This window comes from Rhinolophus hipposideros (assembly GCF_964194185.1).
Source record: "Rhinolophus hipposideros genome assembly, chromosome: 10".
Lineage (NCBI taxonomy): Eukaryota > Metazoa > Chordata > Mammalia > Chiroptera > Rhinolophidae > Rhinolophus > Rhinolophus hipposideros.
In genome coordinates this window covers 11899488-12144438 of record NC_138056.1, presented here as the reverse complement: position 1 = coordinate 12144438, position 244951 = coordinate 11899488, and the positions used below count along the sequence as shown (strand labels likewise).

Here is a 244951-nt window from a genome sequence, read left to right as displayed (position 1 = left end):
GTTATTTTCCAGGCCAAGAAATCTTATGACATTATTGTGTATCTTATGAAGATAAAAGAGATTTAGACTTTTACTTAAGAAATTTGGTTTCTAGGCTCAGTTGTGTTACTAATTAGCTCTCGGACTTTATGTGCGTTGTTCCCTTCTTTGATCCTCAATTTTTCATGTTTAAGGAGGATTAATAAAAGCATAAATATTTCCTCTGGACTTTCTCCGACACAGGGATTCTTTCTTTTCATATGTTTTAATATTAACAGAAAGTTTTTAAAGATAGGGTTTCATATTCCCATTTCACTGATGGGGAAGTTAAGGTGCAAGGACATTAAGTAACACACCAAAAACTTTCATCAGGGTTCTTATAGTTCATTTGTAACAAAAACGCCAAGTGGTGGGGTGTGACTTTCTTCATGATGTTTCTCTGAGACACTTGGTCTTGCTGGTTGTCCTTAGACCCTTCAGCAAAATACGACAGATGGTGCAACCTATTCCTGGCATCCTCTCACCTCAGTTTTGGTCTCCTGTCTCTGTCCTTCTATCTTTAACCTGCACCTTTCACTTCTTCCTCATTGAATATACCTAGCAGACCATGTCATACCTTGCAGGCAATTCTTAGACCAGAATGTTCGGTAGTAACATGGCTTCCTGGATGGGAAAGTAATATTGCGATGTAGTATGTTCCATCTTTAACAGCTGGCAACCATTGAAAAGCAAAGATCTACCGTGTTTCCCTGAAAATAAGACCTCACCGGACCATCAGCTCTAATGCGTTTTTTGGAACAAAAAATAATATAAGACCCGGTCTTATTTCACTATAAGACTGGGTCTTATATAGTACAATATAATTTGGGTATTATATTAATTTTTGCTCCAAAAGATGCATTAGAGCTGATGGTCCGGTGAGGTTTTATTTTTGGGGAAACACGGTAACTCTTCCTGGTAGGTGGAAGGGCACATAGCTTTAAAAATAAAAAGAAAATACATAAGACAAGTATTCAATAATTTCTTTCCCTTTTCCTTCTTTCTTGTCTTTCTCTCTGCAGTGATTTTAAAACAGATAGGATTAGAAATGGGAGAACTTAATATGAATCATTTAAAATAAATAATTATTATTTCTAGTTGCCTTTTACAAAGAGAAAATTGGAAATCCAAGAGATTGAGATACTTGCTTAAATCACATAACAGATAAGTGGGGCAGCCAAGACTCATATCTACCATACATATGTCACCTATTTTTAATAGACTTCAAAGACTTCCATCGTGCCTCAAGAAGAGATGAGCACCGGTTACCTTCTGTGTCTTAATTATTTGTCCTCCATATGTATGCATGACTTACCTCCTCACTTCCTTTGGTTTATTATTAAAATGTGTCTTCTCAACAATGCCTTTTCGGACTACTTGACTGAATTGCAACTCCCACCCACTAACATTCTCTATCACCTCTTCTTCCATCTTTGCTTGATTTTTCTCCTTAGCACTCACCATACTCTAACATTTCATATAGCTATTTATTTTGCATTTTTTGGTATGTAAACTAGAATACAGTTTATATGAGGGTAGGGATTTGTGTCTTTAAAAAATTACCGTTAAATCCCCAGTGCCTAGAATAGCATCTCGCACATAGTAAGTGGTTAATAAATATTTGTTGAATTAATTTTAAAAAGGTAATAAAATACAGATATGGGCTTCTGCTCCTCAGTGAGATTCACTGACTTGTGGCCTTAAAAGGCTCTTGTCACAAACAACCAGAAAGCCATTTGCAATAGAGAAATCACCTATAGGAGGTAGTGGAGATAACCAAATCTGAAAGGGAGAGGGCTCCAGAGAGAAAAGACCTTCAATAAAGTGAGGCGAATTCTGTGGCCACATTACTCTGGGAGCATTATTAATTCTGGACGTACACAGGAGGTTGACAATCTGGGCTCTCCACAGGTGGAGGTTTTTTTGGGGCTGGGTGAGGCCAGACACAGCAGCAGAGCTTTTCGAGGAAATTGGAAGAGCCTCAGTCATAAGCATTTTTTCCCTCAGATCATTTCCCCAATCCTAGAGGCTATATCGAGTTTGCTCTGGGCTGTATTCCCCTCACCCCCTGCAAATATGTTGGAGTCCTAATCCCCAGTGGCTGTGTATGTTCATTTATTTGAAAATAGGGTTTTTTGCAGATGATCGAGTTAAGATGAGGTCATTGGTGTGAGCCTGCATACAATATGACTGGTGTCTTTAAAAGGGGAGAAAATTGGACACAGAGACACACTACACAGGGAAAATGTCATGTGATGATGAAGGCAGAGATTGGGCTGCTGCATCTACATGCCAAGGAATGCAAAAGACTGCCAATAAACCACCAGAAGCTAAGCGAGAAGCTTGGACCAGATTCCCTCATGTTCTCAGAAGAAACCATATTATAACACCAAATAAAAAGAGCAAATGCAAAAAAGAAAAAATGGAATATAAATGTGAAGAGAACACACACAACGCCAAAATTTGGTTCTTTGAACTGAAGAATGAAATTAATAAGCTACTATCATTTGTTAGTAGTTACGTGGTGTACACATTTATCAAAACGCATTTCCTGTACAATTAAAAATGGGTGTTTTATTGTATGCAAATTATACCTTAAGAATCAATGTAAAAATAAGATATTAAAATTGTTCACTTTTTTTCTCCCTCTCTTCTCCCTTCCATTACCTACTGACTTCAAATTATTTGAGAAATTATAGAAATTTAAATTAGCAATTTTCATATTAATTATTCATATTCTATTTTATCAGTATAATTAGGGTTTATAATAATTATTATATCTAACGATAACATTTTGTAGAAGAGGAAACTAGGAGAAGAAACTTCCTAAAGTCACAGAAACGAATAATGGAGCTAGAATTCAATTATATTCGAACACATCTACTTGAAGCTTGCTCAGAGCTTTGTCTGCCATTAGGAAAGATTTGACTAAAAGGACAGAGCCTTTGGTCACTCTTAGTGGTCTATGCCTCGGTGTGCCTTTGAAAGCATGCTGCTCCTTAGAGCAGGGTGCATGGTGGAGCACTTGGTAAGTGACGTGGGAGGTGTCCCTTAGGATGGACTAGGAGGGGAGGAGGAGAGAATCTGCCTGTTCACCGCCTTGTATGGGATTAATTGGCCCATGATCTGCTGTGATCCTGGGTTAACTGCACTAATTAGCTCACTGAGCAAATTGTTCAGGCTTGGGTGGGAAGGGTGGTGTCCTCCTGCCTCCCGAGGCTGGGCACCTGTGAAGTTATATGCCATCCCTATAAATATTTGATGGAGGAAAAAGAAATGTTTCATTCATGTGCGCTGCCAGGGAATGTTTTGAGGTAACTGAGCTGGTTTTAGAGATGTTTCTATCACAAAATAGTAGGGGTATTTCCTTTTTTATTCTAGGAAGTTCTGGGAGTAGGAGTAAGAAACTTTCTGCTGGGGTTTTCCATACCCTTTTGAAGAATCTAATTCAGGCTTTCTAGGAGGGGTTGTCTATCCATGGAGTATATCCCCTCCCCAAAGATCCTGCAACAGAAAGGGTGTATTTGAAGTACAGTTTATATGTTGCAACCAAATTGCCCGTGATTCATCTTCAAAGTAAGTCAGAATTAACAAAGTGAAAACTGTGAGTTCTCTAGTGAATATCCCCTCCATTTTTATAAGAAAAAGGTAAGTCTTTAAGTCCAACCAAACTGTTTCCTTTTTCTTGCCTCCCATTCAGGACTAGGTTTTTGGGAAGTTGCCATCATCCAGTTCTGTCTCCTGAAAAACCTAATGTTCCAGGAATACTTTCCCACAGTTACAAGAAGATTCTGATGTGTCAGGGTTCCCCAGCTTTCACTGGCGTCTGCTTGATGTAGCGCTGTCTCAGGCCTCCTTCTCATTGAATCAGGGGGTACATTGAAGGGGGCGGAGGTATAGTATCCTATAGCTACAGATTTCTTATTTGCAAAGCTTAGGGCCAGGAAAACAATAGGGATGCATATTGATAATATACGATTAGTTAGCATCGATACTGATGATGCTATAATTGTATAACATTATGATACCAGTTAGCCTAATATTAATGACATTAATGTTGCTTGTCCAAGATCCACCGTCATCTCTGCTTATAGCCAAAAGATCACATCTTCTTTCTGGGGTTAGAGTAAAGGATCATATGAGGAGTGGAGGAGAGAGAAGCAACACCATCTAGTGAAATCTTAGGGCAAATTTCTCTTTCTCCCTCACATGGTTCTTTGCTCACCTTGCACTGTGGGGTTTTCCCTGTCTCAGCCCTTGATTCTTTTTCCTTCGCTAGCTTTTCCCCACAATCATATTTTTTCCGCTTTGGCTCTGATTCCTGCCATCATCTTCTAACCTTCTACCCTCTCTATTCCCTCCTCCTCACTATTATTTTTCAAATATACCTATAAAATATTGATTTTTTTGACCCATCCTGAGTGTGTATCTACTGGATAGTGAGAACATATACTGAAGACGGCAGTGGTTTTGTTTACCTGTTTATGGTTTCTTGGCTTCACATTGAGTCTGACGCTTTGCATGACAGTGTGGGACTGAGTGTTAGAGAGATTGCCATGGAGCATGAAGGTTTGAGTTCTGGGCTTACTCCTCTCTGACTACACTCTGCTAACTTCTGCCTGCTGGCTTAGCCTGAAATGCACAAAGCAGGACAAGGTGAACTTGCCTTATGAGATATTGTAAAATGAAATAACAAATGATATTAAAGCAAAAAAGAGAGGTTATAATTTGGTATCTCATGATTCAGTAAACACACACACACACACACACACACACACACACACATTTTAATTGTAAGGCCATTAACAAGAAAGTGATTTGACTGGAAAAACCTGAAAGGCTTTGCTGAGATGATGGCATTTGAACAGCATACCCTGTATACAGAGAGAAATGGAAGGTCATTTAGCCACCATGAGATATGGAAAATTCAGAGAATAGATGGCCTGACCATATTGTGAGAGAGAGTAGTGTCAGCCAGAGCATGCAAAAGGAGAAGCACTGGGCAGAAAAGTGGGCAGCAAGATGATGGCACCGAGCCAGAGAGTTCTGAAAGCCACAGTGAGTATTTCGGCCATTGCATTTGAAAACCACAGTAACCATTTTATTATATTTATAATTCATCATATTTTTAAAATGCCCACCTTTTCTTTTCAAGGGGCAGCAAGGAGATCAAAAGAGAGAGGACAGAAAGATTGACAAAAAGAGGGCCTCTCTGAAGCTTTGTTTAGAAACATTGTGCACCCATGTGAGAATCCACTTAAATTCTAGAACTGGCCATACTGATGTTCGTGATACTGAAATTTATGAAACACCAGCCTGACTCTCTGGAATGTGTGAGCTAATAATTCTCACACAGATACCTCACTCCAACTGTCATTTCTCTCCCACTAAATTGTGTGAGACATTTTCTTTAGAACGTACTGAGTATTAGATACTGTATGAAAGGAGCTATGTTCTATGTTTTGGGAATATAGAAATGTCCCTGTTTGTAGATACTCTGTATGCTATTAGAATCATAGGCACATGTCATGACACATTTATTCAGACCCAGACTACTGTGAATGAACCCAAAGGTAAACTGTGGACGTTGGGTGATCACGGTGTGTCATTGTAGGGTCATTAATTGTAAGAAATGTATCACTCTGGTAGGGGATGCTGATAATGGGGGGCTATGCATGTGGAGAGCAAGGATTACATGGTAATCTCTGTACCTTCCTCTCAATTTTGCTATGAACCTAAAACTGCTCTAAAAAACTAAAGTACTAACGATACCAGTGATCCTGTTAAAAACAGGAGCCATATGAGTCGCTGTGCCCACAGAGACCACTTGAGAGCGAGCGCTTCTGATCCTTCTCTAAGAAAGGAAGTGACTGAAGAAACTATGGAATCATATTTGGGATGCCTGCAGACTGGTCTGTGTTCTGGTGGGGCCACAGTGAATCCATTTGGATACTGTCCACTGAGATTCCAAGTGCAGCGGGTAGATGGATGTCTTTCGAGGAACTCTGACATCTTAAAGGAGGTAGGCACCTCATCACTGATAATCTCTAACTCCAAGTGGACTCAATTTAGAAAGAACAATGACTTGACTTTGTTAAACAAATCTGAGTGATGTCGTTTCTCAGGTGCTGGATAAATCTTAATACCATCTACTCTCATGGTTTTTATGCCTCCAAATTTTAAATTTTACCAATAAAAATATATTCAAGCTAATTAACCTAGCTTTCATGGCCTTTGGCTGGGAGGAAAACTTAGTTTCCAAGCTTTTCTACTACAACTTTAGAATCAGGCTAAACGAGGGGTTTCATATTGATCTCTCTATTTGTCTGATACAACATTTGCCTTATATCCATAGAAACTTTGATTTCATGTCCTTTATTCCAAATATTCTCACTCTTTTGATTTTCATATCTCTGGATTCCAGACTTATACACAACGAAAAGTCTGTTTTATTTCTCCTTTCCTCTCATCAGGGCACCACATATTGACGCTGTTATGCACTTTTTATTTACTTTTTTAAAATTAAAGTTTATTGGGTGACAATTGTTAGTAAAATTACATAGATTTCAGGTGTACAATTCCGTGATACATTATTTATATCTCACATTGTGTCTTCACCACCCAGAGTCAGTTCTCTTTCCATCACCATATGTTAGACCCTTTTTACACTCTTTAGAATCCCCCACCCCCTTTACCCTTTGGCAACCCCTAAACTATATTCTATGTCTATGAATTTTTGCTCCTTAATTTGTCTTGTTTTTTCATTGTTTTCGGTTTTATATCCCACATATCAATGCAGTCATATGGTTCTCTACTTTTTCTGTCTGACTTATTTCTCTTAGCGTTATAATCTCAAGATCTATCCACGTTGTCACAAATGGTACTGTTTCATCTTTTCTTACCAACAAAAAGTATCCCATTGTGTATATGTATAATAGCTTCTTTATCCATTCATCTATCGAAGGACATTTTGGTTGTTTCCATGTCTTGGCCACCGTAAATAAAACTGCAATGAACATTGGAGCACGCATGTCTTTATGAATAAATGTTTTCAAATTTTGGGTGTAGATACTCAGAATAGGGATTGCTAGGTCATATGGTAATTCTATTCTTAATTTTTTGAGGAACCTCCACACTGCCTTCCATAACGGCTGCACCAGTCTGCATTCCCAACAACTGTGTATGAGGGTTTCTTTTTCTCCACAGCCTCTCTAACACTTATTACTATGTCTTGTTGATGATAGTGATTCTAACGGGGTAAGGTGATATCTCATTGTGGTTTTTATTAGCAATTCTCTGATGATCAGTGATGTTGAGCATTTTTTCATATGTCTATTTGCCATTTGTATGTCCTCTTTGGAGAAATGTCTCTTCAGGTCCTCTGCCCATTTTTCAAATGGGTTGTTTGTTTTTTTGTTGTTGAGTTGTGTGAGTTCCTTATGTATTTTGGATATTAGCCCCTTATCACAGGCGTTGTTTGCAAAACTCTTCTCCTATTCAGTTGATTGCCACTTTATTTTGTTGATGTTTTTTGTTTGTTTTTTGCTGTGCAGAAGCCTTTCAGTTTCATTTAGTCCCATTTGTTTATTTTAGCTTTTACTTCCATTGCCTTTGGAGTCAAATTCATAAAATGCTCTTTGAACCCAAGGTCCATAAGTTTAGTACCTATGTTTTCTTCTATGCAGTTTATTGTGTCAGGTCTTATGCTTAGGTCTTTGATCCATTTTGAATTAATTTTGGTACATGGTGACAGATAGCAGTCCAGTTTCATTCTTTTGCATGTGGCTTTCCAGTTCTCCCAGCACCATTTATTGAAGAGACTGTCTTTCCTCCATTGTATGTTTTTTTGCTCCTTTGTCATAAATTATCTGTTCATATTTAAATGGGTTTGTTTCTGGGTTCTCAATTCTATTCCATTGGTCTATGTGTCTGTTTTTCTGCTGATACCATGCTGTTTTGATTATTGTTGTCCTGTAGTACAAGCTAAAGTCAGGGAGTGTGATACCTCCACTATTGTTCTTTTTCTTAGGATTGCTTTGGCTATTTGGGGTCTTTTGTGTTTCCATACAAATCTGATGATTTTCTGTTCTACTTCTTTAAAAAATGCCATTGGGATTTTGATGGGGATTGCATTAAATCTGTATATTGTTTTGGGTAATATGGCCATTTTAACTATGTTGATTCTTCCCATCCATGAGCGGATTGGAAGAATCCGGAATGTCTCTCCGTTTCTTTGTGTCTTCTTCAATTTGTTTAAAAAATGTCTTACAGATTTCAACATATAGTTCTGTCACATCCTTGGTTAAGTTTATTCCTAGGTATTTTATTCTTTTTGTTGCAATTGCAAAACAAATTGTTGTCTTTTTTATTTATTTTTCTGAGATTTCATTGTTAGTATTTAGGAATGCAGTGGACTTTTGTACGTTGATTTTGTAGCTGACAACTTTACTGTATTCGTTTGTTATTTCTAATAGCTTTTTGGTGGAATCTTTAGGATTTTCTATATATAGCATGTTATCTGCAAAGAGTGACAATTTAACTTCTTCATTCCCAATTTGGATGCCTTTTATTTATTTCTCTTGCCTGATTGCTCTGACGAGGACTTCCGAAACTGTGTTGAAAAGCAGAGGTGATAGGGCACAGCCCTGTCATGTTCATGAACATAGAGCAAAGAGTTTCAATTTTATACCATTAATTATTATATTAGCGGATGGTTAGTCATGTGTGGCCTTTATTATGTTAAAGTATTTTCCTTCTATACCTATTTTATTAAGTGTTTTAATGGTAAATGGATGTTGTATCTTGTCAAACACTTTTTCTGCATCAATTGATATAATCATGTGATTTTTTTCCTTATTTTATTTATGTGATGTATCACTTTGATAGGTTTGCATATGTCGAACCATGCTTATTCCCCTGGGATGAACCCCACTTGGTCGTGATGAATAATCTTCTTAATGCATTGTTGCATTTGATTTGCTAGAATTTTGTTTAGGATTTTTGCATCTATGTTCATCAGAGATATTGGTGTGTAATTTTCTTTTTTTGTGTTATCCTTACCAGGTTTTGGTATCAGGATAATGTTGGTCTCATAAAATGAGTTAAGGAGTATTGCCTCTTCTTCAATTTTTTGAAAGACTTTGAGTAGGACAGGCATTAGACCCTCTTTGAAAGTTTGGTAAAATTCACTAGTGAAGCCATCTGGTCCTGGACTCATGATTTTGGGAAGGTTTCGGATGACTAATTCAATTTCCTTACTGGTGATCAGTCTATTTAAATGATCTAGTTCTTCGACATTCAGCCTATGAAGGCTATATGTTTCTAAGAACTTTCCATTTCTTCTAGGTTATTGAATTTGGTGGCGTATAATCCTTCTTAGTATTCTTGGATGATCCTTTATATTTCTGTGGCATCTGTGATAACTTCCCCTCTTTCACTTCTGATTTTGTTTATTAGTGTCTTCTGTCTTTTTATCTTAGTGAGTCTAGCCAAGGGTTTTTTAATTTTATTAGTCTTTTCAAAGACCAGCTCTTTGTTACATTAATTTTTTGTATTGTCTTTTTGTCCTCTATTTCATTTATTTCTGCTCTGATTTTTATTTTTTGTTTTCTTCTGCTGATCTTGTGTTTCATTTGTTCTTTTTTTCTAGTTCTTAAAGGTGTAACGTGAGGTTATTTATCTGGGATTTTTCTTGTTTCTTGAGGTAGGCCTGTAATGATATAAAATTCCCTCTTAAACTTCTTTCACTGCGTCCCCAAAATTTTGGTAGGGTGTATTTTCATTCTCATTTGTTTCTATGTATCTTTTGATCTCTCCTCTTATTTCTTCTTTGACCGGTCATTCTTTCCTAGTATGTTGTTTAATCTCCACATATTAATGGAGATTTTTCCTGCTTTCTTTTTGCAGTTGATGTCCAATTCCAAAGCCTTGTGATCAGAGAATATGCTTGATATGATTTTAGTCTTCTTAAATTTGCTGAGGCTAGTTTTGTGTTCCAATATATTGTCTATCTATCATTGAGATGTTCCATGTATACTTGAAAAAAAATGTATTGTCTGATGTTCTAGGATGAAGTGCTCTATAAATGTTAATTATGTGCATTTCGTCTAATGTGTCATTTAGGGCTGCTAGTTCTTTATTTATTTTCTGTTTGGATGATCTATCCATAGCTGTCAATGATGTATTCAGGTCCCCTACTATAATTGTGTTTTGGTCAGTTTCTCCCTTTAATTCTGTTAGTAGTTTCTTGGTATATTTCTGTGCTCCCTGATTGGGGTCATAAATATTGCTGACTGTTCTGTCTTCTTATTGTATAGTCCTTTGTCATTATGAAATGTCCATCTTTGTCTCTTGTTACCTTTTTATATCCTGGAGTCTGTTTTGTGTGATATCAGTATGGCTACACCTGAATATCTCTGGATACCATTTGCTTGGAGTGTGAATTTTCACCCTGTCACTTTGAGTCTGTTTGTCCTTGTAGCTGAGATGTATCTCTTGGAGGCAGCATAAGTTTAGCTTTTGGAGTTTAATTTTTTCATCCAATCTGCTACTCTGTGCCTTTATTGGTGAGTTCAGGCGTTTACATTTAGGGTAATTATTTATATGTGAGGATTTCCTATCATTCTGTCTTTGGGTTTCTGGTAAGACTGTGGCTCCATTTTTTCTTTCTTTTTGTTGTTGTCTATTATTTCTGTCTGGTGGGATCCTATGATTTTCCCCTCCGTTTCTTCTTTTATTATGTATTTCAGTTCTGAACTTTTTTTTGAATGGTTACCATTAAGTTTATGTGAAAGAAAGTTTGATATTTAGATTATTTCATTTTCTTCTGCATTCTTACTTTCTCCATTCCTGTATTATGTTTCAGACCTTTACGCCCCCTCCACCTCCATTTTATGTTTTGGATGTCACAAATTATCCCTATTTATCCTGGTCGAATAGCCTCCTTCAGGATTTCTTGTAGTCCAGGTTGTGTTAGAAAGTTCTCTCAGCTTCTTTACGTCTGAAAAGGTCTTTTTTCCTTCTTCATATCAAAAGGATATCTTTGCTGGATATATTATTCTTGGCTCATAATTTCTTTCTTTCAATGGTTTGAATATTTGATTCCACTCCCTCCTGGTTTATAGAGTTTCTGCTGAGGAATCTGATGGTAATCTAATGGGATTTCCTTTGTAGGTTACCCTGTTCTTTTCCCTGGCTGCCTTGAGGATTCTTTCTTTGTTGTTAATTTTTAACAGCTTCAATACAATGCGCTTTGGAGAAGGCCTGTCGGGTTGAGGTAATTAGTATTCTATTTACTTCTTGAATTCTGGGATCCAGTTCTTTCCACAAGTTTGGGAATTTCTCATCGACTATTTGTTTGAATATACTCTCAGTTCCCTTCTCTCTTTCTTCTCCTTCTGGTATGCCCATTATTCTTATATTGCTCTTTCTGATGGAATCAGAAAGTTCTTGTAGAGTTCTTTCATTTCTTTAAAGTCTCAAGTTTCTTTCTCTTCCATCCATGTCATTTCTAGATTTCTATCTTTGATGTCACTGATTCTTTCCTCCATCCTGTCAACTCTACTACTTAAGCTGGCTATTTCATTCTTTAAAAAAAAAAAAAAATTCTCTTCTTCCTGTTATTGGTAGTTCTGAATTTTAGTTCTTTTTTTTTCCCCCCATGGGGTCAAAATGTACCTAAGTATATCATTCTTCATTTCTTTTATTGAGTCCTTAATCTCCAGAAATTATATTTCGTTCTTTTAAAAAAATTTCAATCTTTGGTAAAATGTTCATTTTGTTCTTTCATTGTGTTTCTGAGTTCATTAAACTGTCTGTCTGTGTTTTGTTGCATCTTGTTGAGGTTTTTAAGAACTGCAATTTTGAATTCTCTGTCATTTAAGTCACATATTTCCATATCTTTAAGTTCATTTTCTGGAAACTTTTCATTTACTTCCTGAGCTGTCTTGTTATCTTTGTTATTCATGGCCATTAATGATTTATTATTTCACTTCCTCAACATCTACATGAGTGAGTTCTGCAACAGGTTGATAGAAAGAGGTCTTACTTTTGTATTCCAGTAGATGACCGTAGAATGTTTTATTTTCTCTCTGACTGCAGTCTTTTATTTTCTTTCACACTGTCGTGTTATATATTCCCTGCACTATTCCAGTTTCTCACACAATGGGGGTATTCCATGGAACGTAGGCTTCTCCTCTATGTACAGTTCACCTGGGTCATAGGGTGCTGCCTCTGTGGGGGGGGGGATGTGGTAAGCTTCTGAAGTTCCAAAGCTCTTCCGATTCAAGCCCGTGTTTCAGCAGCTCTGTTCACTCCTGCAGGGGTTGGCCCCAATAGGTGGGGACAGGGACGGGGTAGGTTGTGAGAGGGGCCCAGCACAATGGCGGCGACCACCACCACATCCGGTCCTGCTTCCACAGCTCCCTCCCCTTTGCCAGAACTAGTTGGACTACGAGTACATGTCTGCAGACCACAGTTCTCAGAACTGCAAATATTCTGTTCTTCTGAACTGATACTGCTACTGTTCCTCATCTAGCACTGGGCAGGTGGGGGTGGGGCGAGCTCTGGGAGGGTAGGGAGGGGGTGGCTAGGCTCCGAGCCTAAGGCTTCTGTTCTCTGTTTGGCAGTGAGGGCTTAAACCACTTTTTTCAGCCTTCTTCCTTCAGTCTTTGCTCTGAGGTCTCTGCCGTGAGCTTTGGGTTCAGCTGTGTTTATGCTGCCCCCTCAGCCCTGTGGGCCATAAGAAGATCCCTTGCAGTCCGAGTTCTTCACTCTCCTGCAGCTGTGGTAGTTCTGGGATGCAGCGAGCTCGGAGCCCTGAGCTAGGTCTGCGTCCTCTGCCTGCTCGGCCCATCTCTGCACTTCTCCCTTCCCTCCTCCCCCACTCATGCTAGTTGCCCACCTTTAGGTGATTTCAGTAGTGGACCTCTTAGTCTTGCCTGTCTGTTGTGCAGGGAGTCATTTGTGGAGTTATAGTTATTCAATTTGTTGTCAATTCTAGGGCAGATTTCTTGAGGCTCACCTCACACCGCCATTTTTATGACATCTTCTTTTCTTGTTTTTGTTTACTTTTCAATATCTATTAAAAGTATTTGGAATTCTCATTACTAGCTTCTGATCATCATGAGAAAATTAGCATGATCCATAGGGCTGATATGGTTCGTGTCACTCAGCAAGGAACCTAATGTTTAAAACAGCTGTGCAGCTGTGTTGTGGGTAAAATGGATAATTTAGATTAATATTTTTGAACAATGGAAAGTACCACTTAGAAAATCAATACCAGTAATCACAATGAAAATTAGCACTCCAACTGCAGGGGCTGCATACCTGCATACTGTGTGTACTTTGCACGTATTTAATTGTCTAACCTTCATAGCGACCCTATATGTAGGTTACTTTATTATTTGTATTCACAGGTGAACAAGGTGCGTCCCGGAGATATCAAGGGACGTGTTACATATCACACCATAATGGCAGTGGGGTGAGGTGTGAGTCAGGCAGTGTGGTACAGTCTCTGTACTGATCACTGGGCTAAACCCCCTCTCAGCTCTGCCTTTGAATGTCTGCATCTCAGAGAACCTGATTTCAAACCTGATTCTCTTCAGTTAATGTAGTAATTCATCTTGTAACATTATTCTGAAGTTTTCACTGACCCACCTCTTCTTTAGGAATTTATACTATTATCTTTGTAGATGGTCTCTATTCTTCTAATACTAATCACACAATGCCTTACATCATAAATGATTTTACCTACGGTTATGTAAAAATATATTGAATTATTAAGAACAGGGGAGTATTTTCCCCATTTCTCATAACTCCAGATAATTTTGGTTCAATGTTTGAAATGAAAGATAATTATGGAATTATGGGAGAAAAGAGAATAAATACCATGATCTTAAGAATATTTTAAACAGACTAAATTAAAATGAAGACGTTACAGCTGGGACCACATAGAAAAGAAAAAAAAGTCACAGAAAAAGAGAAATAACATACAGAAAAAATCAAAGTAATAATAGTGGAAGTAGCAAAGGCTGGGACTTAGTTCATATTATGAGCCATACCTTTTCCTCATTTTATCTGCATAGTAAACATGATTATCTCTAAAGTGGTTTTGCCAAGGTCATGCAGCTAGTAAATGGTGGAACTGGGATTTGTATTCAGGCCATCTGAATCTGGCAATTGTATTCTTAACCAATAAGTAAAATTACTTTGTTAGATTAATATCCATCCTAGGTATCTTATCAAGATTTCAAAAGATGAGCTGACAAGAGATGAAAGATTCTCCAAAGGACAATATTTTCAGAAAAAAATGTATTAAAAATGTAAAATATGGTTGGTAATGAAAATTTCTATGAGTATAATAAAAATGCAATTTCATTCCTATTAATCAAGTGAGATAAGAAAATAATGTCACAAGATAACCTTTTCTTTTTCGCTTGTGTAACTTTTCTGAAAAATCAACATTGAAATATTGGCCATACTGAAATATTGGCCATAAAAAAAAATGACATAGATACACACATATGCAAATATACTTATAGAAATTTTCTGAGAGGACATAGAAGAAACCAAAAGGAGTTATTTCTGGAGAGTAGGATTATAAAATCGAATAATTTGGAGAGTGATTTTAATATTTTCTTTTTACATTCTTCTTTATCATGATCATGAATTATTCTACAATAAAATATAGTGAATAAGTATATAAAATATTGGAAACATTTGATTCTTATCAATAGCAGTGAAAATCTCTAGCATTTGGTGCAGCAAACAATTGTAAAATTGTTGTTTATGAAAGAGACAACTGGAAACAACATAAATATCTCAATTGGCAAATGGTCAAATAAGTGCTTCTTACAAAAATTTATACTTTATCACACTGTAAAACTGATAATTAAACGATGGAAAGTATAATAACAAGGGAAGAACTGTTAAAACAATTCTTAGCCAAAATCAAAACACAAAATTACATTATATGATGAGTTCAATCACATAAGCTGCATATGGTATGAATTAGAACTTGAAATAGGAAAAATCATAAAATTGTGTATTGGAATTATGGGATTTTCTTTCCAAATAATGTTTTTAGAAGAGGTATTCTGGGGAATTCAGGGTAAAGGGAGACATGTATGAATAAAAACACTATCTAGATTATATTAGGAATTTTATACCAGCTCAAATTCATAGGCAGAGAGGATAATTATTGTAGTAGGATAAGTTCCAGAGTAAAGAATAGTTTCCCAAATTATACCAACTTCCAAGTATTATCCATACATTTGTTATATCAAGACTGCTAGTGAAGTTGACATCTAGAACACGAAAGACATTGGTAAAAGTTTGTCATAATACAGCATATTTCATCCAGTATGCTGAAGGGATCAGGGATAACAGACACAAAAATGAGTGAGCTGAACTGGGACTATTTTCTTCAGGAGGGATTCTCTAATGATGTTAGTGCTTCGTTATATTGGACTAATGCTGTTCAGATTTCAAAGCTCACAGAGAAGATGCACAATACATGAAATACATGCGTGCATGTGCATGTGTGTGTGTGTATAAAATCTATTTTTAATTCTGGGGAAAACAGAATAAGGTAGCGCAAGTATTTACACTTCATTTTTCATATAAAAGCTAAATTTCAAAGTGGTTAAGTCACCTGCTCAACAAAGTATAAGTTCTGCAGTTCTCAGTCGTGGTAGGAATAAAAAATTTTAAAGGACTTATATTTATTTTTCTGTTTTTATTGCAATTAAATTTATTGGGGTTACATTGGTTAGTAAAGTTACATAGATTTCAGGTGTACAATTCTATAATACACCATCTATATATCACATTGTTTGTTCACCACCCAGAGTCAGTTCTCCTTCTTTCACGCCCTTTTCCCTTTTCTACCTCCTCCCCTCCCCCTAACTCCCTGGTAACCACTAAACTGTTGTCTTTGTCTATGATTTTTTTTTCTTTGTTTATCTTGTTCGTTTGTTGCTTTCAGTTTTGTATCCCAGGTATGAGGTTTTTTTATTTTTATTTTCCATATTCAAAATCTTTGGTCTAATGGAGCGAGTTTCTGAATCAACAGGGAGATCAGGGAGAGGTTTGGACATGTGCATATTTGCAAAGATTCATAGGGGATTAAAGGTAGTTGGAGGTAAGAGGATGGAGCAGAGGCAAGGAATTCAGAGTTCAGCCTACAGATTTTTCTCAACATGACACTTCCTTTCTTATCTCTGCAGACTAAACCTTTGTCAACTGCATCTTACCTACAGCCACTAGGATGACAATGAATCACAGTGTGACCGAATTCATTCTGTTTGGGTTGACACAGGATGCAGAAAAGCAGAAGGCAATATTTGGGGTCTTCTTGATTCTTTACTTTGTGACACTGTTGGGGAACTTTCTCATTGTAGTGACTATTAAAACCAGCAGGACCCTTCGGAGTCCCATGTACTTCTTCCTGTTCTATCTGTCCTTTGCTGATGCCTGCTTCTCTACAACCACAGCCCCCAGGTTGATTGTGGATGCTGTTTCTCAGAGGAAGACCATTTCCTACAATGAGTGCATGACTCAGGTCTTTGCAGCTCATTTTTTTGGGTGCATGGAGATCTTTGTGCTCATACTCATGGCTGTTGATCGCTACGTAGCCATCTGTAAGCCCTTGCGATATACAAGTATCATGAGCCGGCGCGTCTGTGTTGTGCTGGTGGTTCTGGCCTGGGCTGGATCTGGTATCCACTCTTCAGCACAGATTCTCCTGGCTTTGAGATTGCCCTTCTGTGGCCCCAATGTGATTGACCACTATTTCTGTGACTTGCAGCCCTTGTTGAAACTTGCCTGCATGGACACTTATGTGATCAATTTACTAGTTGTTACTAACAGTGGGGCCATATGCATGGTGAGTTTTATAATCCTCCTTATCTCCTATGTTGTCATCTTGTGCTCTCTGCGAAACCACAGTGCAGAAGGGCGGCGAAAAGCCCTTTCCACATGCTCCACCCACTTCATTGTAGTTGTCATATTTTTTGGTCCATGTATATTCATATACACACGCCCACCAACCACATTTCCAATAGACAAGATGGTGGCTGTGTTTTATACAATTGGGACACCCTTGCTCAATCCTCTGATCTATACACTGAGGAATGCAGAAGTGAAAAACGCCATGAGGAAGTTATGGTGTAGCAAATATGACTTCAGTTGATGAATGATGCATGAGGATTCAACTGTATACTTCCTTAACAACTTAGTTTTGTTTTGTGGATAGGAAAAATAATATTCTTGTTGGGAAGCAAGCAATTAAGGACTGCATCAGAATTTGATTACTACTTAAATCCATAACCATTTTCAACAACCGACAATAACTATTACTTGAATTCTATCAACATCTGCCTATATTCACGTGATAATTTAGCTTCTTGTACAATTTTTTTCTTCAGAAGGAACTGTACTGATTAGTGACAGAATAATTGTGTGTGTGTGTGTCAGTGTGTGTGTGTGTGTGTGTGTGTGTGTGTGTGCATTTGGAAGGTATATGCGTACACAGGTATCGATTCTTTTTCTAGGTGTAATTCTAGTCCTTGTGAATGTGGTCATCAGAGCTAACCCATCGGGACTGGAAACTTGCAGAATCAAGGTTGCTGTCTTGACAACCTGAGGATTAGGGACAATGTTCTGAGAAAATACTACTCTGGGAATCTGTGCCGGAGCCTTCTTCACTGAGGTTGTCTACCATGATGGACCCTCAAACTCCAATAAAGGCTGGGAGCATCAGGGAAAACCTAGACTGCCACTGGAAAACCTCTCAAAATTCATTCTGTGAGTGGTGAGGGAGGGAGGAGGCTTACATTTGGACGAGACGGGTGGTCCCATCAGGCAGTTGCTCTTTGGTGTCTTTCACACTCTGTTTACAAAGGAGGGGAAGAGGCAGTAAGAGAGTTTTGTAGCAAGAATCTGCAGAAGGGAGGGGAAAGGGAAGAAGGGGGGACAGAGAACAATGCATGAAGAGAGAAAAGGTGAGAGGAAAGTGGCGGTTTTTTCTAGCTGGAGAGAAGGAGATTTGTCTTCCTTACGTTTTGAGTATCAGTTTAGGGTACATGAACATTTGCAGGAGAAAATGAAGTTTCAGGGTATTCCTATATCATTGACCTTCCCTGGCTGTTATATTTATTTGAGTATCAGGAAAGAAGCTTTGTATTTGTTGTTGTTGTTGCTTTTATAGTATCTCAAAATTCAGATTTCTGGGGAGAAGCTGGGATTGCAAGTCAGGTTGAGTACTTCTCACACTGGTCTTTTAGTTTTACATGAGAATCTTTTAAAATGTGTATTTTCGTTTTTGAAGATAACCTAATCTGTATGTATAATACACACACACCACCACCTCATCATCTCATAATCAAGTACTGTCATCCTGTTTCAGTACCCAAGTTTATAATTGCCATCAAATTGGCACCCAAAAGTATTACTATTAGTCATATGGGCTAATGAGAAAGAAACACGATGAACTTCATAAGTATGTAAAGCATTTCCATCAAGTGAAGACAAAATGTTTTGTTGCACCAAAGACTCCAAATAGTTCTAATTTAGACAAGCAGTGGCAGATGAAATATTTAAGTCCCAAATAGGAAATTCATCAGAGCTCTTAATACCATATTCACAGGTGGCAATTTATCTTCACACTCCTTCCAAATGAACACTTTGTTTTCCTAATTTTATGTCTTATAGTTCTGTTTTTAAAGCATTAGAATCTGATCATATGAGTTACATTTCTATTTAAGTTTGATTGGTTTTTAAGTAACAAAGACATAATAAAAATAAAATTTTAATTCTTATTTCTTCTTTCTCAGTGAAATTTAATATACCGTGTTTTCCTGAAAATAAGACCTAGCTGGACCATCAGCTCTAATGCATCTTTTCGAGCAAAAATTAGTATGAGACCCGGTTTATTTTAATATAAGACATGGTCTTATTTTATAATATAATATATAATATAATATAATGTAATATAATATAATATAATAATGAAATAAATACCGGGTCTTATATAATATAAGAGTGGGTCTCATATTAATTTTTGCTCCAAAAGATGCATTAGAGCTGATGGTCTGGCTAGGCATAATTTTCAGGGAAACATGGTAATGGGAGAAGTGTTTATCTATACCTGAATGAAAACCCAGAAAGCTTCAGGAATTTTATTCTCATTATTAGACAATGAAAGAGTCCAGATTCACGTAGATTTTAGACAAGGGGACAACTAAAGAGGGTGGGAGAAGTAGTCCGAGGATAGAAAGCTTTTACTTGACCTGGAATTTGAACAAGAGGGCTTACTCTGTCTGGGCTTGGCAGACGTTGGAAGCTTTTTGTTTCCTTCCTTTTGGGGATTTTTTTTTTCTAAGCCTTCTAATTCTAGTAACCTTGATTTAGGAAGTTAATGTCTGCTTCTTTCTTTCTTTCTTTCTTTCTTTTTAATTGGGGAAGGGGAACAGGACTTTATTGGGAAACAGTGTGTACTACCAGCACTTTTTTTATTTCCAAGTCAAGTTGTTGTCCTTTCAATCTTAGTTGTGGAGGGCATAGCTCATCTCCAGGTCCAGTTGCCGTTGCTAGTTGCAGGGGACGCAGCCCACCATCCCTTGCAGGACTAAAACCGGCAACCTTGTGGTTGAGAGGACTTGTTCCAACCAACTGAGCCATCCGGGAGCTCAGCAGCAGCTCAGCTCAAGGTGCCGTATTCAATCTTAGTTGCAGGGGGCGCTGCCCACCATCCCTTGAGGGACTTGAGGAGTTGAATCGGCAGCCTTGTGGTTGAGAGCCCACTGGCCCATGTGGGAATCGAACCGGCAGCCTTCGGAGTTAGGAGCACGGAGCTCCAACCGCCTGAGCCACCAGGCCGGCCCTCTCTGTTTCTTATGATCACTGTTGACTCCTTGCTTAGCCCTTAGAAAGCCAGTATTACCTTAAAAATTGTGTATCTTTCCAAGTGGCCTTCTTGGACTGGTCCCGAGAAGAGCTCCTTATGGCTACTATGGCAGTCCACGGGGAGCCATCCATGCATCTCTGCTCTGAGGAATACAATAATGTAGAAACATCCTTAATGTAGGTTGATGTTCACCAGCCACCCTCACCTGACTCCACCAGTATGTCATCTAGTCTCTCTTCCTGCCTACACTTTTCTGATCTCAGTCCCTTGAGCCCAGCAATATGGAGGGTTGCATGCTAGGTGCTCAGGATAACACTGAAATATTCCTCCATTACAAACACACACAAACAGTTTAGGGTTGAGGTGAGGGGCAGGCATATCTCTACACTGATTTCCCAAAAGCTGTTCTCACAAACCACTCTGCCACTTTATACTCTGAGCAGGTTTATGTTCTTTATCCAGCTTCAGGATATTTACCTTTATCATTTCCTTTGGTTTGGACACACTTTGTAACTTCACATCTATTGTGTCTAGTCAAAATTTCAGTTTTAACACTTTGTTACATGAGAAATGTTAATTCATAAATAATTTGTGTTAACACTGGCCTTCAAGAGAATTTATTTTCATTTAGAAAGGGATTGTGCATTTACTCCAATTGGAGAAACATTTGTTTGTACTCATGTAAAAGATACATTTCATAGACCAAAGTTTGTACAACTTAAACTTATCTAGTGAATTGGGCACATTGACTTTTGAAGGAGTAATGAGTAAAGAAGATCACTCCAAGGAGAAGGGAAGAAAGTCTGAAAATCAGTTTTTGATTGGGTCAGGGAAAAAAAATAAAGAAATAACAGTGACTTCACAAAGGATGTAAGACAGCTCTCATAAGACAGCTTTTGTGATTTCTGTGGTGAGGGAACCCATTTTCAGTTCCCCAACTCTCAGCCTTCTTGTACAGAGAAAGAGCCTCAGGATCTTGGAGAGGTTTATCACTAAGGTTTCAACACAGAGTGGGGCTAGTTAGTGTTCAAGTAATTTTGGGACCAATCACTTCAAATAGCTGGATAACTAAGGGGCTCCGTAGGACCCTAGCAGATGACAACAGGTCATAGAGTCTTGTGGGACACTTGCAGAGATCTCTCACTTCCTCCTTTCTCTAGCTCATGATTTGGGAGAACATCAGAGCAAAAGCTAGAATGGTAGTGTTTGAGTAAGCAGAACTGGGTTAAGAAATACGAAGTTTTGACAATTAAGCTCCTGAACTTGTTGCAATAAAGTTGCTAACCGTTTTTGATGTCAGAGGGATTATACATTATGAATGTGTATCAACTGGAAAAACAGTTAACCTACTTTACTCGTTGGAAGTGCTGAAAAGGCTGCATGAAAAAGTTAGAAAAAAACAACCTCCTGAACTTTTTGCCAACAATTCATGGCTCTTCATGACAATGCAGCAGCTCACATGGCACTGTCTAGGAGGGAGTTTATAGCCAGTAAACAAATAACCATGTTGGAATACCTTCCCTACTCCCCTGATCTGGCCCCAGTGATTTTCTTCTTTATCCAAAGATAAAGGAAATATTGAAAGGAAGACATATTGATGCCATTCAGGACATCAAGGTTAAAACGACAACAGCAGCTCTGATGGCCATTCCAGAAAAAGAGTTCCAAAATTGCTTTGAAAGGTGGACTAGGTGCTGGTGTCGGTGCATAGCTTCCCAAGGGGAGTACTTTGATAGTGACCACAGTGATATTCAGCAATGAGGATGGATTCGCAAACTTAATTGTCTGACCTCATATAATTTACAAACCTTAAGGAATATGTTTAGACTTTATTCCATGACAATTGGGGTCATGACTCTCTTATTCAACTTTGTATCCACCAATCACAGAATCTAATATTAATTAGTGAGCAATTTGCTGAAAGAAAGAAAAAGAAGGGAGGGAAAAAGGAAGGGAAAGAGGGAGGGAGGAAGGGAGGAAAGGAAGGCAGGAAGTAAGGGAGGAAGGCAGGAAACCACAAATGAAGTCAGACTGTAAGATGATTTCACTAATAATAATTAATAATAATAATTAATGGACTTGCCTGAGAAAGGATTGCCTGAGAAAGGATTGTGATGTTGCATGAAAGAAATAGAAGATATCTGTCTGAATGACGCTAATGCCTCTTGTTTGGAGGTACAGCAGAAATAAAGATGATCAAGTCATGGAACTCTCCGGTAGGAATATCTTTCACTGCTGCAGCCAGAAGCACTGTTAACAGTAGCTCTGAGAGACTATATCCAACTGAATGTTTTTTTTAATTTCTCTATATTATTTATTTTTAAAATTTGTATTAAATTTGTTGGGGGTGATGTTGGTTAGTATAATTATACAGGTTTCAAGTGTACAATTCTATAATATAGCATCTATACATTGCATTGTGTATTCACCACCTAAAGTCAATTCTTCCATCACCAGATATTTGACCCCCTTTACTCTCTTCTACAACCCCCTCCCCCTTTACCCTCTGGTAATCTCTTAAATGTGTCTGTGATCTTTTCTTTGTTTGTCTTGTTTGTTTGTTACTTTCAGTTTTATAGGCCCCATGTGAGTAAAATCATATGGTTCTCGAGTTTTTCTGACTTATTTCACTTAGCATGATAATTTCGAGATCCATCCGTGTTGTTGCAAATGGCAGTATTCCAACTGAATGTTAGTGGTACCAAAACATCTCCCCATGGAATGTGAATTTTCCATGACACGGTAGAGAATTGTATAGGAATTGATCCTGCCTAAAGGGGACATCCAACGCTGTCACACACTGAGTGAGGACTGTGACCACATAGGGGCCCCACAGCTAAGGAAGCTTCATTTCATCAAGGTGCCCTAGAATATACAGTATTACAGCAGTGTTTTGACAAATGGAAAACAAATAAATGTCATTTGAAAAGTCCATGCGTATGACAGTTTTCTGCTGTATGGAAGTGTCCTGAGGATGAAGCACTCTTTCCTCATTTGTTGAAAGTCATTATATAGACAGGAGGTAGCCGTAGGCACCTCCGAAATCTGTTGTGATAATGATTAAAGCAGCGTGATCAAATTCTGATGTGGATGCTCTTGGTTTACTTTTTGCCTCTTGTGGAAGCATTTCCTCTTTTTGTAATAAACCCACCCTTCTCCCACTCTCAGGCCACAGAGTTTTGTTGGTGTCTCCACCCAGGTTCCAAGGGTAAGCACGTAGTCAGGGCTTGGAAAACCAGAGAATTCCATCTTTTTGACAACAGTGATTGTTTCAAGGAGGCGTAGTTGACCCACGTAAAATGCAATCTCAGGACTTCTGCTAGAATTGCTGGGTAAAAAAATTCCATCTTTCCTGATGGCGTTATTAAGTATGTGTTTTTATACTGCAAGTCAGCCTAGAGGCCCAGCGTACATTTAGGACACAAGACACTGTTACTATGATGTTTGTGTGTGACCAAAAATCTGATTCTACCAATTTTTTTAAGTGGATTCTACACATTTTATTTATTTATTTATTTATTTTTAATTAAATTTATTGGGATGACAGTGGTTAGTAAAATTATATAGGTTTCAAGTGTGCATTTCTATAATACATCATCTGTGTATCACCGTGTGTGCCTATCACCCAGAGTCAGTTCTCCTTCCATAACCATATGTTTGACCCCCTTTACCCTCTTCTACCATCCCCCCTCCATCTTTACCCTCTGGAAACTGCTAAACTGTCTAAACTGTTGTCTGTGTCTATCAGTTTTTGTTTCTTTGTTTGTCTTATTCCTTTGTTGCTTTCAGTTTTATAGGCCACATATGAGTGAAGTGATATGGTTCTGGACTTTTTCTGTCTGGCTCATTTCACTTAGCGAGATAATCTCAGATTCATCCATGTTGTTGCAAATGGCAGTATTTCATCTTTTCTTATGGCAGAGTAGTATGGTTCTACACATTTTAGTAATTTATTTTCACAAATATTTATTGAGTGACTATTATGTGTCGGACATATTTTAGGTTCTTGAGATAAAACAGTGAACAGAACAAATATTCTTGTACTCGTGAGCTTAGAGTCTAGTGAGAGAGAGAGAGAAAATAATAAATTAACACATAAGTAGATAGCATGTTTTGTTAGAAATTTATACATACCATGGGAAAATAACAATAGAGGATGGTAAGGAGGACCCTCAAGGCTAGCAGGCAGTCTGCAGTTTTAAATCGGTGGTCAAAGTAGTCTTCATGGACGACATCATGTTTGAATAAATATTTGAAGAGGGTGAGGAAGTCAGCCATGAGGATATCCACGTGTATGACAAACAGTAAACTGGCCAATGAGGTGGGAACCCAGAGAGTGGCAGGAGGTGAGGTCAGATCACACTGTGCCTTGTAGGTCACATTAAGACTTCAATTTTGATGAGAGTGAAACAGCAGCCTTGTAGAGCATTGATCAGAGGAGAGACAAGACTTGACTTCCCTGTGACAAAATCACCCCGGCTGCTCAATTAGGATGCAACTGGGGTGAAGTTAGGGTTGGTAATCATGGATGATGTAGGTAAGAACTAGTTGGTGTGGTAAAGATAGTGAGAAATGCTGGGTTCTGATATTTAGAAGGTAGCAGAAGCAGAAGTTAGTGTCAGATTGTATGAAGAATATAGTGAAGAGTAACAAAGATTTTGGGCCTGAGAAATTGATAAGGTGGAATCACCCTGAACTGAGAAGAGGAAGCCTTCTCTGAGAGAGGAGCATGGTGATGGTGAGGGGGTGGGGATGGGGTGGGGTTGAGTGGCAGTGGAATCATGAGCTGTTTTTTTTGACATTCTGAGTTTGAGATGTTGAATAGACAACAAAGTGGAGATTTGGACAGGCAGTTTGATATATGAGTGTAGTGTTACGGAGCACAGTATGGGATGCAGATATACATGTGTGAGTATTCAGGTAGATAACACTTAAAACCATGGGGGTCTATGCATGTACTGAGGCGGTATGTATTGACACAGAACAAGGAAAGGACTGAGGACTAAGCCTGATGTACTACAACCTTAAAAAGTCAGAAAGAAAAGGTGGAATCATCAAAGGAGAACGAGGAGTGACCTGTGAAATAGGAGGGGAAAAACCCAAGTGACCAAGGTAAATTAGAAACCTAGTGAATAAAATATATCCAGGAAGTAAGAATGATAGGGATCTCTGATATGGCCGACCTAGTAAAATAATGGCTGACATCTGTCCATTGGGTTTAAAAATGTGGAGATCATTTGCAATATTCACAGGGAGAGTGTGTTAAGAAGGAGTGGTGGGGAAGCTTGCCTGGTATTGATTTGGACTGGTTGAGAAGAAAGGAATTAGACATAAAAAGCACGAAACTCTTCCAACATGTTTTACTATAAAGGGGAAGGAATTAATGGGAAAAGTAGCTGATATTCCCACAAGGTGGCGCTCAAGTCAAATAATGCAGAGAACAGAAATTGCTAAGGAGAGGGGAGAATTATAACGGGCACGAAGTCTGAATATTTGGACACAAATGTTGCAGGGAAGGCAGATGAGGTGATGAAATTTGGTAGAAATTCTTTTCTGAATGCTTCAAAGTTTCTTTATGAAGTAGAAACTAAAGTCATTGGTTAAGACAGGAAGCAAGAAAGTATTGAGATTTTAAGATAAAGAGAAAGGTGGAAATAGTCCTCTAATACATATCTTCCTTTGTCAGTAACAGTCCTAATCATCCTGAACACATTACAGCAGTGAGAGAAGAAATGGACCGTGGAATTGCAGTGTGATGGTCTGGCAGCTCCCTTGAAATCCAGGCCGTGAATTTATAAAGTAAGACCAGTTATTGTGATCTAAAAGTATCACTCACAGGATGAAGCACAAATTGGTTAAAAATTCACCCAATTCATGAATACTTTCTGAAGACTAGGAAATAAATCTACAAAAACATTTAGGAGGAAGAAATTTGGAGCTGAGACTGTTTTATAATTTGACTTGAGCGCCACCTGGTGGGAATGTAGCATAGGAGCCAAATTAATCAATGTGTTCTAGAGCTACAGAATTGGCCATAAAACAGGTTGCCCTAACCTGGGCTGGGATGAGGTTGTGTGGCTGTTCCTCTACCTGTTGAGGAAATCTTCCTGGGAATTGATCTTCATCTGAGCATTTATCATGATATTGGCTTGATTATTTGTTGACAGATGTGACCCATTTCCCACTGTTAAAAAATGTATTGTCAACACTTTTTAGTGATTGACTTTTCCTTTTCCCTCCAGGATAAGTCTTTGTCTCTTTATTTTTTTCCTGCACGTTCTGGACAGTGTTGTGTTTCTTTTAAAGGTTCTGTAAATGATCTACTTGGCACCTTCTCCAAACAGATTTGAAAACACTTTAAATCTGGCAGCAAGCCAGATAAGAAAACTGCTACTGCTGCTCCAGATGCAGTCTGTAGATTATCATCTAGATTTTATCCCAAATATGTGTTGCTGACTCTTCCTATGATTGGCAAGATTCTTCCGCTTTATTGCACCTGTAATCGTAAACGTGGTGGAATCAGTTTTCATGGGATAGGTTGTTCAAGTCGTGTTTCTTCCAATTTAATTTTCCACCCAGAGCGTGTTACAATTTTAGGATCATAGGGCTGGCTCCCTTTCCTTCCACTTTTTGGATGACATTTCCAATCTCAGAGGGCAAGACAATTACTTACATTGATAGATATCTGACAAAACGACAAAGCGTACTTATTACATTGTAGAGCTATTCTTTAACAACTACTGGTTCTTTCCTTAAAATGAGGACATTTTTGATGCATTGCTGATATTTTTCATAGTCCATGAAGCTTTAAAAATTACAATACTCTTAATTTTTAGCGAGGTTTGGGGCCAATACACTTCACTTGCAGGAGATTTAGGAAAGAAGTTGGGAATATTTCAAGCAAACATTTATATTGGATTTTTAATATTTGGTACATGAATGGGAAGACATTAAGATGGAATTTTCTTATTTGTGACAGAACTCACGTTTTATGATAAGGAAAATCAGTTAATGTTGACTTTTGCTGACATAGAAATCATATTATTTGTATTTCCATATGTATTTACCACTTCTGGTGGCCTTCATTCCTTTTAGTATATCCAAATTTCTATTTTGTTTTATTTATCTTCTGACTAAAGGACTTCCTTAACTTTTCTTGTAGTAAAGTCTGGTGTTGATTAATTCATTGACTTTTGTATAGTGTGTCTGAAAGTCTTGTGTTTTTGAAATCTATTTTTGATAAGTAGTAAATTCTAGGTTCAAATTTTTTGTTTGAAATTTTTTGCTTTAAAGATGTCACTCCACGGTCTTCTGGTGTACGTTATTTCTGGTGATTAATCTGTTGTAATTTTTATTTTTTATTCCTCTGTACATAAAGTGTCTTTTCTCTGGCTGACTTTAACGTTTTCTCTTTATCATTACTTTTGACCAATTGATTATGGAATCTCTTTTATTGTAATTTTCTCCATGATTTTTTGTGCTTAGGGTTTGTTAGATTCTTGGGTCTGTGGATTTATAGTTTTATTTTGGAAATTTGGAAAATTTCCAAATTTGGAAAAAAATTTGGCCATTATTTCTTTAAATATTTTTGTGTGTATCTTTTCTCACATTCTACTTTGAGGATTCCAAATACTCTTACGTTAGGCTGTTCAAAATTCTTCCATATCACACTGATACCCTGTATATTTGTTTTTCAGTCCCTTTTCATTTGTTTTTTGTTTTAGATAGTTTCTGTGCTGTGTCTTCAAGTTTATTAATCTTTTCTGGTGCACTGTCCAATCTTCTATTAACCTACCATGCAGTATGTTTCTCGTCTCAGATAGTGTATATTTCATCATTGGAATTTTAATTTGTGGCACTTAAAAATTTCTATGTCTCTATTTGCCACATTCAATCTTGTTCCACCTTCTTGAAATTATTTAATATAGTTATAATATTTTTAATGTACTTTATAGTCATTGTCTTGTTTTGTGTTGGTTTGAATTGATTTTTCCCCCCACCATATTGTGGATTATATATTCCGTCTTCGAATGTTTGGTAATTTTTGATTGGATGGTAGACATTTTGGATTTTACTTTAGTTGCTGCATATTTTGCATTCCTATAACTATTATTGAGCTTTGTTGAGAAAGACAACAGCAGTGTTTAGAGTTAACTATTCTTCACTGCTGAGGCAATGCATTTCTGAATACGCTAAATGGTGAATTATGAGGTTTTTTATTCTGGTGGGTAGGAATCCCAGACTATTTCAGTCTTGTGTGATTTCCAAGGGTTGCTTCTTTTAATATCACTAATCGTGCCTGTTATCCTAATAAAACCGAACATCCTGATTATCAATTCTTCACAAGATGGCCTACATATTAAAGAGTTGCTCTGTAAAATCATAATCTTATACTTTTTAATTAGATAAATTTGTTCATATTGAAAAATAAATATGCAAAACATGAGCAGATAACTTTGGACAAAAAAATGAGGAAAGGCCTACCTGATATTAAGATATAGCCCAAAGCTACAATAATTATAAAAATGTGGTATTACCAATAGAATAGATATATTAGTGAGACAGAATATAAATCCCTCAAATAGAATGCAAGGGATGAGATTTTGGAATGAGGTTAAGGTGGCGTCTCAAATTACTGGAAACAATAAATTATTCAAAAAAGTTGCTGGGACAGTGTGAAGGTGTCTGGAAAAACATTTTTTATACCCTGGTAAATACAACATAGAAAAATATAAATGGAAAATACCTGTCACTGTATTAGAGGAAACTATGGCAAATTTGTCTTACAACTTTTTAATAGAGAAGGAGTTTCTAATAATGATCCAAGGACAGTTGGAAGTGAGGAGGTTTATGGCAAGATTAAGCTGCTGGGAAAACTAGTGACTGAGGAGAAATGAGAAGGAAAAATGGACAGTAAAGTGGTAGTTTTCTTGAAATTATAGCGAGGAGAAGGACCTGTGCTTTATATTTTGGGATCCTCCTCTACTCATAGAAGTATGTGAGAAAAGCCACGAATGATCCAGAAAGTCCAGCATCATGTTCTCAGAATAACTCAGCTTCCTGTGACGCAACGTGTTTGGAATTTAACTGTTCACAGACATCTATTAGACCTCAGGTTTATCACAACTCTAGGATGATAGATAGGGCAGGCTGGTGATTATAGAGCAGGCGGCACGTGTAGTAGCAGCTGCTTCGTGCTGGGATTCCCATTAAGTTTATCACGTTTAGAAGGCAGGAAAAGATGCAGTTGGGGAAGTTCTGGGAATCTGAGCCTCCTTGAATGTTTTATATGTGGACATTGTATAAGCAAGTTGAAACATATGTATGTATATATTTTTGTAAGAGTAAAATGCTCCCAAATTCACAATAGTCCTGAAAGTTGTTTGTATTAAATAGCTCACAGACAATTAAGAGATCGCAAACAAAGAAATATTAGGAAAATAGACTGATAGTCTATTTGTGAGTATTAGGAGAGCATATTGTCTATATACAATATTGGGAATAATGTTAGAACCTTTATAAGCCATGAAATATTTTTAAAACGCTAAATAATTTTAAATCAAGAAGAATTATAGTGGTTAGAGTATGTCTAAATCTTAATCTCTATACAAAAGTTTTATTTTTAGCATTTGAAAAGTAATAAAAATAACTTTTAAGATTTTGATTCATTTAAACATATTTAATTAATTTGGTTCAGGGATCCTTCAAGAAAAAGACACTCTGGAAGTTTTTCACACTGGATAGTGATAAATATAAAAACAAAACAAAACAATATGTCCATTGTGCTTTCTTAAAATATCACAGGAGGAAAATTCTCAAAATGTGCACAGCATACATGATAAATCATATTTACAAAAAAAATCAGATGTAATAAATAATACAAAAAGCTTGAAAAGATGTTAGAAAAAATAAGTTAGTTAAGGACATTAATGAAGTTTACTGGTTGGTTTTGTCACTTTTGACAACTTGGATGGGCATAGAAGTGCCCAATTATGTGTTATATGGCATTTGCTTCTGTTCCAAGAATCCATACACCCTGAGGTTAGAGTTTGCCAAAGCCAATACTAAAATGACAAAGAGCAAGCTAATGATGATTCCAAATTCAACCAAAGTCCACTCCAATCTGAGAGCACATTTTATTATGGATTCCTCTGACCTAATGAGGGGAGCTCTGATCCCATGATCCCAGAAGCCTCCATCCCCACAAAATGTTCCCCACAGAGCTGATTCCAGATATCAGTCATGATGAGTTAACTTTACCACACACTGCTGATATTAACATGACCTACATACTCAGATGTGCTAGCACCCTTCTCTGATGTCACATAGCAAGAACAGAAACCTTGGCATTTGTTAGTTTTTCATTCTTATTCTGGTAGTTGTGAACCCTAGGTCAATTTCTGTTGTAGCGTGCCCTGCAAGGAAGCACTAGGGAGAGATCATTTTTGAAACCTTTGTGGGTACTCTGGTACCTAAAACATCCACCATGACCACGTAGTTCCAGGAAGAGCTTAATTTCTTTCCCTTTAAAGATGGTGCCTTTGTAACTCGACCCGTGTCCCACATCTTAACTATTTTTTCTCCTCTTCCTCCTTCCTGACTTATCCTGGAATCTTTCTTCAACATCTCATTGGAAGAAATCTCCAAGACCCACTGGTCATCACTCTCTACAAAAGTTGAAACTAAACAAAAAGTAAAAATAATTTTTAAAGAAACATTTTGTGTTCTTTAAGGGATAGTGTGTGTGTGTGTGTTTCACACATCCAGTTAAATATTAAGGAACTGTGAAAGCCCTCTCAGATAATTAATTAGCTTGAGGCAAGCAAAAAACATAGGATTCCATTCTTTATCAATGAGGTGTTTTAGGATTAAAAAAAATGAAGAAATAATAGCACAATTTAATTTTGCTTTGTAGTCTTGTTTGCACTTATTCTTGAGGTGATTTACTGTCAGTTGCTGCTGTGGCTGTTGTGTCTGTGTTCATTTTGAAAAAGAAGTTAATATTGTAAGATGTCAATCTGCTCTATGGTTCATACCCAAAAGAAAACAAAAGTGCAAACGATAAAACAAATAAGGAGATATTCTCTCCAAGTCATACCTATATTTATTGTAAAAGCAAATATTCATATATTACCAACATTCCCTATTATATATACCTTCACTACCAATATTTGAGAGCAGATATTCATACATTAACAAAGAATCTGAATGCCATGACTAATCTGTACTAGTATCATTATGCTGACTGGACACGATGGTAGCCTACTCTGTCATATCCCTGATGGGCAGAAATGTCAGAAACAACACTGATGTAGGCATTTAGCTCCTCAGCTTTTCAAATGCTGAAGTCTAGGCTGATAAACAATTTAAGCTTAATATCAAGGTTGAGGTTGAACTTCAGAGAATTCCTATTAAAAAAGACTTCTGCAAGATGCTCAAATTTGAGAAACAATTGTCCACACATTAAAAACGAGCCATGTATATAAACAGTAGAAACCTCAAAGGGATACACAAGTCTTGAATGTGAAGATGGCACTGTGCCCAGGTTCTGAATGGCAGGAAAGGCGAGGAGAGTGATCTCAGGAAGATGTTCTGTGTAAAGACAGAGAGTTGGTACGAACTCATGGATGGGAGAAAGGAAAGAGGCCTACATCACAGTTTATGACTGAGTAGGGCACTGGAGACAGTGACACCATTCAAGATGGCTGAGGTAATGTCTTCAGAGAATTTTTTACTTTGTTGGGGGAATTGGGCTCTGCTAGTAGGTGCCATTTTCAGTAGCTCAATAGTAGGATTCATTGCCCAAACTTCTTACCAAGAAACCATTGGTTGAGACGTCATCAAAATGGCGGCGTGAAGTGAGCCTCTGTAAAGCTCCCCTGGAATTTAAAACTAATCGAACAACAATAATTCCACAAAGGACTCCCTGCACAGCAGACAGGCAAGACAAAGAGGCCCACTACTGAATTCACCTAAAGGTGGGCGAAACTCGCGAGCAAGGAGGAGGGAAGGGAGAAGTGCAGAGACGAGGCACGCGGGCGCAGGACACAGACCTAGTTCAGTGCTCCGAGCTCGCTGCATCCTGGAACTACCACAGCTGCGGGAGAGGGAAGAACTCGGACTGCTAGGGCTCCGCTTATGGCCCACAGGGCTGAGGGGGCAACATATAACACGGCTGAACCCAACGCTTACTGCAGAGACCTCGGAAAAGACTGAGGGAAGAAGGCTGAAAACGGTGGTTTAAGCCCTCACTGCTGAGCAGAGAATGGAAGCCTTAGGCACTGAGACTAGCGCCCCCTCCTTACTCTCCCAGAGCTCGCGCCGCCCCCACATGCCCATTGGAAGAAGAAGAACAGTAGCAGAGTTAGATCAAAAGAAGAGAAAATTTGCTGTTCTGAGAACTGTGGACCGCAGACACAGATTCACAGACCAACTAGTTCCGGCAAAAGAGAGGGAGCTGTGGAAGTGGGACGGCTGTGGTGGTGGGCGTGGCCATTGCTCTGGGCCACCTCTTACAACTCACCCCGCCCCTGGCCCCACCTATCTGGGCGGATTCCTGCAGGAGTAAACAGACCTGCTAAAACACACGGGCTCTGAATCTGGTGCAAAAAGAGCTTTGGAATTTCAAAAGCTCACCGATCCCCACAGGGACGTGGTTCCCTATGACCCATGCGAACTGTTAACAGAGGAGAAGCCCGTTTCCCAGGGAATCCCCCCATTGTGTGACAAGCTGGAATAGTGCAGAGAAAACAAAGTACTACTGTGTGAGAGAGGAAAAAAAAGGCTGCAGTCGGAGAGAAAATAAAACATTCTACCAACAAGTACTGGAAAACAAAAGAAAGACCTCTTCCTATCAACCTGTTGCAAAAGCCACTCCTGTAGATGTCTAGGAAGAGAAATAATAAATCAGTAATTGCCATGAATAACCAAGGCAACAGGACAGCTCAGAAAGAAAGTGAAAAGTCTCCAGAAAAGGAACTTAAAGATATGGAAATATGTGACTTAAATGACAGAGAATTCAAGATTGTAGTTCTGAAAAAACTCAAAGAAATGCAAGAAAACACAGAAAGACAATTTAATGAACTCAGAAACGCAATCAAAGAACAATATGAGCATTTTACGAAATAGATTGAAATTTTAAAAAAGAACCAAATGGAATTTCTGGAGATTAAGAACTCAATAGAAGAAATTAAGAATGAAATAACCAGCTTAGGTAGTAGAGTTGACCAGATGGAGGAAAGAATCAGTGACATTGAAGTTAGAAACCTGGAAATTACACAGATGGAAGAAGAAAGAGACTTGAGACTTAAAAGAAATGAAAGAACTCTACAAGAACTTTCTGTCTCCATCAGAAAGAGCAATATAAAAATAATGGGCATACCAGAAGGAGAAGAAAGAGAGAAGGGAACAGAGAATATATTCAAACAAATTGTTGATGAGAACTCCCCAAACTTGTGGACAGAACTGGATCCTCGATCCAAGAAGCAAATAGAACAAAAATTACCTCAATCCCAACAGGCCTTCTCCAAGGCACATTGTATTGAAGCTGTCAAAAACCAACGAAAAAGAAAGAATCCTCAAGGCAGCCAGGGAAAAAAAGACGGTAACCTACAAAGGAAAGCCCATTAGATCATCATCAGATTTTTCAGCAGAAACTCTACAAGCCAGGAGGGAGTGGAACCAAATATTCAAACTATTGAAAGAGATAAATTATGAGCCAAGAATAATATATCCAGCAAAGATATCCTTTAGATATGAAGGAGGAATAAAGACCTTTCCAGACATCCAGAAGCTGAGGGAATTTTGTAATACATGACCTGCAGTACAAGAAATACTAAAGGAGGCTATTCCACCACCATCAACAGGGACAATTTGTGGCAACATAAAAAGGGGGAGCGCAAAGGCCTGAACTGGAATATGGGAATGGAGAAAGTAAGCGTGCTGAAGAAAATCGAATACTCTAAATATCAAACTTGCTTTTACATAAACTTAAGGGTAACCACTCAAAAATAATCCAGAATTGAAATATATGCTGTAATAAAAGAAGAAACAGAGGGAAACATCATAGAATACCACAACACAAAAATAATAGACAACAACAAAAAGGCAAAGGAACAATGGAGACACAGCCTTACCAGAAAATTAAAGATAGAACGACAGGAAATCCTTACATATCAATAATCACCCTAAATGTAAATGGATTGAACTCACCAATAAAGAGGCAAAGAGTAGCAGATTGGATCAGAATACTAAACCCAACCATATTCTGTCTCCAAGAGAGGCATCTCAGCTACAAGGACAAGCATAGACTCAAAGTCAAAGGGTGGAAATTGACACTCCAAGCAAATGGTACCCAGAGAAAATCAGGTGTAGCCATGATGATATCAGATGAAACAGACTTCAGGATGAAAAACATAACAAGAGACAAAGACAGACATTTCATAATGGTAAAGAGGACTATACAACAAGAAGACATAACAGTCATCAATATTTATGCTCCCAATTAGGGAGCACCGAAATATACCAAGCAATTACTAACAGAACTAAAGGGAGAAATTGACCAAAACACAATTATACTAGGGGACTTAAATACATCATTGACAGCTGTGCATAGATCATCCAAACAGAAAATAAATAACGAAATAGCAGCCCTAAATGCCACATTAGATGAAATGGACATCATTGACATATATAGAGTACTTCATCCTAAAATATCAGACTATACATTCTTTTCGAGTGTACATGGAACATTCTCAAGGATAGACCATATATTGGGACATAAAAGCAGCCTCAGCAAATTTAAGAAGATTGAAATCATACCAAGCATATTCTCTGATTACAAGGCTTTGAAATTGGATATCAACTGCGAAAAGAAAGCAGGAAAAAACACAAATACATGGAGATTAAACAACATACTTTTAAAGAACGACTGGGTCAAAGAAGAAATTAGAGGAGAGCTCAAAAGATACATAGAAACAAATGACAATGAAAATACATCCTACCAAAATTTTTGGGATGCGGCGAGGGCAGTTTTAAGAGGGAAATTTATATCATTACAGGCGTATCTCAAGAAACAAGAAAAATCCCCAATAAATAACCTCATGTTACACCTTAAAGAACTAGAAAAAGAAGAACAAGTGAAACCCAAGGTCAGCAGAAGAAAGGAAATAACAAAAATCAGAGCAGAGCTCAATGAAATAGAGAACAAAAAGACAATAGAAAAAATTAATGTGACAAAGAGCTGCTTCTTTGAATAAATTAATAAAATCGACAAACCCTTGCCTAGAGTCACTAAGATAAAGGGAGAGAAGACACTAATTAACAAAATCAGTAATGAAAAAGGGGAGTTATCATGGACACCACAGAAATACAAAGGATTATCCAAGAATACTATGAAGTACTATATGCCACTAAATTCAATAACCTAGAAGAAATGCACAAGTTCTTAGAAACATATAGCCTTCCAAGGCTGAACCATGAAGAACTGGAAAATCTAAATAGACCGATCACCAGTAACAAAATTGAATCAGTCATCCAAAACCTTCCTGAAAGCAGAAGTCCAGGATCAGATGGCTTTAGTAGTGAATTCTACCAAACCTTCAAACAGGATCTACTACCAATCCTGCTCAAAATCTTCCAAGAAATTGAAGAAAAGTCAGTACTCCCTAACTCATTTTATGAGGCCAACATTACCCTGATACCAAAACCTGGTAAGGACAACACAAAAAAAGAAAACTACAGACCTGTATCTCTGATGACTACTGATGCAAAAATCCTAAACAAAATTTTAGCAAATCGAATACAATAATGCATTAAAATGATTATTCATCATGACCAAGTGGGGTTCATCCCTGGGGCACAGGATGGTTCAAAATCTGCAAATCCATCAATGTGATACATCACATAAACAAAATAAAGGACAAAAATCATATGATTATATCAATTGATGCAGAAAAAGCATTAGACAAGATACAACATCCATTTATGATTAAAACACTCAATAAAATAGGTATAGAAGGAAACTACCTTAACATAATAAAGACCATCTATGACAAGCCCTCAGCTAATCTCATAATTAATGGTGAAAAACTGAAGCCCTTTACTCTACGTTCAGGAACACGACAGGGCTGTCCCCTATCACCTCTGCTTTTCAACATAGTGTTGGAAGTCCTTGCCAGAGCCATCAGGCAAGAGAAAGAAATAAAAGGCATCCAAATTGGGAATGAAGAAGTTAAGTTATCACTCTTTGCAGATGACATGATGCTATATATAGAAAACCCTAAAGACTCCACCAAAAAGCTGTTAGAAACAATCAACAAATACAGTAAATTTGCTGGCTACAAAATCAACGTACAAAAGTCCATTGCATTCCTGTATACTGACAATGAAATCTCAGAAAAAGAAATACAAAAATCAATTCCTTTTGCAATTGCAGCAAAAAGAATAAAATACCTAGGAATAAACTTAACCAAGGATGTAAAGGATTTATATGCTGAAAACTATAAGACATTTTTGAAAGAAATTGAAGAAGACATAAAGAAATGGCAAGCCATTCCATGCTCATGGATTAGAAGAATCAACATAGTTAAAATGGCCATATTACCCAAAGCAATATACAGATTTAATGCAATCCCCATCAAAATCCCAATGGCATTTTTAAAAGAAACAGAACAAAAAATCATCAGATTTGTTTGGAACAACAAAAGACCCCGAATAGCCAAAGCAATCTTAAGAAAAAAGAACAATGCTGGAGGTATCACACTGCCTGACTTTAGCTTGTACTATAGGGCTACAATAATCAAAACAGCATGGTATTGGCAGAAAAACAGACACATAGACCAATGGAATAGAATTGAGAACCCAGAAATAAAACCACATAAATATGGACAGATAATTTTTGACAAAGAAGCTAAAAACATACAATGGACGAAAGACAGCCTCTTCAATAAATGGTGCTGGCAGAATTGGAGAGCCACGTGCAAAAGAATGAAATGGACTGTTATCTGTTACCATGTACCAAAATTAATTCAAAATGGATCAAAGACTTAAGCATAAGACCTGACACAATAAACTGCATAGAAGAAAACATAGGTACTAAACTTATGGACCTTGGGTTCAAAGAGCATTTTATGAATTTGACCCCAAAGGCAATGGGAGTGAATGCTAAAATAAACAAGTGGGATTATATGAAACTTAAAAGCTTCTGCACAGCAAAAGAAACCATCGACAAAATAAAGAGGCAGCCAACTGAATGGGAGAAGATTTTTGCAAACAGTGCCTCCTATAAGGGGCTAATATCCAAAATATACAAAGAACTCATGAAGCTCAACAACGAAAACACAAACAACCAAATTGAAAAATGGGCAGAGGACCTGAAGAGACATTTCTCCAAAGATGACTTACAAATGGCACATAGACATATGAAAAAATGCTCAACATCACTAATCATCAAGAAATGCAAATAAAAACCACAATGAGATATCACCTCACCCCAGTCAGAATGGCTATCATCAACAAGACAAATAGTAACAAGTGTTGGAGAGGCTGTGGAGAAAAAGAAACCCTCATACGCTGTTGGTGGAATGCAGACTGGTGCAGCCATTATGGAAGGCAGTGTGGAGGTTCCTCAAAAAATTACAAATAGCATTACCATATGTCCCAGCAATCCCTCTCCTGGGTATTTACCGAAAAAATTTGAAAACATTTACACATAAAGACACGTATGCTCCAATGTTCATTGCAACTTTGTTTATGGTGGCCAAGATATGAAACAACCAAAATGTCCTTCGATAGATGAATGGATAAGGAAGTTGTGGTATATATACACAATGGAATACTATTATTCGATGGTAAGAAAAGATGATATAGGAACATTTGTTACAACATGGATGGATCTTGAGGATATAATGCTAAACGAAATAGGTCAGACAGAAAAAGCAGAGAACCCTATGATTTCACTGATATGTGGTATATAAACCATAAACAATAAAAGAACAAGATAAACAAATGAGAAACAAAAACTCATAGACACACTGAGACAATAGTTTAGTGGTTACTAGAAGGTAAGGGGGGTGGGCGGTGGGAGATGAGGGTAAGGGGGATCAAATATATGGTGATGGAAGGAGAACTGACTCTGGGTGGTGAACACACAATGGGATTTATAGATGATGTAATACAGAATTGTACACCTGAAATCTATGTAATTTCACTAACAATTGTCACCCCAATAAATTAAAAAAAAAGTAATGTAGAAGAGCCACTCGAGAAGTGCTACCAAATCATATGCTGTACTATGCTAGTGCCCGAAGGTTAAGGACTGTCTATTCATTTGTGTTTCTACTTCAGCACTAACCACAATTACTAGCATAGAAGGTATTCAGTAAAAATAAATGAATCTATGACTAACTCTGGTATCAATAATTTTCGTGGCGTCAGAATCTTCATGAGCCTTTATTTCTGCATTTCTTTCTACTTGTAGGAATATGTATGTATGTGTATATATATATATATATATATATACACACACAGTCACATATATAATTATTAATTTTATATTATAATATATGTCATATATTATAATATACATATATGTATGTATATATGTTATTAATTGTATACCGATATATAATTAATTTTTGACTGTGTATCCTGTGACCTTACTGAACTCACTTATAGCTGTTGGTTTTATAGATACTTTCAAATTTCTTAGGCATACAACTATATTGTCTGGGGATAGGATAATTTTAATTCCATCCTTTCAAATATAATGAATTGTATTTCTTTTTCTTGCCTTATTGCTCCAGGGAGGACCTACATCTGGTGGTTAACATGTGTGGTGAGAGAGGCCGTCTTTCCTTATTCATAATGTTGGGGTGAAAGCATGTAGGTTGTTGTGATTAAGTGTGACGCTCACTGTAGGCTTTTGGAAATGTCTGGTATAATATGGGAAGTTATCTTCTATTTCTAATCTGTCGGGTTTTTATCAAAACTAAAAGTTGAATATTGGCTCAGTAATTTTTGCATATTGAGATCATCATATAATTTTACTTTGTTGATATGGTGAATTACATACATTGATATTAAAATTTCATACAGTGATCTAAAATCCGACTTGCATTCTCAGGAGAAATCCCACTTGGTATCGTGCATACCTTTTGATCTGCTAAAATTTTGTTGAGTGTTTTTAACCATGCGTTCATATATGAATCTGCATATTTCTTTTAAACTTTTTGATTTTGGTGTCAAGGTAACACTCGCCACATAAATTAATTTGGGGTGTTTCATACCGTTCTATATTCTGGAAAAATTTCTATTGAATTGATAGTATTTCTTCCTTAAGTGTTTAGTAGAATTCATTAGTGGTGTGATTTACCTTTGGATTCTACTTTGTTGGAAGGATTTTTATTATGAATTTACATTATTTTATAGCAAAAGAGATACTCGTATTATCTTTTTTTTTTTGAGTGAGCTTTTTGCAATTTGTGTGGTACAGAGAATTAGTCCCTTTAAATTGTCACATTTATGAAACCCGAGTCATCTATTGTGTTTCTTTATTATCCTTTTAATGTCTGTAGGTTTGTTTTATGTCCTTTCTTTCATTCCTGATATTTGTAATTTGTGTGTTCTCTCCTTTTCATTCTAGATCAGTCTGGCTAAAAATTTATCTATTTTATTGATTTAAAAAAAATTTTCATCTCATTTGTTTTTCTGTATCCTTTTTCTGTTGTCAATTCCATTAAAGCATTCACATTTTGGTGGGAGTTATGAGAATTTGTATTGTATAATTCTGTTTTTTGGCTTGAATTTAGAAGTTCTCTTCACTAGCAGTGCTAAAGAGGATCAGAGGCATCTTTAAACCTTATTATTTTAATTGTATCTCATGTATTTATATTGTGACATAAGCATAAAGGCTCACATAAAGAAGAGGAATACTCTGCTTTAAAAATAATCATAAATAAAAAGACAGTTTTTAGTATTTCACCATTAGGCATGATACTGATTTGGGGTTCAAAAATTTATACTTTTATATTAAGGAAAATCTATTATCACAATATATTAATACACTTTTTCAGAATGTGAGAAATAATTACTATGCTTAAGGACATATAAATATGATCATATTTTCCTTGATCTATTTTCATAAAATATAGGTGAATTTAAAAAATATTTAATTATCATTATACTTTGAAGGTTAATTTGGGCCAGGATGAGGAAAAAAGGACCAGATTCACCCTGATGCCTAACACAAGCCAACAAAGCAGAGAAAAATACATGAAATAATGATTTTGAAGATACTAGCCCTCAGAAACAACTCACAGTGATCACTGAGAGATGGGAAGCAAACAAGCTGAGCCCAGGGATTGTCCCAACTTGTTGCCTTTAAAATGTTTCCCTGCTGTGGTACAGACAGGGATACCCAGGAAGATCCTGGTAGATGCCCTGAGTGAAGAGGTGAAACTGAGAGTCCCAGGAGACCAAGGCAGCTGGAATTCTGCAGGTAGAACACTGGAGAGGCTAGAGCTGGAGAAGGAGAGTAACTCTGACTTGTGGTGCTTAATTTACAAATAATTGGGAAATGTTACATTTTTGTACTAACTTCAAGTTGAATTACATTTTTATAAGACACATATTCTACATGATGTAAGTCTTTTGAAATGCGTCGCAGCTTGTTTTATCATGTAGTGTACTGTCTATTTTGGTGACAGTGCTATGAGCCTGTGAGCCAAATGGAATGAACAGTCCCACTGTTTTTTCTTCCCCACTCCCATTTCAACACAGATCCTATCCACTTGCCTGCCTGAAACTATGTGATGAACTGCCACACTTTATCTGCATTTGAAATGAGTTTTGAATCACTTGTTCTGAAATTAGCACTCATCATCTTCTGTAGTCAGTTCAGGTGTCATCAGCAAAGACATAGCTTAAATTTAAACAGGTCTGCCTATTTTGAAGGTCATGATTTAAAAAAGAGGGTTTTTACATATTTCATTTCTGCCCAGACTGGACTTTTCCCTTTTGGTCATTTGATCTCCACTTATTCTTTTATTATTTTCCCCCAAGGACTTGGTTCTGTAAATGCTGTTCTACACGGTGATTATTGTGGTGGCATCTCTGGAGATGCAGAGTGCACAGTACTCACAATTGTGATCAAGGTTTTAATGAATTTAATTAGAGAAGAATCACCCTTGGAGATGCACCAACTGAATGACTCAACACTCCTTGTTGCAGTTCCAGTGTAGATAAAGTGTTTACAGGCCTTTGTCCTTATCTCAGAGAGTGTTTGGCTATAGGTGTATTCACATGACTGGGTTTTTCAGGAATTGAAATGATCAACTCACCACATAGAGTATGTATATGAAACTGTTCTCCATCCTTTAGGTAACCCAAGTGCAACAATGCTGTATGAAGACAGACCAATGTAACTAACTAGACATCAATGATGTTGTAAAGGCTGTTTCACTATTTTATCTTTTCTTGCTATAAAACAAACTGTAAAATAAGTCATGCCCAAGTCACAGTTTTCTTTTCTATGAAGATGTTTAGTTAACAATGTTTGTTATTAGGACAAATTCTACCAGCAATGAATATTATGGGTCTCTGTTCACAATTAAGATTCGGAGATCTTTAGGTAACAGGACATTCATATTCCTTCTGAAAATCCCAACAATTTGAAGGCAGGATTTTCTCAGAAAGACTCAGATGAATCAGATTTCCCAGAAGCATGGGAAGAGTTGGTCCCATGGAAACAGTTCAGGGCCAGTGATGGGACATGTGTTATCTTGCTCTCTGTGTCCACAGAGAACAGCTCTCTCGTTATGCAGGAAACCCAAGGAATGCATTTATCCATAAGATTCCGAGCTAGACTTGACATTTTGCAAGAGGGCATTGATGGTGTGGAAATCCACAGTCTTCTAAAACTTCTCTAATGTGATTCTCATAAACAACCATTTCCCTGAAATATTCAGGGATTAATTCCATTCTGTAATATTGTTTTGGATATTTTCATATTATAAAGATCCAGATAAATTTATTTTTCTAACGTCACTATTCTTGGAAACTAATTTTAAATGTAATTATTTGGATATATTAATGGGCAGATATTTCTAGAGCTCATGATAGGTTCAGTTAATATGTGTTCTAAGCATTGTTTAATCTTAAAAATTAGCAGATAATGTAGAACTCGATTGAGTGCCTTTCAAAAATCCAAGTTAAAATTACAGTTCGCAAACTGTTTCTTCAATTTCAATATACAGGTGAGTTTTCACATTTTATCATAATATTTTAAATATTTGTTATTGGCCATTTCAAAATATTCTTCCTTTAATTGCCTGTTTATGTGATTTACCCACTTTGCTATTGGTGTGTTTGTCTTTCATTAATTACCTACATCTCTTTGTCTATTTTAGATATTAACTATGTGTATGTCCTCTAAAATGAAAATCTTTTTCCCAAACTACTTTTGCCTATCAACTTTATGGTATGTATTCCTAAATCCTTAACAGAATTTGATATTGTCTATTTGGAATTTCAGTGATTAGTTAAAAAGATTCTCCCACCCCTAGAATATAGAAAGACATCTCCTTTATTAACTAGAAAGTAAACATAAAGTAAATCTTTCTTAATTATTTATTAAAACTTGAATCAATTTTTATTTTTGCATAAGGTAGTAACCATATTGTCATTTTTTTGAGCTTCCAGATGGAAAGCTACGTGTGGCAACCCATTCATTTCATAATGTGTCCTTTCTCACATATGTCTCTAATTACTTGCCTCTTTACTAGTCTGTAAGATGGTTTAGGTTAGGGACCATATTTTAATCAGCCCTGTATTCTTATAATCTCTGAAAGCACTGCAACATAACAAATCATAATGCCTATTTGTTAAATGAATAAATATATTATCCTCAGATTTCAGGAAGTCACTAGTCATACAAATATTTACAGGTAATTGTGTCCTGAGCCCTGAAATACGACATACAGAAGAATTATGGAACAAAGGACCAATGTGACTGAGTTTGTCCTCTTGGGGCTCACTCAGAGCCTTCAAGGTCAGAAAGTATTGTTTGTTGTGTTCTTGTTCATCTATATTGTGACAATGGTGGGCAACCTACTCATTGTTGTGACTGTCGTGGTCAGTCCAACCCTGGATGCCCCTATGTACTTCTTTCTTGGCTACTTATCATTTATGGATGCTGTTTATTCCACTACAGTTACCCCAAATATGATTATAGACTTAGTCCATGAGAAGAAAACCATTTCTTTCCAAGCTTGCATGAGCCAGCTTTTTATAGGGCACTTATTTGGTGGTGCTGAGATTCTACTCCTGGTGGTCATGGCCTATGACCGCTACGTGGCCATCTGCAAACCCCTGCATTATTTGATGATCATGAATCAACGAGTGTGCATTCTGCTGCTGCTGCTGGCCTGGGTGGGAGGGTTTTTGCATGCTGTAGTTCAGCTTCTCTTTGCTCTCAACCTTCCCTTCTGTGGCCCCAATGTCATTGACCACTTCATCTGTGACATGTACCCCTTATTAAGACTTGCCTGCAGCGACACCTACTTTATTGGCCTCACTGTGGTTGCCAATAATGGCGGGATCTGTGTGATCATCTTCGTGCTGTTACTCATCTCCTATGGGGTCATTCTGCACTCCCTGAAGAATCTTAGTCAGGAGGGGAAGCGCAAAGCCTTATCCACCTGTGGCTCCCACATTACTGTGGTGGTCCTCTTCTTTGTCCCTTGTATTTTTATGTATGTGAGACCTCCTTCTACCTTACCGATTGATAAATCCTTGACTGTATTTTACACCATTATCACCCCTATGTTGAACCCCTTAATCTATACTCTGAGAAATGGAGAGATGAAAAGTGCCATGAAAAAGCTCTGGAGCAGAAAAAGAAAATGAAGTAGCAGAGAAATGTATCACTTATTTTCAAGGAAGCATTTTTCCTTCCAGGAAAGCTTTGTGTGATTATTGAACTGTAGCTATTTTCTCCTCAGTTTTTAAAACCTGGGCATGATGAAAAGCATTTATTATGTGCTCTTTGCTGCATCCTCACATCCTTTGTGAGGATGAAGAGCATTCTCAGCAACCAGACTGTAGACATTCTAGAAAATGTGGACATCACTCAGAAGGGACCACAGTTACTGTAGAGGGCCCCAGAGGCACCCTGTGGGGGGACTTCAGTCATATCAGTCTAGAACTCAGTATAATTGGAAAGAAAAAGAAGAGGCTCTAGGCTGACAAATAGTGAGGAAATAGAAAGAAACTGGCTACAGTTTACAGTACCTGTCATCATATACAGAACGTGATTAGGGGTGTTATATTGGGCTTCAGTTGTAAGATGAGGATTTTGTGTGTTCACTTCCCCATCAATTTTTTTATTCAGGAGAATGTTTCTCTTGTTGAAATCCAAAATTTCTTAGGTGAAAAATACATTTGCAGGGTTCAGATGAGGTGTGGTCCCCTTTCATAAGTGTCTTTAGTTGCACTGTCATGGCTGTCTCAATGTCCTGAATCAATTCAAAAAGTTTACCTTTTACGATCATTTTGACTTTGGGGAAGAGTCACAAGTTGCACGATGCCAGATCTAGTGAATAACGTGGATGAGGACAAACCATAATGCTTTTATTTAACAGAAATTGCGGCACCAGAAGCAATGTGTGACATGGAGCATTGTCATGATGGAGGATGAAATCATTTTCCCATTTCATGTTAATGTATTGATTGTGATCCATGATTTATGACACCCTTTAAAACATACCTTTTCTCAACCGTAGCTTCCACCCGACTGACTGCACCTGGATAAGTGTAAACTTGTCATAAACTGTTACTAAGGTTTGATGAGCCACTTCCCATATTGAAGATCCCTGCCTTTCCATTGGATGGCACTCGGCAGCATCATTCATCATAGTGTTTGAGCACAACAGAAAGGCACCATATCAAACATCGCTTCTGGTGCTTCCTTTAGTGTAATTCTCTTAAAAATTTTCTAGCCTTGTTTGTTTGTTTTCAGTTTACTCCATTATACAAGGGCCACATCCACAAATATCATGATACTTGCCCTTCTCAGGTTTGGGCTGAAAGTCCGTGTGCAGCGGCTTTTTAGAATATTTTTGTCTAGTTAACAGAGTTTATGAAACACACATCAAAACTTTGCGAAGTCTTAACAAAGGACCTTATCTAAAACTGTAAGATGGTATTCATTATATTCCATATTTTACTTTGAGAGATTTTTGCTCTTGGGAGAGTCTGGGCATGAGGACCAGTTTTATATTTGAAATCAGCAATTCTTGCTTGGCTCCTTTAAATGTTTGTAATTCTGCTTGAAAACTTAACATTTACTCTTTTAACTCATCTCTCCTTATCCATACTTTCACATATCGTACACTAAACGACACAGCTGTCATTTTCAGTATTCTGCTTGGAAATCTTAGCTGACTCCACTGTTCATTGAGGTATATTTTCTATTTTCCAACTCAGTACCCATTATTTTATAGACTTAGAGAGTTTGGCTTAATTTGTTACCTGTATTTTGCATATCAAAATTAGAATGGCTGAAATGGTTCAAGGGCAATAACTTTAGAGGTTATCTGGTTTTCCATGAAATAACTAGGTAACTGAAAAAGTGGGATTTTTAACATAAATTTATTCTGTTGCTTTGACTCTGCCTAGACTCAGAAAACTCTGCTTTCACCTTCTGGTTTGCTAAATTCCAGTTAGGTGTTTTACATACATTTATCAGAAAAGCCTCAACTAATTTTTACCTCTCTAAAGTATTATTACTCTTAACTAAATACCATACTCATTTGCATAGCATTTTATTTTTAAATATCTTCATACATTTTTAAATTTGAAAAAAATCATAACTGTGATTTACTTAGGAGAGAAAAACGTGTTGAAGGATATAAAGTTAGGAGTTCACATTTAAAATTGAGGACTGAGTCAAGAATAACAAGTAGAGATCTTCTCACACTAAAATTGAGAAGCTAGAAACGTAGGTGGTAGTTCGTACATGGTAAACCACAAGTGTATGGGGAAGCTGAAATGAAAAAGAGGAGATTGACAAGAAGGGAAATAAAGCATTATCTGTGGTCTCAAGAATGGAGAAAATTGGAGGTTCAACCACATGTTTAGCAAAATTGTTTGGTTAGAAAATCTGACTACATTTAATTCTCAGGAAAATTAATTTTGTATCAAATGAAGACAGAATGATTGGCTTTGCCTGAGTATTCTAACAACCTTAGTTTCTTCAGGCGCCTAATTTAATGTATGAATCAAAATTCTCTGGTTTCATTTTGGAGGAGGAGGAAGGGAAACAACTCAGGTGGGTGATATTTCCATTTACATGATTAAATAATGGTTTGTTTATGTCCATTCAAATGAACAAGCAATTACTTTAAGAGTAAATTTTAAAACCAATATTTTAAATATTATTTGACAAATAGTCTATTTATTTATAAGTAAGGAAATAGTTACGTGGTATAATTGGTGGTATGAAACCTGACTTTTCAATGGCTTCTCTAGAAGCTAATACTAAATCTTAAAATTGCACCATAGAGATAAATTTCATTTGTTTTAAAGCTCTATTGCAATGGAATGTTTTATTTGGAAGGTGACACAATCTATCTGTAAAAGGGAATGATGAGAGAATTTAAAAATCAATTGATGAGAAAATATAGCTACAAGATTAGGGCAGAGATATATCACAAATTTTAAGAAAGTATAAGAAAGTGTGATGAGTATTACTGATAGAACTTGGGGTCAAAATTTATAGTAAAGAGAATTGGACCATGTGGTTACCAGTTTTGCGTTATTTTTCATCAGCACTGAGACTCCAGCTAAGTTAGTAGAAGCTATGGTCAATCCGTACTGAATTGTCTACATTTTAATACATCAAGTCCTGTTGGTATAATATAATTAATAAATAGTAAAGAAATTCAAACTACTCTTATTATTCTATACATTTTCTATATACTTTTAATTAAAATACCTCTCCTTAGAACTAGGGGCTTTGACTAGTATATCTCAAAGTTTCCTTCCTATTTAAAATAATTTTATGATTTTAAAATTGCATTTTCTGGGCTGACCGGTTTTGCTCAGTTGGTTAGAGCATGGTGCTGATAACACCAAAGTTGCTGGTTGTTTCCCCGCATGTGTCACTGTGAGCTACATAAAAAATAAATAAATAAATAAATAAAATGAAATAAATTGCATTTTCTATATGGGAGTCATGTTTAGTGGACTTTTATTGACAACTTTAGATTACTGATTTGGTAACACTGACCTTAAGAGAAAATCAGCAATGAATGCTTCTGTGGTTAATAAATCAATGACCATTTATTGATTTGTTTGAATTTCATGAGCCTTTTGTGACAAAGTCCTGGAAAGTTTCCTAATTTCACATATGTGATTACCTGAATTCAAAGAAATAAAATGATTGGTACCATGAGTCACACACTGGTACAATAAGTAATAGAACTTGGTCGCCACTGTTTATCATCACATGAACCTTTTTCCACATACTTCCCATAAACTTTTTCTATGAATTATGCAGTGTCAAGATTCTTAATGGGTTTGGAAAAAGGCATAAATTGGAGAAAAATGGAACAGAAATTTGTCATCTGATTCAAACCACTACGAACAAATTGACTTGCATAATATGATATAGCGAGTCGAGAGCAAAACCATGAAGGTATAACTGCCATCTGCTCCTCTTTTTAAATTTTAACTACTGCGTTATTCTGCGGTTCATTTAAGTATATGATTTTTATTGACGTCCCTATAGAAATATTATACTTCTATTATAAAATATCAGCATTTTGCTGTCACAAATCACTAAGAAAAAAGTAAACAAGCAATCAAAAAATTATGCAGACCAATTGCATGGACCTCTTTTAGAATGTTTTTACCTGCCACTCTGTAAATATAGATGTATCATTTTATAAATCTTTAAATAGTTTTCTATATTATTCTAAAATTATTTTGAGGTAGCACATATTCTACTAATGATGACTGTTAAGTTTTACATTCACTTCTATGTCATTGAACAAAAACTTTGTATGCCTTACACTCGTGTCTTTAACAAATCTGAGTTTGAAAGGATCCAGAGTAATGTCCTTTCCAAGGACTTAGTAGTATATTCCTTCAGAATTGGAAAATATTTGGCAGCTAAAGATAGTTAAAAAACAAAGAAACATTTTTTTGAATTAAAATTTATTGGGTTGACAATGGTTAGTAAAATTACATAGGTTTCAAGGGTACAATTCTACATATCACATTGTGAGTGTGTTCACCATTCAGAGTCAGTTCTCCTTCCCTCACCATATATTTGATCCTGTTTACCCTAATCTACCACACCCCTCTCCCCTTACCCTGTGGTAACCACTAAACTATGTATAGGTCTATGAGTTTTTGTTTCTTTATTTGTTTGTCTTGTTGCTTTGTTGCTTTCAGTTTTAGATCCCACATATCAGTGAAACCATATGGTTCTCCACATTTTCTGTGTGACTTATTTCTCTTAGCATAACAATCTCAAGGTCCATCCATATTGTCACAAATGGCACTATTTCATCTTTTGATTGATTGAATGCATTCATTTTTACTAATGTCAAGATTGAATATAATGTCCTGAAAGATCAACATAGAAATCATCATGAGACTATGTAGAAAAAAGAATTATTAAAATTGAATATTAATTTGGGAAATTATATCCATTAAACATACCTTCATGATGTTAGTATTGTCAATATTCTTTATGAACATTTTTGACATTGACTTATGCATTATGTCTTTTCAGAGAACTGTTAATGCATTTTTACTGCCCTGGACCATGGAAAGTAGGAGTAATGTCACTGTGTTTATTCTCTTGGGAGTATATCAAAACAAGGACATTGAAATCCTTTGTTTTGTATTAGTTTTACTTTGCTACATTGCTATTTGGATGGGAAATTTGCTCATAATGATTTCTATCACATGCAGGCTGCTAATTGACCAACCCATATGTGTCTTCCTTAATTACCTTTCACTCGCCGACCTTTGCTATACATCAACAGTGATGCCCAAACTAATGACTGAAATACTGGAAAAAAGGAAGACCATTTCCTACAATAACTGCATGACACAGCTTTTCATCCTTCACTTCCTTGGTGGCATAGAGATATTTATCCTCACCGGGATGGCCTATGACCACTATGTGGCCATCTGTAAGCCGCTGTACTATGTCATCATCATGAACAAGCAAACATGTAACACAATCATCATAGCTTGTTGTACTGGGGGATTTATACACTCTGCAGGTCTGTGTCTTCTCACCATTTTTTTTACCATTCTGTGGCCCCAATGAGATAGATCATTACTTCTGTGATGTGTATCCTTTGCTGAAATTGGCATGCACCGACACATACAGAATTGGTGTCTTGGTAACTTTTAATTCAGGTCTGATTGCTCTGGTGATTTTTGTGATTTTGATGGTGCCTTATTTTTTGATATTCTACACCATCAGGGCTTACCCTGCAGAGAGCTGTACCAAAGCTCTTTCCACTTGCAGTTCTCGCCTCACAGTTGTGGTCCTGTTTTTTTGTGTCTGTCTTCTTTATTTATTAGACCAGCCACAACTTTTCCAGAAGATAAGGTGTTTGCTCTTTTCTACACCACCATTGCTCCCTTGTTCAACCCTCTAATCTACATACTCAGAAACATGGAGATGAAGAATGCTTTGAGGAAAGTATGGTGCCAGAAACCATTTTTGATTGGAAGGGAAATCAACTGAAAGTTACTTTCCCTCCTCATTGCGTACCCTATACAAATGATATTTGCTTGATTTAAGTTTACTAAACAAGGAACTTTCCTGAAATAAAAAATAATCATAGACATTGGTGTCAATTCATTAATACTATAATTTATGTTAACGTACTTTCTTTTTTGATCTGTGTTTCTTATTTACAGCTTCCTCTAATAATTTGAGACATCATTCCCTTGTTCAAGTTCTGTTATACGTTTTGATTTTTTTCCCCTTTAGATTTTATGTATAAGTTTCTATCTAGAGTTCATCTTTTTAATCTACCTGTATTCCGGTTCCATGAATAAGTCTCCAAATGTACATAAGCTATACTCATATTGATCCTCCTAGACCTAGAGGGTCCATATAACCTTGTCATCCTCCCTGCATTCTCATCAAAAAGGAGTATCAGAAATTCACACAGTTCATGACTATCTACATTCATCACAACAATTTAAAAAGCAACAGTTGTCTCTGTGGAGTCTAAACAATAAAAATATGTAATAAGTAATGTTTGTGAAAATTGGAAGTTTTTCTATTGGTTTTAATAAAATCATGTTAAAATCAGAAATTTGAATAATTATAGAAAAATTGGCCAGAAACATCCTCTTTCTGTAGTAACAAAGTGATAGTATTGATAATAAATAGGGTAGACATATAATTTATTGTCCAAACTGAGCCACACTTGAGTGTAAAAGTGGGGGTGTACTTATAATTATATAGAAATAATAGGCATTAAATGGGATTGTGTCAGAAGAGTAAGATGTCTGACTGCTTTGAAATGTCTGAGAATTATGGCGTTGTGGAATCTTCACTTACTAGTACTTTGTAGGGGGCGGGTGCCTATAAGGCACCATCACATAACTGAGAAGCATGAGATAGAGGAAGTTACTTGGGTCTTTAGATAACACCCACATTTCTGTAGGGGGTGTCTGGATGGCTTAAGATGCTAGCCTGGGGCAACCCTTCTTATGTTAATGCCCCTCCACCCAGCAAAAGAATGTATATAACCCCTGATTGAGCTGCAATAAAGAGAGACTTGATCAGAACTCCTGTCTTGTCTCCGGTCTTTGTGTCTCCCATTTTCCTCCCTTCTAGGTGCTTCGGGGTCCCTCGTGTAGTGTCCCGCGGGTTGGGACAGTACTTGGAGCCAGTGGGATTGTAAAAATAAATGTAAATCCTTGTACTGAAATTAGTTGATCTAGAGTATGCTTAACTGGTGTGAGGTGATATCTCATTGTAGTTTTTATTTGCCTTTCTCTGATGATTAGTGATGAAATCACTAACTTATTCTTTAATTTTAACTTTGCCAAATCTTTGTTGAGGACTTTGATGAAATTTGTCATTAAATCTATTAATGTGATCAATATGTCCTGTTTCAATTTGTGATATTTTATGTCTAAATATGATATGTTATATCTATACGTGCATACACATACATATATGTATATATGATACTTACATGTTTGTCATATAAATAGATAAATGGCTTTTCACTATTTAGTTTGTTTTGCTTGTGTTTTACTTTCAGGGAGGTTTGCATTTTTGGAAAGGCTATTATCTTTATACTAATTTCTCTATTTATTATTAATCTCCCCCTTTTTTGTGCACTTATTACAAATAAATTGAAATAAACTGTTAGTACTCTGTAATCCCCAAAATGTGGGATTGGGTAAGAGACCAATAGCCACATTACTTCTAACTCAATATTAATGGAAAGGAAAACAAAGATAAAAATTAAAGGTGAGTTGATGCTTGAATGTGGTCAAGTAATTTGCTATCTTTGAACATTTGTTCCCTTATCTCTGAAAGAAAAGGCTGTGGAATGAATGAAAATTCAAGGTATTTTCAAACTATGACCAAAACATTTGTTTTCCACAGTTACTCTCTAAAGCATTTAATACACTGAGATTTTAGTGTCTTAAATTATGGTATCACACTGCCATCTAGTGGAAATCCTTTTTGTTTTACTTGTAAAGGAAAGACAAATTCAGACTCTGCTGTGATTTTTGTGGAGGGATTTTGTACTGCACCATATGAAACAAGCTTACTGATTACTATGTAATTCAGTTGAGAATAAGACTACAAATAGATGAGTGCCTAAGTTGCAATACTGAGGAAAACCAAGATATTTCATCTTTTCTAACGGTTGAGTAATATTACATTGTATATATGTATCATATCTTCTTTTATTGAATCATCTATCAAAGGATTCTTTGATTGTTTCCATGTATTGGCACCATGAATGAAATGAACTTCGGATTAAATATATCTTTACAGATAAATCAAATGGATAGATCTTGAGGTTATCATGCTAAGCAAAATAAGAACAAGTTGAGAACCATATGATTTCACTCATAAATTGGTTATAAAACAGAAAGCAACAAATGAACAAGGCAAAGAAACAAAAGATCATAGACACAGACAACAATTTAGTGGTTTCCAGGGGGTAAGCAGGGAGGGGTTGGTAGAAGATGGTAAAGAGGGTCAAATATATGGTGATGGAAGGAGAACTGACTGGGTGGTGAACGCACAATGCAATATACAGATGATGTATTATAGAAATATACACTTGAAACCCATATATATTTTTTTTACTTCATTGGGGTGACATATGTTAGTGAAATTACATAGATTTCAGGTACAATTCTGTATTACATCATCTATAAACCCCATTGTGTGTTCACCACCCTGAGTCAGTTCTCCTTCCATCACCATATATTTGATCCCCCTTACGCTCATCTCCTTCTCCCCCACTCCCCCTTACCCTCTGGTAACCACTAAACTATTGTCTGTGTCTATGAGTTTTTGTTTCTCATTTGTTTGTCTTGTTCTTTTGTTGTTTTTGGTTTATATACCACATATTAGTGAAATCATAGGGTTCTCTGCTTTTTCTGTCTGACTTATTTCGCTTAGCATTATACTCTCAAGATCCATCCATGTTGTCACAAATGTTCCTATATCATCTTTTCTTACCACCAAATAGTATTCCATTGTGTATATATACCACAACTTCTTTATCCATTCATCTATCGAAGGACATTTTGATTGTTTCATGTCTTGGCCACCGTAAACAAAGCTGCAATGAATATTGGAGCATACGTGTCTTTATGTGTAAATGTTTTAAAATTTTTTCGGTAGATACCCAGGAGAGGGATTGCTGGGTCATATGGTAATTCTATTTGTAATTTTTTGAGGAACCTCCACACTGCCTTCCATATGGCTGCACCAGTCTGCATTCCCACGAACAGTGTATGAGGGTTCCTTTTTTCTCCACAGCCTCTTTAATACTTGTTACTACTTGTCTTGTTGATGAAAGCCATTCTGACTGGGGTCAGGTGATATCTCATTGTGGTTTTTATTTGCATTTCTCTGATGATTAGTGATGTTGAGCATTTTTTCATATGTCTATTTGCCATTTGTATGTCCTCTTTGGAGAAATGTCTCTTCAGGTCCTCTGCCCATTTTTCAATTGGGTTGTTTGTTTTTGTGTTGTTGAGTTTCATGAGTTCCTTATATATTTTGGATATTAGACCCTTATCGGAGGCACTGTTTGCAAAAATCTTCTCCCTTTCAGTTGGTAGCCTCTTTATTTTGTCGATAGTTTCTTTTGCTGTGCAGAAGCTTTTAAGTTTGATACAGTCCCATTTGTTTATTTTACCTTTTACTTCCATTGCCTTTGGAGTCAGATTCATAAAATGCTCTTTGAACCCAAGGTCCATAAGTTTCGTACCTATGTTTTCTTCTATGCAGTTTATTGTGTCAGGTCTTATGCTTAAGTCTTTGATCCATTTTGAATTAATTTTGGTACATGGTGACAGATAGCAGTCCAATTTCATTCTTTTGCACACTATCCAATTCTCCCAGCACTATTTATTGAAGAGGCTGTCTTTCCTCCATTGTATGTTTTTAGCTTCTTTGTCAAAAATTATCTGTCCATATTTATGTGGTTTTATTTCTGGGTTCTCAATTCTATTCCATTGGTCTATGTGTCTGTTTTTCTGCCAATACCGTGCTGTTTTGATTATTGTAGCCCTGTAGTACAAGCTAAAGTCAGGGAATGTGATACCTCCAGCATTTTTCTTTTTTCTCAGTATTCCTTTGGCTATTCGGGGTCTTTTGTGGTTGCAAACATATCTGAAGATGTTTTGTTCTATTTCTTTAAAAAATGCCATTGGGATTTTGATGGGGATTGCATTCAATCTGCATATTGTTTGGGGTAATATAGTCATTTTAACTATGTTGATTTATCCAATCCATGAGCACGGAATGTCTTTCCATTTCTATGTGTCTTCTTCAATTTCTTTCAAAAATGTCTTCTAGTTTTCAGCATATAAATCCTTCACATCCTTGGGTAAATTTATTCCTAGGTATTTTATTCTTTTTGCTGCAATTGCAAAAGGAATTGTTTTTTGTATTTCTTTTTCTGAGATTCCATTGTCAGTATACAGGAATGCAATGGACTTTTGTATGTTGATTTTGTAGCCAGCAAATTTACTGTATTTGTTGATTGTTTCTAACAGCTTTTTGGTGGAGTCTTTAGGGTTTTCTATATATAGCATCATGTCATCTGCAAAGAGTGATAATTTAACTTCTTCATTCCCAATTTGGATGCCTTTTATTTCTTTCTCTAGCCTGATGGCTCTGGCAAGGACTTCCAACACTATGTTGAAAAGCAGAGGTGATAGGGGACAGCCCTGTCGTGTTCCTGAACGTAGAGTAAAGGGCTTCAGTTTTTCACCATTAATTATGAGATTAGCTGAGGGCTTGTCATAGATGGCCTTTATTATGTTAAGGTATTTTCCTTCTTTACCTATTTTATTAAGTGTTTTAATCATAAATGGATTTTGTATTGTCAAATGCTTTTCTGCACAATTGATATAATCGTATGATTTTTGACCTTTATTTTGTTTATGTGATGTATCACATTGATGGATTTGCGGATGTTGAACCATCCTTGTGCCCCAGGAATGAACCCCACTTGGTCATGATGAATAATCTTTTTAATGCATTGTTGTATTCGATTTGCTAAACTTTTGTTTAGGATTTTGCATCAGTATTCATCAGAGATATAGGTCTGTAGTTTTCTTTTTTGGTGTTGTCCGTACCAGGTTTTGGTATCAGGGTAATGTTGGCCTCATAAAATGAGTTAGGGAGTACTGACTCTTCTTCATTTTTTTGGAAGAGTTTGAGCAGGATTGGTATTAGATTCTGTTTGAAGGTTTGGTAGAATTCACTAGTGAAGCCATCTGGGACCGGACTTTTGCTTTTGGGAAGGTTTTGGATGACTGATTCAGTTTCTTTACTGATGATCAGTCTGTTTAGATTTTCCAGTTTCATGGTTCAGCCTTGGAAGCCTATATGTTTCTAAGAACTTGTCCATTTCTTCTAGGTTATTAAATTTGGTGGCGTATAGTCCTTCATAGTATTCTTGCATGATCCTTTGTATTTCTGTGGTGTCCGTGATAACTTTCCCTTTTTCATTTCTGAATTTGTTAATTAGTGTCTTCTCTCTTTTTATCTTAGTGAGTCTAGCCAAAGGTTTGTCGATTTTATTAATTTTTTCAAAGAACCAGGTCTTTGTCACATTAATTTTTTCTATTGTCTTTTTGTTCTCTATTTCATTGAGCTCTGGTCTGATTTTTGTTATTTCCTTTCTTCTGCTGACCTTGGGTTTCACTTGTTCTACTTTTTCTAGTTCTTTAAGGTGTAATATGAGGTTATTTATTTGGGATTTTTCTTGTTTCTTGAGATAGGCCTGTGATGATATAAATTTCTCTCTTAAAACTGCTTTCGCTGCATCCCCAAAATTTTGGTAGGATGTATTTTCATTGTCATTTGTTTCCATGTATTTGTGTTTTTTCCTGCTTTTTTTTCGCAGTTGATATCCAATTTCAAAGTCTTCTGTTCAGAGAATATGCTTGGTATGATTTCAATCTTCTTAAATTTGCTGAGACTGCTTTTACGTCCCAATATATGGTCTATCCTTTAGAATGTTCCATGTACACTCGAAAATAATGTATAGTCTGATGTTTTAGGATGAAGTGCTCTATATATGTCAGTTATGTTCATTTCATCTAATGTGTCTTTTGGGACTGCTGTTTCGTTATTTATTTTCTGTTTGGATGATCTATCCATAGCTGTCAATGATTTACGTAAGTCCCCTAGTATAATTGTATTTTGGTCAATTTCTCCCTTTAGTTCTGTTAGTAGTTGCTTGGTATATTTTGGTGCTCCCTGATTGGGGGCATACATATTGATGACTGTTATGTCTTCTTGTTGTATGGTCCCTTTTACCATTATGAATGTCCATCTTTATCTCTTGTTATCTTTTTCACCCTGAAGTGTTTATGGTATCATATGGTACACCTGATTTTCTCTGGGTACCATTTGCTTGGAGTGTCAATTTCCACCCTTTCACTTTGAGTCTATGCTTGTCCTTGTAGCTGAGATGTGTCTCTTGGAGACAGCATATGGTTGGGTTTAGTTTTTGATCCCATCTGCTACTCTGTGCCTTTTTCTTGGTGAGTTCAAACCATTTACATTTAGGGTTATTATTGATACATGAGGATTTCTTGTCACTCTATCTTTAGTTTTCTGGTAAGGCTGTGTCTCCATTGTTCCTTTGCCTTTTTGTTGTTGTCTATTATTTCTGTGTTGTGGTATTCTATGATGTTTCCCTCTGTTTCTTCTTTTATTACAGTACATATTTCAGTTCTGGATTTTTTTTGAGTGGTTAGCCTTAAGTTTATGTAAAAGCAAGTTTGATATTTACAGTATTCCAATTTCTTCAGCACGCTTACTTTCTCCATTCCCATATTCCGGTTCAGGCCTTTACTCTCCCCCTTTTTATGTTGCCACAAATTGTCCCTGTTGATGGTGGTGGAATAGCCTCCTTTAGTATTTCTTGTAGTGCAGGTCGTGTATTAGAAAATTCCCTCAGTTTCTGTATGTCTGGAAAGGTGTTTATTCCTTTTTTATATCTAAAGCATATCTTTGCTAAATATATTATTCTTGGCTCATCGTTTCTCTCTTTCAATAGTTTGAATATTTGGTTCCACTTCCTCCTGGCTTGTAGAGTTTCTGCTGAAAAATCTGATGATGATCTAATGGGCTTTCCTTTGTAAGTTACCGTCTTCTTTTCCCTGGCTGCCTTGAGGATTCTTTCTTTATCATTGATTTTAGACAGCTTCAATACAATGTGGCTTGGAGAAGGCCTGTTGGGATTGAGGTAATTAGGTGTTCTATTTGCTTCTTGGATTCGAGGATCCAGTTCTTTCTACAAGTTTGGGAAGTTCTCATCAACAATTTGTTTGAACATATTCTCTGTTCCCTTCTCTCTTTCTTCTCTTTCTGGTATGCCCATTATTCTTATATTGCTCTTTCTGATGGAGTCAGAAAGTTCTTGTAGAGTTCGTTCATTTCTTTTAAGTCTCAAGTCTCTTTCTTCTTCCGCCTGTGTAATTTCCAGGTTTCTATCTTCGATGTCACTAATTCTTTCCTCCATCTGGTCAACTCTACTATCTAAGCTGGTCATTTTATTCTTAATTTCTTCTATTGAGTTCTTAATCTCCAGAAATTCCATTTGGTTCTTTTTTAAAATTTCAATCTGTTTCGTAAAAAGCTCATGTTGTTCTTTGATTGCGTTTCTGAGTTCTTTAAATTGCCTTTCTGTGTTTTCTTGCATTTCATTGAGTTTTTTCAGAACTGCAATCTTGAATTCTCTGTCATTTAAGTCACATATTTTCATATCTTTAAGTTCCTTTTCTGGAGACTTTTCACTTTCTTTCTGAGCTGGCTTGTTGCCTTGGTTATTAGCAATTACTGATTTATTATTTCTCTTCCTAGACATCTACAGGAGTGGCTTCTGCAACAGGTGATAGGAAGAGTTCTCCAGTAGTTGTTGGTAGAATGTTTTATTTTCTCTCTGACTGCAGCCTTTTTTTTCCTGTCTCACACACAAGTGCTATTTTTCTCTGCACTATTCCAGCTTCTCACACAATGGGGGTATTTCCTGGGAGATGGGCTTCTCCTCTGTTAACAGTTTGCCTGTGTCATAGGGTGCCACGTCCCTGTGAGGATTCGGGTAGATTTTGAAGTTCCAAAGCTCTTTCTGCACCAGATTCAGAGCTTGTATGTTTCAGCAATTCTGTTTACTCCTTCAGGGATCCACCCAGATAGGTGGGGCCAGAGGTGGGGTGAGTTGTGATAGTTGGTCCAGAACAATGGAGGCGACGACCACCACAGCCGGTTCTGCTTCCACAGCTCCCTCCCCTTTGCCGGAACTCATTGGGCTGCGAAGCTGTGTGTGCGGTCTATATTTCTCTGAACAGGAAATATTCTGTTCTTTTGATCTGACACTGCTACTGTTCTGCTTCTAGCACTAGGCAGGTTGGGGTGGGGCGAGCTCTGGGAGGGTAGGGAGGGGGCGGCTAGTCTCAGTGCCTAAGGCTCTTCTCGGCAGTGAGGGCTTAAACCACCGTTTTCAGCTTTCTTCCCTCAGTCTTTTCTCCCAGGTCTCTTCAGTGACCGTTGGGTTCAGTGGTGTTATATGCTGCCCCCTCAGCCCTGTGGGCCATAAGCGGAGCCCTAGCAGTCTGAGTTCTTCCCTCTCTGCAGCTGCAGTATTTCTGGGATGCAGTGAGCTTGGAGCACTGAGCTAGGTCTGAGTCCTGTGCCCGCGCGGCTCCATCTCCGTACTTCTCCCTTCCCTCCTCCCCCCGCTCCCGGGATTCTCCCACCTTTAGTTGAATTCAGTAGTGGGCCTGTTCGTCTTGCCTGTCTGCTGTGCAGGGAGTCCTTTGTGGCATTATTGTTGTTCGATTAGTTGTAAATTCCAGGGGAGCTTTACAGAGTCTCACTTCACCAGGGGAGCTTTACAGAGTCTCACTTCACCATTTTGATGACCTGTTTCTACTTTCTAATGTGTGAGAATAATGAGAATATTTGGTCATTTTTAAAGGTAAATGGGAACAGAAACTCTATAAGAAGTTGTGCTGTAACAGTAATGTCACTCAGCTCTTTCAGCTCCATTCAGGTTATGTGCCAATTTCTCACAATGATTGTTCACTGATTTCTTTTTTAAGAAATGCATTAAACAAAATTAGATTGTCTTCCAATTTTGTTGAAGGCCAAAATTTTGGAAATTACATCTTTGAAAAGGATTTGTTACCCAGTGTGGTGGTTTATAACATGGTCCAAATTCTCCAGTCCTCCCAGGATCCATGCCTCTCTTGCATCTCCGCTTGTCAAGTGGTGGAATCAGTTTCTCCACTCCTGGAATGTATGCTGCTTTTGTGAGTAGCTTGGATTAACAGAAGGTAGCTAAAGTGACATTGTGTCGGTTTCATGCCTCTGAGAGGCCTGTGGCTTTTCTACAATCTCCTGGAATTTACAAAATCTCTTAGAAAAGCTGCCATGTGAACAAGCACAGACTAGCATATTGGATAATGAGAAATGTAGCCCACATAAGGCTACATATGGAAGCATCTAGCCAACCTCCATACTTGAATTTGAAGCTATATTAAAATAACTTCAAAGCTATTTTGAAACTATTTTAGCACATAAGGAAGCATCTAGCACATAAGGAAGCATCTAGCCAGCCTCCATACTTGAATTTGAAGCTATATTAGATCATCCAACCTGCTAAGCTGATACCCTCCACATTACCAAACCATGCCAAAATCAGCCATGACAGGATCAGAGCAGCAAAAAACCTGACTCAAGCAATAGTGACCCATGCCATAAGTAGTTGCAGTTTTGAACTAATATGTTTTGAAGCTGTTTGTTATGGAATCATTAGAAGCACTCACTTTCTTAATTTCTGAGAAGGTTACCACCAAGACCTTTCGAAGTCTTATATAACAATTAAGCATATCTGTTATTCTTCTATTTACAGGAAGTCATTAAAACAATGCAATCAAAAGTTTAGAAATTTTTTATTTTCTATTAAAATTTATTGTGGTGACAATGGTCAACAAAACTATATAGGTTTCAAGTGTACAATTCTATAATACATCATCTGTATATTGCATATGTCTTCACCACCCAGAGTCAGTTGTCCTTCCATCTCCATACATTTGACCCCCTTTACCCTCTTCTACCATTCCTCCCTTCTACCCCCTCCTCCCTTACCCTCTGGTAACCACTAAACTGTTGTCTGTGTCTATCAGTTTTTCTTCATTTGTTTGTCTTGTTCCTTTGTTGCCTTCAGTTTTATACCCCACATATGAGTGAAGTCATGTGGTTCTCAACTTTTTCTGTCTGGCTTTTTTCCCTTATATAATAATCTCAAGATCCATCCATGTTGTCGAAGATGGCACTATTTTATCTTTTTTATGGCAGAATAGTATTCCATTGTGTATATATGCCACATCTTCTTTATCAATTGTCTATTGAAGGACACTTTGGTTGTTTCCATGTCTTGGCTACCATAAATAAAGCTGCAATGAATATCAGAGCACATATACCATGTTTCCCTGAAAATAAGGCATAGCCGGACAATCAGCTCTAATGCATCTTTTGGAGAAAAAATAAAGACACATTAGTGTTGATTGTCCAGCTACGTCTAATTTTTGGAGAAACACAGTATCTTTACTGATAAATGTCTTCAGATCTTTTTGGTAGATACCCAGAAGAGGGATTGTTGGTCATATGGTAATTCTGTTCTTAATTTTTTGAGGCACCTCCATACTGTTTTCCCTAGTGACTGTACCAACTTACATTCCCACCAGTTATCAGTTTAGAATGTTTTTTAACATTTTTTTTTTAATTTCATGTTGAGACCCAGAAACACTCCTCAAACTCGGGAAATTATGAGGTGAATCAATTTCAGGAAAACTTTTATAGTTTATTGAGAATTTGGAAACTGATTACCAGTAATTAATTACAAGCACAGATTTTTTAAATGTTGGTATATCCCAGGGCACGTACACGGATAGTGGTTTGAACACCATCGGTTTGGGGAGATGTTACATAGTCAGAGAAGGAGCAGACCTGAGAGAAATCCCTGAAGCCTCTAGAACTGAGTAGGAAGTGTGCCATCCCGGCTCCTTTCCGTAGCTTGGCTCTTCCTCACGCAGGTGGATGGCACAGACCAAAAAAGCAGTCTATAGCCTCGTTCTGTTAGTTATTACTATGACTTGGGCAAGTTAATCTCGTCTATGCCTTAGTCACCTCATTCGTAAAGGTGTGAAACTACCGACCTCACGAGTATTTTTATAAAGGTGAAATGTCTAAATCATTGTTTTCAGAGCAGCACTTAGAACATAGCAAGTGGTCAGTAAACATGAGCAATTGTTATTCTCAGTAAGAATATTGATTACTCCCACCCCTTCTGGTATTTGGAGGAACTCTGGTGTGCTTGCACACCCTATGCCCTTCAGGAAGGAGCTTGTGAATATAAGACACACAAAGTCTGTAAGATCCATTTGTAGATGCCATAATGTTAGTGTGATCTCTGGCTCACAGAGCAATGGTTGGGTGCAGCATAAAATGTGCTGCAATTCATCATGAGCTCCGAAGTTATCGTGTTGGATTTTAATAATATGTACCAAGTTGAGATAGTTTTCCGCCTGTTTATGACTCACAGAAGTCATTAACTGTTGGAATCCCAAGCTGGTGCTGTTTTCTTTGTATCTTGTTGTCCCACAGAGATCAATGATTGCTTTGGGAGGCTTAAGAAACATGGGCCCCAGAGATATACACATGTAAAATACATAAAGCCCATAACATTTTCCATCATTACATCCTCAGAAGCAGGGGAGGCAATGTCTCTTCCACAGGTTGATTGGTTGGACTACACTCTGTTTTTTTTTTGGTGGGGGAATGAACACGAATGATATGTTCTGGGATCTGGAAGCTTTCTTTCTCTCTCTCTCTCTGTCTCTCTCTTTCTTTTGGGGATATTTTTTTTATAGCCACATGTAAGAGAAGGAAGAATTGTGAAGTATGCAATAGTATTAGACATTTTCAAAACTATGTATTTAGCCCTCTCTAGTTAGAGAGTGTTTTAAGAAATATCATGGTTTGAGCACTCCTTTAGGAAAACATTTTCTCTTTGTGTATAGAGAAACAATCTTAGAGGGACATGGTAACAGTTTAATTTGTGGAACTGAAAATATCCTAACAGCTTTCAGTATGAAAGGGAAGAGTATAAACAAATTGGGTAGAATGTTTGATTTCTCTCTTCTTCCCTCTTCCCACTTTCTCACACTATCTCCATCCACAGAACATGGTAAAGATTGCATGGAGATTCTCTCGATGGTCACTCTGAGTCAGATGGACCACTCAGAGTGGCAGTAAGGTGCCCTTGGGACAGCTCATGGAGTGACACGAACATGTGAACCTCCTCTGAGGCAGAAAGGAGAGGAACTATTTTGGCCTTATGCAACACACTTTGAAGTGTCTCTCTGGAGCATATTTGTCAACCTTGACATCTTGACAAATTTGACATCTTGGACCAGATAACATTTGGGTATTTGCATGGGTGGTTTGGGGAGGGGCAGCTGTCATGTGCATTGCAGTGTGTTTAGCAGCACCCCTCGTCACTACCTACTAAGATGTCAGTAGTACTCCTCTCTATTGTGACAACAAAATGTCTCCAGACATTGCCAAATGTCCCATGGGAATCAAAGTCACTCCTGGTTATGAACGACTGCTCAGTAAGTAATCAGCAGCCTGAGTTTGCATCTTTTAGACTTGAAAACAGAAAAAGACTCTTCAAAATTATGTACCACTTTGAACTCCCAGAAAGACAAATAACTCACTTTTACTGGGTGTTGAAGACAGAAAACCATATCTTTAATTGTTCAAAGCTGGGATTTCTTAATGCCCGTATCCTTCGCCTTTTTGAAATCCTTTGTAAAATGAGGAGAATACTTGGCTGTGTTGGGTTTGAGTACATAGTTTCTCTTCATCAGGAGTAACCACCTGTGCCTCTATAGTCATGCCAAATCTGTCAACGGACATGAGAGAGACAAAAGTGAGGGTGCCCTCACCCTTTCTTGGTATTTTCTATATGTCAAAGGCCTTGAATGTTTCCTTCCCTTATTAAAAAAAAATAACACCCTTCTTCCACAATTCACCGCATAACACTTATGTTCTGTGAGAATTCAGGCAAGGTTCTCCATTGCTTTTAAAAGTTAAGTAGTCAGAATAGAATATTTATGTTTCATGTGTGTTGTGAGGATTAAATATACAGTTCAACTTATATGTACATATATAATTTCCTATCTGTGCAATCTGGCTGACTATTTTTTCACTTGCCATCTTATCATAGTCATGTTTCAGGTCATTAAAAGTTCTTCAAAAAGATCATTTTAATAGCTGGGTAGTTTTTCATAATATTAAGTTGCTGCAAAAGTAATTGTGGTTTAAAAGGTAAAAAATGCAAAAACTGCAGTTATTTTTGCACCAACCTAATACATATGTACCATAACTCAGACCATTTCCATCTTGTTTGACACTTTATTTCTAAGTTTTGCTCTTAAAAGTAATGCTGCAATGTGGTAGCAAATATTTTTGTTAATAATTTCATATTCAGATCTTTGATTAGTTCTGCAAATAAATTTAAAGCAGTGAAGTCATTTGTCAAATAGGTCATTATATGGCTTCAGAGTCCTAGTTATGGGAAATTTGAATCAAGAGAACCAATTCACTGAATAAAACAATAAATAAAGTAAACTAAACTTCACATAATTAGAAAATGAAAAAAATAGCTAAAAAACAAAATAATGATGTTAAATTTATAGAAAATGACTAAAGGCGACTTTCTCCATCTAAAATGTATTAATAAAAAAATGAGGGTTAACAATCTATATAAGCATATTTCTCATCATTTCAGTGGAAAACAGTGAATGGTACTATATATTTTTTAAAAAATTATTTCCTGGGATCCCAATGTTTCCAGTACTGACTAAAAAGTTAGCAAGAAAACGGGATTTGAATTTCATAAGACAATATGTCTAATTAAATAATATTTGATGTCTTTCTAAAATTTCACTTCAAGGCTTTGTGTAATAGTTTAAGGAAACACATAGGATGTTACGTATGTGAATGCTTTTGTGTGATCTGAATGAAACTGTGAGCTCTGTTTATTTGTATGCTTCAATGTTTGGACTTTTTCTGAACTTCACAAGTGCAGTGTCCTATTTGCTGAAAAAAATAACTATTCTACTTACTCTCATGTCTTTTTTAGGAGACAGTCAAATCTGATTTGTGGATCATATAATGGACATTAACCATTAATATTCTCCTCCAACTTCAATTAAGTAGGGACATGGGCAAGGAGAACTGTAGCACCGTGACAGAGTTTGTTCTTGTTGGATTAACAGATGCCCTTGAGCTGAGGGTCTTACTTTTCATGCTTTTCCTTCTCATTTATGGTGTCACAGTTTTGGGCAACCTGGGCATGATTGCACTGATACAGGTCAGCTCTAGACTTCACACTCCCATGTACTTTTTCCTCAGCCACCTGTCCTTTGTGGATTTCTATTATTCCACAATCATCGTGCCACAGATGCTGTACAATATCTTAAACGAAGACAAAGCCATTTCCTTCCTGGGATGCATGGTGCAATTCTACCTGTTTTGCACGTGTGTGGTAACTGAGGTCTTCCTACTGGCTGTGATGGCCTATGACCGCTTTGTGGCCATCTGTAACCCACTGCTCTACATGGTCTCCATGTCCCAGAAACTCCGTATGGTGCTGGTGTCTGGCTGTTACTTGTGTGCGACTGTGTGCTCTCTGACTCACTTGTGTTTAGCTCTTGAAATCCCATTCTATAGATCCAATGTGATTAACCACTTCTTTTGTGATCTGCCCCCGCTCTTATCTCTTGCTTGCTCTGATGTCACTATGAATGAACTGCTGCTGTACATTGTGGCCACGTTCAATGAGGTCATAACCATCATGATCATTCTCACCTCCTACTTGTTTATTGTCATCACCATCCTGAGGATGCGCTCTGCAGAGGGAAGGCGCAAAGCGTTTTCTACCTGTGCCTCCCACCTCACAGCCATCGCTGTCTTCCATGGGACACTTCTTTTCATTTATTGCCGGCCCAGTTCTGGCAACAGTGTGGATACTGACAAAGTGGCCTCGGTGTTCTATACCATCGTGATTCCCATGTTGAACCCCCTGATCTACAGCCTGAGGAACAAGGATGTGAAGGAAGCTCTCAGAAATGTGGTGGGCTCCAAAACATTTTCCTAGATAATGCTTACTTAGCAGAACTCATGGACACAATGTTGGAGGCTGGTGGAGGAGAGAATGGGCAGGCTGCAGTCTTGGAGTGCAGAGATTAGCCAGTTGGTAGATTATTGTGAGTGAGTCATTTTGATTCACTTATCTTTGTGCCTTTGCAATTTAGGAGGATAAGAAAAATAAATTCAAAATGGCTTAAAGACTTAAATGTAAGATCTGAAACCATAAAATATCTAGAAAAAAATATAGGAAGAAACTTCATGGACATTACCCGGAGTAAGATTTTCACTGATATATCCCCTCTCGCGAGGGAAGTAAGAGAAAAAATAAACATGTGGGATTACATCAAACTAAAAAGTTTTTTCACAGCAAAGGAAACCATCAATAAAACAAAAAGGGATCCTACTGAATGGGAAAAGATATTTGCCAATGATATATCTGATAAGGGATTAATATCACAAATCTATAAAAACTTTCTCAACTCAACTCCAAAAAAACAAACAACCCAATTAAAAAATGGGCAGAGGACTTGAGGAGACATTTTTCTAAAAAGGACATACAGAAGGCAAGAAGACATATGAAGAAATGCTCAACCTCACTAACCATCAGAGAAATGCAAATAAAAACCACAATGAGATACCACCTCACTCCAGTCAAAATGGCTATCATCAATAAATCAACAAACAACAAATGCTGGCGCGGATGTGGAGAAAAGGGAACGCTAGTGCACTGTTGGTGGGATTGCAGATTAGTGCAGCCACTATGGAAAACAGTATGGAGGTATCTCAGGAATCTGAAAATGGAACTACCCGATGATCCAGTAATTCCACTCCTAGGCATCTACCCGGAGAAATACAAAACTCCAATTCAAAAATCAGTATGCACTCCTATGTTTATTGTAGCACTATACACAATAGCTAAGACATGGAAACAACCGAAATGCCCATCGGTAGATGACTGGATTAAGAAGCTGTGGTACATTTATACAATGGAGTATTATGCAGCCATAAAGAAGAAAGAAATCTTACCATGTGCAACAATATGGATGGACCTAGAGAACATTATGTTAAGTGAAATAAGTCAGACAGAGAAAGACAAGTACCATATGATCTCACTTATATGAGGAATCTAAAGAAAAGAATATGTGTATGAACTAATCAGAAACAGTTTTGGGGACACAAAAAACCGAGAGTTGTTAGATGGGCGGGGGGGAAGGGGTTGGGGATGGGGGGAAGAGTGAAGGGATTGGGGGGCGGCTGGTGACCACAGGATGGCCTCAGGGTTTTTTGAGAATTATTTTGGGGAACTTATTCAATAGTGTTTGGGAATTTTGTTGGGTGTCCGATGGACATGTGTCCTGTTTGGGAGACCACCTCAGGGATGCTGTGGATGCCTGGTCATGGCATTGTACACCAGAGGCTGGACATTAATGAATGCCAACTATAATTTTATGTGTATAATGTGATGGCTCGGTGTGAGGTCGGGGTGGTGGTGGATGGGGGGAGGGGGGTTCACGGTGTGAGGGATGTAAAAATAAAATAAAATAAAGTAAAACTATAAAAAAAAAAGAAAAGCGGAAAATATGAGGCAGCCAAATTAGTCAACTCTGTCTTTACTTTACATATTATATGTGGAGGAGGCCCACCTCCTTGCTTTTGCTTTGGCCAAAATAAAAAAGGTAAAGATAAAAAAAAAAAAAAAAAAAAAAAAGAAAATGACAAAGAGCAAACTAATAATGACTCCAAATCCAATCAAAGTCCACTCTAATCTGAGGGCACATTTTATTATGGATTCCTCTGATCTAATGAGAGGGGCTCTGATCCCATGACCCCAGAAGCCTCGATCCCCACAAAATATTCCCCACAGAGCTGATTCCAGATATCACTCATGATGAGTTAACTTTACCACACACTGCTGATATTAATATGATCTACATACTCAGGTGTGTTAGCACCCTTCTCTGAGGTCATATAGCAAGAATAGAAATCTTGGCAGTTGTTAGTTCTTCAGTCTTATTGCAGTAGTTAAGAACCCTAGATCAATTTCTGTTGTAGCGTGCCCTGCAGGGAAGCACTAGGGAGAGATCATTTTGGAAACCTTTTTGGGTACCAAATGTGGTACCTAAAGCATCCACTAGGCCCTACGTAGTTGCAGGAAGAGCTTATTTTCTTTCCCTCTAAAGACGGTGCCTTTGTAACTTGACGCAGTGTCCCTCATCTTAACATGTTTTTTCCTCTTCCTCCTTCCTGCCTTATTCTGGAAACTTTCTTCAACATCTCCTTGGAAGAAATCACCAAGACCCACTGGTGATCATTGTCTACAAATGTCCAAACTAAACAAAAAGTAAAAATAATTTTTAAAGAAAAATTTTATCTACTTTAAGGGATTGTGTGTGTGTGTGTGTGTGTGTGTGTGTTTCACACACTCAATTAAATATTATAGAACTGTGAAAGCCCTATAAGATAATTAATTAGCTTAAGGCAAGAAAAAAGGATAGGATTCCATTCTTTATCAAAGAGCTGTGCTAGGATAAAAAAAATGAAGAAATGGTACAATTTCATTTTGCTTTGTGATCTTATTTGTGCTTATTCTTGAGATGTTTTACTGCCAGTTGCTGCTGTGGCTGTTGTGTCTGTGTTCATTTTGGAAAAGAAGTTAATATTATAAGAATGTCAATCTGCTCTATGTTTCATACCCAAAAGAAAACCAAAGTGCAAACGATAAAACAAATAAGGAGATATTCTCTCCAAGTCATACCTATACTTTTTGTAAGAGCAAATATTCATATATTGGCAACATTACCTATTATTTATACCTTCATTACAATATTTGAGAGCAGATAATCATACGTTAACAAAGAATCTGAATGCCATGACTAATTTGTACTGGTGTCATTATGCTGACTGGACACGATGGTAGCTTACGCAGTCATATCCCTGATGGGCAGAGATGTCAGAAACAACACTGATGTAGGCATTTAGCTCCTCAGCTTTTCAAGTGCTGAAGTCTAGGCTGATATATAATTTTGGCTGAATACAAAGGCTGAGGCTGAACGTCAGAGCATTCCTATTAAAAAAGTCTTCTGTAAGATACTCGAATTTGAGAAACAATTGTCCATACATTTAAAAAGGTACCCATAGGAGCCATGTATATACAGTGGAAATGTCAAAGGGACACACAAGTCTTGAATGTGAAGATGGCACTGTGACCATGGTCTGAATGGCAGGAAACGCGAGGAGAGTGATCTCAGGATGATGTTCTATGTAAAGACAGAGAGTTGGTAGGAACTCATGGATGGGGAGAAAGGAAAGAGGCCTCCGTCACAGTTCATGCCTGAATAGGGCACTGGAGACAGTGACACCATTAAGGTGGCTGAGGTAATATCTTCAGAAACTCTTACTTTGTTGGGGGAATTGGGCTCTGCTAGGAGGGGTCATTTTCAGTAGCTCAGTAGTAGGATTCATTGCCAAAACTTCTTACTAAGAAACTACTGGTTGCTAGAAGAAGTTATCACAGGGGAATTGGTAAACAAAAGTGCCTGTTAAGTGTCAACGTGGTTTTGGCACCAAGCATTCTGAATAATTAAGACATTACATCAGCGTTAGAGACCAAGAGACCATGTTGGAAGGAGATATTGACCCCAGTTTGCCCTGTACAACAGGGAATACACTTTTTCCTTCCCTGTGTCATGAGCCAAAGGCAGCAGCTTGAGTCAAAGGCATCTGTAACTGAGGCTGGAATAAAGAATATATCATTATCATTACCCTAACATAGCTCATGACCCTAAGAAATTACACCTTAAAGAAATAGTTGGCATATGTGTGTAAAAGTCTATACATCAGCTAATAAATGATATTGGATTGTTTAAGTTAAAGACTTAATTTTATGAGCAGTTTTAAGTTTAGCAGCACAAACTCTGGAGAGGAAGGTCCAGAGTTTCCCATATAGCCCCTGCCCCACATGTGCATAGCCTTCCCCACTGCCAACATACCCTATCTCAGCGGTACATAGTTACACTGGTGAACCTAGATTGATACATCATATTTCCCCAAAATCAATCGTTTACCTTGGGGTTCTTTCTTGGTGCTTGAATTCTATGGGTTTGGACAAATATACAGTAATATATCCATCATTAGAATATCCTATAAAGTATTTTCACTGCTCTAAAAATCCTCTGTGCTTCACCTGTTCATCTGTCCCCCCTCTCATCTTCCTATTGGGTTTTTATATTATGAAACAGGATGAAGGTAAATATATTTTTAATTAGGCTATTTTTTTGAGTTCTTCACTTTTAAGGAATTTCCTTATAGACTAAAATAAAGTATGTCCACTTTTAAGGAATTTCCTTACAGGCTAAAGTACATGCAGATAATCTTCCACTAGAAGGTACCACGTACACTTAGGACTCAAGGTCCTGGAAGTTCATGTACTTACAGAGCTCTGTAATAAATCATTAAGAGAGTGGAGATGAGGCAGCTCACTATCGTTTTACAAACAGAAGATCTCATTTTTCTTGGCTAGGCTTTGAGCCCAGGCTAAATTCTGGGGAACAAAAAACTTTAGGATGTCACGCAATACTCTAAGATCCCTTATTATCATGCCTCTCCTAACCTCTGCAAGTCACCTTTAGTTAATATAGGTATGGAGGAGTAAATGGAAATGTTTTTATAAATATGCTTCTCATTAATAGAAGCATAATCACATACCTCAAATCTAACATTCTAGATCATACTTTAATAATATTTAATAAATAAGGGAAGTCTTTCTGCTTCAAAGGAACTCTTTCCCTTCATAGGACTTCCATCTATTTTAGTGTATTTGGAGTAAACATTTTTACTCCAAATACGATACAGATAAATCAGCTAAGAATTGAACATCTGGTTTTAGGCCTCTTACTACTTTCCCTGGATTGTACTTGCAAACAAAATATAAGAACTAGAAAACTTTGTCTCCCAATGCATGGAGGGGCAATTTAGGGCACTGGGTGGGAACAGAGTAGTTTCTTGGCGATTCACTTCCCCTTTTACCAAAAACTGCTTTGTTTTTGTTTGTTTGTTTGTTTTGTTTTTCTGTTCTCTATCATCTACTCTGTCATCTCTTTGTATTTTTCCTCTTATTCCATGATATCTTTGGACATCCTGAGGCACCGAGTGCCTCCCAATCTTTGTGTTTCGTTACTGAGTATGAGTAGGATTAACATAACTCTTCTGTAGGCTAAATGGATAAACCCAAAGTTAAATTTACTACAACATCTAGGATGTTTCTGATTAGCAAAGGAAGGGAAACGTTTGGGAATTAGGATGCTAATATCTTATGTCACTATGTCTTAAAATATTCCACTGGGAATACAGAAAGGGATTATCCCCCCAGTATTTTATGGAAGGCTGCTTTGAAAAAGGGATGGAAATACCTGACACTAATTTGGAGTGTTCTAACAGGTAAGTGACAGATTACTTACCTCTTTGTACTCAGAAGAGGTATCATTACAGAATAATCCAACATAATTTGAAAACACATTTCTATATGTCAGATAACTATATTGATCCTGCTTCCTCTGAGAAGGGAACGGAAAAAAAGAATAATGTTTTAAAAACTTTACTGTTGATATGGTAAATAAATAGAATGAAAATAAGATTTGGAATAAAACAATCTTTTGAACTCAAAATGTTTTATGAATATGAGGCACGTGTAAAACCATTATTGTATGATGAGAAAAATGCATTCCATGTCCTAAGGTTTATTGAAGTTTCTTGAAATGACAGTGTAAAAAAGTTGACAGGTGCTTTCCATGTACGGTAGCTGAGTAAGATAAGTCCTCATTATGAGTATTAAAAGTTAGAAGAGATTATGTCTGGTCAGAAATTAGAGCAAAGATTAATAGAGATGGTGACTCTGACATAGCTTCTGGAGAATGCCACCTTTAACATCTCCAAGTGACAGCTTTAAATAAAATGTTGTGTATCACAGTCTAGAATTATTACTCTTTGCACATTTCTAAAATGATGCCATAAGAATATGATTTGGAGTTGACACACATCTGAGATTTAGTTTCAAAATCGGGATAACTACTTGTCATGGAAGTTCAGAGGAAATATAATCTGGAAATATAATCTGGAAATATAATCTTTATTATTAAATTTATTGGGGGTGACAATGGTTAGTAAAATTACATAGGTTTCAAGTGTACATTTCTATGAACTATGTCATGAAGGTGAAAGATAATGTGTCACATATGTGGGAAGGAGTTTGTATCATTCTTAAATTGGGCTTTTGAGGGATAAGGAACCTTGGTATAATCTGTTAACTTTCCCTCAGAGGGTGGTAAATTTTATATTATGTAGCATGAGTGTAGGGATTCTCCCAATAATAGAAGTTTAGTGTAACTGAATCAGGAAGGGTTGCATATTTTCACAGACAGTCCTTAAGGAAAGCAATGATTCTCATTGTGGCTGCTGCAGTAAAACTGATTTTTAGAATGGAAAGATCTGCCTAACACTCTGTAGTCCACCCTCACCTATTCTCCACCTTTTCCCATATGCTTTTCTTTCAGCTCTTCTCCATTACTTCCCAACCCAACACGTTGTCTGTTTACTATCATTTTGACACATTTAGGCATTGTAAAGTTGGCTAAGCTTGTTTGAAAAGTTGAGGTAAGTACAGTACTTAGAAGATGTGCTATTTTACTAGTGTGTTTTTTTGTCTTCAGTTTGTTGTTACCCTTTTTTGTGACAAATTCCTTTGAGAACCCAATGATGAAAGGTATTAACACAACTCTGGAAAACGTGGACATGTGGTCATGCAGTAAAATGTGAATCAGTATCAGGAGGATATGAAAAATGTCAAGGCCCTCCTTGCATTGTTTTAAAGGATAAGGACTCACGTAAAAATGCCAAATGCTTATGATAATCATTTCTGTGGGTGTCAAGTCACAAAATCTTTCATGGTTATGTGATGCTACTCAGAGTACATCTTCTACTCAAGTTTGTGGTGATTTACTGCGTTCTTTAAAATTGATCTAAGGTTTTGGGTTTTTTTTCTTTTCTGGATTTATAAATTGGGAGCATGTTTGTTGATCTACTATACATAATAGATAGAAGACCCCAGTAGATTAATGACGTGAATGTGTTTTGTAATCAGAATCGTACTAAAACAATCAGCTAAATGTATTTTAAGAGGTAACAGAGAAAGTTCAATTTAAAAACACTCTTAAGCCCCGACATTGTACAAGGCATTGGGTTTGGGACTAATGATAATAAAATGCTGACAATATGTAGTTTTCAAAGATTCTTATTCCAAACAGGAAGCTATTCCAAAAAGATATGTAGTTTTCAAAGATTCTTATTCCAAAAAGGAAGCTTCACATATAATTGAATTTAAGTATAGTATATAATATTATAAGAAAAGTTACAAAGGTAGCCTGTAGAGGCAGGAGAGAGAATTTCCTTTATCATAAAGTAATCACCGAAGGCTGCCAGAGGAGACTTGTATTTCAAGAGTGGCTGTAGGAAAGTATAACATTGACAAGCTTATTTGTAACTCCTAAGGACCCTATGAAGTGGTCATGGAAACATTTATATGGAAAGACATATGTACCCCACTGTTCATTGCAGTACTATTCATGGTGGCCAAGACATGGAAACAACCAAACTGTCCTTTGAGAGATTATTGGATAAAGACGATTGGTACATATACACAATGGAATATTACTCTGCCGTAAGTAAAGATGAAATACTGACATTTGCGACATGGATAGATCTTCAGATTATCATGCTAAGTGAAAAGACTCAGATGGAAAAAGTTGAGAACCATATGATTTCACTCATGTGTGAGATATAAAACTGAAAGCAACAAATGAAAAAGACAAATAAAAACTGATAGACACAGACAACAGTTTAGTGGTTATCAGAAGGTAAGAGGGGGGAGGCATGGTAGAAGAAGGTAAAGGGGGTCAAATATATGGTGACTGAAGGAGATTTGACTTTGAGTGGTGAACACACAATGCAATATACAGATGATGATTGTAGAATTGTACTCTTGAAACACATATAATTTTATTAACCAATGTCACCTCAATTAATTTAATTTCAAAAATTCAAACAGGCCAGAAAAACAAAAGAGTTGAGATGAATTATTAAGAAACCATAGCTGAAATGTCCATGATGAGGAATACTTATGTTCTTAAAAATGTTTCATAAAATCACATATCACACCATGAATTAATTCCTTTATGTTTTGCAGATAAACAATTTCACACTCACCCCTTCTCCTCATTCATGAAATCATGCAGCTGAATAATAATGTGACTGAGTTTATTCTGCTTGGGTTGACCCAGGATCCTCTTAGGAAGAAAATAGTGTTTGTCACTTTCTTGTTTTTCTATTTGGGAACATTGTTGGGCAACTTTCTGATTATTACTACTATCAAGACCAGCCAGAATCTTGGAAGTCCGATGTACTTCTTCCTTTTCCATTTATCCTTATCTGATACCTGCTTCTCTACTTCCATAGCCCCAAGAATGATTGTGGATGCCCTTTTCAAGAATACCACTATCTCTTTCAGTGAGTGCATGGTCCAGGTTTTTTCATTCCATTTCTTTGGCTGCCTGGAGATCTTCATCCTAATCCTCATGGCCCTTGACCGCTATGTGGCCATCTGTAAGCCCCTTCACTACATGACCATCATGAGTCGGCGGGTCTGTGGTGTGTTGGTGGCTTTGGCCTGGGTGGGGTCCTGTGTACATTCTTTAACTCAGATTTTTCTGACCTTAAGTTTACCTTTCTGTGGTCCCAATGTAATTGATCACTATTTATGTGACTTGCAGCCCTTGTTGCAACTTGCTTGTACAGACACCTACGTGATCAATCTACTCCTGGTGTCCAACAGTGGGGCCATTTGTACAGTGAGTTTTGTCATGCTGATGTTCTCCTATATTATCATCTTGCATTCTCTGCGAAACCACAGTGCTGAAGGAAGGAGAAAAGCCCTCTCCACATGCATCTCCCACGTCATCGTGGTCATCTTGTTCTTTGGTCCTTGCATATTTATATATACACGCCCCGCAACCACTTTCTCCATGGATAAGATGATAGCTGTGTTTTATACCCTTGGAACGCCTTTGCTCAACCCTCTGATCTATACACTGAGGAACGCAGAAGTGAAAAATGCCATGAGGAAGCTATGGAGCAAGTATTTGATTTCAGATGACACACGATGAATGGAGGCTTTCAATATTTCTTCAGAGTTTGGATTGATGTAGAAGTCCATAGAGAATATTATCTTCATATTGTGGAGGTAATATAGTCCTAACTTGGGCATGAGAATTAGTTTCTTCAGGAAAATAGGCAGTGTGAACACATACTCTAGGTAGTGTCGAGTCATTTTTAAGTAGAAGAAGATACAGCACCAGGCACAAACAGCCAAGTAAAAACCACCGCTGCGTCTCTGCCTCTCTTGCCTGCCTAGTATCACTGTGGTTTTGATCTGGTGTTTTCACTGCCATTCTTCATGTTGGCGTCTGGTGTTCTCTGTTTATAGTTACACTTCTGTATGCTTATATTCGCAGCCTGTCAGCTTTTCCTTCCTAATGATTTATTTATTAGACAGTATATTTTCATAATGTCTGACCATGGACCTTCAAGTTGGTTGTTCTTCCTGACTCAGGAGAAAGCACCGGATTCAATAATAGTAGGATCTTAATAGTTTAAGGATCAATGTATGTAATCTAGGTAATCTCCCTTTTATTTATTGGGGTTACACTTAGAATTATTCCCATTTTTACCTAGATGGTTCTAGAACAGTGACAGAACACAGTGAGAAAATTCACCATTTTGAGGGAGCCTTTTTTATCTTAGGAAGGTTTTTGACTATTGTGGTCATACTCATTATTCTTTTTGTAAAAATTCCATTTTCTCCTTAAATGATTCCTTCAAATTTGGGGGAAATATTATGTTTTTTATTGAATCATACCAATTAGAATAACTTATTTATAATATTGAGTTATGATTATGGCATAGATGGCCCAAATTAAAGTAGATATATTTATGTGGGCTAGAAATAAAGTACAATAGTTGATGGTAGGGAATTTAAAAATAATAACTAATTCAAGAAAACCATTATAAGCCAGAGGATTTTTAAGCCTTGAAACAGAGTTACGTGACAGGTATGAATTATTTTAATGAGTTTTGAAACAATACAGAATGGAGAGGAACTTGAGCGAGACTGAGATATTTGGATGAATAATATATTAATGCAGTGGAACAGGATACTACCTTTTGTCACCATAAGTCAATACCACAGTCTCTAATTACATTATCAGTAAGAAAGTTTCTGATTTTGATTTGTGTACTTCTTTGTATCCAAAGTCTATATATATTTGGCACTTCTATTCTTTTTTGAATTAAAGTTTATTGGGGTGACAATTGTTAGTAAAGTTACATAGATTTCAGGTGTACAATTCTGTAATACATCATAAATATATATGCATATGTATATATACATATATATCACATTGTGTGTTCACCACCCAGAGTCAGTTCTCCTTCCATCACCATATATTTGATCCCCTTTACCCTCATCTATCACCCCCTCCCACCTTATGCTCTGATGGCACTTTTGTGTCTATTTATAAATTACTAAATTATATTAAGATGACTAGATTTAATTCATTTATTTTACAAGGAACTTTAGAATTTTTTTAGCCTGAGAAACAGTAATCTATTTCTCTGTGTAGGAATGGAAACCTGTGAATTCCACAGTGAACTTTAATGACATATACACATCACTCTTTTTTTCCGATCCTGTAAATTTCAAGTTTAATCCATATCGACCAGTCTATCATCAATCATGGCTGCTACAGTTTGATTCTGCCCTTGCAAGGTTTGCGCAGTAGTAGAATCTAGAGGGCAAAGTTTAGTTGAAATTTTCTTCTATTTCAAGACAAGGAAATATGAAAAGCAGTGCCTATTGGATCCAATTTAGGTGCCTCCCCAGATACACTCTATGTAATATGTCTTATGGACATGTTTTAATATAGAGATCCCATGGCTAATGTGGCCACATCTCTTCCAGACAGAGATTATGATCTTATTCTGGTCCAGAATTTTATAATAAAGATGATAGAGCTGCAGAGATTACTGAAGGTGCAAACACACCAGGATTTTTTATTGAAGTCAATGTTCTGATAGGGAAAGAGTAGGGCTCTGAGATCTAAAATAGACACATTTGTGTGGGGAAGGGTGAGAACCATGAAGTCACACATCTTGCATTCTCGTGATTGTGAAAAGTAGCTTCCTCTCCCTTGAAAGAGAGGAAAGATCAGTCTTCCCTAGCTGAGACACCACCCTGTCACCTCCTTTGAAGAAGTCGTCAGCGACGATATTTGTTCTCCTTATGAGCTTTCTTTTAATCCTTATCACTTCCAAACACATAACCAGGGCAAGTCGCCGGAAAGTTCAATCTTGTTCTAGGAAAAAATGATACACATCAAGGAATTGCAGGACGTGCCTACCAGGGGAGCACTTGACCATGAAAATGGATCTTGAAAGTATGGCAAAATATGTCTGTAGTTGAGGTCTGTCCCGATGGGGCTTTTTCTGTAGACTCAAATCATTTGAAATGCCTCATTGAGAAACTCAGTTGATGGCTTTACTCACAGAACTATGTGTTAAATCTGTGGAATGAACTACAAGGCAGAGCTACTAAAAGTATGAAAGACCTAGGAGTCAATTATTTATTTATTTATTTATTTTTTTAGATATTGACACTATGTTAAAAGTCTGTACTATTCTTGAGTATGGTAGCTTAGGAGTGAATATCATTTTGAATTTAATTCATAAATAAAGGGTCCTAATATAAATTGCGTGAAGAAATTAAATCCCAAATTTTCTAGTTGGGGATTTTTTAAAGTATGTAATCGGCATGTCCACATTCCAGTGAAGATTAAAAAAAAAACAACTAAAAAATTGCGAGTTGACCGACATGACAACTGTCATGTCATAGCAATATGACATGCATTTATCTATTTTAATGTCTGTTTTTCTAGCATACATCTTCAGAAAGATATTACTTTAGAAACATATTTATTACAAGTATTCTTAGATACTTCTCTACATGCATTACAGAATGGATTAACTTCCATTCACTGATCAGCCAGCTTAATAATGCCATGTAGAAGACCACTGCAAAATTCATGGCCTATACAATAAGCATTTAATTGCTGTGCACGTGTCTCTGGGTAAGCTGGGGGTCAGCTGGTCTAGGTTGGGCTTGACTGAGCTTCATTTCAGACCTAACAGTGGGTTCCGATGTACTTCATGTAGCTCTGATTTTTCTCATGGATAAAACAGAAGTGGTATCATAGTCTTTGCTGACACTGCAATTTTATATTCTATACTTGTGATGTTTCACTGTACTATTGACTATTATGGAAGTTCAGTGTTGTATGTCTCTCTCTACCTTGTGGTACACTTAACTTGTGGATTTTTTATACTAAAAATGTAGAATAAAGACTATTTTGAAGATCTAAATGAAATGGTGAGGTTGCATTATACCTCAAACAAAACAAAACAAAGCCAAAACAAAACATAGCTTGTCGCCAGGTGAATACTGGATATATCAGAATATGGTCAAAATGAGTCATTCCCACTCAGGTACTATAAAAGTGGGGAAAGAAGGGGGACTTGGACATGTGATAAATGTTTTACTCTCCTGGATATGTTTAAATGAAAAAACAGGAAGACCTATGGAGGCATGTGACAACTATCTTTACATGTTTAATTGAGCAGTGCATGGAAACATGTTCAACAATTTTATGCCACACCAGGGGACGGAAGTACAACCACTGGTTAAAAAACACAGGGAGACATATTTTTATTTTTTCAACTATGAAGTAAACTAATTTATTCATTCCAAAAATGAGAAGTGTTGCCATTTATTTTCATCAGTGAAGGCTCTAAGCCAGGGTGTCCAAACTGCGGCCCACGGGCCAACTTTGGCCCGCAATCCATTTTTAATTGGCCCGCAACAAATTCCAAAAATATATTTAGTTTACTTAAATAAACCAGGTGAAGCAATACATACTTCACCTCAGTGAGTGGCCCGGCTGTTTGTGTATTTTACTGCATATGGTTGTTGGTAAAAAAACGTTGAAAAAAGTTTGGACACCCCCTGCTCTAAACAAAGTGACATCTTCCATCTTTTTTTTTTTTTGTAATTAAAGTTTATTGGGGTGACAATGGTTACTAAAGGTACATACAGTGTTTCCCCAAAAGTAAGACCTAACCAGAAAATAAACCCTAGCATCATTTTTCAGGATGACATCCCCTGAACAAAAAGCCCTAAAGAGTCTTTTGGAGCAAAAATTAATATAAGACCCGGTTTTAGTTTGCAGCTGTACAATTGTACATCATCTATATATCACATTGTATCAGAGGGTAAGTGGGGAGTGGGGTGGTAGATGAGGTTAAATGGGATCAAATGGTGATGGAAGAAGAACTGACTCTGGGTGGTAAACACATCTTCCATCTTGTAACAAGGTTTTAACACTACAAAGCTGGCAGCCAATGTTGTGATTATGTGTCTATGAATTAAAATGATGTTCTTGACCAGACTTAGCCGCACTGAAACTGGGAAGAGTCTCACTTCTCATGATTCTTGGTCATCTTTTTTACAAAGAAACAAGAGGTTCTCAGAGTTCCTGTAACTAGAATAGACTCTGAGGAACTTTTGTGAATAGAATAAGTTTATAAAGTCACTGGTTGAAACTTGAATATTTTTTCAGATATTCCACTTGGTCTTTGAGAGTCATGAACCTGTCAGCTTTTACCTTCTTAGGGACTTCAGACCTCTAATATCACTAAAATTCCTGGATGGTCAAGACTTTAGTGCAAAGACATAAAAGAAAGAGTATTGTGGAGAAAAAAATTATCAAATGGATTACATTTATTTGTTTCCCAGTTTTCTAAATTCAGTTCAAGTTTAGCTCTCTTTGTGTTGGTTAGCAGAAAAGATGGGTTTACATATCCAAAGGTAGGGCTTTGGTATTTTATTGACTCATAGGCTTCTTGTGCTCTAAGAACATCAAGTATTATTTAGTCCCAGTATTTCCAAATCAAAGTTCCCAGATACACCATTGGCTATAAAAATTACCAGAGGACCTTGCTACAAATACAGATCTTATATGCCCCATATCCCTGGTTTGCTGGATTGGAAACTCTTAAAATACAAACTCTTAGAATATATTATCTGTTCAAAAATCTCTCAAGATCATTCCAATGACCAGCCAAGTTTGAGAAGACTGATGTCATAATTTTAAAATTGAGCAAATGGAGACCCATGGTGACCCAGTGAGTATAGGTCCAAGCTGGGCCATTAAACGTATTTGTATGGTTCCAGGGCAAGGATTTCTTAATTATAACTTCTAATCCAGATGTCTTGCTGTCTTTTGATCTTTCCTTTCTTTAATTTTGTGACTTCATCAACAACAGAGATAATTTTTAAAGCGCTATGTACATTTCTTAACATAAAGTTCACACACACACACACACACACTCACAATAACTTGGCAGTAACTTGAATAACTATAGACAGTAACTTGAATAATCAGATTTGTGGAAAAGACAATGGGATAATTGAAGAGAGGTAATCAGTGCCCTGTTTGTTTGCTATAGAAAAATAAAGCTCAGATTGTATGAAATGAAGGAGATCACCAGGGCAAACATAAGTTCACATTAGAAAGGGCATGTTTGTTTGTTCAGAATGAGTCTTTCTGGAATGCACAGCTGGAAATCAGGTTAGGTTAGTCAAGGAAGTGGTGACAAATGGCTCCCTGTATTCAGCAGAGCTGCTTGGTTCAAACATTGGAGAAAATACGGTTCCCAACCATGCATTTTAGCAAATTCGATTTACTCTGTTGATTGAGTCCTAGTCACCTATTCACAACAGATGGATTTATTTTCATTCAATTTCTTTAGTTTTTCCTATTAATTGTTTTACATTAATAGGGATAGCAGGCTACAAACTATAAAATTAGCGTTAGCAGAAGCATGTTAATGGGATGTTACAATTAAAAGGGAGAAATTGGAGGCAATTTTTTTCAATTTCCTTATTGTTTGGGTCAAAAAAATGAGTCCTAGAGAAAGGAAAAGCTTTATTCCCCCAAGACCAGAGGATGAGAACAAGTGTTTTGTGTTTTAAGCCTTTGTTTTGTCTCTTTCACATTCTGCACACACTTCCCCTTCCATTCTAACTTAACTGGGTTTAATTTTCACTCTGGTTTGGAGGCCTTTTATCAAAGTGCTTTAGTTCTGGTCGCTGTTATTCTTTTGTTCATACAACATATACATAGTGAGTGCGTAATATATACAAGTCACAGTTCTAAACACTAGAATATAGCCTTACGCACTTCACAGTACTCTCATTCTTGGAAGAAAATGGCAAAAAGGCAAAAATAGGGAGGAGAAAATAATGGTGCTGAGTATGATCATGCTGAGCTTCTGAGTTTAATAAGAGTTTTCTGCCCTAGATATTTCAGAAAATGATCTCATTCTGAAATATTAGAACAAATATACTAATGATGGTGATGAAAAATAATACCTTGCTCCAGTAGAATGTGTTATTCTCCCATTTGTTCCTCCCTTGAAACCCTGTGAGGTTGTTATTATTGTCTTCATTGTACACATGAGAACATTTAAGATTATCCAGTTTAAACTGTTACGTCCAATTATTTATCATTAGCTTCTCAGAGAAAACATTCCTGACCCACAGTTTCTTCATTGCAGTCTTTACTTCTGCATTTCTCATTGTATAAATCAGGGGATTTAACATGGGGGTGATAATGGTATAAAATACAGCCACCATCTTATCTTCTGAAAAGGTAGTGTCTGGGCGCATATACATGAAAGTACAGGGACCAAAAGATGATGACCACAGCGATGTGGGAGCCACAGATGGAGAGAGCTTTGCGCCTGCCGTCTGGTGACTATTTTCTCGGGACACTAGGACGACAGTATAGGAGATTAGCAAGGTAACAGAGCTCCCCAGAGTCGTGGTACCACTGTTGGCTGTCACCAAAACACCAACAACGTATGTATATGTGCAGGCAAGTTTCTGCACAGGGTGGACATCACAGAAGTAGTGATCGATCTGATTGGGTCCACAAAAGGGTAGGTGGATTACCAAAGCGACCTGGATAATGGAGTATAAGAACCCATCTACCCAGGTCCCCAGCAGCATTTTATTGCATTTTTCCTGGTCCATGATGGTCATATAGTGTAGCAGTCTACAGATAGCCATATAACGATCATAGGCCATTACAGTAAGGATGAAAATCTCAGTGCAGCCAAAGAAATGCACCCCAAAGAGTTGCAACAGGCACCCCTCTTTGCTAACAGGTCAACAATCATCTTAGAAGCTATGACTGAAGAGTAACAAATGTCCTCAAAAGACATTTGTTGAGAAAGAAATACATAGGAGACTTGAAAAGGTTGCCTGTGTAAACTGTCAGCATCGTGAGGTTTCCCAGAAGAATGACTATGTAGAAGAAAGAGAACACCACAAAACACACTTCTTCAACCTCTAGGTTCTCAGAAAGACCCCAGAAAACAAATTCTGTTACACTGTTTATGTTTTCCATGGAATTTCTCTAGCGGGCCAAGTTCTCAAGACACAGTTAAATTATCTGAAAGGCAAACATAACAAAGACCAACATTGCTTTCTTTTTTTTAAAATTTATTTATTGAGGTGACAATTGTTAATGAAATTGCATAATTTCAGGTGTACAATTCTGTATTACATCAACTATAAATCCCATTGTGTGTTCACCACCCAGAGTCAGTTCTCCTTCCATCACCATGTATTTGATCCCCCTTACCCTCATCACCCCCCCCACCCCTTACCCTCTGGTAATAACTAAATTATTGTCTGTGTCTATGAGTTTTTCTTTCTCATTTGTTTGTCTTGTTCTTTTGTTGTTTTTGGTTTATATACCACATATGAGTGAAATCATAGGGTTCTCTGCTTTTTCTGTCTGACTTATTTCACTTAGCATTATACTCTCAAGATCCATCCATGTTGTCACAAATATTCCTATATCATCTTTCCTTACGCCGAATAGTATTCCATTGTGTATATATACCATTCTTTATCCATTCATCAATCAAAGGACATTTTGGTTGTTTCCATGTCTTGGCCACCGTAAACAAAGCTGCAATGAACATTGGAGCACACGTGTTTTTATGAATAAATGATTTCAAATACTTTGGGTAGATACCCAGGAAAGGGATTGCTGGGTCATATGGTAATTCTATTTGTAATTTTTTGAGGAACCTCCACACTGCCTTCCATAGCGGCTGCACCAGTCTGCATTCCCACCAACAGTGTATGAGGGTTCCTTTTTCTCCACAGCCTCTCCAACACTTGTTGCTATTTGTCTTGTTGATGATAGCCATTCTGACTGGGGTGAGGTGATATCTCAAGTGGTTTTTATTTGCATTTCTCTGATGATTAGCGATGTTGAGCATTTTTTCATATGTCTATTTGCCATTTGTATGTCCTCTTTGGAGAAATGTCTCTTCCGGTCCTCTGCCCATTTTTCAATTGGGTTGTTTGTGTTTTTGTTGTTGAGTTTCATGAGTTCCTTGTATATTTTGGATATTAGACCCTTATCGGAGGAACTGTTTGCAGAAATCTTCTCCCATTCAGTCGGTTGCCTCATTATTTTGTCAATAGTTTCTTTTGCTGTGCAGAAACTTTTAAGTTTCATATAGTCCCATTTGTTTATTTTAGCTTTTACTTCCATTGCCTTTGGAGTCAAATTCATAAAATGCTCTTTGAACCCAAGGTCCATAAGTTTAGTACCTATGTTACCTTCTATGCAGTTTATTGCGTCAGGTCTTATGCTTAAGTCTTTGATCCATTTTGAATTAATTTTGGTACATGGTGACAGATAACAGTCCATTTCATTCTTTTGCACGTGGCTCTCCAATTCTGCCAGCACCATTTATTGAAGAGGCTGTCTTTCCTCCATTGCATGCTTTTAGCTTCTTTGTCAAAAATTATCTGTCCATATTTATGTGGTTTTATTTCTTGGTTCCCAGTTCTATTCCATTGGTCTATGTGTCTGTTTTTCTGCCAATACCATGCTGTTTTGATTATTGTAGCCCTCTAGTACAAGGTAAAGTCAGGCAGTGTGATACCTCCAGCATTGTTCTTTTTTCTTAAGATTGCTTTGGCTATTCGAGGTCTTTTGTGGTTCCAAACAAATCTGATGATTTTTTGTTCTATTTCTTTAAAAAATGCCATTGGTATTTTCATGGTGATTGCATTAAATCTGTATATTGCTTTGGGTAATATGGCCATTTTAACTGTGTTGATTCTTCCAAGCCATGAGCACGGAATGTCTTTCCATTTCTTTGGGTCTTCTTCAATTTCTTTCAAAAATGTCTTATAGTTTTCAGCATATAAATCCTTCACATCCTTGGTTAAGTTTGTTCCTAGGTATTTTATTCTTTTTGCTGCAGTTGCAAAGGGAATTGTTTTTTGTATTTCTTTTTCTGAGATTGCATTGTTAGTATATAGGAATGCAATGCACTTTTGTACGTTGATTTTGTAGCCAGCAACTTTACTGTATTCATTGACTGTTTCTAACAGCTTTTTGGTGGAGTCTTTAGGGTTTTCTATATATAGCATCATGTCATCTGCAAAGAGTGATATTTTAACTTCTTTATTCCCAATTTGGATGCCTTTTATTTCTTTCTCTTGCCTGATGGCTCTGGCAAGGACTTCCAACACTATGTTGAAAAGCAGAGGTGATAGGGGACAGCCCTGTCATGTTCCTGAACGTAGAGCAAAGGGCTTCAGTTTTTCACCATTAATTATGAGATTAGCTGAGGGCTTGTCATAGATGGCCTTTATTATGTTAAGGTATTTTCCTTCTATACCTATTTTATTGAGTGTTTTAATCATAAATGGATGTTGTATCTTGTCAAATGCTTTTTCTGCATCAATTGATATAATCATATGATTTTTGTCCTTTATTTTGTTTATGTGATGTATCACATTGATGGATTTGCGGATGTTGAACCATCCTTGTGCCTCAGGGATGAACCCCACTTGGTCATGATGAATACTCTTTTTAATGCATTGTTGTATTCTATTTGCTAAAGTTTTGTTTAGGTAAAATTTTGTTTAGGTTAAATTCGATTTGCTAAAAATTTTGTTTAGGTAAAGTTTTACTTAGGCATCGGTATTCAACAGAGATATAGGTCTGTAGTTTTCTTTTTTTGTGTTGTCCTTACCAGGTTTTGGTATCAGGGTAATGTTGGCCTCATAAAATGAGTTAGGGAGTACTGACTCTTCTTCAATTTTTTGGAAGAGTTTGAGCAGGATTGGTATTAGATCCTCTTTGAAGGTTTGGTAGAATTCACCAGTGAAGCCATCTGGTCCCGGACTTTTGCTTTTGGGAAGGTTTTGGATGATTGATTCACTTTCTTTACTGGTGATTGGTCTGTTTAGATTTTCCAGTTCTTCTTGGTTCAGCCTTGGAAGGCTATATGTTTCTAAGAACTTGTCCATTTCTTCTAGGTTATTGAATTTGGTGGCATATAGTCCTTTATAGTATTCTTGAATGAATCTTTGTATATCTGTGGTGTCCATGATAACTTCCCATTTCTCATTTCTGATTTTCTTAATTAGTGTCTTCTCTCTTTTTACTTTAGTGAGTCTAGCCAAGGGTTTGTCATTTTTATTAATTTTTTCAAAGAACCAGCTCTTTGTCACATTAATTTTTTTTATTGTCTTTTTGTTCTCTATTTCATTAAGCTCTGCTCTGATTTTTGTTATTTCCTTTCTTCTGCTGACCTTGGGTTTCACTTGTTCTTCTTTTTCTAGTTCTTTGAGGTGTAACATGAGGTTATTTATTTGGGATTTTTCTTGTTTCCTGAGATAGGCCTGTAATAATATAAATTTCCCTCTTAAAACTGCTTTCGCCGCATCCCAAAAATTTTGGTAGGATGTATTTTCATTGTCATTTGTTTCTATATATCTTTTGATCTCTCCTCTAATTTCGTATTTGACCCAGTTGTTCTTTAAAAGTATGTGGTTTAATCTCCATGTATTTGTGTGTTTTTCTGCTTTCTTTTCGCACTTGATATCCAATTTCAAAGCCTTGTGATCAGAAAATATGCTTGGTATGATTTCAATCTTCTTAAATTTGCTGAGGCTGCTTTTATGCCCCAATATATGGTCTAACCTTGAGAATGTTCCATGTACACTAGAAAAGAATGTATAATCTGATGTTTTAGGATGAAGTGCTCTATATATGTCAGTTATGTTCATTTCATCTAATGTGTCTTTTGGGACTGCTGTTTCGTTATTTATTTTCTGTTTGGATGATCTATCCATAGCTGTCAATGATTTACGTAAGTCCTCTAGTATAATTGTGTTTTGGTCAATTTTTCCCTTTAGTTCTGTTAGTAGTTGCTTGGTATATTTCGGTGCTCCCTGATTGGGGGCATAAATATTGATGACTGTTATGTCTTCTTGTTGTATAGTCCCCGTTACCATTATGAAATGTCCATCTTTGTCTCTTGTTATCTTTTTCACCCTGAAGTCTGTTTCATCTGATATCATTATGGCTACACCTGATTTTCTCTGGGTACCATTTGCTTGGAGTGTCAATTTCCACCCTTTCACTTTGAGTCTATGCTTGTCCTTGTAGCTGAGATGTGTCTCTTGGAGACAGCATATGGTTGGATTTAGTTTTTTGATCCAATGTGCTACTCTGTGCCTTTTTATTGGTGAGTTTAGTCCATTTACATTTAGTGTGATTATTGATACGTGAGGATTTTATGTCATTCTATCTTTAGTTTTCTGGTACGGCTGTGACTCTATTGTTTCTTTGCTTTTTTGTTGTTGTCTATTATTTCTGTGTGGTGGTATTCTATGATGTTTCCCTTTGTTTCTTCTTTTATTACAGTATATATTTCAGTTCTGGATTTTTTCTGAGTGGTTACCCTTAAGACTGTGTAAAAGAAAGTTTGATATTTAGGGTATTCCATTTTCTTCAGCACACTTACTTTCTCCATTTCCATATTCCGGTTCAGGCCTTTACTCTACCCCTTTTTATGTATCGGTTGCCACAAATTTTCCCTGTTGATGGTGGTCGAATAGCCTCCTTTAGTATTTCTTGTAGTGCAGGTCGTGTTAGAAAATTCCATCAGCTTCTGTATGTCTGGAAAGGTCTTTATTCCTCCTTCATATCTAAAGGATATCTTTGCTGGAGATATTATTCTTGGCTCATAATTTCTCTCTTTCAATTGTTTGAATATTTGGTTCCACTCCCTCCTGGCTTGTAGAGTTTCTGCTGAAAAATCTGATGATAATCTAATGGGCTTTCCTTTGTAGGTTACCGTCTTCTTTTCCCTGGCTGCCTTGTGGATTCTTTCTTTGTTGTTAATTTTTGGACAGCTTCAATACAATGTGTCTTGGAGAAGGCCTGTTGGGATTGAGGTAATTAGGTGTTCTATTTTCTTCTTGGATTCAAGGATCCAGTTCTGTCCACAAATTTGGGAACTTCTCATTAACAATTTCTTATTATATTCTCTGTTGCCTTCTTTCTTTCTTCTCCTTCTGGTATGTCCATTATTCTTATATTGCTCTTTTTAATGGAGTTAGAAAGTTCTTGTAGAGTTCTTTCATTTCTTTTAAGTCTCAAGTCTGTTTCTTCTTCCATCTGTGTAATTTCCAGGTTTCTATCTTCGATGTCACTGATTTTTCCTCCATCTGGTCAACTCTACTACCTAAGCTGGTTATTTCATTCTTAATTTCTTCTATTGAGTTCTTAATCTCCAGAAATTCCATTTGGTTGTTTTTTAAAATTTCAATCTCTTTCGTAAAATGCTCATGTTGTTTTTTAATTCGTTTCTGAGTTCATTAAATTGATTTTCTGTGTTTTCTTGCATCTCTTTGAGGTTTTTCAGAACTGCAATCTTGAATTCTCTATCATTTAAGTCACATATTTCCATATGTTTAAGTTCCTTTTCTGGAGACTTTTCACTTTCTTTCTGAGCTGGCTTGTTGCCTTGGTTATTCATGGCAATTACTGATTTATTATTTCTCTTCCTAGACATCCACAGGAGTGGCTTCTGCAACAGGTTGATAGGAAGAGGTCTTTCTTTTGTTTTCCAATACTTGTTGGAAGAATGTTTTATTTTCTCTCTGACTGCAGCCTTTTTTCTTCCTCTCTGACACAGTAGTGTTATATTTTCTCTTCACGTTTACAGCTTCTCACACAATGGGGGGATTCCCTGGGAGACGGGCTTCTCCTCTGTTAACAGTTCGCCTGGGTCATAGGGCACCACGTTTCTGTGGGGGTGCGGAGAGCTTTTGAAGTTCCAAAGCTCTTTCTGAACCCGATTCAGAGCCCGTATGTTTCAGCAGTTCTGTTTTCTCCTGCAGGGATCCGCCCAGATAGGTGGGGCCAGGGGCGGGATGAGTTGTGATAGGTGGCCAGAGCATTGGCTGCGACCACTACCGCAGCCGTACCTGCTTCCACAGCTTCTCCCCTTTGCCGGAACTAGTTGGGCTGTGAATCTGTTTCTGCGGTCCACAGTTCTCAGAACAGCAAAAATCCTGTCCTTTTGATCTGACACTGCTACTTTATCGCTTCTAGCACCGGGCAGGTGGGGGCGGGGCGAGCTCTGGGAGGGTAAGGAGGGGGCAGCTAGTCTCAGTGCCTAAGGCTTCCATTCTCTGCTCTGCAGTGCGGGCTTAAACCACAGTTTTCAGCCTTCTTCCCTCAGTCTTTGCTCCGAGGTGTCTGCCGTGAGCGTTGGGTTCAGCTGTGTTATATGCTGCCCCCTCAGCCCTGTGGGCCGTAAGCGGAGCCCTAGCAGTCCGAGTCCTTCCCTCTCCCGCAGCTGCTGAAGATCCGGGAGCAGCGGGCTCCGAGCACTGAGCTAGGTCTGCATCCTCTGCCCCAGCGGCTCCGTCCCTGCATTTCTCCCTTCCTTCCTCCCCTGCTCGCGCGATTTGCCCACCTGAAGCTGAATTCAGTAGTGTACCTCTTCGTCTTGCCTGTCTGCTGTGCAGGGAGTCCTTTGTGGAGTTAATGTTGTCCGATTAGTTGTAAATTCCAGGAGAGCTTTACAGAGGCTCACCTCAGGCTGCCATTTTGATCCGGTGTCCAACATTTATTTCTACTCAAAACAAATGGATAATCACAGTAGTTGAAAATAGAAAACCAAGTACTTACTGTACTTACAATACACTCTTAAAGAAATTGAAGTGCACATGTTCTGATCATCTTACCTCAGTATGATAGCTCATTCATTCACTTCCATGAGGTGACAAAGTCCTGAGAGAGAAAGCATAATCCTCTTAGTCATACATCTAATCAAGAGTCTTATCTCCCTCACTTTCTTTTTTTTAAAATTAATTTTATTGGGGTGACAATTGTTAGTAAATTTACATAGATTTCAGGTGTACAATTCTGTAATACATCATCTATAAATCCCATTGTGTGTTCACCACCCAGTCAGTTCTTCCATCACCATATATTTGATCCCCCTTACCCTCATCACCCACCCCCCACCCCCTTACCCTCTGTTTTCTATTTGTCTCTCTGTTACTCTCTCTAAAGCATTTAATGCACTGAGATGTTAGTGTCTTGGTTTAAATTATGGTATCACACTGCCATCTAGTGGAAATCCTTTTTGTTTTACTTGTAAAGGAAAGACAAATTCAGACTGTGCTATGATTTTTGTGGAGGGATTTTGTACTGCACCATATGAAAAAAACTTACTAATTAGTATGTAATTCGGTTGAGAATAAGACTACAAATAGATGAGCACCTAAGTTGCAATATTGAGAAAAATTAAAAACAACATTTTTCATCTTTTCTAATGGTTGAGTAATATTACATTGTATATATGTATCATATCTTCTTTTATACAATCATGTATCAAAGGACTCTTTGATTGTTTCCATGTATTGGCACCATGAATGCAATGAACATCGGGGTACATATATCTTTACAGATAAATCAAATGTATAGATCTTGAGATTATCATGCTAAGCGAAGTAAGAACAAGTCAAGAACCTTGTTCTTATGTTCTGAAAGCAACAAACTGAAACTGAAAGCAACAAATGAACAAGACAAAGAAACGAAAGATAATAGATACAGACAGCAATTTAATGGTTTCCAGGGGGTAAAGGGGGAGGGGTTGGTAGAAGAGGGTAAAGGGGGTCAAATATATGGTGATGGAAGGAGAACTGACTGGATGGTGAACACACAAGGCAATATGTAGATGATGTATTATAGAATTGTACGATGTAAATCTATATGATTTTACTAACTAATGTCATCCCAATAAATTAAAAAAAGAAAACCATCATTTTTTTCTCATTATGTCAAGCTAGGATAAACTTAAACAAACAAACAAAAAGTTCCCTCATGTGTAATAAGAAATTATACTCGACTGGAAATTAAGATATCCGTATTAGATTTACCTTAACTCTTTAATCATTTCTGAAATATGTGTCATGCAGGAGACCTAGCTTACATCAGAGAAAGATAAAGAAAATTCCTGTAATCACATTAATTGAGAATTATCCTAAACATAGAGCACTAGTCATGGTCGTATACTTTATACTTTCCATTCTCAAAGGTATCTATATCTATGTCTGTGTCTATGTCTATTTGTCATCCATCGTCTATCATACTGGATTTGGGAGGCCATTTTGAATTGCATTTCTTACCTCTCATAGTATGCTATATTTATATACTTTTATATGCTTGCATTAATGGTCTCCTCATTTACAGGCAAGAATTAATAAATCTGAATAGATCCAAATCCTCACTGGCTCACAAGGTTAGAATATGACTATTTAATTAATATCATAGTTTTATTGGATGGGCAATTAAAACAACCTGGTAGATATGCATACGTTCTGGGCTTTGAGAAGCACAAAGATAACTTGAAACAATAGAGTATTTTGAGAAGACCAAAAATTAAGTGATCTTATTGAGAGCTGTATTCAAATATGAGGACTAGTCCCAGAATATGGGGGACCATGAAGAGAGAATGGGAAATGCATAGAGGCACTGTGGAGTTTTATTGTTTTTACATTCTTCCTCAAGAGTCATCCACTTCCTTTTACTTACATTGAAGTTTATATCTGTATAGCCCTTTCTTATATCTGATTCATGAAACTGAGCAACCCAGGGACTCTAAGAGTCATTTATACTGCTTTGGTATTGGACACTATGGAGAGAAAGTTCTTTTTTTATTCTGTAATTGGTTTTCCTGTGTTTTTTAAAATAATAGAATTAATTTTCTCTCTTGAAGACACAGAAAACAATTCCAGCCTTTCACACTTTAGGCTTGAAATATTTGAAGACATTAGTCAGAGTTTCCTTTTGTTTTTCTTCTGTATTACAGACATTTTCACATTGATCGGTTTATTAGATGCCAGGTGTTCTAGTTCCCATATATAATATCACTATTGATTACTTGACATTGCAAGGTACCTATACAATTACTTGTTACTGGGAACCATTGGCTTACCTACAATGAGATGCTTTCAATAATATAATGCTCCCTTCCAAACTAAAACTGGAATGGAAGTTACCTCTTTCTTCTATATAAACTATTAATGCATCCACATTGAATGCTGTGATTATAATATTAGAATTGAATCAATTCATTCACCTCTACCTATACCTATACTTTTTTACAGCAACAGAGTCTTCATTATTCCATGCTTGTCATGTTGACATTGAGCCCTATTACAGGGTTCAACAAACGACACTAATCCTAAATACATCCTTACACAGTTTGGTTCCTCTGATCCTCTAACCTTCTCTCATCATGCTACCTGCAAAACCCTACTTCTAATTGATAGAAACAGGAACATCCAAATTCCTACATTGGCTCAGACTGTCTTCTCTGCTTAAAAAGTGTTTTGTTTTCTTGTTCCTGTAATCTTTCTTAACATTGTAGTTTGGCCCAAAGTTCAAAGTTGTATTATGATTTTGCCAGTCAGGAAAAATCTTGGACAATATTCAATGATCCCAACGTCTGAGAGTACCCTTAATGTGCTTGACACAGGCTTAAAGTAAAAAACTGAAGAAAAAGAAAACAACTTATGCAAACAAGTGGAGATTCTAGATCTAAAACATACAATGTCTGAAATAAGACATTCACAGAAGAGGTTAACAGCAGAATAAAGATGACAGAGGAAATAGTGAATTTGAAAATAGATCAATAGTATTTTTGGAATACTAATCGATATACTGTTCCCCCACTTTCATTTTCCTTTCTCACTCCATGACCCTTCCACCCCAATTGAAACAGATAGCTGGGTTATTTCTAGGGGCGGGGGATAGCACAGCATAAAAAATATATGGGACTATATATTCTCAAATGGTTACAGTAGAGTTTAAGAGTGGACCTTCTCCCTCGAGTGAGAGAAAGTGAAAGAAGAGGGGAGTTGGAAAAAAACCACAAACTTATGCATAGTGACAATGCAGAAAATGCAATATCCTTTATTTCATTTAATTATTTTATTAGTTTCAGGTGTACAAAACAATGTAGTAGTTAACATTTATTATTTATATCCCTCACATAGTAATAACTCTCCTCCCCGCACCTACTACCGCTCTGACATCACATATAGCCATTACATTTCCACTGCCATTATTCCTAATGTTGTACTCCACTTCTTGTAAATACATATATATATATATATATATATATATATATATATATATATATATATATATATATATATAATTGTAGTAGACATTCTTTTTTATTTAAAGATTTTATTGGGGAAGGGGAACAGGACTTTATTGGGGAACAGTGTGTACTTCTAGGATTTTTTCCAAGTCAAGTTGTTGTCCTTTCAATCATAGTTGTGGAGGGTGCAGTTCAGTTCCAGGTCCAGAAGACATAGTTAGTTGCAGGGGGTGCAGCCCACCATCCCTTGTGGGACTTGAGGAGTCGAACCGGCAACCTTGTGGTTGAGAGCCCACTGGCCCATGTGGAAATCGAACCGGCAGCCTTTGGCATTAGGAGCACGGAGCTCCAACAACCTGAGCCACCTTTGGGCCAACCCTTGACATTCACTATTGTTCACCTTCAGCTTCCGGTGTATAGTGCAGTGGTGGTCTCCCTAATGAGACAAGTGTCCATCAGATACCCTACAAAATCTTTACTACATTATTGATTACATTCCCCAAATTGACTTTGTATACCTGTGGCAATCTTGTGGTTACCAATTGTGCTTTCTAATCCCCTCACCTTCCCCCTTATCCCCACTCCCCTCCTATCTAACAACCCTTAGTTTTTCCTGTATGTCTCTGAGACTGTTTCTGATTAGTTCATTCATTTATTCTTTTCTTTAGATTCCATATATAAGTGAGATCGTATGGTATTTGTCTTTCTTTGTCTGACTTATTTCACTTAATATAATGTTCTCTAGGTCCATCCATATTGTTACAAATGGTAAGATTTCATTCTTTATGGCTGCGTAATACTCCACTGTATAAATGTACCACAGTTTCTTATTTCAGTCGTCTATCGATGGGCATTTCAGTTTTTTCCATGTCTTGGCTATTGTGTATAGTGCTGCAATAAATATAGGGGTGCATACATTTTTTCAAATTAGAGTTTTGGATTTCTCTGAATAGATCACTAGCAGTGGAATTGCTGGGTGATAAGGTAGTTCCATTTTCAGATTTTTGAGATACCTCCACACTGTTTTCCATAGTGGTTGCACCAATCTGCAATCCCACCAACAGTGCACAAGGGTTCACTTTTCTCCACATCCTCGCCAGAACTTGTTGTTTGTTGATTTATTGATGATAGCCATTTTGACTGGGGTGAGGTAGTATCTCATTGTGGTTTTTATTTGCATTTCTCTGATGGTTAGTGAGGTTGAGCATTTCTTCATATGTCTGTTTGCCATCTGTATGTCCTTTTTAGAAAAATGTCTCTTCAAGTCCTCTGCCCATTTTTCAATTGGGTTGTTTGTTTTTTTTGGAGTTGAGTTGAGTGAGTTTTTTTAATAGATTTGTGATATTAACCCCTTATCAGATATATCATTGACAAATATCTTTTCCCATTCAGTAGGATCCCTTTTTGTTTTATTGATGGTTTCCTTTGCTGTGAAAAATCTTTTTAGTTTGATGTAATCCCACACGTTTATTTTTTATCTTACTTTCCTTGCCCAAAGGAATATATAAGTAAAAATCTTACTCCAGGTAATGTCTGTAAAGTTTCTTCCTATATTTTCTTCTAGGAGTTTTATCATTTCAGATCTTACATTTAAGTCTTTAATCCATTTTGAATTTATTCTCATATGTGGTGTAAGAAGGTGGTCCAGCTTCATTTTCTTACAAGTGTCTGTCAGGTTTCCCAGCACCTTTTATTGAATAGACTGTCTTTGCCCCACCATAAATTCTTGCTTCCATTGTTGTAGATTAAATGACCATACAGGCATGGTATTATTTCTGGACTCTCTATTCTGTTTCATTGATCTATGTGTCTGTTTTTGTGTCAGTACCATGCTGTTTTGGTTACTGTAGCCTTGTAGTATAATTTGATGTCAGCTATCGTTATACCTCCCACTTTGTTCTTATTTCTCAAGATTGCTGAGGCTATCCGGAGTCTTTTATGGTTCCATATAAATTTTAGGATTTCTGTGAAATCCCAAATCTATTTTTGTGAAAAATGTCCTTGGTAGTTTGATAGGAATTGCATTGAATCTGTATAATACCTTAGGAAATATGGACATTTTAATGATATTAATTCTTCCTATCCATGAGCATGGTATGTGTTTCCATCTATTTGTGTCTTCTTTAATTTCTCAGTGTCTTATACTTTTCTGAGTACAGATCTTTTACTTCTTTGGTTAAATTTATTCCCAGGTATGTTATAGTCTGGAAGCAATTGTAAATGGGATTGTTTTCTTAATTTCTCCTTCTGATATTTTATTATTGGTATATACTAATGCAACTGATTTCTGAATATTAATTTTATATTCTACTACTTTACTAAATTCATTTATCAGTTCTAATAGTTTTTTTAGTGGAGTCTTTAGAGTTCTCTATATGTAGTATGATGGCATCTGCATATAATGACAATTTTACTTCCTCTTACCAATTCGGATGCCTTTTATTTCTTTTTCTTGTCTGATTGCTATGGCTTGAACTGCTAGCACTCTGTTGAATAGGAGTGGAGAAAGTGGGCAACTTTGCCTTGTTCCTGATCTTAAGGGGAATGGTTTTAGCTTTTCCCCATTGAGTCTGATGTTAGCTGTGGGTTTATCATATATGGCCTTTATTATGTTGAGCTATGGTCCCTCTATTCCCACTTTCTTAAGAGTTTTTATCATAAATGGCTGCTGGATTTTGTCAAGTGCTTTTCCTGCATCTATTGATATGATCATATGATTTTTATTTTTCATTTTGTTAATGTGGTATATATCACATTAATTGATTTGTGGACATTGAACCACCCTTGCATACCAGGAAAGAATCCCACTTGATCATTGTGTATTGTCTTTTTAACATATCGCTGAATTCTGTTCACTAATATTTTGTTGAGGATTTTTGCATCTAAGTTCATTAGGGATATTGGCCTGTAGTTTTCTTTTTTCGTAATGTCTTTGTCTGATTTTGGGATCAGGGTGATAGTGGCCTCATATAAAGTGTTTGGGAGCGTTCCCTCCTTCTGGATTTTTTGGAATAGTTTGAGGAGAATAGGTGATAATTCTTTTTTGAATGTTTTGTAAAATTCACCTGTGAAGCCATTTGATTCAGGACTTTTGTTTGTTGGGTGCTTGTTGATTACTGATTCAATTTCCTTGGTGGTAATCAGTCTATTCACGTTTTCAGTTTCTTCTTGAGTTAGCCTTGGAAGGTTGTATGCTTCTAGAAAATTGTCCACTTCTTCCAGATTGTCTAATTTGTTGGCATATAGTTGCTCATAGTAATTTCTTTAAATTTTTTTTGTATTTCTGTGGTGTCTGTTGTCACTTCTCTTTCATTTCCGATTTTATTAATTAGGGTCCTCTCTATCTCTCTCTCCCTCTCTCTCTCTCTTTTTTTTTTTTTTGATGAATCTGGCTAAAGGTTTGTCGATTTTGTTTATCTTCTCTAAAAACCAGCTCTTGGATTAATTGATCTTTTGTATTGTTTTTTGGTCTCTATTTCACTAATTTCCACTCTGATCTTTATTATTTCCTTTTTTGTACTCCTTTTGGGTTTATTTTGCTGTTATTTTTCCAGATCCCTTAAGTGTGAAGATAAACTGTTTACTGTGATTTTTATTGTTTCTTTATGTAGGCCTGCATTGCTGTGAATTTCCCTTTAAGACTGCTTTCGCTGCACCCCATAGATTTTGGGTCACCGTGTTTTCATTTTCATTTGTCTAGAGCTATCTTTTGATTTCTTCCTTGACCTCATGTTGACCCATTCATTATTTAGTAACGTGTTATTCAGCCTCCATATATTTGTGTGTCTTCCAGTTTTTTCCCTGTAGTTGAATTCTAATTTCATAGTACTGCGGACCAAGAACACAATTGGCATGATTTCAATTTTCTTAAGTTTATCAAGACTTGTTTTGTGGCCTAACATATGGTCTATCTTGGAAAATATCCCGTGTGCCCTTGAGAAGAATGTGTATTCTGCAGCTTTGGGGTGAAATGCTCTGAACATATCGATTAAATCCAACTGGCCCAATGTTTTATTTAAGGCCATTGTTTCCATATTGATTTTCTTTCTGGAAGACCTGTCCCTTGGTGTCAGAGGTGTGCTGAAGTCCCCTACTATGATAGTGTTATTGTTGATCTGTCTTTATATCAGTCAATATCTGTTTTATAAATTTAGGTGCTTCTATGTAGGGTGCATAGATGTTTACTAAGGTTATAGCCTCTTGTCATATCGATCCCTTTATTGTTTTGTAGAACCCACCTTTATCTTTTAATTTATTCTTCATTTTAAAGTCTGTTTTGTAGATATCAGTATTGCAGCTCCAGCTTTTTTCTCATTTCCAATTGCATCAAATATCTTACTCCAACCCTTCACTTTCACCCTGTGTGTGTCTTTTGAGCTGAGGTGAGTCTGTTATATACAGCATATACAAGGGGCTTGCTTTCTTATCCACTCAACCACCCTATGTCTTTTGATTGGAGCATTTAATCCATTTATATTTAAAGTGATTATTGATAGGTACATAGCTATTGCCATTTTTTTTTTGTTTGTTTGCAGTTAGATTGCTTTCATCTTTCTTCTGTTTATGGAACCCCTTTTAATATTTTCTGCAGCTGGCTTTGTGGTAATAAATTCCTTTAGCTTATTATTTTCTGGGAAGCTCTTTATCTCTTCTTCAATTTTAAATGATAGCCTTGCTAGATAAAGCAATCTAGGTTGTAGGCCTTTGTGTTTCATCACTTTGAGTATCTCCTGCCACTCCCTCCTGGCCTGCAATGTTTCTGTAGAAAAGTCATTTGATAGTCTTATAGGAGTTCCCTTGTATGTAACCCCCTGTCTTTCTCTTCTTGCTTTTAGGATTCTCTCTTTGTCTTTAAGCTTTGCCATTTTTACTATAAAGTGTCTTGGTGTGGACCTGTTTGGGTTTATCCTGGTTGGAACTCTCTGCACTTGCTGGAAGTTTTCGGACATTATTACTTCAAATATGTTCTCGATCACTTGCTCCCTTTCTTCACTTTCTGGTATTCCTATGATGTGCATGTTGTTGCACTTGATGTTATCCCAGAGGTCTCTTAAACCATTTTCTTTGTTTTTTATTCTTTTTTCTTTTTGTTGTTCCATTTGGGTGATCTCTGCTAACTTGTCTTCTAAGTCGCTGAGTCAATCCTCTGCTTCATCTAACCTGCTGGTAATTCCTTCAAATGTGTTCTGTATTTCAGTTATTGTATTCTTTAGTTCTAACTGGTTGTTCATTATGATTTCTCTATCCTTCTTTATGTCATCACTAAGCTCCTTAAACATTCTTATAATCAGTGTTCTGAACTCTGTCTCTGATAGGTTGGTTACCTCTATTTCAGTTTGTTCCAATTCTGGAGGTTTCTTCTGTTCTTTTATTTGGGACATGTTTCTTTGTTTGCCCATTCTCTGTTTGCGTCAATGTTTTAGATAGATCCCCTAGGGTTCTTGGTTTTTGCTGGGTTATCTTACGTTATATGTGTCCTTTATATTTGACTTGCACCACTTCCCTATTCTCCTGTGCGTGTGCTCCAAAGGTGACCCTTGTGTTATCTATATTGTCCTGTTAAAGTTGAATTTTAATTGCTTTTGGCTTGTCAGTAGGTGGGATTGACTCCTAGGTTGAGAAGGTATGAGACTTGGCTCTGCACACAGTGGATGATCTGCTGCATGAGGGTTGACTGCTCAAATGAGGCTTGGCCTCTATGGGCTCTTGTGCCTGTAGAGAATTCCCTCTGGGTGTGTGACTTGTAGGTCAAACACCATAGTACTCTGGTTTGGTCTGGAGTTGGCCTCTGGGTGTGTTGAATCGTGTGCCTCTTGGGCTGAGCCCTGGTGTAGGGCAATTTCAGAACAAAGCAAATCATGAAGCACAACAACAACAATAACAACAAAGAAAAAACCAAATACACTGACATGTAAATACAACCGATAACCCACACTCAACACAGGCAAAAATATCAAAAATACAGAACCAAAACAAAACAAAACCAAAAAAAAGCAGCACCAGTTTTGGCTTCAGCCCACCAAGTAATCTCCAGGTTGTCCTCTGCTCTACCAGAGTTCTCTGCATCTTGTGTAGGCAGAGCCGCTCACCTCATGCCCAGAGTGACCCTGGGACTGCAGTTCTAGATGAGTGGGTCTGTGGGGTCTGGATGATAGTTTTTACAAAGTCAATGCAGTTTCTGCTGTTGCCTGCACGTATGTACACTGAGAGTAACACAACAAGCTCTATGCCCAGGTCTGCTGAGTCTTAGGGCACTTCTTCCATGGGTGTGTGTGTGTGTGTGTGTGTGTGTGTGTGTATAGGGTGTGAAACTTTTGAGCTTCTGAAAGCCCTAGCTGCCTCTGCTACTTGCTGCTGATCCCTGGGAGTGTCTCAGTTGTTGTAATTGCCCTGCCCTAGGCAGGCCAAAATGGGTAGGGGCTGGGGATGGAGGAGTCTTCTCTCTCCCAGCCGAGCAGTGTCAACTCTTCCCAGCCTCTTCTCTGGGTCACAGCAGCTGCAAACTGGGTCCTTCCAGATCCTGAGTGCTACTGCTCCTCTGTAATCTGACACTATTCCTCAATTTATGGACCAACTTGAGTCTCTGGAAGGGTGAGGGTAAGACTGGGACACTGGGGTGAAGGGCCCTGGTATGGTGTTTACTTCTTTTGTCCAGACCTAGGGCCAGCTGGAGATCTCAGTTGAGGTTACTGCCTCAAACACTGGGTATGCTGCTCTTTTGGCAGGAGAGATCAGCTGTGGGGTGCAGGGAAAGAGCCCACCTCCTGGCTCTTGTGGTCTCTGTTCTCTCCTGGGACCCCCTGCGTCTCTGCAGCTGCAGATGTAGGCCTTGTCTCCACTCGGCTCCTTTCTCTCTTCCCCTGCTTGCCCAGTTTGCCCACCTTCAAGGAATCCTCCTAGGTGTCTCTTAGCTGTTCTCTGTGATGAGCAGAGAGTCCTTTGATGGGTTATAGATGTTCAATGTATGGTAAGTTCCGGAGGAGAACTCAAGAACACCACCTTGCTGCTGCCATTCCTATGACGTCACTTCTTTCCAGTCTGGAGGTGGCTTCTTCTGCAAGTCCTTAGTTGAAAGGCTTCAGTTCAGCTTGATTTTAGGTGATTCTCAATAATGGTTGTTTTGTAGATTAGTTGTAATTTTGATGTGGTTGTGAGAGAAGTTAAACACAGCGTTTAACTACTGTACGATCTTGGTTGTCTCTCTCCAATATCTTTTAAAGCAGATTATGGTTTCTCCTACTATGTTATAATTACATTATAATAATCATATTATTATAAGCCAGCTTCCTGTATTACTACTCAAAGGACATGTGCCTGCTGATCTGCAAATAATTTTGGACATTGCACAATCAAGAAATAAATTTCTGTTGCATGGGTTCACAAACTATATGCCACAAATCAAATCTATGTTTTTATAAATAAAATTTTATTGGAACAGAGCCATGTTCATTGATGTATGTATTGCCCATGGCTGCATTCATGCTACAATATGCAGAATTGAATAGTTGGGATTGAGACTATGTGGCCCACAAAGCCTGAAATATTTGCTATATGGCTCCTTACAGTAAGTTTGCTGACACCTGTACTATTAAATCAAGTAACTGAGAAGAAAATGTTTATATATTAAGATATGGCAGCTTCTCAAATAATAGATACTATTTTTCAATTTCAGTTATAAATGTAAGCATTGGCTAGCACTGTGCTCACATTTGGAAGATTAATGCAAACTATTATTTGAAGAAAATCAATAGTTTTCATAGAAAACGAAGCTCACAATACAATGACAAATTAAAAAAGGATGATAAACTATTGTCTGTGTCTATGAGTTTTTGTTTATTTGTTTGTCTTTCCTTTGTTGCTTTCAATTTTATATCCCACCTATCAATGAAATCATATGGTATTCGGCTTTTTCTGTCTGACGTATTTTGCTTAGCATAATAATCTCAAGATCCATCTATAGTGTTGCAAATGGCACTATTTCATCTTTTCTTGTGGCAGAATAGTATTCCATTATATATATATATCACATCTTCTTTATCCAGTCATCTATCGAAAGGCACTTTGGTTGTTCCCATGTCTTGGCCACTGTAAATAAAGCTGCAATGAACATGGGAGCACATATATCTTTACAGACAAATGTTTTCAGATTTTCTGAAATCTGAGAGGGATTGCTGGGTCATATGGTGATTCTAGTCTTAACTTTTTGAGGAACCTCCACACTGCCTTCCATAGCGGCTGCACCAGTCTGCATTCCCACCAACATTGTATGAGGGTTCCCTTTTCTCCACAGCCTCTCCAACACTTGTTACTATTTGCCTTGTTGATGATAGCCATTCTGACTGGGGTGAGGTGATATCTCATTGTGGTTTTAATTTGCATTTCTCTAATGATTAGTGATGTTGAGCATCTTTTCATATGGCCATCTTTATGTACTTTTGGCCATCTTTATGTACTTTTTGGAGAAATGTTTATTCTCCAAAAATGGAAAGATGCCCATTTTTTAATTGCATTTTGTTGTTGTTGTTGTTGCTGTTGAGTTGTATGAGTCCCTTATATATTTTTGATATTAGCCCCTTATTGGAGGCGTTATTTAATGGTTATGGGCAGGGTAGGGGGCAGGGGAGAGGTAGATGAGCGTAAATGGGATCAAATATATGGTGATGGAAGGAGAACTGACTCTGGGTGGTGAACACACAAGATGATATATAGGTGATATATTACAGAATTTTGCACTTAAAACCTATGTAAATTTACTAACCATTGTCACCCCAGTAAACTTTAATCTTTTAAAAACAGAAAGTTGCTCAGCTGACATTTTAAAAAAAAGAAAGGATTATAAACAATATAACTATAATATAATAGTTATTGTCTAAGTTTCATATCAAGATACATAGTGATGAATACATGTTCATTGAGAGAGCGGGAAACTAGAAGTGCAACAAAGATTAAGAGCAGTTCTCACTGGGTTGATGTCCAGTAGCTAATTTTTCTTCTGTACATTTCCGTATTTTCAGGTATTTAAAAACAATATATATTAACCTGTTTTAACATTTTAAAAAGATTGATGATAGATTAAAGTTAATGATGAAATTATTCCCCAATCTTTTGAAGAAATTATATACAACCAAATATCACATGAGGCATTATTTCATCTAATTGCTCTCTTTTCAGCCTCCAATGCAATACTTCAATGATATTTTCCAGGGCTAACGTCCCTACGGTCTTGGTGGCATATATGTGTGACACGGTTTGGTGTTAGGATTCAGCTTTATGGCTTGCCTTTCTCTCTGTCATCTCTAAGTGTATTATCGTAGATTAGAGGAAAAAGTTATTTTCTTTAAGTACTCATTACTATATAGTATAGACTACTGTTACTAGTTTTTCAGGTTTGCATATATATTTAAAAGTTAAATTTTCAGCAGGATCTTTCCAATAGTTCGTTAATCTTTGCAGAAAAGCTTTAGTAAATGAGTAAGTCAAATTCTTCTGCCTCAAGTGAGTTGACTCAATCTTATTTTATTTCATGTTAGTAGGAAAATAACGTGTTCCAATAATCTTTGCAGGTGGCAAACGCATGTCTAAATCTAGCAACCAGGATACCTACTTAGTTCAACCAACTAGAAGTATTTGGATATTCACTGACTACATCACGAGGAAAGATTCAGTTTTTGTTGATCACAATATTCTTATCCTTCTCTTTTTATACACAAGCCTCAATTTTAAGAACAAACAAGAATTATGTTTTGTAATATATCATTTGTAATTATGTATATTATTCCTCAGGGTAATTCTCAGAAGGAAAAACAGTATGAGGATGAGGCCCATATTTTATAATTTTATAGTTTCTGAAAAACCACTTATGGTGCTGAGCACATAGTGGCTATGCAATGAGAAAGATGTCACTGGAAAGGAGGGAAAAAATGTGCAGAGCACCTTGTGATCTCAGTCACCAGAACATGGTTGACATTTCCTGGGCCTGAATGGGGGACTGTGAACTTAACTTTGGCCCCAAGTCTGGTGGTATAAATACAGAGGGCAGGAAATAGAGTGAAAAGTTACACACTTGGAAAAGATATGTGGGTGAGAATGAGATGAATATATGTCAGAAATTATGTTTACCTTTGGTGGCAATGATTTCCCTTTCAATCCTATGCTGCTCAGACTTTGTTCCAACAATCATAGGGAATGAACATAGATTCTGACAAAAGAGTGAAAAAGTTACGGAATTTGCATTCAATGAGTTCTTTGTGAAGTTGAAAAATACAGTACCTTCAGGACATAATAATAAATGTGGTGGAAGATCAAACCACAAGTATGAAATCAAAGGAATCTAAAGGAACCATTGAAGAAGAGGTGCAAGAAGACGTGAACGATATCGTTAGGCAGGAAACCTTTAAGTGCTCTACATGATCACAGAGGACAGAATTATATCAACTGAGTGAAACTAAATACAGCATTTCATTTCAGCTCCTAATAAGACATAGAATTTTACAGAATTCTACATGGAATGGCTTTCCCTTTATGCCTAGTGCCATTTTAGGCTTCAGTAAGCAGTCAGGAAGAGGCTTTGAGAATAATTGATTATAATGGCACAAAAAGCAGTTGAGGCATTTAGGAGGAACACAGGACATTTAAAAAAAGAATCCAAAGATTCTGTTTTCCTCCCTAAATGTTGTTATTTTATGCTAGTTCAGGAAGTGTAGGTCCCACGGGTTTTTACTATGGTTACTTGTTTTGAAGGACTCAAGTTTTATCTCAGTGCATTGTGAGTGTACAGAATGGCCCTGATTTAACAATACGATATCTAACTTCTTGACTATGATTTTAAGCTTTTACCCAAATGCGTGGATATTATATGTCCAGCGTTTACTCATTCACATTATCACATATTCATTTATTCATTAAATGTTATGGAGTACTTATTCTGTCTTAGTGTACCATCTTGGGTTTTGTGAATTATTTTACTGTGGAACAGACAATGATAAAACAGTAAATGACTGAAGAAAAAAAAAGTAAAATATGCATTACCGTGTTTCCCCAAAAATAAGACCTCACCAGATCATCAGCTCTAATGCATCTTTTGCAGCAAAAATTAATGTAAGACCCGGTCTTGTTTTGATATAAGACCGGGTCTTTAATATAATATAATTAATATAATATCACATGTATAATGCCAGGTCTTATATTAATTTCTACTCTAAACAACGCATGAGAGCTGATAGTCCAGCTAGTCCTTATTTTCGGGGAAACACGGTATGTTACAGATGTGAATAAATTTGGTATTATTGAGGGCTTATAATTCTCAATAAAGGCACAGTTAAAAGTGTGACTGTGACCACAAGGAGTGACTCAAGTAGTGGTAAAATTATTGGAAGCAAATAGAGCATTGGGAAGATTATCTTCATGTCTGTTGAAACCAACAAAATGCAAGAAAATCTCTACCAAATAAAAACCTCACTGTAATATCTCAGGTACTGTGCCTGATATTTAAAGTGTCTGAGGGAGACTAAGCTGACCATCAGATGGGAAACGGTAGAAAATTCTCCAGCACAATAAAAATAGTCTAGATATATTATAATTAAATTTATTTCTAAACTCATAGATACAGACAATAGTTTAGTGGTTACCAGAGGGTAAGGGGGTGGGGGGGTGGGTGATGAGGGTAAGGGGGATCCAATATATGGTGATGGAAGGAGAACTGACTCTGGGTGGTGAACACACAATGGGATTTATAGATGATGTAATACAGAATCGTACACCTGAAATCTATGTAAATTTACTAACAATTGTCACCCCAATAAATTTAATAAAAAAATTATTTCTACCAAAAATCTCTCTAAATACCTGATATTAAAATACACCAAAAAAAGGGTAACAGGTGTTTAATTAGGTAAGTGTAGCTGATCAAATACATTATTCTTCTGCTGGAAATATCTATAATATTGAAAGAGAAATGTGTGACCAGGTGTAAGAAGTTCTCTGGAAAAGAAAATTCCCAAATAGCTATAGCAACAAAAGTAAAAAACAAAACAAAACAAAACAAACAAACAAACAAAAAAAAACACCAGCAAAAAATCTTAATTATATTTCTGGGTTATATAATTTTCTTTTAAGTTCTAAGTTCTCTCAGTTAAACTGGTTAGGCAGGGAAGAAATTATAGAAAAGCAGTTTAAATAAACTCCAATTTAAGTAAAAAAGCTAGACTGGCCCTTCTCATGAAGCCAGTTGCCTCTGAGGATAGTGATTCTGATCACTGAAAATATAACAGGGCCCACTGGATTTTTGTTCTTCTCTCAAATGCCTTTCATTATTCCATCTGCACAGATTTCATCTTCACTCTCTAATTGTGATATTAGTAAATTCTAGCTTTTGAAATAATGTAGCAATCAAAAGCATTTTCCATAACACTATGAATAATCACGAAGTCTCTCAACATTTGCTCATTTTAACCTGTTTTATACAACTTTGCTTCTCATTTCTCTGAATGACCTTTCCTGTTTTTGTCAATAGGATCCATGACAATCAGAGTGGTGAAGTCACTTTCATGCTCTTGGGCTTCTCAGAGTATCCCGATGTCCAGGTGCCCCTATTCCTGGTTTTCCTGACCATCTACACAGTCACTGTGCTGGGGAACCTGGGCATGATCACGGTTATCAAAATCAACCCCAGACTCCACACCCCCATGTACTTTTTCCTCAGCCACTTGTCCTTCGTTGATTTCTGTTACTCCACAGTAGTTACACCCAAACTGTTAGAAAACTTGGTGGTGGAAGACAGAACCATCTCATTCATGGGATGCATCATGCAGTTCTTCTTTGCCTGCATATTTGTGGTGACGGAAACGTTCCTGTTGGCAGTGATGGCGTATGACGTGTAACCCTCTGCTCTACACCGTTGTCGTGTCTCCGAAGCTTTCTTCCCTGTTGGTGGGTGCATCGTATTCTTGGGGAATAGCTTGTTCCCTGACCCTTACCTACTTTCTCCTGAAATTGTCCTTCAGAGGAAATAATGTCATAAATAACTTTGTGAGCATGCTGCTGTTGTTGCTGTGTCCTGCTCTGACCCCTACATTAGCCAGAAGATCATTTTAGCCTCTGCCACATTCAATGAAATAAGCAGCCTGATGATCATTCTTATCTCCTACGGTTTTATTTTTATCACTGTCATGAAGATGCCGTCCATTGGAGGGCGCCACAAAGCCTTCTCCACCTGTGCTTCCCACCTGACCGCCATTACCATCTTCCATGGGACCATCCTTTTTCTCTACTGTGTTCTGAACTCCAAAAGTTCATGGCTCATGGTCAAGGTGGCGTCTGTGTTTTACACGGTGGTGATTCCCATGCTGAACCCACTGATCTACAGCCTTAGGAACAAAGATGTGAGGGAGACGGTCAGGAAGTTAGTCCTACCAAGTTATTAAGTCAATGCATGTAAAATGATTATGATTTACTTATTCATTTTCAAGAGCATTGTGGAGAATTTTCCAAGCATTTTTAATACTTTAAGTTCCTTTTTGCAAAAAGCAAGCAGTACATGTATTTAATATAACTCTACAGTTGACAGACCATTTAACATCTGTTCAATTTAAACTTTAGTAAATTAGCTATCCAATAATAAAGTAGTTAAAGCTTGGACCATTAGAATTAAGTCTCTACATGCAGTGTTTGTCATGTGAAGATTTCTGAGTTAGTGCATATACCATTTACTTCTGTCCAGGTAAATCTTCAATTCTTTACTGGATCATCAGAGAATGGGGTATAGAGCTGCTCTGAAAATGTATAGCTTATGAGGGAGGACACATGAAATGCAACATAGTTAACTAAGAATTGTTTGGAGACCCTAAATTTAGAAGAAATATTTATTCCACAAAGAAAGCATTGATACATTATAAAATGTACATTATAAAAGTGCAAAGAAGGCATGTCTGTGCCCCCACAAAGTCCAGAATATCGTTAGGTTACCTTGTGTTTGTTAATATCAATTATATTTATTGTTTGTATACAAAAAATCAAACAATAAAAATTAATAACTGTACACATCATAAATAGCTATCACAAAATCTAAAATTGTCATTCATGGCAGTCTTGACTTGTGTGTAATATTGCTGTTGATGCATAGTAATTAAATAACAAAATTTCAATGACACATAGTATTAGGCAATTATTCTTTTATTGATGGATTAATTTGGCAGCCCTGCTAACTACATCAGCTAGAGCATCTTGGTAAACCTGATGTGATCTTGCCTAACGGGCAAACTCACGTCCAGTCTATAGATCTGCCTGGTGATTGGGTGGCTCTGCTCTGGTACCTTTGGCTTAGTTAGAATATTTTCTTACACTGTCAGTGGCTGTGTCACAAGACAGAATGTACTGGAACAAAAGCTAGTCCAAGCTCCCATTTGTGTCATGTCTGTTAACATTCTATTAGCCAACGCAAATCACATACCTGAGCACAAAGTCAGCGGTTGAGAAAGTATATCTGCCTCTTGTAGAAATGAAAAGTTACATGATAATGAGCATAGATACAGAGAGGAATAAAAAACTTCCCAATAATTTAATATACCTAAAGTTTATGGTCAATTTTGCCTCATGGAAAATATCCTTCTTCTGTAGTCCAGATAAATATGATATAACTGTTTTATTTTGGCATAGTTTTTCATCAATGGATGGGCCATTTGATTAGCTTAACTAAATGACTTTTTGCTGGTTGTTGCTTGCTGATCATGGCTGATATCTCACAGGATAGGCAGACGTGGTAAATTTCCAAATATGGTTCCAGTCTAACTGAAGACTATGAATTATGTTACTGGTTTCACCCAAATTGTGAGCATTGTATTTCCAAATTTAAAAAATTCTAACTTTTGTTTCTGTAAAGATTTGCTATCAAACATTGTAATCTAACCTGTTTATCTGATTGTTTAGCATACATAACAATATTTTCAACAATCCAAGATATATAATTACAGGGTTTTGTGATTTATTTAGCTTTTGATTCTGTAACTAAATGGCATACGTACTCAACTAAGTGTTCCAGTCAACAAGTACTGAATAGGCTGTGTGTGTATGTGAGTAAAAATATTTTAATGACAGAAAATATGTGTTTAGGTGGTGTGAACACATGCACTATAGAAGGCACCATATTTTGTTTTGGATTTAAGATCCTAATAAAAAAACATAAATGATAGAAATTAGATAGAAATTACAATTTCGAAATTGTGATTAGATTTCTGTCCTGCAGGAGAAAACAAAACAAAGTATAAAGAAAAGAAAACTGGATAGCTACAAATTCTTTTATAAGCAATTGTTGTTATTCTAGAAAATGCTTTTGAGTGGACGTTTATTTACACTAATACAATTCAGAAATTTCCCAGAATTTCGAAATTGTAATTTTCATCTGAATGTACACATTTGAAATGATGAAGTGAGTGTATGTTTGTTAATATACATGATTTTATTGAGGGTTCTAATAAAGTGCTAGAGATGGGCTTTTCATTTCATTTTCATACTCTTCTTACTTCTTACTCTAAACTCATGTTGGTGGTTTGGATAGTTGCAGCTCCTTTGTTGTGTTTCTGAAGAGTGTTGGCAAGATTTTTGGTAAAGACAGTCACAAGATTAAAGGAAAAATGTACAGAATTAATAGTCACTTAATGGAGAAAATATAAGTTGAATATAGACCACATTATACAAATACTAATTGTCATGTCATGGTTAGTAATAAACAAGGCTTTGGCAAATTTCCTAATGTTGGACGATTGCCGTATGATGAGTATTTCAGGGGGGTAGATGACATTTTTTTACTGCCAAACTGGCTTGTCCTATTATTCATAATCTAAAAAAAAGATTGACCCTCAAAGAGAAAAGGGAAATTTAGAAGGGCAGTTAAGGGAAGGGATCGTGGAGCTCCTCCATCAGTGCTCTGTGTTTCCTGGGTATAGCTGCCTACAGACATAGTTCATTCAAGCTCAAGGACAGTCTTTTTGATGAAAAAAGTTGCATTTGAAGCACAAGGATAAAGCCCAACAGAAGGTATATAAAAATAGTCTGATCTAGTGGGTCTCAGAGAAGCCACATCTAAGAGTGTTTTCTAGTTATATCTGGTGTTTATTTCCCTACCGTCATTAAAATTCCAGGAAAGCCTTATAAAAAATTATAGCCTTATCCCAAATGTAGATGGCACATTAAAGAAGATACAATAACAATGTTACATAAATTTACCCCAAGAGTAGAATAAGAAGGGAACGTGTTCCAGTTCACTTTATGATGCCAGCAGCACCAGATAAAAAATTACAGATCAATATATCCTAAATATAAATGGACAAATACTTTAAATAGCAAATCAATTCACTGATGTATAAAAAAGATAATACATCATATCCAGGGGTTTAATCCCAGAATGCAAGTTTGGTTTATCATTTCTAATTCATCAAGGTAACTCACCAAATTAACAAAATAAAAATACATATAGCCACCTTAACAGATACAGAGAATAGTTCATGAAATTAAGCAACTATTCGTGGTAAAACTACTCAGCAAACTAGGAATAGAAGGGACAGAGTGTTAAAACAAGTAACTAATTTTTTCCTTCTTTCTGGATAATGAATTATCAGTAGCATGGAAGACTGAAGAACTGGAATTCTAGTTATGAGGAGGAAATGCTTTTTTCCTTAGACAAATTTCAATCAACTACTGCAGAGAGTGAGGCAGAGATAAAAAATAGAATCAAACGCCATTTTTTCCCCATAGCTGTTTTTCTTTTCAGTTGATGCGAAATACTCATAATATAAAATTAACCATTTTAAAGAGAAAAATTTAGTGGCATTAAAATATTCACCATATTGTGCAACTACCTCTCTCTCTACCTAGTTCTAAAATGTCTTCATCATCCTAAAAACAGTCATACCCATTATGAAGTTTTTCCACATTTTCCCTCCCACAACCCCACCCCCAGTCCTGATAATAACCAATCTGCTTTCTGTCTCTATGTATTTACCCATTCTGTATATTTCCCTTAAAGGGAATCATGCAATGTGTGACTTTTGTGCCTGGATTATTTCATTTAGCATGACGTTTTCAAGGTTCATCCACATCTTAACATATATCAGTACTTTATTCCTTTTTATGATTGAATAACATTCCATCATATGTATGTACCAGATTTAGTTTATTCATTGATTTACTGAAGGACATTTGTGTTGTTTGACCTTTGGGCTCTTGTGAATGGTGCTGCTACAGACGTGCATGTGTTTGTCTGACTACCTGTTATCAATTCTATTTGGCATATATCGAGGAGTGGAATTGCTGGGCACCTGGAATTAGCTAATCTGTGAGGTTTGAGAACACAACACCTAATAGTGAACTCACTTATGACACAAATTGCAAGTCTGAGGGATTCTCAAAACTACTCTTCGGTACACCAATTTGCTAGAAATATTCAAACAACTCACTGAAAAATATACTCGCAGTTACAGTTTATCACAGGAAAGGATACAGATCAATCACCCAAAGGAAGAGACACATAGGACAGAGCCTAGGAAGGGTCCATGAGAGAAGCTTCCATTTGTCCTTAGGACATGTTGCCATCCCAATAGTAACATGTGAAAATATACATGGATTATTGCCAAACAGGGAAGTTCACACAAGCCTCAGTGTTCAGTTTTTATTAGGGTTTGATTACATAGGTGTGATTGATTGATTGGTTGCCCACATGGTTGAGCTCAGCTTCCAGGTTGCCTGATACCCCTTAACCCAAAGCTCAACACTAAATCACATGGTTAATCATTCTGACATGGAAAGCCCCCACCTTAACATTATCAAATATGGCCATCACCATCTTGATCAGGTGTGGCCAACCTCTCCTCCCTAAATAGGCACTACCATTGGGAAAAAATAGATTACCTCTCAGAAACTGAGGACACAGGCCAGTTTCTTTTTGTGCAAGGCCAAATGTTTTGCTATGCATTGGGACTAATCGTATTTTTATGTTTATCTATGCAAGATACCGCCAAACTGATTCCCACAGTATCTGAACCATTTTAGACTGCCACCAACAATGAGTATTTTACATCCATATAAAGTCAAGATATATATATAGATCTACATAGATCTATATATATAGTCTTGTTTATTTTTCTTTTTTTTAAAATTTATTTATTGGGGTGAGAATTGTTAATGAAATTACACAATTTCAGGTGTACAACTCTGTATTACATCATCTATAAATCCCATTGTGTGTTCACCACCCAGAGTCAGTTCTCCTTCCATCACCATATATTTGATCCCCCTTACCCTCATCTCCCTCCCCCCACCCCCTTTACCCTCTGGTAACCACTAAACTATTGTCTGTGTCTATGAGTTTTTGTTTCTCATTTGTTTGTCTTGTTTTTGGTTTATATACCACATATCAGTGAAATCATAGGGTTCTCTGCTTTTTTTGTCTGACTTATTTCGCTTAGCATTATACTCTCAAGATATTTTTCTTAAGTTTAATTGAGTAACGTTGATAATACAACGGCCCCAGGGTTTTAGGAAAATAATGGGCAATCAAGATATCACCTGGGACAGTGCTAACATCTAATGACTCGAATTGCAGTCTTCAGGGCAATACTTCAGTGATAGTCTCTAGTCTCCACTTCCCTACGGTCTTGATGGTACATATTTGGGACAGTGAGGTGCCTGAATTTAATTTTTGGGTGTGATCTTTATCGTTGATATCTCTGAGTTTCTTAATAGGTGAGAAGAAAAATAACTTATACGAAACATTTAATGAAATATACTGTTGATGACTAGTACTGTTTTCAGGCCTGTTTGTATTAGTTAAATACTAAGCAAGAAGCATTCTTGTTTTCATTAATCTTAGCAGAGGTTTCTTTATTAATGACTCACGCACGGGCTTCTGTATTTAGGTGAGTTGATTCAGTCTTTTGTTTTACTTTAGAAAGAAATTATGAGGTTCCAGGAATCTTTGCGGGGTAGAACAAAGTGCCCACAAATCCTCTTAGTTAGGTTAGGAGGGGGCTTATGGTATTATATTCTGATTCCTTCTTTCTTTTAGATGATGTTCATCCTGGTTTTCCTCATTTGGATATCTAACATGTAGCCAGCAATGAAATAAACATTTTGGCAAATACAAAATGATTTAAAAAAATAAGCATTGTCTTCACTTCCTCTACTCTCTAAAGAAGAAAGTGACAGGAACAACCATATTTGTCAATGATCGAATACAGCATGTAGTAATTGTGAGTTATAAACATTAATGTTTGTATGTATACAAAAGAAAAGGAACAATGAGCAATGTTAATAATAGTAAGTGGCAAAATGAAACATTATGAAAGTGAGAAGAAAAAGGGAATATAAACTATATGCAAATAGGCATGTGCAGCGTAACAGAGCTTCATAAATCCACTATGATTAAAGAAAAATATGTTACATGGTAGTGAGTTTGAATTTATAGACCCAAGCAATTTTGGAAAAGCCAGGCTGCACAATATAAATTTCATGCATTCACTGAAAAAAAGTATTTGGGATCTTAAAAGTCATTGATTGTCAAGTTAAATCAATCATGGGAAATTATTCCACAGTGTTGTATAGGACATTTTAAATTGCAGGAATGTGGCTGGGAAATATAGCCATAGTCTAGCTTTGCAGTGCTAAATCCCTTCTAAAGGATTGCTAGAGAGGATCTATTGTGGGATTGGTCTTTGGAAGATATCTTCCCTACATACACAAGTATGTGGGAATCAGAGAAAGACTAGTGTGATGAGAAAATCTATAGGAGGGTGGGGAAATATATAATTATGCGTCTTAGACTAAGTGTTCAAATGAAATCCTACCATGTGTCTATCTATTGGGCTCTAAAGGAAAGAATTTCTACACTGTATTCCCAAATGTACTCACCTGTTGACAGTTGTCCATGCTTTGGCCTGATTTTCATACTTATATAAGTTTTTGAAATCACCCCAATAACCCATAATTCCAATATATAAGATGAATATCTACTATGCATCACACTATGTCTTACAGACTTTGAATTCCTCATCAATGTATCTACTTCCATTCTAGTGATTTAAATTTTATATTATTGATATTTTTATTTTACTTTTGAGGAAATGCCTAGTGGCATCAAGTAATAGTCAAGATATATTATAGTGTCCTGTTCGATATGGCTCTCTATCCTGACATTTGTCCTTGGAAAAGTTTAAACTGAATTCAAAAATGTATTTTTGCTGCAGCCTGAAATTTATATTTGTTGTCCAACACTTTCAAGTTATTATTTGTCATTACCCAATTTCCAACATATATCACATTGGAAAAAAAAAAAGCTTTTCATTCAATTGTTTCATCTACCCTGTTTCCCCGAAAATAAGACCTAGCCGGAATCATCTATTATGCGTGTTTTGAAGCAACAATTAATATAAGACCCGGTATTATATTATATTATTATATTATATTGTTATATTATATTGTTGTATTATATTGTTATATTATATTGTTATATTATATTATTATATTATATTATTATATTATACTATACCCAGTCTTATATTATAGTAAAATAAGACTGGGTCTTACATTAATTTTTGCTCCAAAAGACGAATTAGAGCTGATTGTCTGGCTAGGTCTTATTTTCGGGGAAACAAGGTATCCCTGAAGACACAGTGCATAGTTTGGTGTGAACACCTCCTGATGATTAATGTAATATACCATGAAAAATAACCTTTAACAATTTTTCAAAATGAATTCAACATGAGTAAAAAGTTTAGTAAACATGTACAGCACAGCCCCAGAATGTGTTGAGAGTATTGGGTTACTAGGAGTCAGAGGGGCACCAAAAAGGAGATAGAGCGACCAAGAAAATATTATATGGACAATTTTACAGGAATGTTAGTATTTAAAAAAATGTAAAAGTTATAAGTTAATGTGTCATAACTTTAGAGGCAAGGCAGGTAAGAAACCATATAATCTTATGATATGTATTTCCTCCAGTGCAACTATTTTTACTACTGTAAGCTCAAATTCATGCAAAGCATTAGAGTGGGCCATGAAGTCGACTGCTTATGACAACATTTTAAATAAAGCAGGGTCTCCTCTGTTTTTGTTCTTCTTGCCTTACTTTGTATTGGATTATTCCATTCCCACAGATTTCTTGTTTACTATGTAATTGTTATATAAGTGAATACTAACTTCGGAAATAAAGTAACAGTGGAAGTCTAGCATTTTCAGTAATACTCTTAGAAACCCATTGAGCCTCTCAACATTTCTGCTATTCTTCTACCTATTTCAAACTTTGCTTCTCATTTTTCTGAATCAGCTTTCCTATTTTTGTCCATAGGATCCATGACAATCAGAGTGGTGAAGTCACTTTCATGCTCTTGGGCTTCTCAGAGTATCCCGATGTCCAGGTGCCCCTATTCCTGGTTTTCCTGACCATCTACACAGTCACTGTGCTAGGGAACCTGGGCATGATCACGGTTATCAAAATCAACCCCAGACTCCACACCCCCATGTACTTTTTCCTCAGCCACTTGTCCTTCGTTGATTTCTGTTACTCCACAGTAGTTACACCCAAACTGTTAGAAAACTTGGTGGTGGAAGACAGAACCATCTCCTTCACGGGATGCATCATGCAGTTCTTCTTTGCCTGTATATTTGTGGTGACGGAAACATTCCTGTTGGCAGTGATGGCGTATGACCGATTTGTGGCAGTGTGTAACCCTCTGCTCTACACCGTTGTCGTGTCTCCGAAGCTTTCTTCCCTGTTGGTGGGTGCATCATACTTTTGGGGTATAGCCTGTTCCTTAACATTTACATACTTTTTGTTGAGCTTATCGTTTTGTGGGACTAACTTCATAAATAACTTTGTCTGTGAGCATGCTGCTGTTGTTGCTGTGTCCTGCTCTGACCCCTACATTAGCCAGAAGATCCTTTTTGCCTCTGCCACATTCAATGAAATAAGCAGCCTGATGATCATTCTTACCTCCTATGGTTTTATTTTTATCACTGTCATGAAGATGCCGTCCATTGGAGGGCGCCACAAAGCCTTCTCCACCTGTGCCTCCCACCTGACCGCCATTACCATCTTTCATGGGACCATCCTTTTTCTCTACTGTGTTCCGAACTCCAAAAGTTCATGGCTCATGGTCAAGGTGGCGTCTGTGTTTTACACGGTGGTGATTCCCATGCTGAACCCACTGATCTACAGCCTCAGGAACAAAGATGTGAAGGAGACGGTCAGAAAGTTAATCAATACTAAATTGTTCTGTGATAAAATGTAAAACTAAGTAGAAATGTTATTTCTCTTTGAGAGTACTGGTAACAGTTAGTCGATAGCAAATCGGGACATGAATCTATGGTAACCTTGAAATGTATAGTCTAATATCTGTTCCCACTAATGTTTAGTAAGATAAGTTTAAAATTACAAATAATGTTAGGGATGAAAGCTCATACTACTTAAACTAAGTTTCTGATTCAGAAATTGATATGTAAAGGTTTCTGTGTTAGTATAAACGACCAAGTGATTGTCCAGTACAACTTTCAGTTCAATTTACGTCATGTGGATTGTGGGTTTTTGAGATGATCTGAAGCATTACAGCTTAACAATGTAGTAATTTTATAATTAAGTTATAAATTAATTTAGATATTCAACATGCATATTATATAATTTTTGAATAAACATTTTAATATTTCGTTGTTTCCAATATTATTTTTTTAATTGTTCTGCTTGCGTTGGTTAACTAGCTAGGAACTTCAGTGTAATGTTGAACAAACACTAAAGGTGGGCATTCTTGACTTCCTGATTTTACAAGGAAAGCATCAGACATTCTATATTTAAAATGCTGTTTGCTATAGGTTTTTGTAGATTCCCTTTTCCCAAAATTAACAAAGTTATCTTCTTTCTTTGTATATTTTTTTAATGTTTTGTTTTATGGTGAATGTTAAATTTCATCAAACTACCTATTCTTTATTTTAACTCTAGTATTTTAATGACAGCAACATTTTTTTGAACTTTCTAATACTGAACCGATTATTTTTTTCTGAGAAAACTTATTTAAATGTTATACAATAAAATTTTCTATTAATTGATTAGTTTAATGTGTCAATATTTTATTTAGAATTTTAAATTGTAAATTCAGAAGTGATTGTTCTCCAATTTCCTTTTATTGTACTCTCCTTGTTAGTTTTTGGCATCAAAGTTATACTAGCCCCTTAAAACAAAATGCTAAGAGTGTTGGTTTTTTGTTGTTGTTGAGTTGTATGAGTTCTTTGTATATTTTTGATATTAACCACTTATCTGAGGCTCTGTTTGTAAAACTCTTCTCCCATTCAGTTGGTTGATTCATTATTTTGTTGATGGTTTATTTTGCTGTGCAGAAGCTTTTAAGTTTGATATAGTCACATTCATTTATTTTAGTTTTTACTTCTCTTGCCTTTGGAGTCAAATTCATAAAATGCTCTTTGAATCCAGGGTCCACAAGTTTAGTACCTACGTTTTCTTCTATGCAGTTTATTGTTTCAGGTCTTATGCTTAAGTCTTTGATCCATTTTGAATTAATTTTGGTACATGGTGACAGATAGCAATCCAGTTTCATTTTTTGCATGTGGCTTTCCAATTTTCCCTGCACCATATTGAAGAGGCTGTCTTTCCTCCATTGTATGTTTTTTGCTTCTTTGTCAAAAATTATCTGTTCATATTTATGTGTGTTTATTTCTGGGTTCTCAGTTCTCTTCTATTGGTCTCTGTGTTTTTCTGCCAATACCGTGCTGTTCTGATTAATGTTGCCCTGTAGTACAAGCTAAAGTCAGGAGTGTGATACCTGCAGCATTGTTCTTTTTTCTTAGAATTCCTTTGGCAATTCCGGGTCTTTTGATGTTCCATACTAATCTGATGATTTTTTTTTTTTGGTTTTATTTCTTTAAAAAATGCCATTGGGATTTTGATGGGGATTACATTAAATCTGTGTATTGCTTTGGGTAATACAGCCATTTTAACTATGTTGATTCTTCCAATAAATGAGCATGGAATGTCTTTGCATTTCTTTGTGTCTTCTTCAATTTTTTAAAAAGATGTTTTATAGTTGTCAGCATATAAGTCTTTCACATCCTTGGTTAAGTTTATTCCTAGGTATTGTATTCTTTTTGTTGCAATTGAAAAAGGAATTGTTTTTTGTTTTTGTTTTTGTTTTTATTTTTTATTTCTTGTTCTGAGATTTCATTATTAGTATATAGGAATGCAATGGACTTTTGTATGTTTATTTTGTAGCCAGCAACTTTACTGTATTCGTTCATTGTTTCTAATAGCATTTTGGTGGAGTCTTTAGGGTTTTCTGTATGTAGCATCATGTCATCTGCAAAGAGTGACAATTTAACTTCTTCATTCCCAACTTGGATGCCTTTTATTTCTTTCCCTTGCATGATTGCTCTGGCAAGGACTTCCAACACTATGTTGAAAAGCAGAGCTGATGCGGACAGCCCTGTCATGTTACTGAACATAGAAGAAAGGGCTTCAGTTTTTCACCATTAATTCTGATATTAGCTGAGGGTTTGTCCTATATTGCTTTTATTAACTTAAGGTATTTTTCTTCTATACATAATTTATTAAGTGTTTTTTTATCACAAATGGATATTGTATCTTGTCAAATGCTTTTTCTGCATCAATTGATATAATTATATGATTTTTGTCCTTTATTTTGTTTATGTGATGTATCACATTGATGGATTTGGATATGTTGAACCATCCTTGTGCCGCTGGGATGAACCCTACTTGGTCGTGATGAATAATCTTTTTAATGCATTGTTGTATTCGATTTGCTAGAATTTTGTTTAGGATTTTTGCTTCTGTGTTCATCAGAGATGCTGGTTTGTAGTTTTCCTTTTTTCTGTTATCCTTACCAGGTTTTGGTATCAGGGTAATGTTGGCCTCATAAAATGAGTTAGGGTATACTGTCTCTTCTTCAATTTTTTGGAAGAGTTTGAATAAGACAGGTATTATCTTCTTTGAATGTGTGGTAGAATTCACTAGTGAAGCCATCTGGTCCAGAATTTTTGCTTCTGGGAAGGTTTCCAATGACTGATTCAATTTCCTTACTGGTGATCGGTCTATTTAGATTTTCCAATTCTTCAAGATTCAGCCTAGGAAGGCTATATATTTCTAAGAACTTGTCCATTTCTTCTAGGTTATTGAATTTGGTGGCATATAGTCCTTCATAGTATTCTTGGATGATCCTTTGTATTTCTGTGGCATCAGTGATAACTTCCCTTCTTTCATTTCTGATTTTATTAGTGTCTTTTCTGTTTTTGTCTTATTGAGTATAGCCAAGTGTTTGTCGATTTTATTAATCTCTTCAAAGAACTACCTCTTTGTTACATTAATTTTTTCTATTGTCTTTTTGTTCTCTATTGCATTTAGTTCTGCTCTGTTTTTTATTATTTTCTTTCTTCTGCTGGCCTTGGATTTCATTTGTTCTTCTTTTTCTAGTTCTTTAAGGTGTAACGTGATGTTGTTTATCTGGGATTTTTCTTGTTTCTTGAGATAGTCCTGTAATGATATAAATTTCCCTCCTAAACTGCTTGCACTGCATCCCAAAAATTTTGATAAGATGTATTTTCATTCGCATTTGTTTCTATGTATCTTTTGATCTCTCCTCTTATTTCTTCTTTGACCTCGTCATTCTTTAAAAGTATGTTGTTTAATCTCCACATATTTGTGGTTTTTCCAGCTTTCTGTTTGCAATTCATATCTAATTTCAAGCCTTGTGATCAGAGAATGTGCTTGGTTTGATTTCAATCTTCTTAAATTTGCTGATGCTAGTTTTATGTCCCAATATATGATCTATCCTTCAGAATGTTCCATGTACACTAGAAACAAATGTATAGTCTGATGTTCTAGGGTGAAGTGCTCTACAAATGCCAATTATGTCCATTTGGTCTAATGTGTCATTTAGAGCTTCTATTTCTTTATTTATTTTCTGTTTGGATCATCTATCCATAGCTGTCAATGATGTATTTATGTCCCCTACTGTAATTGTGTTTTGGTCAATTTCTCCCTTTAGTTCTGTTAGTAGATACTTGGTATATTTCAGTGCTCCCTGATTAGGGCATAAATATTGATGACTGTTATGTCTTCTTGTTGTATAGTCCCCTTTATCATTATGAAATATCCATCTTTGTCTCTTGTTACCTTTTTTTATCCTGAAGTCTGTTTCATCTGATATCATCTGATACAGTATGCATACACCTGATTTTCTCTGGATGCATTTGCTTGGAGTGTCAATTGCCACCCTTTCACTTTGAATCTGTGTTTGTCCTTGTAGCTGAGATGTGTCTTTTGGATGCAGCATATGGTTGGGTTTAGTTTTTTGATCCAATCTGCTACTCTGTGTCTCTTTATTGGTGAGTTCAGTCCATTTACATTTAGGGTGATTATTGATATGTGAGGATTTCCTATCAGTTTATCTTTGGTTTTCTGGTAAGACTGTGTCTTCATTGTTTCTTTGCTTTTTGTTGTTGTCTGTTATTTCTGTGTGGTGGTATTCTATGATTTTTTTCCTCTGTTTCTTCTTTTATTGTGTTATATATTTCAGTTCTGGATGTTTTGTTGGGTGGTTACCATTAAGTTTATGTAAAAGAAAGTTTCATATTTAGAGTATTCCATTTTTTTTCAGCATACTTGCTTTCCCCATTCCCATATTCTGGTTCAGGCCTTAGCTCTCCCCCCTTTTATGTCGAATAGCCTCCTTCAGGATTTCTTGTAGTGCAGGTTGTGGGTTAGAACATTCCCTCAGCTTCTGTGTGTCTGGAAAGGTCTTTATTCCTCCTTCATATGCAAAGGATATCTGTGCTGGATGTATTTTTCTTGGCTCATAATTTCTCTCTTTTAGTAGTTTGAATATTTGATTCCACTCCCTCCTGGTTTGTAGAGTTTCTGCTGAAAAATCTGATGATAATCTAACGGGCTTTCCTTTGTAAGTTACCATCTTCTTTCCCTGGCTGCCTTGAGGATTCTCTCTTTGTTGTTAAATTTTGACAGCTTCAATACAATGTGCCTTGGAGAAGGCCTGTTGTGTTGAGGTAATTATGTTTTCTATTTGCCTCTTGGCTTCGATAATCCAGTTCTTTCCACCAGTTTGGGAAATTCTCATCGTCTATTTGTTTGAATAAACTCCCTGATCCCTTCTCTCTTTCTTCTCCTTCTGGTATGCCCATTATTCTTATATTGCTTTTTCTGATGGAGTCAGAAAGTTCTTGTAGAGTTCTTTCATTTCTTTTAAGTCTCAAGTCTCTTTCTTCTTCCATCCGTGTTATTTCCAGATTTCTATCTTTGATGTCACTGATTCTTTCCTCCATCTGGTCAACTCTACTACCTAAGCTGGCTATTTCACTCTTCATTTATTTTATTTAGTCCTTAATATCCAGAAATTCTATTTGGTTCGATTTTAAAATTTCAATCTGTTTGGTAACTTGTTCATTTTGTTCTTTGATTGTGTTTCTGAGTTCATTACACTGACTGTCTCTGTTTTTTTGCATCTCGTTGAGTTTTTTCAGAACTGCAATCTTGAATTTTCTGTCATTTAAGTCACATATTTCCATGTCTTTAAGTTCATTTTCTGGAGACTTTTCATTTTCTTCCTGAGCTGTCTTGTTACCTTGGTTATTCATGGCAATTAATGATTTATCATTTTTCTTCCTAGACATCTATAGGAGTGGGTTCTGCAACAGGTTGATAGAAAGATGTTTTTCTTTTGTTTTTCAGTAGGTGTTGGTAGAATATTTTATTTTCTCTCCAACTGCAGCCTTTTTTTCTCTCTCACACTGTAGTGTTATATTTTCTCTGCACTATTTCGGCTTCTCAAACAATGGAGGGATTCCCTGGAATGCGGGATTCTCCTCTATGAACAGTTTGCCTGGGTCATAGGGCACCACTTCTGTGGGGATGCGGAGAGCTTCTGAAGCTCCCAAGCTCTTCCTGCACCAGATTCAGAGGCTCTGTGTTTCAGCAGCTCTGTTTACTCCTGTGGGCATCCGCCCAGATAAGTGGGGACAGAATTCATTCTGTCTCTTGTGTCGCTCTGTCTCTCTGTCTCTGAGTGTATGTGTATATATATGTATATTAAATGTATGCATACAATTAATAACCAGTGTTAAGTTTGGCAGCATTTCTGACTTTAGCCTTTTTTCTCACTTTGTCTTTTACTTCTTGTCATCATGGTTATTTTACAATTTGCTTACTGTGAATTATACGTGGACTTCAACCTCTGTTTATATTTTTTGTTGTGTTTCTGCTCTTGATGAAATAACCTTTTCTGATCTTTCCTCTATGTGTCTGAACCACATCCCTTCACTGAATTTTGATTCATGTGCACCATTGATAATTTGTTTGTATTTTCAACATGTTTATGCCAATTTCTATGTTACATTCACTTGTTCAATGAAGCTTCTGTCCTTGTATCTATAATAATATTAGCACTTGGCTTGAGTTTATGAAAACCTGGAGTGGTGGCTAGACCTGAATTTTTTATTTGAAAAATACTACGAACTTTATCATTCCTCAGTTTCCTCAATTTAAAACATTAAATAATACTGATAACCTCTCAACATTATGCACATACTAAGTTTTGGCAACATATGTGTACTCACTGGGACCAGGAAGTTACTCAGCTAATGTGTGTGAAATGAAGTTTTTGAGGCCTGGGATCATTTACCCTTTTCTCTTTACTGTCACTGGCATTTTATAAGTCAGTTTCTTTTTTTTTTTTTATTAGATGGTTGTACATTCAAATACTGGTATATATGTTGGGTAATACATGAACTTAGAGCACTGTGTTGACCTTCAAGATCTGTGAATTGGCTCAAAATTGTCCCACAGGGTCTTGAGTGTTGTATCAGTCAGGGACTCATAGGAAAGAAATCCTCAGTGGACTTTAATATGTGGAATGTTAGATTTTGGAAGCCTGAAAGAGTGCAAAGGGGACACTGGGTGTTAATTTAAAGATTATTAACTGCAGGGAGCAGCCGTTACTCTTGCTGTTGGGGGACAGTGTATATGAAGGGGTGCTCTGTGCCTAATGCCATTGGCCAAATCACATTGAAACAGCTGAGAGACCTGAAGGCAAGTCTTCCCACTTCCTTAGTGTGATTAGTGTAATCAGAGAGCGGTTATGCCCCACAGGGACCAGGACATAGTAGAAACTTAAGAAATATTTGTTGAAAGACAAATACTGCATGATGTCATTGATATGTGTAATCGACACAGTGAAACTCATGGAGGTAGAGGTAGAATGTGCTTGCCAGGGGCTGGAGGAGGGGGAAATGAGAAATGCTGGTCTTTGGATATGAAGTTCAGTTAAGGAAGGTGAATAAATTTTTAAGATAAAATGTACAACAATGTATCTATAGTTAACAATATTATATTGTATACTTGAAGTTTCCTGTGAGGTTAAAAGTTAAATTTTCTCACCATTAAAAAGAAAGAAGGAAAACGGTAACTGTGTGAAGTGATAGATACGTTAACTAGCTTGATTGTGGTGACTATTACACAATGAAGACGTATACCAGAGCATGAAGTAGTATGCCTTAAATAAACATAATTTTTATTTGGTTATTACAACTCAATAAACATACAAGAAATAATTTAAAAAGAATAAAACAATGTGCTGTAAAAGAGACATATCTGTTAAATAAATAAAGATAACTTTGCTATGACTTGTTATACAAAAATTTTTGGAGACTATGGGAATAATCATGGTGCATGGGAGAAGTCATTTAAACTTTTGATTAACCTGCATATAAAATGTTTCCAAAGCTGCTCTTATTTTCTTAAAAACAGGGTTTTTAAGAAACTTGAATCACACCAAGAAACAATAATTAATTTTAATTGCTTGTTTTGAGGCTTTGCAAAGAAGGAAGCTATGTCCTCTTGGGTCCTTGTGGCACAGGAATCAAGTAGCGTCTCTCTCAAATCCGTTCTCCAGAGGCAGAAGGGTGCTGCCTTTTCTACTAGAAGGTTTATTTCCAGACTTGAGAAAATATGGATATTCTTTTTAATGAATGGTATCTAGAAATGCCTTAGATTCAGTCACTCTTTCATGGGAAAAATGATTTGGGGGAAATTTTGAGCCACTGAGAACATTAATTATCTGAACAGGAAGTGCTCACTTTCTTCAGAGTTTTGAATAGGCCCTGGCTACTGAGGTCCTCCTTTAGCAGTGTCCCCACAACTGTTTCCTGAGAGTGGGAGAAAGAACGACCCTGAGAGTTTCAGGTATATATCTCTCTGCCTTTCTGAATTTTTGAAAGAGTTTTGCCAGGGAGAATAGGCAGGTATTTAAATAAATTTGTATTGAAAAGAAGTAAAATGAACCTTCTGAAGAAATCTAATATATAGAAACAGCTCACAATAAGATTTTAGACAATGGGGAAAAATATTATGACCCACAAGGAGAAAAAGAAAAAAAGTTTCCAGGAGAAAATTATAAGGAAGAATATTTTACATACCAGGTTTCTCAGAGTCAAAGATAATACAAATTGTTGAACCTATGTCATGACATTATTTGACAGATAAGGAAACATGGTATATAATTTGTACATTATTTTTAAGTCAACCAAAAGAAATATGAAAATCTACCAGAGTCAAGGAAATAAGGCCGTAGTTCTCAACAACTGGGGGTCATGCACCCTCATACCACTCCACACACCCCCATAACCCCAAGGAGACACGTGGCAATGTCTGAGGACTTTTTTGTTAATTTTTATTAATTTCTGGCGGTGACAATGGTTAATAAAATGACATAGGTTTCAAGTGTACAGTTCAGTATCATATCATCTATACATCGTATTGTGTTCTTACCACCCAGAGTCAGTTCTCCTTCCATCATCATATATTTGACCCCCTTTACTTTCTCTACCTCACCTCTTGCCCCTTGTTTTGGGTTTACCATAAACTAATTTCTTATTATCAGTCTAGACCATTAGGAACACAATTTTCCAAGTAGGTTTTCCTGTTTTAACTCTGAAGTAGGCAAATAATTTAGGGTTTTTTTTTTTTTGTCAGGTAATTAGAAAACCATGACTTCAGTAGGGTGATTTATTTTTACTTCTTAAATTTGTTCAAGATATGGAGAAAATACCTGGTTATATGCCAGTCCAGAATCTCTTCACTCAGTTTTCATTGTGTGTGTGTGTGTGTGTGTGTGTGTGTGTGTGTGTATGACGTCATGGGTATATTCTTCCTGCAGTCTGGGAGGAAGGGCAGAGAATAAAGTCCCAACTTTCATATGCTTTTTTGTTTAAGGACAGGCTGAATAGTAGATCATAGAAATTCAATGTAACCATTTCACCAAAGCAAGTACTTGAGAGAAACTGGGAAAGTTTTCACTTAACCTCTTTTTTTTTTTTTTTTTTAATTTACTTTTTTTTTTTTTAATTAATTTTATTGGGGTGACAATTGTTAGTAAATTTACATAGATTTCAGGTGTACACTTCTGTATTACATCGTCTATAAATCCCATTGCGTGTTCACCACCCAGAGTCAGTTCTCCTTCCATCACCATATATTTGATCCCCTTTACCCTCATCACCCACCCCCCACCCCCTTACCCTCTGGTAACCACTAAATTATTGTCTGTGTCTATGAGTTTTTGTTTCTCATTTGTTTGTCTTGTTCTTTTTGGTTTATATACCACATATCAGTGAAATCATAGGGTTCTCTGCTTTTTCTGTCTGACTTATTTCACTTAGCATTATTCTCTCGAGATCCATCCATGTTGTCACAAATGCTCCTATATCATCTTTCCTTAACGCCGAATAGTATTCCATTGTGTATATGTACCACAACTTCTTTATCCATTCATCTATCGAAGGACATTTTGGTTGTTTCCATGTCTTGGCCACCGTAAACAAAGCTGCAATGAACATTGGAGTACACGTCTCTCTATAGAGAGATGCTTTTATATTTTTGGGGTAGATACTCAGGAGAGCGATTGCTGGGTCATATGGTAATTCTATTCGTAATTTCTTGAGGAACCTCCACACTGCCTTCCATAGCGGCTGCACCAGTCTGCATTCCCACCAACAGTGTATGAGAGTTCCTTTTTCTCCACAGCCTCTCCAACACTTGTTACTATTTGTTTTGTTGATGAAAGCCATTCTGACTGGGGTGAGGTGATATCTCATTGTGGTTTTCATTTGCATTTCTCTGATGATTAGCGATGTTGAGCATTTTTTCATATGTCTATTTGCCATTTGTATATCCTCTTTGGAGAAATGTCTCTTCAGGTCCTCTGTCCATTTTTCAATTGGGTTGTTTGTTTTTTTGTTGTTGAGTTTCATGAGTTCCTTGTATATTTTGGATATTAGCCCCTTATCAGAGGAACTGTTTGCGAAAATCTTCTCCCATTCAGTTGGTTGCCTCATTATTTTGCCAATAGTTTCTTTTGCTGTGCAGAAGCTTTTCAGTTTCATATAATCCCATTTGTTTATTTTAGTTTTTACTTCCATTGCCTTTGGAGTCAAATTCATAAAATGCTCTTTGAACCCAAGGTCCATAAGTTTAGTACCTATGTTTTCTTCAATGCAGTTTATTGTGTCAGGTCTTATGCTTAAGTCTTTGATCCATTTTGAATTAATTTTGGTACATGGTGACAGATAGCAGTCCAGTTTCATTCTTTTGCACGTAGCTATCCAATTCTGCCAGCACCATTTATTGAAGAGGCTGTCTTTCCTCCATTGTATGTTTTTAGCTTCTTTGTCAAAAATTATCTGTCCATATTTATGTGGTTTTATTTCTGGGTTCTCAATTCTATTCCATTGGTCTATGTGTCTGTTTTTCCGCCAATACCAAGCTGTTTTGATTATTGTAGCCCTGTAGTACAAGGAAAAATCAGGGAGTGTGATACCTCCAGTATTGTTCTTTTTCTTTAATATTGCTTTGGCTATTCGGGGTCTTTTGTGGTTCCAAACAAATCTGATGATTTTTTGTTCTATTTCTTTAAAAAATGCCATTGGGATTTTAATGGGGGATTGCATTAAATCTGTATATGGCTTTGGGTAATATGGCCATTTTAACTATGTTGATTCTTCCAATCCATGAGCACGGAATGTCTTTCCATTTCTTTGTGTCTTCTTCAATTTCTTTCAAAAATGTCTTATAGTTTTCAGCATATAAATCCTTCACATCCTTGGTTAAGTTTATTCCTAGGTATTTTATTCTTTTTGCTGCAATTGCAAAAGGAATTGTTTTTTCTATCTCTTTTTCTGAGATTTCATTGTTGGTATATAAGAAAGCAATGGACTTTTGTACGTTGATTTTGTAGCCAGCAACTTTACTGTATTCATTGATTGTTTCTAATAGCTTTTTGGTGGAGTCTTTAGGGTTTTCTATATATAGCATCATGTCATCTGCAAAGAGTGACAATTTAACTTCTTCATTCCCAATTTGGATGCCTTTTATTTCTTTCTCTTGCCTGATAGCTCTGGCGAGGACTTCCAACACTATGTTGAAAAGCAGAGGTGATAGGGGACAACCTTGTCGTGTTCCTGAACGTAGAGCAAAGGGCTTCAGCTTTTCACCATTAATTATGAGATTAGCTGAGGGCTTGTCGTATATGGCCTTTATTATGTTGAGGTATTTTCCTTCTATACCAATTTTAGTAAGTGTTTTAATCATAAATGGATGTTGTATCTTATCAAATGCTTTTTCTGCATCAATTGATAGAATCATATGATTTTTGTTCTTTATTTTGTTTATGTGATGTATCACATTGATGGATTTGCGAATGTTGAACCATCCTTGTGCCCCGGGGATGAACCCCACTTGGTCGTGATGAATAATCTTTTTGATGCATTGTTGTATTCGATTTGCTAGAATTTTGTTTAGGATTTTAGCATCTGTATTCATCAGAGATATAGGTCTGTAGTTTTCTTTTTTTGTGTTGTCCTTACCAGGTTTTGGTATCAGGGTAATGTTGGCCTCATAAAATGAGTTAGGGAGTACTGACTCTTCTTCAATTTTTTGCAAGAGTTTGAGCAGGATTTTAACCTCTTTTTCAATGTGGGTAAAAGAGTTATCTTTGTATTCATACCTCAACATATACATTTTATTTAAATCTACATATATATACACCAAGTGTACTAGGCATTTTTTTAAATAACCATCTCCACAGCATTTTCAATAATGTAACTTTCTGCCTTAGATATGATGTACCATAGTTTAACAATTTCTCTTTTGACAATTAATTTAACCATTGTGAATATTATAAACAATGCTTCAATGTAGTTTTGGATGTAGTATTTCACAATTTGTCAATGTAATTAAACTTTCTTGAGACAGCTTACTAAGAATAAAATCTCTCATAAATGATATCGGACAACTTTTGCTATTGTCACGGTTAAGCCTTTGATATGTTTCCTAATTACTGTCCAGAAAGATTTATACAAGAGCTATATCTTACTGAGGTACTATTGACATTGATGAGAATTATTATAATTAATTAAATCACTTTGTTAATTTGACATGTAAAAATAATGATGGATTTCACTATATATTTAAATTGCTTTTTTCATTTGGCATAATTCCAAATTTAGAGAGTACTCATGAGCCACTCATCTCAAGGAAATTTGACATATTCCCCAACAAGGGAATTGTATAGGACCTCATATGTTGTGAATTTAGGCTACTGATAGACTAACTTAAAAAAAATGCTATATAGGATCACAGTAGGTCTCATCCTACTTGAACAGAACTTACTACACTTTTCAAGGAACAGGAATTGATCTCATGTGGCTTTAAATACCTTACTGGATCTATTTTAAAATCCATTTAAACAGCTAATTTAATTGTTCACCTCAATTTATTGTGGTGCATCAGAACCATATAGGTTTCAATTGAGAGTACTGAGAATACTTGATCACATTAAAGGTAAATGGGAATAAAAACTTTATCAGCTTGTGCTGTAATAGTAAGATCCCTCAACTCTCAACTCCATTCACGTTATGTACCAGTTTCTCACATTGATCTTTCATCAGTTTTTTTTAAAATAATGCATTAAACAAAATTAGATTGTCTTCCAATTTTGTGGAAAGCCAAAATTTTGGAAATTACATCTTTGAAAAGGATTTGTTACCCAGTGTCATGGATTACAACATGATCCAAATTCTCCAGTCTTCCCAGGATCCATGCCCCTTTTGCACCTCCTCTGGTCAAGTGGTGGAATCAGTTTTTCCACTCCTGGAATGTAGGCTGCTTTTGTGACTAAGTTGGACTAACAGAAGGTAGCTGAAGTGACATTGTGTCGGTTTCATGCCTCTGAGAGGCCATGTGGCTTTTCTACAATCTCTTGGAATTTACAAAATCTCTTAGAAAAGCTGCCATGTGAACAAGCACAGACTAGCATATTGGATAATGAGAAACATAGCCCACACCCCCAGCACATGAGTGGGCATCTAGCCGACTGCCGTAGTTGAACTTGAAGCCATCTTAGATCATCCATCCTGCCAAGCTGATATCCTTCACATAAGCAAAACAGGCCAAAATCAGCTATGACAGGATCAGAGCAGCAAAAGCACCTGACTCATGTAATAGTGACCCTTGAAATAAGTAGTTGCTGTTTTGAACTAATATGTTTTGGAGCTGTTTGTTATGGAATCATTAGAACCATCACTTTCTTAATTTCTGAGAAGGTTACCATACTACAAAGACCTTCCCAAGTCTTACATAACAATTAAGTATATCTGTTATTCTTCTACTTAGAGACAGTCATTAAAACAATGCAAGTAAAAGTTTAGAACTTTTTTCTTTTCTATTAAAATTTATTGTGATGACAATGGCCAATAAAACTACATAGGTTTCAAGTGTACAATTCCATAATACATAACCTGTGTATTACGTTGTGTTTACCACCTAGATTCAATTGTCCTTCCATCTCCATATATTTGACCCCCCTTTACCCTATTCTACCATCTCCCCTCAGCCCTTACCCTCTGGTAACCACTAAACTGTTACCTGTGTCTATGAGTTTTTATTTATTTGTTTGTTTTGTTCTTTTGTTGCCCTCAGTTTTAACCCCCCCCCATGAGTGAAGTTATATGGTTCTCAACTTTTTGTGCCTGCCTTATTTCACTTAGCATAATAACCTCAAGATCAATTCATGTTGTCATTAATGGCAGTGTTTCATCTTTTCTTATGGCAGAGTAGTATTCCATTTTGTATATATGCACGTCTTCTTTATCCAAACACTTTTGTTGTTTCCATGTCTTCCACCATAAATAATGCTGCAATGAACATTGGAGTACATACGATGTCTGACAAGTAAGTTCATGGACTCTTCCTAGAAAAAGTGCTACATACTTCATTGCTGAATATCACTATGGTCACCTTCAAAGCATTGCACAGATGCAAGCGCCTAATCTACCCTTGAAAGCAATTCTGGAACTTTTTCTAGAATGGCCATCGGCACTGTTGTCATTTTATCTACACTTGATGTCCTGAATGTCATCAAAATGTCTACCTTTCAACATTTCCTTTATCTTTGGGTAAAGACTGAAGTCACTGGGTCCAGATCAGTTGAGTAGAGAGGGTGTTCCAATGCAGTTATTTGTTTACTGGCTAAAAACTCCCTCACAGACAGCGCTGTGCAAGCTGGTGCATTGTTGTGGTGCAAGAGTCTTGAATTGTTGGCAAAAAGTTCAGGGCATCTAACTTTTTCATGCAGCCTTTTCAGAACTTCCAAATAATAAACTTGGTTAACTGCTTGTCCAATTGGTACAAATTTGTAATGAATACTCCCTCTGATATCAAAAATGGTTAGCAATATCTTTGCAACAAAATTACAAACATAATTTTCAGACCTTGTATATATTTATGGATAAATGTTTTCAGACTTTTTGGAGTAGATACCCAGCAGAGGAACTTCTGGGTTATATGGTAATTCTATTCATAATTCTTTGAGGCACCTCCATACTGTTTTCCATAGTGGCTGTACCAATTTACATTCCCACCAATAGTGGATGAGTTTAGAAAATTTAACATATTTTTGATTTCTCGTTGCAACCTAAAAACACTGCTCAGACTTGGGAAATTATCTGGTGAATCAATTTCAGGAAAACTTTTATAGTTTGTTGAGAATTTAGAAATTGATTACCTGTAACTAATTACAAGCACAGATTTTTTTAAATGTTGTTATATCCCAGGGCACATCCACGGATAGTGGTTTGAACACCATTGGGTTGGGGAGATGTTACATAGTCAGAGAAGGAGCAGACCTGAGAGAGATCCCTGAGGCCTCTGGAACTGAGTAGGAAGTATGCCATCCTGGCTCCGTTCCGTAGATCGGCTCTTCCTCACGCAGGTGGGTGGCACAGACCAAAAAGCAGCATATTGCCTCATTGTATCCATTATTCCATGGGACTTGGGCAAGTTACTCTCGTCTAAGCCTCAGTCACTTCATTCGTAAAGGTGCATACCCACTGACCTCACGAGTATTTTTATAAAGATGAAATGTCTAAATCATTGTGTTCAGACAGTACCTAGCACATAGGAAGTGGTCAGTAAACATGAGCAGTTATTATTCTCAGTAAGAAGGTTGATTATTCCCACCCCTTTCTGGTATTTGGAGGAACTCTGGTGTGCTTGCACACCTTATGCCCTTCAGGAAGGAGCTTGTGAATATAAGACACACAAAGTCTGTAAGACCCATTCATAGATGCCATAATGTCAGTGTGAGTTCTGGCTCACAGAGCAATGCTTGGGTGCAGCATAAAATGCTCTGCAATTCATCATGAGCTCTGAAGTTATTGTGTTGGATTATAATAATATGTACCAAGTTGGGATAGTTTTCCGCCTGTTTATGACTCACAGAAGTCATTAACTGTTGGAGTCCCAAGATGGTGCTGTTTTCTTTGTATCTTATTGTCCCACAGAGATCAATGATTGCTTTGGGAGGCTTAAGAAACATGGGCCCCAGAGATACACACATGTAAAATACATAAAGCTCGTAATATTTTCCTCATTACATCCTCAGAAGCAGGGGAGGCAATGTCTATTCCACAGGTTGGTTGGTTGGACTACACGTTGGTTTTTTGGGGGGAATGAACATGAATGATGTGTTCTGGGATCTCTCTCTCTCTCTCTCTCTCTCTCTCTCTTTCTCTCTCTCTCTCTCTCTCTTTCACTCCTCCTTGGGTAATTTATAGAGTCACATGTAAGACAAGGAAGAATTGTAAAGTGAGCAGTAATATTAGACATATTTTCAAAAATATGTATTTAGCCATTTCTTAAAGAGTGTTTTAAGGAATTTCATGTTTTGAGCTCTCCTTTAGGAAACTGTTTTCTCTTTGTGTATAGAGAAACAATCTCAGTAGGACATGGGAACAATTTAATCTGTGGAACCGAAAATATCGTGACAGTTTTCAGTGTGAAAGGGAAGAGTGTAAACAAATTGGGAACAATGCTTGATTTCTCCCTCCTTCTCTATTCCCACTCTCTCACATTATCTCCATCCACAGACCCTGGTAAAGATTGCAGGAAATTCTCCCGATGGTCACTCTGATACTGAGAGTGGCAGTAAGGTGCCCTTGGGACAGCTCATGGAGAGACACGAACTTGTGAACCACTTCTGAAGCAGAAAGGAGAGGAATTATTTTGGCCTTATGCAAAACACGTTGAAGTGTCTCTCTGGAGCATATTTGTCAACCTTGGTACTGTTGACATTTTGGACCAGATAACATTTGGGTATTTGCATGGGTGGTATGGGGAGGGGTGGCTGTCATATGCATTGCATTTGTTTAGCAGCACCCATAGTCACTACCTACTAGATGTCAGTAGCATCCCTGTCTATTGTGACAACCAAAATGTCTTCAGACATTGCCAAATGCCCCATGGGAATCAGAATCATTCCTGATTAAGAAACACTGCTCTATAAGTAATCAGCAGCCTGAATTTGCATCTTTAGACTTGAAAACAGAAAAAGACTCTTCAAAATTATGAACTACTTTGAACTCCCCCCAGAAAGACAAATAACTCACTTTTACTGGGTGTTGAAGACAGAAAACCATATCATTGGAGTAATTGTTTTGAAGGTGGGATTTCTTTTTTTTTTTTTTTAAATTTATTGGGGTGATATTTGTTAGTAAAATTACATAGATTTCAGGTGTACAATTCTGTATTACATCATCTATAAATCCCATTGTGTGTTCACCACCCAGAATCAGTTCTCCTTCCATCACCATATATTTGATCCCCCTTACCCTCATCTTCCACCCGCCACACAACCCCTTACCCTCTAGTAACTACTAAACTATTGTCTGTGCCTATGAGTTTTTGTTTCTCATTTGTTAATGACCGTATCCTTCGCCTCTTTCAAATCATTTGAAGAACGAGGAGAATACTTGGCTATGTTGGGTTTGAGTCCATAATATCTGTCTATCAGGAATAACCACCTGGTACATTCATGATAAATCTGCCAAAGGTCACGAGGGAGAGAATAAGTGGGGGTGCCCTCACCCTCTGTTGGCATTTTCTCTATGTCAAAGGCCTTGAATGTTTCCCACCCTTACTAAACAATAACACCCTTCTGCTCATAATACTTATGTTCTGTGAGAATTCAGGAAAGTGTCTGCATTGCTTTTTTTTTAAAATAAGTGATTAGAATATAATATTTATGGTTCATGTGTGTTGTGGGGATTAAATATACAATTCAACTTATATATACATATATGATATCCTATCTGTGCAATCTGGCTGACTATTTTTTCACTTGCCATTTTATCATAGTTATGTTTCAGGTCATTAAAAGTTCTTCAAAAAGATCATTTTAATAGCTGTGTAGTTTTCCATAATGTACATGTACGATAACTTGGACCGTTTCCCTCTTGTTTGATACTTTATTTCTAAGTTTTGCTCTTGAAAGTAATGCTGCAATGTGGCAGCAAACATTTTTGTTAAAATTTTATATTCACATCTTTGATTAGTTCTGCAAATAGATTTAAAGCAGTGAAGTCATTTGTCTAATAGATCATGATAAGATTCACAGTCCTTGTTACTGGAAATTTGAAACCAAAAGTACTAATTCACTGAATAATGACTGACACTAAATAGCTAATTAACAAAATCATGATACTAATTTTATAGAAAAATGCATAAAAGTGACTTTGTCCATCTAAAAAGTTGATAAAAAACAAACACTTGAGGATTAACAATCTTAAATAAACATACTTCTCATCATTTCAATGTTAAACAGTGAAGGATACTATATATTTTAAAGCTCTATTTCCTGGAATCCCATTATTTCCAGTACTGACTAAAAAGTCAGCAAGAAAAATGAGATTTGAATTTCATAAAACAATATGGCTAATTAAATAATGTCTTTCTAAAATGCCTTTCTAAAAATGTCTTTCTAAATGTCTTTCTAAAAATTCCTTCAAGGCTCAAGGCTCAAAATTGTTAGCTTAGGGAATCACATAGGATATTATATATGTGAATGCTTTTGTGTGATCTGAATGAAACTGTGAGCTCTATTTATTTGTATGCTACAATGTTTGGACTTTTCCTAAACTTCACAAGTGCAGTGTCCTATTTGCTGAAAAAAACAACTATTCTACTTATTCTCATGTCTTTTTTAGGAGACAGTCAAAACTGAATTGGGGATCATATAATGGAGCGTCACTGTTAATATTCTCCTCTAACCGCAATTAAGTAGGGACATGGGCAAGGAGAACTGTAGCACCGTGACAGAGTTTGTTCTTCTTGGATTAAAAGATGCCCTTGAGCTGAGAGTCTTTCTCTCTGTCCTCTTCCTTCTCATCTATGGAGTCACGTTTCTGGCCAACCTGGGCATGATTGCACTGATTCAGGTCAGCTCTAGACTTCACACTCCCATGTACTTTTTCCTCAGCCACCTGTCCTTTGTGGATTTTTGCTGTTCCACGACTATTGTGCCAAAGATGCTGTACAATATCTTAAACGAAGACAAAGCCATTTCCTTTCTGGGATGCATAATGCAATTCTACCTGTTTTGCACGTGTGTGGTAACTGAGGTCTTTTTACTGGCTGTGATGGCCTATGACCGCTTTGTGGCCATCTGTAACCCACTGCTCTACATGGTCTCCATGTCCCAGAAACTCCGTATGGTGCTGGTATCTGGCTGCTACCTGTGTGGGACTGTGTGCTCTCTGACTCACTTGTGTTTAGCTCTTGAAATCCCGTCCTATAGAGCTCATGAGATAAACCATTTCTTTTGTGATCTGCCCCCGCTCTTATCTCTTGCTTGCTCTGATGTCACTATGAGTGAACTGCTACTGTACATTGTAACCACATTTGGCGAGGTCATTACCACTGTGATCATTCTCACCTCCTACTTGTTTATTGTCATCACCATCTTGAGGATGCGCTCTGCAGAGGGAAGGCGCAAAGCGTTTTCCACCTGTGCCTCCCACCTCACAGCCATCGTTGTCTTCCATGGGACAATCCTTTTCACTTATTGCCGGCCTGGTTCTGGCAACAGTGTGGATACTGACCAAGTGGCCTCAGTGTTCTACACCGTAGTGATTCCCATGCTGAACCCCCTGATCTACAGCCTGAGGAACAAGGACGTGAAAGAAGCTCTCAGAAAAGTGTTGGGTTCCAAAATATTTTCCTAGAGAATATTTGTTAGCAGATCTCAGGGTCCCAATGTGGAGGCTGGTGGAGGGGTGAATGGACTGGCTTAGGCTTGGAGTAGAGGGAAAAGCCAGGCAGTAGAGTTTTATGACTGAGTCATTTTGATTCACTTATCTTTGTGCCTTTGCAATTGAGAAGGGTAAGTTTGATTGTACTTCAAATTTGAAGTCCAGCTCTTTGCCTTTATTCATCTAAAATGTTTTACATGGGTATGGGTAATGGACTGTTAAGACATACACATTTTTTTGAGGTAAAACCTTCCTAAGTTTAATGAAGAACTCACGAGAATCACACTTTCTTATCCATTGTGGAAACTATGATTCATTTTAAAATTGAATTTTTGTTACTTTACAGTGAAGAACACGCCTGTGCCAGTTTATACACAGAAAGAGATTCACATCTTTCAAATGTATATATATATATATATATATATATATATATATATATATATATATATATATGTATATATACACACATTTATTCTTCATCTTGTTCATTTCTTGCTTCCTTTATTATTTTTTGTTGTCATTTTAGTGTCCAGTGTTTTTGGAACTTCAGATACTGTCCGATCTGAAAAATGGAGACATTAATGTTAATTCTTTCACAGAAATCTCGGGAAAATTAAATTATATGTCATGTGCAAAGAGCATAGGGCACTTTGTGGCACTTAATTAGCTCTGTCCCTTGCGTCGTTCTGTCTCTCTGTCTCTGAGAGCATGCGTGTTATGTGTATATTAAGTGTATGCATACATTTCATAGCCAGTGGTAAGAGAGGCAGCATTTCTGACGTAGTCCTTTTTTCTCACTTTATCTATTACTTCTTGTTATCGTGGTTATATTATAATTTGTGTCTATCAATTTCTTTCTGTGACTTATTGGTGGATTTCTAGCCTCTGTTTAATTTCTTTGTTGTGTTTTTGCTCTTGATGAAATGACCTTTTTTTCACCCTTTCTCTATGTGTCTGAACCACGTTCCCGCACTGAATTTAGATTCATATGCACCACTGACAATTTGTTTGTACTTTCATCATGTTTATGCCAGTTTCCATGTTACATTCACTTCTTCAATGAAGTTTCTCTCCTTGTTACTATAACAATATTAGCACTAAGCTTGAGTTTATGAAAACCATAAGTGGTGATTTGGCCCTGATTTTTTTATTCAAGAAATAGTATAAACTTCTTTGTTCCCTCCGTTTCCTCAATTTTAAAAACTGAATAATACTGACAACCTCTCAACATTATACTCATACTAATTTGTGACAACATATGTGTACTCACTGGGACCAGGAAGTTACTCAGTTAACGTGCATGAAACAAAGTCTTTGTGGCCTGGGGTCATTTACCCTTTTCTCTTTCACTGTCACAGGCATATTATAAATTAGTTTCTTTTTCTTTTTATTAGATGGCTGTATGTACAAATACTGGTGAATAAATGGTATACATGTTGGGCTTAATACATGAACTTAGAGCACTATGTTGACCTTCAAGATCTGTGAATTGGCTCAAAATTGCCACATGGGGTCTTGAGTGTTGTATCAGTCAGGGCCAGTTAAGAAAGAAATCGTCAGTGGAATTTAACACCTGGAATGTTAAGGTGTGGCAGCCTCTAAGAGTGCAAAGAGGATACTGGGTATTAACTTAAGGATTATTATTTTTTTTAAATTAAAGTTTATTGGGGTAACAATGGTTAGTAAAGTTACATAGGTTTCAAGGGTCCAATTCTGTAATACATCATCTATATATCACATTGTGTGTTCACCACCCAGAGTCAGTTCTCCTTCCATCACCATATAATTAACCCCCTTTGTCCTCTTCTATCACCTCCCTCCCGCTTTACCCTCTCATAACCACTAAACCATTGTCTATGTCTATCAGTTTTTGCTTCTTTGTCTTGTTTTTTCTTCCTTTCAGTTTTATATCTCACATGTCAGTGAAATCATATGGTTCTCGACTTTTTCTGTCTGACTTAGTTCGCTTAGGATAATAATCTCAGGATCCATCCATGTTGTCACAAATGGCACTATTTCATTTTTTTATGGCAGAATAGTATTCCATTGTGTATATATACAGATGGCCAATTGACGTATGAAAAGATGCTGAACATCAGTAATCATTTGAGAAATGCGAATAACAACCACAATAAGATATCATCTCACACCAGTTAAAATGTCTATCATCAACAAGATAAATAATAAGTATTGGCGAGGTTGTGGAGAAAAAGGAACCCTCATGCACTGTTGGTGGGAAATGCAGATTTGTGCAGCAGCTATTGAAGGCAGTGTGGAGGTTCCCCCAAAAATTAAGAATAGAATTACCATATGACCCAGCAATCCCTTTCCTGGCTATCTCCCCAAAAAATCTGAAAACATTTATCCATAAAGATATATGTGCTCTGATGTTCATTGCAGCTTTATTTATGGTGGTCAAGACATGGAAACCACCAAAGTGTCCTTCCATAGATGATTGAATTCAAGGATTATTAACTGAAGGGAGCAGCCTTTACCCTTGATGTTGGGGGACAATACATATGAGGGGGTTCTCTGTGCCTAATACCATTGGCAGGATCACAGTAAAATAGCCGAGGGACCTGAGGCAGGTCTTCCCACTACCTTAGTATGATTAGTGTAATCAGAGAGTGATTATGAGTCACACGGACCAGGATATGGTAGAAGTTAATAAATATTTGTTGATGGAAGACCAATACTGCATGATGTCACTGAACGTGTAATCAAAACAGTCAGACTCATGGAAGCAGGAAATAGAATGTGCTTTCCAGGGCCTGAAGGAGGGGGAAATGGAGAAATGCTGGTCTTTGGGTAAAAAGTTCAGTTAAGGAAGATGAATAAATTTTTAAGATAAAATGTACAACAATGTCACTATAGTTAAAAATATTATATTGCATACTTGAATTTTGCTAAGAGGATAAAACTTAAGTTTTCTCACCCTTAAAAAAAAGGAAAATGGTAACTATGTGAAATAATGGGTATGTCAATTAGCTTGATTGTGGTGATTATTTCACAATGTATATGTATATCAGAACTTAATGTTGTACACCTTAAATATATACATTTTTTGTTAATTAACCTCAATCAATTTACAATAATAATTTTAATTAAATAAAACAATGTGCTAACAAAGAAATATTTGTTGAGTAAATAAAGATAACTTTTGCTATACAAAAATTTTTGGAGAATGGCAATGATGGCGCATGAGGAGAAGTCATTTAAATAACTTTCATATAATTTAGTTTCTAAAGCTGCTGTTGTTTTCCTACAGGGTTGCCAATGAACCAGAATTACTCCAGAATACAATAATTAATTTTAATTCCTTGTTTTGAGGCCTCAAGAAAAAGGAAGCTATTTCCTCTTGGGTGCTCGTCCCACAGGGAGTGGAAGTAGATATAGGAGTCTCCCCTCCTGCAGGTTCAGACAAAAAAAAAAAAGAAAAAGAGTCTCAGCATGTCCCTCAAACGCATTCTCCAGAGGCAAAAGGGGGTTGCCTTTTCTTCTAGCAGTTTGTCTTTTCTACTAGCAGATCTGAGAAAATAGGGATATTTTTTGTATGAAAGTAAGAAAGTGCCTTGGATTCCGTTTTTCATGGGAAAAATGATTTGGGGGAAATTCTGAGCCACTGAGAACATTAATTATCTGGAACAGGAAGTGTGCACTTTCTACAGAGTTTTGAATAGAGGGCCTGGCTACTGAGCTCCTCCATAACGGTGTCCCCAGAACTGTTTCCTGGGAGTGGGAGAAAAAATGACCCTGAGAGTTTTCAGTATATTTCTCTCTGCGTTTGTGAATTTTTAAAAGAGTTGTGCAAAGGAGAATAAGCAGATACTTAAATAAATTTGAATGGAAAGGAAGAAAAATGAACCTTCTGGAGAAGTCTGCTAAATAGAAACAGCTCAGAATAAGGTTTTAGACCATGAGAAAAAAAATCTTCTGGCTCACATGGGCAAAAACAAAAAATATCTGGGAAGAAATTATAAGAAAGAAAATTTTACATACCACATTTCCCAGATTCAAAATAATAAATATTGTTGAACCCATGTAATAACATCATTTGAAATATAAGGAAACATGGTATTTAATTTGTACATTAGTTTTAAGTCAAACAGAAGAAATATGAAAATCTACCAGAATCAAGGAAATAAGGAATAGTTCTCAACAGCTATTCATTATGCACCCCCACCCCACACCACCCCAACTAGAACATTTGACAATGTCTGGAGATTTTAAAAAAATGTAATTGAATTTCTTGGGGTGACATTGGTTAGCAAAATTATATAGGTTTCAGGTATACATTTCTATAATCTGTCATCTATATATTGCATTGTATATTCACCACCCAGAATCAGTTCTCCTTCTATCAGTCTATATAAGAGCCCCTTTACCCTCCTCTACCATTCCCCTTGCTCTTTGTTTTGGGTTTACCATAAACTAATTTCTTATTTTCAGCCTAAACCATTAGGAAAACAATTTTCCAAGTATACATTCCTGGTTTAACTTTAAGTGGGCAAATAAATCAGGTGTTTTTTGGTCAGGTAATAAGAACACCATGACTTCAGGAAGGATTTCGCTTCTTTAAAAATAGTTCAAGATAGGGAGAAAATGCCAGGTTATGCTCCAGTCCAGAGTCTCTTCACTTAGTTTTCATTGCATATATGTGTATGACATCATGGGTATATTCTTCCTGCTTTCCAGGAGGAAGGGTAGAGTTAAAGTCTTTCATCTTTCATATACCTTTTGTTTAAGGATAGACAGGCTGAATGGTCGATCCCATTATATGGAATATTCAGTGTAACCAACTCCCCCAAGCAAGTACTTCAGAGAAGCTGGAAAGTTTTCACTTACCTATTTCAATGTGGGTAAAGGATATTCTTTGTAGGGTTGTAGCCAAATCAAAGTATACCATACGAGTATGATATTTGTACATATGTATTTATATCTCAAATGTACATTTTATTTACATCTATGTATATACAGCAATTGTAGTAGGTATATTTTTTAAATTCCATCTCCACATCATTTTAAATATAGCTTTCTGCCTAGATATGTTGTACCGTACTTTAAGAATTGCTCTGTTTTCGGGTGAAAAAGATAACAAGAGACAAAGATGGACATTTCATAATGGTAAAGGGGACTATACAACAAGAAGACGTAACAGTCATCAATATTTATGCCCCCAATCAGGGAGCACCGAAATATACCAAGCAACTGCTAACAGAACTAAAGGGAGAAATTGACCAAAACACAATTATACTAGGGGACTTAAATACATCATTGACAGCTATGGATAGATCATCCAAACAGAAGATAAATAACGAAATCGCAGCCCTAAATGACACATTAGATGAATTGGACATAATTGACATATATAGAGCACTTCATCCTAAAACATCAGACTATACATTCTTTTCTAGTGTACATGGAACATTCTCAAGGATAGACCATATATTGGGACACAAAATCAGCCTCAGCAAATTTAAGAAGATTGAAATCATACCAAGCATATTCTCTGATCACAAAGCTTTGAAATTGGATATCAACTGCAAAAAGAAAACAGGAAAAAACACAAATACATGGAGATTAAACAACATACTTTTAAAGAACGACTGGGTCAAAGAAGAAATTAGAGGAGAGCTCAAAAGATACATAGAAACAAATGACAATGAAAATACATCCTACCAAAATTTTTGGGATGCCGCGAAAGCAGTTTTAAGAGGGAAATTTATATCATTACAGGCCTATCTCAAGAAACAAGAAAAATCCCAAATCAATAATCTCATGTTACACCTTAAAAAACTAGAAAAAGAAGAACAAGCGAAACCCAAGGTCAGCAGAAGAAAGGAAATAACAAAAATCAGAGCAGAACTAAATGAAATAGAGAACAAAAAGACAATAGAAAAAATTAATGTGACAAAAAGCTGGTTCTTTGAAAAGATTAACAAAATCGACAAACCCTTGGCTAGACTCACTAAGATAAAAAGAGAGAAGACACTAATTAACAAAATCAGAAATGAAAAAGGGGAAGTTATCACGGACACCACAGAAATACAAAGGATTATCCAAGAATACTACGAAGGACTATATGCCACCAAATTTAATAACTTAGAAGAAATGGACAAGTTCTTAGAAACATATAGCCTTCCAAGGCTGAATCATGAAGAACTGGAAAATCTTAACAGGCCGATCACCAGTAACGAAATTGATTCAGTCATCAAAAACCTTCCCAAAATCAAAAGTCCTGGACCAGATGGCTTCACCAGTGAATTCTACCAAACCTTCAAAGAGGATCTAATACCAATCCTGCTCAAACTCTTCCAAAAAGTTGAAGAAGAGTCAGTACTCCCTAACTCATTTTATGAGGCCAACATTACCCTGATACCAAAACCTGGTAAGGACAACACAAAAAAAGAAAACTACAGACCTATATCTCTGATGAATACAGATGCTAAAATCCTAAACAAAATTCTAGCAAATCGAATACAACAATGCATCAAAAAGATTATTCATCACGACCAAGTGGGGTTCATCCCCGGGGCACAAGGATGGTTCAACATTCGCAAATCCATCAATGTGATACATCACATAAACAAAATAAAGGACAAAAATCATATGATTCTATCAATTGATGCAGAAAAAGCATTTGATAAGATACAACATCCATTTATGATTAAAACACTTACTAAAATTGGTATAGAAGGAAAATACCTCAACATAATAAAGGCCATATACGACAAGCCCTCAGCTAATCTCATAATTAATGGTGAAAAGCTGAAGCCCTTTGCTCTACGTTCAGGAACACGACAAGGTTGTCCCCTATCACCTCTGCTTTTCAACATAGTGTTGGAAGTCCTCGCCAGAGCTATCAGGCAAGAGAAAGAAATAAAAGGCATCCAAATTGGGAATGAAGAAGTTAAATTGTCACTCTTTGCAGATGACATGATGCTATATATAGACAACCCTAAAAACTCCACCAAAAAGCTATTAGAAACAATCAATGAATATAGTAAAGTTGCTGGCTACAAAATCAATGTAGAAAAGTCCATTGCTTTCCTATATACAAACAATGAAATCTCAGAAAAAGAGATAGAAAAAACAATTCCTTTTGCAATTGCAGCAAAAAGAATAAAATACCTAGGAATAAACTTAACCAAGGATGTGAAGGATTTATATGCTGAAAACTATAAGACATTTTTGAAAGAAATTGAAGAAGACACAAAGAAATGGAAAGACATTCCGTGCTCATGGATTGGAAGAATCAACATAGTTAAAATGGCCATATTACCCAAAGCCATATACAGATTTAATGCAATCCCCATTAAAATCCCAATGGCATTTTTTAAAGAAATAGAACAAAAAATCATCAGATTTGTTTGGAACCACAAAAGACCCCGAATAGCCAAAGCAATATTGAAAAAAAAGAACAATACTGGAGGTATCACACTGCCTGATTTTTTCTTGTACTACAGGGCTACAATAATCAAAACAGCTGGGTATTGGCGGAAAAACAGACACATAGACCAATGGAATAGAATTGAGAACCCAGAAATAAAACCACATAAATATGGACAGATAATTTTTGACAAAGAAGCTAAAAACATACAATGGAGGAAAGACAGCCTCTTCAATAAATGGTGCTGGAAGAATTGGATAGCTACGTGCAAAAGAATGAAACTGGACTGCTATCTGTCACCATGTACCAAAATTAATTCAAAATGGATCAAAGACTTAAGCATAAGACCTGACACAATAAACTGCATTGAAGAAAACATAGGTACTAAACTTATGGACCTTGGGTTCAAAGAGCATTTTATGAATTTGACTCCAAAGGCAATGGAAGTAAAAACTAAAATAAACAAATGGGATTATATGAAACTGAAAAGCTTCTGCACAGCAAAAGAAACTATTGACAAAATAATGAGGCAACCAACTGAATGGGAGAAGATTTTCGCAAACAGTTCCTCTGATAAGGGGCTAATATCCAAAATATACAAGGAACTCATGAAACTCAACAACAAAAAAACAAACAACCCAATTGAAAAATGGACAGAGGACCTGAAGAGACATTTCTCCAAAGAGGATATACAAATGGCAAATAGACATATGAAAAAATGCTCAACATCGCTAATCATCAGAGAAATGCAAATGAAAACCACAATGAGATATCACCTCACCCCAGTCAGAATGGCTTTCATCAACAAAACAAATAGTAACAAGTGTTGGAGAGGCTGTGGAGAAAAAGGAACTCTCATACACTGTTGGTGGGAATGCAGACTGGTGCAGCCGCTATGGAAGGCAGTGTGGAGGTTCCTCAAGAAATTACGAATAGAATTACCATATGACCCAGCAATCGCTCTCCTGGGTATCTACCCCAAAAATATAAAAGCATTTCTCTATAGAGACACGTGTACTCCAATGTTCATTGCAGCTTTGTTTACGGTGGCCAAGACATGGAAACAACCAAAATGTCCTTCGATAGATGAATGGATAAAGAAGTTGTGGTACATATACACAATGGAATACTATTCGGCGTTAAGGAAAGATGATATAGGAACATTTGTGACAACATGGATGGATCTCGAGAGAATAATGCTAAGTGAAACAAGTCAGACAGAAAAAGCAGAGAACCCTATGATTTCACTGATATGTGGTATATAGACCAAAAAGAACAAGACAAACAAATGAGAAACAAAAACTCATAGACACAGACAATAATTTATTGGTTACCAGAGGGTAAGGGGGTGGGGGGTGGGTGATGAGGGTAAAGGGGATCAAATATATGGTGATGGAAGGAGAACTGACTCTGGGTGGTGAACACACAATGGGATTTATAGACGATGTAATACAGAATTGTACACCTGAAATCTATGTAAATTTACTAACAATTATCACCCCAATAAAATTAATTTAAAAAAAAAAAAGAATTGCTCTGTTTTCAAAAATTAATTTACCCATTGTGAATATAATAAACAATGCTGCAAAGTAACTTTGGATATTATATTTCACAATTTGTCAGTGTAATTACACATTTCTTATGACAGCTTAGTAAGAATAAAAATCTCCCATAAAAAACATACGATGGCTTTTATTGTTGTGAGAGTTAAGGCTTTCAATATATGTTATCTAATTGCTTCCCAGAAAAATTTATATAAGAGTTATATCTTTCTGTGTCTCTATGGACATTGATTACTCACTATCATTATGATTAATTAAATCATTTTGTTAATTTGACATGTAAAAATGATGATGGATTTCAGTATATATTCTAATTTCTTTTTTAATTGGTCATAATTCAAATTTAAAAAGTACTCATGATTCACTCATCTCAAAGACATTGTCACACTCCCTAACAAGGGAATTGTACAGGACTTCATATATTTGCGAATTTAGACTACTGATAGACTGACCTAAAAAAAAAATAGTGTATGTTATATAGGGTCACAGTAGCTATTATCCTACTTCTACAGAACCTACTAAATTTTACAGGGAACAGGAGTTGATCTCATGTGGCTTTAAAAATACATCACTGCATCTATTTTAAAGTCCATCAAAACACCTAATTTAATTGATCAACTCAATTATTGTAGAGGATAATAGTTGGGAATCATGTAGTTTTTTGTCGATACTTTAAATTTGCTCAGTGGGATCCACTGAAACACTGAACATGTAGAATTATTTGACAGTTATATACCAAATACACTGTGTTTGACATCAGTGTTATATTTTCTTAATATAAATGTCTGTCTTTGTTATTCCCTTTTCAGAAGAAACACAAAACTTATTTGGTTTCCAACCTGACGTATGGTGGAAATGGGACAGGAGAACTGTACCATTGTGACAGAATTCATTCTTCATGGGTTATCAGATGTCCCTGAGCTAAGGATCTTTCTCTCCCTGCTCTTCCTTCTCATCTATGCAGTCACATTTCTGGCCAACCTGGGCATGAGTACACCGATTCAGGTCAGCTCTAGACTTCACACTCCCATGTACTCTTTTCTCAGCCATCTGTCCTCAGCCATCTGCGGATTTTCTCAGCCATCTGCGGATTTTTGCTACTCCACGATTATCGTGCCAAAGATGCTGTACAATATCTTAAACAAGGAAAAAACCATCTCCTTCCTGGGATGCATGGTGCAATTCTACTTGTTTTGCACATTTGCAATCACTGACCTATTCCTGTTGGCTGTGATGGCCTATGACCACTTCCTGGCCATCTGTAACCCACTGCTCTACATGGTCTCCATGTCCCAGAAACTCCGTATGGTGCTGGTGTCTGGCTGCTACCTGTGTGGGACTGTGTGTTCTCTGATTCACTTGTGTTTAGCTCTTGAAATCCCATCCTATAGATCCAATGTAATTAACCATTCTTTTGTGATCTGCCCCCGCTCTTATCTCTTGCTTGCTCTGATGTCACTATGAATGAATTGCTGCAGTACATTGTGGCCACGTTCAATGAGGTCATCACCATCATGATCATCCTCACCTCCTACTTGTTTATTGTCATCACCATCCTGAGGATGCGCTCTGCAGAGGGAAGGCGCAAAGCCTTTTTCACCTGTGCCTCCCACCTCACAGCCATCGTTGTCCTCCAGGGAACAATCCTTTTCACATATTGCCGGCCTGGTTCTGGCAGCAGTGTGGATACTGACAAAGTGGCCTCACTGTTCTACCCTGTGGTTCTTCCCATGTTGAACCTCCTGATCTACATCCTAAGGAACAACGATGTGAAAGAAGCTCTCAGTAATGTGGTGGGCTCCCATTGCTTTTTGAGAAGCTCTTTTTTTAGTTAGAGTCAGGGTTTTATCACTGTACTTTAAAGAGGGGCTTGTTGTACTTTAAAGAGGGGATGTGGGGCCGGCCCGGTGGCTCAGGCGGTTAGAGTTCCATGCTCCTAACTCCAAAGGCTGCCGGTTCGATTCCCACATGGGCCAGTGGGCTCTCAACACACACATACACACACACACACACACACAAGGCAAAAAAAAAGTAAAAAAATATATTAAAAAAATTAAAAAAACAAAAATAAAAATAAAGAGGGGATGTGAAAGAAAGTAAAATAGGGAAGGATTTTACATACGGGAGGAACTATGCATGCTCTTTTTGTTTTCCATGTTCCCGTATTATTAATCGATTTCTTTTCCTTTTTATGGGCTGGTTCATATGCATTTACTCCCTTTGCTGTTGTTCTCTAATCTCTAATTGCTTGGAATGCGGTTTTGGAATGCTTTGTTAGACTCTATTGTTTGGTTTGAGATAGCATAAATATATTTCTAATAAAGTGCACATAAAGAGACATGTCTTTTCGTTATCCTTAATGAATGCAACCATTCTTGTTAAAGTGCCTTCATTTTTTTACATGGAATGAGTATACATATATCTCATAGTCTGTTTTCTCATGAAAATTTAGAGTGAATTTTCTATACATTTGTGTATTTTGGGGTATTACCTTTTATTCATTTATGATTATTTTCTTTCTTATTACCGATTCTATTGCAAGGTTATAATTTTAGAACTTTCAAAACCTTCTCTTTTGTAAAATTGAGCGTGTACTCTAATTTTATATTAAAATTTTCGTAAATATTAAATGACGTATTTTGTTCTTAGCAGAATATATGGTAGAACTTCTTAACAAATTATCATCTGTTATTTTACCTTTTGTTCTCTATTCTTAATTGAATTAATTTTTATTAATTGTTTATTAAAGAAGTAGGTCATGTATTTGATACCATACTTTAAAAAGTTCCTATGCCCTTGTTAATTTTTTGTTTGCTCTGCCTGAAGTTATCTTAAGCATCCATTATGCTTTCTAAATTTACTGTATTCTAAGCCTATTATATTAGTTTCCTATGGCTTATAAAAAATAACAAATTTAGTGTTTTAAAACATTAAACCTTTATTTTCTTACAGTTCTGGAGGTCATACATTTGTAATTGATATCATTGAGCCAACATGAAGATGTCGGGACTCTCTCATGGGGTCCTGGGGACAATTCTTTCTTTATCTCTTTCAGCTCTTTTTCTTTTTAAGTTTATTGGGGTGACAGTTGTTAGTAAAGTTACATAGGGTTCAAGTGTAAAATTCTATAGTACATCATCTATATATCACATTGTGTGTTCACCTCCCAGATTCAGTTTTCTTCCCATCACCATATATGTGACCTCATTTACCCTCCCTTCCCTCTGGTAACCCTTACTCTTGGTAACCACTGAACTATTGTCTGTGTCTATGAGTTTTCGTTTCTTTGTTTGTTTGTCTTGTTCCTTTCAGTTTCTGTTGGCTGCAGACATTCCTTGACTTGTGGTCATATCACTTCATTCTTCAAGGCTATCATCTTCAAACCTTTCTCTGCTGCATTTTTACTACATTTTCTCGTGTGTGTGTGTGTGTGTGTGTGTGTGTGTGTGTGTGTGTGTGTGTGTGTGTATGTGTATACTCTCTATTTTACAAAAGAGAAGGTTTGAAATTGCTTCTCTCTTCTAAGGATACCTGTGATAGCATTTAGAGAGCAACTAGATAATCCAGGATAATCTCCTCATTTTACACCCTTAACCTAATCACATCTCCAAATAATCATTTTCAAAATAAGGAGGCATTTACAGGTTTCAGGGATTAGAACCTGATCTATATGAGGGTCCATTTTCAAACTTCACACACACATCTCTTAGAGACTCAATCATAATTTACCTTTCCTATGTTCCTGCAATGTCAACACTTCATTTGTTTTTATTACTTTCTTAAGATTTCATTTGGTATTTGTTATTGTGCATATCTTTAGTAGGGTCATTTCTTTAAATGCAACATAGGTCCTTGTTATTTAGTGAAGTAGCAAGAGCATGTGGCTTGAGATTAAATACCTAGGTGCAGGTTCAGACCCTGAGGAGTAATTTTGAGGAAGATGCTTAAACTTTCTTAACCTCAAGTCTGTCAAATGTAAACTGCGGATAAACTGCCAGCCTTAGAGATTATCGGTGGACTTATGAGCTGTGATCATAAAATACAGTGAATGTTTAACTTTATAAAAAATTATTGCAGTAAAAGGCACATTGCCATTAATCCCCCTCAAAATGCTCCCCCTTGCTTTGAACACACTTATCCCATAGTTCTTGCCACTTTCTGAAACAGTTGTGGAAGTCCTCTGTCATGAGTGTCTTTTATTGTGCTGTTGTGGCTGCCTCTATGTCCTGAATCGATTCAAAACGTCTACCTTTCATGGTCATTTTGACATTAGGGAAGAACCAGAAGTTGCACAGTGCCAGATCCGGTGAATAAATTTGATGAGGACACACTGTAATGTTTTTATTCGACAGAAATTTCTGTATCAGCAGCAATGTGTGACATGGAACCTTTCCGTTGTGATCACAAAATACGGTGAATGCTGCTGCTCAGTGCCATCCAATGGAAAGGCAAGGATCTTCAATATGGCAAGCTGTACATCAAACTTTTGTAACAGTGTGTGACAAATTTCAACTTGTTCGGTGCAGTCAGTCAGGTGTGAGCTATGGTTGAGAGAAAGTGTCTTTTTAAAATGTGCCATAAATCATCCTCCATCATGACAATGCTTCATATCACTCATCACTTCTGGTATATGGCATTTCTGTCAAATAAAAACATTGTGGTGTGTCCTCATCCACCTTATTCACCAGATCTGGCACCATGCGACTTCTGGCTCTTCCCCAAAGTCAAAATGATTCAGGACATCAAGGCAGCCACAACAGCACAATTAAAGACACTCATGACAGAAGACTTCCAGAACTGCTTCAGAAAGCGGCAAGAATGATGGGATAAGTGTGTTCGAAGCAAAGGGCAATATTTTGAGGGGGGTTAATGGCAATGTGTCTTTTACTGTAATAATTTTTTAAATAAATAATGACTAAAAGAAGGGAGTTATATTGTGCTTACAATAAAAATATGACTCTGGATTGGTTTTCAGATGATTTCAATGGAGTGAGATTTCCCATATTACTCATAAAAATTTTGCATTTTAAAATGAAATGAGTAAACAGTTTACCATTGGTCTTCTAATTAGAACAGGGTTTCTCAGCCTTAGTACTAGTGACATTCTGTGTTGTGGGGGTCTGCCCTCTACATTATGGGGTATTTAACCTGGCCTCTATCTATTAGATGCTAGAACCACCTTCCCCACATTTGTGACAAGCAAAAATGTCTCCAGACATTGTCAAATCTCTCCTAGAGAGCAAAGTCCTGAGCTGGGAGTCATGAAACTAGAGTGCATCAATATACTAGAGCTCTGGTCTCCTCGGAGGAACCTTCAATATTGAACTTCTCTGTGTTTAAGAAGCCTTTACAGATAGATACCCAGGTGCTCACTTTTTAGCCAGTTACTAGTTCCATCTCTCTTCAGAATCTATAATGTCCCAGAGACCTTTGATTTTAGGGCACCGGGGACACAGTTAGTCTAACTTTAGCACGGATAACTATTGGTCTCCATATCCTACTAAGATATAGGCATACTTTTCATATCTAAAGGCTGATTGTTTTGTCTTATTAGCAGAAAGGAAGTTTGCATTACATTCAGCTTCATAAAAACATGAAATGTCAGATTTCTATTTTCTTCCTAATGTTACTTCATAGGTAACACCCCTAGTTTTCTAGGAATAATGGAGGAATGCCGAGTGCTCCTCAGATATGTCTGAAAAGTAAGCACATAAAAGTTTCTTCTGTATTTCTGTAAGTGGTTTTATTTTACATACATACTTTGGTTACTCTCTTACTTGCAAACTGTAGGTGTCCATATGTATTTTGCCTTCCCTTATTAATCACATTTCAATTTCCTGGTGGGCACCCAGCCTTTCCTATTCTGAGTGGGTTTCTGTTTCTGCCCCCAATGGGATTTGGTGACATCTTCATGGTCAGTCACCAAGAAACTCAGTGATTGGTTTCTGAGCGCACAATAGTGATGTAATGATGTACCTCTGGGATTTTGCTGAAATTATTGGAAAAGAAGAGTTTCATTCTACTGAGGTTAATTCTCTGGGCAGATAAAAGTTCAAAACTGCTCATATCTCTCATTGCCTACACACACACACACACACACACACACACACACACTCACACACACACTCATACACAGACACACATACAAACACACACACGAGGTATGACAATTAAGTTTGCGAACTTATTGCAATGATGTTGCTAACCTTTTTTGATATCAGAGGGATTATTCATTGTGAATTTGTACCAACTGGACAAACAGTTAACCAAGTTTACTATTTGAAAGTGCTGAAAAGCCGGTGTGATAAAGTTAGACGAAAACTACCTGAACTTTCACCAACAATTCATGGCTCTTGCATCACGACAATGCACCAGCTCACACAGCACTGTCTGTGAGGGAGTTTTTAGCCAGTAAACAAATAACTGTATTGGAACACCCTCCCTACTCACCTGATCTGGCCCCCAATGACTTCTTTCTTTACCTGAAATAAAGGAAATATTGAAAGGAAGACATTTTGATGACATTCAGGACATCAAGGGTAATATGATGACAGCTCTGATGGCCATTCTAGTAAAAGAGTTCCAAAATTGCTTTGAAGGGTGGACTAGGCACTGGCGTTGGTGCATAGCTTCCCAAGGGGAGTACTTTGAAGATGACCTCAGTGATGTGTCACGTCCAGCGCAACATGGCAGTAAGGGAACTAAAAGGGGCGGCTTTAGGTTAAGTTTTTTAAAAAAGAAAGAAGCAGAGACTTGATGCAGTTAAGTCTCAGAAGGCCAGGGGGCCTCGCAGTCATGGAAGACTGGAGCCTCCACTCAGGCCAACCGGTGACTTTTATTGATATTCCCATAAGGTATTAGCATTATTTATTCCACGGTCTGTGAATCTCATACATCTTAATAGATAACAGATTAGAGTCAATCACTTTTGCCTGCAGACAACTGGACAGTAAATCTCAACTTCTCCAAGGGACAAAACCTATATGCATATGGATAGATGGAGAGCCCCTCACCGAATCACTTCCCTTGCAGGTTTTGGGAAGGAATGCAGCCACAGAGGCTGAAGCTTTCCTCAGCTTGAGGAAGGTGGGTGGCTGTGCCCACCTATGTGAACCCTGTGGGTTCTCCTGTTGTTCCCCACGACTGCCTCTGGCTTGAGTTGTTCCTTCCGTGAGGAATCTTACTCGTCATTGACTGTCCAGTCATCTTTCTGGGACCAAACAGGGAGGCATAAGGTGCAAACACAAAGGTTTAGCAAAGTCCCTGAAAGGATTGTCTTACAGAATCTTCTTTCTATGGGGGCAGGTAGAAGGAAACAAAAGGTTAAGCTGTTGCGTGGCTACAGTGATGTTCAGCAATGAAATATGTAGCACTTTTTCTAGGATGAGTTTATGAACTTAATTGTCCTACCTCATATGTGTGTGTGTGTTTTCTCTCCAGTCTTTCTTCATTAGGTAACACATTCCCTCTAAATCTCATTTTCAAGTTTCTAGTCATGTGATGGACTTTCCAATCGCCATATAATTGCTTATGTTGCTTCCTCTACTAACTTGGTACTTATCAAGATTCTTAATGTTCAATTGAAATTATCCTCCTTTTCTCTGTTTTGTACCCAGAACACTGCCTGGCACAACATAGTCACAGAGTAAATGTATTTGTTGGAAACTCTTAGGTCTATTCTGGCCTTGGATGGCCAAAATTGCATTTCAACAAGATGCACATATAACACATATTAGAGTCATTAACTTTGTTTATAACTGGTTTTCCATCTTCATTTTGACTTTCAAGATCTAATTCTCAGCAGCTGGGTAGATACATTTTTGCTTCTTTCCCGTTTATTCCTCCATACTAACGTACAGAATATTCTGTTAGTGGTTAAGTAAATTGCTTTGAGCTGGTTAAATCAAATTAGATGACAAATATCATAATCCAGTGTTATATGTAATAATTTACTATTTTGAGAGCCAAACTATATTTTTCTTGGAGACATTCTCAAGATGTATAAGAACAAATTACATCCTTTCATTTTGTGTTTAATCAGCTCTTCAGTAGAATTGTTTAATTGCTGACAGAAATTTTTCCACTGGGATTTGGATACAGAGTATGTGTTCCTGTTGTGAGATTAGAAATCTATTCTCAAAGCCTCAAAGCAAAATATAAAAGGTCCTGCCTTATCCCAGGGAACCACAGCCTTCTTAGGGAGGCACGACTTTCTTCTATGAGCACAGAAGGCCTACCTAAATGGTTTACGAAAAATGTTGCAATGGCTCAATATTGTTTTATCTTTAAGTCTCAAAATTAATTTTTCTAGTGAAAAATGAACTAAGGCTGACAACAGCGTAATAAGGAGGTGAATGAAAAAGAGTGATCTGGTAAGTGTTCTTACCTTAATCCTAGGATATTAGAGCTTGATAGGATTTTAAACGCTCTCTTCTTATACTCACATGTTTTACACATAGGAAACTGATGTTTTGAGAAAAACATGCCTAGAATAAGACAAGTTTAAATCCTCGGGGTATTTCCAATAAAAACCACAGCAGCAACAAAAAATGCACGTTTAACATTTGATAATCTTAAAACAAACCTCAGCATTATTGGAGGGACTTTTAAGAAGAAAGGAGACAACAAAGCTATCACATGGAAGAGAAAAATAAAGTTTGTTATACAATGAAAAATCTTTGATTTGACATCTAGGATGAAGTTTAGGATGAGGAGCAACAATAGTTTTATGTTGTTGGGACAGACATTCTTTCTCAGTAGGCTGAAGTGACAAAGTGAAAACCAGTATAGATGCCTATAAGGAAACATTGCAATAAAATGAAGGAAAATAAATGGAAGTAGATACAGGGCAATATTTTTTAAAATGAAAAGTGACTTAAATGTTGCTATATGCTGACAGTTTATGAGAGATAAATTAATAGTAGCAATAGTAAAGATTAATAGTAATACATTAATAAGTGTCTTAATTGATGCAAATAGAATTGGGTGCACAGCTGAAGGAATTACCCTCAGAGAGTAGGGGCACATTTTTCCTAGAAAAGAAGGGAGAGAGGGAATCACTAATAAATTCAAATGCTTGTACAATGACTTGGGAAAGTTGAGTATATACTAATTTGCTATTCCATACTTTTCTCCACAAAATAGAAATCATTTTTGGAAAGTGAGAAGAAGGTCATAGAATGAAACCTCATGGGAAATATGAAAGTTTTCATATTTCAGCTATTAATTAAGGAAACAGCTAGTATAATATGAATTGTTAAAGAACAATTATATATAATTATATGCATAATATATATCATATAGACACATATATAACTTATATTGTGACTTTTACACAAATATAAAATGAACATGTGTCAATGATTTTACTTCATTCATTAATTAAGCTGTTCTCATGGGTATAAAAGTTAATTCAAAGAATTATAGATCAGGAATTCGCAAATAAATAAATACAGAACTGGCTTTTTCACAGTGGGGAGGGAAATCAATTGTCTCTACAATGGACAAAATGTGCATGTCTATAGACGAGTGTCACGTCAGTTGCTATAAGTTGTCTACAACTTACAGATACGTAAATTAGGGCAAAGACAAGGAAAGGCAGAAAAATTCAAAGAGGTAGGTATGTGAGCCTTTTTCAACATCTTTTAATATTTTTCACTACGGAAGGCATGGAAACATTCCTGGATATCATTATCATATCACCTGGATTGAATTTAATAAATTTATAAGCATGAGGATTTCTCTAGTTGTATTGCATATTTTGGATTCCAGATAAAATAACAGTTGTCTGGATTGACTCATAATTGCTGTTGCCAACTTTAGAACAGTGAAGTCACCAGATGGTGAGGATATATGGAGGTCGGAGATGGTTATTCACTTAACATAATTTGATAAGAATGGTACTATTGTTCTTGTATTATGGATGATGAAACGGAAACTCAGTGATTAATTGGCCTGTCCAAGGTTTCACAACTACTGAGTGACAGAGCCAGGAGTCAGGCACTTTTATAACTCTTCAGAATCTTTCTATTTTACCAGTGGATTTCAAACAACTCTAAGGAGTTCCTTAGTTCCTCAGGGGTTAAGCCACATGTCAAAGTGAGAAATACAAAACTGTGCCTTTATCTATACAGGGCTTCACCTGCAACAGCGATGCTTTATCTGTTGTGGAAATAAAAAAAATGCAAATGGGAACAGAGACTATTTATTCAGAGTTTGTTATAGAACACTTTGGTTAACCACTATTACTTGACATTGGTAGAAGATGAGAGAGTTGAAGAAAGAGTGAAGCCCATGATTAGAGTTCAACAACTGGTTTGATGGTGGTGTCATTTAATGTGGAAAACAACAGATTTAAGCAATAGAAATGATAATTTATCAAGTTAGTTAAAAAGTTGAAAATCCATACACATGTTACACTACAATAACTGTAGATATGCTTAGGAGTTATCAGGATGCCCAAGTAGATTTAGAATTACTCTTCTACTTATTTTGACCATTTTCTTTTCTATTCTTTTTCTTAATGCTGAGGTTATTATTAGTGTCACTCATGAATACTCTGTCGCAACTTCAGATGTCCAGGAGCATTGCAGAGAATGGAGTTGGAGAACGGCACTCTGAAAACTGAGTTCTTTCTCTTGGGATTTAGTGACCATCCAGAACTTCAGAGTGTTCTTTTTGCAGTGTTTTTTTGCATCTACTCTCTTACTCTGATGGGGAACCTTGGTATGATTTTGTTAATTACAACCAGTTCCCACTTGCACACCCCTATGTACTTTTTCCTCTGCATTTTGTCCTTCATTGATGCATGCTACTCTTCCGTCATAGCCCCCAAGTTACTTGTGGACTTGGTTTCCAATAAGAAGACCATTTCTTACAATGGCTGTGTTTCACAGTTATATTTTTTCTGCTCTTTGGTTGACACGGAATCTTTCCTCTTGGCTGCCATGGCTTATGACCGCTATATAGCAATCTGTAACCCACTGCTTTATACCACTATGATGTCTAAGAGAATTTGCTGCCAACTTGTTATTGGAGCATTTTTGGGGGGTACCATGAGCTCAGTTATTCACACCACTAATACCTTCCAGCTGTCTTTTTGCTCCAAAGAAATAAACCATTTCTTTTGTGATATCTCCCCACTCTTCTCTCTGTCCTGCACTGACACTTACAAACATGACATTGTTCTTGTTGTCTTTGCTAGTTTGGTGGAAGCGATCTGTCTTCTGACAGTTCTTCTCTCTTATGTGTGCATCATAGCAGCTATTCTTAAAACAGGTTCTGCCGAGGGAAGAAGAAAAGGGTTTTCCACTTGTGCTTCCCATCTGACCGTGGTCACTATTTACCATGGTACCCTTATCTTCATTTATTTGCGCCCCAGCGCTGATCATTCACTGGATATTGACAAAGTGACCTCTGTGTTCTATACATTGATTATACCTATGTTGAACCCCCTGATTTACAGTCTCAGGAATAAAGATGTCAAACATGCCTTTAGGAAAGTGATTAGCCAAATGTTTCTGTCTTAAGAAACCTTGAAACTGAGCTAGACAGCTTTTCAACAATGTCTGTTTCTTGACCTTTGGTTCTTCTAATTGTTGGAAAAGTCAGTTTTATATGGATGTTCCCCTAATCTGTGGATAATGAAGTCTCAGCCATCAAAAAGGGCATGATGCCATGAACAATATCATCTGTCAGCACCAGTTTAGTCACGGATAGGGAGTGTGTTGGATAAGATCACAGAGCTGATAAGGAAATGATATTATACAGATATGAACTCAGATCAGTTTTACTTCAAAATCTACTTTTTATCTTTAACCTTCTCCCATTGTTATCATTTTCTTAAAATGAATATAAGTAAAAAAAAAAAGAAAGAAAAAACCCTCTAGTATTCTGACCATATGTAAGCCTATTAAATCAAAATCTTTAGAAAATATTTGAGAAATAATGAAATGTTTTGATTTGTCTTTAAATTCTGTTCAAACAGTAATGCTAGACAAGTAACTTGCTGAAAATTGCATGTTTTTAATGTGTTATTTTATTCTTATGAGGTTTTAAGTACATAATAGTTCATTTTACACACTACAGGAGTATATAAAATTTGGGAAGAGGATTTAAATCAAAAACCTCACGTAACCCATTATTCTGTCCCCCTGAAACCAGAAAAGAGTGTCTCCATGTTCCTTTCTTGAAAACAGCCTAAAATAAAATGAATACTCTTGTGAACCAGAAACTGTGTTATGTTTTTATAACTGGATAAATTCCTAATTGAGCACACTGCAAACAGCATATGCAATAAATTGAGTTTTTGGAATACTTCATAGGATTACCTAACAACTATCTACTCAGCAATGACCACCACTAAAATTTTAGAAATTTTAGTTCTAGTTTATTTCACAGATACAGATACACAGAGAGCCAATATAGATCATTACAAATGAAACAATAATGTAAATACTATGATGTTCTCTGGGTTTTTTTCCCTATTGAAAACATTATTAACTTAGCATATCTTCCTTTTAATTTAAACTGTATCAATTGGCATTTCAGCTTTTTAAAAATTTAATTAATTAATTAACTTAATAAATTTATTGGGATGACATTGGGTTAATAACATTATAGGTTTCAAGTGTACAATTCTATAATACATCATCTATATATTACATTGTGTGTAAACCACCCAGTGTCAGTTCTCCTTCCATCACCATATATTTGATCCCCTTTACCCTATTCTACCACCTCCTGCCACTTACCCTCTGATAAACATTTTTTGTAGTCTGTGTCTATGAGTTTTTGTTTGTCTTGTTCACTTGTTGCTTTCAGTTTTATATCCCATATATGTGAGTGAAAGCATATGGTTCCTGACTTTGTCTGTCTGACTTATTTTGCTGAGCATGCTGATGTCAAGATCCATTCATGTTGTCACCAATGACAGTATTTCATCTTTTCTTATGGCTGAGTAATGTTCCATCATTTCAGGTTTTTAAGTTTATTTTAATTTTGACTAGTACATATGATGCTATGAGCAAACCAAAGGAGATCCAGTCCTCTTTTCCACTGGCTTTTGGAAAAGGTCCAGGTACTTTATCCCCAACTTCCATTTATGTGATTTCTTTACATTTGTCAAGAGAACTACGTGTGTTCTCCAGAGTGAGGGCAGGAAGGGAAATTCAAAGGTTGGTGTGCACTGTGAGGTGTAATATAAATCTAGAGCTTTTGATCTGGAGATGTCTGCTGATATAACTGGGCAATGATGATGAGGAAAAGAGGATCCTAGAAGATTTTTATGTCAGACAATTCTTTTCCCTGATTTTTATCATAGCCAAGGACAAAAGAAAGAAGCGCTGATAGAGTTCATCCAAGATCAACATACTAAAATAGAATTAATGAAGAGAGTTCCTTTTTGCATCCTATTTGAGGTTACACTCATTAATGTATTAAACAAACATTTCAGAATGGCATCCTGGAGCTTAACATTATAAGTAACAAAGCAGAAATGATGGTGAACAAGACAGAGAAGGAATGTGCCTTCATGGAATTTTGAGTTATGACAGGAGACTTTCAATATATTTCTATTTATTTATTTATTAACTATATGCTTCTAAGTGTATGATGGGATATTTATAGGGTGAAGCTATATAGTACGTAGGAATTAAACAAACAAACCTAACCACTAACACTGTCTTCTCACTGTGCAAGTTTATTAAACCCATTATATATATGCATGTTTAAAGGAATCTTAAGGATGCTAAGTTAAATTGACATGGGTGTGATTGCCATTTCCATGATATCTCACTGGGACATACTACTAAACAAAAAAGAAAGGTATAAAAAGACCCTCCTTGCAAAAGAGCAAAGTGGACCTATTCTTATTTAACTTAGTTTGGAAAGAAAACTAAGATCAGTAATTATTGCTACTTACACTCCATTTAGGCACAAACATAAGGAATAGAAAATATCCAAATTGTACTTGTAAGACTATAGGAAGCTATGTCATAGTACCTGAACTTTACCTCTGAGAATCTTTCAATAAATACTTTGGGGTGAAAACACTGGTTCACCCAGAACATAATTTAGTGCCAATTGCTTTTTTCAGGGCACCTTTCACATCCTTATTCCTTAAGCTATAAATCAGTGGGTTTAACATGAGTATGACAACTGTGTAGAAAACAGAGGCCATTCTGTCTGTGTCCATGGAATAACTTGAGCTGGGTCGAAAATACATGAACAAGAGTGTCCCAGGAAACATAGCCACAGCAGTTAATTGGGAGGCACAGGTAGAGAAGGTTTTGCGTTTCCCCTCTGCTGAGTTCAGTCTAAGGATGGTAGTTATGATGTAGCTGTAGGAAAGGCAGATAGTGATAACACTGAACCCCACAACACAGCCAATGAAAGTGAACATCACCATCTCATTGATGGATGTGTCTGAGGACGAGAGGGCAAGTAAGGGTGGGATGTCACAGAAAAAGTGATTGATGATATTAGAATTGCAGAAAAGCAATCGAAATCGTAAGTGCAGCAGGTGTGGATTGCTGAATCCACCAAGCCCACAAGGTAGGCAATGGCTACCAGCTGGGTACAGATGCTCCTGGACATGGTAACTGTATAAAGAAGTGGATTGCAAATGGCTACGTAACGGTCATAGGCCATGACAGCCAAAAGGAGACATTCCACATCTGCAAAGGCACCAAAAAAAAAACATCTGGATTGCACATAAATTATATGGAATCCTCTTTTGCTCAGATAAGAAATCAGCCAGCATCTTCGGAGAGACAGTGGAGGAGTAGCAGACATCACAGAAAGACAGATTACTCAGGAAATAACACATGGGCATGTGGAATCTGAGGTCCATGTTGATCAGCCAAATCATCCCTAAATTGGTGATCACAGTGATGCCAAAAACCAGCAGAAAGCGCACAGAGAGCCCCCAGTGCACATCCTGTCTGCCAGAAAGTCCTAGGAGAATGAAGTCACTGAAGCCAGTGCAGTTCTCAACAGCCATCACTCAGGCCGGGGAATCCCTGCGTGTGAAGGAAGAGATGGAAGTGGGGGATAAAGTCATCTCAGTCTCTTAATAGTAAGCTGTTGGTTCCTTCTATTTTTCAGTAATTAGAAGAAGTAAACAATGCTAGGACTCCATGAGGAAGCCTGACTCCTTGCAAATATATAATATAAACTGATAAATGATAATGACAATAATCTGTCTTACATTTGTATATCACTCTACTGAATCTGTGGCACATTTTTATCCAAACTAAAGTATGCTATTTCTACACCAACCTATGTCGTATTTATGATAATTTTATTATTCTTTTCTTAAAGGCATGATGTTTCCCGAGTTGAGGCAATAGTTCTTAAATTAATTGGTGCCGTAACAAACATCTTCTGACAAGACTGTTGTTGTTTTTCAATATTGTGGAAACATTGTTATATCTTGTAATACAGAAACATAGTTAAGTGAGACATGCAAATAATGAATATATTTCTTTGCTTTTCCCTCATCATCAGTAATTGTGGAGTGGGCAGAGCAATGGCAAGTTCCTGGGTATAACTTTCTCCCATTTCCCTACTAACCGTTCACATCCTAGGTGATTAAGAAAGAAATACAGACCTTTAAAAAAATTGTTAGGTAATATAAAAAGCCACCTAAGTAATTTTCCACCATGTAAATTCAAGAAAATGCTATATTTGTGGTACCTAAGAGCTTTGCTGCCAGGGTCTCTCTCTCTGGTTCATATTTGGAGAAGGAGTCAGCCTTGTCACCTCATTCCTTTCCATACTCGTTTTCCCTCAGGTGCTCCCTGTCCCCACAGATTCCAATTTCCCCAGCGACACTCCCATTAGGCAGGATCTTGACTGTCTCCATAAACATGGAAGCCTCTCGAGACCTAAATCTAACTCCCACTCCCCATTAAACCCAGGGCATGGGTAGCAATATATTGCTGAAAATTGGGTAGACTGAATCCCTTCCCAAAGGGTTTGTGTTTTAATAGAATGGCTTTCTTTATCTATGGGGTGAGGGAGAAGATTTGAGATAGGATTTAAGACATAAGAGACAAACAAGTGAGAAAAAAAATATTCTGTATCTATATGGCTTTCCTGACATCACTGGTGCCCCTAAACAGAATACTATGTAAGCAACTGCCTACTTATAAACTCCTTCTTCCAGAAAGTGGTTGTGTGGCCCTGAGGCCTGGACCACTATCATATAAGTTCAGTGTGTGACAGTGCTACCAGGAAAAACCTGGTTTAGTAAGTGTCCCTATTGCAGAAAACAAGTATTAGGGACTGTGGCTTGCTAACACACCTCTGATATATATATATGCAAAGTAGTACCCTCTGGGAACAAAAGAGAGTCATTTAATGAAATATTCTATGAAAGTTGTAGGCTTTACTAATTTTATAAGACTATCTTGAAAATGTATTGTGTTCAAGCAACTCCTGGACACCTAAAGTTAATAATGAAATTCTGTAGTTGCCTTCAATCTTTGTTTTTAGTAGTCTTTGTTTTCAGTAAACCTTTTCGAGTTGTATGTATTTTTAAAAGAAGGCAAAGTTTTGAAAATTAAGATGTCCCTGCTTTAAACCATGACCAAAACTCAGAAAAGAACAAAACTGTCAGAGACTATCTGTGGGCTTTGATATGATACATACAAAGTGTAGAGTATAAAGTACAGAGAAGTAAAATTTTATAAAGTATACAGAAGTAAAACCATGCAGGTTTTTATCCTTTTTTTGTCTAGATTCTTTCATTCAGTGTTGTGTGTATGCGATTCCTCCATGCTGTTTCATGTGATGATAGTTTTTTCCTTCTTTGCTGTGTAGTATCCCAATGAACAATCATAGTATATATGTTTTGTGAAATCCCAAATAATGCTACATTGATTGTTTTTGTACAAGGTTTGGGTGTCCAGCCATGCCAAAATGTGTCATTCCCTAAATACTCCATGCTTCATTTTATATCTTGAATTTATATGGGGTACTCCCTATTTGTGGAAAAGCTTGGAGTTTTATTGACTAAATTTTTGTTTCATCAATCTTTAATTTGTGCATGAATTTAATTTTCTAAAAATTACTGAGAGATTCCTAAGTGTCTGTTATACTTCTATATACTTTGTATTTCATGGTGAATCCAGTAATTTTTATACTAATGAATCTTATCATTCAATGGAAGTGACAAATGTTAATAATAATTCAAATTATGTATAATAAACTATAATTATGCTAGAATGTAGACAGACTGGACATTATAAATCCAAAACACATTATTCAAATGTAGTGAACAAAGTTACAAATGCTTCCTGGATATGTAGACAGTTATCTGGGATCTAAGACATGAGTATGAATTAATTGAGAGCTGCAAGTAGGTAGAGAAAGCATTCTAGGCAGACGGGTCAGCTATTTTAGAGGTTATAAGGTAGACAGGACTACGTCATTTCTATGGAATTTAAAGAGCTTAAAGAAGACCAGTGATGAGGCAAAAAAGGGATAATAAAAGTGAGCCTTAATGGTGACTGCCCAGGTCTGCATTTCCTCCCCAGGAACCAGTCAGGCTTATCTCCTAGAAATAAAGATATCCAAACCCTCCTAAAAAGAGGAGATACAACCCAACTGGTATTAACTGGTCCCTCACACATGTGCAAACTGTTAAAATCTGTCCATTACATGAACTCTAGCCTCTTTATAATACAATTAAAATAAAATGAACATCAAGTTTTGGCCCCGCCGTGGGTTTTTCTGTATGCATTCTGGGTAAGAGCCTGTGCAGAAAGTAACTAGTTATCTAACAACATATGTCAATCAAATGACCTCAGCCTATATGTCACATCTGCTGTAAGGAAATTTACCTATCCTTTCCTATATAAGAAAAAGCGAACCTAAAGTTGGGTGTAGTTGTCTCCCCCGGCAACTTCTGTGCCAGCATCTTTCTTCTTGAATAAACTTACTTCCTTGTTCTCCTCATTTCAGGCCGAGTCTGTGAATTTCTTCACCTTTTGCAAATGACCAGGGTTTTCTCTTTTTCTTTCTTTCTTTTTTTTTACTATAGTCACCATGTTGTGTATTACATCCCCAGGACTTATTTATTTTCTAACTGGAAGTGTGTACCTTTTCACTAAATTCACCCACTTTCCGCCCGCTCCTCATCCCCCATCTCCAGCTACCACAAATCTGTTCTGTTTCTATGAGTGTGAATCTTTTTAGATTCCACGTATATGTGAGATTATACATTACTTGTCTCTCTCTGACTTAGTTCAATTAGCATCATGTCCTCAAGATTCTTCCATGTTGTAGCAACCATGGCTTCTTCATTCTGAAAGGGCATGGACTTGTCCACCTCAAGACCTCTGTAACTGTGAGATCCTCTCTCTGCCTCTTATTCTTTCCTCTCCCAAACTATCTTTTTGAAGCTGAGGCTCCATAGCTCTCTCGAAAGAAACCTTTCTCTTACACTAGATTTCGATATTTGCTATGAATTTGTATCCCTTATTCTTCTTTACTTCAAGATGATTTTGAAGCTTATTATGAATCATTTGACTGCTTAGTTCATTAACGTCTATTATTAGCACTAGATTATAGAATTCATTCATATAGAAGCTCCCAGATGTAAAATAAAACATAAAGGACTTAAATGCTCAAAGATCTCTCAGTAAACATGCAATGACTCTTAGTGTAAATACAATAATGTTTGAATGAAAGAATGAACAAATGAAAATTAAGCAAAATTAGAAAAACCAGGAAAGTGATCCACAAAGAGGAAGTGCCACATAGAAACGCTTGACACAAAATGAAACATGACATGTTTGGAGGAACAGCAACATTTCTTGACATTGAACTTTAGAACAAACACTCATTTATTGAAATAAAATATTTGAGACAACTTTGCTTCTCTTGTATCATGCAATATAATTGTACAAAAACAACAAACACTGTGTGTGCGTATCAGTGTGTGTGCATGTACAGTACAAATATTTAAGAACACCTTTTAGTTTTCAGTTTTTCCAGAGCCTCTTTCACGTCCTTGTTCCGTAGGCTATAGATCAGAGGGTTTAACATGGGAATCACAAGGGTGTAGAACAATGAGGTCATTTTGTCTTCATTTAGGGAGTAGGCAGAACTTGGTCTGAAATACATGAAAAGCAGAGTTCCCTGGAAAATTGCCACAGTAGTTAAGTGGGAAGTGCAGGTGGAGAAAGCTTTGAACCTCCCCTCAGCAGAGTGGATTTTCAAAACTGATAGAATAATATAACAATAAGACACAAGAACTCCTGAAATGGAGCTCAGTTCAATGAAGCCAAAAACGGTGAATATCACCAATTCATTGACCTCAATATCTGAGCAAGATAGCAAAAGGAGAGGTGGGACATCGCAGAAGAAATGGTTAATCTCATTTGACCCACAGAAACATAAGCGGAATGCTAATGTTGTGTGGACCAAAGCATCTGCCATCCCCATCATGTAAACCCCAGCCATGAGCAGGGAGCACATCCTGCTGGACATGTTGACCACGTAGAGCAATGGGTTGCTGATGGCTTTGTACCGATCAAAGGCCATCACCGCCAGCAGCAGACACTCAGAGTCTACAAAGGCACAGAAAATAAAAAATTGCAGAGCACAGCCAGAGAAGGGGATTGATTTGCTCTCGGCAAATAGGTCCACCAGCATCTTAGGCCCAATGGCTGTGGAATAGCAGAGGTCACTGAAGGAGAGGTGGCTGAGGAAGTAGTACATTGGCGTGTGCAGCTGGGAATCCATTCTAATTAGAATGATCATTCCAAGATTTGCCAGAAGACTGATGACATAAACAACCAGAAACATGGTAAATAGGGCCACTTTCATCCCAGGGTTATTGGTGATTCCCACGAAAATGAATTCAGTCAAGGAGGAGCAATTTCCTTTATCCATTTTTCTACTTTATTGTCTAAACTTCTGAGAAAATGATAGATGCATGTGTAACTCTTCTGACAGCCACAAAATATCTGCAAAGAAGGACATAATTTATTTCTGCAATTATCTTTTTACACTTAGAAAATTACGTGGTCCTGTGTCAATCTTTAAAGAGGCGTTGTTATCTCTATGGCAATACTGAAAAAGTTATCTGATATAGGCAGCTGAGAAACTTGGGGATCTAAATCTCTATGTCACTCAGGAGCTTTGTCACCTTCTGCAAGCTCTTTAGTTTCTCTGACCATTACTTTCCTTGTATCAAAGAAGAGATTTGGATAAAATGATATCTCATTATGTCTTCATAATAATATGAAAAAATGTCAGTGTGAGAGACACAAGGCTGTTATGACTAAGCCTTTTCTATTATTGTAAGTATTCATGCGGACACAAAAAATGATCACTATTTTTATGGTTCTCAAAAAATATGATTGGTTTAAAATATTTTTGTATTAGTTTTACAAACAATGAACATATCACACACTAATAATAATGAAAATTATGCTACTGATCCTGGTCTGCATTCTCTTCAGTATTTAGTAATCATGAAATCAGTATTATTGAACTTTTCTCTGAAAATTCATTATGCTTTTGCCAAAATACTCATTACCTATTCATGGTATAATCTGGTGCCAAAAGAGGAGTCTCTTGAACAGTCAAAGAGCTAAGAAGAAGTAAAAGCGACATAATTTAACATATAAATTTGCGTCTCTTTCGATTTTAAATGGACTTCTATATTTAAAAAAGTAAATGGGGTGATGGGCAATGGATGTTACTGAGCTGTATAGGCTTCTCTCCCTGTGTTTGTGTATTTATGTGAATGTTTTGAGTTTGCATGTATGTTTGTTTCTCTTGATTTATGAGAAAATAATATAGGTAATGGCTTTTTTTAAACCTAAGTAAATATGGTATATGTTTCATATGAACATGAATATACACGTGGTGTTACTTGTAATGTGGTACCTACGTTATTTTAAAAATAAAACAAATCGAAAGGAAAATAAAAGAAAACTCTCCTTAAATGTAACTCTCCTTAAACTCTCTTATACTTGCCCAATGATAAAAAGGTGTAAACGCTTTCCTGTGAACCAAAATAAAATAATTAAAATGCTATTTTGTGAATCCTAATAAATTCAGACAGATTTTCCAGTTATGAGAAGAAAATAGTTTTGGCCATTAAATTGTCAAGGTCATTAAATTGAGTAAGCAAGAGTAAAATAATTCATTTACAATCTTTCTTTTTTCCCCAAAGGTAAGTTTTTTCCCTAAAATCTTAAATTTGGCTCTAGAAACCTACCTGAGGTGAGCAGGTCTTCGGAAACTGAACAATGGGAAGATGGTATTTTATTTTACCAGGTAGCATTTGGGACTTAAATCTCCAAAGGTATTGCCTTTAGATTTTGGTGTTACGCATACATGTCATTAATTCTATTTCTGGTTCTGTGCATTCCCCCAAGAATACAGAAACAACTTTAGCAAAGGCTTTAATGCTTCACTGTTATTACCAAATTGATCTAGGGCAGAGAGAAAACAGCAAACTACTTTTAAGGTATACCTCAGTTACCTTGAATCTATATCGCCTAGTCCAAGAGAAAATCTAACAAAACTCAAATAGACTTCTCCTCAACTACTCCCAACTTCTTTCTTCACTCTTTTTGTGTCTTCTTATTTTGTAACATTCTCCTTCACCCTAATTTTGGATTCTTGCTTTAAAAAAGAATGAACAAAAAGATCCTATCAAAATACTATGATTCACTAAATTCTTCCCAAATATATAACAAAAAAACAACCATAGGATAGAAAATAAATTAATTCAAACTATCAGGTAGCCAGCTATGCTTCAGTTCTCTTACCTGTAACAAAAAAGCTTATTTAAACAAACAGTGTTTTAGATCCCTGTAGAAAGTATATAAGAAATGGTGACATGACATAGATTGCTTTGCTGGTATAATACTAACTGATAAATGTCATTTCTCAACTACTTAGACACAAATCAATAGGTCTTAATCTCAGATCAATAAAGCCTATATTTGCACCATTGAAGCCAGTCTAGTAACCACAGAAACTACTTACCAAAGAAGGAACTGTTTTTCACTTACCTAGATGAAGAATTTCACCAATATAACCAACAACTTTTACACATTCTCATGTCAGTTGGGGACCAAACATTTGAAGAATCCTACCAAACGTGCTCATTTCTAAGGGATACCTGAGGAATAATTAGCAGGGTTATTGCCGTTGTGAATTTTTTTTCTAAAATCATATTGGTAATTACAAATAGAAGTACTGTAAATGTTAGTTTGAAGAGGCAATTTTCACATTCAGTAATGTTGGGATTGTTTTTAATGACACTTGGAATCCTGCAGAGGATCTCCTTTATCATGGAGGTTCCTTGCAAATAGTTCAAATATTTAAAAATGTAACTATTGTCATTTAAATTATTTCAAAAACCACATAGAAGCTCAAGAAATATTACCTGTGGTTGTCAGTACTGAAAATGGATAATATTTTTTTCTCATGGTATTGAAGGATTAGCCCAGTGGAGGGTTTTATAGGACTTGGTATCAGCAGGTGGTCTGCAAAGATGGAAGGACTTACAGATGAGCATCTTATGTCAGAGAGCAGCGAGGGAATGGCAAAGCCATTCCAGTTAGTAAACACAAGTTCTCATCATCAACTTAATTACTCCTACATATACTGTGTGTGACAGTTTCACTGAAACAATGATATTTAAGGGTTAGTTATAATTGGTGGCTCTCCACTAATTATAGACTCTACATTTTGTTCTGCACTGCAGAAAATTAATGACTCCCATATTCACGGAATCTTAGAGATAATCTTGTCACAAATTATATCCAATGCAAAGATCCACTCTTAAGTCAAGACTGGAAAATGGTCAGACAACTTCAATTTCATTTCTAAGGGCAAGAATTTCTTTTTAATCCACTGTGGGAGTTCCAACTATTCAGAAACTCTCCATTACAGTGAGCTCCAATCTCAATTTCTTTTTCCCCTTTATTTGCAGTGTGAACCTTCTACTTGCGTGCACACAAGAGTGAACTTATTTTGTCATTTGGGACAGTTTAATGACAGAGTTGGTGAAAAGCAAGTTAACTCTTTTAGCAAAAATGAGTCATTTTAGCATAATATGGTCATACTGAGAATTTGACAAATTTTTTTACTTACTATGTTAACAATGATGGTAATGAAATAATTTGAGAAATGTTTGAAACTTTACTATGTAAAACTAATTTTCTGAATATGTTTCCTTTGTAATTTACATTTAAAAATACATTTACTTAGAATTTCTCCCACTAAATATTAAAAATACCCATTCTTTTTCCCTACTTCTAGTCTTCAGAGAGGCTAGTAATTACCTAACACTAATTGAATGATCTCAGAACTTGTGGGCAGAGGGGTCCAATCCTCTAAGGCTGTTGTAAAAGGGACTATGCTCCCCAGTTACCATAACATCGTATCTGTGGGAGATCACTCGCAATCTTTGCATACTTCCTGGGACTTTGCTCCACTCTTGAGTGTGATTCAGAATGTCCCAGGTGGTGTCCAGGAGAGGTGGACGGCAAGGCAGGATGAAGGGGGACTCTCTTAACACAGTAAGCTAATTGTACTCATTACTCAAGTGTTCTAGACAAGCACAGCTGTGAGGCATACACATATAGTTGAAATTTAACTTTTTAACATCAGATCAGCTGGTGTATGGCAAGTGTGATATTGGCTGTCAGTTCTAGATTTGAGTTTACAAAGACTGCACTGCAGATGACGTTGCTTTTCTAGATCTGGTTTTATATTATCTGATATCAGAAAAATTACAGACTTTATTGAGAGCTGATTAGACATCTTCCAGGTATGGATGCTGAGAGATGAAAGAAATTATATATATAATTACATATACATGTATATATACAATTTAATAGCCTCTATTACTTACTTTGAAAACATCAAATGTCCAAAAGCCTTCCACTTGAGGTAGAATGTGATGACTATTAGCAGTTTTTTGCTCCCACTGAGAACTTCTAAGAGAAACAAAATATAAATATAAATTGCAGTTATCACATAGAATAGAAACTGTCAACTCCCATTTTCAACCAAGAAACTAAAAACTAAAACCATACCTTGCTATCTACATTAACATGACTTCGCTATTCTTCTGTTTTCATTAGCATGACTTAATTTTCACCAGTAGTTTTTGTTTTGTTTTTTGCCCAGGGAAATGTTTTGATTGCTATTTACAGAAATTTCCTGAACAACCCATGGACTCTTCAACAGAAAACATCAACAGACAGTTTACTAAATTCTTTGAATCTCTCATCACCATATCCTTGTCTTCTTGTTTCTACCAGCCAGGACTGTTGTCTCTTGATGTGTAGCTAATCCTAATCAAACCCTTTCTTTGAAAGACCCACCTTAAACCAAACTTCAATTCTTAAATTCTTTCCGTGCCTGCCCTTCTCCCTAGAAACAGCCAATGCTCTGTGAAGTGGTGGTCTCCCTTACTAAGGTAAGCAATAAACTCAGCTTTTTCTTATCAACTGGTTGTGTTGGTATATACATTGGAGAATACCCTTTTGCTATATATATGTATATATATTTGACACTGACAATCATTGACCACATTTCTCTGAAAATCTAGGCATTCTGGCATCAAAGAATACATGTATGGCTTGTGAAAGAGGGCTTCAGCTGGGCTCAGAGAAACTTGCAGTAATTTTGGTAATTGTACAGGCTTAGAGTACCAAAAGTGGAGATTTATGTGGCTGAAACACACAGTGATATTTCTTTCACAACATTTGCCAATTTCTAAAGTTGCTTGGGGTGGAAGATGAAAGATATAAGCCAGAACCACTGAAACACAAGAGCGGAAATTCTTATATGTTCTTCTTTTTTAAAAAAATTTTTATTAAATTTATTGGGGTGACACTGGATAGTAAAATTATATAGATTTCAAGTGTACATTTCTATAAAAATCATCTGTATATTGCATTGTGTTCACCACCCAGAGTCAGTTCTTCCATCACCTTATATTTGACTCCCTTTAGCCTCTTCTACCACCCTTCCCTTCCCTTCTGTTAACCACTAAACTGTTGTCTGTGTCTATGAGTTTTTCTTTGTCTTGTTTGTGTGTTGCTTTCATTTTCATATCCCACATGTAAGTGAAGTTATGTTTCTCTTCTTGTTGAACAGACAAAGAGAACCCACATTCTTAAGTGAAAGCCCTGGATTGCCGTGCTTTTGGAATAGGGTTAAGCTGGAGGTACACTGCCTCTTGCCAAAATCATAAGATTCTACCCAGATCAGCTTATGCTTGGATTGAGTTTATCAGCCTTAACTTCATCAAAGGAATGATTGACCCTCTTTGGTGGGAGAAATCATCTGGAACATCTCTCATATAGGCACTATATAGCAAATAATAAACAAATCATTAAACACAGGAACAGTCAAGACTTTATGACATCACCAAGATGGATTTATTTCAAAAGTCAATGTTGGTTAATATTTGAATATCAATTAATTTATTTAACCATATTAACAGATTAAAGAAGAAAGTCATACGATTATCTCAATAAATGCCAAAAAACAATGTGACAAATTCAATACACATTAAAAATAAAACGTTTCATGTAATTAGAAAAAGAAAGGAAACTTTCTCAAGCAGATAAAGGACACCTATATTAGCTATCTATTGCTGCATAGGAAATTACCAAAAACTTAAAAGATTGAACCATACGTATTTAACATCTCACAGTCTGTGGGACACGAGTGTGAGTACAGTTTAGCTGGGTTCTCCACAAAGCTGCAATCAAAGCCTTGGCTGAGGCTGGGTATCACCTGAATGCTTGACTGGGGAAGGATTCATTTCCATGGCCACTCAAGTTGTTAGCAAAATTCATTTCTTTGCTATTCTAAGAAGAAAGGCATCATTTCATTGCTGGCTATTAGCTGAGGACTGTCTCTTCACCTCCTAGCGGCTGTCCTCAGTTCCTTGCCACATTGGCTCCCAACACCTCTGTCTGCTTCATCAAAACCAGCAAAAGAAAGAGGATATTTTGGTAAGACTTGTTAAAAATGGAAGATGTAAAGAGGTCCATAGCAATTATGAAGTACAACCAGGCAAATCCCCAGTTTCCAAGGGAATAACTTTTTGTGGCTCTCAGCTCCTCTGGAATCTCCTCTGGACTCATGGTCCCATCGTCCTCTGAGTCATCCTTTTTGTGAGATCCAGTCACAGAGTCAGATGGATACTGCCTAGTACATAAAATTTGTTTCAGATGTCGAGACTGATGAAATCACACATGCCAAGAAGGAGCCACCCTTCTCTGTGGAGAGAAGAGGGTCTCCCAAGGAATCTCAAAAATGGTTTGAGCAAAGAAAAAAGACTGGCTTGTGGTTTTCATACTGGTTAGGAAGGGCTTAGAGTTGGAATGAGGGTTGCCATGTGCATTAGTTTCCCATGGCTGCTGTCACGAACTTAATGCTAAGGCAACAGGTGCTTTTATTATCTTATGGGCCTGGAGGATGGAAGTGGGAAATCAGTTTTACGGGGCTAAAGTCAAGTTGTTGGCAGGGCTGTGTTGCTTCTAGAGGCTCCAGGAGAGGATTTATTCATTGTTTCTTCCAACTTCTGGTGACTGCTGGCATTCCTTGGCTTGTATCTGTATCATTTGCATTTCTGCCTCCATAATTACATGCATTCTCCTCTTCTGTGTGTGTCGAATCTCCCTCCAGTTACCTGTTATAAGGATATTTGTAATTGCATTTAGAGCCCACCCAGAAAATCTAGGATAAGTTCCCCATCTCAAGAACTTAATAGTATCTGCAAAGAAACTTTTATTATACGGTAATATTTTTATGTTCCAGAAATTATGACTTGATATCTTTTGTGGCTATTATTCAGCTCACGACACTCTACATGTGAGCCAAAAGAAGAGTACTTTTTTCTTTCTCTTTTTCTATGAACGTGCCCAGATGAGCAGAAGCAGAAGAGAATGGGGTGGGACTGTGATCAGTCAAACATCAAAAATGGAGTCAGACCCTTTCCTGCCATTCACCCTGATGTTTGACTGATGATGGAAATGAAGCATGTTTCACTTAATTGAATTGGTACTTGTTTAAGTGAATCACCCTGAAATTGGTAATGGAGATAGAAGTTTCTGTGAGTGCCTTTTTGAAGAGTCCAGTACTATGTATTCTTAGAGGTGAAATGACTTTATCACTATTGATAATATCTGAAACTCTGAAAGAGATAAGAATTGTCTTGGTGAGGTCTTGTATTGTAGCTTTAGTATGCTCAGATATATGTGTGATTTTGATTTATATTTTGGGTATTTATGAAACAACCATGAATTATTTTTTAACCCCAAAGGGACAACCTTTGATAAGGAATTATTGTCACTGCCATTATGCACACCAGACAGACCACTGGCAATGGTCCAAGAGTCTATAAGAAGTGAAAATGCACTGGTTATATTATTCGCACACACCAGAACTGAGATGGCTGTTAGAAGTCTGACCGATTCAGAAATGGGGTAGATAGTCCAGGGCTTTTAAAACAATGACATCAGACATCCAAGTTGCTCGCATTTTCTTACTTTTCCTTTCTTAGGTTTGACTTCTGTAACCTTCTAAGAATGAAAGGAAGTGGAAGAAAAAAACAGCCCTTGCTGACATCCACATTAATCTCATTAGGAAGAACTGAGTCATCTACTCAGCTGGAAAAGAGGCTGACAAGCTGAGTATTTCTAATCCCCAAACTCTAAAGTTAATTTCTTATGGCATCAAAGATGTAGATTGGCATATACTGAGCTGGTTTACATTTCTCATATCAGTTTATGTGAATTATGCATTAGTTTTCTAGTGCTTTTGCAATTAATTACCACAAAACAAGTGGCTTAAAACAGCACACATATATTATCTTACAGCTCTGTGGGTCATAGGTGCAACATGGCTCATTGAGCAAAAATTAGGGTGTTGACAGGACTGCATTTCTTTCTGTACACTCCACTGGGAATTCCATTATTCTTGCTCAATTAGATTATTGGCAGAACTCAGTTCCTTAAAGTTGTAGAACCGAAGACCCCGTTTTCCTGCTGCTGACAGCCAAATGTCTGTCATTCTCAGTTTTTAAAAGTCACCACATTCCTTGGCTCATGGGCCCATCAGTCTTCAAAGAGCAGTGACAAACTGAGTCCTCCACTTCCTTGCTTCTTCTGTCATAAAATATCTTTGATTGCCCTTCGTACTTCCTCTTCCCCTTTTTAGGGCTCATGTGATTAGATTCGGCCTAGTTGGATAATCTCCCCATTTTTAAGATTTGTAACTTTAATCATACTGGCAAAATCCATTTTGTCATGTCCTGGAGCATATTCACGGGTCCCAGGAATTAGTATTTGGTCATCGCTGAGAGACTATTCTGTCTATTACAATTTCCTAATGAAACAGAATGATTAGCTTATATGGTTTTCATTTCACTGGATCCCTAACTGCCATAAATTATTCACTGTTGTACCATATGACATTACATTCCAGGATAAAGTCTGTTGCCTCACTTAGAAGTCAACCTCTATTGTGTTCATGTTTTATACGTTAAGTTTAAAGTGCAAATCTCAAGAGTGGAGCACCAAGAGTAGATTCCCCCTGACTTTCCCACGCACCAAGACATTGACTCTTACCTTGTTTGTCAAATCACTAATTTGGATGCATGTTTAGATTTTATATATCTAATATATTTAGATTGGCATCATACTTTTAACTCTTTACTTGCCATCCTTATGGCGTAACTGTAAATGCTGCTCTGGACTGCTAACAGTGTTTTGCATAATTTGTTGTATACTAACAAACTTGATCATCCTTGTATCTAATTCTAACAAAAGTTTTCTTTGACCATCCGGTAAAGAACTTAAAGATTGCAGCTCATGAGATAAAATTACTTAGCTGGTGACCCTCCTTCTGTCAATAAAGAAATACCCAATTAAACTGTAACATATGATAGTCACTTCTCTACTGAGAGTTAGTCAACCTCATGATTACTGATTGCCATATGATTACTTTTGCCAGGTTTCAGACGACACTTGGTCTTTGAATTCTACAAAAAGAAATTAGATATATACAGTAGAGAAAATTTTACCTTTTAAATATCAAAACAGTTTTGCCTGGATTTATTTGCAAAATGATTGTTTTGAATGTTGTTATGGATTGTTCTGGTTGTTACCTCTAAGATTGTACATACATTTATTGAAAATCTATTGAATAAAGATTTTCAAAAGTCAAAAAGAGAGGAGCAAGGTAAAAATCTGTGGATCTGTGTAGCGCCCAGCGCAACACTGGCAGTGAGGGTGCGAGAAGGGGCAGTTTGGGTTAAGTTTTTAAGAAAGAAACAAACAGAGACTTAATGCAGTTAAATCTCTCAGAAGGCCAGGGGTCTCCCAGTCTCAGAGGATTGTAGCCCAGAATAAGGCCGATGAAGGGTTTTATTGATAGGTATACAAATACAAGAAAGTAACATTGTTTCTTACATGGTCTGTGAGACTCATACATCATAGCAGAAAAATGTTTATTCTAATCACCATTTGTCTGTAAACAGCTGAAGCACAAGGACCCATGATGTTTTATTTAAGGTATGTACCCTCTCAGGGTCAAGTCTCTCATATTGTAACAGCTCCATTGAGATAAGTGGAGAGAACTGATCTTTATTGTCCTCATGACTTCTCTCACAAACAGGTGCAAGGGAAAAGCCAGAGCCAGCAACAGCTTTTCCCAGGCAGGGTGAGGGGAGGCAAGGCCCATTCCCATATTTTTCTAAAGCAGTTCATTGGGGGTCCCCACTCGGTTCCGCCTGGCTTAGGTTGTATCTCCCGTGAGATATCTTACCCGTCTTTGGCTGCAAACCATCTTTTGGGGACCAGACAGAGAGACATAAAGTGCAAACACAAGGATGGAACAGAGTCCCAGAAAGGCACAGTCTCACAGACTCTTCTTTCCTTAAGGAAAGACATGGGGGGACAGTTAGTTAGGCTGTTGTGAGACTACAGATCTGGTACAAAATTATATGTCAAATCTTGGATCAGATTGTCAAATTATATATCCAATCAGATCTCAGAGGTAAGGGGCAAATAGTTTATTTATAGTATTTGCCTTTCAGGTGGGAAACTTATATAAAGTTTCATATAGTTGACTTTTTTCCATAAGCTTAGGGCTTTGAAGATGTCCACTTGTCTAATCCATTGGTCCTTGGTGACATAAATCAAGTGACATGTACCTAGGACAGAATTATGAGTTGAAGATTTAATAAATTTAATGAAACATTATCAAATGGAATCCACTGATCTTAGTGGGTCAGAAGCAAGCAATAATTTGTGACAACCAAGTCACATGAACAAATACTAAACTACTGCTTTACACTAGCAAAAAAATCCATTCAAAGTGAATAGGAAAATGGTTTCAAGTGGATTTAACATTTAATTGGTATTGTTTGGGAATGGGTCTTGTCATTAGTGTAAATTCTCCATCATGTCAAAATAAGCACTGCATTATTTATGATTATATATAATAGCATCATGTTATATATACTGATCTATGGTATGTATATATTTTGATATACTATGGTATATATGTAACATAATGTAAGTTATATATATGTAATTGTAATGTAAATTGCATATATATATATATGTATAAAATTGTGCATCTAAAGCAGTGGCCATTACCACTTTTTAGCTTAGATAGTACTTTTTATCTTCAATTAAGAACCAGTCTTCTTTTACAACTCTATTTAATGTGGCCCTTTTCCAAGGCACTACAGCAAGAATTCTGAAAAGAAATATGAATATATTTACCACAACTTAAATTCTTATTTCTAAAGTTTACAAAATTTGGCAGAGAGTGATTTATTGAATGAGACAATCAGGATAGAAGGGGTGTTAGGAATTGTATTTCAGAGAAAACAGCTCACATGCTATTTTATAGCTTAATGTCACGACATTGAAATCTTTTCTGTATCCTCTAAGGACAACATTTAATGTTATAAAATTCTTTGATGAAGTAAGCTTTTGTAAAATATAATCACTACTACATTCTTATGGATAATTATGCTTAATTTTCACAAGTATATTCTTTAGGAGGACATTATGCCAAAGGTGTTACCATTGTTAAGGAAATGATGTATAAATAGCCCAAATGAAAGGTAGAAAAGAGACAACACTTCTCTAGAATCAATCCAAACAGGAATATTCCATATTCTCTTTCTCATTAACTATATTAGTTGGAGATATATGTATTAAAACCACTATTTTGACATAACAGAGAATATAAGTCTTCAGCAATGGCTCATCAAGTCATATATTGGATCACCCATATATTTGGTGTCCAGAAGACAGTAAATGCTACTATCCAGAACACAGGTATAATATAAACATCAGAAAAAAGAAAAATACATGTGAGTAATTTTTAATCTTTACTTCAAGAAATGTCTGCAGCGCTCGCTGGCAACCATGGACTAGCCAAAGAATTATATGTAAAGGAAGATGACTGTTTTTTAAACGATGCCACAAGTTTTTTTCCAGTCAGCCTCAATTATATTTGCTGGGAATAGAGAGCATATAAATGAATGCAGAGAGTAATTTCTAGAGGCTAGTTCATTGTGAATTAAAAGACTGGGAAGGCAAGGAGTAGAGAGATAAAAAGAGAAAATATAAACGTCTCAAGGAAATTTGTAAAAATAAAGTAATACTCCTAAAACATGTTAATTGGTGTGGATTTTATAATGATATACATATTATTAATATTTTCTTTTAATATTAACAAAGGTTTTGCTCTGTTCATAGTTCCTATTTAGATGGGCAAATATTTGAGTAGCACATTTTTAGAAAAACTAAACATAAAACTTTAGTGAAAAGAAAACAATTCTAATGTGTAAACAAGTAAGTTTTCCCCCCTAGGTAACTGATTGTGAAATGTCTCTTTCCTCAAAAATAACACTATAATTATTATCTCTGTGAATCTGAATATAAAATAAAGTAGACCCAGTCATTCCACCAAGAATTATACTGAAATCCAGTCACTACTTCAATTTCTGGTGCTTTAAACTTTTTTAAATGTTTCTCCATACTAGGTGGATATGGACTGACCCTTATAATAATCTCAGACTTCACAAGACAAAGTATGTTTTCACCATTTTACTAATTGTGAATTGTTAAAGACAAGAGGCCCCAAATGGAGTGGCTTATGCTAATTCCCAAATAACTAAACTTTTAACTTAGTTACATTTTTGGGTCTCCCAAATAGAACCTTAAATCTGTCAGTCAAGAATCACCTCATCAGTGTTAGTTAGGTAATCTGCCTGTAGACCCCTACGAGGAAAGTAACTAGATGACTTGTTCAAGAACTTGGTAAAGAGAAGATGAAAAATCAGGTATCTGAACTTGTGGGACAGACTGTTTTTATAACATTGTGATCCCAGCTTTACTAAATTTACAGAAACATAAACTACTGCCATTTCTATCTCCACCATAATCATAATCTTTATCATCACTTTTCTCATCATCATGATGGTCTTCATCATGACCAGGTATAAAAGTTGTATATGAAACCTTAAATGAAAAGGAATATACATCTATATACTATCATGAATAAAATGTATAAGTAAATAAATGTGGTAAATCACGTTAGATGATAGATGATGTAATGGGTTGATGAAGTGAAACATAGAGCAGGAGCTAACATTATCTTATCCACAGGTGTACAATTATAACTAAAACTATAGAACAGCATAAGTGTCAAAAAAACTGCTAAGAAAAGTTCCCAGAGACAGATGCACTAAACAATCTCTTAATGTGAGTTGCTGATTCGAGAACCTGGAATTGGGAGGATAGGCATTAATGTTCTGCTGACAGATGTTCACTTTCCCTGATAACACCAGTGCAAAGGTTTGATAATTTCAAACCCATTAGAAAAGTTTAAAGACATGGAAGCTTAGGCACCCTAATGTAAATGCAACTGTGCTGGGCTTTGGGTATCCAGAAAATAACTTCTAACATTTGTCTTCAGGTTTAAACTCATAGATGTTTTCTTTTAAAACTATGACTTGGCATGGGAGTAGCTGTTTGAAGCACAGTTATGAAAGAGACAAAATAACTTAAAGCAAATTACTTTGGGATCATAATTGCTGATGAGAACATAGAAATATGTGCCAAGCAAACTGGGTGAGACAGGTAGGAATGTTCTGTTGTATCATGTGTTTTTGCAGGAAGTTATTAGGAAGAAAACTAAGTCATGTAAGCTTTTCTTTAGGTATTATGATTGGAGTAATTTCACATGGCTGCATAGTAGGTTAAATAAATATGCTCCTGATGTTTACTGATGCTCTAAAATCTCTAGATTTTGGCAGGAGTCTGAGGTAGGGCATAGCAATATTCATTTATCCATTCACTCATGTAATTACTCATTCACACATTCATTACTCAGCTGCTATTGGCCAGTGTCTGTGCCATAGAATGCGAGAACACTAACAAGTACAAGTGTCAAGATATGGGAAATTATTCAGGTATATAGTCTTGTACACTTCCTGGTATATTTAAGCCAAAATCTTAACAGATTGAATTCTGTTTTTAGTTTTTATATGGAAAATGTGATGCACATTACTATTTTATTCATGAGGCAGGATTATTCTTCTTTAGACACAGAGCACCGAAGATAGATAAATTGGCCAAGTATATATATGCACAGTAAATTGTAGGTTAGTGTTTAAAAGTATGTAGAAGTACATCATAAGCTGGAAGTGGTTAACATCTTAAAAGGGGAATATAGAGATTTGAAATGTTTCTCTGATAACTCTGTGGCAAGCAGTACAACAATTATAGTTACACACATCACATTATTTTTTAAGTAATAATTTTCTCAGAGCTGCAATAACATCCTTGTTCCTAAGGCTGTATATCATGGGATTAAACATGGGAGTCACTATGGTATAGAAAAGAGAGAGCAGTTTGTCCATTCCTGCAGAATGATCGGATTTGGGCCTTAAGTAGGTAATGGTAGCAGATCCAAAGAATAAAACCACAACTATCAGATGGGAAGAACATGTGGAGAAGACTTTGGCTCGTCCTCTGGCTGTGGGCAACCTCAGAATGGTGAAAATGATTTTGCTGTAAGAGGCAAGTATCAACACAAAAGGGACTGCAACGAATAAAATAGCTACCACATAGACCGACACCTCATGTACAGAAGTGTCCCCACAGGCTAGCTTGAGAATAGGCGGTATGTCACAGAAGAAGTGGTTAATTTGATTGCAATCACAGAAATGTAGAGAAAAAATCTGGCATGTTTGTCCTATCTGGACTGGAATTCCACTGATCCAGGAGCCAACAGCCAGTTGGGTACACACCTTTTGGTTCATGACGAGAGGATAGTGCAGAGGGTTACAAATGGCCACGTAGCGGTCATAGGCCATCACCGCCAAGAGGAAACATTCAGTGGCTCCCAGCATAAGGAAGAAGCACATTTGGATGGCACAGTCCAGCATTGAAATGATTCTATCCTGAGTCCAAAGGTTCACCAGAATCCTAGGGAGAGTGACAGACACGTAACAGATTTCCAATAAGGAAAAATTTGCCAGGAAAAAATACATGGGTTTCTGTAGTGCAATGTCCAGCCTGGTTATTATTATGATGAGACTATTTCCAATTAAGATAATCATGTAAATGATGGAGAACACCACAAATAGTAACCCTTGGAGCTGTGGAATGTCAGAAAATCCCAGGAGTACAAATTGTGTCACTGTGGAAACATTGTCTTCTACTTTCCTCTCTTTATAGTCCATCTGTGGTAATGATTTAATCGGAAATACAAGTTACACCACTTTCCTTGGCTTTTGTTTTCTTATTTATAAAATGAAAATGTCATGCCTTCTGATTGTTCCCATTGCCTGTAAAAACAAAATCTATAACTGCCAAGTGCTCTAAAAAGTGTGCTGAAGTGTATTTTCATTATTATTAAATGTATTTGTAAGAAAATAAATCCCCTTTTGCTTTTTGTTTCTGCTATGGGTTATTAAATTTTTTATTCTGTTGATGACATATGTGATTATAATTTTAACATTCATCTGGACACCTAAAAATGCAAAATCTGAATTTATGTTTAATTGTAACAATGATCCTTGACATGTTTTTCTTCTCTCCTTTTAGTTCTGTTTCTGATTATTATGAATTCAATATTAAATTTTATTGCAGAAGTAATATATTGTAGGTCATCTAAAATAGTGTTTAGAAATGAACAGAGTTAATTTTTTAAAGTGATGGTTTTCCGGTGGTATTTCCAAAGTCTTGTTTACCTTTGATATTCTGCATATTTAGGCTATTTGATTACCAAAAAATGATAAGCTGGCCATTAAATATTATGGAATGTTATTTAATCTTTAATATTGTGTACTTCAATGTAAGATCTATGATATCAGCAGTCATAATTTTTATTCATATTTTGCAACAGGAAGAAAGGAAACTCTCTTTCTGTCCAGGAAAGTTCAAGAGGTAAGGAGAAAGGCTCATCTAGCATTTATCTTCAGAAAAGCAGTTCTGACTAAAATGTGCACCCCACACATGCGTATTGTATAACAGACATCAACCACAACTCATCTCTGAGATTTTCCTAAATCACCCACATTCTCAGAAATTGCTACCATTCTGCTGTACTCATTTAATCCATTCTGTCTTTTTCTGGCAGGCACGTGTGTGTTCCTACATGTGAGTGTGTTTGGTGTGTTTGCCCATTTTAACATATACTTTTCTTATTGCTATAACTAGATTATAAGCTTCTGATATTCTGTACATCTTTCTATGCAAGGCATAGTATATTTGTTCTACAAAACATGATTTACTAACTTTTTTGTTAACCCTTTATTACAAGTCACATTCTTATAGAAGTATATGTGGGCTTAAGTGAAAAATTAACTAACTTCTTAAATAAATTGCAATTGAGTCAAATTGGTTGCTTCTTTGGAATGGTCCCCAAGGTGTAAGCATGGGTTCCTAATCAAAATGCTGAACCCCCACCCCCTTTCTCCTGGTGTAGATCTAGCATATCTCCTCCCCTCCCCTCCCCTCCCCTCCCCTCCCCTCCCCTCCCCTCCCCTTCTCTTTCTCTCTCTCTCTCTCTCTCTCAGAACTATACTCTTATCATTCACTGTTTGAATCAGTAGCACATTACTCCATCGTTTTCAGTATGTGCTAGATAACTTCCATATTATGTTAACTAATTTGAAAGGTCAGTAGAGACCAACTCTCCACAAAGAAGAGACACATTTATAACCATATTCTAGGGTGTTAAGTACGGACAATAGTTAAGATTTCAACTACTACAAAAATGTAGACACAAGAGGTTCAGGAGCAACGCTCCGTGTAAAACTTGGGCATCCTGAGGATTTTCTGTGACTGAGAAAAGGAAAGTTAAGTAATAATTTATTTCACCAACTGCAATATTCCAAACTACCAATTAAAGTACTACAGGTATTTAAAACTTCCTTTATAATTATACAATTCTCCCAATGAAAATTTGATTGTAGAGAATGTAAAAATGCTGTAACTGAGTCTCTAAGATGGTCAGAAACTAGGTAGCTGATAAGTGACATTACTAAGATGATTTCATGTGTAGAAGAAAGACTACACAGTATGTTTTTTTTCATTACACCATCCTGCACACTTTTAACCATGTGTTATTCACCTGTTTAACTCAATGTAGTGTCTAATACTTGGGCGATGATTAAAATTGTATATTGAATGAATCGCTCCATCTTTCTTGGTTAGCATGCATCAGACTCCCTCATTTGATGAGCTCACCATTGCTCTCAGAAACTGCCATCCTCTTTATTCTCTTTATTGGATCTGCTCTTTATGTAGCCTCTTCTCTCATTCTTCAACTCTCTCTCTCTCTCTCTCTCTCTCTCTCTCTCTCTCTCTCTCTCTCTCTCTCTCTCTCTCTCTCTCTCTCTCTCTCTCTCCCCATTATTCTCTACTGTTCAAGTCGGGGAGTATATTTAAAGAGCAAACGGAAACTTAAGTGCCAAAAATAATTAGCAACAAAAAGCAGCAACAGAACTTGCAATAAAAAATATAGTGTTCTGCATCTACTACATCTGTCTTTTGGCCCCAACTTTCTATTTGTAAAATAGTGACAATCTAATCTAATATTATCAATAGTCAATAGAATTCAATATAAAACCATTTGTAAAACAAATAATGTAATTATTCAAATCCTATCCAAATCATACTACTCTTCTAAAAACATTCCCACCAAAAACAATCTTCCTCAAGTCTTGCAATATACAGGCTTTTTTTTCTGACTTCTAGAAGCTTTTAGGTGCTTCTATTTATACAATTCAGAAAGAAAACTGCTATATAATTCAACTAAATGTAGCCACTCTTGTTTTTTCTTATTTTCTTTTTATTTCTCTGGTATTCCACTGAATTAATTACTTCTTTTGATGTGGAGATTGTGATATCAATTACACAAACTATCATTCCAATGTATATAATGCTTATATTCAGGACAAGATTATAAAATCAAATTGAAGATAGAAAATAGAAATCAGAAATTGGTGAATGCAATTTAGAAGGCTTTTTTCTCTAGAAGTCTCTAAATATAAAAATGAAAACACGCTAATCTCTTTAATATTTTCAGATTCATTTATCCTGGAACTTAACTATTAACAAACAACGACTCTCTTTGCTACTAATAGGATACAACACCATTGTAGTAAAGTGCATTCTCTATCTTGTTCCTCCTTAGTAATATATAATTAAATTCTTATGAGATGTGATCCCCAGATTTAATTCATGCAAAATACTTAAATATGTGCTTAACACATGCAATCAATAAACATTAGCACCTAAGATGATAACTAACCATGATTATTACGATGATTGTAATGACAATGACAGTAATTTTGATATATTGGCCCATTTTACTAAATGCAATTTGTATTTTCCTATTTGATGTTACAATAATGAATCAGAAAAAGTACAAAATCTACCTAAATCAGTGCTTTTAACACTAAGCAACAAAAACAAAGATTCTTTTTAAAGATTTCTGTAAATAAGTATTCTTTGCCAATGCTTAAATAAATACAGCTAAATGTAAAAATAAATTGTAAAAGAATAATTCACACTGACCTGTTTGGATTGACATTAAATATAATACTTACCTTTACTTACTGAATTAATGATAGAGAGAACACGAGGGGAAAAAAAACTGTTTTGGGTTCTGTTTATTTATTTTTTTTTAAGATTAAATAATTTACTTTTTTTTGAAACAGAGGTTAACCACCTTCTAAAATGTATTCTATGGTCATAACAAATAGTGCTCTTTAAGTAGGAAATATTCTTTACCTTGGGGATCAGCTAGTTTCCCAATTGAATTAAACCATTCTGCCTGCCACTCAAGGAGTTTGGTACAACAACCAAACACCTATTTTGCCATATGACTCCTTCTCTAAATTCTCTACCTCTCTGTTTTGTGATTATTGAAAAATATAGGATTGAAAATCAGAAATTTATAATTACATGTGACTTATGATGTACACTAATATGTTTTAAAATACAAATGTGTAGTGTCTTAAATTAGAGAGAAATGTATTTCTCTGTCTTTAAAATGCAAAAGAAATAAGTCTAGGACTGTTGAAGCGATAATGTCATCTTCAACATGACTCACTTTTTCTTCTGCACATTCACGTCAGCCAGGCAGGACTCATCATCTCCCAGACCACAAAAAGGGGTGGGGGATCAAGCCACAATTTGTAAAATAAAGTAAAATACATCAAACCTTGAAACCTTTGTATTCTAAAGTAAACCATTAATAAAGTGAAAGACGACACAGACAGAAAATATTTGTATATCATATATTTGGTAAAGGATTTGTGTGCAGAGTATGTAAAGAATCCTTTCAACTCAGTAGTAAAAAGCAACCCCATTTAATGTATGCAAACGATTTGAATAGATATGACAGCAAAAAATCACAAGCGTACACACAAAAATAATCAAAATCACAGCTCATTATGGAAAACCAAATTAAAACCACAATGTAATACAACTTCACACTCACTAGAATGACTCTAATAAAAAAGAGTCAATAACAAGAGTTGGGAAGATGTAGTAGAGACAATACATGAAAATACATTTTTATTAATTGATTTTTATTTCTAATTTATTATAAAATGCATCCTTGAGTATCTCCAATCTTCTTTTGTATCAATTTTTCTGTCTATAAAATGTAATAATGCCAACTATCATTAAATATGTCACAGCGATATTATGAAAATATAATCATGATCTTGGATCCAAAGAGTCTTATTGGAAAATGCAAGAATGTTGGAGAAGGATGCATTTGACAAAATCTAGTTTTTCATAGAATGAAGGCTACCGACTTAAACGATGACTTTTTAAAATTTAAACAATGTTAATGTAAATCTTTTTATAACAATTTTCATATTTCCCTGCCTTTTTAACCCTTTGCATGGAGTGCCTTTTGCCTTGGCTTCTTATTATATGCTTGAATAAATATACTTTCCTAGACTTTCAGAGCCTACTGCTGTTTGTAGACATGGGACATAGTTGAGTATTATACTGAATCGCCACATGTCACTTATTTTCTTATGTTTTTATTTTCTTCTTGCTTCTCATCAATTTATTTCCAATCCTCTAGAAATGTTTCTAATTAACTAATTTTATTTCTTTCTACTCTTTTTCACTGTCATCTATCATTGTACTATCATTATTTATAAATAGATTCCCAATGAAAGGTGATTTTTCTCTAAGAAATGATTTCTCTATAGAGTCATTGCTAGGTCTAAATGTACACATAATTTTAATTTATGTCCATTACCACCCTGGTTTTAAACATGACTGTTACAATTCTACGCAAATGAATGACATGGTTTCCAGTATGTGATATAACACTACATATTACAATTGAATCTATTATATCAATCTTCATCAAAATTTCTTACTGAGAAGGGACATTTCACAATAAAATATAGAATTCCCAAAAGAGTGATTTGCTATTTGTGGACACATACGTAACTGCATTAAGTAGAGACAGAAATGTTTGTTAACATTATAAGCAATTTTAAATTTGGAAATAATTACCAATATAAAGACAGATAAATTGAATTTAAGATAAATAAATGTTGAAGTTTTATTAAAAATATGTAGTAAATCAATTCCTGTAAATAAATTCATTTTTTAAATGATGTAAATTATTTACATAGCAATTATTTCTGTGCCATTATCACATCCTTGTTCCTTAGACTGTATGTCATGTGGTTAAACAAGGGAATCATAAGAGTGTAGAAAAGAGAAGGTACTTTGTCAGTTTCTGCTAAGTCCTGGGTCTTGGGTCTTAAATATGTAATAATGGCTGATCCAAAGAACAATTATAAAGTGAGATAAGCAGGTGGAAAAAGCTTTGACCCTACTTGTGGCTGATGGTAATTTAAGGATTGTAGTGATGATTTTACCATAGGAGACAAGTATCAACAGAAATGGAATCATGTTAAACAACACAGCAACTATGTAGACCATCATTTCATTCACAAAGGTGTCCCCACAGGCCAGCTTGAGTATTGGGGGGATATCACAGAAGAAGTGGTTGATGAGTTAGAACCACAAAAGGGCAGAGAGAAAATTTGGAATGTCTGCTCTATTTGAACTGGAATTCCACTGATCCAGGAGCCAGCCACCAGCTGGACACAGGCCTTGTAGTTCATGACTAGAGGATAATTCAGAGGGTTACAAATGGCCATGTAGTTGTCACAGGCCATCACGACCAGAAGGAAACACTTGGTAGCTCCCAGCATAAGAATCCAGCACATTTGTGCAGCACAAGCATCTAAGAACTTACTCTTCTTTGAGCCCAAAGATACGTGAGCATTCTGGGTTGTATAACTGATACATAGCAGATTTCCAAACATGAAATTGCCAAGGAAAAAATACATGGTGGTAAAAAGAACAGGGTCCAGTTTTGTTAATAGAAATATGGTGCCATTTCCCATCAAGACAATAACATAGATGATTAAGAACAATCCAAATAGAAACATCTGGAGACAAGGCACCTCAGCAAAGTCCAAGAGAACAAATTCCATCAATTTTGTTAGATTTTTTCTGGTAGATTTTCTTGGTGTTTCATCTGTGGAAGGAGGAAATTTACCATGTGCTCTCTATCTTACCTTCATTGATTTGTGCATGTTCTCTAAATTGTATCAGGATATTGAGATTGGTTTTCATGATCAATGCAATTGTTTCTAATTGAAGAATGTTACTATGTATGCACTTCCCACTTCCTCAGTTTATACCCTATGGATTATCACTGTAAAAACTCCTCTGAAATGTCCTTTAAGATCATTCTATGTGCTTTCTGAATATAGCCCAAGATAAACCAAATTTTGCCTTGCTCAGCAGAGACACTGGAAAAATCGGCAGTCATTGAAGATAGACCATTGAAGATATAAAGGCTTTGCCATTATAATCTCACTTTTAATTAATCATATTTCTTGGCAATCCTGTTGTACTTGTCTATGAATTTTCTCTATCATACCTCAGTAGCTCTATATCAAAAATTGTCTATTTATCCCTTTCTCCCTTTTAAGAGTAATGGTTTCATTTTAAAAGTGTCTTTTGCTTTACTTACTTTCAGAATCAAATGCTATTTCATCTTTTCTTATGGCAGAGTAGCATTCCATTGTGTATATACACCACATCTTCTTTATCCAATCATCTATGAAATAGTGCCACTTGCAACAACATGGGTGGATCTTGAGATTATTATGCTAAGCAAAATAAGTCACACAGAAAAAGTCAAGAACCATATGACTTCACTGATATGTGGGATATAAAACTGAAAGCAACAATTATTTATTTATCTTTTTTAGTTACAAATAAACAAAAACTCATAGACATGGACAATAATTTAGTGGTTACCAGAGGGTAAGAGCAGGGTGATAGAAGAGGGTAAACAGGATCAAATATCTGGTGATAGAAGGAGAACTGACTCTGGGTGGTGAACACACAATGTGATATATAGATGATGTATTACAAAAGTACATCCTTGAAACCTATGTAAATTTACTAACCATTGTCATCCCAATAAATGTTAATTAAAAAGATAGAATCAAATGCTAAGCATCATAGTAGGTGTTCAGGCACTTTCTAAGATCTATGTTGTTCCCAAGTAGAAAAATAGTCACAGTCCTTACCTCTCAGATCATTTAGTGATGGTAAAGCAAGAGGCATCCAAAAGGAATTAGCCAAATTGCAACACAACAGGCTCAATAGTGACGTGTACACTTGGTACGAAGTCAGGCCACATTAGAAAATATGACATATCTATCAATTCTCCATCTTTTTTACGCCCCCGTCTAGTCAGTTACCAAAATCATGCTAACTCTGTCTTCTATCAATTAATTCCATTCATTTCTATTTTCATGGGAACTTCCTAAGCTCATATGTTTGTAATCTTTTTAAGTTGACATACTTTTAAAATATTCTACATTTTCAGTACTATTTTGCATTCATCACTATTCTCTTTCTTAATTCAAGGATAATGTTTTTCTAAGATGTAAATCAAATCATGGCGTTTTTCTCCTAAATTTCCTCCACTGGCTCTCCTTGGTTCTTATGGTTGTACTATGCACCATACTAGCGACTGATAAATGTGTCTTCCAAATTCAGTTCTCCTTTATTTCGTTTTTTAATTTCTATAGTAGCCAGGATGTGTTTCCAGTCTCTCCTGAAACTTGCATGATCATGTGATTTAGTTCATGGCAATGAAATAGGAGAGGAAACAATATGTGCTGATTTATACATTTACACTTGCTTAAGTATGAATTCTACTTCATACTTTGGCTGGCTGGCCTGGAATAATCATAGCAACCATAGAAGCCACCAGCAGAAAATGTCAAAGCCACCTGTCTCTGAATGATTGTTTAGAATTCAGCCTCACATTAAACCTGGGATTCTGACCTAGATAATTTTTTAAAGGCCTCAGATTTTAGTGTCATAAGGGTTTCTTATTTTTCCACTTAGATTAACCTATTTAGTATCAATGGGGTATTTTTTAATAATTATTTTAATTATTTTTTTTGTTACAGTTGACATTCAATATTATTTTATATTAGTTCCAGGTGTACAGCTTAGTGATTAGATATTTATATAATTTATGCAGTAATCCCCCCAATTAGTCTAGTTTTTCTACTCACCCTTATATGAATTATCTAAGAACTTTCTTAACTCTCATGCAGCATGTTTCAAATGGTCATTATATACCACATGACTGCACACACCTGACCACAGCTGATTGGTTCAACAGTGAATGTTATGCCAAACATAGGTCAAGCAGAATCATTTCCTGCAACGTTTGAATAAGAGCTAAGAGATTTCACTTCCTTTGAATATATACCCAGAAGTGGGATTGCAGGATCATATAGTAGTTTAATTTTTTTGAGGAAACTCTATAGTGTTTTCCATAGTGGCTGTATAAATTTACAGTCCCACCAACAATGTGCCAACATGGTTATCTCTTGTCTTTTTGGTAACAGACATCCTATTAGGGATGAAGTAATATATCATTGTGTTTTTGATCTGCATCTTGTTGATGATCAGAGATGTTGAGTATCTTTTAGAATTTTGTTGTCTATTTAGGTCCTTTGCCTATTTTTTAATATGGTTATTTGTTTTATTTCCTATTGAGTTGTGAGAGTTTCTTATATATTTTGAGTATTAATCCCTTATTAGATATATGGTTTTAAAATATATTGCCCTATTCCATAAGTTGCCTTTTCAGTTTGTTAATTGTTTCTTTTGCTGTCCAGAAACTTTTTAGTTTGATGTAGTTCCATTTTTATTTTTCCTTTTGTTGTCTGTCCTTTTGGTATCATTCCAAAAAGAAAATAAATTTCCAAAACTAAAGTCAGGGAGCTTTCCCCTATGTTTTCTTCTGGGGTTTTATGTTTTGAAGTCTTATATTTAAGTCTTTAATTGCAATTTTTGTTAACACTGGAAAAAATTACTGGCAATGGCCCACTTAAAAATAACAAACCTGTGTCTTGTTGCTCTGCTACTGACCTCTGTTGGCACTATTTATAAGTCCATGCTAATTGCCTCTCTTCGGCACTACTATTAGAAGATAAAGCTATGTCTTTACAATCACCCATAGATATATCTTCATCATTTTTCTATTTAAATGTGCTGTTTGTTCTTTTTTACTAACTTTTACCAAATCTAGCACATCAGATTATTCTGACACACAGTCCTCTTATGTAACACGTGAAATGAGCATATTTTATGATTTGTGAAATACAACCTTAACCTTTAACATTTTTTATGCTGCTTATTCAGTTTTTCAGCTAAATAAGCCTTCTATTTCAATATCTTCTCTAAGTCTGTACCTTTTTTTCATTTTTCTGTTTTTCTTTCCAGCAAGTTAATGAACCTGACACACCCTCAACACAAACTTAGCTAATAAATTATGTTTTTATTGTTTTGGTTAGTTTTACAACACATGGTATATAAAATCATACAGTTTCAGGGGGTTGAAAGTTTGGAGCCCAATTCAGAAACTCAGAATGTTTGACGTACGGTATATCTTCATCAGTTTGAGCTCCTTCTTGCAAAACCTCAAAATTCCTTGACAAATATTCATCACCTCCTTCTTTAGTAACAAATCTGAAAGCATTAAGTTTCATTAAGTGCCTGAAATATCCTAAGGACTCTTCTGACGCTTAGGGATGGTACATGGACATATGCAAAGTTTACACAGCAGGATTAAAATCACATCTTAAGAGAAACTTATAGATATTACATTCCAATATTTCAGCCCAAACAGTAAATTATATCTAAGATTAGCAACAAATTCTATATTTCTGCTTTCTACTGCCACACATGATGTTGGACATGTATTCCATGTATTTTCAATAAAGCCATTTGTTTTAATGTTGTTTCTATAAAGCTATATATTTCAATAAATCTATATATTTTCAATAAAGTTCCTTGTACATTCCTCTTCTACAGATTACATATTCTCACATCAATTCAACTACTTTGTATTTGATTCTTTCCCCATACACACCACTTGGACGTTACCTCCTTGACATAGTATTGTTTAGCTCTGTCCATTAAAAGTTGCTGAGTATGAGTTAACACACTACCTTTTTATTTTATTTGACTAGTGTTAAATTAAATGGGATTATTACTTCACTTAACCTCTGCACTAGCCTTTATCTAATTATTGCTTACACTATATATCTCTCCATTTTTAATAGACCCCTGAAAATTACATTGCCTATGTCACTTTACATTTAACAAACTAAATCCAAAATTATTTGTACACATTAATATCAAAATTTACACATTTTTTTCTGTCTAAATGCAGGACTCTATCTATTAATGATTTTTTGTTTCTTTATTTGGATTTCTGTGATTCTTGAATGTTGATTCTTTCACTCCTTCCATCTTGTTGACTTTTCCAACTTTATGACATTCACAGGTTTTGTGAACTATTCTCTATTTGGCCCCATCTAATCACTGATGAAAATATTGACCAAAATACAACCTATGAAGGCATAAATTTCAAACTTCATTAATTTTAATCAATAAATTACTCAAAAAATGAATAAGGCAAAACATTGATATGTGTATATTTGAGGAATGTAGTAACATTAAACATTAAAGTGAAATAGAAGACTGGGAATATTAGAAAAGCAGAAAGCAATGTTGATCGTATAGCAAAGAAGCAAAAAGAATATTATACTCATAGGGGAGGGTTTAATAAATATTGCCAGGTTCTAAAGAAGGATAAGAGAGAATGATAAGATCACACTCAATATAAAAATTAGAAGCCTCTTAATGGTTTTACAACTTAAGTCTTTTTAAGTTAACAAAAGTAATATATGTATATATATATATACACATATATATACATACATATATTTGGAACAAATATATATATATATTTGGAACATTTTCCACATAAACGCATTGAGCATTAAGCAAGAACATATAATTAAAATTATTTTTACAAATAATGATGGGTTTCAGAAATAATAAAAATTTATACAAGAAGCCTATATTCAATGAATTGAGAAGTAAGCAAAATTATTAATGATAATAACTTCCAAAGTTGAAAATATTTGTAGACTTTATAAATGAGATTAATTACATGTAAGAGAGCTGAACTAGAGAGCAGAGAACATGGCTTAAAATATGATATATCTAAAAACCCAATTTTATCTCCCATTGTTTCTATTTCTGTTTTATTGCAAATTAAAGCATTAAAAAAATGAGTATATTAGTTTTTACTTGTGAAATACCTTGGTCCCATATATGATTCCATTAAATACACCAGAAAGAGAAAGCAGAAAGAATCCAGTAAACAAGCTTCCAGCTGGTGCAGAAGAAAGCAGGTGAGCCACTCAGTGAAAGAGTGACCACCTCTGAGAAGAACCTGGTCATTCTGCCGCAGGGCTGCCAGGGGCAGGAAACCACTATGGACCTGTGGGGTGAGAGCATGGCCCCCGGGTGCTCATACAATGCCGATATTTTCATGAACACCTGTCTGGCCAAAGTCACCTACATTGGCCTGAGCATTATTGAATGGTCAAGTTGAATGACCTCTTTGTGACAAACCATAAGGTCTTCTATGCCATTTCCCAGATGGCTTGTACATCACAGCCTCTATCAGGTGCAACTTCAGTGGCAAAGGTAAAGGAAATATCATGGGGAATGCTCCTCCAAAAACTGTACCTGTGGCTGTCTCCTTAGCAAGGTCTGCCCCCAACTCAGTTTTCTTCAGGGTTCTGCTAAGCCTACTCCCTAGCTACCTTCATATTAATAGTGCTTAGCTTAATATTAAGATTAATTGTAATCAATTTTTATTGACAATTGATAGACTATTTCTGAATGTAGGAAATCTATGAGCTTATTGCAAAGAATATGTGTCAGATTTGCTCACTGAACTCTTCATGCACTGAACTCTTTGCAGCAGCCAAATGTGTGTGCATATGGATGTGTGTGCATGTGTCAGTGTGGGAGAGAGAAAGTGAGAGAATTAGAAATTTGTAGAAAGGGAGGGAATAGGAGAATTGTTGTAATTGGTACATTCTAATCAGACCTATTTTCTTGATAACACACTTTTGCACAAACACACTTATCTTTAAGGCATATGCACGTGTAGCGGGTTAATAGGGAAATAAAAGCTGGGAAGTTTACAGATGCAATTAAAGCTAGAGTTCTGAATAATTTAATATTTAAAAATTGATAAATGTAATGCATTTTGACATGTGATATATAACAATCTCTTACAAATCATAAATGGTGAGAAAGAACACATGAGGGGGAAAAATGATAATACAAATATTTTCTATGGCTAGTTTCATGTGATATTGTGACTTCTGTCTCTAAACACTCAATCCCTTTCTTTCCTAAGGCAAACTTTTATTACAAATAAGCCTTATCTTTTAGGACCCAGTGAAGGTGCAGAATGATTAGATAAAATTTCATGGTCTTTCTTATACAAGTTTGGTGATATACTTGAGTATTATAGAACACGATTACTTAAAAAATACCGAGTGAAAAACTGTAAGCTTGAACCAGTCTTTGAAAATTCATTAAATATTCTATTTAGTTCAGAAAATTAACTGAACAATCACAGAAATGAACAAATCTTTCTCCTGGTAATTACGTTCCCTAAAGCACTCTTTACTTCTTTATTCCTGAGACTGTAAACCAGAGGATTTAACATGGGGATCACCGCTGTGTAGAACACGGAAGCCACTTTGTCCTGACTCAGGGAGTAGCTGGAACTAGGTCTCAGATAAGTATAGCTGGTGGTGGAATAGAACATAATTATAGCTGTCAGGTGAGAAGCACACGTTGAGAATGCTTTGCGCCTCCCCTCCCCTGAATGAATACGAAAGATGGAGAAGAGAATGTAGGAGTAGGAGATGAAGATGACTAGCAGAGCCCCCACCATATTCACACCAGCGAAAGTGGAAAAGATGCTTTCATTCAGGTGTGTGTCGGAACAGGAGAGCTTAAAAAGTGGAGGGCTGTCACAGAAGAAGTGGTGGATGACATTGGAACGGCAGAATGGCAAGCTGCTTACATAACTTGTGTTAACCATGGAGTTTAACAATCCTGCTGTAAAAGCCCCTGCTGCCATCTTAAGGCAGACTGTCCTGGACATGATCAAGGAGTAAAGGAGAGGGTTACATATGGCCACGTAACGGTCATAGGCCATTAACCCAAAGAGGATGCATTCAGTGGTGGCCAAGGCGATATAGAAGTACAGCTGCAGAAAGCAGCCCGCAAAGGAGATGGTTTTCTTCTCTGACAATAAATCCACCAGCATCTTTGGGGTTGTGGTGGAAGAGTAACAAATATCCACAAAGGACAGATTAGCGAGGAAGAAATACATTGGTGTGTGAAGTCGGGGATCAGCCCTGATTAAGAAGATCATCCCAGCATTCCCCAAAACTGTAAGTGTATAAATCACAAAAAAGAGCAAAAAGAGGATAATCTGTAGCTCCAGCGTGTCTGTTAATCCCAACAGGATGAACTCAGTCACCAAAGTATAATTTGTTTTGGTCATTTATTACAAATATAATTAGGTGTAGATATTTCCCTCTCCAAAGTTTATAGGAAATAGTAAAAATATTAATGAGGATATTTGCACATGGAAAATAAAGTGACTGAAGAAAGAGGAAAATTAGTGGACAAATGGACAAGAATTTGAATTTATTAAGCAATTGTCTATTTTAAATCTGGTTGTAGGACTCTCAAATCCTTGGTCAAGTCTATATACTCCACTTAAGTTTCTGCAAATGCAACATGCAGCTGTTCTGTTATTTCTTTGCCAGCCCACATCCAAAATGCAAAGGATATAAATATGCTTGCTGAAGTCTCTCCCATTCTCTGAACAAGAATGTGGGTTTAACTTAAATCCATTTTCCCCGTCAAGACCGCGCTGTATATTCTTCAACTCCAAAATTCATTTATTGCCTCCTGAAAATAGCTCTCATGTACCCCAACTAGCACAAGTAGTGACCATTTCAAGTAACCAGTATTTTGACATCTGTCGTATCCTGAAGAATGAATTTATGATGTTTCAAAAGTGAACCAAACTAGTTAGAAGGTATACTATCAAAATATACCATGTTGTAGCAGACATGCTTCCTTTTCACCTCAGTGAACAACAGCCCCAAATCCTTACAGCTTTCTTCCCAGCACCTTACCTGTGTAATCTATCATTTTTTATCATCAGTTCTTAGTTGAAGCTTAAAAAATTTTTTAAAGAAAATGTTAATTTTTAAATGAAACACAATGGATATTTGAATTACCTATTTATAAAGCGTTGAGACATGTTCTGAATAAATACATGTTGCTGCACTTTTGATTTCCTTAAAGAGAACTGAGTAACCATGGGGACTAAATTATAACGTTTAATTGTGGAGTCAAATCTCTAAAGGCAGAAATTCCCAGTCTCAAAGAAAATATAATCACATGCAGACATATAGACTCAACCATTGCATCATAAAGTGGTTCCAGATCTCTGTGGTACTTTAAAGTCTTTGCCAAATTAAATAATAATAATAATAATAATAATAATAATAATAAATTTCCTATTTACAGTGGTTCTCTTTTTGTATTTTTAGCTTATTCCAAGTGAGCATAGTCCACTACCAAAGTATCATTCTTCTTTGCGTGTGTGTGTGTGTGTGTGTGTGTGTGAAATTTAATTGACCATATATGTTTGGATCAATTTCTGAACTCTTTATGCTGTTCTTGATTACTATCCTGATTACTAAAGATTCATAGTATATCTTAAAATCAGATAGTGTCTGTCATACAATATATTTTCCAAGATTTGGGCTATTTTCAGTTCTTTACTTTTATTATTCAGTTTCAGTTTAAAATTTCTACAAAAAGACTTTTGGGGTTGATCAGTATTTCTTTCTATTTGCAGATCAATTGGGAGACAATCAATGTCTTACCAGTAATGAGTCTTCCAAGTCATAAACACAGTACATCTCTCCATTTACATAGTTCTTTAATTTCTTTAATTTCTCTGAACATTATTTTTTGCATACAATATTTTGTTGTCTAGAGTTCTTATACATATTTCATTAGATTTACCTGTAAGTATTTCCTGTTTTGATGCTATAACAAATGGTAATTTTTACATTTAAAATTTTGAATTGAGGTGTTAATTTTTCTCCTTTCCAAAGCTTATTAATTTTTTTTCTTACTTTGTTTTCCCTTTTTTGCCTTATTGCACAGTGAAGCCATCAGTTCCAGATAGAATGGAATTGGTGAGAGCACATGTATCCCTACCTTGTTTCCTATTATGTTAACTGTAGGTTTTGGTCTATAACCTTTATCACGGTCAGGAAGTTCTATTCTGTTTTTAATTTGCTGAGATATTTTGTTATAAATAAAGGTCAAATTATATCAAATATTTTTTCTCCATCCATTGAGATTATTATTTTTTTTAAATGATAATATAGTGAATTGCATTGATTTATTTTTTAACATTAAATATTCATTAAAAAATTATTTGGGGCAAATCCTACTTGCTAGTGATTTTCCATTTCATTTAAGTGCTATATATAACTGCTATAATTGCACAAGAAAGCCAACAATCATTAAATGAATGGAAGAGACTTCATAAACCATCATGAACAATCTGCTGGAGAAAGGGCTAAGTAGTTACATGTGTTATTCCAGTCCTCACAATAATCTGATGAGGTGGGCAACTATTATTCACAATTTTAAAGTTAACAAAAATAAGATTAAATAAGTAGCCTAATATCTCACAGTTGTGAAAAGGCAAAACTAACGTTCAAATCCAGGTGGCCTGAGTCATGTGACATGTGAGACAGACAATTAAGTTCACGAACTTTCCACTCACACAGTGAGTAATTGTCTGCCCTTTCATATTTCCTTTTAGTTACTCAGATAACTGAGAAACAAACAAAAATTAGGGTGCCTGGAGATTCTTCTCAATATTGAGCTTGTATTTTAGAATTCCCTCATTTAAGTAAATGCTTTGAAATATCTTTAAATATCTGATAAAAATCATAGACTTTACAGGAGAAATTATTAATTGATTATTGATTATTATTATTGATTAATTGATTAATTAATTATAGACGTATTAATTAATTATTTATTTTTATTGGCCAGTATACTGTAAGGACTTTTTGTTGTCATTGTTTTTTATTCAAAGATCTCCCAGTGAAGGAGACATATGTTATAACTGGCCACATTATAGTCAATTATGTTACTGTTCTTCATCTTTCTCATTTAAAATAAATCCTTCAATCTATATCCCTGGAGTGAAAGTAATTGCTTATCCAAAGTCCTCCTGGGGTTGGGAATTATCTTGGGAGTAATGTCCCACTTGTCACAAACTAGAAGATAAATACTCAGCCCTTATATGATGTATTTGTAAAATCTGAAGAGAAATGCTGTCAACGTTTTGTACAAAACATATTCTACAGTTCAAAATTCTAGATGGTGCTGAGGTAGGTGGCTGATTCCCTAAAGCTTCAACAAAATGTCTGGTGTGAGTATAACAAAGATAATGCCACCTTAGATGTCATGTATTGTAACTGACTTTCCATGGGCTGGAGGAGTGGGCAGAGGATGGTGAGGGCATAATTCTAACTTTACCTCACCCATGTCAGCTTCCAAAAATCACTGCCTGATTCATTGTGCTCCTTCCAGCCATGAGGGGCAAGCTGACGATGCCTGTTTGGGAGTTTGGGAAATGCACTTGTCCAATTAATTTGAGTAAACTAAATTAAGTAAGCTAAACCTCAACAGTAAGACACCCTCAGCTTTTATGAGCACATACACATAGTAACATATAGTATGCTTATTTTGTGTTTGTTTTTCATTTGTCCACGGCAAAATTATGCTCAGAGAGGGGCTTTGTCAATTTATTTAACACAGGTTCACTACAGGAATTGTAATTTATAATGAAAATATCTCACCAGCCAATAGCACACAGGATAACATCTCTTATTAAGTCAAAAAGAAATAACATACTCCAAACTAATGATAGATTAATTACACTATTGTCCCAGGCAAAGGAGAGATAAAAGGAATAAAGTTCAACTTTAGCTGAGATGTACTTTTCTACAGTTTGTTCTTGAAAAAGTCAGCTTAGCCAAACAAGAGTTGATGTACAGGTGCCAGCACTTAATTGAAAGTCCCTTGTAGCTCAAGCATGATGCTGGTGGAATGAAGGTGCGTCAGTGTTGGCAGGCAAGATGATCTCCTTCTTGAGACCATGATTTTCATGTGGCCTTCCCAAAGTGAACAAGTTCACCGTTGGACTAAAGCAACTTCACTTAGGCCATAAACAAGTCTAGCAGGTCCTCCAATGACACCTTTTTGTTTAATGTCCTTTTGTTACAATGTTGATGAGGTGCTATCGGAACTTTCTTATTTATCTTAATTAGCCTCGGGTAAAACAGGTTTTGTTATACCTCATTTCTCTAAAGTTTCAAGAACCTCTCTATGATACAGGAGGACTCCTTGTAGATCAAAGATTTGGTTCCAAAGAAGACTGACTTCTTTTCTCAATGCATCTAGAAGATTGCAGGTCATGTTGTTGGGGGAGGGAAAAATTTGAGGTTACCAGGCATGGCAGAGAGAATAGATCTCCATTACTTATTGCCTATTACTCACTACAGTTTTTCTCACTTAAACCACTTCTAACATTACAAATTTTTAAATATCAGCTGAACATTCCATCCCTCCATGATTTATTTTTATTTGCACCCATTCTATTTATTTGTCTTGATTATTTCTCCTTCTGGCTATATAATGTATATTTTCCTATATAGCCCCAGGTTAGAAGTCTATCAGTAAGTGCAGAGATACAGTTATCCTTCAAAACACTTAATATTTCTGGACCTCACACCAGACGTTGTCAGACCTCATAGATAAGAAAGAGCCATAAGAAAGAAATAATTGTAAGGCATGTGTAAAAGATTGATTGCTGCCAAACAATGTACTTGCATAGAACACACACAAACAAAACCATAATGGCTTTTCTTTCTAGCACAGATTATGTATCCATAATGTCAAAGATAAGAAGAATTTTGAGACAATGATCTGGGTATTTCAAGCTATTGACTAAGCAATTAAAAAGAAACCCAAAGGTCAATTTATTTATTTTAACAAGTTTTATTTAACAAATACTCATATTAGTGTTTATTATGTACCAGTTACATAAATATTTTACAAATGTCTACTCATTTATTCCTCTAGCCACCACAGGGCAGTTAAATAACTTTATCAAGGTTACACAACCAGTTAAAGTTACACAACCATAACTTTATCAAGGTTACACAACCATTAAGCAGCAAAGCTACGATTTGAACCCAGTTATCTCTTCCATAACTACTGTGCTCTTAACCGTTATGGTAAACTACCTCCCAAGTACACTTACCTAGTTTACCTGTGAACAATTTTTTCCCAGAATTTTTTTGAACTCTTTTACATGGAACAAAGTGATTTTAGGGTTGGAAAAATAAAATTTTGCCTCTAAGGATTTTGGCAGTTCTCATAATTGTAACAGGTGTTGTCCACTGAGCCACATGCATTCCCTTTCAGCTTGAAAGGAATTAATACCATCTCTTAATGTGCATAGCTTTCAAAGAGCAACTGCATCTTGAAACACCACCTCTGAAAAACATCCTCTAATATCAACAATAATTTCTAATTACTTCTTTTAAAGAAAATTACCAAAAGGAAAACAAACCAAACATGTCAAAGAAAATGCCATAACTGTGATTTTATTGTCATTTTACTTGCTTCCTTAGAAGAGAGAAACAAGTTATTCTTGGTTCATCAATCATTCAAGTCAACTCACCTACTACGTCCGACCATTAAAGTCGTGAATTTTTTGCAACGATGTTGCTAACCTTTTTTTTATATCAGAGGGATTATTCATTATGAATTTGTACCAACTGGACAAACAGGTAACCAAGTTTACTGTTTGGAAGTGCTGGAAAGGCTGCATGAAAAAGTTAAACAACCTGAACTTTTTACCAACGATTCATGGTTCTTGCATCATGACAATGCCTCACTCGGCATTGTCTGTGAGGGAATTTTTAGCCAGTAAACAAATAGCTGTATTGGAACACCATCCCTACTCAACTTATCTGGCCCCCAATGACTTCTTTCTTTACTTGAAGATAAAGGGAATATTGAAAGAAAGACATTTTGATGAAATTCAGGACATCAAGGGTAATACAACGACAGTTCTGATGGCCATTCCAGAAAAAGGGTTCTAAAATTGCTTTGAAGGGTGGACTAGGCGCTGACATCGGTGCACAGCTTCCCAAGGGGAATACTTCAAATGTGACTATAGAGATATCCAGCAATGAGGTATGTTACACTTTTTCTAGGGTGAGTTCCCGAACGTAATTGTCAGAACTTGTATTCTGACACCATCTATTTTGGATGAGAAAAACAAGAAAACCAAGAAGATGTTGGACAGTAATTATACCATGCCATCTGAGTTCCTACTTGTTGGATTCACAGATTATCTACCTCTCAGAGTCACACTATTCTTGGTATTTCTCATAGTATATACACTAACTGTGGTGGGAAATATGGGTTTAATAATCTTAGTTAATATCAGTTCAAGCCTGCATACCCCCATGTATTTTTTTCTCAGCAACTTGTCTTTTCTAGACATCAGCTATTCTACAGCAATCACTCCTAAAATGCTGGTGAATTTTTTAACATCCAGGAAAATCATCTCTCTCTATGGCTGTGCACTACAAATGTTTTTCTTTGCTTGTTTTGCTGATGCTGAGTGCCTTGTCCTGGCAGCAATGGCATATGACCGCTATGCAGCCATCTGCAACCCGCTGCTCTACCCTACACTTATGTCTAAGAGAGTCTGTACCTGCTTCATTGTGTTGGCATACTTCAGTGGAAGCATGACTTCGATGGTACATGTCTGCCTCATATTCAGGCTGCCATTTTGTGGCTCCAATATTGTCAACCACTTTTTCTGTGATATCCCACCTCTTCTGGCTTTATCATGTGCAGACACCCATCTCAATGAGCTTCTGCTCTTTGCCTTGTGTGGTTTCATCCAGACCAGTACTTTCGTAGTCATATTTATCTCTTACTTTCGTATCCTCATCACTATTTTGAGCATCAAGTCCTCAGGTGGCAGAAGCAAAACATTCTCTACCTGTGCTTCCCATCTCATAGCAGTCACTTTATTCTACGGAACACTCCTGTTTATGTACTTACGTCCCACCACCAGCTATTCCCTAAACACTGATAAGGTAGTTGCTCTGTTTTATACTGTTGTTTTTCCCATGTTTAACCCAATAATCTACAGCTTCAGAAACAAGGATGTAAAAAACGCCCTCAAAAAACTATTAGAAAGAAACTGGATTTTCAATGAATAAGAATTTAATTCATTGAAAAATACTTAAGGCATATCCTGCTCTTTCAATCTCATTATCAATACCATGTTTCCCTGAAAATAAGACCTAACCGGAAAATAAGCACTCGCATGATTTTTCAGGATTCTCATAATATAAAATAAGCCCTAATGAGTCTTTTGGAGCAAAAATTAATATAAGATCTGGTTTTATTTTGGGGGAAAATACGGTACTATGCCATGAATACCTTATACGTCAACTATTTTAAATTGATCACTGTTTTCCCGAAATAAAGACAACTTTTCATTCTTACTACTTTAAAATGCTTTCATCCTCTCTTACAGAAATGTTCTCTCCAAAATTCTTCTTTTCTGTAAAAAATTCCTGAGTTAAAATAAGTGATAATAATTGCTCTCTGATTAGTGTTCTTAAAATACATTGCATAGTGATTTATTATACTCTTTATCATGTTGTATTGAAGGCATACATTGACTTGTCTGCCAACTCACCCATATTGGAAGCTTCCTGACAGCAGGGAATATGTTTTGCTTTGGGGGGATGTGTTTGCACATCCCTTTGGGGTATATGAAAACCTGGAGTCCTGTTGGGTGGTATTGGTGACAAACAGGATGGGCTCCCCCTTTTCTGACTTTTAACAACATATCTCTTTGATTTAGACTATGTGTAAGCCAGGACTCCTGCTGGGCAGCTGCCAGGGTCTTGACCCAAGTAGGAGCTGCAGCAATGGGCTTTCTAAAGGGGGCTAAATTTCTCCTCCTGCTCATTTCTATCTGTCTACCTACCCTATCATTATCAGCTGTATAATTTCAGTACTGTTCCCAAATAGCCAGAAAATTTCCTAACCTATGGTTTATTTATCTTTCAAATGTTCTTATTTTGTGAAAAAGGGCAATATTTACATAACATCTATATTTAATATTTGTGTGTATGAGAGTGTGTATATTGTTAAGATGGGATTGTAATGGTGGCACTATATATCTTCTATGTTGAGATTTGGATCTCTGGTATAATTTGATTTAACAAGTGTAATTCAGCTTGGGACTTTTTGAAAGCTCTTCTTTTTCCACTTCCTTTCCACCAGGCCTAAATAATTCTGCTTGCTGTACATAACAGTTTCAATGTTTCTATTTACTTCTGGTCCAGAGCTTGCCCTAGGACTTGGGAGAAGTTTTGCACCTGTATGGGATCCACTCCTGGCTCTCACTTAAATCTACATAACATATGCAAAGGTTGCAATAACCAGCTTAACTGTACTTTCCCCCACCCCAACCCACAAAGCTGAACTCAATAGAAAATTCCACTACAGGCCGAAGCAATTTACATCCTAGTTAGAAAATAGAAAACTTCAGATGAAGCAAAGACTTCAGATAGTAGTCGCCAGCAGGCTCTGCCCAGCTGACCCTCCTCTTACTTTAATAAATCTTCTGATGTAAATGATGTTGGAGCTGCCAGCAATTGTTGGGTGTGAGCCGGGATTGTGTCTCCTGAAGCCAAGAATGGACACACGGATATGGGAGAGGCAAAACGTTGTAAAGGAAGATCGTTTATTAGAGGCAGGAGAAGAGGTTGTAGCTCCTGAGCAGGAGGGGTACCCGAAACTGGAAAGCCTAGTGACTGAGGCAAAAGTTCTTACTTTTATACCTTCCCTTGCCTGCTTGGGGAAGGGAGCTGGAGACTTCTAATGGAATTCATCTATCAGTTTTGTCCTGTTTGCTCATACTGAAGAGATTAATGAAATAACCCATTCCTATCTGTCAAATCTGCTCCTTCGTCTGGCCAAAAGGGATTTGGGATAGCTTATTAACCTCAAGGCATGTTCTCTGTCCTGGAGTGAAGGAGACATTCCAGAACCTAGAGTTTCAGGATATGGCTGCCTTTTGCTTGTTTCACCAGGGAACTTCCTGTCTACCTAACAATAATACTAACTAACCTGTCTCACTTCCTTCTCTATTTCTACCTTCTATTTCTGCCTCTATTTCTACCTTCATGACTCACGAGTGAGCAGCCACATCATGTATTTTTGTGGTATTTAATATTTGGTTTATAGAGAAGCTAAAGCTACTTGCATATTTATGGAAATTTTCAGATAGTCTCTGGAAAATGGGGTATCTGAGAATTGTCATGTATTTTATCTATAGTACAAAGAAAATCACTTCTTCCCAATCTTATATGATAATAGTTTTTGAAATCTTTTAGATCTAAGTTTATGTTATGATTCCAATAATAATATTTTAAGAATTACTTTTTATTTTCCTTGAGTTTGTCACTACATCCTGTTTGTAAGAAACCTGGCCATGCGCACACACATTTGATTTCCTGAGCTCAGAGCTGTTTTTGTTACAAGCTGCGACTTCTTCCCACTACAACTCTAGTGTGCCTGAATAAAGTAGTTTCCAAGTCAGTGTGTATTGTTTTAAAATTAGGCTATTTAGGCTAAAAAGTTTTGGGTCTGTCAAATTTGTTGTTGTTGATAGTGGGTTTTTTAATTTTTATATGTGATTGTTAAGTTTTGTGTTTGTGTGTCATTTGATTTTTTACTTCTTTCATTTTGTAAACAATTTTAATTGTAAACCATTCAGTACATATTATTTTAAAGTATGTTTATATATTTATGAATTTATATCTATAACATATTTCATATAACAGTTATATTTATTTGTATATAATATTCAGTAATAACATGAGCAATAGTATGAACAATAAATAATATATAATATTATTTAGTAAATTCATTATAAATATTATGTCTGAACTGGAAGCTAAATGAGTCTGGGGCTCGTGCTGCCTGCACCTCTCAGCCAATAGACAAACACAGGAGTTGGGTCATAGAATAAGCATTTATTATCAGAGCACCGGTGGTCTGAGAAGGCAGCAGGTTAATACTTCCAAAAATGGCCTTACCTTTCTCAGACCAGCCTGGGTTATTTAAGGGAAAATCTGGACATTCTTCCAGAGGCCACATGATGGTTCAGGGGTCTGCATGGAGCCTTTCCTCTGGCGATGTGGCTCTCCAATGTGGTCATCAACCCAGGAGCAGTGATGACAGTAACCTGGAAAGAATGCTAAGCCATAAAGATTGTATGGGGGGCATTGTGACTAGTAAGCAAGCATAAGTTTCAGGGTAATTATCTAAAGCAGGGAATTGGGATAGGAGACTTCCTAAACTCAGGAACTAGGACAGGACATTCTAAGCTCAAACCGCAGGGAAGAGTTTGATCAATTGTTAAGCTCTAGGGCAGGGAAAGGAGAGGCCTCTTTTGTGGGGGTTCCAACTGGGCCCTGTTTCAGGTCAGCATAATTTTCTGTGGGAAAAGCTCCGTGAGAACATATAGTGAGATATAATAGTTCAATTCTGGTTAACAACTATAGACCTACAGTATGGTGAGGTCATTAGTTTGAAAATCATTAACTCTTGAGAGGCATTGGACTGGGTTCACTTTTTCATTATAATGATAATTGCTTTTAACTTTGTGATTTCTCTCACCAACATCCTTATCAGTAATTATGTCCTTGACCACTAATATTATATATTTTCTAATGTCCCTTTGGAGTAATAAATCAAAAATAAACTACTGTGAAGGAATTTCATATGCTTTAAACAAATACCTCTTTTTCATCCCATCATTTCAGGACATTAATCTGAAAGTTGGAAAAAATGAATTTGAATATACCATTAGGTTATAAAGTTGTTATTTCCAGTACTTGTTTTCCTAAGAGAATACTCACGCTTATTTGTATTCTAAAGCAGTCTCTTGTTTTATCAGGATGATGACACTGAATGCTATCAAAAGCCCTACGTTTAATGACAGAATGAATCTGTATTCTCGTTGTAATTCTCACACCACGAGAGAAACTCATATCTTGATCCTTGTCTCTATTAATAGTTTTCTATTATGAGTTCAATAGATAAAGCTGTTACTAGAATTCTTACTACCAACTTTGTGGAGTCATGCTAGTCTTTTATGGGTCCTGGTGTTGCGTCTTGTCCATCAATTTCATGTCAGTTCACATCTACCACGTGAAACCTTATGATAGTTAAACGGGCAAGAACTCCATTTTCCCCACTTTTTCTCTAAATGACAAATGGGAAAATTATACAAACTCTGTTGTCTCCATTTCTTTTTTTTTAATTTGACCATTTTTTTATTTATTTAACAAATATCTACTCTACATTTATAACACACCAAGCACTGAGAAAACACTCAGAATACAGACATAAATTGAATAGAATAATCACTGTCCTAGATTCTTTAGCAAGAGAATTAGACTCTAAACCTTTTTTTTTTTTATAAGTCATTGTAGATGGTGAAACATGCAGCAGGCCAAGGGCAGAACTGTATTGGAACTCAAGCCTTCCTAGTTCTAATATATTCCAGTGAGGTGATGTTTTCATTACACTAAGCAGCCTTAAGATGTACAGCGCAATGGTCAGGCATCTACACTGTCCATGAAGTGGTTTCCCTAATAAGTCTGGTGCCCATCTGACACCCTACAAAAACTTTACAACATTATTGATTATATTCCCCGAACTGTATTTCATATCCAGCGGCAATATTATGACTATGAATTTGTATTTTCTAATCCCTTTACCTTCTCCCCCGTCCCCACACCCTCCCATCTAGCAACCATCAGCTTTTTTCTCTATATCTCTGGGTCTATTTCTGTTTAGTTTGCTCATTTATTCTGTTCTAGTATTAGATTCCACATATAAGTGAGATCATATGGTATTTGTTTATCTCCTTCTGATTTATTTCACATAGCATATATCAGAAGGGTAGTAAATTGGGGAAGGGAGGCTATCACTTTGTGAGGGGTGTATAGGTCTAACTATTACATTGTTTTGTACACCTGGAACTAAGAAAGAAAAAAGAAAAGAAAGAAACACACAAATGTCCCAAATATCCCTTCTCCTCTCAAGTTATTTTGTTTTTTGTTTTTTTTTAATTGAGTTTACTTCCAGGTTATCAAACTCTCATTCTGTATTTCACAATCTGGTTTCATTAACAGGAATAAAATACTTGCCACTTTCAACAAGTTGTTCCCTCTTTTCCTTGGATATAGTTAGACTTGGATTCATTGTGCTTCCCAAGGGCACCAATCTAACATATAGACAGAATCTAATTTATCATCTCAGTTTGTGAGGGATGAACTTATATACTCATAGATGAAGATTTTGGTTTTTGTTTAGCAATACACTGAAGATTACATCCCAAGTTGACCCAACTCCTGACCTCAGTAGAGTTCAAGCTCCATGAGAGTACAATTCATATATCCTTGAGATCTCTAATGCCGAGCACAGAACCTTGCGTAAAAGGCCTGGTTGTTATTTTAAGTCACCAGTTTGTGGTAATTTATTATAGCAGCAATAGGAAACTAATACACTGTATAGTAGAATACCTACCATCTCTTCCCCTTTTTTACTTTTGTTCATGGTACTCATCATCACTATATGTAGTAAATCAATAGGTTTTTTTTATTTCCATAATAAAATGGACACTCCTTAAAAGCATGACACTGTTTCTTAGTCACTGCTTTACTTCTACTAAATATAATGTATCTTGGCACAGAGTAGTAATATGTATTTTTTGAAGGCATGAAAGCATACATGCATTAATTTATTAATATTTAAACACAAGTATTGTTGAATTAGTATTTTACCGTGTCAGAAAACAAGTGAAACTAAGCAGCAGCCTACGTTTTTGAAAGCAGGACACATCTGACGGATGTAATTTTGGTACCTCAGGTTCACACCTTGCCTCTCTACACTGGGTTTTTGGAGTTCTTGGTTTAATGCTGATAAAACCAAAGATGTGAGGTGAAGAAGTTACACAAAGGCGCAAAATGGAAGGGTTTCTAGGTTAAATGGCACTGCTGCTTTTTGACTGGCCTTAATAATACTAAATATCAAATGAAAAGAGTGTTCTACCTTTTTCTCTGGACTCAGGTCTTTGGAAGGCGCAGGCATTGAGCAGAAGGTGAAATAGTTCTGATGTTTGAGATTTGGAAAGGAAGGGGGTTGCATATTATAAACGTGGGCATCATGAGTTAACTGGCTGTGAAAAAAATAGGAACAGGTTAGCCACAAGATAAGGAAATAATTTCTATTACAGAGTGCCAGTTTGTATTTTATATAAGCAGAGGACTTGCATATGTCACAGAATGAGTCAGGGGTTTGATATGCACCATATCTGGGATTGAATGTCAGTTCTATCAATTAATAATTTCATGATCTAAGAGAGTTTCTTTATCTCAGTTTTTAGGATATGGCAACTGAGAAGCAGGGAATAAAATAATCTCTAGTTCTAGTAAACTAAATCACAATAGGTGGATTTTCTAATACACATAAAATCCACTGCTGAAGTTAATTTCTTCATCTAACTCCAGGGTAAACCTAAATGCTCTGTGCTATTATGGATATCAGATCAAGGAGGAAATCATAATATTTTCATCTGAGTGATATATTCGTATTCTTCAACTAAAGAGCTATATAAACCTGAATGCACGACAGGTTCGAATCATACAGGTGTGAAGGAATTCATTCTGACGGTTTTAGCTGAAAATCCTAATTTGCAGATCTCTCTCTTCTTGTTTTTCATCCTTGTTTATTTTACCACTCTGGTAGTAATTGGGGGATAATTGCCTTGACTGGTTAAATACTTTATATTCCAATGTACTTCTTTTTTAGCAACCTCTCTTTTTATGATAGTTGCTACTCTGTTGTCTTTGCTCCTAAGGTGCTTGTGAAGTTCCTATCAAAACACTAGTTCAGCACATTTTCTGTAACCACAGAGGGCATCCTCTTGTCTATGATAGTTTATGACCACTACGTAGCAACAGCCAATCCCTTGGTCTTTAGTCATTAGGAGCCAAAGGGTTTGTATTCAGATGGTCCTTGCATCTTACTTGGGTGGGCTCATTAACTCACTGACACACACAATAGGTTTGCTAGACTTCTGTGGTCTTATTGTGAATCATTATTTTTGGGACTTCCCCCTGTTTCTAAGGCTCTCTTGCTCTGATATACGTAACAAGGAGATGCTGCTTTTGATATTCTCTGGGGTTGTTGCAATGTTCGTTTTCATTATCATTGTGGGCTCTTATAGGCACATCATCATTGCCATCTACGAATCCATTCAGCTGAGAGGAGGCACAAAGCCTTTTCCACTTGTGCTTCCCACCTGACCTCTGTGACTTTCTTCTATGGGTCTCTGACCTTTGGTTACATCCAGCCAAGTTCTCAGTAGTCCCTGCAACAGAAGATCTCTGCTGTATTTTATATTTTGGTGATCCCCGTGCTAAGCTCACTGATTTATAGCCTTAAGAAGATTTAGCAGATAGTGGAAGAGGACCCCAACTTGACTCAATCTTGTCTATGGCTTTGTTAACATAACATTAACCTGCAAATAGATAATTTTTCTTTAAAAAAAAAATTGTCATCACAGATATGATCACAAACAGAACTATGGTCAGGATACTCTCATGTAATTTGAGTCATGAATGATAGTTAACTATTCTTGCAAATTAGTATTATTCTTGAATCTCTTCTGTGAGTTTAAAATGTTTCAAAATAAAAAGTTAGGAAAACAGGGAAAAGTGCTTATAAAATGATAGAACACTTTTTCTTCTGCATGGATGGAGAAGCTTGTGATTAAAACAGCATTTATGCAAAAATAACAAGAAAAACACGACAAGATGCAGACTTTATCTGTTGATAAAACTGAGTGGCTATTAAGGAAAAGAGAATTGGAATGGTTTAGAACTAGAGGTGTAGACATGGAGAGGCGAGCTGCCTTTGTCTCTCTGATCAGTGCACTCTTGAAAATGCACGTGTGATGCTGGAAGGCTCTGCAAGCTTTCAGAGGAACCAGTTGAGCTTTGGGCAGATACTTTGCAGGTTTCACCATACATGGTTGTCATTTCCATTCAGGGCATTAGGCATATTCTGGGCCTGAGTAAGCCTGAATACCAAATAAGTACATATATACAAGGACAGACAGACAATAGATGATAAATTGATGATAGATAGATAGATAGATAGATAGATGATAGATAGACAGATGATAGATAGATAAATAGATAAATAAATAATAGATAGATGATAGAAAATAGATAAATAGATGATAGATGATAGATATTAGATACATAGATACATAGATAGATGATGATAGATAGATAGATGGTAGATAGATAGATAGATAGATAGATAGATAGATAGATAGATAGACAGACAGACAGACAAATGGGCAGATTTAAGTGGAGAACTTCTGAAAGACAGAGAGGAACTTTTGGGGGTGTCCCAAACAATATAAATATTAAAGGTTGTGATCTACCAAATGTATGAGCAATGATATTAAACATTTTTGCATACGCTTATTGGCTATCTGAATGTCCTTCATTACAAAGTCACTTTTCTAAATTTTTCATATTTAGCTGTCTTGCTTGTATTTTTCTTATAGGTTGGCAGTAGTTTTTAATATATTCTGGATATGAGTGCCTTGTCATATACACATACTCTGAATGTCTTTCCATATTATGTAGCTTGCCTTTTTAGTTTCTTTTTAGTTTCTGAATATTTCCAGGGACAGAAGTCAATTAACAAGTGAATGAATAAACAAAGTATTCTATATCTATGCAATGGAATGTTAGTCAGCAATGAAAAAGAACAAACTAAAGATTTTTGTAACAATGTGGATATATCTCAAAACATTATTCTGATTGAAGAAAATCCAAACAGGAAAGAACCTATTCTGTATTATCCCCATTTTATGAAACTCTGCAAAAGCAAAACTTATAGGGAGATATAAAGTTAGTCAGGAGTTTCTTGGGGTTGGAGGTAAAAGGTAGGGGTTTCTTTGAAAGAGAGAAAGAGACTTCGGGGATTATGAAAATGTTCCATATTTTGATTATGGTAGTAATTGCCCTGGAATACATGTTTGTCAAAATTCATTAAATTATACACTTAAAATGACCCCAGCTTATAGTATCATAATTGTTCCCCAATATCTTTTATTTGAAAAAAGGTAATTATTTTCTAAAACATAATATTTTATTATATTGCATTAATTAATATAACTTCTGAATAATATTGGTCACTTAAAGTCTTCTTTCATGACCAAAAAAACTCACATTAACAAATATGTGCCAAATTAGTTTTAAATAAGGCTACTAAATAAATATAATGATTGGTATGAGGCCACTATCCAGAAATATGTGCTTTTAAACATAGTATTGCATATAAATTCAAGGAGTTAATAGACCGTTAGAAGATAGAGGACCTGATAGGTACTTTCTGAATGTAATTATTTGCTGGTTTTTCTTTTCTACTGAGTGCCTATAAATACAGATATTTATAAATTGTTTTCAGATAATTTTTTGTCCTTAATCTACAATTTCCTAGGAGAATAGAAAATATTGGTCTGAGAAATTTAATCTCTATATTTCTTACATATATTTCACATATAATTCTTCAAATATAGACACGTATACTTCATTATTACATGAACTATATGTACTCATATATATGAATGCATCAGGCACTAAGAATGTTCTAGTCCTTTTAACTTAATGGATCACCTTTTGGCCTAATTCAAGTTTAGACTATTACCTAATCCCTATTCCTACCACCTGCCCCAATAGCTGTTAATTTGGGGATTTAGGAAATTTGCATTTAGGAAGAAACATTTAATGGTTTTTAGAATAAAGAATAAAGCACATTTCTTATTTAGATACATATGTAAGGGTGAAATACTGCTATCAGAATCCCCTATAATTCATTTTAAGTTAAAGACAAAACCCCCAAAATTGTCTATCAGCAAACATATGCTATATGGAAAAATAAACATTGAAGAGATGGGTGGTCAAATCATTTCACAGCAGCCTTTGAAGAAGTTTAGCCCAGATAACATGTCTGAAAAGCTTCCCATGGTAACGTACCAAGCAGACATCACTGTCAATTCTATCGCATTTTTTTCAGAGATCATATATTCTGTTTTTGTCTTCTTTTCCTGTACACTTGCCCTACATTTTCTCCTATTTGTTGCAACATTGAGGAAATTAAATGCCTTAAGGGAGCCATTAAATTCTTGAGAGTTACCTAAATCCTCAAGAAACACAGAGGAACTTTTAATAACATATTCATTATATCCTTTTAACCAGAAAATTAACTCCAGGGACTCTATTCCCATTTGAACTAAGGTAAATATATAACTGAACTTTTTGTCTAAACCTATCTTCTGACATGATTGTGTTTTGATCATCTTATTCTTGCTTTCTCACACCATGGAAGCCGTGACTTTGGCTCTCATATATTAAAGGAGAAGTTTCAGTTTCAATCCTGGTACTTATAACTGCTATTATTTACCTAATTTATGCATGATTATAAATGTCACACAAATTTAACCTTTGTGTGTGTGTGTGTGTGTGTGTGTATGTGTGTGTGTGTACTTTGTTTTGGGGAAATATAGAGAAGTAAACCATGGGAATGAGTGGTCGTGAAGTCCTAAGTGAGCTAAGGTGTTGAACATTTATTTCTTGCACTGGTAAGTTAAATTCACTTATTTGAATATGCTGTATACATACATCCTGCAAAGTAGTTAAAATACAAAAAAGAAAAAGATGGGAAAGAAGAAAAAAATGATGTTCAGATTTTAATCTGATAAAAACCTTCAAATTACAGGGGTGGGAGGAATTGTGATTTGGTCATTTATTCCTACCACTTATGCTACACTTAAATCTCTTCTTCTACAGTAACATCAAAATTGTTATGCAACTTCTACTGAAACAATGAAAAACCAGTGTTGTAATTCAGTTTGAAATATTCTTCTCCAAAGGATTGATTGTAATCTGTCATAACTACATATTTCCATGGGGATTACTCACCTGTCACTGTAGATAGTCCAGATCTAACACAATTATTTTTTCATTTCTTATTATTTCTGTAATCTTATAATGCTCTTTTCCGAGTTTTACCTATTGTACTCAAAAAAGAAAAAAGAAAGAAAGAAAGCTACCAAAAACATCCATTATTTCATAGAGGTGAAGCTATAGTATTGTGAACGTTTAAAACGCTTATTTTTATTTTTTATGTAAATGTGAAAATATAGTTAAAATTTTCAGATAAAATGTAGTACTAGTCAATAAATGTGCATTGATTAAGTGGAAAAGACATTGCACAGTCTGAGAAGTGTGGTGCAATATAAAAAGTATCAAGTATCCAGACTCTGTTTCCTGAGTTTCCCGGATAAGATCTTTCTATTGGGTATCAAAGGTCAATGCACGTTGCTGTTGACTATGTTTCATATTCCAGCTGAGAGTACCCTCTTCCCCCATTCTCAGGGGCACTCTTCTCCAAAGCCAGTGTCTCTGGCTATTTTCTAAGGATGGCTCCAGAGATTGTGGATGTTAAAGCCTTGCCTTTCATCACATTCAAGTTAAAAAAAAAAAAAAGGCATATGAACTAAATGTAAAGGCATAAGTAGAATATCTTGATTTAAATGCCACAGTACAGTTTGTTCTTACATCTTGATATATTTCACATTAGTTACTACTAAATCCAAAGTGAGAAGTTTAAAAGAGAGTTTTATGGTACCGTAGATTAAATTTTCAACTTTGATTAGGATGTTTTATAAACTGAATTGTGCTTTACATATTTTAGAGAGAAACTCACTCAAGTTTTTTTCCTTTTTCCTTCACACTAAGATCAGCACTTTGAATACATTCTAAAGTTAAGGCCCTTATGTTTGCATTTTTCACTCATGGAATTACCATATGGCAGAGGCAAATACAGTCCTTGAAGAGACTAGAGACTTTCTATTTAAAATTTTCTAATTTTAGAGCTAAAACCATGAGAGCACAGAAATCAGTAACTCAAGTTGCACAGCTAGTTAGGAATAACCTATAGTCTTGCTAATGCAGCATGATTATTCTCAATGTAGTCCAATGTTCTTATCATTAACAGGTACCAAGAAAAACAAACACATGGCTGAAGTTAATTGTACATTTGTTACTGAGTTTATCCTTTTGGGACTGACAGAGCGTGCTGAACTGAAAGTGGTCCTCTTCATGTTGGTTCTGCTTATCTATACCATTTCCTTGGTGGGGAATCTAGGAATGCTCCTTCTAATCCAAATGACTCCCAAACTCCAAACACCCATGTATCACTTCCTTAGCTGCCTCTCTTTTGTGGATGTCTGCTATTCGTCAGTCTTTGCACCCAGAATGCTGCTGAACTTCTTTGCTGAACGGGAGACAATCTCATTTTCTGCATGTATTGTGCAATATTTCTTATTCGTGTCTCTCCTTACCAGTGAGGGCTTCTTGCTGGCAGCAATGGCGTATGACCGCTATATGGCCATCGTGAACCCTTTACTTTATACAGTGGCTATGACTAAGATAGTTTGTGTTGCCATGGTCATTGGATCGTGTATTGGAGGTTTAATCAACTCGTTGACACATACAATTGGCTTGGTGAAATTGTCTTTCTGTGGGCCCAACGTCATCAGTCACTTTTTCTGTGACCTTCCCCCACTGTTGAAGCTGTCGTGTTCTGACACATCCATGAATGAATTGCTGCTTTTAATCTTCTCTGGCATTATTGCCATGATCACGTTCTTGACTGTGATGATCTCCTACGTCTTCATTGTCGCAGCTATCCTGAGGATCCGCTCTGCAGCAGGTAGACACAAAGCTTTCTCCACATGTGCTTCACATCTAACAGCTGTGACTCTATTCTATGGCTCTATAAGCTTTAGTTACATTCAACCAAGCTCCCAATATTCCTTAGAACAAGAAAAAGTGGTATCTGTGCTTTACACCCTGGTGATTCCTATGTTAAACCCATTGATTTATAGCCTAAGAAATAAGGAAGTGAAGAATGCTGTGAAAAGAGCTATAGAAATAAAATGTAATCCCTCTTAATATTTATACCATACTTGTATATTCCCTAATATACAAACAAGTGCTTGGGATAATGATATCTAAATTAATTTATTAAAACTTTGATCCCAAAGGAATCTTAAAGCTTATTTAAGTGGAACCCTCTGTTTTACAGTGGAAGAAAAAGGCCTGAAATAATTACATATCATAGTATATATGGCTGGTTATTGTGTAAATTAACCTAAAAAAAATGAAGTTCTAGGTTAGTTAACAATTGTTGACATTTTAATTCTTGTGTATAGGGAGAAATATGAATATGCACATAGGGATAGATAGACACAAAAACACACACACGGAGAGATACAAGCATAAAATTCATAAATAATAACATTTCTCTTAACTCAGTCTCTCTTTTAAGCACAGAAAAAATAAAATATTTTTCAAGCAAAAAGTATTGGTACTTGAATTATCCAATAAAACTGACAGATATATATTCCTGAAATTAGCCTGCACTATTTATGGTCAGATATTCTTCAAAATAAATATAAACACTCAAAAATAGAACGAGAATTTCATTGTAGATTACCTTTCCACACACAATGGTTAGTCTAAATCTTTCCCATAATCTTGGATCCAGTTTCCATTACTACCCATGAAATTGAACAGAATGGAACGCCACAGTTTTATTACATCACGTGGAGGAACCACTAATACTCAGAAGAAACTTACCCTAAAGAATTTGACTTCATGTTTAGAAAGGATGCCTTCATGGTAATTAGGGAATCATTAATAATCAGACGCATTTTCCCCTTTCCTGCAAGAGTCTTCCAACATATTCTTTAGACATTAAACAAAAAATGTCCTGAAGGCATTCTAGATAGGGAAAACATGTGAAGCCAGTTGTTTTCCCTTAGATTCAAATTATATGTACAGCTGCATAATGGTAAAATCAGGCCCAGAAATACTGATTGTTCCATAGTGATTGCTTTTCCCTAAATTGCTATAAAATGTCCTATCTGGTAAACAAGAACAGCCTTCTCAAGAATATCTTCATTTACAAATAAAATTAAGCTTAATTTTGAAGTTTGTTTTTAAATACTGAAATAACTACAGGTAAATAGGCTAAGCAGCACAATGGAACATTAATATAAATATTAATGTTTTTACATGGCAAGCTAGATTAATCTTCTTTCGTCTCAGTAACAACCAAAATCATATAACTGAATTTCTCCACTATCTGTGAAGGTTGCAACTTGAAATGTTTATTATATTGTAACATTATGCAAAGAAATTCCTATAAAAGTTTACCTTTAAGGATGAAAAAATAATAACAACACCACCACCAACACTGAGAACATCATATACCAGTAATGTTTCTATAGCCTTTCATGATTTTCCAAGATTATTCAATATGATATTTGAAATTGGGCCCCATAAAGGTACATATATGTGACATTTATGTATAAGTCATTCACACAAATGCATTTGTATGAAAGTTTTAATTTTCAGAATAAAATGAAAATAAAATAATAATAATTAAATCAAATTTTACATAGTTCTTAACAATTTTCAAAAATATTCAATGTCTTATATCCTAGAGTATGAAACACAATAAATGACATACAGGCAAGATAATTGAAAGTCAGAAAAATAAATCAAACTATTTATAATTTTTAATAAATGATGTTACAATATACAACCTACAAAAGGAAGACTTGGCCTACCAGGAATCAGATAAAATAATACGGTTTACTAAGTGTATATATGTGGGAGAAGGGGATTATTTTATGGAAAAAATACTGACCTTAGAATTCATATATTCTCACCCTTCATTCTTAGAGTCCTCAGCTGTTCAATTTTTGCTAGAATACCATCCTGAGTCTAATTTTTCTCATACTGGATATTTCCTAATTTTTTTACTATTCTTCATGCAATATGATTTCAATTTCCATCATTATTATGTTCACTCCTTACTTTGTCAATATTGAGAGGCTGCACGGAATAGTAAATGTAGCACAGATTTTTACACCAAACATTATATTGAAATTACTATTATACTACTTCCTAAAGTGCAAACTTGGAGAATTTCTTTAATTATTCTTAGCCACCTATAATGTGAATCATATGAATCAGAATATTTACTTAAATAAAATCAGACAACAATTAGAGATAACAGTTTTGAAATGCCTGGAAAATACTATGTGTGTAATAAATAGAAACCATTCCAACTAGAATCCTTCTTAACAGTTGGTTGCCAAAGAAAAAGAAATACTCTTGTTAACAAAATTAATTATAACATTCCCTGTGTGTTAATCTGTCTTCACTATTGCTTCATTTTAAAGTCACTGCAAATTTTTTCCATCTTGTTCTTGTGCAATTGTATGTGTGGTTTGATTGCATTTGACTTATCTTAGTGACTTATTTATTCATATTTGCCCATCCCCCTATAAAATTTAGCCTACAATTTCACCCTGTATTTACATCCTTTTATATTTTCCATTCTATTTTCCAAGTATCAGCCTACCTAGTATTTCTAAAAATTACATTTATGTTTAGCTAATATAGGGACAAAAATGTGGAAAATGATATTTATCTTAGTGTCATAATTGGCTAAATTACCTCTAATATTAAAAGGCAATCTAGTTTACGAAAACACACACACACACACACACACACACACACACACACATCCTGAATTCTATTTAGTAATTGCTTCCACTTCTTTTGGGTTGTCTCTCATTGAAATATATGTAAAGATGATGATGTCATACAAATGGCGGCATGAGGTGAGCCTCTTGAAATCTCCCCTGGAATTTACAACACAGTGAACAACTATAAATCCACAAAGGGCTCCCTGAGCAGCAGACAGGCAAGACTAAGAAGCGCACTACTGAATTCACCTAAAGGTGGGCAAATTGTGCCAGTGGGGGAGGAGGGAAGGGAGAAGTGAGGAGACAGAGCTGCGTGGGTGCAGGACACAGATCAAGCTCAGTGCTCCGAGCTCACTGCATTCCAGAACAACTGCAGCTGAAGGAAAGGGAAGAAGTTGAACTGCTAGGGCTCCACTTATGGCCCACAGGGCTGAGGGGGCAGCATATAATACAGCTGAACCCAACGCTCACAGCAGAGAACTCGGAGCAAAGACTGAGGGAAGAAGGCTGAAAACGGTGCTTTAAGCCCTCACTGCCAAACAGAGAATGGAAGCCTTAGGCACTGAGCCTAGTTGCCCCCTCCTTGTCCTCCCAGAGCTCACCATGCCCCCGACCCCCTGCCCGGTGCTAGAAGCGGAACAGTAGCAGTGTCAGATCTAAAGAACAGAATATTTACAGTTCTGAGAACTATGGTGTGCATACACAGACTCGCAGCCCAACTAGTTCTGGCAAAGGGGAGGGACAGTGGAAGCAGGACTGGTTGTGGTGGTGGTCGCTTCCGTTGCTCTGGGCTACCTCTCACAATGCATCCCCGCTCCTGTCCCCACCTATCTGGGCAGATAGCTGCAGAAGTAAACAGGTTGAAACACATGGGCTCTGAATCAGGTGCAGGAAGAGCTTGGGAACTTCAGAAGATCTCCACATCCCCCCACAGAGGTGGTGCCCTATGAACCAGGCGAACTGTTCACAGAGGAGAAGCCCGACTTCCAGGAAATCACCCTATTTTGTGAAAAGCCGGAATAGTGCAGAGAAAACATTACACTGCCGTGTGAGACAGAATAAAAGGCTGCACTCAGAGAGAAAGTAAAACATTCTACCAAGACCTACTGGAAAACAAAAGAAAGACCTCTTTCTATCAACCTCTTGCAGAGACCACTCCTGGAGATGTCTAGGAAGAAAAATGATAAATTATTCATTGTCAAGGTAACAAGACAGCTCAGGAATAAAATGAAAAGTCTCCAGAAAATGAACTTAAAGACATGGAAATATGTGACTTAAATGACAGAGAATTCAAGATTGCAGTTCTTAAAAAACTCAAAGAGATGCAAGAAAACAGACAGGCAGTTTAATTAACTCAGAAACACAGTCAAAGAACAAAATGAACATTTTACCAAAGAGATTGAAATTTTTTAAAAGAACCAAATAGAATTTCTGGAGATTAGGAATTCAATAAAAGAATTAAAGAATGAAATAGCCAGCTTAGGTAGTAGAGTCGACTAGATGGAGGAAAGAATCAGTGACATCAAAGATAGAAATCTGGAAATGACACAGATGGAAAAAGAAAGAAACTTGAGACTTAAAAGGAAGAACTCTACAAGAACTTTCTGACTCCATCAGAAAGAGCAATATAAGAATAATGGGCATACTGGAAGGAGAAGAAAGAAAGAAGGGAACAGACAGTATATTCAAACAGTCTATGAGACCTTCCCAAACTTGTGGAAAGAATTGGATCCTTGATACCAAGAAGCAAATAGAACATCTAATTGTCTCAACCCCAACAGGCCTTCTCCAAGGCAAATTGTATTAAAGCTGTCAAAAATTAATGACAGAGAAAGAATCCTCAAGGCAGCCAGGGAAATAAGACGGTAACCTACAAAGGAAAGCCCATTAGATTATCAGCAGATTTCTCAGCAGAAACTCTATAAGCCAGGAGGGAGTGGAAAGAAATATTTAAACTATTGAAAGAGAGAAATTATAAGCCAAGAATAATATATCCAGCAAAGATTATCCTTTAGATATGAAGGAGAAATAAAGATCTTTCCAGACATACAGAAGCTGAGGAAATTTTCTAACACATGACCTGCACTACAAGAAATACTGAAGGAGGCTATTCGAGCAGCATAAATAGGGATAATCTGTGGCAACCAAAACATAAAAGGAGAGAGAGTAAAGGGCAGAATTGGAATATGAGAATGGAGAATGAAAGCTTGATGAAGAAAATGGACTACTCTAAATATAAACTTTCTTTTACATAAACTTAATGGTAACCACTCAAAAAAAATGCAGAACTGAAATACATAGCATAACAAAAGAAGAAACAGAGGGGAAAATCATAGAATACCACCACACAGAAATAATAGACAACAAAAAGGCAAAGAAACAATGGAGACACAGTCTTACCAGAAAATCAAAGATAGAATGATAGGAAATCCTCACATATCAATAATCATCCTAAATATAAAGGGACTAAACTTACCAATAAAAAGTCACAGAGTAACAGATTGGATTAAAAAACTCTATACCCAACCATGTGCTGCCTCCAAGAGACACATCTCAGCTACAAGGACAAACAGACTAAAAGTGAAAGTGTGGAAATTGACACTCCAACCAAATGGTATCTGGAGAAATTCAGGTGTATCCATACTGAGCAAATGAAACAGACTTCAGGATGAAAAAGGTAACAAGAGACACAGATGGACATTTCATAATGGTAAAGGGGACTATACAACAAGAAGACATAACAGTCATCAATATTTATGCCCACAATCAAGGATCACCGAAATATGCCAAACAACTACTAACAGAACTAAAGGGAGAAATTGAACAAAACACAATTATAGTAGGGGACTTAAATACATCATTGACAGCTATGGATAGATCATCCAACACAAAATAAATAAGGAAATAGCAGCCCTAAATGACACATTAGATGAAATGGACATAATTGACATTTATAGAGAACTTCATCCTAAAACATCAGACTGTACATTTTTTTATAGTGTGCATGGATGCATGGACCATATAGTATATGGTCAAGGATAGACCATATATTGGGACATAAAACTAGCATCAGCAAATTTAAGAAGATTGAAATCATACCAAGCATATTCTCTGATCACAAGGCCTTGAAATTGGATATCAACTGCAAAAAGAAAGCAGGATAAACCACAAATATGTGGAGACTAAACAACATACTTTTAAAGAACAACTGTGTCAAAGAAGAAATAAGAGAAGAGATCAAAAGATACATAGAAACAAATGAGAATGAAAATATATACTATCATAATTTTGGGGATGCAGCAAAAGCAGTTTTAAGAGGGAAATTTATATAATTACAGGCCTATCTCAAGAAACAAGAAAAACACCAGATAAATAACCTCACGTTACACCTTAAAGAACTAGAAAAAGAAGAACAAATAAAACCCAAGGTCAGCAGAAGAAAGGAAATAATAAAAGTCAGACCAGAACTAAATGAAATAGAGAATAAAAAGACAATAGAAAAAAGTAATGTGACAAAGATCTGGTTCTTTAAAAATATTAATAAAATTGACAAAATCTTGGTTAGACTCACTAAGATAAAAAGAGAAAGACAGTACTAAACAAAATCAGAAATGAAAGAAGGGAAGTTATCATGGACACCACAGAAATACAAAGGATCATGCAAGAATACTATGAAGGACTAATGTCACCAAATTCAATAACCTAGAAGAAATGGACAAGTTCTTAGAAACATATAGCCTTCCAAGGCTGAACCATGAAGAACTGGAAAATCTAAACAGACCAATCCCCAGTAACGAAATTGAATTGGTCATCCAAAACCTTCCCAAAAGCAAGTCCGGGACCAGATGGCTTCACTAGTGAATTCTACCAAACCTTCAAACAGGATCTACTACCAATCCTGCTCAAACTCTTCCAAAAATTGAAGGAGAGTCAGTACTCCCTAACTCATTTTATGAGGCCAACATTACCCTGATACCAAAATCTGGTAAGGATAACACACACAAAAAAAAACTACAGACCAATATCTCTGATGAATATAGATGTAAAAATCATAAAGAAAATTCTAGCAAATTGAATGCAACAATGCATTCAAAACATTATTCATCATGACCAAGTGGGGTTCATCCCAGGGGCACAAGGATGGTTCAACATCCGCAAATCCATCAATGTGATACATCATATAAACAAAATAAAGGACAAAAATCATATAATTATACCAATTGATACAGAAAAAGCATTTGAAGATACACAACATCAATTTATGATTAAAACATTTAATGAAACAGGTATAGAAGGGAAATACCTTAACACAATAAAGGACACGTATGACAAAACCTCAGCTAATATCATAATTAACGGTGAAAAACTGAAGCCCTTAGCTCTATGTTCAGGAACCTGGCAGGGCTGTCCCCTATCACCTCTGCTTTTCAACACAGTGTTGGAAGTCCTCGCCAGAGCAATCAAACAAGAGAAAGAAATAAACGGCATCCAAATTGGGAAAGAAGTTAAACTATCTCTCTTTGCAGATGACATGATGCTATATATAGAAAACCCTAAAGACTCCACCAAAAAGCTATTAGAAACAATAAACAAATGCAGTACAGTTGCTGGCTACAAAACCAATGTACAAAATCCATTGCATTCCTATATACTAACAATGAAATCTCAGAAAAAGAAATTAAAAAAAATTCCTTTTGCAATTGCAACAAAAAGAATAAAATACCTAGAAATAAACTTAACCAAGGATGTGAAAGAAATATCCAAAAGAAATTGAAGAAGACACAAAGAAATGGAAAGACGTTCCGTGCTCATGGATTGGAAGAATCAACATAGGGAAAATAGCCATATTACCCAAAGCAATATACAGATTTAATGCAATCACCATCAAAATCCCAATGATCTCAATCCGTTGCTTCCTCTCTTCACCTTCTGGTATTCCTATGATGCGCATGTTGTTGCACTTGATGTTATCCCAGAGGTCTCTTCACCCATCTTCATTGTTTTTTATTCTTTTTTCTTTCTGTTGTTCAGTTTGGGTGATCTCTGCTAACTTGTCTTCTAAGTCGCTGATTCGATCCTCTGCTTCATCTAACCTGCTGGTCATTCCTTCAAGTGAGTTCTTAATTTCGGTAATTGTGTTCTTTAGTTCTAGCTGGTTGTTCGTTAAGATTTCTACATCCTTTTTTAGTTCTAACTGGTTGTTCTTTATGATTTCTATATCCTTCTTTATGTCTTCTCTAAGCTCCTTAAACATTCTTATCACCAGTGTTCTGAACTCTGTCTCTGACAGGTTGGTTACCTCTGCTTCATTTGGTTCCAGTTGTGGAGGTTTCTTCTGTTCCTTTATTTGGGACATGTTTCTTTGTCTCCCCATTCTGACTGACTCTCTGTGTTTGCTATGATGTATTAGGAAGATCCCCTAGAGCTCTCAGTTCTTGCTGTGTTATCTTATGTAGTATGTGTCTTTTATATTTGACTTGGACTACTTCGTTCTTCTCCTCTGCGTATGATCCAAAGGTGGCTCGTATGTTTAGTATATTGTCCTGTTCAAGAAGAACTTTAATTGCTTTTTGCTTGTGAGTAGGTGGGTTTAACTCCTAGGCTGTCTAGTTGTGAGACTTGACTCTGCCCACCACAGGGTGTTCTGCTGGGTGAGGGTTGGCCACTTAAATGAGTTTTGGCCTCTATGGGCTCTTGTGCCTTCAGACAATTCCCTCTGGGTGCGTGACTTGTAGGTCAAACCTGGTAGTACTCTTTTTTGGTCTAGAGTTGGCTTCTGGATATGTTGAATCTTGTGCCTCTTAAGTTGGGCCTTGTTAGGGCAGTTTCAGCACAAATCAAATTACTAAGTACAACAACATGCCCATCGGTAGATGACTGGATTAAGAAGCTGTGGTACATTTATACAATGGAGTATTACGCAGCCATAAAGAAGAAAGAAATCTTATCATTTGCAGCAACATGGATGGATCTAGAGAACATTATGTTAAGTGAAATAAGTCAGAAAGAGACAGACAAGTACCATATGATCTCACTTATATGCGGAATCTAAAGAAAAGAATAAGTGAATGAACTAATCAGAAACAGTTTTGGGGACAAAAGGGAAAAAACCGAGAGTTGTTAGATGGGCGGGGGGGGGGGGGATAAGGGGAAAGGTGAAGGGATTAGGAAGCAGCTGGTAACCACAAGATGGCCTCAGGGTTTATGAAAATTAATTTGGGGAACGTATTCAATAATGTTGTAAAGATTTTGTTGGGTATCCGATGGACATGTGTCGTATTTGGGAGACCACCTCAGGGATACTGTGGATGCCTGATCATGGCATTGTACAACAGAAGCTAAACAATAATGAATGCCAACTATAATTTTATATATATAATGTGATGGCTCGGTGAGAGGTCGGAGGGATAGTGGATGGGGGGTAGGGGGGTTCACAGTGTGAGGGATATAAATGATGAACGTCTAAGTATTACCTTGTCTTGTACACCTGAAACTAATAAATTAAAATAAATAAATAAATTTAATAAAAGGAAAAAAATGAATTTCTAACTTTGGTATACTAAAAAAAAAAAAATCCCAATGACATTTTTTAAAGAAATAGAACAAAAAATCATCAGATTTGTATGGAACCACAAAAGACCCCAAATAGCCAAAACAATCCTAAGAATAAAGAACATTGCTGAAGGTATCACACTCCTGACTTTAGCTTGTACTACAGGGCAACAATAATCAAAACAGCATGGTATTGGAAGAAAAACAGACACGTAGACCAATGGAATAGAATTGAGAACCCAGAAATAAACTCACATAAATATAGACAGATAATTTTTGACAAAGAACCAAAAACATACAATGGAGGAAAGACAGCCTCTTCAATAAATGGTGCTGGGAGAATTGGTAAGCCATGTGCAAAAGAATGAAACTGGATTGCTGTCTGTCACCATGTACCAAAATTTATTCAAAATGGATCAAAGACCTAGGCATAAGACCTGAAACAATAAACCGTATAGAAGAAAACATAGGTACTAAACTTATGGACCTTGGATTCAAAGAGCATTTTATGAATTTGACTCCTAAGGCAAGGAAAGTAAAAGCTAAAATAAATAAATGGGACTATATCAAATTCAAAAGCTTCTGCACAGCAAAAGAAGCCATCAACAAAATAAAGAGGCAACCAACTGAATGGGAGAAGAGTTTTGCAAACAGTGCCTCCTATAAGAGGCTAATATCCAAAATATACAAGGAACTCATGAAACTCAACAACAAAAAAACAAACAACCCAATTAAAAAATGGGCAGAGGACCTGAAGAGACATTTCTCCAAAGAGGACATGGAAATGGCAAATAGACTTATGAAAAAATGCTCAACATCACTAATCATGAGAGGAATGCAAATAATAACCACAATGAAATATCACCTCACCCCAGTCAGAATGGCTGTCATCAACAAGACAAATACTAACAAGTTTTTGGAGAGGCTGTGGAGAAAAAGGAACCCTCATACACTGTTGGTGGGAATGCAGACTGTTGCAGCCGCTATGGAAGGCAGTGTGGAGGTTCCTCAAAAAATTACGAATAGAATTACCATATGACCTAGCAATCCCAATCCTGGGTATCTACCCAAAAAAATCTGAAAACATTTATCCATAAAGACACGTGTGTTCCGATATTCATTCTATCTTTATTTATGGTGGCTAAGACATGGAAACAACCAAAATGTCCTTCGATAGATGAATGAATGGATAAAGAAGTTGTGGTATATATACACAATGGAATACTGTTCGGTGGTAAGAAAAGACGCAATAGTTCCATTTGTGACAAAATGGATGGACCTTGAGATTATAATGCTAAGTGAAATAAGACAGACAGAAAAAGTAGAGAACCATATGATTTCACTGATATATGGTATATAAAACTGAAAACAACAAAGGGTCAAGACAAACAAGGGTCAAGACAAACAAATGAAGGAACAAAAACTCTTAAACATAGACAATAGTTTAGGGGTCACCAGAGGGCAGAGGGGACGGTGGTTCTAGACGAGGGTAAACAGGATCTAATATATGGTGATGGAAAGAGAAGTGACTCAGGGTGGTGAACACACAATGTGAGATATAGATAATGTATTACAGAATTGTACACCTGAAATCTATGTAAATTTACTAACAATTGTCACCCCAATAAACTTTAATTTAAAAATAAATAAATGAGGAATTATTCCTTACAAAAAAATATGTGTATACTTTCCATAATTACTATCAATGATAATGCATTTATAAATGCACATGGTGATTAACAAGTGGAACTTAGCATTCTTTAAAACTGAAAGAAATTATATATTATGGATAATATACATATATATTTAAATTATGTAAAGCAAAATTATAAACACTGGTGGAGTTAATTTTTAACAATTCAGTTTTTCCTTGTAGAGCCTTGTGTAGGTGAGACAAGAACATGGACAATTTTCTCTAAAACTTAGAAAAGACCAAATCTATGAATTGCTACAGTTTGGAAAGTTAGTGCTGGGGCCTTACTTTCCCTCAGGCCCCTGGTTAGCTGTTTTAATGAGACCTAATGATCACAGAATCCCTGGGAATTCCATTCTCCCACGGACCTGAGCCAAATATAAACCAAGTTAGGAAAGTAAGAGAAAGGGCTAGACTTCCTCTCAAAACCAGGTAGGTGTTGTTTTTGTGTTCTAACAAAGAAATTATAAATGCCTTTTCAATTTGGTTTCCAAAAACAGCAGCTCTCAGTACATGCTGTGAATGGAATGCAAAAAAAAAAAATAAATAATAATCCGCCTCAAATCCATTCCAATTATTGAGATAGATAAAATAGAATTAGACTATTCACTCAACTGCCTCTCTTAAAATGATTAGCGGGTTTAGTCCATATTTCCTCAGGTTGCTATATTTAAAGTCTTCATATAATCATGAAGATATAATTATGTAAATTGCAAGAGGGAATTTATTAAAAGAAATTCTTTAGAAATCTAAGATTGACTAGTACAAACTATTGAATTTTGTTAAATCTGAGGGGAAAAGCAGCAATTTATTTGGCTCTGTTTCCAGAGCTAATTTTGTACTCAAAGACTTATATATTGTATATGACTGCAAAAGAAACACACCGTGTGAAAGACAGTCTAGATGAAAATTACTGGTTATTAAAATTAATGAAAAACGTGGAACTGATGAAATAAGAAGAAACTCATCATCCAAGTAACATTTTGGTTTGTTTAAAAACAAAGTCAATCAAGGCAAAGCTAAGTAAATAAAACTAAACCAAAAAAGCAAAGAACCAGACTATTTTAGTCAAAAACCATTTGTCTAGTATGTGAACAGATAGTCCAGTCTCTATTTTCTTCCTTCCTTCTTTCCTTCCTTCCTTCCTTCCTTCCTTCCTTCCTTCCTTCCTTCCTTCCTTCCTTCCTTCCTTCCTTTCTTCCTTTCCTTTCTTCCTTCCTTCCTCCCTTCCTTCTTTCCTTCCTTCTTTTCTTCCATACTTCCTTCTTTCCCCCTCCCTTCCTTTCCCTTCCCTCCCTTCCTTCCATTCTCTTTTCCTCCCTCCCTCCTTTCTTTCTCTTTCTTTCTTTCTTTCTTTCTTTCTTTCTTTCTTTCTTTCTTTCTTTCTTTCTTTCCTTCTTTCCTTCTTTCCTTCTTTCCTTCTTTCCTTCTTTCCTTCTTTCCTTCTTTCCTTCTTTCCTTCTTTCCTTCTTTCCTTCTTTCCTTCTTTCCTTCTTTCCTTCTTTCTTTCTTTCTTTTTCTTCCTTCCTTCCTTCCTTCCTTCCTTCCTTCCTTCCTTCCTTCCTTCCTTCCTTCCTTCCTTCCTTCCTTCCTTCCTTCCTTCCTTTCTTTCTTTTTACCTTGAATGTACAGCAAACACTTAGAGAGTACCTATAGGGTGACAGGCAGTTTTTAGGTACTTTCCTGTTTATTTCTCACAACTACCTCTTGAGGAAGGTTTATAGATGAGACTAAGTTAGGATAGGAAACTGAGAGTTAGACACAAAATCACAGCATAATGTGGTGGAAAGTGACTAGTCCTTTTCAACTTCTGGTGTTTCAGTAAAATGAACATAAAGCTCATGTGTAGCATGGTTGCAGTATTTCAGTTGTTATTAATAACTTACCACTTAACTTGTAGTGAAGATAGAGATCAAACCCATGTTTTTCTCACTCTTTATTTAATATCAGGGAACTATTACTTCCGAAGTATGGATTTGAGCATGCCCTATTCTAAATGTTTAGTGATAATAGATTCAATCATCAAATTAATGTGAAACATGCTCTATATTAATTTTCTCTTATTGGAAATTCCCAAACCATAGAAGCATATTATGTTTTCCTATAAGTACTGCAGTAAGAAAGCTTTCCTTAAACATCATTTGACTGTTTCCCAAATATATCAGATATTGGAACCTTACTTTTCATGTATTTTGGGGTATATGATAAAGCCTAAATTAATTTAATGATATAACTTCCTGGGTAAAGACCCTGATCCACCTGTGATCTAATATGCCAAAAGCATATGCATTGTCCTGAAAATTGGACTGGAAACTCTGACTGCAGGGAGTAAAACATAGTGGGGTTTTCTGATTGAATCTTAATGAAAAAAAATCTGTATGGACTAATTCAAGTTGGATAATAAATGCTATAGGAAATCAGAGGATGAAATGATGAATATCTGTTGGAGTAGCAAAGAATGACTTCCTGAAACAAGTGAGTTTTAACAAATAAATAATGTTTTTATGAGAAAAAACTGTTTGCTTTTTTTTCAGTCTCTATTCTAGACATGCCTGATTTTCATTTTTATGGATAATCTATAAATTTTATTAGGTATTATTGTGCGTGTATTTACATATACATATATACACGTGTATATACAACACAGACACACACATATAAATATATACGTAAATATGTATATATTGTTTATTTGTTGTTTTATTGTTTAATGTAATTGTCATGTGTACTACTTGTCTAAGTTAAAAATATGTCATAGAGAATAATTTTACTAGATGTGTCAAAATTTACTTATTATATATCAAGTATTTTTGCTCTTTGTTTAGAGTTACTCTTCCTTAAAATATGAGGTCCTTGCCTTGTGTTCTGGAATGCTGAATATACTGTTTCCTAAGCTCCATCTCCCAAACTCTCTCTGTTTATATAAACATTCCTATTAGGACTGTCCAAAGGGATATTAATTTCTCCAGGGGTTATTATGTGGTGATAGTACCAGTTTATATCCCCTGGTAAGACTTTGATTCAACTCAAGTTTCGTATCAGGGTGACTTTTCATTCTTGCAATAACTGAATTCATCGTGGAGTAATAGCAGTGGTAGTAGTAGTAGTAGTAGTAGTAGTAGTAGAAATTAAAATCATGCAGTTTTCTAAAGTTCTCAGTAGCTATACAGTTTGGTTATTTTCCTTTCCCTCTTGTTCCCTGCAGATCATTCATAGGGGCAGTCACATAAATGGCTGACAGAAATGTCAGTGTGATAACTGAATTTGTCCTCCTGGGGCTGACTGACAACCCTGAACTGAATACTGTTCTTTTTGTGCTGTTTCTCTTGATCTACCTCACAACTGTGGTGGGCAACATTTGGGTTATCATAATAATTCTGGCTAGTGCCCAGCTCCACTGTCCCAAATACTTTTTCCTTTGCCAGTTGGCTTTCTTGGATTTCTGCTATTCGTCCGTCTTCATTCCTAAAATGTTGGTGAACTACATAGCAGGTCAGAAGGCCATCTCCTATCATGGCTGCCTCCTGCAGTATTCCCTTGTCAGCATGTTCCTGACCACTGAATGCTTCCTCCTGGCTGCAATGGCGTATGATCGGTATGTTGCCATTTGCCACCCACTTCACTACAAAGGTCGCATGACACCCACGTTGTGCATCCACCTGGTGACTGCTTCCTACCTACTAGGTTGTGCTAACTCACTCATCCACCTGAGTGGCTTGCTCCGGCTCTCTTTCTGCGGGCCCAACATCATTAACCATTATTTCTGTGATATCCCATTGCTCTTTCAACTTTCCTGTTCTGACACCCAATATAGTGAGGTTTTATTTATTGCTCTCTCTGGAACGACATCAGTGACTACCTTTCTGATAGTGGTTAGTTCCTATCTGGGAATCCTTCTCACTGCCCTGAAGATACACTCTACAAGGAGCAGATATAAAGCCTTCTCCACAGGTGCTTCCCATCTAACGGTAGTGACTCTCTTCTACGGCACAGTGATATTTACTTATCTGGGAACAAGCTCTGACTACCAGCAGGATAGAACTAAAATCCTGTCCATGTTTTATACGCTTTTGATGCCAATACTAAATCTTCTGATATACAGTGTGAAAAACACAGAGGCCAAAGAAGCAATGAAAAGAATTATTATGAGAAAAATATTTGCTCAGTGACCATGAATTTTCAAGTAGAAGCAGTTAGGATATATTTATTGATGCTACAGGCAAGTACATTGTCAAATACCTGTGGGACTTGTTGGAGAGAAAAAGATGATATTTTTAAGAATTTGAGAACATGGTCATTGGGCCAAAATCAAGAAAGCAGAAGCATATTAAATCAAACATGAGGTGTGAAATAAAAGGAAATGGACATTCTAAAATATTATACAATTATTGATGAAGGTATTTTTTAGGGATACTATGAAAACAGGGAGGAACCCAGATGTCTTCAAATATGTCTTACTTAAGCTATAAATTCATATGGTGAATTTTCTCAATAGTTTTACGCTATAATATAAAAGGACAACAAAAATTAACTTCTTTGATCTAGCAAGACGTTGTTTATATACAAAGATAGTTTTTCCAACAATCACTGAAAGACCATAAACCAAGAAAAAATTTTCCTGAAATTTTCCTCATCTGCTTCTGCACTTTGTGATAAACTTGTTTCTGATAAGACTTTTTGCTTTTTAAAATTAAACCAGTAATGCTAAGCAAGTAAGTCAGACAGAAAAAGCTGAGAACCATATGATTTCACTCATATGTGGGATATAAAACTGAAAGCAACAAATGAACAAGACAAACAAATACAAACTCATAGACACAGACAACAGTTTAGTGGTAACCAGTGGGTAAGCGGGGAGGGGAGAGAAAGAAGAGGGTTAAAGAGAGGCAAATATTTGGAGATGGAAGGAGAATTGACAGGGTGGTGAACACACAATGCAAAATATAGATGTCGTATTATAGGATTGTACACTTGAGATCTATGTAATTTTACTAACCATTGTCACCCCAATAAGATTAATTTAAAAAAATTAAACCTGTAATTTAATCTAATTTTATGTCATTTGAGTAAATGTTGTCTCTTTGTTTAAATTTATAACCAGCCTGAAGATATGAGTGATTTTGTTGCTATTAAAAGCCTTCGTTAGCAGTGCAATGCTGATAATAATCTATATCTATGTATCTATACCTATTTCTGTATCTATATCTGTATCAATCTGTCTCTTTCCTTATACAGTTTGTATGATAAGATTAAGGTATTAAGGTGTTGGATTTTACTTTAATTCACCGTGGTCAAATAACACTGAATTAATATCTATTACATATTTAAATGCTCCAATTTATTTAAGTTCTTTGTCAGGGAAAAGCAACAGGATGAAAGAAACATATTATGTAGAGAAATATGGAATTGAAAGGGTCAGTGTGCACATTATATTTGCCTCTTATCGTTGAAAAAATGTCATGAAAAAAGGAAAGAAGGGGTTTGATTTGTCTTACAGGGTTCGAAGGAATACAATTGTAAGAATTTTGAAATTTTTGAACTAAATGCATTTGAAAACCAAAGAAATGTATCTTTAATGATGTCTGGACTATTTAGAAGTTATATGAAAACATATTTTGAGTCAATGTGATGAGGTTTTACAATATATAATATCCCAAGATTGAGTGAGATGCAAAGAAGATAAAGATTACCTGGAAGATTCAAGCCACAGATGGACAACAATTTGGTGAGACTTTGAAGGGAGCAGTTGGAGTATCGGATGGTTATGTGTGTTAGCCTCCAAGGGTCATTCTTAAAATTAGACTTTCTGCTGATGACTATTATATAGAATATAACTTATGAATTTCAAGGGGCTGATAATGGCGTCTTTTGACACCATGTTCTTTTTTCAGAATCATAGGAATTTATAATTGAATAGGACCTTGTAATCTGTTCTTCTGATGACAAAACCAAGCACTGAAGAGAGGCGGGAAAAGGCTATATATTATATATGTTAATGAGGCGTCATTAGTCCTTGGATAATTAGTGGCATTTTCAATTTCAGCCCAGTTCTCTTTTTACTGCACATGGTATAACAAAGTAATTTGTTTCATAAGTTAGCTAAGATAACCAAGAAAGCCTGAGTGACCGATACATTTATACTTTATTAGACATCTGATCATTTTATATCTCACCCAAGAAAAATAGTTTCCTTTTTCCTGCATGTGCTTCACATTTCTCAAACTCACCATTTTAAACTAATCCCGCCACTGTCCCTGCACTCAATTTCTATTCTTACACTATTTTCTTCTGGATAAAACTGTTTTGATACACTCAGTCACACAAAATAAAGACATAGCAAGTGAGTCTAGTTTCATCTCTCTTACTTTACCCAAATATTTATTGAATAACTTACTGTTGATTCTGTTTCCCAAAGACCCTTAAAATAAGTTTCCTCTTCTTTCTTCATCACTGCTGCTGTCTCTGTTCAGGCCCCCATGTTCTCTATCTAATCCGAACTGTTGATACAGCCTCCTAACTTCTTACCTTCCAGCCTGTCTAGTTCCCTTTAATGTATCACCAGTTTTGGTCATAACGCTTTCGTTACTGCTACATATTTTCTCTTCTTTTAATAAGTCCAAATTCCTTGGACTGCTTATACAGTTTCAAGTTTGTATCTACTCCTGTTGCCACTCCATTCCCCAACCCCATACTTTAGATTCCCTATGTAATAAATGGCTTACTTCCTTCAATTCAACCTGATGTAAATTCTTTTCTTTTTGTCCCCGCATATGTCTGTCATCTTATTTAGAAAATTTTCCCTGTAATACAATAATCTTTCTCAAAGACCAAGAATAAGAATTCCTACCTCTCTAAAGATTTTCTTGAGTATTTCCTTGAGAAAAGTGGATTTTTTTCCTCCATTGTTTTATTGTTAGACATTGCAGTGTAAAAATGGATGGTAAATTTTTGTTTTCACTTCTTACTCCTCTTCTGGGCTGCATCTTATTCAACTTCATAGTTCTCAATAAAATATTTCAGCTTTATTTTCATATTTCTTTTATTCATACAGCCTGATTTGAAAACATTTGTTTGACCTGATTATATAGAATCCAATAAAATAGTAAAACAAGTTGCAGAAATTTGCTATGTAGATGAATTTGGTGATTGCCAAACCTCAATGAGAGCCCACACCATGTTTTCCTTGTGAAGTCAAAATATTTATCAGCTAATGAACACCTCTAGAGGGAAGTTAGTTACTGGGCACAAGTCAATGCATGATACATGGAATATGGGTTTTATCTAAGGCTAGTCTAACACTGATCATGATATACAATGGAATTTTGGTCATAAAATGAGGATTAGATATTGAATATACAGTATAATTATGCAAATATATAGATGCACAAATAAGCATATGTACAAAGTAAAATAATAGGAAGAAATTCATCAAAATGTTATAACATTTTGGACATATTTTCATTTATTCTTTGAACTTTGTTGCCTTTTATTTTTTTCTAATAAACATATTTTACGATACAATCACATTTTTAAATATAAAAATGTTTCATTGTGAAAAATGAAAAATGAATTATTTAATCTCTGATGGTTTCAGTCACAGAGTAATTAAGTGTGACTCTAGAAATAGCTTCTCCACCAACACAATAAAAAATTTAGAGGATCAGAGGAGACCAAACCAGGCTCTTCATTGTATGGCTTCTAAAGTAAAGAGCAACTGTTTCCTCAAAACCTAACATAGCCGCATTTATTTTGTCCTTGAACATTTGACCTTGGAAAATATGCCAAGCAATCTTCCTTGGAATCTGGTTCCCAAGGATGACCAACTGTTGCATTATCACCAATCCCCAGTACATGGAGTGCCCTGGAATTATCAGCATGAGAGACAAGTTATATTCTGCTCCACTTATAGTCACAGAAACTCTCTGATATTCCTTTTAGACAAAACTTCCTGGCACATTTTACCAAAACCCTAAGCAAATAAACTATTTTTTAAATTTATTTTTACCTCAAAATAAAACAGAATGAATGCACAAAAATCTACACCGAACTGATCTCGAAGAATATAAATATTATATTACAGAAATTTTCAACTCAAATGGTTTTCATATTTTATTTCTGAGAAAAACTTGAAGTTGACAACTTTCTAGACAAATACTATTGAAAGAAATTTCAGGTTTTTTGTTTTTTTTTGGGGGGGGGGGCTCTTGGTAAGTATTATTCTCAAAATTAGAGGGTTTTAGTTAGTATCAAATAGAATGGCGATATTTTCAGAAGAGAATCATACACATTATTCCTTAGACCTTACCCTAAGTAATGCCAGGATTTGTGAAACCAGAAATATAGAGTTGATGGCATTAAAGTCTGTAAGCAATGTACATATTTTAGAAATATATTTTTGAAAGTATTTTAATTTTGAATGCACATATTAGGAAAACATATATTTTGTAAATTAATATTAATATGTGGTAAATAATGTCCCCTAAAGTCCCCTAAGTTTGAAATTTATTTGTCATTAGTATTAAATAATATTCAGAACAAAAGGACAATAAATGATGCATTAAAATCTATCTTGGTAGAATCACAGAACCAACATTCAATAGCTTTGGTTCTGAATTAGTTACTTAAACTGTGCCCTTTATCTTATCTAAAAAATGTAGCTAATAGTCACACCTATGGTATAATAATTTTCATGTGAAGTAAATACACTAATAAAAGGAAGCAATTAGAACAGGGTCAGGCTCATTCTAATTATGCAGTATGTTAGGTTTTATTAATATTATTTCATGCCCAAAGGTAAATTTATGTCTACTACTATATTTTACAAGCAAATTAGTTATTTTCCCACCATAACCTGTAAACCACTCATTATTATCAATTTCTAAAAATATTAAACTAATATAAGTGTACCAGGTCATTTATATAAATTGTGTCATATGCTACATACTTGTATACACAAACCTTTTTTGAGTCATTCCTGATAAGTATCAATTTTATTTCTCAACAATTTGAAACAGTTCAACACAATGGATAGACAGAATAACACAAATGTGCCTGACTCATCCTTACGGGATTAACATATTCTGAAGAGATCCAAACTAATACAATCAATATCACCATATGTGTACACGTATGTATATATGTGTGTGTCAGAGAGTGAAGTAAGAAGCAAATGGATGACAGGTTTGTTTGTTTTTTGCATATATGGAAACTGCACAGGTGGAGGTATGACTTTTTGATATGGAGACTATGTACATCATTCTTAATTTATTTCAATTTAATGGTTAGTGTGAAAAATATACTTTATGGATCCACCCATTTTTACCAAACACTCTTTTCATTGCCTTTTTTACATCGTTGTTCCTCAAACTGTAGATGATGGGATTCAGCATGGGAATCACAATGGTGTAAAACGTCGACACTATCATGTCATGGTCCAAAGCGTAGCTGGAACTTGGTCTCACGTACATGAAGAGGATGGTTCCATGATAAATGGACACTCCAGTTAGGTGAGAGCCACATGTAGAAAAGACTTTTCTCCTCCCTTCAGCAGAATGCATCCTCAGAATGGCCAACAGAATGAAACCATAGGAGATCAGGACAATCAAGATAGTGACTATCTCAATAGAGCCCACAAAGTAGAAGAGGAGAAGCTGGTTTGTGTGCGTGTCAGAACAAGAAATAGCAAGGAGAGGAGGGATGTCACAAAAGACATGTCTAATTTCATTGGATGCACAGAAGGAGAGGCTAAATGTAGCCACTGTGTGTATGGAAGCATGCAAAATGCCACCAACATAGGAGGCAATGATGAGTGGTACATAGACTCTGGGTGACATGCTAACTGAATACAGGAGAGGGTTGTAGATTGCTACATAGCGATCATATGCCATTACAGCCAAGAGAAAACACTCTGTGGTCCCAAAAGTAACAGCGAGAAACATCTGTGTTGCACATCCAAGGAGTGAAATTGTTTTATTCTTTGACATAAAATCTACTAACATATTAGGGGTAATTACTGAGGAAAAGCAGGCATCCACAGATGATAACACACTCAGAAAACAGTACATGGGGTGGTGAAGCCGAGAATCCCCAATGACCAATACAACCATTCCTAAATTTCCTATCAGAGTAAACAGGTAAACTGCCAGGAACAGGAGGAATAAGATGAACTGCAGTTCAAGCTTGTCTGTGAAGCCCGTCAGTACAAATATAATAACTTCAGTGACATTCTTCATGTTGACAACCCATGAAGAAACTTGAAGATATTCATAAAATTATAATTCATATTGCTATGATAAAAAAGGAACAATATTGTAACTCAGGGAAAGGGAACTATGTCTTTATATTTATTTCTTGTCAATGCATAATTTCCCAGCAGCAGTTCCAGAGTCACTGACAAGACAGTGGGTCAAAGATTGATGACACTCACTACAGAATCAAATGGAAGATTTGGGTTTTAACTCACTGGCTCAATTCATGTCATTTATAAAACCATCAAGTCAGATGGTTAATTACCCACTGAATTCTATTAGCTATTTTCCTATTAAGTCACATTAAAACACAAATGAACAGCTAAAAAAATTCTTTATGTAATTATGACATTCATATTTATCTCAAAACAATAAAATAAATATTGAAGGGCAAAATATATTAAAGGTAAACCTTTAAAATAACTTTAAATGTAGAATGTGTTGAATTAAGTTTGTTTGACAGACCAACAACTTAATGAATTGTAATATTTTATGACTCATTCTCTCTAAAATTTTCCAAGTCCATTAAGACATTCTGAAAAGGAATAAGTGATATTTATTTTGAAGAACATGGATCATGAGTGAATATAAAATTGTATGACAGTTTATGTTTCATTCAATTTGTTTTCAAATACTTAGCATTATATTGTACTTTTGGGGTAAATATTTGGTCATTTGTACTGTTTTTGGAAATCTAAATTCTTGATAATCTATGTTTTTCTACTCAAAATTCGGTGGTGAAAATGAGAGAATAATAAGAAATATAATTTTTTTTCAGAGTATTACACTTGGCTATATATTGTTGATTTTGGATCCAGTGGAATAACAACTAGGTAACGATTACCTAAAATTAACAATTAAATAATTTTATAAAGGTCAGTAATTAAAAGTATAACAGCAAAAAAAATCATTGCACTTAGACATAAAACTGGATGTTTAATAGTAAAAACCCAGCAAGAAATCGGAAGTTATAGGAAAAAATCTTTCCTGAATAGCCCTATGGTTAATCAAATTAGGAGTCAAAACATTAACCTGAACCTGAATTCAAATTTCCAGTATTAGTCCATAACATAACAAGATAGATTTTATTCAAGTTATTTATTTCATTTGTATATGTCCACCCATAGAAAATTGAGTCAGTGTCAAGGGCACACAATCTGCTGCAAATAATCTTCTGTACATTTTTTAAATTCTCATGCAAGTCGAGGTCCAGTTGCAGCACATTAACATGATCCCATCAGTTAGAGAGAGCCATTGGATTGGAAATAGTGATAGAAGGAGGAGAAAGCAGATATCAACAAGCTTCTGGAAAAGACAAACTCAGGATTACCTAGAAGAATCATCAATATCAGGAGTAAACACTTTCATAGACTTATTAGGAAAATTAAAGTCAGAGAAAACAAGAACTACTTATATGAGACGTCAGAGAAAGCAGAATTTAGGTTGAATCCTATGTATTGGAAATAAAAATTTTTAAAAAATGAATTAAGGTTTGCAAACCACTTACTCTAATTGAGTATTTTGAGCAGCTCTAATATAATGAAATACTTGTAAATATATCATTTTATCTAAAAATTCTTAATAAATTGATTGGAAAACCCCCAAATACTTTTATTTTTTATTTTAAACATGTCATGGGGAAGGATGACATGACTACTAATCAAAAGGAGGTCCAGAGAAAATTTATGTAGATGAGGTCAAAGCAGAAATGGTAGAAATAAAAAAAAAATGTTATTTCTGTTAGTGGGCCATTACTAAATCAATATTGGTACATATTGAGAGGATTCAGAGTTATTAAGAGAAAATGACTGTGATTCTTGAAGAATTTAATCATATAGAATCAACTTGTATAATTAATGTAAACCCACTTCCAAAAACATACCTTTAATAAGGACAAAATACTCCAAAACTCAATATTGAAACATTAAGTTTGCAAAGGAGGAGAGAACTAACTAGCCACTTACTGAGCAGTAGGAATGGACTTTTGCACACATTACTTTATTTCACCCTTATAGCTCCTCTCACAGCTAAGTGCCAGAGCCAAGATGCAGTCCTGGATCTCCCTCATGGTGCATGTATTTTCACCCCTTTTTACTGCCTTTTATTATACAATGGCTTCATTCTGCAACTGACTTCCTTCCTTACCACCCCACTGAAATAAACAAAATATGATTTTTGATGTACTTGGATATCTTTTAAGCCATTGACTAGAGAAACAGTATGAACTAAGCAGTAATATGAAGTGGCTCTATATTACATAGCTAGAAAAACAACAGAATTATTTATTATTTTCCTCATTATGTGAAAATATAAGTCCCCAGATAGTTGACTTAGGTGAAATGTTGTCTTGTCTTTTACTGATAAATTTCCTGATCGTTTTACTTTGAGCAGGTCTGTCTAAGTATTACCTTGTTTTGTACACCTGAAACTAATAAATAAATAATTTTAAAAAAATGAAAATCTACACTCTATTTGGAGCATTCTCATTACTCCTACAAATGTAAATTCAATATTTTCTGTTTTCTATGTTTAATTCCAGGAAGGATTGTTTTTCAATTCTTAGGCAGACTCTGGATAAATCAGATTGTGACGTATCCACCCATGCAATAGACAACAATCTAAGGGTTTAGTACTGAGGATTTCATAACATATTTCACCATGATATTTTAAGTCTCACCTCCTAAAATATTCTGCAAATGATCTGAAAATTTCTCCTACCTGTAGAACAGCAAATGCATGTTTAAGTACATTATGAATATGATTCATTTAGATTGCCTATATATACTTACTCAACTTTGATAAAACCCACAGGAAATGCCCCAAGGGAAATATGCCCCAATTATCTTCTGGTTTAAAATAGCAACATGATGATTTTCTCACTAACAAAAAAGTAAATGGTCTGGAATAATGTACTACATGTTGATATTTATAAAATGAATGAAGTTATTTGTCTCTGGTTTAAAATGATGTCTTAAGGGAAAAAAAACACATGTATTTTGACACTAGATAAGAAATTAAGATGTGAGATATACTCATATCATACCTCTGACACCGGGTTAGCACTAACTTCTCCGAGAACCAATGTCCTTATCCTGACAGAATAAGCCATGTTATATTGCAACAATCAGTAAATGTGGTAAAGTATAATAATGTAAGACCACAATATACCTCTTGTAGAAGCTAGCAGATGCATTTACAGTCAATTAAATTCATTACACTTTTACTCTGTTTAAATTATTAAAATGTTGTGGTTTAAAGGAATGAAGTATATATTTGAGCTTATTGGAAAATTATTGTTCAAAGTAAGATAGCCCCTAAAATGTCATAAAAATGTGGAGGAAACATCAAAAGTTTAAAGTTCTGCAGAACATTATAAGTCATGTAATTTTGTGATTCCTGAATACTAATCTATTGTTTATTCAGATTAAATTTTTAAAAATCTACTGATCAATCAATCAATAAATAGATACACACACAAACAATAAAGACATGCACGAGCACGCTTAGAACCAAAATAGAAAAATATACAGTGATAGACAGGAAAGCCCGGTAAATTTTTTTTTCTATGTTTATCTTTTTTTTTCTTTTTTATTAAATTTATTGGGGTGACAATTGTTAATAAATTTACATAGATTTCAGGTGTACAATTCTGTATTACATTGTCTATAAATCCCATTGTGTGTTCACCACCCAGAGTCAGTTCTCCTTTCATCACCATATATTTGATCCCCTTTACCCTCATCACCCACCCCCCACCCCCTTACCCTCTGGTAACCACTAAATTATTGTCTGTGTCTATGAGTTTTTGTTTCTCATTTGTTTGTCTTGTTCTTTTTGGTTTATATACCACATATCAGTGAAATCATAGGGTTCTCTGCTTTGTCTGTCTGACTTATTTCACTTAGCATTATACTCTCAAGATCCATCCATGTTGTCACAAATGCTCCTATATCATCTTTCCTTAACGCGGAATAGTATTCCATTGTGTATATATACCACAACTTCTTTATCCATTCATCTATTGAAGGACATTTTGATTGTTTCCATGTCTTGGTCACCGTAAACAAAGCTGCAATGAACATTGGAGTACATGTGTCTCTATAGAGAAATGCTTTCAGATTTTTTGGGTAGATACCCAGGAGAGAAATACAAAGGATTACCCAAGAATACTATGAAGGACTATATGCCACCAAATTTAATAACTTAGAAGAAATGGACAAGTTCTTAGAAACATATAGCCTTCCAAGGCTGAATCATGAAGAACTGGAAAATCTTAACAGGCTGATCACCAGTAACGAAATTGAATCAGTCATCAAAAACCTTCCCAAAATCAAAAGTCCTGGACCAGATGGCTTCACCAGTGAATTCTACCAAACCTTCAAAGAGGATCTAATACCAATCCTGCTCAAACTCTTCCAAAAAATTGAAGAAGAATCAGTACTCCCTAACTCATTTTATGAGGCCAACATTACCCTGATACCAAAACCTGGTAAGGACAACACAAAAAAAGAAAACTACAGACCTATATCTCTGATGAATACAGATGCTAAAATCCTAAACAAAATTCTAGCAAATTGAATACAACAATGCATTAAAAAGATTATTCATCACGACCAAGTGGGGTTCATCCCCAGGGCACAAGGATGGTTCAACATTCGCAAATCCATCAATGTGATACATCACATAAACAAAATAAAGGACAAAAATCATATGATTCTATCAATTGATGCAGAAAAAGCATTTGATAAGATACAACATCCATTTATGATTAACACACTTACTAAAATTGGTATAGAAGGAAAATACCTCAACATAATAAAGGCCATATATGACAAACCCTCAGCTAATCTCATAATTAATGGTGAAAAGCTGAAGCCCTTTGCTCTACGTTCAGGAACACGACAAGGTTGTCCCCTATCACCGCTGCTTTTCAACATAGTGTTGGAAGTCCTCGCCAGAGCTATCAGGCAAGAGAAAGAAATAAAAGGCATCCAAATTGGGAATGAAGAAGTTAAATTGTCACTCTTTGCAGATGACATGATGCTATATATAGAAAACCCTAAAGACTCCACCAAAAAGCTATTAGAAACAATCAATGAATACAGTAAAGTTGCTGGCTACAAAATCAATGTAGAAAAGTCCATTGCTTTCCTATATACCAACAATGAAATCTCAGAAAAAGAGATAGAAAAAACAATTCCTTTTGCAATTGCAGCAAAAAGAATAAAATACCTAGGAATAAACTTAACCAAGGATGTGAAGGATTTATATGCTGAAAACTATAAGACATTTTAGAAAGAAATTGAAGAAGACACAAAGAAATGGAAAGACATTCGTGCTCATGGATTGGAAGAATCAACATAGTTAAAATGGCCATATTACCCAAAGCCATATACAGATTTAATGCAATCCCCATTAAAATTTTTATTTTTCTTCAGTTTTCCAGAATCTCCCCCATGTCTATCTTTTCACCAATGCCACATTCTCTTGATTTTAGCTTTGTGGTATATCTTGAAATCAGATTATGAGTCCTTTATTCTTCTTTTTCAAAATTGCTTTGGCTACCTTAGTTCCTTTGATTTTTTTTAAAAATAAATTTTAGAATTACCTTGTCAATTTCTGCAAAAAAAAAAAGAAGCTTATTTAATTTTAAGTAGAGTTGTATTGAATATATAGATCATTTGGGATTGCATTTTGTTAACAGACCCTTGGTTCACAATTGGGCTTCCTATCAGTTTCTTTCTTTCTTTCTCTCTCTCTCCCCCACACTTCTTTCCTTCTTTCCTTCTTTTAAAATTCAGATTCCATGACCAACATCTCCTATCTACTAATTTAGAATCAATAAGTATAGAGATTAAGCATCTATGTATTTTTCACAATTTAAAAAATAATTTAGTTACCTAGTCCAGTACTAGTCTATAGATTGGTATACAGTAGTACCTCGGTTTTCGAACGTCTCTGTTGACAAACATTTCGGTTTAGGAATGCCATGGATCTATGGTATCTATGGTATCATTAGATAGTAAAATTAGATAGTAAAATTCATGCTGTATTTGCAGTTTTAGGGGTTGATTTCAAAGGTCTGGAATGGATTAATCCATTTTGCATTACTTTCTATGGGGAAACTGTGTCGGAGCCTGCCGACGAGACGAACAGTCCCTGGAAGGGGGAGCGGGAATGAAAAAAGAGACACACACACATATGATGATGCTGCAGGTCTCCAGTGATGCTGGAGGTCTCCAGTGATTCTGGAGCGATGATTTAATCACCTTCACCAATATATATACCCTATGGGTACGTGCAGTTTAACAATAACATGGGTGCATTACCTCAAGCAAAATAAATTTTTAACTTTTACACAGAAACTACAGAATCATCACAAAGTTTCCTAGTCATAATTATTATAGAAAAGAGACTACCAAAATGTCATGATAGCCACCAGTTATCTGTGTCTGGGAAACCGGCCAGTTCCATCTCATTCCTTAGCAACTTGTAAACATTCTCAAGGTTTTTTACCTTAGAAGCTGAGACAAGTTAACTATATACTAGCCAGCTCACAAGGTTTCTGAGAAACAAGAAATCATGGCTCCCCACAAAACTGTGCCTTGGTTTCTGAACATTTCAGAACTCAAATGGTCTTCAGGAAGGGATTACCTTCGAACACTGAGGTACCCCTGTATTCATATCTTATCTCCTCTATTAAATACTTAAAGAGCTTCAATATATCTCTCATACTTAGAAGTATATCGCATTAAAGGTCAAATAAATATAGTAATCTTTTTAAAGGATTGTGAATTCTGTCATAGTTTGTGCTTTCAGATTATTTCATTATATACATGTTTTGATTTTGAGAGAAGTAAACAGGTGATATTCCCAGGAAGAGGAACCTGGATTTCAGAGAATTTCAGTCATCAAACCAGTGGTGCATAGCTAGTTAGTATCAGAGCTAGGTTTAGGTTCTGTATTATTCAATTTCTTTTCCAGTCCTAATGAAATTCTTTTTCCACTAAAGGATCATTTTATACCAGAGACCGAAGGGCATTCATGTAATCATTGTGATCATATAGTTTATTGCTCCAGAACCATTCTCTTGTTTATGATGGAAAAAACCACTAACTTGTTACTTTTCTCTCCCTGAAGACATTTAGTAGGTTTTCTCCTTGGAGTATCCCTATGGACTTCAAGAAGAGCTTGAAAACATGGTGTAACAGTTAAAATGCTTAGTATTCATAGCATTCCTCAATTGAGTGAGTTCACTTCCACAGGTAAGAAGAAAGGTTTTTCATCACTTAAAAATTATATTAGAAGTTATAGCCTTGAATCTCAAACTATATTATTTGCTTTCATATTTAAATCTGAGATAGAAATTTCTAGTTTGCAGAGTTGAATTAAAAATTGAATGACAGAATTCCAGAGAAATTGTAGGAATAATAAGAAAGACTCTTACCATATTTATTTCAATAGACTTGTAATTTAGAAATTTGATTTAATTTCCTTAATGGAAGATAACAGAATAAAGGTAGTAGAAATAAGGGGCTATATTTCAAATTTAGGAAAATGATTAAATGGAGAGAAAATGATCACCCAACCATTGAATATATGCCATTTTGAGATCATACTCTTTTTTCACATAGGGATATAAATGAATTTTAAATTTATTTTACTAGTTAATTGATCTAGAAAGCACTTCAGATTTATAAAAAAAATATATATGAAGGTCTGCTTAAGCTTGTGGCTTTATAAAAGAATCCAAATACATGAGCATGTTATTTTATGCTGTTTCTAAGAGATAACATTTCCAAATTTATGGCACATCACAATGAGTCTGTGACATGATCAGTGGAAACAGCTTAAAGTTTGGAGGCAGAGAAACCTGGACTTGAATCCCGTTTCTGCTAGTAACTAACTGTGTGAACTTGACTAAGTTATAGGTCAGGCTGGTTATCAGTTTTCTCATTTATAAAAGGATTCTGAATTAGTTTGTAGGTTGCAATATGGATTACACAAAATAATGTGCACAAAATTTCTAACTCTTAGTAGCCATTTAATAACATGTTGTAGCTGCTATCATAGCTTTCATTCTTCCCTAGCTTAGTGTTTATGGTACTGTTCTCATGGATATATGGTACTTTATATTTCTGACTGTATGAGGGTTAAGAAACTCATTTGATTTTAGTTTTCAAGAATGATCATGTTTTGTTATAATTTGAGATCTATACATTTGTCTTTCTAACCGCTATCAGTTAGACGTAAACACAGTCAACTCTAATGTCCTTAAATATTAGTTGACAGAAGTGCCTGTTTGAAGAGCGTCTTCATTGAAGTAGATAAACCCCATATTTCCATCATTCCTCCAGTTTCCTACAGTGAAGTAAATAATTGCCCTAATGGGACATAATTTGAATTAGAATATAGCTTCATTCATAAACCATCTTCTTGCATTACAGATAAAGTCAGGGAAATAAAAAGTTATGAGAAAATCATTATGGACAAAATTATCAGAGGAATTTAAGCAAGCATATTATTATCTCTTTTTTTTGCATATTATTATCTTATTGTCATGCCCAGAGTCAGAATGTAATGACAGGATGTATTTTTAAGGTTCTTGATGCCATAGAATATCGGGATTCACTTAGTTTCATCTCATAAGAAAGGTATTTAAATGTATCTTAAGTGACATGTAATAAACACATGTATAACTAAAAGAAGAAATACTTAGCTTCTGGTTTGGTGTCCGTTCATTACTCAGCACTTTGAAGAAAAACTGATTTTAGAACTCCATAGTAATAGTTTGTAGTTAAATAAAATTTGGAAGTCATATTTCATATTTACGCATCATTCACATATAATTAAAACACTTTAATTTAGTAAGCATATTTTAATGCATCTCATAAAGAAACACTCTGTAATGACACTATGTTTATGTAGTTTAACAAGATACACCTGAAATTTGGTCAATCTTAGTTATTCTTTCGTTTGGAGGTATAACTTTTCAAAAGTTACACTGTCACTAGGTGCTAAATCTGAGATTTTAATACAGGGTTTTAGAATCCAAATATAAAGTTTTTAATCTTCCACAATTGTATTATCTCAGACACATCAATTTAGTACTGGTTAGAATTGTAATGTGGCTGAAATTGCTCCCCTGTATACCAGTCAATATGTATTTTCCAATGGATGAGAGAGAGAAATGAATTTCTGTAAGGTCTAAATAATACATTAATACATACTTATATTATTAATTACTGGTTGTACAAGTTATTTTATTATTGTAACTATTCAAACTATATTAAAATTATTATAAGACATTTGTGTGTGTTCTCAAGAGTAGTGTGAGTTGTCTGTATTTACACAGAAGTTAAAATTAGCTGAATTATATTTTTCTACTCTGGAATTCTCAAGGATTAAAAAGCATTTTGGGAGGTTGGTATTCTCACATTTAAAAAGCTATTTATTCACTGTGTTTAAAAATTTTCCACATAAATTTGGGAATAATTTTTTGGAAAAATAAAGATGTGTAGCTTTCGTCTTTTAAGAATCGTATTAAGTTGAGTTTCTCATTCCTTCTTGATGTATGGACATCTCAATATGACAAAAAATGTACTGTGTTTCATGTCACAGATATAAATAATGTGTACATCGCTGACCCTATACATTCCAGATTATCACTCCTTTAAATACATTTTGGTCTATGACACACTGAAGGAAAAACAAGAATGGCAGAGTTGAAATCTTGCTCCTAAATATGGTAGACTCAATGTTTAATTTTGTTTCAGCCATAAGACTCAGTCCAGATACAGATGACTGTTCATCATCTTCAACTTTTTTTAATAGACTTTCCTTTTTTCATATTCCACTGAATAAGTCTGATGGCATAAGAAAGTATAAGAAATATTACTTTGTGGCTTACATAGTGATTTTACTCTTTTAGCAATAGCTTCTATAATCTATTATTGAGTAATTTTTATTTTACAATAATTTTAGAGACTCCTTAAGAAACTATAATATATTAAAGAAATAGTCATGATTTGTTTTTGACAAAAATATGTTTTAAAAATATGCCAAAGGACTTTGCACGGATAATGAGTATATGAATAGAGAAAAATTGTACAATGGTGTTGTTAAATTTAGAAAAACATTAACAGTATATTAGATTATGCAGGCCTAAATGGACAACTTGGTGGTATGTGTATCAAAAAATAAAACTGAAAAACCAAACCAAACCATTGTTCAGTTATCATTTTCATACAAGTTGCATCTTCTGTGTTTCACCGAAAATAAATTATAGCCGGACAATCAGCTCTAATGTGTCTTTTGGAGCAAAAATTAATGTAAGAGCTGGTCTTATTTTACTATAATACCCAGTCTTATATAATATATTACATATATTATATTATTAATTTTTGCTCCAAAAGACTCATTGGAGCTGATTGTCTGGCTAGGTCTTATTTTCGGGGAAACAGGGTACGAAGAATAAGATCTGTTGTTTGTTGACCAAGGTTATAGAAGTACTAGTGGAATGGGATAATTGCCAAAACAGAGGATATACCGTGGTTTGATCAGAAAAGGCTGCCCCATATGACAAGTTGAAATGTAAGACTATCCCATTTTCTGGTCATCTAAGAACATTTTAAAATTAAATAATCTCTACATTGTTTTTGTCAAATACAACCCAATTATCATTTATAAACAATCTTGTTGATATAAGTGTGTTTGCTTTCATTTTAACAATCGTAAACACTAAGGAAAGGCATTTTATGCACAGTAGAAAATCTAAGATTAGGACTCAGATGTGTACTTTCTACTATAATACTTTTGGATTTAAAATTCCTATATTCATTCATCATTGTAAACTTGAAGATGATGGAATATGAAATCAGATGGTAGTACATTTAACAGAAAAGAAACTGAAAATTAAACAACATAAATTGACTTTTTTTTAACATGACAAGTTTAGCCAACCACTTAATAAAAAATTTCATTAATTTAACAGGGTAATGCATTCACTTGGACCCAGCTTCTTCATTACTGCCTATTCCCTCACTGCCAAGGATTTCAATATGCCCTTCTAAGAAACAACCAAGAGGACATAATAGAGTGGATGCTATTTTCAAAAATATTGCTTCAAAACCTACAAATAAAAATGAAAATGTCACAGTTGACATCAGATTTAGATTTAAACAGAATTCAGATGAAAAATGTAACTGAAGTCACTGTGTTTATATTGATGGGCTTCACAGATAGTTTTGAGGTACAAGTCTTCCTATTTTTACTTTTTCTGGCAATCTATCTTTTTACTCTGATAGGAAATTTGGGAATGGTTTTATTGGTCATTGGGGATTCTCGGCTCCACAACCCTATGTACTATTTTCTTAGTGTGTTATCATTCTTGGATGCCTGTTATTCTTCAGTTGTCACTCCAAAAATGTTAGTCAATTTCCTGAAAGAGAATGCAGTCATTTCCTATCTTGGATGTGCAACACAAATGTTTCTCTTTGTTACTTTTGGTACCACAGAGTGTTTTCTCTTGGCTGTAATGGCATATGATCGCTATGTAGCAATCTACAACCCTCTCCTGTATTCAGTTAGCATGTCACCCAGAGTCTATGTACCACTCATTGTTGCCTCCTATGTTGGTGGCATTTTGCATGCTTCCATACACACAGTGGCTACATTTAGCCTCTCCTTCTGTGCATCCAATGAAATTAGACATGTCTTTTGTGACATCCCTCCTCTCCTTGCTATTTCTTGTTCTGACACGCACACAAACCAGCTTCTCCTCTTCTACTTTGTGGGCTCTATTGAGATAGTCACTATCTTGATTGTCCTGATCTCCTATGGTTTCATTCTGTTGGCCATTCTGAGGATGCATTCTGCTGAAGGGAGGAGAAAAGTCTTTTCTACATGTGGCTCTCACCTAACTGGAGTGTCCATTTATCATGGAACCATCCTCTTCATGTACGTGAGACCAAGTTCCAGCTACGCTTTGGACCATGACATGATAGTGTCGACGTTTTACACCATTGTGATTCCCATGCTGAATCCCATCATCTACAGTTTGAGGAACAACGATGTAAAAAAGGCAATGAAAAGAGTGTTTGGTAAAAATGGGTGGATCCATAAAGTATCTTTCTACAGTAAAAAATAAATTTAAAAAAATTCAGAATGATGTTCTGTGCCTCAGTATTGATAAGATATGATGAAAATATTTTGTTGTAGTTTATTAATGTATTTTTGTTTTTCTGGATATTTCAAAATAGAGCTTATAGTCAACTCTCTACCTATGCTGTCTTTAGATGTAAAAAAAATAGTGCTATCATCAATTTGCTTCTTAATACTTTCCCACTGATATATGTATACACACATATATGTATATGGATGCTGATACTGATTGAGGTAACACCAACGCACACACAGAGACATATATGTATGTAATCATTACTTTAGAATGTTTGCATTGTTTCCTTTCATTGCCATGCAATGGTATGTATAAGCTCCAATAGTTGCAATTATGAATAACAGTATAATTTTGCCCAACGAGCTTGATCAAATACCAGACCACATTCCACAAAGTCATTGGTATCTGACTCCACTTTAAAGCACTCTGTTCCATCCTCAGATCCGTGCATTGGAAGCAATCTAATCACAGCCTGTGGTTCAGGGACCACAGAAAATGTGTTCAAATTCTAGTGTCATTACCATGATATTTGTGAGGATGCATTTCTCCCCGTTTTTGTTATTTCATCCAGAGCATAGAGATTAAACCCATCCTTAATATCTCACAGAAAACAAAGTCTAGGCATTAGCATTTGTCAAAATCATACTTAGATTCAAGAACAACAAAAGAAAAGCACAATTGAGAATAAGGTACAACTGGTTGGCTGACTGAGCTCTTCCCAGAACTAAGTCCCAGGCATCTTTACAGAATTCGTACAGGCCTGACCCTTACTCCACTTTTAGTTCTCTTTTTCTTTGACCCCTGCCTCCCTGTGATGCCCTTGTACATGCCACCACTGCTTAGTGTCCAGGCCCAAGAACCAGGAGATAGACACGGGTCTCTCCTCGGCTCACGGTTAGCCCTGCTTCCAACAGACCTCATTTTCATTGCAAAGGTATGTCACCATCAAAAATAATTTAAAGTTTCAGTGTTCTCCCTTCTTTTTTTCTTTCATTTTTATTTATTAATTTTTAATTATATTATGAAAATGTATTCTCATCCTCTAGGGGTACCCTTATTTTTTAATTCAAAAGATCAT

At 36.0% G+C, this 244951-nt stretch overlaps 13 protein-coding genes and 5 pseudogenes across 18 annotated transcripts; 11 read left to right on the top strand and 7 right to left on the bottom strand.

Moving 5' to 3' along the window:
• Positions 1 to 16285: 16285 nt before the first annotated feature.
• LOC308503360 (olfactory receptor 4C11-like) lies at positions 16286 to 17209 on the top strand (the record flags this gene model as incomplete). The annotated part of the gene is made up of 1 exon (XM_081062680.1): positions 16286 to 17209. One exon carries the CDS (start codon positions 16286 to 16288, stop codon positions 17207 to 17209), a length of 924 nt encoding a protein of 307 aa, XP_080918806.1.
• Positions 17210 to 42905: 25696 nt separating this feature from the next.
• Positions 42906 to 43828, top strand: LOC308504340 (olfactory receptor 4A15-like; the record flags this gene model as incomplete). Its single annotated transcript, XM_081064685.1, has 1 exon — positions 42906 to 43828. Exon 1 carries the CDS (start codon positions 42911 to 42913, stop codon positions 43826 to 43828), a length of 918 nt encoding a protein of 305 aa, XP_080920811.1. The 5' UTR covers positions 42906 to 42910.
• Positions 43829 to 48980: 5152 nt separating this feature from the next.
• On the top strand, positions 48981 to 49694 carry LOC308503359 (olfactory receptor 4P4-like; annotated as a pseudogene). Its single transcript has one exon. The product of its transcript is annotated as an olfactory receptor 4P4-like (transcript).
• Positions 49695 to 63981: 14287 nt separating this feature from the next.
• Positions 63982 to 113917, top strand: LOC308503358 (uncharacterized protein; the record flags this gene model as incomplete). Its single annotated transcript, XM_081062679.1, has 4 exons — positions 63982 to 64907; positions 104155 to 104517; positions 104719 to 105042; positions 112975 to 113917. 4 exons carry the CDS (start codon positions 63982 to 63984, stop codon positions 113915 to 113917), a joined length of 2556 nt encoding a protein of 851 aa, XP_080918805.1.
• Positions 73190 to 74122, top strand: LOC308504319 (olfactory receptor 4C16-like; the record flags this gene model as incomplete). Its single annotated transcript, XM_081064666.1, has 1 exon — positions 73190 to 74122. One exon carries the CDS (start codon positions 73190 to 73192, stop codon positions 74120 to 74122), a length of 933 nt encoding a protein of 310 aa, XP_080920792.1.
• LOC308504325 (olfactory receptor 4S2-like) lies at positions 80627 to 81538 on the bottom strand (annotated as a pseudogene). The gene has a single exon. The product of its transcript is annotated as an olfactory receptor 4S2-like (transcript).
• Positions 113918 to 132332: 18415 nt separating the features above from the next.
• Positions 132333 to 133268, top strand: LOC308504318 (olfactory receptor 5L1-like; the record flags this gene model as incomplete). The annotated part of the gene is made up of 1 exon (XM_081064665.1): positions 132333 to 133268. The coding sequence occupies one exon, from the start codon at positions 132333 to 132335 to the stop codon at positions 133266 to 133268; it is 936 nt and encodes a 311-aa protein (XP_080920791.1).
• A 9834-nt stretch (positions 133269 to 143102) lies between these two features.
• Positions 143103 to 144078, top strand: LOC308503357 (olfactory receptor 5L1-like; annotated as a pseudogene). The gene has a single exon. The product of its transcript is annotated as an olfactory receptor 5L1-like (transcript).
• Positions 144079 to 152842: 8764 nt separating this feature from the next.
• Positions 152843 to 153775, top strand: LOC308504322 (olfactory receptor 5I1-like; the record flags this gene model as incomplete). The annotated part of the gene is made up of 1 exon (XM_081064668.1): positions 152843 to 153775. One exon carries the CDS (start codon positions 152843 to 152845, stop codon positions 153773 to 153775), a length of 933 nt encoding a protein of 310 aa, XP_080920794.1.
• Positions 153776 to 156303: 2528 nt separating this feature from the next.
• On the bottom strand, positions 156304 to 157248 carry LOC308504312 (olfactory receptor 5W2-like; annotated as a pseudogene). The gene has a single exon. The product of its transcript is annotated as an olfactory receptor 5W2-like (transcript).
• A 3968-nt stretch (positions 157249 to 161216) lies between these two features.
• On the bottom strand, positions 161217 to 162149 carry LOC308504321 (olfactory receptor 5W2-like; the record flags this gene model as incomplete). Its single annotated transcript, XM_081064667.1, has 1 exon — positions 161217 to 162149. One exon carries the CDS (start codon positions 162147 to 162149, stop codon positions 161217 to 161219), a length of 933 nt encoding a protein of 310 aa, XP_080920793.1.
• Positions 162150 to 176073: 13924 nt separating this feature from the next.
• On the bottom strand, positions 176074 to 177018 carry LOC308504307 (olfactory receptor 10AG1-like; the record flags this gene model as incomplete). The annotated part of the gene is made up of 1 exon (XM_081064656.1): positions 176074 to 177018. One exon carries the CDS (start codon positions 177016 to 177018, stop codon positions 176074 to 176076), a length of 945 nt encoding a protein of 314 aa, XP_080920782.1.
• Positions 177019 to 182442: 5424 nt separating this feature from the next.
• On the bottom strand, positions 182443 to 183371 carry LOC308504317 (olfactory receptor 10AG1-like; annotated as a pseudogene). Its single transcript has one exon. The product of its transcript is annotated as an olfactory receptor 10AG1-like (transcript).
• Positions 183372 to 189881: 6510 nt separating this feature from the next.
• On the bottom strand, positions 189882 to 190826 carry OR5F1 (olfactory receptor family 5 subfamily F member 1; the record flags this gene model as incomplete). The annotated part of the gene is made up of 1 exon (XM_081064657.1): positions 189882 to 190826. One exon carries the CDS (start codon positions 190824 to 190826, stop codon positions 189882 to 189884), a length of 945 nt encoding a protein of 314 aa, XP_080920783.1.
• A 5914-nt stretch (positions 190827 to 196740) lies between these two features.
• Positions 196741 to 197682, top strand: LOC308503356 (olfactory receptor 5AS1; the record flags this gene model as incomplete). The annotated part of the gene is made up of 1 exon (XM_081062678.1): positions 196741 to 197682. The coding sequence occupies one exon, from the start codon at positions 196741 to 196743 to the stop codon at positions 197680 to 197682; it is 942 nt and encodes a 313-aa protein (XP_080918804.1).
• Positions 197683 to 209655: 11973 nt separating this feature from the next.
• On the top strand, positions 209656 to 243843 carry LOC308503355 (uncharacterized protein; the record flags this gene model as incomplete). Its single annotated transcript, XM_081062677.1, has 3 exons — positions 209656 to 210580; positions 239981 to 240066; positions 242689 to 243843. The coding sequence occupies 3 exons, from the start codon at positions 209656 to 209658 to the stop codon at positions 243841 to 243843; spliced, it is 2166 nt and encodes a 721-aa protein (XP_080918803.1).
• On the top strand, positions 224679 to 225617 carry LOC308504315 (olfactory receptor 5J3-like; the record flags this gene model as incomplete). The annotated part of the gene is made up of 1 exon (XM_081064663.1): positions 224679 to 225617. One exon carries the CDS (start codon positions 224679 to 224681, stop codon positions 225615 to 225617), a length of 939 nt encoding a protein of 312 aa, XP_080920789.1.
• Positions 230730 to 231715, bottom strand: LOC308504298 (olfactory receptor 5T2-like; the record flags this gene model as incomplete). Its single annotated transcript, XM_081064642.1, is given in 2 exon segments — positions 230730 to 231688; positions 231691 to 231715. Coding segments are annotated over 2 exon segments (984 nt in total).
• Positions 243844 to 244951: the final 1108 nt, after the last annotated feature.